The following is a 213806-nucleotide window of genomic DNA, read 5'->3' on the forward strand; positions in this document are numbered from 1 at the left end:
TTCTGATTGGTTATGAGGTTATAGGTTTTGTCATACTCCTTTTAATTAAAGGCATGCATAAAATACTTATTAAAGCTTTGGTTCCAGGATAATCTTCATTCTACATAAGTTAAGATTTACAAAATCCCAAAGATATTTCAAGTGAAACATCAAAAAGAATTGGCCCAAGGAGTGCACGTCAAAAGGCTGGATTTGCTCCATTTCATTAGAAGAAGCCATGATCTGACTTATCTTTAAATCTCTAAAGGCACATACAGAAGTCGATTGCAGTAGTGTGGTATTTTTCATTTCATTTCTAAGATAAACTCTACAGGATTGGACAGTTGTGACATGATGATCTGTAATGTCATATCAGTGCAGATCTGACACCACCCAGGCCACATAATCCCCAATAAAGCAGCAGTGAAACAGTAAAGATAAGTGAGTATTGATCTGGTCTGTTGTTCTGGTCTCTGGCCTGAGAGGCAGCATTTCATTTCTGCTGTCTGACATCAAGGTTCATGGCAGCAGGCGTGATCTTGGCAGAACTGCCAACACTGAGTCCCAGGATTTCCTCAGCTCACCGGATGTTACTCAGATATCATTGGCCGGGACATTGAGTACTGGGAATAAATGGAATACCACAAAGTTCAACATCTGGACAGTGCTCTTAAGTCCTTTAAATAGGCCGGCTCTCTTCCACTTCTGCTTGGCTCCGGTCGGATACGAGCTGGAGTGTTGACTGTTTTTACCCAGCACTCTGGCAGAAAGTTAAATGATGTTTGAGAAGCAGGATTATTGAATAACAGCGTATTGTTCATGTGAAACAATACACACAGTGCACGCCCTCACTTACTAGGCTTTACATCAGTAGTGTGTGGATACATGTGGACGTACACAGTTCAGCACGCGAGAGCTTTTTCCTGCCGCTGTCTGTATTAATGAGTTAGCAGATGTGAAAGGTGATGGAGTCATCACTTAGAGGCAGGTCGTGGTGAGCAGGGTGGCAAACATTCATCCCATCATCCGCTCCATATGACAACGGTCACCAAGCTTTTGCCTGCTGAAGCATGAGACCAGCAGGAATCTGGGTTAAAGGATGAGACCAGCGAGGCGGAGTTTTGTTTTTCCCACCTCTTACTCCAGTGACCGGTGATAAATGTCGATCCACAGCTGACAACTTAAGTCCTATCTGTTGCCTCAGCAGAAAGGAAAATGACTCAAACGCACAGCTGCTGTTGAAATCGCTCTGAACTGTCTTACTGCACACTTACTGAACTCATGCTGCTCTTTCTCCACGTTCATGTGAAAAAAAATGTCATGTTGCTTCCTCACTTTTAAATGAATCATCAGCTCCTCAAAGTAGCATTTGGTAACTCTTTGAACAAGAGGAATGAGTGTTATGTATCATGTATAATGACAGGGTGATGGTGTTATAATGTATTTTATGCAAGACAAAAAAGCCCTAATGCAGAGGTAAATTCATGATGAACGCAGGAAGAGCTGCTTTTTATTTTAGTTCCAACGTGCATCTAAAACACTCTTGAATACATTTTATCAATCGTGTGAATAAAATTAATCTTGTGACTATTGGTCAGTCAGTTTTTCAGTTTTTCTCTCTTAAACGATGACATTTTCAATACTTGCTTGGAAGTGGTGAGACCTCACTGGTGTACAGTCTGCTTTATTTCATTGATGAGTTTAGTCCATGGAGTTGCACGTTACTACTTGCAATAGGAAATGGTTATTTTAAGTCCAGTGTGTAGACTTTAGAGGAATATAGGGCAATGCATTGTCAGTAATATGATATTTGTAGATTTGTTTCCTTAGAATGAGCCTTTTTATCTACAGAGGGAGCAACTCTTCTTTCATAGAGTCTGCCACGTTGCACCTCAATAGCCCAGAGTAGACAAACCAAACCCATGCTCCAGAGAGCCCCTTTTTGGCATATTCAGTTGGTTGCAATCTGTAACCTCACCACTAGATGCCACTAAATCCACACTGGACCTTTAGCCTTTTAGAATAAGTTTTTGTGTATTTAGGAATCTAAAATATCTGAAGCACCTACATTTGAAATGTTAACATACATTTTATTTCATGAACTTCTTGCAATTACCATCCCCTGGATAAACAGCACATTTTTGTATGATTCTTCCAATTTATAGATTGTAAATACTGTGATGAAAGTGAAGAAACACTTTCAGATATAAATTTAACAGTATCGTCTGCATACATCTGGAGCCTGTTTATGAATGCAGCCATCATATACAGCAACATGGGAAAAGCAGGAACAGTGCATTTAAAAGAAATCTCACTTTTTTTTTTTTTTTTTTGAATAAAGACCAAATAGGTCAGCAGAAACCTGAGGAATTTGGAACACGCTGAGCTTAGAAAAAATCCCTTTATCACTGCTGATATGTTTATTTACCAGGACACTCTGGTGTAGACAAAATGCCGTCTTCTACTTTCCAGCTCTAATCTTCCCACACAGATAGCGTCCTGTCCAATAGGAAGTCGTTAAGGAATCAATGACGAAATAATGGACTTTGTGCCACTAAACCACAAAGTAAAAACACGGTAAGGTGCACAGTGTTGATGTGTTATCGGTTTTGATTAGGCTCTTCATTTCACAAACTGTGCTGTACAGGCAGATTATGTTGCATCTTGCCCTGCCCTCTTGATAAACATTCAACACAAACTGTCTGCAAGAGGAGATCCCTGGAAATCTGATTTCTCAGTCATAATGTGTAACACGGTCTCAGTTAATCCTTGGAGAACACTTTGTTTCTGGATTTCGTCACCTCACCCTAATTCTTGAGCCACTCGCCCCCCTCACCCCTATCATACCTTATTATTGAGCCCATTAGAAGAAAGACATTAGTTATATAACGTGCTCTCCATGTATTGAGCTGCTTCAAGCACACCGTGTGGTCATCTATCTTATTATGAAGTTCAAATTATATCAGTACTCCTCATAATTATTTCTCCACATTGCTTTTATTATTTGCAAAGGTTACCTCCTGTCAAACCTCTCTCTCTCTCTCTCCCTCTCTGTCTCTCTCTCTTTAGAGGCTATTATGTAATTTGTCTATTAGCACAGGAAGGGGGACACTGTGAAGTACTGACCTGAAACATGAGTGCACAGTAATTAATTTTCTTTTCTGATTCTCTGCTGTTCCCATCAGCCTAATCAGCATTTCATTGAGTTCATTCAGCACAACACAGGCCTTCAGAAACTTAAAAAAAACTGCCTCAAAAGTCGCCATTTGCAGCTCGTGATTTTGACACATAAGACACAGTTATTAATGCACGTCCATCTGGCCCTGCTATTGACAGGCATACTCCCTGGCTGACCAGATGCATGTCCAGGTGGCCTGATAAACAAAGCATATCAGAGACGCTAACAGCACAGTGTTTGGTTAGTTGTGGGATGAGAGGAAAGCGCAGAGATGACTGGCTCTCTCCGGCCAAAGATTAGCCAATGATGGAGCTGCCTTGCCCTCGCGCTGTTGGAAAAGGTTGGACCCCCTGATGGTGCCCCAGAATCCTTGTACAGTATTGCGTGTGGCTGTGATACTTCATTGTGTAAGCTTTTCCTCCCAGCAGAAACATGTTTGCTTTTGCTGGTATGAACTCTTTGTACAGAGTCCAGAGCCGAGCACAAGCACGTTCAGTGATTTCCGAATTGTTTCACTAATGACCAGATTTGTCCAGTGTTGTTTTTGGATTTAAGTCACCCATTAAAAACCTCTTACTGCCTGTTTTTCTGCCTGAACGTGATATCTTTTAGAAAGTAGTGTGCATCACAAAAGGAAGATTTTTGAATATGATTTTTATTGAATATGATCATTTTTTAGAACTAAGCAGGACCCTACCTATAATGTAATATTTGCAGGGGGACACATCCCCACAGTGTTTAAAAGTGTACAAAAATTGCTGTACTACAACAGGAAACCATATAACATCTTACAAAATAATCCTTAGCAAATGTAATCATAAGCATAACTTCACAAACTGCTATTATTATTATTATTAGGCTGCTACCGGTTCTAGTATTACAGTGTTTTGCAGTTCTGCATGCGGTTTGTCCAGGTGTTGTTGTCCTCCAGCAGAAGCTGTTGCTCGACTGCTACAGAGAGGCCAAGTCCCTCCCCTTCTGCTGGACCAGCATTACACCTTATTTCAGAATGAATATGTATAGAAGTGAATGGCAAGAGACAAATAATGCTTTAATCCCGTTTGAAGTGTGCAACGAATTACACATATGATGTTTGTCGATTTAAAAGTACTAGTCTAGATTTTATTTTTCAACACTTTTCCTGTGCAGGCACAGTTTTACACAAAAGTAAATGATATTTTCTTTATTTATTTATCTTTACGACAAACTGTTCTTGACTTTCTAAATGATCTTTTAAAGTGACACACATCATCAGTGTAACTCGTTGAACAATTCAAACAGCATCAAGAATGTGTTTGTCTGCTGCAGTGACGAGGGTACGGGACTTCGACTCTCGATGGGTGGATACAAACAATGTCGAACTCTATTTTATTCATCTTAAAACTATAAAAATGGAAAACTAAAATGTAATATCAGTGTACGTAGGCTATATCGCTGGTATTGTGTAAGTGTTGTGTAAATGTTCCTGTCAGAACGTAAGCTAGCTACATTCAGTGCATTAGCTTTCGAAGAGCCCATACAGTCTGAGCATATCCCATCCCTATCCCATCCCAACCCATATCCCTATATTCTATCTGTCTATTGATGTTTCCATCAGTTCTTGATGTGACATTTTTGTAACACTGACCCAATAATAAGACTTACAAACAATGCATAGATTAATCTTGACAGCCTTGGAACCCAGAGACGTGTGTTTACTTCACTTGTAGATTGTTTACCACCATAACTGATGAACTCTTTAAACTGAAGAACATCTGAATGCTTTTCTTTGTCAAACTTTCTAAAGATCACAGATTTGCCATCGACACACAACCAAACCCATGAACCTGAGCGACAGACAGACCTATTCACACCAACAGAATAGAGAACAAGAACATGTAACAAATTCACCATGACTAATGCCTCTGAGTAATCCAACATGCTGTCAATCATTACTCACACAGAGAGCACTGTCTCCGTTCCCATTGGTCCGAATGTGGCCGTGCTGCGCGCTTCTTCAAAGCACCCGTGACTCCCATCCTGAGGCGAAAGAACAGGACAGAGCTCTGTGTGTGTGTGTGTGTGTGTGTGTGTGCGCGTGTGCAGGAGGAGAAGAATGGCGGCAATTATATGGAGAGGGGTTGTTCTCGTCGCCGGGGTCACGGCCATTGACCCGGACGCCCCACTTTCATGTGTGCCTGCTCAGGGACAGAAAACAAACACGGATGTGAGCACAGGCTAAAGCTGCATTACACACGACTGTGTTTTGACGCCAGAGAGCCTGCAGGTGATGCAACGGCAGGAGGCTGCGGTCCAGTCGAAGTTGGCAGCATCCGCACTGGTTCTGTGCTCCATCGCTGTGGTGTTGGTTATAGTCGAACACCATCATATCAGCTACACTAGTTTTATCTTTTTGTGGTAAACAGATGAGATCAATGGAGTGTGTGTAGTGTCTGTCTAACAGCATCTGTGTTTTATCTTCCTTTCTCAGAGTTAACCCATTCAACCACTTGTCTTTCTTAGAGCGCTCTGGGACAATTCACACACTGAATCATGGCACTTCTGAGTAGCATAAACCAAACTATTTCACAACAAGGACCCCTAAATTAACACAAATTAGACCACTGACCCCCATCTGATAAGAACTGTACCATTAGATGTTTTATTGCAGAAACATTATGTCACCCATGACCAAAATAATCATACTTATGTACATATTTACAAATAATTTCCTCCATAAGTAACATAGTGACAGTGTTATTTATGGATGGAATTATATGTAAATAAACTATAACCATTTTTGCCCTCTGGAGCCAAGGACCCCTGGCGGCCCCTGGAGCCAACTTTGAGACCCACTGACGTATAAACTTTTCTGAAAATAAAATATATGGTATTTCTCATTCATTCAGTGATTTTATTATAATCCTACAAATTAAGGTAAAGTAAATAATTTCCTTAGATTCAACAGGTAAAGAAAGATTTCCCTTAAATCCATTCGGGAGCTTACCCTGGCCTCAACTCTGATGCTTCATCAGTCCAGTGTTTGTTTTGTGTCTTTTACTTTAATATTCCACTTATTCCAAAATCAATTTTTTCCAGATTTACACCTTCAGCATTTGCAGAAATTTCATCACAACTGAATTTGTAAAACTGAGTTTTAAGATTTTTGTGTGTGTCTTAGCAGTCGTTATTCTAAAGAGTTGCTAATGTATTCGGTAATAACTAATTGGGGTTAAATTCTTGGGGGACCGTTTTTCTCCAGGTTTTGGATATCTAAGGTTTTCCAATTGGGAAACAAGTATGAGAACTAGAGCGTTGCTTCATTACATTTTCTAGAAAGAACGTGAGGAAAGAGGAGCGAACACATTGAGATGGCTACAAAGTGTGTTTATGTGTGTGTGAGAGTGTGTGTGGGTGGTTGCACAGGAACAGCACCAGAGGCCTGAGAGGGGAAGGAGAGAGCCCCAGTTACTGAGTAACCCAGAGCAGCAGTCCCATACTCACCTTTCCCCTAATAGCCCTTCACCTTCCGAACCACGTGAAGTGGGCCTGTATGCTGACTCCCCATAGTGTGTACTCACACACACACACACACACACACGCACACATACACCAAGGAAGCCGAGCCAGTGACAGAGAAACATACACACTCACACAAGAGCATTAAGTGGACGTTTGCCTTGACAGCAGGGCAGCAGAATAAGCTTAAATGTGGACGATGTGTCATTCTCAGTGTCCTGTAACACAACCTGACCAGACTGTGTCTGTTAGGATTGGACTTGGTTGTTGGTCAGTACTTCTGACTCAACACCGCGGTTTAGGACTCACTTTCACACCCTTTAGGGCCCTGACACAGCTAAACCATTGGACACCGCTGGGCCGCGTGTGGTCGACTCAAGTGTTTGGTGGTTGATCAGTGAGATTGAGTCAGCGCTCATCAGCGGGTGTTCAGGTGATTAGGCATTTTGAATCCATTTAATTTCTCCATGTTAACACCTTCACCTTTTACAAGACCGTGAGCTGACAAGGGCACTGCACAGCAAACTCTGCTGCCAGATGCATCAACGTATTAACAGATGGATTCACGATTTGTATTCTGAACACACAACGAGACTCTTCAATCAAATTCACAGTGATGTAGCTGTGGTTTGCTTTGTTTTGTTTATCTCTGCAATGTTTTTTGGTGGGAAAAACACAGACAAAGTGAAAGACCGCTGCAACGTCATCCACTGGTTTGTGGATTACCGTTTTGAAGCCTCAAGTTTGGCATTATGGGCCGTCAACATCTCGGTTTTTTGGAGCCAACGAGTTCAAGAAATGAGAAATGGGTTCATTTTCGCACTAGAGAGAAAGCAGGTTTATGCACTTCTGCACTGACTTCACTTTTCAGACCCAGAAGCTCCATCCATAGTTTATCATTCAGTTCCTATAACGATGGGTCAGAAGGTACACGCACGTCGACACTCAACTGGCCGTCAGCTGTTGCGTTCTCTGTGTGTGTGCATGAGGTGATGCATTTGTCAGTCTTTCACAGCCCTAGTTCTTTCAAGCTACCTCTTAGCTTTGAAAAACCAAAGCCAACCTTCAGCTACTCCCATTTACAGCTTTCAACAGAAAGATTGCAACTGAAAGCACTCAACATCACAGCTATGAATGCTGTTAAATCTGACAAAACTGCATTATATCATTGCTTCCTCTGCGCTCTCTTTGGGATTTTTTAATAGCTAGATCATTTGTGTTTCGAACATGTAACTTCATAGTCACTGGATGGGTTTTCATAAAGGCTTCTGACCTTTGTGGAGCATAAACTCCAGTTGAATCTGGCTGTATGGAGAAGTGTGTGGGAATGTGTGTAACAGAAAGCCACTCCTTCCCATTGTAGCGGCTGAATGAGTAAGATGTCAATGGAAAGTATGAGTCACCAGACCTACAACTCACAACAATAATATTTAGCATGAGTAGGGAACTCTGCGCAGTCTGCTGAAGGTAGATTGGTGATTAGTGGCTTTATACGCAGACTGGGAGTGGCTGTGACAAAACTGCTGGCCTGACATCATTAATCCATTCCCAGCCCACACACTCTCTCCACGCCAGACTGGTAAGGGAGGTACCGGCTGAAAGACGGGCTGCTAATTCAGTCCGGGGTGAGGAGCAGAACCAGAGCGATCCAGATCAGCCGCACTCAAACCTTTGCCCGTTCCCTCATCGCATGGGTGTGACTGGGAGCTTTTCTGGTAATGCCCCGTCTCAGAGAAAAAAAGAAAGGAGTGTGCTTTCTCACACTGCAGAGCGCATTCTTCAGAGTTATTACGTACATTCTTTGTTGGTATTGAATGAGTAATGACTGAAGGAAATATGTGTCCACAATACAGTAGAAATATTTAATAGTATGCATGTACTCACAGGTTTTTGCAGAAGTGCCTGTCACTGTTGATCAATTATCAGATGAGTACTGCTCTATTTTTATGGAAATTTGGATACAGTTTGAAATGTTGTTTGGCAGTATGAGAAGTCCAGAGGAGGAACTGTATTACATGCCTCTGCTGAAAGCTCTAATACATGTTATTTGTATTTTAACAATAGAGTCCCTGCATCAGTGGATGGACTCTGAAAGTGCTGCCAAAAAACCTTTCCGTCACATTTCATACAAGTTCTGCAGTATGTAACTGGTGAAGAGCTTTCAATTGTGATAAACACTGTATAACCTTTGAAAAACAGGATAGTGGCTTCAATTATTACACTGTATACAAGATGGAAGAGTTTTAAACGTATCACAAAAATACTTAATTTGTGTTTTTACGTCCTTTAGACATTCAAATGGTAAAAAACTGCTAAAATTAGAGTTTTTCTCAGCTTTAACGTATCCAGTAAATGTTAATTGCACCATATAGTGGCTCTAAAATAATGACACAATCAGCAATCTCAACGGGGACAAAAACTCTTGGGAAAATCAAGACTAACTGCCAATCCAACCCGGCTGACAGCTTGGCACCATTTCTTTCTGCCTTCACGTCTCCATTATGGACTAGATTAATGAATGAACTCGTGTTTTGTCCTGTGTTGTTGATGGAAGCTACGCTGAGGGAAAACAAACTAGTTGTCTTTGGGACAGCAGCACCAACAATAATAAGACTTGGTTGTCTGTTTCCACTATAAAAATCCCCTCTACACATGTATTAAGGCATACATGAAAATGATCTGATGTGTGGCTGACAAAGTATAATTTCCACCTTCTCGTTTACCTCGTTAAGAACTCCAGAACTCATGCATATGCAAATATTCTTCTTTTCACATGTTTATCTGCTGGACACAAGCAATGACATACTTGGCTTCCAAAGTATTTGTGATATCACAAATCATGCTCGTAGGCCCACCTCTTATAATCAGATTTTCAATGAGCACAGTGAAAATTTTGAATTGATATCCCATCATGTGCCATTTCACTTTCTTTTCTGTGAAGTGCTATTTGGGCTGATTTTCATCAACTTTGCTGTCAGCTTGTAAGCAAAGTCAATAGTGAGAGCAGGGTGTTTAGCTCCTTTTTTTTGACACATTTATGCATATTCCCACAATTAAGTTCCCAGTCGGGCTGAGTATTTATAGCTCACTTTTAGCCCAAAGTGTCTGAAACACATGCATCATTCTACAGTGAAGCTCAAAACATTCAACTGTAGGAACAAGTAGAAAAACACAGTTTAGACTAGAGGGCGACTTTAAAGTAAGCAAGACCAAGCAAAGACACAAGTGAGCCAAAGGAGCGAGGCATATGATGTCCTAACACAGACAAGTGAGAGCGACGTCGAAAGGCCAAGCGACAGAAATGATTATTCAAAAAATTGAATAATGGTGCCACACATGATCTGAATAAATGAAAAAGAAACAGTGTTCAAAAACGTCACAGCAGCAGTTCTGTTTTCCTCTGACATGTGCCGCAGGAATGACACAAATTGCCAGTTTCTGGGTAATAGAACTCACATGCATCACTGTTAGCTGTAACACTGTCACAGCAGTGTCACAAGAGAACAGCCGTAATAATTATTCACCAAACACTGTAGAAAAGTCCTTATTATCTCAAAATCAATTCTCTCATGACAGAATCTCATGACAGCAGACAAGACGCGAAAATGAGAGAGAAGCTTGTTTTTTGTGTGTGTTTCGAAGCCGTGCAGGATTCCTGTTTTGGAAAGACGACACACTAACTATTTATGTACAAGTCAAATTGAGTATTCATTCAAATTTACAAATCTTGCGCGTGAATCAGGACTGCATTGAGGTTGAAGCTCAAATTCGTGGTGTTGACTCAGAAAATGAATCATGGAACCTGCGGAGAGCCCAGATCATCCGAGCAGCTGTCCCAACAAGCCGGGGGCCAGATCAGACCCTGTTTTCACTGAGGGGGGGAAACAGACAGAGAGACAGAGATCTGAAAACTTTCCACAGAATGCTTTTTAAACGGTCACTTTCAAATAATGGAAGCAAATCAACTTCATGCAGAGAAAACAAGCTTTGTTATTTAACACAGGAGCAAAGAAGGGGTGTTATTATAAAATGACTGGCACAGTGGGTAAACTCTCCAGCCATTTCCTCCCATTCATACGCTGAAAGGTCTTGACTTTCTCTTAAGTGATATCTTGGCTCCGGCATATGAAATGCTCCGGATTGATCAAGAAGTAGGAAGCTGTGTTTGACCTGAAATAGGAAATCACCGTAGGAAGTAAGATAAAATTCAAGAATGGGGGATCAGAGTTTCCACAATTTTCCACTTGTCTTCAGGGTGATTTATGTCATTTGTGCTGCTTTTGCCATTGTCTGGGTCGAACATCCGTAAAGGCAAATTATCAACAAGATCTGTTCTTTAAGCTTTTGTCTCACAACCCTGTATTTTCTTTGGAGTTTACCTGTGATGCAAAGTCTGCTCCTCCCTGAGGAAGGAACGTGGTCTCGACTTATTTTTGCTCAAACTTTTGCAAAAGATGCAATATTTTATGACATTGTGCCTCCAGAAGCTACCTTCTAATTACATTTTTTTGTGTGAGATGAAAGAAAAAGTTGTTTTGAAGGTTTAAATTATGGTTGTCGTGGAAACAGTGTGTGATTTTAGCTTGGCGCTCTCAAACGTGGGTGGTCCAAACATGTGAGTCAGCGAAACAGACCATTCGGATTGCATCTGCTGTCACGATATGAGAGAGATCGTGAACTCTATTTTCTATTCCCTGAAGAGCGGCCATATGGTCGAGCCTCCTTTCTGCTGGTGCAGTCCTCAAACTGGGTTGTCTGGTTTGGTTTTTCTGCAGATTTCTGCTCACAGATGAAGAAACACTGAGTCAAATGAGTCAGGAGCAGGAATATGCTGCGTTATGCAACAAGAATGAACAATAGGTATATAGTGCAGCCATATGAATCAGCAGAAGGGTTTGCATTTGCTGCAGCAGTCATGTCAAGTAGACAGAGTTAAACGTGAGGAGGTTTTCCTCTTGACTGAGACTCGATTCAGCACAGCAGGGTGCAGCTCAACAGCAATATCCTTCACACAGTAGAACAGCATTTTTCATACAGTATTAATGAAGCTGTCTTCAACACAGGAGTCTGTGCCGCTGCTGTGCACTTTTCATCTTTCATTTGCTGTCATTTTTGTTTCGATATACGAGAAACGAATTAGACATAATCCATCCGGCTCCTCTTTCTTTAAAAGTAAATGCAGCATATTTCATTGATTGACTCATGGTTCAATGTTGGTGACTCATTTCAGGAAGCTGTTATTACATGTGGCTATCTAAGAGGAATGGGCAGATTTTGGGAAATACACTTGTTTTCTTCGTTGAGATAGGCTGTAGTTATACTTGGTTTAAGCTACGTGTTAACATGCATCTAATGGCAGCATTGGCAAAACCAACACCTTAACGGACGTGGATGCATGGACGTCCGTTAAGGTGTTGGTTTTGAACTACACAAGATGAAATATGAACGTGAGTGTGGGGGGGGGGGGGGGGGGGGGGGGGGGGCAGTATGGGTATGTTAAGTCAGCAGTTACAACAATGGTGGAAAGTTCTGAAGACAAGCTGATAGACCAAGTCTAGATCAGTGGTGGTCACTACACAGTGACAAATTTGCTCGTCAGAAGAGCTGGCGAAGGGTTGGTATGAGTCCGAGACCGTTCCGTCCGTGCACAGTAGAAGACGTTGGAAAAACAAAGTGGAAAGGTGCTGATGGTGGGTTTTGTTCACCAGCCAGACAACTGAGATAGCTAAGCAATTTTATCAATCACCAGCCACTATATCTCCAGCCTTAGATGAGAGGATTGACAGCGTTGTCATACGTCCAGCAGACTGTTAGCTTAGCTTAGCATATAGACCAGAAACAAAGGGCTATGTTGAAAAGTCACCACCCCTAAAACACACTAACATAATGTCTTGTTTGTTAAATCCAAGCTACATATCGATGTGTCTTTACATCAAACTTTTCTGTCATCAGATGCTCTGATTAATACCTTAAAAACCATTGTTTGTTGCTCAGGTGGTTGAATTCCTCTTGTTATAGTTATAACAATTAGTTAACTGTGAAAATGTGAGTATAGCAAAACACTGAATCTTTATTATTTTCTTTCTTTATTTATTGCTCAGATCTGAGACTGGAAATCTCAAAAAGAAGTTTTCAAAGTGAGCTCAAAGGTGGCCATTATTACTTAAGATTTTTTAAACAATCTTCATTTTCTTCTGTCAGACATAATAAATCATACGGAGCATCAAATCTCCATCAAAGAAGCCCCTTGGTTGAAAGAAGGTAAATAAGACTCTTGAAGGCCATCGGTGTAGTTAAGTCAACTTTCCTCTGTTCTCTAGATGGTGAAAAGGCCACTGATGAGCTCAGGGAGTCAAACAGGCAGCTGTAGCCTTCCACCTGCTCCCTGGCTCAGGCACCCATTGGGAGCAGGTCTGGATGCGGCGCTCTGGTCCCGGGAGATGCCAGGCTACAGGAGGCTTTGTCCTGACTTGCCAGCTTACAGTCAAACTGACTCCCACCGTACAGGTCAGACCTGTTTTCCTCTGTCTCGCCTGGAGCCATGTATGGGATAATTAGCTAACTTTGAAAGATGAGTATAACATTAATTTAACTGTAATACCCGAGTCACCGAGATACTGTTTGTGATCTTCTGTGAAGAAAAATCCAGAGCCAGTTTCTACTATGTTTAAGCTCCCTGTTTGATTTTTGTTATACAAATATTGTAATGTTTCTAACTGCATAGTGAAATAAATCACTGTTGCCTCACGGCAAGAAGGTGTGAATGTGAGTTTGAATGGCTGTTTGTGTGTGTCAGCCCTGTGTTAAACTGGCGACTAAACTGGCGGGTGTGTGGTTAAAGATGATGATGATGATGATGATGATGATGATGAGTAGAGTAAAGCTTTATATCAGATTAGATCATTCGGTCTTCAAATCATCTGTCTGCGGTTGTAAATCTTATTCTCAGCATTTCAAAATCCACTTGATGCAGCATTTCTGTGTTCCCACTGGGAGGTTCAGACCCTTGGGGGACCAGTAATGTCTGTCATGTACACTGTAGTAGACCCACATATCCAAAGGTGAGAAGCATTAGCCAGCAGTCCTGACAGATCTTCACACAGCTCGTGCAGAGTGTGGCTGCGTTACACCAGCCTGTGGGCATCAGCTGGGAAAACAAGCTGAGGCTGATAACAGATCAGGCCCACATTCCATCCTGGGCTGTGCTGAGGGACAAAGCGGACCACCAATTCTCACACACGGCGATAGCAGTTAGCGTGAGAGTAAGGGTGAGGCCTACTGAGGCGCTCGGTTGGCGGCGTTTCACAGAACTCTGCTTTGATACGTATCTCGTGTCACGGCCAGGTTGCGCGCGGCCGTGTGAATGCCTCTGCGAGAGAAGAAAACAAAAACATACATCTCACTGGCTTTATTCAGTGTCAGTTTTAGGCTAGTCTGTTTTTAATAATGTGAGGAATGGTTTGGCACTGTAAGGCCCAGGTGCTGACAGACCTCCCGACGCGCTGAGCAGGCCCTCTGGGTCCATGCTGTGCAGGCCTGGCTGGGCCCGGCTGGACGGCTGAGTGCAGGTTGCCCAGCAGGCTGTGTTGTCTCAGCCTTCAGCCATGGATGATAGATAGAGTTGGAAATGCTCCCAGAGAGGGGGTGAGCACATGTGTGGCAAGACGTGGCAGGTGGTGAGCGCTGACTTGACAGCAATTAAATGTACAAATCTTTGATTAAGCTCATGGGAAGGCAGTCATTAGCAACACTGAATCGGCTCTCCCCCAACACTCACACACACTCTCCTTCTCTCACGAACATACACACACACACAAGCACACATTTTTCATCCTGAGCAACACTAACAGTACTATATGAGTGGGTCTCACTGTGACTAATACAGTTATACTTTTTAAAGAGGCAGTTTTGGTTGATTCATTTCTCTCACCAATATCTTTATATCTCTGATGTGCCTTTGAGCAAAGCACTCCTACTGTAATTTTGCATTTTAAATGAATACCTGCTGTATTTGCCATTATGATATCATTTTTAATTAACTGGATTAAAAATATATATATATTTATGAAAAAACAATCTGCCAGTGGAACAATGTAAATTGTCTAAATGTTACTTTTGAGGTGAGTGTGTCTTCATTAAGTGTAATGAGTGTTTCGATGAGACGTTAGACAATAATACCTGGTAAGATTTTGAGTTTTTGCAGTGTATGCACAATAAAATAAAAGCTTTCATGTGTCTTTTTCTTGCTGTGCATCGTTGCATGTCAGCGCCAAAGCAAAACATTAAACGGAAATCATTTATTGAGCATCTGTGATCTGTAGATCTGGCCATCTTCCTTAGAAAATCACACACCAAACGTTTCTCATACATTTTTGAGGATGTGGTGGCATCGCTGATGCGGCCTACAGCAGAGCTCACCACAGCAACAGTTGTTAAGCTGCAACATCGGCAGAATAAAAGTTGGTATGTATGTTTCTGCAACCCATGGATGTGTTGAAACATTTCTTAACGTTGCTACTTGATGTTTCTTTAGGTTTCATTTTCACTCTTATCTTGGAAAAACACTGAGGTTAAGTTAGACACAAAACCACTTGGTTAGAGTTAGAAAATGATCACGTTTTGGCTTAAAATACTTGTTTTGGTCACCACAAACAAGGCTGGGGATGTCACAACTTCCCTTCAAATATATCAGCTTTTCGTCGCCACAAATTAGAAAGTGTCTTCAGTGGTGTCATGCTTATAAATGTTGAAATGCACTCTCGAACTACAGTCACAGGCTTAAAAGCCCTCTCGGTTATAAATCCATCCCCATCCCCTCTGCCTCTCGATATGATAGTCCGGTCATAAACATGATTGTAATATGTTTGGTTTCTGGACTTGGCCCATGCACCCTGCCACATCCCCATATCTCAGCAATTAACCCAGTAAATAAAATAGTGTCATAACTGATAGGAATGGTGCCCAAGAGTCAAATACAACCCAGGCTGTGAAAAAGTAAAGGGATCCAACAAGCTTGGGTAGAAAATGGATGGATAAAGCAGCACTCAGGCTGGTTGTGTCCCTATTTAGTCCCCATAAAGGGTTAAAATGTACTATTTGTACGTGGCCTGCCACAGGCATGCTATAAATGCTGTGCCACTCAACCTGACTGCACACCATCTCAGCACATCACATCTTTGAGTAATGTGTTTTGAAATGTCCCCTTGAAATGTATGCGTGAGGTCAGTTGAGGTCTTTGCCATGTGCGTGAGCAACATCTATAAAACTGCAAGTTTTATAATGTGGCTTCGGTCCAGTTTCATCATGACGTCACCATCCTCGTCCTACAGTACTGTTTGACTTAAAGTAAAAGCCCAGATTCTGTTGCTATGATTAATTGGTTTGTGTGTCAGCTGTCTGAGAGTCTCATGTTTTTCCAGTCTATATACAGAGCGTTATGCAGTAAGGAATCAGTGTTGTTTTTCAGTTCAGCTTGGTTAGCGTTGGTTGGACTGCTACGTATCTGCTGAAAGATTGTGGATTCCAACGCTTGAGTTAAGTTTTCAAACTGCATATACTAAAAGAAGAATGTTGTTTCTAGCAGGTAATATTAAGACCGACCCCTCTCATGTTGTATCTGAGGAATATCAGCTGTTGCCATCAAACAGAAGATTAGAGCGGCAGGCTCAGCTGAACTCATTTGTTCTCATTTGTTCCAGTGTCATTTAAACTGTTAGTTTGGGCCTAAGTTGGTCTCAGAGTTCCTGTGTGAACTAAGCAAAGAAGGTTAAAGTGAAATTTATATAAAACATGGCCAGAATTCAAAGAAGGCTCTAAAAACTTAGGGGGCAGCATACCACCAGAGTTATCACTAGCATGCTGCTCTTTGCTAGCCATCCCTTGGCTGTAGTGAGCTACCTTTAGCTAATTAGCTAGAAGCAGCAGTTAGCAGTGGACTGAATCCAGTTTGCCTGAACTGAGGCCTGCAGCAGCAGAGGAGCTGCAGAGAAGGGTGCGAAGGGTTTGAATATTTTTACATCCATGAATTGAGAATTTACCTTGACCAAACCAGAGGTGATTGTGGAAGACAAAGCAAGACTGTTTTGGTGAGTTTTATTTTGTTTATGTTAAGTTTGAATGAAGTGTGTTTTACAATGAGTTAACAAGGCAGTTCAGCCCTTAGCTGATATTCTGGTTTTATCTTACAAACTGCCGGCCCTTAAAATGTTTTGTGTGCTTGGTTAAATGTTGTGATTTGTTATATATGTGATGCGGTGTTTGCCGCCCACTATGACAAAGCGAGAATGAAAAATACGTAAATGATTTAAGAGGCTCTGGATTATCTACGATATTATCATGTGTATTATCAACAAGATAACAATATTTTTTTTTTATGTCACGGCTAGCATCAACATCTGTATATCGCAATGTGCATAGTAACACACATGAACCCCAGGCTTCTGCAAATGTATACATTGTTTTAAACAAATAAATAGATTAATTATTCAATCATTATTTTTTATTGATCTCTTCTGGATGATCTTGTAATCCCTCCCACAATTTTCACAGGAAAGATGGTTAATCAATCCTCAAACTAAGAACGTGTGACATTCAAGGTCTACAAAATGCTAACCTCCTGCGTTATCTAGCAGTGCTCTTTAGCAGGAAGGATCCATACAGCAGTCTCTCACATGAGGAAAAGGTGTCACCTTTACGCACAGTGTATCACACACCTAACAAGTCCCTTTAGAGTTGCTACTGTCTTCCTGTGGGACTCAGAGTGGTAATTGCCATCCTCTCCCCACCTCGCTAATGAGAGCGAGGTCGTTCCCTATACTGAGGCTGCCCTGGGTTTGTACATATCTAGCTGTCTATATCCCATAATCCCATTGTCTAGGAAACAGAGGAATGCTTACAGCTGTACACCTGAGAAGCCTCCACTGAATTCAATCAGCTCTCGGTTGCCACACAGGATTACTGAACATAAATCTCAGCACGGAGCAAATGAAAGGCTTTCAAACGTCACTTCGCAGCTCAACTCAGTTCATCTTCTATATAACCAGGTGTTTTAAGGCACATTTTATCTAGTTTGGAGGCAAATCTATTATCTGAAGCTTAATAAAATATTTTTTAAGTGAAATAAAATTACCATATTTGATCACGTTATTTGGAAGACAGAGCAAGGTCTTTCACCTCTTTAAAAACCTTCATGTCTCATGTTAGAGTAACGCTCCTCATCGTCAGTGGCTGTTGAACGTGCTGCTCTGCTCCTTTCATGGGAATCTGTCACCGTGGAGATGAAGTGAAGGTGCTCCCTCCCTGACAGAGCCAGGAGAGACTACTGCACATCCCACCGGACCAAATTTATCCTCAGAAACACACCAGTCGACTCTTCATGATGAGATAATCAGAGACATGATGCTCAGTGTGACACTGTTACATGACAATTATACTACTACCAGTACTCGCTTCACTGGTGATCCAGTAAAGATAAACTTTATATTGGTATTAAACCATAAAAGCACATTTTCTAGTAACTCTGAGAAGCACTTTATGTCCATGATTTGCTCTCCTCTGATAATGAATAGCCTAATATTCTGTAATAATGACACTATTCTAAACAGCTGTATGGGACCCCTTTGTCCCAGGATAAATGTTTTCCTGCAGGATGCAGAGTGGATTTTATGTTTGCAGAAGCAGCAACACATGGCAGACTAAATATTGCTGCACTGAATATCTTTTTCCACACGTTGGTTCTGAGCCGACGGTACACAGAGTAGAAGGGCGCAAAAGTGTCCCCAGTTTCAAGGAAAAAACAAAATCACAACCCACGTAGCCTTTGTTGCTGTTTATACTACGTCACTGGACATTTTTTACGCCTGGTATTTGGATGCAACTGTGCTGTCAAAACAAAGTAAGAATTAGTTATCACTTTAGAGCTGCAAAAACAAGTTTAATGAGAGCATAATTTTCAGGGTTTACAACCACAATTACGAGCTGAAGGAGACTTCAGCTGGCCGATTCTCTTCCCAGGTTTGAGCTCTTGTAACTTCACACGTTGTAATTATTAATATAGACATACTGACCAGTTAGATTTAGTGTTGTCAATCAAATCGTCTCCAACTGTTGCCTGAATCTTGTAACGTTGGACATGAGATGTACTTCTGATGATACATTTTGGATCGGTGATTTTTGTTTTGATAAAGTCAGTGTGTTCCTCACGTCACATCATTATATTAAGACAGTTCATGTGAGGTAATCAATAGCGTTTCCTGGGTCTTGTTTTATTTCCCCATGTTTTCCTGCTCCTCCCCTCTTCTAAGAATACGCTGGCCGGCCTAATCACAGGAACCGACCCAGGCTGGAGGTGCATGCCTTTGCACATGGCAGCACAAATTAAAATGTCTCCCGCCGCCCGCCTCTCTAATTCCCTGGCACTATGCCCCAGCCTGTCCCACGAATTACAACCAGACCTCTCCATATGGTGCAGCCAGCATGGGGCAGGCCAGTTTATTGACATGAGCTCCTCCCTGAACTCTCTAAGTCAATAACCGAGTCGCTCAGAGAACACACATTTGGCCAGCAGAGTGCTAACTCCTTCACATTATTAGGAGCAATAGTAGAGGGACTTGGAGAGTATCAGTAGGATTTTTTTTGTCTCTTATCTAAATGAGACTACCTCTCGATACCACAACAAATAACATTATACATAGAGGGAATAAAGTCTTTATCCAATCCTGGGCCGTTTAATCCCCCGTGAGCTGCTCTGTGTGATTCTTAGGCAAGGGTCTCTGGGTCACTCCCAAGTCTAGACTGAATACAAAAAGAGATTGAACCATTTCCAATGTGGTTCTTTGGCTTTTTAATCTCAATTTTATTGTCTTGGTCACACTTAATGGTTTCAAAGAGTCGACCTCTGCCAGATTAAGACTTTTTTCTCTCTTTTTTCGGCAATAATCTCTATTATGAAGTATTATTATCCCTCAGCCACTGAAAGATGTGTTGTTTTCTAATCGGGATTTTCTTTTGAAGCTTTGTCACTGGAGACAGAGGAAATGCCCATTTTGATTAAACACAGTATGTAATTTCTGTCAAAACAATAACAAAAGATGCTTGATGAAGTAGGCTTGAGTAGCTTGAGATCATGGGAGTAGTTGTGTTCATTGTTGAACAGCCACCGTTGCCAATGAAAATGTATCTGACACGACTTTCGTTCATAGATGAGGTAATGTGTTAAAGTTTCCTTCATGTTATCAGCTTCCGTCCTCACTCTCTGATGGACTCATGGGGTGTTCCCGGGAAGTTATAGTGACAGACGACTAAATGAAACAAACCATGACCTTGATTATATTACAGATCCCTTTGAGTTTGACATTTTTGGAAACATTTGGGAAAATGTGAGGACATAATTTAACAAAATATTTAAATTGGTCCGGTTGTTTTTAGGCATTTTAATGTAGAAACGTTACATATTATATCTTTAAGTCATAAGTTGATGCTATTTTTGGTCAAATCAAAACATTTGCTTGAAAGGAGACATATTATGCTCATTTTCAGGTTCATAATTTGATTAGAGTAGATTTAACACATCAGTTTTCTCATACCGTCCAGTACAGCAGCTCTGTATCCCCCCTCTGTCTGTCTTAACAGTCTACTTTAGCTCCTGTCTCTTTAAGGCCCTCCTCCCAAATACCCAGTCTGTTCTGATTGGTCAGCTCACACACTTCTCACTGCTCATTGTAGCCCCATTCACGCTGTCCTTTCAAGGCGGGAATCTGTCGCCGATATTCCACCTGTGTGAAAGTTACAGAGGCAGAATGGGACTTCGGTGAACTTTCCCCCAAAAAGAAACAGCATCCCTCCTCGTGAGTGAGAGCCAGACAAGGTCTGCTGTTTACTGATGGCGGTTGTGTAATTATGTAATTTAGAGCAATTTGTTATTTTCCACGATGAATGGTGGAACAGGATCTCAATCACAACACATTATGATACCATCCATATGATTATAGACAGTCGGCGGCTAAATGTTTAGATTAACAGGTGGAAACCAGGGGAAACACCAGGGGTGATGTGTACCGTCACGCCTCTTTTGGTTCCGCAGCGCCGGCATGCTGTATGAAACGACACACTGGAGCGGCTTTATGCGAGCTCTGATTGGTTCAGTGTGAACAAAACAAAGGTGGCGTAAAGGCGAGCCTTCTTTGCAGTGATAATGCCGAATCTCTGTGTGAAAAGGGCTTGTGTCTCCTGTCTGCTCTGGTGTGTTTTCAGCTTCCAGTTAGCTTCACTTCTACCATGAATTTAGGCATAAGTTATTCAAATGTGTGACATGGTGACATAGTGTGATGTTAAGAAGTCACTGAATTAAAGGCGGGACCTTTGAGGAGGCATGTCAGGCACTTCAGGAGCTAACGTTGACACGGACAGACTTTAACTTTCAAGACCTTTTTCATGGACAAGAAACAATATAAGACACTGAAAAGATGGAAAAAACAACATCTTTAAAAGCACTGAAAAATGTGATATTACCATTGCAACAGTGCAAAGTATAGAACAACACAAAGGGTTTGACAGTTAACAAAGGTCTTTAAAACATTAAGAAAAGTCTTGATTATAGCAGCGTTAGAATCAGACAATAGTATGATGTGTTATGTGAGAAACTCGAAGACCAAACAGTAATCAAATCCAACAAGTCTAATGATTATTTATGACTCTAAAGTACATTTATTTATATATTTGGGAGTTGTAAAAGGGCCATTTTGTCTTTGAACATTTTTAACTGAGAACATTGTGTTTCAGTGTTTACTTCTGTAGCGAAACATAAACAAATTTTATAGCCCCTTTATACATATAAAACCTTCAAAAATAAAAGTGTAGACAGTAAATTCCACGATGAAAGAAGTGAGGGGAGGTTACAGACGGAGCATTTAAGCTTAAATAATTGATAACTTGAAATAAAATACAAGAGTGTTTACACCACAACAAAGCTCAAAGCTCACACAGAAAATGTTTAATTGGTCAAAAGATTAAAAAAGAATCTCTGCTATAAATTTGAAAAAGGGGGTTTTCATCGCCACTTCCTTTGCTTTGTTCTCTGCTGGATCTATCTGGTTGATTTTTTCACTTCTGCTTCTCAGCTTTGTGCAGAAGAAGACATTTGCTAAAAAGCTGACAGAATGCTCTGGCTGTGTCTCCTCCTGTTGGCTTGAAACACAGGCCTGTTGAGATATTTCTCTGAGCGTGTATTGATAAAACAATAAGATAAATTCCCATTAAGCAGAATCAAACAGACACTGGGGAGTCAATGTGCCGTAGTGAGGGACATCCTCACAAAGCCAGACAATGATGTTGTTGTCGACTCTGTTATCAGAAGACAAATCTTTGACCGCAACAGAGGTGGGACAAATCCTGTGGTTGAGACACGGAGACAGACCGCCTCCACCTGTAACTCAGCGAGTGCCAGACTTTTCCAAACACACACGCTGCTTTGTTAGGATCAGCGATCAGTGTTTGTCAGCCGCATTGAGTGTTGTTGATGGTGTTGTTTTCAAATGTCCTGCTGATACTTGGTTCTCGCCTACACGTACCCTGGATGCAGATTATTAGGCCGGGGCTCAGGTAACCGATATGTTCCTGGACAGAACGTAAACAAGCGTGAAACACCTTATGACACGCATGAGTAGAGGGGACAGAGAAGCTAATACATTTATGAATAACTTCATCACCGGCTGAATGACCCACTGCTGCAGCAGAATACCTTTTCCCATTCCCTGCCATTGATAAGTAACACTTTAAAACTCCTGACTAATGGCAAAGTGAAGCAAACCGGCGTGTGTGTCCTTAACATTAAAATGACATTTCGATTATAAACTCAAAAAAGTAAGGGGCTAAAGAAACCTATTCAGCAGTCATTTGGATGAACAGCTCTCTCAATGCAAAACCAGAGAACCACAACTCATAGTTGCCTGTCATGAAAACATCCCGGGGCAGTTCCATCCACAAGAGAGAGCAGACAATCTCTGTTGGCTTACGAGTATTAAGTTGGGACTTAACATGCAAATGGAGCCATTGTTCCAAAACCATAAAATGTACTGTACCGCAAGCCACAAAGTACAGTCATAGCATCCTATTGTTTCTAATTTTTAGTCTCTGTGGAAGTACAGCTGCGATCTGTTTAGGGGGATCATGAACTCACTGCTGGATTGATATAATTAATGAAACATGTTATTTGTAGTGTTTCTCCTTAAAGACAGACCACACATTCTGCAGCTGGTGAAAAAGGTGAATTAACAAGACAGTAAAGTTACAGCACTGCAGTGACTGTAAGGTTTGACAAACCCAGTCACCATGAATGATGTTAGAAGTGATAGCTTCTGTAAAACGCAGTCTAGTGTGTGCATTTGACTTAAAGCATGTGAAAGAAAGATGCAACATTTTTTCAATACTTTTTTTAAACACAGCTGTATGTAGGATGCATGGTGCTTAGATAATGTATCTATTTGTGGCTATGAAAGATTAATATCTGTAATATGATGATGGTGAAACAAAGTTAACTTAGTTTAAGTGCCGTGCCATCAGACTACAGAGCAGAGCAGCTGCTAGACTCCTCAATTCATTCACTGCATTCTGCCATGAAATTTTTTTTTTTGTTGTTGTTTTTTTTAGGACTCATCCGGCCCTGATAAGTTGGGATTTGACCCGGTGACGGACATTAAGAATATCTAGAACAACATTATAAAAATAGTCAGTCTTCTTGCTTATGCTCGTCAAAAACTCCTTGTAGTACGTTTAATTCAGAGCCATTACCTCTGTGTTTGAAAGGTACTACACAAATAAACCTGCCTCACCTAACTCTCTCTTTCTTCTTTCTGTTGATGTTTTACTTTGTCCAAGTCGTTTACTTCTTTCCCTCTTTTCTCTCCTTCTCTCCCTCTTTGTCCTCTTGTATATTTTACCATAGAAACTTCAGTGTTTACATCCTGTGTGCCTTTCAAGAAGACCTTGTTTATTCTTCAGAGTGCCGGTGTGTGACTCTCTTACTATCATTCTGGAGGAAATACCATGAGTCGCGTGCCAGGCGCAGCTAACCACAAACCCAAGCTGGGTGGAGAGGGGCATTTTTCATATAAATCATGGAATATGGCTGTGAGCAAGCCATTGGCCAGCCCGGCTGAGTGAGCAGCCATAAATAGACTCCCATTGCATGTAGTAACAGCTTTGAGCAACACAAAGGCAGACTGTAGTAACCATCGCCTGTGGTAGAGACGGGGAAAAAGGGCTCTTATTGTTTGTGTGCTGTTGCTGAGTTAGTCATAAGATATTAGCAGACTGTCAAGTTCAATCCATGAAGCATCAGAAGTGAACTTTTGAGTCTGTTTTGAATGCCTGAAATGCCCAAAATTTCCACTTAAGTCGTCTCCTCCCAGCATCAGAGGGCTTAACAGTGTGACAGAAAACTCCCTTTAATGAACCCCACTTGAGTTGTCAGGGACCGGCAACTCTGACACACTTTGGTCTTCAACAAAACACTCACAGACTCGGCTCTGTCTAGCTCCATTTCCCAGGATTGCTTACATCACATGACATAAATGGAGCTCTTGGGGATATATATCTAGTGCTGTAATGAAAGATACAAAAATACTGTCAGAGGTGGTTAATGAGGGCTCTTTGAGGAAAAAAGTGTGACAGTACAAAGGCTGCAAGGAGCAAAGACTGATGTGGAATGTAACTAACCTGGAAGCTAAAGTCATATGGGGCTAATCGGTTCCAGCAATGCACAAATTACAAAGGGAGGAGCGGTGATGGTCAGCAGCATGGTCATAATCAGTGAAGACAAAAAGAGAGAGGGAGAGAATCAGATCAGTATGTGAGTGTGTGTCATGCCTGTTGGGTGTCTTATCGGTGCTGCTGAAAAGGTCAAGTCAGGACACAAATCTCACCCCCAGACTCGGCTGTCTCCTCTCAACTTACCCAACAGTTGAGCTACATCTGTTTCTCTTTTACTCTGTCTGTTTCTCTGCATCTTTCTCTCTTTGTCTCTCTTCTCACTCCTGGCCCAGAAGTGGAGTTGCATTGGTACAGGATGATGGGGTGTCGTGCAAAGGAACACAGCTGATCAGGCTTTGTATGGGATAGCGTGGTGCTGCCTCTATGGTCCACAGCGTTTATGGTTTGTTTGGCCCAAGGGTCACATAAGATAGCACTTGAGCCAACCACAGTAGCACTTGGGCTTACCAGAAGGGCATTCATGCCAACCAAAGGGTCACTTCGGCTTACCAGAGGTGGAGTAAGGCTGACCAAAAGAGAATTATGCTAACCAGAGGGGTACTTAAGCTAACAAGAAGGGTACAGGGGCCAACCAGAGAAGAAAGTGGAAACTCTGTGGCCCCTTGGGGCAATTACAAGCATGTGGGCTTATTAGAGGGGCACTTGGGTCAACCAGAAGTGACAACCAAAGGGTCAATGAAGCAGCACTTGGGCTTACTAAGAAGCAGTTGAAGCAACCACACTAGCACTTGAGCTGGAAGAGCACTTGGGTCAACCTGAGGGGCACTTTGGCTGAGCAAAGAAGCATGAGGACAAGCTAGGGGTGCTTGGGCAAACTATAAGTCTACTTGGGCCAATCAGAGATGTACGTGGGACAACTGAAGGGGTACATAAACCAACCAGTGGGGAATGTGTGCAAACTATTGGCAAGTGAACTTATCAGTGAAACACTTTGCCCAACCAGAAGGGCACTTATGCCAGCCAGAGGGGCATTTGGGTCAAGAAGGGCACTTCAGCCAACCAGAGGAGTATTTAGGCCACCCAGAAGGGCATTTGGGCCAACTAAAAAGGCACTCTGGCCAACCAGAGGGGCATTTGAGGCCACCAGAAGAGTACTTGTGCCAACCAGAGAGGCATGTTGGTAAACCATAGGCACTTGGGCCTACAAAGGAGGCACTTGGACCAACAAAAAGGGCCCTAACCAAGAGGGACAGTTTGGTCAACCAGAAAGACATTTGGTCTTACCAAAGTATCACTTACAACCAGAAGGCATTTGAAGTGACTGAATAGTCATTTTGGGCTCTTGGGGTGTGGATTTGGGCAAAAATGAAGCATGGAACAATATATCCCAATTAAACCCTTTTTATTTTATAAAGACATCGGCACACAGAGCTATGCATATCACTCTGTATGATGTTATAAGACACTGGTCCTGTTCTGTCTCATGGATCCAATAAAATGCTGTTTTGAATGCTGACTTTTCTGTTCTTAGGGCCTTCACGGAAAAAAAGCTTTGCTGTCAAACAAGACTAAGAATATAGGTATAAGAAGCAGGCAGACGGATTAAAAAATGTACCAGATGAACAGAGTATGTTAAAGTCTGCTGCTTGAATCACTGATGATGGTGACCACCCATGGGCTCTGTCATCCATGTTGGCACTTCACTAGTTACAGGCCCCATTGCTTTGTGTCTTCTGGGTCCAAAGTCTCTCTGAGACTTATTTGTGTCACCCACAGAGCCCTGGAGACACACCTCAAACACCCACACACACGCACACATAATGGTACATGTTCAGGCTTGCATGATAGCTGGAAAAGATAAGTACAGTAGATACAGTAAGTCACTAAGTGTTATTTTGTGTTTTCCTATTTACATTTTGAATTGGTTCAGCTGAGTCCATTTGAAATAGGGTTTGTTATGTATTCAAATCCTTAAGAATGTGTAAGGTTGTTCTAGCCCAGTTACAGAGTCCAATAGTTTGCAGATTCAAAGATCCACTGTACAATACAGCTCTGACTAATCTGGACGCATTACTGAGTTAGGACATTTTAAGTTTTGGTTAGAATGTGACTGATTCTGTTTGGATGAGCTTTTGGATCCAGTCTTATTGTTCATTTTCTATTTTTGTTTTTACAAAAGTGTACTGACCCACTGTGCAGTATTTAGAGCCTAACTTTTCACTTTAAATGACCAAAAATCTGCCAAAATACAACACTTCTCCCCTCACAGGTACCCCTTGTTTTTGTGATTATCAGCAAATACTCATGATGTCTTGATGAGCACAAGACCAGTCCTGTGTTTTCCTTCGGGTTTTTTTAAATCACTAAATAGTAGTGGAATAATATTTTATTCCCATCCCATCACCTATGCTTTGCTTCACTCTGAGAAATTCATAAATGCTTTTCTTATTATCAGGAATGTCGCTGGAGTGTAAAGGCCCAAACAAGCTAATTTTTAATGGACAAGTACCAGGAAGTGGATTTGATGACTGTTGGCCACAGTATTCTCATATTGAGAGTCTTGTAAATATTGACTCAACTATCCTACCGAGGGAATGACAAGAATTCAGATTTACGGAGATCTTTTTTAATCGCTCCCTCGTATCCGAATGCTGCACTTATTATTCTCTTTGACTCATTGTTTTCAATTCAAAAATGTGGGCACAAGGAAATACTTGGAAATAAGCGAGGAATGGGAAAACACAAACACAGCAAAGAGTGTGAACTCAATGACATATTTCTACGTCCTCACACTGCATCTGTGTCCTGACATGGCCCCAACCGTCTAACCGCATTTGCCTTCTCACACTCAGGGGAACATAAGGATCGCATATGCCTTTGGCAAAAGTCCACACCCACATTCCTCAGCTATGTGCTCACAAGCGTCCTCTCTGCCCCCCTCTCCTGCTCCCTCCCATTTCGCTCTGACACCAAAACCTTGGCCCACATTGCTGCGCACTGTAAAGTAATGCAAACACTAACATGTTTTTCCTGGACACAGTGGGAGGTGAAACATACATACTGTTGGCCACTCGGAGTTCCAAGCTCTCCTAAACATGCTAAACTGACTGTTATGCATGCAGATCATGTAGGTTTGTCTAGTTTGTGGGACGGGACTCATTTCAGCTGCAGTACCTGCTGGTACTCATTTCACTGAAATTTTCTACAGTGTGAAATCCAGCCCTGTAGAAACGAACAGGAGGAGGAAAAATGAGGCAAAACAAGTCTAAACTGCAACTTTTGAAGGACACTCTTTAGCTCAGGCTTTTTATGAGAGCAGTCCCCGGTGGCTCGTCTAGTTAAAGGTTATCTTTTACTTACAACTCAAAGTCAAAGACACTGGGGCCAGGGAGGCTGTGCAAGCTTTCTGTCTGGGGTGACTGGGTTCAGTGGTAGGGGGTGCATAGTGCGGAATGTGGCTGTAAGGAAAAGCCAGGAAGAATCATTATAGGGAAGAAATGAGACGCCAGAACTGGGAAGGCAGAACACAAGTAGAAAATGTTCAGTCTTTTATAAAACAAGCCTCTGTACATGGCTTAAATCTCCTGTCCTGGATCTTTATCCTCCTGTGACAATGTGCACGTTTTTAAGTGTGAAATAGGAGACGAACAAGGGGAATATTGTGTTACTCTGCGTGTACTTTGATTCTCAGAAAATGTAAGAATAGCTGACAATTTATAATGACTAACTAGAACCCATCCAGGTCCTGACACACACAGCCAGTGCTTTATCATGTCAAATCCCACTACACTTTGCTAATAGCTCTCTGCAACTTTACTTGATGTCTTGTCAAGTACTGTAGGTCTTGTGACACTACATGAGTCACTTTGACCTGGAAATGTCAGTTGGCTTATTAGCTGGGATAAAAATGTGACCTCAGGCCAAGCAACTGTCTCCTGCAAATACCAGTTGAGGTATTAGGGTACAATAGTCAGTGCTAAATAAGCTAAATATAATACCAGATTGGAGTTTTGGGTATACAGTGGTATAATTTGTGCACCTAAAGCAGCAACGTACTGCTTTGGAGGTAGAAATCATAGTGGCTAATCTTGAAGACAAGAGCTTGTTAGCTTAAGGCTCATTTATGTCTCTGCTACGTACTAAAATCACTACATCCATCTCATGCGATGCAACCGTAACTGCCCACATACTTCCGTTCATGCTCTGCGCCAACATGGATGTTAAAGGAGCTCCATGTAACTTCTGTGTTGTGATAGAAGCCGCTTCTTGGTTTATGTTAGTGGACCCGATCTCTAAACTAATGTTAGCTACTGTTGCTCTTTGCTAGTGTAGCAGACTGTTGTGGAAAATCTGACCCAAGTCCTTCACAAAGAAATCCAAAGTCCAGCAGCATTAAACAGCTTGCCAACAAATGTAATTTCTGGTACTTTCCATAGATCTTATTAGGGAAAGGTTCAACTTCCTGCGTGTAGAATTACTGTATCTTCCGCATAGCTTCTGCATTATGCAGCCCGTTCAGCATGCGCACTAGTAACTTCTGCTAACTTACGGTTTAGCCCTCCGCTAACTTGAATGGGATTAAAACAATTTAATGGTGTGACCCTTCCAGACTTTTCAAATGTTAAGCTATCGGACTGATTGGCTCAAATTCTCATAGTGAGACGAGTCTTTTTCTGGGGTTGTGATGCTCAAAAAAACGTTTCCACTGTTTTACAGATGCTTCTTTCACATTGTAAACTTATGGGAAAAAGTCTTTTTGAACCGATGTGTTCATCACGTGACATTATAATTACTATTGCTATGTCGAATTAGCTTTAAAGCTGTTACTTGGTGCTCGGTACTGCAGGATGTCCATCATTATTCAAACTTTTTCGTCTTGTCCTGCACCTGCCTCACTTGAACTATTGGCCACACTGCCCCCCATGGTTTCCAGTGGTACTGCTCTGTTTTAGGACAAAGGGCTCAGTCTGTATCTGTATACTGATTTAATGTTGGGCATATATGTGCCTTTAACTGATTTTCTAAGTTTAAATTAATCTAATAAGCATATTATCCCTCTGGTTACTTTATTGTCATGATTATAAATACATGTGTTGGAAAGAGTGATCATCATATTGGCATAGGTCAGTCAGTCAGTTGTTTTCCATCTAGTATACATTCAGTCTAAGAACCAGCCAACTACATTACTTATTAATAATGCAAGCTCAATGATCCACTGACTAGTTTCCTGAGCTTTCAACCTAATCTCTCACTCCTCTTCAGCACATGGTGACAGATTATGTCTGCCTCGTACTGTAAGTTTAGGTTTGTACGAAAACAAAGCTCCACGCTGCTCATATGAACAATATAATTCTTATTGTTGAATGACACATCTGACACATCTTTAACACAGAAGTACATTTATTCAGGTCTTAATACATTAATATTAAACAAGTTACATATTCTTATTGATTGCAAATCACAAAGCACAAGTCCAATTTATTCCTGTATATAAGTTAAATGTAACAGATTTTTTTTATTTTAAAATATGTAATGGGAACTCTTCCTCTTGTTACGAGGAGCACTTTGTTATAAAATGTAAGTAAAAGTGCAATTTCTTTCCACTCATAAAATTACAAAAATTGGTCCAGAATCTGCATTCAGAGCAGGACTAAATATTGTGTTTTTTCATTTTAAAAATGCAATATGTCTTTACTTTTTGTCAGTAATTTGCTTTTTGATGCTATTTTCTAAAAACTGTAGCTAAATACAAGAAATACAACATTGTCAGTTTACAAAAGCTTAGCATATTAATCACTGCATCATCTATTTTCTAAATAAACTTCATTTTTTTCCCATATAACTATCTGGAACATAGAGTTTAGACACGAACAACACCATAATATCTCACAGCGCTATGTTACAATAAAATATCTCTGTCATAAGTTCAAAGAAAAAGAAAATATAACAATAGCAACATAAAATTAAGGAATACAATGCATAGATTCAATCATTTAAAAATGTAGAGATATAATTTACTTAGTACAGCTCTTTTACTTTTTAGAGTGAACCCTGTGACACTGACTACATGGATTCATTACAGTTTATCCTGACTTGAGTGACCGGCACAAATATATATATAATTCTGAACATATCACATGATAAAAATGCTAAATATATCACTTTAACTTCCAAGGCAAATTTGGCTATAGTACACTATGGCATGTTTGGGTAAGAAAAGGCAACACCTGGCACCAAAGCCAAACAGCAGCTTCTTTAACGGCTTCTCTGCACGGCCTTTTGAAACGTTAAGAATGTCATTTTACTCTTTTAAAGGAGAGGTTCACCCAAAAATTACAATTCACTCATTATCTACTCACCCACATCACCAAAACATTTGTGGAGCTTCACAGCAGCACAGTGTTGCTGCGTTGTCCCCAACAACTGAAGTAAATGGGGACAACTGACAAAAACAAAAAAAAACCCAAAACCTTAGAACGGCTCCATACAGCTCGTCCACCATAATCCAAGTCTCCAGATGCCCCCGAGATCCCAAATTGATCTGGAAAGACATTATTTACACACGTTTTTAAGATGAAATCTTCACTGTAGCGACTACGCTAAAAGTGTTAGCACAGCCCTTCTGAGTCGGGTGCAAGAGATTCGACGTTGAGGGTGTAAATAATGTCTTCTTAAATCAATCCAGAGACTTGAAATACGCCGAACAAACTGTACAGAGCCATTTTATGTTTTTTGTTGTTGTTTTTTTTACATTTTAAACAAGTCCCCATCTACTTCAGTTGTTTAGGAGAACGCTGCAACACTGTTTTGCTGTGAAGCGACTTTCCACCGGCATGAAGGGTGAGCAGATAATGACTGAACTTTCCTTTTTAGGTGAACATTTCCTCTGATGTCAAATAGGCAGTTTTAAGATTTAGTTTGTTATTTCTGACCCAGCAAACCAGTTGACTTCATGTTTGAGGACACCACCTTCACAAAGGGAGCGACAACCTTGTACAGAATGTACACCGTTTGTGAGTCTGCACAATAAGTCACTGAGAGGCTGACAAGCTCGTTGTTAGTACAGCAATAAGTGAGAAAAACAAGTCAGAAAATGCAAATATACAAGCGAAAGATAAGATAGTTAACACTTAGTGGCGCTTTTCAGGGGCGACTTTAAAAAAAAAACAATTAAAACAGACATGTTATTTAAAAGATGATTGGAGTTATCAAGTCACCGTTATATCAAACTGTTACAAAGACACAGAGATAGGCAGAGGTAGGAGGGGCAGAGTGGAGTCTCATTAAAAGCAGTAAAGCTGATCCTATCGACAGCATCAAAGGACTCTTTTGAATCAGACTGTACTAATTTAAATCAGTCAAACTAACCTTTTGAGACAAAGATAGTAAATAAAAAAAAAATGTGAAATTGAACAGGGGACAGGCTGGTTACTCACAGTGTCTTTAATGACAATCTCTGACAGGTCTTGGATTCGGCCTTGTTGTGAAAACAACAGTAGCACTGAGGATATCTTTTCTCCACCACCCTGCCTTGACCTTGCAACATTCACAGCTCTGCGTTGGGTTCAGGAAACTCTTAACATTAACTCGTTTCTTCTCGACTTGTAAAAGAAGTGAAAGCAGGAAACTGAAAAAAAAAAAGAAATCTTCAAGACCGCAAGATTTGAGTATCTTCTGGACCGTAGACATTTACAATAAAAAACCCTTCAAGCCTGCAGTCGATATCTACTATGTTAGGCACAATAAATAGGCCCCTGTGGTATTAAGGTTCAGAGTGACGAATGACTCAGAACAAACTGATGTCTGAGTGCAGGTTATGCACCAGCATAAATCTATATTAACCACAAATAATTTAGGTCTCAAATATATACTACATCTAGTAAACATCTACTTTAATATACATTCTTAACGTATGTACAAGAGATCTGAACGTGTGTGACCACTTTACAGGCTGACTGAAAAGAATCCTCCACTCAACACGTGTTTAAAAGAATCTGATCCAGTTTTCTCTGTGAGCTCATTTCTGCTGCCTTGATTTTTGCTTCCGCTCTGTAAACACTATTTACAGTCTTAGAAAATACACTACGAGACCTGATTTTACAAACTGTATGGTGACACTATGTACATTCAGGTGATAACAGAGTGAGTTATTATGTAACATCATCCGAGGATCCCTTGAGAAGTCTCTCACTCAACGTCATGTCAGTTCACAAACCCATGAGCCAGATTACCTTCATACTCAGTCAGACGCAGTGGTGATCGATTATCACTACGCTGTACATACAAAAAGTTTGATTGTGGAAACACAGTAAACAGCTTGAGTGTGAGCACTTTGAGCACAGATTGTGCTGCTGCTATCTGTAACCTTGATGAGTAAACCAGAGAGGTGTGTTTCAGTTTGGCTCTTACGTTAAGGCAAAATGTTTGGCACTTAGTTTGTACAGAATATTTGATATTTCAAAAATAACTCTGATTTCATCTTCACCAGTTCAGAGAAACTAATGGAGATGCTTTCTCAGCAGATCGTGACCAGAAAAGTATTTTTGAAACAGAAATGTTGACGGTATAGAAACTGTAGGTGAGGTTGAGGATTAAGCATCCTCAGATGCACTTTGTCTCAGATGAGTTCCGATTGTGTCTTTGACCAAACAGCAACAAGTCAGTTGAGCAGACTGTTTCTACCCAGACACCCAGCTGTGTGTGGTGGTCTTCACTCCGTGGGGGAAACCTTGCTGGGTCACCATTGGCTCAAAGTTGAAGTCCAGGGAGTCCCCGTCCATCAGAGTGTCATGGAGGACCGTCTCCATGTCAAACTCAAACTTCTCGATGGACATGTCGTCCAGGTCGCTGGGCAGCTTCTCCTGATGCGAGGGCTGTGGCAGACCTGGTCGGCCGTATCCGTTGGTGTTGATAGGGCAGAAGACGCCAGGCATGCCTCCGCCGCTGAGGTGGCCGGAGAGGCCATAAGGCATCTGCATGGGGCTTTTGGCTGTAGGCAAACGTGCGCCCCCGCCACTGTGGCTCAGTGGCATAAGCAAGCGGCCGTTCATAGCCGGTGACGTGGCCGGGGCTTGGCTGTGCACATTGTGGGAGTGAGTGCGAGGCAGACCGTGTGGGTGACCGTTCCCGCCACCCATTAGTTTGGCTGCGTGCTGGGTGCTGCTGTACGGTGGCAGCATGCAGCTTCCACTGGACTGAGACACCACAGTGTCCACTGACGGCATCAGCTCTCCGTGCTGGTCTGTATCTGTTGTCAGCAGCTCCTTCAGAAGTCCTGCTGGGCAGCTGTACTGGCCCATCGTGGGCCCGAAGCTGGGCTTACTCTCTGGCAGACTCTGCAGCGGCATGGACGACAGCGTGTTCATTCCTGCTTGGTACTTGAGGTACTCCTGCTGAGGCTGTGAGACCATGCTGGGGGAGCTGTAAGCAGGGTACCCAGGGCTCGGTTGCATCATAGGAGAAGGGGAGGACTGGGAGGAGCCAGGGGTCGTGGCCCCTCCTCCGACCTGAGAGTTGTTGGGCGAGAGCAAGTTCAGGTTGTCCAGAAGGTTCTCCATGACGTTCTCAGAACTGTGTCCCAGAGAGCCCGTCATCTCTGTTAGACTGGGCAGCGTGGCTGTCATCTTGGCCCCGGGGGCTCCTGGGTAGCCCATATGCACGTCCGCCTCCCCGAGGTCGTCCTCGGGCATGAAGGGGGAGAGGCGGCCGCTCAGAGTGCTGGCGTTGGAGCTGGTCCGTGGCCTGAAGCTGTTCCACGCATCAAAGTCGTCGTTGCTGTGGGAATTTGGGCTGCCAGGCCACTTGGAGTAGGAGCCCGGGCTGTCTGCGCCTCCGTCAGGGCCGCCCTGCAGGGACAGCTGTGGGGAGACAAGGAGACTCTCAGTGTACCAACATACTGTATGTGCCAGAGACAGTCAGTGTAACATATGGTTTGGGCAGAAACCATTGGCAGCAAATCAGACAGTTGGATGGTACAAAAAAATCTGATACCTTTTATTTTTCATTCTTTATTTATCACCCTTTTCCTCTACTTTTGACTCTTGAGCTGCTGCAGCAACAGAAAGTTTTCCCCATGTAACAAAATGATTCTTGCTAAATATTAAATCAATAATGTGAGAATATCTTGAGACAGGCTATGGATGGCTAAGGATGTTTACAGACATGACAACTTAAGAAACAATACGAGAACAAGTTATAAGTGTGGATATCTTTACCAAACACATTCTTACTTAATTTCCCTCACTTCTAACAGGATATTAAGACCAGAGAATTGTGTTTGCTGATTGTAATGTAGCTACTAATAAAAACAAGTTTAGGCTTAGAATATTTCCAAAATCCCATTAATGTCTTCATGATGATACATTGTGTTGATATATCAACCAGCTTTAAAAAAAAAAAAAAAAAAAAAAAAAATTGTGATAATTTGGATAAAACAATTTATCAAATCTGTTTGTTTTTTAAAAAAAAAACATCTGTCCGTTTATTAAACTTTTCGTAAATTTTTATTTAATAGAAAATAGTGTAAACAGTCAAAATAAAAGAAATGTTTCAAAATTGTAACATCAGTGAGCACAAAGAATTCAATGCATTTTATTTACCTTTTTCTTAGCTGCTCTTCCTCTGCTCTTGGTGAACTTGCTGTTGTTGTCCATGGAGGCTGCCCTGCGGCGTGGGGACTTCCCGCTTTTCCCGCCCTCCGGGTTTAGCATCCACCACGAGCTCTTTCCCGTCCCCTCATTCTGGACACGAATAAAGCGGCTGTGCAGCGACAGGTTGTGTCTAATGGAGTTCTGGAGGAGAAGGAGAAAGAGAGAAAAGCCTGGTGAGGAGCAGACAAACAGAGAGATTTGTTCCTGCCCTTTTCCCAAAACACTACAGATCTGCTTTAGCATACAAGTGCAAATCCATCCGTACAGGTGGCTCTCTTTTATCAACACGCTCGGCTTGACAGCCGACTTACGGAGGAGAAAGGGGGAGATGTTAAGGTCACTCAACAGTCGAATGCCATTTGCAATTCAAAGAAACACATGTGCGCAAACACACACACACAATAGGTGTCAGTAAGTTAACTCCATGAGCAATACATCCTGAACAGAGCGAGGATTAGACTGCAGGCTCTCCTTATCTCCAAACACACTGTACATGTGGGCCTTTATTTCCTTCACAAAAACACAGGGGCCCTTTGTAAAACAGCATTATACCAACACTCACATTCCACCTGACTACACGTCTTGTTGAAACCAGCACAGAATCAAAGGGAGGAAACAGACTAATCTTTCCTCCTTACAGACACATTAATAGTGTGCTCCAACGTTGCTTAGTGACACCCCCGGTGGAAAAACTCATTTTTGAGCAGGAAGCTAGCGAAGCATTGTTAAAACACTGCAAACAAGGGCGAGAATATTGAGCAAACGTCTGCTAAGCAAACCACAGAGAGGGAGATTTCTGTTCTACTTCAATGGAGCTACTACTGTACAAAGTCTAAATCTGCCCAAACTGTTGTTTTAGTGACCCTCAGAGAAGAACTTCAGACTCTGGCACTGTGTCGTTTTGTGTCCGGGCCATAACATGAAGTAATGAGCCTTGGCCAGACATTACTGTGCATGCGTAAAGCTTGTTGTTTTGGAAGAAAAGACTGGAACTCCCGGGCGCACACACACACGCATGCAGAGCTTAGCGTGCATAGCGGCTAACGTCATCAGGCCTGTTCCTGCTGTGAGTCATTGCTTCACATCTGGTTCACAGTCTGCCCTCTGCTCTGCCTTCACCTCTGCTTCTCCTCATCGCAACCATCTCTTCTCACTCTTGACTCTGAAATGTCATCCCACTCTAACCGACACCACAATTATTACTGTGCTCTTTGATTTATTTCTCAACTAGGTGAACGGTGAATTAATGAGTCTACAAAATGTCAGAAAAGAGTGAACAGTGCTCATCAAACTGCTCATTTGTCAGACGGTCCAAACCCCAACGACGACATTTAGTTTAAAATGATGTGAAACTTAGACAATGAGGCCAACTGTTGCACTTTAAAATCAGAAACAGCGAATGTTTGACATTTGTACTTGATAAATGACGTAAATTTACATCTGGGCTGTATGGCCTTCAAATATCATTGCAATATGTTTGGGCCATATATATTGGGATACATGATATATATCTCACTATTTGGAAATCTCCTCATAAATGCTAGGACTGGGCATTAAAATCAAATATCACGATATTTTTTATATAATATCCTATTACTATATAACGTAACCCAAAAGCTAAGATGATGTATATTCTCTGATACATTGCCCAGCCCTACTTCAAATATTAAAGGAGTAGTCCAACTATTTAGTGTTGCACTCCCATAAAGTTGGGGATTTTAAGTCCCTGGTATGGGTCAATATCTGAAAACACTGGATTCCACATTTCCCACAATGCAACTTCATAGCATCTTTCATTAGATACTCCCTGACCGCTGAATACCAACATCTTTCACACTCTGAATCCCCAATTTGTAACCAATGTGAAGAAAACACAATATTTATTATTTATTACGCACTGATGAAAATATAATACTGAAAACCTGACACATAATTGAATATCATATTCCATTTCTGCCAATTCATCCCTATAATTCCTACACTGGACCTTAAAGTCTCGTGCTCAAGCCAAGAGACAAACCTCATGACATCACTATGACATTCTCTGACTTTGGAAAGCTTCCTCACAAACCACAGACATTATACTGTACTGTAACTGTTTTCACGCGCTGACTCATGATCGATAAACTGACCTCATTGTGGCGGAGATCCCCTTTAATCAATTAACAGATCTATTCATTAACTAATCTAGTCCCTAAAACACCAAACATCCTCTTTCATCGTTCTCCTCTTCTTCTTCTTTCCTGTAAATACTTTTTCATCTCACCACCCAGAAGCACCTCCGGCTCTCAGGCACATGGGGCCCTCCTGAACACTGGCCCTTAGGAATGAATGAAATTCCGAATCAAATGACCCGACAGGCCCCTGCCAATAGTCTCGGGCTAGTTTGCATGATCTGAGGGACGTGACAGCCCTTCTCTGATTAGCCTAGCAAATGCTCCCCCCCCCCCCCCCCCCCCCTCCGCCTCCTCCTCCTCCTCCTGCACATCGGTAGCTATGACAAAAGGCGAGGAGTAAAGTCTGGTCATGAGCCTCTCTTTCCCATGACCGCTGAGAGTGCTGGTAATTTCAGCTGTGCTGCAACAAGGAATGACTGCAATGTGAGCGCAGACGCCGGGATGTCCTGTTGCAGCCCTATATCATCCTGATGACAGGAAGGAGAAACTCACAGCTAGTCTCTCACTTCTGACACTCTAGTTTCTGCTTGTGGCGCAGTCAGAACGTTGGGTGTTGTGATGATGGAGAACATTTAAAAAAAAAATAATTTAAAATTTAAAGTCCCGATGCAAGTGAAGGGTCATAAAAACTGCTCTGCTGGGAAATACCAGAATTCGGCAGAACTCGGAGTGCCGTGTGGGGAGTGTGGCCTGAGGGTGTCTGCTGGGGCCAATGGAAAAGCCTCGTCTCCCGCTGTTTGTGTGTGTGTGTGCCAGCTCGTGTTTTTAGTGGAATGGCAGCCCAACAAACAGCAGTGCAGTATGGTTTTGATTTTGTTGCTCGGTCCGCTGCAGTCGGTGATACTGAGGTTTGAAAACACACGCGAATGGGGATGAACACACGCACAGGAAAGCAAAAATCATACAGTAAAAAAAAACACAACCACACACACACATATGCATATAGGAATGAAAAGCATGAGACATGGCTCGCTGCATTTGTTCACATCCTTTTTTCTTTTTAACATATTCGAAATTGTCGTATTCTTCTGGATCCTGCGACTGAATGTGACACTAATTTATCTCTGGCCGCAGTACACAGGAATCTGAACATTCCAGCTAATCACTGTGTGCAAAGTTCAATCGTAATCACAGCCAAAGTGTTAGTATCTCTTAGGAAACAGTAAAGGCAGGATTCCCAGCCAGGCAGCCGTCACAATCAACATTCCTCAGCAAGGTTACAAAACCCACAAATTCACGGAACTGAACTCTGAATTGCTGCCGTCGCTCGAGGATGGTCATATCTTGTGTTGTAAAAAAATGTGATAATACTGTCTCATGGCAGGAGTGAAATGTTTGGAAAGGAAACAAAAGATTGTGCAGTTAAAATAAAATGCTGCTTGCATTAATACAAAGTTCATGTGTGTTTTTGCACAGAGGAATGTAATCACACTAAATGTTGTGAAAACAGGCGGCGAGCTGATGTTACTGTATCTCTGAAGGCTCGTCAGTCCAGCCTGAGATAATAAAAAGACCTCTCTCTGTTCTGCCCGAGCCCACCGCGAGGAGCACCACCTCCGTTCTCTGAGTCAACAGAACAGAGCGGCGCTGGCAAAACACAAGGAAGTGACCACATGAAAGAGGACTGTGACAGGAAACAGAGCTGACTTCCTGCTTCACAGGAAACACCACAGTCGTGAGGCAGAGAAAAAGGCATGGAATGCGAAGCCGCAGCGCCGCGAGCCAAGTGGACACCGCAAATTTAGCTTTCACCCCCTCCTCCGACACCCCCACCCTCCGGCCGCCAGAGAGTTTATGTTTAGCAACAGGCGCTTATCCCTGATGTCACACTATATTTATTAAACGACAGCAATCACTGTGTCGTGTGACTATTGAAACTGGACTAGTGGAGACGTCATGACTCAACAAGTGGCTGCAGTACGGGAGTCTGGGTGGTTTGTGTGTGTGTGTGTGTGTGTGTGTGTCAGAGAATGTGTTTTGAGTGTAGGCTATTTAAGAAATAGAAAAAGAGGGGTTGTGTGTGACAGAGTGGGCACGGATCAGTAAAGAACACACTGTGCTGGTTTGAACTCCCTCACTGGCAGCACGACTGAAAGGCCACAGTGTTCGGGACAACTCTCCTCCTTCCTTCTCTCCCCCTTCACTCCTCCTTCTCTCCTACACTTTATTTCACCTCCCTCTTAATCTCCTCTCCTGCTCTCCTTGTCTTGTCTTTCCTTTTCCTCCCATCTCCTCTCTTCTATTCTCTTCCCTTCTCATTTAATTTCCTTCCGTCTCAACTTCTGTCCCCTCCTTCCTACTCCCACTCCTGCATCTTCACTCTTCTCCTCTCCTCATCCCTCATCGCATTTCCTTTGCGTATCCTCTTCTTCCTCCTCTGTTTTCCTTCCTTCTCCTCATCTCGTTTCCTTCTTTCTCGGCTTGTCTTCTGTCACTTCCTTCCTTGTCCTACAGCTCTGCTCTACTCCTCTTTCCTGTGTCCTTCTCCTCCCCTCATCTTGTTTCCTTGCCTATCCTTTCCTTCTCACCTCATCTCTTCTCCTCTTTATTCCATCCTTCCCCTCTCCTTTCCTTCCTTCTCCCCTCATCTTCTCTGTTTCCTTCTATGTCATCTTGTTTCCTTTCCTCTCCTCTCTTCTCATCTCCTCTCCTTCCTCCAACTGTCCTCACCTTGTTTCCTTTTCTATTCTCCTGTCCTCTACCTGCAGACAAATGTACACGGTGTGCCAGATAGATGCTGGCACACTGACCGAGTTGCTGACGCTCTCAAGAGCTGCTCAAATGTCAACTCGTCTAATGAAAAATCCCCAGAAGAGCGCAACACCACCTACTTGCAGGGCTGCTTTGAATCAAGTGAAGCCACAAGTGAAACCTCAGCTGCAAAGCCTGAACAGCTAAAGATGTACAGTGCAGAAACGCTCCTCCTCACTGACTGAAAGCGTGCAGCAGGTTCAAGCTCACACGCCAGCAGTTCTCTGAACAGTTTCACATGCATTTACCAGAGGTACGGAACCCATGAAAGTGAAAAAAATGTGGTTTCCCTGCGCTGTTTCCACTGAGCTCATTACAAAACGGTGCAGTCCTGAACAGGCTCTGTCACCTTTCGTTACCCATGTTTCAGCCCTAACAGTAGGTGTGCTCCTGCACTGTAACTAGCTATTTTCTGTGTAATGTCTGCGGCTGTGAGGAGAATAACCTATAGAGTATTTAGCTCGCTGTTTCAAACCGCCACAGTAAGTCGCCCTAAAGCTGCAGCCTGGTCATGTCTGGAGCTTTGTGCTGAGTCTGGCTGAGTTAGAGCAGTGTGGTTAAGACAGAAAACGTGTAAACCTGTTATTAGCCTAACACCAGCTCAGCAGGTCTGCCCGCTTAACAACAGCACACAGCTCCAGGTGAGATGGCGTGGCGACAAGTGGCGGGGAACTACCACTCGGTTGTTACACAGAGTCATCAAAAGATATGCTCATGGCAGGTTTTCCCCCTTCATGTAAGAAGCGTTTGGTATTCTGTGATCCAGTGGCTGATTACAACTGATTACATGAGGTTATGAAAGCTGTTTCACTGAAGGTGGCACATTGTGGATAACTGGCTGATCAATGTGATAGGTGAGCAGCGCAGACATGCACAAGAGAGGACAGTTACTTTTAGTCTGTCCTTCTTGGCCAAAGGTACTATGAATTGTACTATGAACAAAAAATGTTTTGGTGCAGAGATTGAACAGAGTACAAATGATTCAAACTCTTACTTGCTGTTCTTGATTGATAGTTTTTTAATTTAAATTGTAATTTGGCAAGTTTAAGGATGTATTTGTTCTTGAATGGATGCTTGTTGAGACAACATCTAAAAAGGTCCAGTATGTAGGAATTAGGGGAAATGGAACATAATATTCATAATTATGTTTTCATACTTATCAATATTATTATATATCTTCCACAAAGTCCACCATGTTGTACCACCATGTTTCTACAGTAGCCCATAATGGACAAACCAAACACAGGCTCTAGAGAGGGGCCTTTCACATACCTGCCAACACTCCCACCAATTTCTCCTGTTGATATCCGGATTTCATACAAATCAAATGGGTGTTTCTCACTTCCTATGTGGGATATCTATTGTCTGACTGGCAACTCAACCGAGCGTCAGAGGTGAGCATGTGCTAAAACGCCCAGAAAATCTCCCTGTTTTTCACACCCTAGTGTTGGCAGGTATGCTTTCATATTTCTCTTGCTTTTGGCAGCCACCATAGGTGAGGGTGAGACGAGGGGTGTTCAGTTGGTTGCACTCTGCAACCTCACTGCTTGATGCTACTAAATCCTACACAGTGGACCTTTAACATTTGAGAGTTTTGGTTTCTTCTGTTAAATAAAAAATAATTGGGTAAAGAAATTGTGCTTTGTGTTAGGTTTCGCAGTAAGTATCTCAGATGTTGGCACTACTTTCATAGAATTTCAGAGGCTTTTAAATATCTTGGAACCAAATTACATCAAACAGCCGATAAATCCAATTAAATTAGTTTTTAAGGGCATTTTTGTCTGGTTGGGTGGGATTTGGACGATAAAAAAGGTCAAATGACTCGAGTATCTGCACTTTAATGTGTTGAGAGTGATGTTTGGTCATTGCTGTGATACTTTACCGTAGCTTTCTCGTGTCTACCTACAGTTTGATTGCTTACGTGTTGTGTTTTATTGGAAATTGAGGGAAACTGAAAGTCATTTTGATCTTTACACGTGCTCGGCTACACACAAGGACTCCTTTTCTTACTCTATCTCAGCACACACACATAAAAAATAAAGCAATACACCTTCACATTACCACATTCACAAAGCAATCTGAATAGACTGATGACTTCATGTGTTTGCACTTTGATAGGTTATCATCAGCACCAATATTGAACTGACCGGTGATAATCACTGACCTATTTACCAAAGTCAATACAGCAATGATCATAAAAGGCAGTGGATATAAAAAGCAGAGCCCAGGAAATGTAAAGCCTCGGGCCTTTCTCTTTATTATTTATACCCTCAGGTTCATTCAAATTGTCCGGAGGAAAGGAAATGATTGATGATGATGATTGTTGTCATTAATGTTGCGCAGCAGAGAGCAACACAGCACAGCGCCCCAGGTTTGTCTGGTCATGAGAGCCTAAACGTGTCACTGTTAGCAGCGGTAAAAAAAAGAAATCTCTTTTCGCCACAGTTTCTGTTTAAAAAAAATTCTCAGATTACAAATGGAAACTGACCCTAGGATATGGTTCGATCCAGAAATAGGTCATCTCTGCCCTCCATCCCGCCCCCTTCCTCGACTTCTATTCCTCCCTTGTCCTTTTCACTCGCTCCTCTGGGACACCGTGCATCATGGGCACTACAGGCCACAGCTGATTGCACACTCGTGTTGCAGCAAAAAGGGTCCCTTTCTCACCCCCTGACGTCAACCTCCAATAATTCAATTTGGCAAAAAGAGGGGAGCGAGGAGGCCTGGACACAGAGCATTCAGTGTGGAGCTCCTTAAATTCACTTTAGTTCTATGCATGAGCCCCAGCAGCAGTCTATGACTTCCAGGAAAGTACCTCTTCAAAATGGTCATTGTCAGATGCTGAGTTATATGACCACCGTAAAGCCCAGATGGAAAGGCAGAAAACACAAGTCATGCAGAAGCAAATCTGTCTGCAAATGTATTTACTGACGGCCGCTTGGCAGGATCTGCTTTTCACAATCCTTTGCAAGGAATCTGAGTGCAACCAACCGCCCTCCCCCCAAACACACACACACACACACACACACACACACACACACACACACACACACACACACACACACACTCAGCTGAACTTGGAAGCCTGAGCGGATGGTGATTGGTTAAGCTTAAGATTGATCTGTCTCACAGACGCTGCAGACAAATGATAAATATTCTGTGAGTGGTTTGGTGCACACGGTGAGAAGCAGCGAAGCCACTGACACTCCAGGATCCTTCATCGCCGTGTGATAGTGTGCGACGAGTGGCGGACTGGAGAGGGGCTATTAGTGAACTTCCTGCTGCATTGTATCCACACAGGAAGTGCTGGCCAGTCCTGATACTGATCCCACTGATGCCTCTGGTTTCTATGCAAAACACCGTAGAATGAAGCCCTGGTAGGTGCAGCGCAAGTGACCATAGCGCAAGAAAACAGTGGGTTCAAGAGCCGGCACTTCCTAATCAAAACTCTGAAGTCTGACAGGGCAAAACAAGAGGAAAAAGGAAAGAGGGGGCCCTTGTCCAGGTAGGCTTACAGCAGGATTACAATGGCGGATAAAGCCCTTACTGTACATCTTAGAAACAGCTCCCCACTTATGATTTGCCTCATTATGGATCCAAACAAAAAGAAGTTAATGTGAGGATAATAAATCATCTGCTATTTCCTCTGGTTGAGCCAGGCCTGACAAATGGCTCCAAGAGAAATCTTGGCTGGATGAGCGAGTGAGCGGCCGCACATTTAAACTTTAAACTACACATCAACGACGCAGCCAAAGGAAGGGTTGCTGATTGAGAAAAGCCGGCTGAAAATCCGTCTGCTCTCCCTCGTTTTCTTTTCACCAGGCGAACGAGAAAAGGGCGAGAAGTCAAAGGCCAATTCTGTGACAACTGAAAGAATGATGCAGGAGAATTGTTGGCATCAACGTTCAGTTATGAAGTAATTTCTAAGAAATTCTACCTAATTCATGCTTTCTGATTGCTCCTCTGTTCCTGACTGGTCCAGCTTAGTTATGCTTAAAAAACACATTAATCAAATACATTAGTACTAGCTACTAAGCTAACTGAAATTAAAAACGAATACAATTAGTTATTGAACAGTTTTAACCCTCAACAGACACATCAACGGCTGTCGTCACTGACATTTCAAGTGACGTTTCGATTCCTTTTAACGTCTACACTTGATGACACTTCACTGCTTCAACTTCCATTATGACTCACAGAATAAGCTGTCACAAGCACATCATTTACGTCCTTAAGCATTTAAACCTGTTTATAAAGTTTCAGGTCTTTATAAACCCGAGGTCCCCTGACCTGGAAGACCCATAAATGTTGCTGAGAGAGTAACTGACTGAATCATTCACATGACATTTCTGACTATTCATACGTGTCATTTTGAAATAATGTTCCAGCAGCCTGTTAGGAGCAATCAGAGTTTGGTGTTTACATGCTGAGCTCTGTCTTGTGCTCGCTGATTTCCTGACTCAGACTTAAGCAGCACGCAGCTCATGTGTACAGACAGGGACCGGGTTGTGCTGGCTAAGCTTACCATGCTAAAATATGTGCATGTGTTGCTACGTGCAACACAATGCGAGTCTGTAAATGCACAGAGCTGTGTCTGTGGAGCGGGGATATTTTTTGCCTCTGATCAGCAGAGTGGCTGGGCTGGGCCGCTGCCTGCTCGGCCTGGATAAAGATGCAGTGTGTGGACCACTGCTGGGTGACTGTGTGGCGGCCTGCGTCCATAGGCCTGACCCACCACGGGAGGGGGGGAGGGATGGTGGGGGGAGTGTTTGGGGGGTTATATTCATACGCTCGTTACCCCAGTTCAACCTGGCAAACACGGGGATATCCCCGAGCTGTTTTTATGGCTGGATGTAGATTCTATAATAAATCTCCGTTTGGCTGAGAGGATTTCTCATTGGTACACTTCTTTTCTGTGTTGTTTTTTTAGACTGTAAAGCCCTGACATAAATGTATGGACTTCTAAACGGTTTCCATGAAAAAGGCTGCTTACCAGTGTGTAATGAGTTAAAACAGGAAAACAGAGAAAAACGACCACCCACAATGTTAGACTGTTTTCTACAAAGTGCACCTCTTGATTCCTGTTGACGACCAAAAATGTCACCAAAATGAATCAAGGACATCACTAGCAGGTAAGGTACTAATGTCAGGGAGTCTGAAGTCACAAACAACGATGTTGTTTTTCAAGAAAAGTAAAAATATTTCTTTAAAAATAGACTTCCTTTTCTTTGTCGAGGTTATTTGTTTCCATTGTATGAGACTGACGTCTAACTGGCCATGAGTGTTTTTTGTTAGATGACTGTTGTTTGATTATGAAATAAAATGATTTAATATTTCATTTGTGCTGCCAGTTCCTGGTGTTTTTGATCTGCACAACATCCATGGAGCCGTCTGTCTGTATGTTGGGCTGTAATATACTGACCTGTTTGCTCGTTCTGAAAATGAGCGACTCATGCTCTGCCACAAAAAGCTGCTCTCAGATAGAAAAAACACAAAAGTTATTTTTTTCTTTTTCCATGGGCTCATTATGAAAGAAAACAGTGACACATCACATAATAAATAAATTGTGTGTATATTGGCCAGTGTGGAATCTTTTACTCCCTAAAGTCTACATTGCCCCAAAAAATCAAATCAGTCGGGCTCTAAAAAATAGATATATTCATGTGTTCTGAAATGCAAAACGCAGTTTGTTTAACATAAAAATATTAATGTTTACATTGGTTGTTTTTCTTAAAATTATCGGCAGCATCCTTGTTACAGTATGTGGCCTTGTTGCTCCAGCGCCATTTGCGAAAGGCGGTGTGCTACTATGTGTCGTCTTGCTGGTTGGATAAAGTCCCGCAATCACAGTATGGATGGAAAAATGAGCTGTAAAGAGTTGTTAGTGTCTTAATTACCTCTGGAACAGCAAAAATGTTGTGACATTAAAACAGGGCACCAAGACCTGGGCTTGGCATCCCAGTCAGCAGAACCATTATCAACTGGCACCAGTACAGGAGCTGCATAAGACTAAACTAAAGCCTCACTCCATTTAACTGAAGCCAATATAGTATCTTTTGTGTGAACCACAACATCTCGATATGAAAACTTTTAGTCTAGAGGACAGTAAGCAACAATCCTGATTCAGTTCACAGCTCTGAGTAAAGAGGAAGAATGAATAAAATGAAGGAAACACTTGAAGAGGAAGAAGCCACAGAATCTGGCGTCACGTTCAGCGTTGCTTCCTCTCCTGATGACATCACTACCCCGATGATGCATACCTTGTACTGCTTTCAAAGCACCCACTTCCTGTCAGCTATGGGCTGAAATTTGCATCTCTTAAAAGTGAGAGGGGCCGGTGGAGGAAGAGACGGGTAATAGATTAAAGGAAAGAGAGAAGTCATGGAATCACTTCAGACAAATACATGTGCTGAAAAAGGAAATATCAGAACTTATACTAAACAAATAAACAGTGATGGCAAAGGACCACTTGTTATTACACTCACTATTAAATCATTATTAAAATGAGTTGCATACACCATCAACAACAATATTTTTTTTTAGTCAGAGAATATAGTGCTTGATTTAGTTTAATTTCTTCGATATAATAACTCAGTAGTATTTAACCACTTTCATAAATGTACGTTCTATTCGCTGCAACACGTTCTCACTCCCGCCTCGTCAAATACACCGGCTTGGTCAGTGGCCTTAAGCTTCCAACTGTGATGCTCTACCTGCCCCTCTAGCATCAGTTTTGCATGTGAAGTGCTCCACGATCAATTTAGCAATGATGATATACAACGTTTGGTTAGACTTTCAAAATAAAGCTTGCTGACAAACAGTTCAGACACATTATGACTTTTGGAATGTTATTAATGTTGCCAAACGTTCGCGGTTTGGTGAGGTTCAGTCTCCAAAACAACTTGGTTAGGTTGAGGAAATATTAACTTACTTCCGCTGCAAATATAAAAAACAAATCACTCTTGACTCTTTGTCACCAATGGGACACAAACCCTGTTATCTGGAGGGAAAGTCCACTGTATGATCAACCAAACCAAACCAACCCAACCCAACCCAACCCAACCACACCCATCAACTTGGATTGTTCTCGCTCTTTATATTACTGTGCTTTGAGAAGTAACATGACGGTACCTACAGTACAGCGTCATAATTAGAAGCATGAGCCCACTGACCAGGCTGTTGTATTTGATGTGTTTGGAGTGGGAGCAGGTTGGTCTATTGGTTGTTATTGTGAAGTATTGACTGAAAAAAACCAAAAAAAAAAAAAAAACCAATATAAGTGCAGAATAGAAGATGTAGGATAATATGAAGATGCAGGGAAATAAAAACAAACTGTTTCCATCTTTTTTAATCGTTCTCCCCTTTACGTGTCAAGATTAATCTGAATGAAATCCCACGTAGCGTCGTTAAACAATGAATATAATGAGTGTTGATTCTTCACATGACGTCACAGAAGTCAATGTCGTCAACGGATCAAGATTCCTTTTGTCTTTGGTATCTCTGTTGTCAATTATTTCAACCAAGACATGAATGATTCATTGAGAGAAAAATGACTCCACATGTGGTTACACGTCTAATCTGCCCGACTGGCACTGCTGCATTTCTTTGAAGCCAATGCAGGCCACCCTCGAAAATATTACATCAGTCATACATCCAGTAATACCACAGATAAATCTTCAACGGAAAACTACATTTTTGTCTGTATCAGCTATCAGTCATGGTAATAAAATAATACCATCCCACTCCGGCTTTAGTGATTGCTAACAGAAATCTATCTTGGAGTTGGAGTCTGTGCAGTATGTGCTAGTACACGCTAACGTCAAGTGAAACCTGACTGCAGGTAACCTCCCCTCTCCCCGTGAGGTGTTTCCTTTACAAACACTACACACAGCCCAGAGCCTCACTATACAACACTGACAATAGCGCTGCAATGTTGAAACACCAACGCACGCCTAAACTGAACACACCTGAGGGCGGTTTGGTTACACTGTTACACACTTTGACCTCCAAACAAACTCCTGTGATGCCGTCTGACGCATGCACAGTCATAACAGCGCTTTGGATTAAAGTGCACATTTAAATTTTCCACCCATCTCCAGCGAGCGTTCATGTATGTGGACACAATCACACATGCCCGAGTGCATGTGTGATTGTGTGATAATGCCGGGCCAGCCTGACAGGCACCGTGCATAATCGCTTTAGGGCGGGAGTTGCACAACAATGTGGGTCTGGGTAATGCCTGTGGTTTGGGGCTCTCAGCATTGAGCGGTCCCGTAAATGTTGCTCTCCTCGCTCCCTGTGTGTCTGCAGCCACACACACACACACACACACACACACACACACACACACACACACACACACACACACACACACACACAGGCTATGAGAAATCGATGGGACACCACATTTTTTACGTGTGAAGAAGCGCTGCGGGCTTTCACTTCTCATTTGAATGGTGAAATTATTCAAAATCCATACAACAGGTTCCTCTTCTCACACCGTAAAACAATGCTGAGGTCTCTCTGTGAACCCCCACAGGAGATTTTCCCAATTTTTCAGACTGATGAGAAGTTGTGATGGCCAACAGAGCAACAGCATATTCTGTGAAACAAACTGCCGTGCCCGGGCAAACCCACTGCCAAAACAGACGATCACGTGCTCTCGGCCTGCTACTACTAAAGCCGCGCTGAGGAAAACAAAACAATCTGACTCATCCTAAATGACTGTTTACCTGACCACGGCGCTGGATGTCAACTTTCGACTCCAGAGTAAAGCAGCCTGCGTGGGCACCTGTGGGCTCTGTCCTGTTGAATGAGACTCTACTCTCTGCTTTTACCTTTTCATATATCACTTAAACTCTTCCACTCTCGGTCCTCTGGTATTAAGCCAAAAAAAGAACTGACAAAACAAAACTCTGGCAGGAGTGCTGCAGGGCTGTGTGATGCCAGTGTCTGAGGTGGGTGGAGACGCCCGTGTACACATTCGACATGATTTGTTTGAATTCGCTAAATGAAAGGGGCACTTTACGGGGATTTTCCTGGGTCCTTTCCATAGAGATAAATGCTCTGTAAGTGTGAAGTTTAGCAGCTGGAGCACCAGCTGTGTCACTAACTAAGGTTGAATATCACTTGTAATATAGTCACAGTTAGTCATTATTCCTAAAGTCAGTAAACATACAGTTTTAACAGAGCGTGCTCAAATTAAGTCTGTTTAGCTTATTTTATATCTGTGGATCATGTGTAAACCCACTCTGACGTCACCCACTGATTTGTGGACTAGTTTGGCATCCCTTCCATAGACCTCTTGTTTTTTTGGAGACAGAAGTGGCCATATTTGCATATATATATAACCTGAGGACATGCCGGGGTAGCGACTTGCTTTATCATCTGTTTTATTCCAAAAGCGGCCATAATTTACAAAATGAATGTCATGCTGCACTGAAGAAGCCTTCATGTATCAACACATCCTCTTACCTAAACTATTTTAGAAGGTTGATTGCCAGTGACTCCCAAAACTAAATGCAGCGTTACAGTGACGGGCGCACTGAACTTCAGTCAGACCGTCGCAGTTTGGTTAGATTAGGCCACAAAACAACTTGGTTAGGTTTTTATTAAGTTACAAAAATTCCATTGCATCATTGACTTTTGGTTTCATGCTGGACATGAACAGCAGTCTCCTGGTTGAAAGTCCTGTGCCTGTTTTACCCAACCGTCCACCACATCCTCCTCCCTGTGCCGACTTTGTCACTCTCTATACTCTGTCACCTGACTTCCTTCTTTGCTGCTGTAATAATTACGACAGCCACTAGAGGTTGCCGCCAAACAAGAGACATAAATATGGGTCATAATAAGCAACAGGGAATTTTTAAAAGGATTAAAATTGAACGGCTGCATAATAAAGCCAAAATTGTCTTTTTCTGCTATGAAAAGCACTAAAACTCATTTCGTAACATTTTTAACAATCACAAAATGTATTCAGAAAGGAGTTAACGGATGTTTTTCTAGCTGCCTAAAATGTCTCATCAGTGCAGGGCAAACCTTGACTGAGCAACACTTGGCAGAAATCTGACTAATTGTCCCTTTAAACTGAAACTTATTTAGATGTTACATCAGCTCTGCGAGGTCTGGGCACATTTGAGTGAAGAAAGTCATTCCATCTGCAACACTGTCTGGCAATCAGAACTATGAGCCGACAGAACCAGAACGTTTCGGAGACAGAACTTCACACTGTAAAGCCAAGTCAGACAGACAGCCAGACAGACAGACATGGTCCTCTGTGTTATGTGTCTCACTGCTCCTGTCACTGCCTGTTGGCTTCCTCCCATGGCATTCTGGACACGCTGTTAAAGGTTTACTCCCGAACAATGACCCAGACAGCACCGGCACATGGAATCAATTGTCAATAGTGGTTTGAGGTTGTAGTGATGTGACTTCATAGCTACAGAACGGCTGGAACCATAAATAAACACACATGTCCCACACACAGACATAAACACCATTTGATATCCCTACTGCGCCACGCTGACCTGCTTTACTCCCTATTTTTTTTATTTCAGTCAGTGATTAATATCCTAAAATGTTTCTCGGTCGGGGGAATAACAGACAGACAACAACAGAGAGCACTGATGACGGGGCTGAGTGGTAAACAAACGTGGGGCAGGACAGAAGGAAAACACAAGGTTGTGAAATCATCTGTGGGGCCACTAGTTTCACACTGTTGCTCAATCAAATCAGTGTGGATGGCACAGTTACATCACACGGAGCATGACAATATTTTTCCCTCATACATCACATTTTTATACCCTGCTGAGCCAAAACCAAGCTGTTCATCTTGGAAACAGAACATTTGGGTCATTTAAGTCATTCCCTGCTTCTTTCTTTTGTTTTGTTTTTTTAAATTAAAGACACAATATGCAACATTTCTGAATCAAAATGTTTAAAAACAACTTGACATTGGCGATATGTTTTGTTGAGCTGTGTACTTATATTATCCCAAACATTTCCAACAGCGTTCAAACCCAATGAAATCCATCATTTGAGTCAAGGTATGTTTAATTTCGTCGCCTGTCTCTATAACTTCTGGGTGATAGAGACTAAATGTAATGTGAATAAAACTTTATTGGCAATTGTGGTCGTTTAGCAATGAAGACAACAACGCCCATGATTCCATGATACTTCTTCATTTGTTTTGTTTTGATTCAGAGACTTGCACTTGAATGGTCTTTGGATCTGAACTCAACAATTTGACAATTAATGAAATACACAATCAATTCATTAAGTGATAATGAAAATACTCATTAGTATCTACCAGGACATCTCACACAGAGCGGATCAAAGACTAACAGGTAGCGTTCATCAATACACACAGCTGCTTTTTAACACCCATGGTGTGCCAGCTACAGTGATTCAGCACATCAAAGCACCATAAGTGGTATGAAAAGCGAAGGGGAGGGATACAACGGCAGTGGGAAAGAGATACTGGATTAAAATCAGCTGGGGAGAAAAGGAAAGTCAGAATATCACACCACAATATAAAATATATAAAAGCCTGCGCTGGAATGTTCCCTGTGTCGACCCGTCTGTCTGTCTGCCATCATGTCTGTGCATCTGCCAGGAGCAGGGCTTTAATTATGAGGCCCAGGTTATGTGCACACGCACACACACAGGAGACTAACGTCCCACATATCTCTAACACAGTGCCTCACAGTTCCGCTGACTAACCAGTGGCACCAGACTTTGGCCTGCGGCTCCCTGATTCCAGTAAATGTCTTGTTATGCAACTCCTAACAAGTGTCACCCAGTCTGAACTTAAAGCATTCTGGGGCTCTGCCTCTCTCTCTTTCTTTCTCTTCATCCCTTAATTTTTCTCTGAAGACAGTAAATGGTTAGCTCCATCGGGTTTGACTGAGGGGGGTCCAGTAACCCTTCAAAGCTCTAAGTGTGCCCTGCTTTGTGCAGAGGCAGAAAACCAGGAATGGAGAGGCAGGCGGCGCAGGCAGGAAATGGGGAGGAGGGCGCGGAGAGCTCCTCCAGCTCTTTGCCTGAGAAACACAGCTGCCCCTCATGTCTTGGGGCAATGCCAAGGTTGGACTCCTCGACTGCCTCAGGGGGGTGAGAGGTGTGTGTCTGTGTGTGTGTGTGTGTGTGTGTGCTGAACCAGTAGAAACAGGAGGACTGCTGTTCTATCCAACTCCCTGTCCTACTAATACACATTCAGACCCAGAGAGACAAGCAGTTTGATATGAAGTGCAACCAGCTTTGTGCTCACTCAGGATTTGAATTCTTGGCGTCTGCATTTCTTTAAGCCATGTTCCTCTGGTTCATGTGAAATACATTTTAAATAAGAACCTTGAGAACAATCAGGAAAGTTAATCCATCTAAAGTTAAAGGTAATAAAACAAAGCCAGGGCACAATGTGACTCAAAGACACAATTATCAATCAGATGTTTGAATTGGATTGGGAAACACACTGCAAGACAATGGAAATCCGTCAACCGGTGGGGAAAGCCGGACCTTCTGGTGGGATAAACACTCTGAGTCACACAGGATTCTGTTCTGACACAACCGTTTACTAACGGGAGGAGAGCTCAGAGATTACTTTTAAACTTCTGGCATTAAAAAGTGGATTTATCCTCACTCCTGTTTATCAACCTGACTGGAGCTGCAGAGAGGGGAGGGGAAAAAGAAAAGAAAAGACAGAACGTGAGTCTCTGGTGAGTCCTGAGTTCATTAAGTGGTTGAGCTGAATTTAACGACACACCCTTGGTGCGTGCTCTTGCTCGCTATCTTATGGCTAATGTACAATAAATGGGCTGTTGATGGGGCTGTAGTGGTCCGTGGAATAACATGCCCTTGGAGAAACTTATCCTAGCGGCCACAGCAAATATGAGATGCTTCACATATTCAGATGGACTCTTTATATTATCAGTGCAACTTAATCAAGAAACTTGCATCCTTAATATCAATCAGTAGCGTGGCCCTATGACTCATGACATGGTCATACAATCACGTTAGAGATGCAGAGATTCCACTTGTAACCCGACCTGCTACACGACCTCTCCTCTCCGTGATACCTGCAGTGTTTACTGTACGACTAAGAGGGATTGGAGTCAATGAGTGCATTTACATGGTAATGACCCGGGTGTCACTTGCTGTACAATCTGCTCTGACCCGCGTGTTTGTCTGCTCCGGCACAGTTTGTTTTGAGATCCGTGGGAGTGTTTACCAGCGTAGGCTGAGGAATTTCAGGTCAAGAGAGCGCCGTGTACAGAGAAAACCTGCGACTGAATTGATCTCGATACTGACATCAAAGAGCACCTGAGCCATCCAGCTCCGCCGGCTGAAACCAAATATTTATCTTGTGGTGACGTACGTATAGTAGAGAAATACAAGAAAGAACAGCATTTTGGCAGGCATGCAAGGATGTGTGTGTACTGTATATATTGTGTCATACTTGAAATACATACATTAATAACATTTGGAGGGAGATAAAGAAAGAAATGTGAACAAGACATATTAGAAATAAATAAGCAGCTCTGCAGAGAGGTTTGGTGATACATAATTTGTGCCATCTGTTCTTCTTCCTGTGCGATGGCGCCCTGTGCCAGGGCCAGTGTCCAGTCCACTCGGAGAGCTTCTCCAAGCTGGTCCCACCTGGCACAACTGTCCTCAAACTCACACTGTCGCAGACGGCCTGAGAAGTGTGGGGGCTGTCGTGACTCAGTTTAGACACGACCGACTGTGGAGGATCGGCAGCGCTGAGAAACAAGCTCAGCCTCAAACAATTACAGAGCAGACAGCCTTAATCACAGATTAATGAAAACTTCATGTGCTTCAGCCCGTTCACTTCAGGTGAGCCTCGTCTGCTCCGAGAGAGAGAAATGATCTCTGATTAACGAAAGTGAATCACAACCGATGTTTTAGGGGCTGAACAGTCGATGGTGCCAAGAATTGAAGCGCCTGTGTTGTGACTCCTGTCATCGAGAACACTCTTACACCACAAACTTTAGCCTGCACACATACTAATTATCCATGGGCAGAAAAATCTTCAGTCATTACGAACTTTGAAAATGGAATCTATTTGCTCTGAATCTGTATTTGATACTCACTGAAAGGTCAATGTAAAAACTTGTTTTTTTTAAATGTCTAGACATTTTGCAAAGCTGGTGTCTTTGAAAGGAGGTCTGCCGCACAATTTACATATTCCTGTTTTCAATCAGCCACGATGCCTCAGTCCAGACAGACTATAACAAGACAGCCGAGGATCAGAAAGCTCACCTCGCAAAAAAACAACCCGAAAGAATCACGGAGTTAAATACTGATTAACGAATTCAAATGTTTGGAAGTTACTTTTTAAATCCACCGAAGAACACAACAAAACCCATACGGCTGCCCACAGAATTCACCATTCTACATTGTCATGTTTCCTCAGTTCCTCTCTGGCTCTCGCCCCGGCTCATAAGTAAGCTCGCTCTGAAGAGAGACAATGTGTGATAGCCCCCCTGTGTGGAACCGAGGGGAGCTCTATGAATAACTCCCCTCGCAGCAGTGAATGGCACTTTGCTTTCCCACAGTATTACTCAGTCTACACCCCCAACATGGCAGGATAAGCAGCAGGCCCAGGCGGTGCCTGAGCGCCCCTCTCCAAGCCGCCAGTCACACAATAACTGTTGCATTGACAGAGCAACACAGAGAAACTTCACTTAATGAAGACCCAAGACATGTTCAACGTCTTTTTCACTGTGACTCTGTTGCATGTTTTACAGATATGTAAATGATCTACTATTGTAGAGTTAATGATGCTGGAGATAGTTAACTCACCAAGTCCCTTGCGTGAACTGACTCTTTTTATGATAATTTCATTAATTTGTTGTAGCCAGTCAGTATCACTGAGAAGCTGTTGACTGCAGCTGTGTTTTATGGTAACTGAGACGTTGGTACCACTGCTGACAATCCTGTGGTGAGTGAGAAGTCGATTTCTTAACAAAAATGCTTACTACAACATTTTACAGTAAAAACTGTCAATAGGAAACATGGTCCTTTCTTGGAGTTTCAATACCAGCCCTGATTCCTTTCTCTGTTTATACTTCGTCGGACTCTACGCGACTAACGCTCTGTAGCTGTTTGTGTTCTGAGGTGCCGTCTGACCTCACACTGCTTATCGATCCTTTCTTTAGATCCCCCATTAGCTTCCACAAACTGAATATTATCCTTAGGTCCTCATTAAGGGTCTCACAATTTCGATTCTAAATCAAAAATTGATCGATACGCGCTATCAGCTTTGATTGTCAAAATCAAACCCAGGATTGCCGATTCTGCCTGTATTTTTTCTCTCCCCCTCCTCGCCTACTTGCGCACAAACATTCAAAGACGACACAGCTAGCTCTCCGGTAGCCTGCAGCTGCACTTCCAGACACTTACACTGTGTGCACAAAGACGATGAGCTGACAGACAGCGTCGGACATGTTGGCTTTATTTTCTTTTTCAGAGATCCTTTATTGAATTGTTTGAGAAGAGGGTTTACTCTGGACACAGTTGAGAAACTGATCATTGTAATAACCTGAATTTCTATCTTTTGTCGTATACTGTTGAGTTGTGTTATTTGAACACAACCTGTTGTTGTAAAATACTTTTCTTTTTAAAAGACTATTTGAAAACATAAATGACAGTTGACCCCTCTTAGTTTTGTTTTATTAATTAGCCATAAGTATTTACTGCTCATTGGGGGGAAAATAAATAAATAAATGTTCTCCTCTAAGCGACCATATATCGATGCCCATACGCCTTTTACACTTTTAATTAAAAGTCTATTGTGCTTTTCTATTTTATTCTGACGTTATTGTATTTTTGATCATTCTCTGGCACAAGAATTTCTTTAAAAGTTTTGTGTGCCACAGTTAATGGAGTAATCGGAAAAGAACATTTTATATACAAATCCTAAAAGCAATAGGATAAAATAGATGCTGAAGTGCCGATGCATAGGATGAACACAATGTTGCTTTTCCATGAGGAACCGAACAAACATCACCACCCTCACACCACGCTGCCCAGTGCCCGCTCTGTTTACAGTGTGTATTTCACCACACTGAAGGGGTTTTTCCACTCATATAATTTGACTGACGGGACGATGTTTGACAGCTCAACATGTGTGCTGTCATTTCTGTAAACACTGAGGTCAAACGGATGAGTGTGAATGCTGAAAACTGCATTTGTCCTCAGTGAACTTGGGAAAATGGTTAAAGGGCAAAAGCGGTTTGAGTTATGACTGATTTTTATATCTGCCTGTATGATTCACAACTAAAGAAGAAGAAGAAGAAATGCTTGATGGCATTAGTCAGTGACATGAGTGTGTAATCGCTCAGCACATGACTCAAACATGGGAGCCTCCTCTGACAGGGGAAGAAAAAAAAAAAAAACACTCGACGACTGCTTTAAATTTCATCGAGAGCCCAGACAGCCTATAACAGAGGGAAGCCGTAATAAATCTTTCACTGTGTGACTGCAGGCTCAATATGATTTCCCGCTGGGAGAGTAGGCTGTCATCAATTTATTGTCAGACACCACTGAAACTATGTGTCTCCAAAGTGAGGTTTACGCCCTTCAATAGTGTTCAGTGGGAGGGCCTGTCACACCACATCAGAAATTTTAAGTCCCCTCTTGTGTAATGTGTTGGACAGTCTCCAGGACACATGAATGCTTCTGGTATCTCCTTACGACACAGAGCCATCACGGCTCCATTCAGAGCACACACTCTGATATGGAAAAAAAAAACTGATTTAGCCTAAAAATCTGTCATTAACTTTACAATAACAGCCAAGGGAGGAAAGTGCCTCGAACATACCAGAGCCTGAACTCACAGCATTTTCAAAAAGCACACTGAGGGAACTGGCAAAGAGAAAAAAAAAACCCTGTTGAGTCAGCAGACTCATATAAATCACATACTGCAGGGAGAAGTCAGATGACTGTCTCAGGTCATGGTAGCAATTGGTCAGTTTGCTGAAGTGCCATAACTAGATGGATGACAATGAAAGGAGCTGATGATAAACAATTTCACAGTAAATTAACTCTTCATGCATCCTCCTTTGTCTAAACATTGTGGGAAAAAACAAGGATGGCATGCAATTATCTGCAGAAGTGATGCAGATGAAACATCAGCAAACCCTGACCAAAAAGCATGATATAGTCACAATAAACTGACTGTCAAACAAGTCAGAAAAGCCAGAAATCCCTGCAGGGATGTTGCAGAGATACCACAGGAGATAAAAACGTAGCATAAAGCACAATTAAGTCCCTGTGAAGTACAACTTTGTAGAGCTGGGACAGACAACTGCTTTATCAGACATGAGCAGCACTCACACACACACACACACACACACACACACACACACACACACACACACACACACTGTACTACTTTACTTGTATTAAAGTAGCAAAACGGTGAAAAGAAAACGTACCTTCCAGCCTGCAGAGCTGTTGCTGTCCCCTTTGTCCTTGAAATAAGGCACACTCTTCACCATCCAGTCATAAATCTGAGACAGAGTGAGTCGGCTCTCAGGAGAACTTTCGATAGCTTTGGTTATGAGGTCTGCATATGACATATTCCCCCATGCGTTTCGCCGGGAGGAGCTGCTCTTCCTCTGGGCAGCGGCGGCAGCTGCGGCCGCCGAGGACGACGAGCCCACCGGGGAGGAGAGCAGAGGCACCTGCTGCTGCTGCTGCTGCTGCGGCTGCTGCTGCTGATGGTGGTGATGCGGGAGTTGCGGGTTCGGGTGCTGCTGCTGCTGCTGCTGCTGATGTTGCTGCTGATGTTGCTGCTGTGGAGGTTGCTGGTGGACGCAGTTCTCCTGACACTGGAAATCAGTGCACAGGATGACAGGCTTCTGCTCCGTGAAGTCCTCGGTCTCCTCCAGCAGGCTGAGGTTGTTGATGAAGTCGCTGTTGCCGGCGGGCTCCTGCTTCACAGACGGCACCGGCGAGGACGTGTTGGAGTCGCCCGGGTTGATGAACTCCGGCCGGGGCAGGGGCCAAGTGCACGACCGCGGCCGCGACAGGGGCTCAAAATCCGGGTCGATCTCCACCAGGTGTGGCTGCTGGGCCGCTTCCGCCATGGTCGAGAGGTGACGGAGCCAAGTGTTACAATGTCACGTAAATGTGACGAGCCTGTCGCCCCTCTAAAGCGGCAACTTCGCCTCTCAAATGTGCGCACACACGAGATAAATGTGTCCGGGAAAACAGAGCTCCGCCTGCGCGCAAAGTCTGCACTGACAGTCACATCCCAAGCCGGTGAAAATCTGTGTTAACAACAACAAAAAGTGTGTTTGTAAAAAGGCGTTTCATGAGGAGAAGAAGTTGTCTGAGTGTCCACAGTGTGTTGAAGCGTCGGTTTGTTGTTGTTATCCAGTCGTAGTGATGTTCCGTCTGCGCCCCGGACAGCCTGTTGACTCTCTGAGCTGTTCAGCATGTGAGGACTTACTGGAACTATCATTTGTCGGGTGGCACCGCCCACATTTTAGACTGACAGCACGAGAGAGCCAATGAAAAGCGTCAAAAGAGTTAGGTGAAAGGAAAAAAAAGTCCTTGTTTTCATTCTTTCGTCTAGTAAACATCGTATCTGAGCACCCAAAAATGAACTTTTTTCTGTCAGCCGTGTTCCTCTCTGAAGATCAGCTCGCCAGGGTTTGATTCTCTGAACCTCTCAGTGGTGTTTACATGTATGTAAATCCTAATAAAATATATTTTCGTTTAGCCGCTTAAACCATCAATTATACATGATTCAGTATCTATTTTGGATAAGTCATCTGCCATCTGATACATATGACCGATGAAAACAAGGCAAACCATATCATCGTGTGCAACTCACATTGAGATTAGGAACAAAACAAAACACATAACTGCTTCTGCAGCCAATAATCAAAATGAATACAACCTCTCAAATCCAGCTGTACTGCAGAGACAAAGGGCTACATCTTTAAAATACTGATACTACGGATGAGCATTATTTACTGCTCAAAAATAATACAAATATGTGTTTACTGTAGTAACAGAGCTGCAACTATTCATCGATCGGTTGTCAGCTATTCCATTAGTGAAGTCCAAATTAATTTGATTCTAGCGTCTTGAATGTGAATACTTTCCTGTCTTCACTCTATGAAAGTAAACTGAATATTTGTGGGTTGCGGACAAAACAAGACACTTGAGGACGTCATCTTGGGCTTTTAGAAACCTTTTACAACACATGTAATCGATTAATCGTCAGTTTGCACCAGTTGCAGCTCTCTTTTATAAATATTATTATCTTTTATGAGAAGACACAATGAAAGGAAATCAAACAGTCGGTGTCCTCAGCTGCAGGTTAACCGCTCCTGCTGGACCAGGAGCTGTTCGGGCTTGACACGGAGTGACATCTTGTGGTCATCGTCAGGTATTACAACCAGACGCTCGTCTCTTCCGTATTGTGCTCCCTCTTCACTCAGCGTGACAAAGAGCTGAAGTCGGGCTTTTTGTGCCTTTCAGGCCTTCTTATCTAATCAGCTCCAGCTATCAGATAACATGTTGAGATAGGGACATATTGTTCCGGCAACACAACAGTGTCAAGCCGGAATGACTGGTATTGATTTAATACTTCAAATTTATAAGGGCGAGGAGAAAATAGCGTAATTTTCTCAGCTGTACAATCACATTTTTTATTTAGAAGTCATGTTCATTAAAGGCAGAGAGTCCACAGTGTAAAGCTCACAGCCCTAATTATCATGCTGGAGTTTGGGTATAAAATAAACAACTCCCTGCATTGTTGCGGCTTCCTCTTGATAACTTGTTCCAGCTTCCTGCGTCTGCGCTTGGTCTGCGTAAAGTGCGCACATTAACGCACGACGCATGGCAAGACGCAACTTGATGCAATCCGCCAAAAGATTACTCCAGGCATCAAGAAACCGAAAGCACAAGACGATGTCACATTCCCACAGCAAAACCGGGCTGAATTTAAAGGAAATCCGTACCATGACCTCGGTTCCTGAAAATACCACTGTCATTGTGCAAATGGATACGCTCATAGTGAAACTTCAACGACAGGATCTAGTGTAGGCGACTCAAACTCATCTTGTGCACACTCGAGCAACGTATTGACAGCCTGTGGTGCAGTGAACGCTGGTGCTGTTGGTGAGGGACACAAGCAAAGGTGAAGATCAACAAGCTGCAGCAGAGTGAGGAGAGCACAGGTGAGGTCAGATACATCCTGACTTTATTGTCCTTTATTGTAGTTTCATAACTTTACAGATTATTACTAATTTCTCCCCATTCTACAAGTTTAAAGTTTCAGGTTCACAGCATCTTTTGAATCATCATGGCTCCACATCCCACGATACAGGCGATCATTGACACCACAGCTGGAGCAATAGGTGGGTTAACTATCTATCTATCTATCTATCTATCTATCTATCTATCTGTCTGTCTGTCTGTCTGTCTTGACCATTGTTCCTCAAAAACTCAACCTAACCTGTCAAAAAGTCAAGTAATTCATCAAAATGCAGCTAGTATCCAACTAACTATTACACACAATTAACTGTGTGTTGTGTTTTGATGAAGAGGACCAAACCAAGATATCTTAAGAGGTGGTCACCGTTTATTCTGACAAAACAGGTCCAGGCTACTGCAGAAACAGGCAAACCTTTAATAATGATAGTAACTCTATTTGTATAGAACCTTGAAAAAGAGATACAAAGTGCTTTACACACAGTATTTGTGATGGTAACTGCAAATCTAAATCTAAACAGCAGACAGTGTAACACAGGGAAATAAAATAAGTAAAAACTGGGTAATAAAACAAAGTTGCAATCATCTCAATCAGGTGTTAGACATTTAGAATATGGTATGCCAAAGATGACCTCTGAAACACACACCAGTGAGGCTCTTTGTTGATACATTTTTCATGGATGATCCTCAGTAGAAAAGAAACTGTTGTCTTTGGTCATGATGTGATGAGATCAGCACCATTAACCCACTGTGAGTCTGTGTACCAAAGTGAATCTATTTGGAGAAAACTTGACTATGAAATGTGTTTAAACCGTCATGACCTCCATTTTTATCTGTTGAAATCCTTTCTCAGGTGGCACAGCTTGCGTGCTGAGCGGTCAGCCGTTTGACACCACAAAGGTGAAGATGCAGACGTTCCCAAAACTGTACCGCAACTTCTTCCACTGCTTCATGTCCACCTACAGGGAGGGGGGACTGCGTGGGTTCTACAAAGGCACGACCCCAGCCATTGTGGCCAACATCAGTGAGAACGCCGTGCTCTTCTTGAGTTACGGTCTCTGTCAGGATGTGGTCCGCTATGTGTCCAAGACGGATAAAGGGGCTGAACTTAGGTTTGACACTAACGTTTCTGTGCATTTATTCGTGTGTCCATAATAAGTTTACAGTGCTACTTCTTGTAAGTGTTTGTCATGAGTCGCTGCTTCCTCTATCCACACCCTGCAGAGGAAAGTATGTCACGACTGGCTCCAGTCACACAATTTTACATCATTGTAAACTGAGTATGTTCGGGTCTTTTGGGGACACACTACAGAATGTGAACAAGTTTCTCCTCAAGCTGAACAGCAGGGACAGACTGCAGTGATGATGTTGTTTGGAGACAAATTACTGCAGAGACGGTGAATCATTCAATTATTTCTGAGACATTATTACAGCCAAGGGCTGAGCTTTGTATCCTATTTACATCCTTCTCCAACATCCTGCCTCAGAGAACAGATTACCATGTTGAGCAGCTCACAGTTTTCCAGTCTGGATTGTAGCAGCTGGACAGTAAGAGTTCACTTTTTACAGACGTTCTAGAGATTTCTTTGCTGTGAAAGACACAGATGTTCGGGTTTGTTCCTGATTTTACTATTTTCCCCTGGTCGTAACCGCTCACTAATTGGCGGAAAATAATTGTAAAATGTGATGAAGAACAACAAGTTTCTTTTAATTGGATGTAAAGATATAAGATGGGAATGACTCTCAATCTTACAAACACTTAATTCTGAGAAGTTTCTGGTTCACTACGTGTCATCGTAGTGTCAACAAAGGAAAATAATCTTACATCTATTTTCCTAACTCTCTTTTACCGAACAAAGATGAGCTTATTTGCCTCATTAACTCATCGTAAAACACACTTCATTCAATTTTGACGTATACAAAATAAAACCAAACAGTTTTGGTCGCTCGCCGCTGTTGGCGTCTTCCTGTATGCACACTAAAAGCCCTTTGTGACTTTCTGCTATTGAATCCTTTCCATTGCTCATCAGTGATATTCAGAAGGCATCTTCAGGGTCTTTAGCCTCCATCTTCTCCGCCATGGTGACATGCCCCACCGAGCTGGTGAAATGTCAACTGCAGGCCATGCACGAAATGGAGGCAAGTGGCAAGATCGCGAGCGGACAGAGAAGGTTGGTGTGACCGAACCGAGACACGGAAACAAGCAGAACGTGTTTAGTTTCACACTTTTAACTGTGTTTTGTGCTGTGACTCCAGCACGCCGTGGACAGTCGTGAAGACAGTGTTGAAGACAAGTGGTCCCCTGGGTTTCTACCAAGGACTGACATCCACCATCGTGAGGGAGATGCCGGGTTACTTCTGCTTTTTCGGCGCCTATGAACTGTGTCGGTCTAAGTTTGCACAGTACATGGGCACGGACAAGGACAGCATAGGTATGGCTTTTATTTCCCATTTAACTTTAATGAAGCATTTTTGTTTCTGTGACCTGCTCCCACAAAATAACTCTGGTCTTTGTAGGTGTTCTTCCACTCATGTTCAGTGGTGGATTCGGAGGAGCTTGTCTGTGGCTGGTGGTCTATCCCATAGACTGTGTGAAGTCCAGGATCCAGGTGCACGCTTTAACTGGGAGGCAGTCAGGCTTCATAAAGACCTTCACGGGTATCATACGCACTGAAGGTAAGATATCAGTTAGAATAATCTGCTGTCCTGTTCTTTTCATAATGAGTTCAGACATTCAGAAATCAGAAGTAATCTCTGCAGAGACAAACTTTTTACCGTAAAGGGTAACTCAGTGTTACAGGAGTGCAATGTTAGACCAGTGGACTGCTTTTCAAAACATACCACAGCCACAAAAGTTAAAATGGCAATGGGTCGCCTCAAAGACGCTGAAGATTCAGGTTAGGCATAAGCTCTGAACAAAGTTAAAGTGTTTTACATGTTTCAGATCAGAGCAGCCTCTAAAGGGATATTTTTATTCCACTGTTCTCTGTAAACCAGACACTGTAGTGTGTGAAAAACCACAGTCTGACCTGATTTGCACATTTAGTCGAATATAACTGTACATCTCATCTCTGTCTGAATGCTTAATGCACTGAGTCACCGCCACATGCCACACCATCTGCACCATCTGTTGGCACCATGGGCCTCAGAGTTCACAGAACAGGTCGGATACTTGTAGGATTTCTTTAGAAGAACAGTAATTGATAAATTAAAGGAGGTTTTTTTTTCATGACTTTTGAAAGCCAGAGCTTGAGACTGTAAATGTTTGTTGACATGACACAAATAAAGCTCCACTTACAGTCACGCCGGTTGAGCGCAGTATGTCAGAATTTGAATGTTAACTTGTGGAATGTAGACTTCAGTTAATGCAAACCTTTACACCCCAAGTTTCTTATGTACATAAAACCTGAGCTACAACTACAACAGCAGCCCTGAGTTACAGAAGTTACATTATGGTGATCCATTTTCAAACAGGTGAAAAAAAATATTTATCTTTCTTCTTTGTTTTATCTTTCTTCCAGGTGAAATAGGTTTTTTCAAACTTTTTTCACCTTTTCTCTTTTTTTTTAAAAAAAAAAGAAAGACAAAAATTGAAAATGGATCATCAGTTTTTCTTCTCAGGGCCTCTGCACTGAGTTGCAGCTGACCCTTTTAGACTTTGAAAGCTGTAGTTGCACCACCGCCGGTCTGACTTGGATGCAGAGTGAGAAGCATTTTGTTAGAAATTGGCCCAAGCTGGGTGCCTGACAGGGACGTGCACATGATTATAGAGGGGCAGGGGCTCAAAGTCAGAAAAGGGTGAGTGATATGCAATTGTGAAAAAAACTTTTGTGTCAAATTATTGTCAACATCAGTTATTCACATTATCATAATACTGAGGTTTGGAAGACGTGCTGCAGGCAGAATTAACATGAATCCAGTTTAATTACAGATGGTAATATTTCAAACTCAGATAACCTACAGCTTATATACCCTCTGAAATTGCTATATTATTAATCATTTATTGCATTATTATTATTATTATTATTATTACTTTATTAGCCTACAGTAGTAGTAGCAGTAGTAGTTGTACAACTACTACTAGTACTACTACCAGTACTTCTACTACTAAAGCAACCCTACAGTAAGCCAGCATATAAAATGGTACAGTATCATTACTGCTTGGTCACAAACACACACACACACACACAAACACACATAGCTAACGTAGCCTGAGACCTATATTAGCTAGACAATAAGCTAGACCAATTTCCCAACTTCCCGAAACCGAGTCATGATCCGAACTGGTAGGCTAAGACTCATATGATATTTTTTCCAAGGTTGCACATTAACACAGCTTGCATAACCAAGAAATCACTACTGTGACTGCTGTGAATGTTAGTAGGAGCAGCAATGTTTACAACAGCAAAGTTTCAATAAACTCAATATCTGGAAGAAGTTTAAGATTTGTGGCAAGATAAACAGCCTACACAGACAGCTGTCATATTAGATTATTCTTCTCTCTCTCTCTCTCTCTCTCTCTCTCTCTCTCTCTCTCTCTCTCTCTCACTCGCCCCTCTGTTAGAGACAGAGTGGACAGAGAAGCGGCTTTAGGCTCAACACACACACAACACCGTATTACAAGGAAATGCGTGCGGTAGATAAACGTGGCGTTTTTATACTGCCGTTTTCTGACATCCCTATGTACAACAGGAATTTATTTATTCAATTAAAAAACACACAAAAAGGGCACTTTTTAATACGAGGCAAAAAGGGCAGGGGCTCAAGCACCCTGGGCCCTATGTGTGCACGTACCTGGTGCCTGACTCATCTGTGGGGAATGGCCTGTGTAGCTGTTTGACTCTGTCTTGTCCCACAGGGTTCACTGCTCTGTACTCTGGCCTCACTCCTACCATGATACGCACCTTCCCTGCCAACGGAGCCCTCTTCCTGGCTTATGAGCTCAGTCGCAAGTTTATGATGGAGGCAGCTGGTGCCTGATGTGGAGGGTCGTCACCATTGAATCAAGTATTCTGATGAAACCCTGCCATGTCTTCTTGTATTTCTAAAATGAAATGACTAATAATAAGTATTAAGTTTTATTGTGTCTTTATGTTTGATTAAGTGTGACCAAAAAATATGCAAATAATGAGGTTTTGGTTATGGCTGTTGATTTGAATATATTGTGAACAAACAGCGATTAAGAAATAAAGTATTAATCCCATAAGTCTTACTGTCATACTTAACCTTAATTTTGTACTGTTTTGTCTTGGGTTTTTTTTGTGTTTGTTTTAGTTTCTTTCTATTAGCTGAAGGATATTCTGCCGGCCTCGCTACAAGAGGATCCTGTTCATGCTAAACTAGTTTCCTCTTGCAGCAAAAAAATTGTTTGCTTCTTAATCCGTGGGAGTGAAGTTTCATAGACACCAAAAGATTTCTGGAGCTTCACAGCAAAACAGTGTTGCTGCGTTCTCCGAAACAACTGAAGAAGTAGAAACCCAAAGAAACCCAAAAAATGGCTCCATACGGCTCAACCAGAGTAATCTAAGTCCCCGGAAACTAGATTCCAAATTGATTTCAAAAGTCATTTGCAACCACAGTACTAGCTGTGGATTCCCATTGTATGTAGTTTGGGTTTTTTTTATTTTAAGTCCCCAGCTACATCATTTGTGTAGGAGAATGCTGTAACACTGTTCTGCTGTGAAGGTCTAGAAATGTTTTGTCGACTATAAAACTTCATCATCATCTTGGCGGAGGGTGCAGTCTGTAATGTACTTTCTGTTTCCAACATGCTGATTGTCAAAGTAAAACTCAAGATACAGGAGGAAGTGAATCTTTTGCCTTTCTTGGAAACAATTTTGAAAAGAAAAAAAAAAAAAAAAGACGCTGCCAGTAATTGTGAGTAACCCAGCTGGACGGGATGTACAACAGACTTGACCTAAAACACACAAAAGCCTGAAGAGCACACACCCTGATCTTTTGAAACATGTTTTTCATCCCATTACAATAAACTACCAAACCATCCACCCATGCCAGCATCTTGCTTGGATTTTAAACTTGTGTGTTGTAGCGTTGTTAACAAATGAGCCTGGATTCACGCATCATGTGCTGTAGTGAGCTGTCATGTGACCAAGTATCATGTGACAGTTGATTAAACCTCACTGGAAAATGTTGGCAACAAGCAGCTCACATGTACACACACTGTGTACTTACCTTGAACATACTGTGATTATGTATCTACATTACTCTCAGTCACACACCATTACTGTTCAAATTTCTCAATCCATATAAAGTCTATCAAGTTCATTTCCTTTGGTAAGTTTGGGTGTCTTTACCTCACACCTCCCCCCTCTCCGCCTCACACTTGTTTTGTCTATATATTTAACGTTCTCCTGAAATCTCCTCGCACATTTTAAATACTGGTAAAACTTCCATTCTAAGGGAGGAGAGACATGATCACATCTTCTTGTGCCTGCACCCGCTCTCATGTTTCACGACTTGGATGCCAGCTATTGTTTATTCATAACCTGCACCCAACAGGTGTCAGACTACTGGATGTGAATGTATAATGGGAAAGCACAAGAACTCAACTCATAGCTTTCCATCACGGGAGCCACATAGAGACTGCTTCGGCTGTATGGTTCATGTTACCTGTTGGCACCCACCAACCAGGTGAGGTGGGAGTTTGTGTGTGTGTGTCTGTGTCAGACTCATGAGATGCAGCAGGTGATGAGGGACGTGAACAGGCCACGCCCCGCAGGGAGAGCAGACAGGTAAACAAGTGCAGCGCTGCTTCACTCGCTTCATCACAGCGACAACATTCTCACTAATGATCTCAACAACGTCCAGCACGGCCGAGATGGTGACACAAGGCAAATTTCAGATCAACACTGTGGATACTGTCGAAGGTAAGGAGTTTTTATGATCTTTTAAAAGTGCATGTTTTACTTTTACTGTCATTATATCCGGTAATTAATACAGTCGAGGGCCCCAGGGTGCTGTTTTTAAGGGACCCAGGAATTCTTGCAGGTGTCTCTGCTGATCAGAAAATCAGACAGAGGTTACAGAATACTTTGACACGACATAATCCAGAGTTAATTTAATTGTCTTTAAAGCTTTATTATTACTTACAATGTTCATTATTATTGTGAATCAAAAGGCATTTTTTCACAATAATAATAAAAGGTTTACTACACTACGACACACGGTGAGGACACAACAACAGATTCTAAACAAGAAATACTTAATCAAACTAAATAATCCAACAATATTTACATACATTTAAAATCTATATGTAATAATTGAATGTATTGATACACGTCTCGAGCAAATTAATCAAAAATAGTTTGGTTTCACTTGATGACGTCAGTTCCCAGAACTCCCACCTCTACTGAGACAGGCTGTTTGGAGCATTAGTCATGATCCATCCATTACACTGACTGGCTGCTAGTCTCGCTCACAGCCCACTCACTCCACAAATAAAACCTGATTCACAGCTGGAATTTTTCTTTTTTGTAAGTTTTTTGTTTTTGTCATTGCCACTTAAAGATACAATATGTAACATTTCAGCTTTAAAATGTTTAAAAACAACAGGACCTTTTTTAAAAATATATATTTTGTTGAGTTATGTGCTTACATAATCCCAAGTGTTTACAACAATGTTCAACCCCAGAATATCCTGTTATTTACTGCAGAGTAACAGAGTGAGGAAGGAGGTTGGCAAATGTGACTAAACAGTTATTTCAGGCGAACAAGACCAGGCCCTTATCTAGATGAATGAGGAGAGAGCCATAACTTCATTTTTAATGGTCACTGTGACATAAAAACTGCATGTATAGAATCACCATTTAAATATGTTGTTTTTTTTGAAAAAAAAAAAAAAAAGTTTGGTATAAGGTTTAAAACATGTTTCTTCAACAGGTTATCTTTCTGTTACACATGCGTGTGGTTTCACCAACGTCTTTTAAGGCCCAGAGTTTAATGTCTGATGTTTGAATAATCTCACCTTTCTTGATAATCCTGTGCATTAGAGTGATATCCTTCTTTTTAATGCCTATAAAAAAGTCCTAAACAAGGAAAAAATGATTTCACTTAAATGTAACGTATACACCTTTGTGATGTGATGTGGAACGTTGTGCTTAACCCACTGACAGTATTACATTCTATTAAGTCCACTGTTCCTATCAGTGTTTTACAGAGAAATTTTTAATTTTTTTTCTGGTGCTCCTTTTTCTAAGATCTAAAATATTTTTTTTCATGTGTGGAACGGAGTGAAAAAAATGTTTTTCACTGGTGAAATTTTTTTTTTTATGTGTCGAGCTGAGTAATTTTTTTTTCATGGGTGAAAATTAATTTTTTTCTTGTGTTGAGAGGAGTAAAAAATAATTTTCACAAGTGAAATATTTTTTTTCCGTGTGTGAAATCCAGTGAAAAATATATTTTTACAAGTGTTTCTGTAATACTCATTTTGACCACAAGAGGCAGAAGTGTGCCACTATTCATGTCCTTAATACGATGAAAAGCATCCAAATTAAATTTTCACTTGGGAAAAAACTTTTTTTTCACTCGGCTCGACACATGAAAAAAAATATTTTCACCTGTGAAAAAAAATTTTTTTCATTCAGTTTCAAACATGAAAAAAACATTTTTAGGACTAAGAAAAAGGAGCACTAGAAAAAAAAAATCCTCCCTTGCCCCTCACGGGCTTCTGTAGTGTTTCTATACTTTTTTGAAAGAATTGTGATCATGAAAATAGTTGTTTCTTGTCCACTAAAAGCTCTTTAAGGACAAATGTTCCAGCATCGTCCTTCAACAGCACTTAAAAATGTCAACCATTCACTGCCTCCAGCTTCTCAGACCTGAGCCTGATATGTCTGCTTTATCATTGCAGATTTAATATCTTTAGATTTTGGACCCAAGGGTACATCTTAAAGTGCAGTAGCTTGTTTTGTCCTTACAGCAGTCCAGAATACAAAGATACTCAATTTTACAATGAAAAGCCAATGAAAAAAATCAGACATGAGATGCTGGAAGCATTGGATGTTGTTCTCTTGTTAGATGAGAAAATGAACAAAAATAGATGAACAAAGCTACTTCACTTGTAGAGGTCACATTGGGCTCTCAGACATTATGTTCTGCATTTTTTCCCCCCATTTTTATAGACTACGTTATTGAATAATAAACAGAACAATCAACATATTGACGATAACTGAAATATTAGTTAGCTTTTTCTGTAACTCCATCACAATGTAAACATTTTAGGAATGATACATAAACAGTTCAGCAGCTTTACACAACATGCTGTGACTCAGGTGGATTTGAAGTTACGTGACCTCCCTCAGAGATTAATTACCTCATTAGTGACAAATGAGACGTCTCGCTGCCTGATTGCATCAATGTTTTGTGTCACCATTAATAAAAGGTGCTGTCCCACTGGATCGTGTTGTGTTTAAACTGTTTAACGGTGTCACAAAATGACTAAAAACAGTGTTCTGTCTGGATTCAAGCACTCACAAATGTGGAAGAAAGGTGCCATGTAAAATATGCAATACTGTAACTAGTATTTTCCATACATACATATGCAGTAACATACATCCCTCTGTGCACTCCAGTAGAAGCTTGTGAAGTGTTTTTTACTCTCTCTACAGATAAAAGCTCAGGCAGACTGGGATGTTTCGGGTGGATACTCGTCCTCATATCCCTCCTCTTCATAGCAATAACCTTCCCGCTCACATTATTTATGTGTGTTAAGGTGGAGTATGTTCTCATTGTGGTACACTACTGATTAGGATTAGACCAGTATTTGATGGGTAAAAATCATATTGACTGTAGCAGATGGATAAATTGTAAGCCCTCCCTTGACTGGTTCATAAATGATTTGCTTCATCATTGAAAAAATTAACTCTAGCAGGATTGCAAGAAAGATAAGTGTGGACATATGCATATGGCTGACAACCATATAAGAATTGGATGCCAACTATGCCAGCGTTGTTATGGCTAATATGGGTCTAACCATTACAATGATGCATTTGCATTTAGTTGACTGACGTGACAACATGTCAGAGTTAACTTTTACCTTTTAAAATAATTTGTTTTTCCTCTTTCTAATGTTCTCTATGGCTGGACACGTTTCTACCATCCAGATAGTGAAGGAGTACGAGCGAGCTGTCATTTTTAGACTGGGCCGGATCACAGACAGGAAACCTAAAGGGCCAGGTTCGTCATTTAATCTGTTGCATTACTATTCACTGTTGGGGAAAATGTGCAGAAACTGGTTTCCTGACTGAAAGAGTCCAATCTACAAGCTACCAAGCAGATAAACTAAAGTAAGTACACCATGTGGATGAAGGTTCTCAGTCATCCAGGTCACGGTACCTTTACCTGCTCCAACATTAAGGAAATGAACACATCAATGTATCAATAATTATAATCCAATGATATAATAAACATTATACTTAATATGTTATTCTACATAATGAATACTTTTACTTTTGGTACATTCAGTATATTTTGATTCTGATACTTTTGTACTTTTACTTCAGCAAAAATTGAGATGTTTGAGTTTCACTTGTAACAAACGATTATCCACATTATTTAGTAACGGTATTACTACTTTTCAGATTACTTTATAGTGATCTGAATAGATTGTCAAAGTACTTGACTGATGGATACTCAAAAATAAAAGCAGGCTCTTCCTTCCAGGACTTTTCTTTGTTCTGCCCTGCACTGATAACTTTGTGAAAGTCGACCTGAGAACTGTGTCCTTTGACATCCCTCCACAAGAGGTACGTTTTTCTTTTTTCTTTTTTTTTTTTACATTTGTTCGATTGAAATCAAAAGTGTGAATCTCATGTGTGTTTCTCCTGTATCCCAGCTCGTCTCTGTCATTATTAAAAACTGTTGATCATCTTCCTGGATGATCAAAATGGTGGCAGCATCTTAATTGGAGCTTTTTGTCATTGTTGCAGATTCTCACCAAAGACTCAGTGACCGTGTCTGTGGATGGCGTGGTGTACTTCCGCATACAATGCCCCATCTCATCTGTGGCCAATGTGTCCAACGCTCACTTATCTACACGACTGCTAGCTCAGACCACGCTGAGGAACGCTCTCGGTACTAAAAACCTGTCAGAGCTGCTGTCAGACAGAGAGGGGATATCTCTCAGTATGCAGGTGAGTAAACCTGGTCGGCAGAAGAGAGGGATGGGAATGTTGCATTTAAAAACTGCGAAGAGAGGAATTGTTGAACGTAAAATAAAAACTAATTTATGTTCTGGTGACCCCTCCATTAGTTAAATGTAGGTGAAAAAAACCTAATTCTTAGGCCAGCTTCCATTTTAGCCTTCATCCAAACACTAATAAAATGTCTAGTCCATCAATGATCACCAGACAGCTTGCTGTGTAGCTGTACAGTTGGACTGTATTTGTTTAAAAGTCCAATATCTACTTCATTACCCTCCATATTTTTGTTATAATAATTTGTTTGTGTTTTGACCAGGTGCAGAATTTAAAAAAATATTGAAATATTATCCAGCTGAAGTTTTTTGTCATAGTCATTAGATTGCTTGCTTACTAAAACATAACTGGAGCGAACACTGGTTTCTTGTGATGGAGTATTTGTTGTTAAATTATTCTCTTCAGGAATCCCTGGATGAAGCCACTGATCCGTGGGGTATTAAGGTGGAGCGTGTGGAGATCAAGGACGTGAAGCTGCCTCAGCAGCTGCAGAGAGCCATGGCAGCAGAGGCAGAAGCCAGTCGGGAGGCCAGAGCAAAGGTAAAGAGGGAGGATGATGTGAAGATTTCATATATTTCCTCTTGATACACTCTAACCATGACAAAGAAGGGGAGGAAGGAATGATGATTGTGTGTGTCTGTGTTATAGATCATTGCTGCAGAGGGAGAGATGAAGGCCTCCAGGGCTCTGAAAGAAGCCTCTCTGGTGATCGCTGAGTCACCCTCCGCTCTCCAGCTGCGTTACCTGCAGAGCCTCAACTCCATCGCAGCCGAGAAGAACTCCACCATCATCTTCCCTCTGCCCATAGACTTGTTGCAGGGATTTATGCAGAGGAAGTGAACAATCTCATACTCACTAAAACAAAAACTTGGTTGAAGTTGACCCAGTGTGGGGTCAAGATAGCACTGACACATTACTAATTGTACCCAGTACCATTTAATCCAGTAACCCAACAGTAATATAAAAATAACACCAATACTGGGTCAAATTGTGCTATATTGACGCCACACTGGCTCAATTTTTAAGCCAGCGTTATTTAATGTGTAGCCAGCAATCAATCAGATTGACACAGCCGCCATTTTCCTCTGATATCATGCTCACGGCAGGAAGCTCAAGTGTGTTGCTGCTTTTTCAGGTTGCAAGTCCTATGAATGTAGGGACTCTAACAAGATGTTATCACTTCACTGCTTCTTGATTGATCAGCAACTGAAAAGACAACTGAAACACACTAATGGATGTTTCTGAATGCTAACGTTGGCTAACAGGTTATCAAATATGTTGTTTTACCTGGAAATATGGCCTAATGCCCCTCAAGATTTTAGCTATCCAACATCTTTTCAGTCGCTGATCAATGAGGAAGCGGTGAAATGCAAACAATTTGTCAGATTCACCACATTTATGTGATTTGCAACCTGGAACCCAGAAGTATCTCAGAGGAAAATGACCGCTGTATGAATACTGCAATTAAAACAGATTCGCACTGTTGTTGTTGTTACTGCTCTAAGCTTCAGTGGCATCTCTTCAGATAATGTTTGGTACAGAAGGCCTTGTGTTTTTACTGCTGAACTGCACGCTCATGCATTATAACTTATAGAAAGTTTTCTATTTTTACTAAAACAAAAGAATAGTTTCATGTCCTTTTCCTATGTAAGAATGGAAAATATAGAACAGAATAATTATGTATTTAAAGACATAAATCCACACCAAATCTCACATTTGGACCCTTATTTTGTTCTTGTGATTTAATACTTAAATACAAAGTGCAACATATACAGAATAGACATTAGTGTCTCATCACTGACCACAATAATTTAACCAGTTAAGCTACAGACGCAGTTCTGGAGGAGGACAAATAAATAAATACATAAATAAATGAAATGCACAAGAAATGTAAAACAAAAATAATGCACATTATTAAGACATGCTTTCATATAACTTACGCAGAGCATGAATTTCTGAAATACTGAATCTTTACAAGAGAAGTCCTGTAAACAATCAACTGAAGTACCAGCATCCACCTTATACACCGACCTTCTCTGACACTGGATGTAAACTGTAAACAAAACTTCTTATTCTAGTGTCGAACAAACATTCAGTAAATGAGCACAAGGTCATGTCCACAGGACACAGAGGCAATCAGAGTACCTGACGGAGGGAAATATTGTTAAACATCAATCAGCCAAGTTAAACATCATATCATCTAATGCATCTCACCTACAACCAAATCCCTGTTTGAGCTAATTGTATGTGTCTGGGGGTGCTGATTATTGTATCACATTATTATAATAAAGCAATATTTCTTCAATCTACTTTCATATATGTGTTGACTGCACTATGCTCTTTAAAATAGTTCAACATATTCTGTACATCCAACTCATTTTTATAGAAAAGGCTATCTTGCAGAAGACAGTTGAGCTGAGTGGTAATGTAAACATGAGCAAAGTATATTAAAACAAAAGTATAATTAATTGAGAAAACAGTTATGGCAGTTGCTTCCCTTCTATTACTCATAATTCTCCTCAAGACCTGAGATTATTCTCTACACTGAGAAATGAGGTAACAGCTTGCAGGTTTTCAGGATTCTCTTTTCTTTCGAATTCAAAACAAAGGATTTCTGCCGAGAGTCAATTGGAGGTACAAACTGATGTTTAGAAGCCATATTAGTTTTTTTGTTCATGAGGGTTTCTGTGGTAAATTTCAAAAGACACAGAAACAATCAGAAAGTTTGAGTCAGCTGCAAGAGTGATGATAAGGTTCACTTAAAGAAAGTATGGAAAACTGTGCGTCTGCAACAAAATGAACAGAAACTGAAACATGTTGACGAGAACCGCGACGTCTGCACCATTTATGTCAGATTCTGCACCACTGAACTCCAGACATGTGACCGCTACAGTACATGATGAACTGCTGTGTTGAAAGATTTACTCTTTGGTGGTTTCTACAGATCCTGCACTTTCGTTTTGTAGGAAAATTCTTTTGTTTTCCTGATCCGACTGGTAAGGGGCAACATCTCACATAAAAAAATGCAAGATTCGTCTGAAACAGTATAATACAGTGATTTATGTCTTGGTTTCATTAGACTTAATCCTGCTCTGTTTTATTAGAAAAGAGATGTGACGTGTGTTTCCCCTTCCAGACCGTCCTCATCAGAAAAACCACCATACAGGTTGACTGTGAAAGCAGCTTATTACCACTCATGGTTAAATTTTTTGATAGGCAGCGACCTCTAGTGGCCATAGTAAATATTACAGCAGCAATGGAGGAAGTCAGGTCAAGTAATATGAAGAGAATTGTCCACAAAGAGAGGAGGACTGGATGGAGGGTTGGGGTAAAGTGTTTTCCTAAACCTAACTCAGTAGTTTCTTGCCAAAAGCTGACCAAACTGCGAGCGTACGACAGAGGTCCGGTACGCCTCTCGCTGGTACGCTGTAACGGTTCTGTTGTTTTGGAAAAGGGTGAGATTTGTCGTTTCGGGAGTCACTGGCAATTGACATAATAAGTTTGTATGAGGACGTGTTGCCCCTTCACCCTTCTGCTCCACATCGTCACACTGTAATCCTAAAACTAAAATGCATTACAACTGGAAGACAGAACATGCTTTAAAGAAAGCAATCCATGTACAGTTTTTACAAATTAAATTCAGTATCATAGTTACACTGTGTTGGCAGTTTGATGGATTTATGAGTTACGTTGTTGTAATCTTACATTTCAGGTCAAGGCTGATATCTAAAGACGGATGGATGGTTGAGGTTGGATGGCTAAGTAGTCTTTCATACACTCCTGATGTATGAAATATTTCAGCATGAAAAGGTAAACATGCCCCAGAGAAGAAACCACACTTTGAGAGTGACTGACTGTAGGTAGGTTTGTGACTGTACTCAAAGTATCGCCTGTGCCTTGACAAACGTTGCTGGTGGGAGAAAAATGGACAGCAAAGGCGCTTCTTGTGTTCGTTTTGTTGCACTTGATGTTTGCTATGTCTTGTACGTCCATCATCCTGAGCGCTGGATGAGAAGGTGGTGATGTAGATGGAGGCAAAAACTTGGGAATGAGGCACCATGACTCTGATCCTGCTCTCTGGAGTCTACAATGCCCACGTCTTTAATCTGCAGCACGTCTGTTTTGTGTGGCGTTCAGGTGGAATAGAAAAAGAGGAGTGCAGAGAATTCCCTTTTGAACGATACGGGCCTCATCATTAATACAATTCTTTAGGTCAGAGATGAAAATTCCTGGGGTTGGACTTTGGAAATGTGTCACAGCTCCAAAGTAACAAACGTATGTGTGTCTCTACATAGAGTAAAATCCTACCCTTTTAACTGAGAGGAACATTCAACCAAGAGTCTAAAAAAAATCAGGGCTTCCGATGCCGAATGAAAGAAAGATACAAGAGCTTCCGTTGACAGTATCATTGATGGTACGAGTGTGGGCGGGCAGGGGAGCCCGGTCCAGAGGCGGGTCGATGGATAGGTGAGGAGGTGGGAGTCATCCGAGGGCTCAGCTCGCCTGTCTGAAGACGCCACATCAGCTCCTCATTAGTGCGACTCAGCCGCTTCTTCTCGTTGCTCTCCTTCTCCACGTTCACTTGCAGGTTGGCGTTCTCCGCTGAGAGTTGCCTGAGACAGAGAAGGGACAGAAAAACATGAATAACATGTGCTGCATTTCTTAAAAAAAAAAAGGTCTAGGTTCTACCCTCTGTCAGTTAGAGTTGGATAAACCCCAAGATTTAGCTCGCCCACGGCTGTATTTGCCTATAATTGTTTTCTGTGTCTTCTGAATTGACTTTAGACTTCTCTGACCTGGACACGGCCACGTTCTTGTCTATTCTTTCCTTCAGGTCCTCGTTCTGCTGCTGTAACACCTGCAGTCTCTCCTCCAGGTACACATTCTTTTCAGCCTGCTCAAAAACACAGGAGAAACAGTGCACGACATTAAATTCTTCAAATGGTGTAGGACAACACATTACAAGTAAAAACAGGCAATATGTGAACTGATATTAGTTTACAAAGGAGACCTTCCTCTGATATGCTGAATAGGTCCCTCTTTGTGCATCTGATGTCATCATTAGCTCACCCTGGTCGTTAGCACAACTTCTATGTTTGAGTTTATTATTTTTAACACAACTTCACAACAGCTTGAGCCAAGCACCAGTTTTCCTCAGCTGCTGAACTAAAGCAGAAATTTGAAACCTACTATTTTCTCCAGTTCTGAGATCTTCAGGTCCTGTTGATGAATTTGTTGATTCTTCATCTCCAGAACTTCTTTCAGACTCTTCAGGTCCTCCTCAATGTGTTTATATGGTGCCAAAGCATCCTGGTGACAGCAGACAACAACATCATCATAAGTTGCATCCAGCTACCGTCACCAAAGCAGTCAACTGTGTCCTGTACTTTGTCATGCAGCAGTTACCACTATCTGCTCATCTGTGCTCCTGCGCAGAGCTTCTTCGAAGCGCTTGGCTCGGTCTCTGAGGCTGCGGTTCTGAAATGTCAGCGTGTCTACCTGATCCTGGTGACCACAAGCATACGGACCTGTTAATCACTGTCACTAACTACAAAATATATCATACAAGTTATTTGTAAAAAAAAAAGTGTTAACCTGCAGTGACAGTCTGATCTTTTCAAACTCTTCTTCCAGAGACTTTGTCTGCTGTTCATGGGCCATCTTCAGATCTGACACAAGAAATAACGTATCATTATTTCTCTTGAACTGCAGCAGAGTGTGTCAGTCAAAGAGAGTACATAGTCAAAATGCTTACTCTTCACAGTCCTGGCATGCTCCTCCTGCAGAGTAGCCAGTGTGTCATTGTGAGCCATCTCCATCTCCATCAAGGAACTCTCATGTTCGTCACGTATCTCCTCGATCTGGGGCAAAGATGGAAACAAATAATTGTCACAGAAATAACTTGATACTGCCCACTGTTACACATACACCAGAATGGATTGTGTAACATACTTTTAACATTTTTCATGGATGATGGTAAAGGCACAATGTTACGATGAAGAAGTGGGTCTAAATTGTATGCATACTGCCTGCAACAGTGGTACTTTGTAAGGGCAGCTGCAGTACGTACTGAAAGTAAAAATTAAAAGTATGCTACTTGGAACACAGAACCAGTCTTCATCCAGACGCACACACCTGCTCCTGCTGTTTGAATTGCAGCTCCTCCAGCTCGCCTCTTTGTTGGGCCTTCAGGCTCTTGGCCTCGGCCACGTGCTGCGCCTTCAGCCGCTCCTCCAGCGCTCCCAGCTCCCTCTGCTGCTGAGCCCGCAAACCCTGCAGCTCAGCCTCGAAACGCCGCTCCAGTTCCTGCTTCTCCTTCTGCAGTTGCTCCCAGTGTGCAACACTGAAAGCTGGAGCACAACGAAAAGGAAATGCTTCAGTTCGTTTCTCGAGGTCATGTGCTAATTTCCAGAGAATCAACTTATTATTGTTCTGTGAAGTCTGGATGTTAATTTGTTTTGTTAAAGCAGCTACGGGGAACTTGTGGCCCATTATGGACAAGAGCAGTATGACCACCATCACCACCTGTAATAAAGAACTTATACTGGCTGGCTTCCCTATTTCTTACCTAAATTTTAAGTCCTAAAGGAGTCAGAGTATGTTCTGAAGTCTCAACAATGATGGCAGCATTTCTACAGTGTCTGGTATGTGGTGTTCGATCTTTGACCACACTGTCCTCGGCAGAGTGGATTCACTCCGTCCTCTGGTCCCTTGTGGTTTTATACTGTATAATACATGATGTGCAGTAAGCAGTGCGTGACTCGCTGCCTTCTCTCCTCCCTGTGGTTCCATATCTGTCACACTGTATCCCACTTACCCACTTCATCCCTGATTCTGGCGAGCTCCAGGGACAGTTCCCTCTCCTTCACAATGGCACTCTCACTCTGAAATGCAAACACACGCAGCAGTGAACACCTCAGAGCTGTACCAATGGATTTGAAACACCTGCAGTAGAGTAACACTGTGGTACAACTGATACACACACACAGGACTGGGTGTTTGTAATAGTTTGTCCACCCAGTCTATGAGGGAAGCACTTTTCTGGCTTCAAACCCAGCAGGACCTGTCTGGTGACACTGCTCGTCACTGAGCCATTGGGCTTCACTCTTAAGATTATTTTTATGCACACCAGAGAAACACGAGGAGGAGAGAGAGATTTTTTAACCTAAAAAGTTGGCAGATACGTGTGCATTAGAGGATTACTTACAACAAGGACGTCCCTAGAGCATGTTTGTATCAAGTGCAGCTTCTTTGACCAAAAAATGTAGTATCAACACGCCTGGTTTGAAAGTTATCTCTGATAATGGGTGTGTTTATACCTCGCAAGCCTTATAACAGCTCAGTTAGAACATGTTGTAACCAGTCAGACACTGTAATCAGCAATAACCTTCAAAATCAAATCAGTTTTATTTATAGAGCCCAACATCGCAATCACATTGCCTCAGTGGGCTTTACAATCTGTACAGTGAACGACACCCTCTGTCCTTAGGCCCTCGCTTGAATCGAGGGAAAACCTTTTAACAGTGGAGGAAAAGATGGAAGAAACCTCAGGAGGAGCCACAGAGGAGGGATCCCTCTCCCAGGACGGACAGACGTGCAATAGATGTCGCATATACAGACCAGAACAACAAAATCACAGTTCACAAAGTGCATTGACAGAATATCTGATAGAAATGATATAATATATGTAAAGTGTGTGGATCCAGGAGGACGGCCAGAATGCAGGATGCACTTACATGAGATTGACTGAGGCTGTGATTCACTGATAAACCCGACAATTAAAACTCTATTAAAATAACGTGCCATAAAATACTGGGCTAAAGGTAAAAAGTCAAAGCTACAGTCTTGTACCTTTGATAATATTAGACGATTAGAGGTCACATGTTGTGCAAAAAGACCCACAAAATTTCAGAAAACACCATCTTTTCTGCTCTTTTTCTTGCTCTATCTACCAGGAAATGATTTTCCAAAAAGCCAGGCACTCTCCATGTGACACTTTATGGTGCTTCATTTAAACGTCCACTTCCAGCTAGGTGGCCATCGCCACCCGCAGAATCAAGCAAGATGTCAAGACCCAGTGGATTAAATGTATTTTGACCGAAATGTGGCCACACAACTAAAAGACTCCTTCTCAACAGGGGGCAGTGCAGAGCAGGACTGGATCTGTACCGACTGTCTGAGACACAACTTCAAACTTGAAAGCTGGACGCCATTTTTTAGATTGTTTTGCTGTTTCTTTTTGCAGGTCAGCCTGATAAACTTACACCCACACGCTGGAGCAACATCAGACTATCTAATATTGAATATTTGTAACGTTTCTGTTCATTATTAGCTTCTCTGCAGCACCACGGTTCGACATCAGTGTGTCCTCTAGTTCACAATGGATCATAACAGGTAAAGTTCTTACATTGAGCTACAGTAAATGCCTCATGGTGAGAGTCACCTACAGCATTTGCGGATAAAAATACAAACTTTGTTAAAACGAAAAAGTAATCATGTACAACTTCTGCACCAGCCCTGAGGACTCCTCATGATGTGACACCCTCAGATCAGATTTTACTCACAAAGGAACGAACACCAGACAGTTAAATAACTATTGATCTCAACTCTAAACACGAGGTAAGACAGCGACACTCTCTGTTACTGCAGATAAAACAGAGATCACCGAGCAGTGCGCGCAAGAAACAAAGGAAGAGAGGGAGACAGAGAGCAGTGGGTGAAATATGTATGAGGTAGTATACAGTGTGTTCGGCAGTGATGATGTCATCCTCTAAGAGGTGGAACACAGTCATCAGGGACGGAGAGAGACTGCTGTGACCTCATGACGGATGAGGGATGCTCAGAGGCTGTTTTTTTTAAATGTCTTACTCCTCAGCTCCACCTCTGCTCCGGCTCATCATCTCCCCCCCGTCCGGCCCAGACGCCCCCTCGAGTCAGACCTCCTGGGAGTTATGTGACCTGCATTGTAATTCTCCCATCGGATATCACCAAGGCAACATTCTCACAGGTGCAACTGATTGTTTCCCTTATTGATTGTACTGCTGAGTATCTCTGTGATTCTTTGGCCAGTTTTTCAGTTCCGTAGTAAAATAGTAAAAAAAATGCTCATCACTATAAACTGTCCAGGGCTTGATTGTATCAAACAGTCCACAACCCACTGATATTCTGCTCACAATGATATAAAACAGAAGAAAGACGCAAATCCTCTAACGTTTGGCATTTCTCCTCCATACATCACAAACGATTGAGGACGCTCATTCTCCAGAAGAGACTACAATGAGTTAATTAACCTCTCCAAAGTCTGCATCCATAAAATCAGCCCGGTTTCAGTGGGACCATAAAACCCTTCCAATGAGCAGCTGCGCCTCTTTGTTTGGACTGTTTTGGTCCTGAAGCGACTCAGACTCCAATAAACACACAGGCTGCAACTACAAGGTGATTTCTATAAGGGAAACCAAACGTGTGACGTCTTGTAGATGAGAAATTCAGCAGCATCAGGTAAACAAGAGAATAAACATCCTATAGAACTACACAAGCAGACACACTGTAATTACAGAAAGATGTGTAAGAATACAGCACAGCAGCTATAGCATGTTATGTAACATCCCTGCGAACTCTTAGAGAAAAGAAAGAGGGACAGTGCGACAGATAAACCTGCTTTGACTCAGCACAATCATGCGCAGCTTTACACTCTCTCCACCAGCTCCGTCTCTAGGAAACAAGTGAATATAACGCTCATATAGACATCCTCAGACCCCCCCATGCCAAACACACACATGCGCACAACCACACATATATAAAGGAATCCTCTGTGCTGAAACAAGGCTGCTGCCTGCAGAAGATGCTGCTTTTACCGTTTGGTCCAGACAGCGCAGAGGGAGGAAATGGAGCCGACAGCAGCAATGGCCCATACCCGGCTCGCAGACGGCAGCATCCCTGAGCCGAGCGGGGAGGCAGCAGTGACAGATGCGAGTGAGAGAAGGATACAGAGAGAGAGGCAGAGGGGGGAGGGAAGCAGGCGAAGGAAGGAGAGGGGAGGAGAGATGGGGATGGGAAAAACCGAAGCCTCACCTCGTTTCCTGGTTTGCGACCGGCGTTTATCCCTTCTGGAACATAGACTGCCTGCCCAGCTCTATGCCTGCCCTCCCCTAAACCCCCAGCAACACGCCCTGTATCACATTCACACGCATGGCAGGGAGCGATTCACACACACACACCACACACAGACACACACACACACGTCGGTCTTTTGCATCTTTGAGAAAAAATAAAAGAGTGGAGCAGGAGATGACGGGGGAGGGAGATGATCAATAAGTGGCCAATTATCTGTTCTGTTACTCAGCTCAGGAAAAATAGCTACATGCAGGAATTTCACTATCAGATCAAACACATGCTTAATAGAAAATAACTTCCTCTGTATAGTTCTGACTGAAGCAATGACCTCCAGATTATAGCTATGGATGTACAATCTCCAGCAAAACAAATCTAACTGCCCATTATAGCTCAATAATATACAGGACAAAGCTCTTTAAATCATGCAAAAGAACATTAATAGTTTCTCTATTTCCTCTATGAGTCTCATTTATACAATAAACCTTCAAAAAGCTCATCAGCCATCCAGAACGAGGACATGAGCAGTAACGAACAGAGCTAGATAACTAGATTAAAGCTTCAGCTGTCAGCGCAGAGAAATTCAGAAATATATCTTGGCCAATATCAGGAAAGATTTAATGCTCTATTCCCCTAAAAACAGACTTACAGGTGATCGAGTGCACCTGTAGCTTACATCTGGAAATCAGTTACACTGCCATTTTGTCATGATCAAATTCAAAAAATCCAATTGAAGGATCATTTTTAAATAGCATATCCCCTCCAAAGTTTGCAGATACATCTCAGATGAACGTATTTCCAAGGACCTTGGTGGGTTCTCTGCCAGTGTCTGACAATCACTCTCACTAAAAGCACAGCGAGGACCAGGCAGCCAGCTCTAATCTCATTAATCATCTCCCAGTGTAGAGCAGAACCCGTGGGTGGGGCCGGGAAATGGATGAAACGCAAGCAGAGGAGCAGGAAAGGGCGAGAAACGAATGCTTAATCCAGGTTTGAGAAGCAGAACACACTCAGTCACAGTGTGCAGACAGTCTGTACCATCTGGAGCTGTATGATGGTGAAACCATTGGCAGTGATTATCTTACACAACGAGAGAATACTCATGAGACACCTCAAACCAGATATTTTAAATAAATTTCAAAATATGTTCATCCAGCAGGGGTACCAACATGAAATGCCACACATCTCTATGCTAATGCTAATAAAAGCCACAGTGGAAAAACCTTTGAGAATCCCCCGTACAGACACTGACAGATCCCGCTGCACATTCAAAAAGCCACAACAGACGAGACTTTTTCTGCTTTGTGAACAAAGTAATGCCGACAACAAAAGCCAGGTGCTGCAGGTGTCATTTGAGCTATTGGACTCGTCACACTTTGTAGTTGCATTCTGAAGTCTGCAACAGTTCCTCCTTTGTATTTTCAGACAGCAGGTTTGTGTTTATCAGCATGGAAGATGGCTGCAAAATGTATCATAGGAGGATGAACCATTATGAAGCAGATGCAGTTTCTGTGAAAGGGTTGTGTTTGCATGACACTCGACACAAACACATTCAAACTGCCTTCTGCTTATTTCGCAACACTACAACCACTTTGTAAAACTTTTTCCAAAGCATTCATTTATTTGAAGTAAGTGAAGCACTCTTTCTGTTTGTTTCAGTGTTGCATGAAAAACAACTGGCAGAGATTTGAAACTTGCTGAACATGAGCATCCGCCATGACAAACAGTACATTTACTTCATTAAGTTATGCTACTGTTACACAATAATGCAGCTGCAAGCAAACTCTGTTTTGAAAATCCATCCCTGCTGAACATCAAACTTAATAATGCAAGAAAAGCTCCAATTCATGACATCTATAAGATAACTTATGATTATTTCACAATTACAGCCGAGGGGCTAGTTTGGGATTCTTTTCTGAGAAGTGACCTTCTGAATGCAAAGATCCCAAATCTTGGACATCAGAGCTGAGCCTCCATAAACGTTCAGAGATGTGACACCTGCTTGTTTTACAATTTAATTGGAAGAATCTGGATTTTTGACTTTTCTTTTTGCAAGAAATCGATTTTGTCGGCTAAATATTTATTTGCAGTAGAACATTTACGGAGAAAAACTGCAGTTTAGAGTGTGTAGCATTAGAACGGGCAACCACAGTGTGTTTGACACAGAGCTGAAATTATTAGTTTAGATCAACGATACGATTAACAAATAAAAACTTTACGTCAATTCCTCTGTGGTCCCAGATCTCTGCTGCAGCCTACCTTTTGACAGAAGTGCTGGGTGGTGATGCTGAAGACGTCCAGGCACAGGGAGGCCTTCTTTAACTGGGCCTGAAGGCTCTCCAGCTGCAGGGCCTGCTGCTCACAACGCTCTCTCAGCTGCTGGATCAGAGCCCGGTCCAGCTCCTGGGCCCTTTCAGTCCGAACTGCTCCAGGAAGTGCTGCTGCTGTCCGCCCACGGACTATAGAAACAGACAGCAGAGGAATGAAATTATTTTTTACTCAATGTGTACAATGTGTATGCAAGTAGGAATCAAACACAAACATTACCAACAGGAAGACTAATGTGACAACACTGATTATCAGTCAACAGAGAATTAACAACAATTCTGATCATGAATAAGTGATTTATCAAGGACAATGCTAATTATTAGCTGGTTCCAGCTTCTTATAATTCTAAGGATTTCTTGCTTTTTTGTGCTTAATATCACTGTAAATGGAATATTTTTGTGTTTGGATTAGAATTGTACTCGGTGTTCTTCTGGGAATGAAAAAACAGTCGTTAGTTGGTCTATAATAGTAATATCAAATAGCCGATTTATGCTGCAGATAGTATTAGCAGTATTTTCTCTCTCAGTTTACACACACACACACACAGACACACAAACAAATTAAGTGTGGACTGGTTGAAACCTCAGTGGTTTGTATCCTCCCACAGGGACAAATGATACTTCCCACTTACTGTATCCAAGCCTCCTCACTGCTCAGACAATTTCTTCTCTCACCTCGAAACACTCAAACAGAGAAGATATGAGTGTACCGTTTGTGTGTGTGTGTGTGTGTGTGTGTGTGTGTGTGTGTGTGTGTGTGTGTGTGTGTGTGTGGTAAACCTTTATCACATGTCCTGAGATTCTGTCTGTCTGACTGGTTTCTAAGAAGTGGACAAAATGCTGACTTGCTGTGGTAATCTGACCCAGCAGGATTGTTACCAAAGGAGCCATCCCAGCATTACAGCCACTGTGGCTTGTTGCTATGACAACAGCAGGCAATGAGGCGAGTGAGCGAAAGTGAGTGAGAGAGAGAGAGAGTGACTGTAAATTTTAAAGATACAGTCGAGGCTGAAGGACGAGAGTGCTGCTTTCTCTGTGTGCACCTCGTTGGAACAGGCCAAACACACAATATCACACTTGTACTGTATGTGCATACAGTATGTGTGCATGTGTACACACACACACACACACACACACACACACACACACACACACACACACACACACACACACAGACAGAGGCTGTGATGTGATATGTAAGACTCACCAGGAGATTGTGGTTTGGGTGAAACCACTGCAAATCTTTTAGGAGACGACTTTGGTGGCAACACAGCTTCTACGTCTTTCTGCATCTCCCTCCTCGAGGCTGTAGAGAAAGAAAACAGAACTCAGTACGTTTTATAATGCACACATGGTTTTGTATTATGTCATTTTTATTATTTATTGTTTCAATATTACTATTTTTACTCTTCTACTTTAATTTATTTGACTGTTAAGGTAACAATTTACTTAACAGATTAAAAGTTTGCACATAAAATATCTAGTTTATAAATGGCTACCTATTTGTTTATTTTGCTGACTACACTTCTGCACTTTTAGCTTAGCAGCTTAGTCAGTGGGGGACGAGGTAACCTTGAGCAAGGCAACTAACCCCTAACTGTCCTGTGAGAGAACTTTGTACTTATGTGTGTAATGAAAACAGTGTAAAAAAAAAAACATAAAATGTCCCCAAAAGGTGTTCAAAATGACTTTGTAAAGTTTTTTTTGTTTTTTTTGCTTCTGGAAAAATGAACCAAAATAACCTCAAGTGAGAAAACGTATGAATGAGGCACCGTGTGGTACAGTGGCCACCAGCTGGAGCTGCTGCCTCATTTGCTCACACAAGTTCTGTTGCAGGGAGCTGAGTCGGCTCCTGTCTGACACAGAAATACACTCAGTGACCACTGGATGGTGTCGATACTCCACATTCACTGCAAAGATGCCAACACAGGCCACAAGGTGCACCGACTACCAACAAAGACGCCTACATCAGCAGAGAGGGAGCAGAATGTGGGACTGTATCAGTGCTGTGATGCAATGCTGAGCAACAGTTCAGATGCACTGCAGCAGGAGTTTTCTAGGCTTATTATGTTTCATTCTGTTTTCTTCTTTCTTCAAAGCTTTTATTAGCTCCCTCACAGGGAATCTGACATGAACAGTGGACTCTTATTGTCTGTCAAGAGGGACAATCAGTCAAACTGCTGCAGAGTCACTGCTGAAAGTACATACAGATGCCCTTTAAAGGGACTACTGTATGTTTTTCCCTGTTGTTTGAACACAATTAACATTGAACACCCTGGTGAGAAAGGTGAGCTGTCAACCAAGCCATTTAAACACACAGTAAATTCCCACAAGCCTGAGTGCCTCATATGTAAATGAATTGCCTGCAGCAGGTTAGGGAGCTAACAACCATAAATTCTTTCATTTCTGCCTGGTTAGCGGTGTTATGGTCCGACTAATTTTGGAAAATGTAGCAAAAGGAAATTTGTCTCAAACAGAGTACAGGTCCATTCACACACCAGCAAATCAGCATCTGTAAACACCCCGCTCGGCAACCGTCATCATGCTCCATTATGACAACTTCACTAACATGAACAGAGAAAAAATAGCATTAAAAACAGCAATCTGTCTGACAGTCGCTAAAGAATGAATACCAATGTGTGAATTTGTCGTCATGAGCCGCTTGAGTGCTGACAGCAATGTCACCCCCACATCCCACCTCCGTCTGACAGCCCTGCCAGCACACGCTCACACGTCCGATCTCAAGGGTCATGGGATCACCAGTGACCTTGAACTCACTACATCACTACATGCAGAAAAACTGAGCACCAAGAGGCCTGTTTCTGCTGGACGTACCGAGCGGGGAGCTGCGTTGCGGCGGCAGGCTGCGGCGCTGCAGGCTGGGGGCGTTGGGAGGCTGAGTCCGGCTCTGAGGATGGGAGGCTTCAGTGGGGGGCGGTGTCGCTTTGTGGAGAGGTGTGTCATCGCTGCCACTGCTGGGATCTGCAGAGCAGGAAGGATGTCAGAGAACAGAAAAACACAGTCAGTGATTGTGTCAAAATGTTGAAATGAGGTTACTGTTCACAGGAAGGCTATAACCAGACTGAAGGAGGCTGACAGGTGGTGTCCATGTTTTGATGGGGTGGGGTTAGATAAGTTCCCACTTCTTCCCACTCCTGTTCGAACATGTAATTAATACTGCCTGTTTCTTTTGTTGGTTTGTTTCTAAATAGAAAAAGATTTTAATCAATCTGGCCCATCTACATACTTTCACAACTAAACTAGAGTATTATAAAATGTCCCACATCAATGCTTCATGCAGTGGTTCAGTGGTTAGTACAGCTGTGTCACAATAACAGAGTCCTGGGTTTGAACCTATAACTGCTGCTGGACAGTGTGCAGTAGAGATGCACCCATCCACTTTTTTCAGTTCCGATCCGATTCCAATACCTGAATTTGGATATCTGCCGATACCCATACTCATACCTTTTGCCTAATGCATGCTGGCAGACGCTCCAGGCCCCTGTGAGTCTGAACGGGAATGTGTGAGTGGACACAACACTGGCATCTGCTTTCAATCACTCCACGTTTTTACACTTTTTTCTGTTAGTCGAGTGAGAATGGTGTAGAAATGTCCAGCACCTCTCAGCTTATACTGTGTACTGAGACATATTGGACAACACTGGGCTGCTACGAACTTTGCATAATATGCTCTTGATATTGCATTTCTCATATTGGGTCTTGCTTGTAATGATCAAAGCTGTGTGGGGAAATCATTGCTTTAATTAGTCGATGTATTACCCTTTTCATAATTCATAGGCTACAGTTATAGTGCCCGCAGTGCTTAAATACATTACTGTAAGTGTGGTTAGATTTGAAATTACCTGACTGACTTTTAGTTAGAAAACAGTAAAAGGATCATGGGATTCCTCATTAGTCAGTGAGAATTACCATGGTGTATTTCTTTTGTATTTTAAGGATGAAGTACCAGCAGATCACTGTCTTTCCTTGGAGAGTATTTTTTCCTCTGAACTGAAGAAATTTACCAAGAGAAGCAGAATCGTGCAAACATCTTAATTATTCATAACAGCTGTTGTTGTGCCTCTAGCTTTCTGTGGATATGAAAGGCTTTGATTCATAGACAAACTCAGGCTGCGGCATCGAGTAGCCCACCAGAAAAACATCACCAGGAACAAACGGAAGGAGGATCCTCGCGGTTGTTACACATCGTCATTGATTGCTTTATATAATTCTGTATAAACTGTGGACCGTCTCTGGATTCCTGCACTAAGTAGAGAACTCAGCATTTAGGCTTACTTTGTCAGGGCAAGTGAAGCTCCAATTACTATCATGAAATATTCAGCTCCTCAATCAATAACAGTGCTGACACATGCTGCACCTTCAGGTAACTCAGTACCCTCAAAGAGGCAGGAAGGACGGGTCTGTGGCCTTGAATTAATTATTCTGAATAAGTCAGCCGATCGCTCATGAGCCTGAAATCAAAGCTGAAACGACAAGCTGTTGTAGTAGAATACACAAAAAGAGTGTCCATTTCATAACAAAGTCAGATCAGAAAGTGGCCGAACGTGCCGGGGACCTGTGTGAAACCTCCAGCGGGATCACAGTAACTCTCCTCACCTGGGAGAGTCAGCAGATGCTTATTTTCCCAAAGGCATTCTGCTGAACTGGAGGCCGCTGAGCCAAGAAACAGACTGACTGAAGGAGACAGCTGGAGGCTGACTCACACTGCTAAATGTTTCTTTGGAGCCTGGATGTACAGTATGAATCCATCCCCTGCTGTAAGCATCTCCGATCAGTGTGAGGCGAGAAGGACTTTACTCCGCTGGTGACTGATTCACAAGCAGTGAGAACACACTAAATACACGCACTGTGCTTATCTTTCTGAGATCATATCTGCTACTCCTCAATAATTCATCTTTATCTAAAGTTTGCTTTTCTCCTTAAGCTGTCTGATCTGTGTGATGCAAATATTGGAGCAACACACATTCAGACAGATAAGATATCATCTGAATAACAGGAGGTATTGTCATTTCTTTTCAATTCTTTTTTTTACCTAATTATAAGTGACAGAAATACACGTCATACAAGAGAAAAGTGCAGTCGGACACCAGTGTGAACTCTGTTGTGTTGTGCATTTTGGGGGTGGGAATCACAGAGTAACTCATTGCGATACTATCATGATTAGAACTGGGTGTCTTCACTGATTTCCGGTAATGATTCCATTTCAATTCACAAGGTTTCAATTTGATTTCTAATATGATTCGACTCAATTCAGCATCAGTTCTATTCTTTTTTCTATTCTTAACCTTTCCTTGTACATGAAATGGATTAAGAACTAATACGTGAATTAAAGGCCTACAAGGAATCCTCTAACTCAGTTCATCATTAAAAATATTAATATTTACATTAAGAAATGAGAAATGAATGGAATATTGTTATGATTTTAGCATTTTAGCAATTTACTCCTGTGAGTTTTTTCTTCTTCACAGCAAGTTAGCTGAGGAACTTTCAGCGCCACCAGAAGGACTCATGAGGTTGTGATCCTTGGTGAGTCAAATTGTCAGAGGAATCTGTTCAAAATGCCTGCATGGTTTAATAAAAAACAAATATTGGTATCTGGTGCATTCTTAAGAGGAAGCGATACTATATATTCTGAAATCCCTCCAGGTACATTTTAGGCAACAAATAAGTGTTTAACTGGACCGACACGAAATTCATGAAGCCATTGTTTAAGCTCTTTGTCTAAAGACAGAGTACTACACGGCAATGTTTCATTTAACCTGCACTGTTTCATCTCACAGGTTTTTATCAGATCTTCAAATTAAAAAGACAGAATGGCCCCACAGTCACCAGAGGGTTGGAGAGACTCTCCTGTCAAAAACTGCACTGGTGATATTTCTTCCTGCAAGACACGACAGGGAGGCGACTGATCCACAGGAACGGAGGGCTTAATATTCATAACATGCCACAGAGATTTGTGCTGCTTCAACTGCTGTGAAGGCTCACTTGGAGCTGGTGCCCAAAGCACAAAGTTGGATTATGAAGTATATATTAACTAGCAGATACACCATGTCTACAGAGTGTCAGAAAACAGTGATCAAGCAGCATTTACATTGCTAGTTTTGTCTGAACATCAACAGACAAAATTACAGATACACTGAGGATCTGGAAACAATGAATGTTTGGATTTTTTGCTGGATAAACAACTCAAGTGATTAATTTACTTACATTGACTCCTCCATTAAAATAGCTTAGAGTCTTCTAACAAAAGTAAAACTAAAATACGCTCCAAACACACTGAATATAACTCCCGTATCTTCCTGTCCAAGTAGTGGACATCCTGCGCTCAGAACAGGCTCTGATGATCTAACTGGACAGACGAATCCGATATGTCACCAGCGTTCATTATTGAATCGTCTACTCTGAGAGCATGTACTCACTCCCAGTCACAACGTTTTGCTGGAGTGAATCCCCGCTGAACGCTGCTGCGTTCGAGGCATACGGTGGCATACTAATAGAGCGGCGCTGTCTGAGCCAACCGCCTGGAGGGTAGCACTGATATGCAAGCTGCCAGCTCTGTATATGCTGTCTGAGCTACTCCCAAGTGCTTTACTATCCGGTAGACACCCATCTATTCTCTTCAGCACAAACAGAATAACATTTTCCTTTATGTTGCAGAAAGGAATTGAACTGCAGCTCCACAGAGAAGCTAACAAAGACAACAATGGCAATGAAAGACAGATGAGACCACACTTACATGACGGCAGGTTATCATCATGACCTGTAGTTGTTTTCTGAAGAAGCACCGTTAAAAAAGGCACAAAATAACCCAGTAATGTGTACATTGGAGCATTTTAGGAGGGACACAGAGGAGGAAGGAAAGGAAGACCATTATCTGGCTTGATTGTGGTGAAAGTTTGAGGAGATCCACAGAGGCTGGTCAGAGGTGTCGGGGTAAAAACAGCTTCACAGATTATCCTGTCTCGCTACACCCCGACTCTCTCTTTTCGTCGCATGCTGCAGGCACCGGCACCACTTCTTCATTTCAAGGATTATAAATAGTGAAGACGAGACTGCTGCTGACATATGAGGCATTTACTGTGGTTGGTGCACAGCCTGCACGAGACAACAGCTGTTTTCTTTTTTCCTCCAGTCTGAGCAGCCTGCCTGCACAAGCAGCTTAAGGAAGCGTCTGAATCCAGCAGGTCAGATTAAGAGGGTAAGAGTGGTGAGCAGGGAAAGGCAGCAGTCAGCTGTCTGAGGCTGGAGCAAATGTGGTGACGGCATAAACTCACCCAGTACAGATACACAGGGAGACTATGCCTGAGCTTATAGACTAATGTTAAAGAAGTGGTAACGTGTACACCATAGAGCTGCAACGATGAGTTGAATAGTAAATTAATTGCCGTCTTTTTTGATAACAACATTAGATAAGAACATTGATGATAGTCTACCCATGATTCCTCATGTCATCACGTGAGCAAGCTAACCTAACTTTATGCCACAGAGCATGTCTATAACGATGAACTAGTCAGCTAACCAGGTGAAAGGTATTGGTCAGTTATCTGTATTTTTATCGTCAGTGTACCGACATTATTGCGAGCCACACTGAATTGTCAAGCAAGAAAAACTGACATACCCACCAGAAGGGGAGGCTAACATGGCCAACTTGTTTATACATGGCATTATAGGCCACCCTACATGTTACTGTAGCTCCAGTTTAATATGCAAAACTTTATGCAAAAGAGGTCCCAAGCCTGAAATACGTATAAGACTCTGAATCGATTAATCATGTAACGATCGGCAGATTAAACGATAATGACAATAATCGCCCTACATTACATCATTGATTTTGGCAAACAGCTTATTTAGACATGTAAATGTCTTTGAGGTTTGAGGTAATTTAATTTGGTCAGTCTACATTTATGGAAAAAATAGCTAACAAGTAAACGTTGACTCAGTGCAGCTGCTGAGGTGTAATCCTTGAGACTCAGAATCATGGGACTAGTAGTTGATTTAGACAAGAGTAGATTTGCGTCAGTAGATACATATGCAGTAGCTCCATTCTGAAGAACAACACATACTGTACAGTATACACTGCTTAGATTCAGTAAGTGCTTTCTCTGTAATAAATAATGAAGTCTCTACTGACAGCTTCCCAGCTCCTCCCGACACATTTCTTATATCTCTCTTCCACACAGAGATAATCAGCTTGAATTTTGCCAGCACTGATTCCTCCGACTGAAGGCTTCAGGAAGTTTATGAGCGGTGATGTCGGCTGGGTACCAGGATCTGATCTAGATAAAATGCTGCAGTACGCAGGCTGAGGAGAGGCAGCAGAGGGAGGAGAGGGACTTGAAGATTTCTTCATCAAAGCCCTTGTGCTGCGGCAGCTTTCAGCGCCTACTTGTGAAAAATGAACGAAAATTGAAAGGAAGTGAGTGGCTGTTACTATAGTAACTGAGGATGGCAGGGGCAGCCGCGACTACCGGTGAACAATAAGGAGATGCAGATAGAATAAAACAGAACTGTGGAACATCATTTTAATCAGACAGCACTGCTTGATGTCTGAAATATCTTTGTCTGGACCCCTTCCAGCCGCACACATTTTAAGCTAAGTACTGTAACTTACGCTGAGAAGGCCGACAGGGATCACTCTGACTGCTTTCGTTCGACTGGTTGCTGGACACGGACGAGACGCTGGAGCTCCGGACGAAGCCGAAGGTGGCCAGACGGGCAGCTGGCAGGGCGGAGAAGCCTGGAGGACGGAGACCGGACTGGCCTGGTTTGAGCAGGAGGCTCTTGGGGGCGGTGTCCGGACCTCTGTCCCCTGACCTCTTTTGCTCTCCTGGAGATAGATTGGAAAATATGCAATATTAAAGCAGCAGTGGTTGAATCGAGATAAGGTAATTGAGATAAGGGCCAAATTAACATCGTTATTGGGAGGGAAAGTGCTACTAATCACGACTAATATCCTTCTGGGATCTGCAGGAAAAACAGACTCACATGTCTTGAGCAGCTATAAGGCGACACACGTAGATGTAAACACACAACAACCTCCATTCAGTGAGGAAATTGCACATAAATAAGACATCCCCATATGGAAGCTTACTAGATTATAACTTATAAAGTGAACAAGTAGAAATATTCAGTGCGAGTTGGTAGGATGTGTGAGTTACATTGCAATGAAATGTTTTGCACTTCAAAGAGATGAGGTGCCAAAAGCCAAGCCTCATCCATAAGCATGACAGGGAGAAAAAAATGTGGTAAATCATTCAGCAAGGAGAAGACGATAAGTTCTCTGCAGCTCGACAACAAGCGGATGGGACGTGCACAGAATAGCAAAGTATGCAGAGAAGTGAGAAAACTGTCATAACGTTATTTTCACCACAGTGGTCTAAATGTTTACAACATAAGCACGTTAGATTATTTGAAGTCACAGCAAAACTTCACTTTGGACTGACTATGCAGATCACCATCTCACCTGCAGAGTCCTGGTAGCCTTGTGTGGACACTCCGGCTGCCTGAGCGGAATGGCTCGGGGCCGTGGCCGACCTTTGACCTGTCTGATGAACTCTTGCCTTGGCAGCAGGCTGCCTGGTCACCGCCCCTAACCCCAGCTGAGGCCTCAGAGCTCTGGGCGAGCGGTAGACACTGCCTCCTTCTTGGGAAACATGCTGCTGAGGGACATTACAACACAGTCAATCCCTGTCATCACGATAAAGACTTCAACTGACAGGCAATAAAGTGGGCAATGATATAATAAAGGTGTCATATATGTATAAAAAAATGCATCTTATTTGCATTATAAAAACGTTTTGAGATGTTTAAAGAGAAAAATGTTTGTGGAACTTTCTGCAGTCGTGTTGTGTGAGTTTATCAGATCCACGGTCCATTCCTCACCTCTTGTAGATATTTCTCAGGCATATCCTCATGAAAACTGTCCGACTTCCCGCTCAGCCTCTGAAGGACGGAGCTGCTCGGAGGTTTCACCCCGGTCACAGCCATGCCTGGAGAATAGTACCCCGTCTTCTGCATCTCCTGTCGATACTTGTCAAACAGCAGGTTGGAGGAACATAGCACCGGTGTGGATTTAGGCTGAGGACCAACCTTTTGGTCTTTCTGAACTTGCGGGCTGGAGTAAGAGGACAGTCTCTGTGGGATTGTAGACGCTTCATGTGGGGCATCTGTCGATTGTGGTTTTGCTTGAGGATTCTTCCGGACATAGGTGATGATTTTTGGTCGGACATTTTTAGGCTTCTGTGGAGGAGAAGACCTCCTGGGTTCAGGCTCTTTCTGCTGAGACATGACAGGTTTGGGGATACCGCTGCTCAAACTTGTCTTACCCGGAGGTTTGACTGTTTGACTTAAACCTCTCTGAGGGGAGTCGCTGCGCTCCAGGCTCAGTGCCCTGATGCCCTGGACCTTGGCTGGAGAACCAGGCGGACGTCTCTTGGGGGAAGAGGAGGTAGTTCTAGGGGAAGTAGGAGTTGCTGGTCGGCTCGGGCTCCCCCATGGCTTCCTTCTCTCCAGACTTGAAGAGCTGGTGGCGACGGTGTTCTCGAAGGAGCCCTGCTTTTTTAAGCTGTTATCAAAGGAGAGCTGCTTCTTGAAGGAATTCTCAAACGACGGCTGCTTCTTAAAACTCCTGTCAAAGGAATTTTGTTTTTTCAACGAGTTATCAAATGATCCTTGTTTCTTTATGGCTTTGGATTCAATCGATGACTGAGCCCCCTTTATACCTGTTTTGTGTGGGCTGTAGTTCACATCAGGAGCCTCATCAGCTTGTGTGCTTTTATCCATTTTAGTGTTGCTTTCTTCGTGTGCTTTTTTTGCAGTCTGTAAACCCTTGTGCTCCGTGCTTCTCCCTTGATCACAATCACCCTCTGAAATGGCATTCCCTGCTTTGTTTCTCTGGTTATTGTTCTTCCTGCACTCATCAATGACAACTCCATTGCTCACTTCTGAGTGAACTGTTGAATTCAAATTCATGTCCACATCTTTCTGGGGTTTTGTGCTTTTGGAGGGGCGGTCATCTCTTCTAGAGGCCATGTCTATCTCAGTGGCGGTGGTGCAAGTCTGTGAAATGAGTGTCAGGTCTTCTGAGATGGTTGAGGCGATGTGCCAGGAGTCTGTCGTCTGGGTCCGGCCAGCAGTGTCCATAGCAGTGTCCATGTTTGAAATGGTGGACAGACAGGTCACAAAGACATCAGCTTCAGAGCTTAACTCAGTCCTGGAAGCCTCTCTGCTCTCAGAGACATGAGAGGCACTGGATTCCTGCTCACTGGCACAACGCAGGACAGACCTTCTTTCTTCTCTGCTCTTATCATCTGTTTCCTGTTCTACTGTGGCTTTGCTGCACGATGAAGGCTGCTCATGAAGGGCCTTCCGGTCTGCAAGCCCGACAAAGTCCTCTCCATCGTCCACCAGGAAGGCCTCCAGCTCCTGACACTCCAGCATCTCAAACTCAGCCAGCTCGGGGTCGTCACACTGGGAGTCTGTACCCCAGATGATGACTTTGTCCTGCTCTGTCTGCTCAGTGGTCACCGCCGACAGAGTGCCAGTATCACCCGTCCCCCTACCATCCTCTGCCCGGATCTCATTGGCGTTGGCATCCCCATCAGCCAGCACTCCCGCCTGCTGGTTGTTATTCCTCACCTCCCCCTCGCCGAAGGGCTCTCTTCGATCACACATTTTGGAAACAGCTCTGAGTTTGCAGCGCCCTGAAGAGCACCTTAAAAATCACTCATCCATGGCATCAATCAGGAAAAAGTCAGTCTACCCATCAAAGAGTCTTAGTGGCACAGCAGGGGCCTCGAATTGATTTTCACATTTTCATTCCAGTATGGCAATAATCAGAGTGTTGAATATCATGTCGCATTTGGTCTTCAGGACATCTGGAGTCCTTATCTGCATAGAAACAAAACATAATGAATAAAAAGTCACAAACAAAATCACAAACCAAATATTTAACAGGTTTCAACTCTTCTCAACATCAAAATGAAGAAAACTCCAATCTTTTTCCTTTTTAATTCATATTATATACATGGATGTCTGCATGATGTGTGCATGCACGTTTTTATGTCTCATCTCATGTTATTTCATTGTTTCCCTATTTTCTACTTGACATCTGTTATTTTATAATCTGGGTCATGTGATAGCCTCTCATTAGCTGTTACTATTGTATAGGCGATACCCGAAATGAACTGTTGACCAAGTGGCAGAATTGTCAGCAGCGCCCCATCACCCGACCATTATCTTCTCTGTTGTGCCATACTCATTCAAAAGACAAGCTTCTGAAGCCGATTTAAAAAGGAAAATCCATTCAGGAAATCAAGTTTTACTAGTCTGAAGTGTATTTTAAACAATGTAACTGAATTCTATACTCAACTAGTACAATAATATACTCTATGTATACTGACGCTGGGAACAACATAACACATGTTCCCAGAGTGTGTTTCTGTCTGATCTATTTTCAGAAGCCATCCAGGAACTTATGATTACAAACAAACCCCAAAACTAGGACAAGCCTTCGCCTGCTAATGGTTAGATATTTGCCAGAACTACAGTCCTCGCTGACTGAAAGCTGACCAGGAGTACAACAGAGGCAGGCTTTCATGAACATCACTTATCAGAGAGGAGAAAAGACGGCAAACAACAGGCTGTTAACCTCTGAGGTAAAAAAAAAAAAAGAAAAGAAAAGGAATTCCACTTATAGTCCACAAAATTCTCATTAAAACTACTGCACCAAGGAAGGCCTTATTATACTGCAGCAACACTGAACAAGCATCTTCAGGGAAAAATACAGAGATGGATGAGCATGACCGTTTGGATTAAGTGTCCTAGAAAAGTCTTCTCTGAGCCCACAGCTAAGAGGAGCTTCTTCTAGCTCTTACTAGGCAAAATATATGTGGGTGATATTGTTATTTGTAAAGTATGTGTCTCTACTGTCTCTACCTGTGTCTGTGACGAGCATAGATGTAACCAATGTGACATTGAAGATGTTACAATACACCTCGAGGGACAGCCTGCTTTGTGAATGTTTTATACTGAGAATACTGAGATTTTCTCCTTGACACAGTGGATAGTCTCTCAGGACACAAGCACCTTCACAAAAACAATTTTATCTTGCGGCAACTCTAATTTTCTGCATGCCCTTATGTTTTCATTTGCAATGAACAGCTGTTCAGTTCACTGCTGGTATACTACTGTAAATACATGAAACGTCACCAATCCCTGAACAATAAACAGTAATATAACAGCACGTCACTGGTTGTGGCATAATGACAGCATGCTGTGCAAACAGGTGGCAGTTTGCTCCTGCATTAGCTATGAATGGGTTCACATTTAGAGTGGTCACATGTAAAAACATGTGACGGGCTGCCTCTGAGTTCTCCCTGTGTATTTGCATTTTATATAGTAATTTAAAGACGTGTCAGAACCTCTGCAAACTCAATTCACTATTAGCCCCAAATCAAGTGATCTCTGCTCATCAGAGGTCACGGGGAACAAAACTTTACTGACTCCAAGAGGAACAAATGTGTCAGGAGCATGTGGGATTGAGTTACCCTGCTGAGATCATTATAGGGGAACTTATCAAGCGTCAGACTGTCAAATTGAAAGCAAGGTTTTTGTGCACATACCTGCTCGTTACTGATTAAAAGACCTGTATTAAATCATTCTAATATAACCCAGCGATTATTAGCAGTCAGCAGATGTGTTCACTTGTTCTGACATTCAGGGTCTCTGATGAGGCCGATACTGTGAATGGGAAGAAGCCAGTGCTTCTGTTTCCCTTCATGTCCTCATGTCTGTAATTGACCTATTTCCTGAGTGGACTCTTGTACAGTACAGGGAGCTTTAACAGAGCCTCAGATCAGAGGCAGATATTCCTTCATACAAAGCACCTGCACATTAAGTTCCCACCTCTCTACAGGTTTGCTATTATTAAAGCCCTGGTTGTCAAATTCCTCTGATCTCATAAATTAACCTCCATGTGAACAAAAAAAAAATACACTGTATTTCTTCGTTGCTTCTTCCAAAAAGAAAGGGCGTTGATTTTCTTCCTTCCTACTCATTTCAAGTCAAATCAAATCAAATCAAATCAAATTTTATTTGTATAGCCCAAATTCACAAATCAGTCTGCCTCAGGGGGCTTTACAATCTGTACAGAGACGACACCCTCTGTCCTTCGACCCTCGATTCGAGTGAGGAAAAACTTGTCGCCAAACACAGGGAAATAAAATACATTTCACTCGTGGTATGCAGTGCTATCTTCCGAAAGCAAATGAAGAGCCAGTTTTAAAGAGCTTGAGGGAACAGCAGAGCTAATTCTCTGTTTGTCCTTGTTAGATTCATCAGCCTATTAGTGTAAAACCTGACTGACTACTGCTCCGCCTCGTCTCCACGCTTCCCATTTATGCTCTAAATTCACTTACACAGCAGGAAACAGCATCTCATTTCCCTTCTTATGAAAATCAAACTGTGCTGTTGTGTGATAATACATTTTGCTGCATTTTTTGAACAAAGATGAGAAAAAATACTGGTTGCAAAACATATGTACTACAGTATGTTTTCCTCCTTCTATAATTCTAGAAGTAGACTTAAAAAGACAAAGAGGGTCCAAAGACAGAATATTTTGTTTGTTAGAGGCTCAAACACACTACACTAAATGCTGTCTCAGCACCTGCACTGCAGAGCAGAAACCAATGAATCAGCTTCCCTCATACCTGCCTCTCCCCTGCCTCCCTATCAGGACTCTCATGGAGCTGTATGGTCATGTTCAGCCACATAAACTCCCTCTGAGTAACCAAACAACCGATGAAGCTCTGAAAAGAAATTCTGACATGTAGCATGTTACCTGAAGAGTAAGACCAGATGACAGAGTGGATAAATTAAGTCTTTTATCGGGACAGAAACTGCAATCTGGTAACAGGTTTGTTTGTTTTTGCCGCAGCCGTGATTGCGTCTCCATCCCTTAAATTGATTTATAACTACAAATCAATGCAGTGCAGCCCAGTGTACAGTAACAACAGCACTGTACAATATATGAAAGTCATCAGAAAAGGGGTGACATGATGGATATGGCTCACTGGGTGTTGAGCTTTTGTACTTCAAGAGTGTGGAAGATATAAAATATCAATAAATAGCTGGAGGGCAGCTCACAGTTCACATATCTGGCTCCACTTCAATCGAAATAATCTGACAAATGAGAAAAAACACAAATTAAGGTCAAACTGATGCAAACATACATCTTAAGGCTGCAATATGTAAGAACAGACTAAAATGATCAAGAGAATGTGAAGAAATAACAGTTTTGTGTTGAAGAGAGATCTACTGGAGTAATCATGCTAACCAGCTAGCCCCTGGACCCGACACCTCTTTCTCCCAGTGGTCCGAGGCACCTGTGCTTGCGGTATAAACACCAATACCCCTCTGGCAGTTCAGCTAGCTGGACAGCTAACTGAACTAACAAGCTATCAGTAGCTATAGTCATGAATGTATAAACAGAATACAGTTAGCAGCAGTTAGCAGTTACTCCGGTGATGTGCTGCCCCTGTTTGTTGGGAGTATAATTCATGCTGACCAAGTTTTACGAACTGCACCTTTAACAAATCCCAGAGCCACAACCTTTCTCGCTTTCAGAAGCCTAAAAATAATGACACCTTCGGCTTTTCCACCCTACCTGCCCTACTTTGATGAGTTAAACTCACAATGTTCTTACTGTGGATTTAATAATTTTCTGCATCACAGTCTCCCCGGCTGGAGGAAATAAAAGCATTACGGAGATAATTAAACATTTTAATTTATTTCAACCTCTCTGGGGAGCTGAGCGTCACAGTCCAGGCAAGAAAAAGCTTGACGCTGCTCGTCTAACTGACTGAAAAGTGCAGTGTAGGTACCCCGAGGTGATATTCTTCACTTCCTTTAGCTTCACCACCTCATTCACCGTTTCCACCCACACTGCACATACTGATTTACTGTATATGCAAGCTGTCAGTGTGCGAGGGCTCATTCCTGCACTCGCCCCATCACTTCTATCCCTTTGTTCAATTTACGTTCAATGCTTGTTTTCCTCTCCTGCTTTTCCTGCTGCTGCAACAGCTGATAATGTTCCTGCGGCGACACCATCATGGCAACAGGGAGATTGAGGAAATGATTTTGAACGCTCGCCCCGACAACATGCTTCCCTGAGCATGTTCCCCCATCCCCCCATTTGTTCAGCATCTCACCCCGCCACCTGCCTCCTGATATGCAGCATGATGGCGAGACCTTCATCTGGGCCTCATATGAAATATGTGCATCCTTGCGCGAGTGTATGTGTGTTCAAACAATTCATTAATCTCAGTGAAACAGAAGCTCCTTCAGGTCACACATCTGAAGCAGGGCACAGATTAAGGCCTTTACTTGCACGCCAAGCTTCACTTGATGCTTAAACTGGAATCCTCATGAAATATTGAGGATGAATGAAAATGGAGGCATCGGTCTCACTCCGTTTTTAATGCTTCAGTGGCCCTGGCTTCTTTGTGTAACCGACCAAAGCTCACAGAAGATCTTTGTTGTCGTAACTTAAGCAAACAGGAACAGTAGTAAAGGTGTGTGCCTCTATAGGTGAAGGCACACCAGGTGCAGAAGCAACATATGTGCTGGAAAAACATTAATGTGACATAAAAATTTAGACATTTAACACACAGGTGCACAAATATTAAATAACAACAACCACGTTAAATTAGTGTAATTATTCCCTTAGCTTTCACAGATAATTAAGGCCTCAATGGCCCTCCATACCTCTATATCACATCTTACATAATGTAACCAAATCAGGCCTCCTGGACAACTGTGGACACCCTGATGGCAGAAACCTGTCACTTCACTATAACTGATGTTCATGCATTCAGGTCATGTTCCTCATTTGAGGCCTATGGTGTCTAAAAATGAAGTGTATCTACACACATGTTCCACAAACAGGAAGGAAAGAGGAAGCGTTGCTGCTTTTAGAAAAGACAGGGAGAAACAAATCTGAGATAAATGTGAAAGAAGACATAATCCAGGGTCTGATCCCACACACACACACACACACACACACACTGAGGTGAGTCCACCTACAGTCAGGTTACCTTTTGTAAACCCACTATGCAACAGCTATATTAGGATTTGCACTACGGACATAATGAGCCACTGGCCTGAGAACAACATCGTTAGTACAAACACCTCCACCACCAGGCTCAGCCGCAGTCCCTCCAGCAGATGCAGCAGTGTCAATAAATCCAATTACCACCGCCGATGATCTGAGATTGAGATTGAGAGGGACAGAAAACAGTCCCCGTCCCCAGCTGTGACACGCTGCTCCTTACCGTTTAGTTTCAGCTGCAATCCGCCGGAGAGGAGCTCGACAGTGAAGAGAAGAAGAGGAGGCAGGAGGAGGTGAAGCATCCAGGTTGAGCCGTGATGAAGAGGATACAGTCTGCAGCATCGCTGGAAAACAGGGAGGAGGAGAGGAGAGGAGAGAGGAGAGGAAAGGAGGAGAGAGGAGAGGAGACTCACGCCCCTGTCCACACGGGCTCAGGTCGCCCCCTGCAGGCCAACACATGCATTTATTCTCCCTCCATCAATTATTTAGAGCTACATACAGTCACATACAGTGGCATCAGACCGTGAACACATTAAAGTGACAACACAAACAGCACAAACGTCACGTGCATTAATATATTATTAATATTATTAGTTGTAGTAGTAGTAGTAGCAGTAGTAATAGAAGTAGTAGTAATAGTAATAGTAAGAGAAATAGTAGCAGCAGCAGCAGTAGTAGTAATTAAGGTAGTAGTAATAGTAATAGTAGTAGTTGTTGTTGTAGAAGTAGTAGTAGTCGTCATAGTAATAGTAGCAGTTGTTGTAGTAACTAGGGTTAGGTCAGATTGCTTTTAATAGTTACAGAATAGAATTTAAATGGCAATGTTTGTAATTAGTAATGCTATCCACTGGATTACTAAAAATGTAATCTAATACTTTTGGATTACTTCAGAATAAAACATTGAAAATCTTGTAATTTATACCCCCCAAAAAATGTTTAAGTTCCACAATTATTCTTTTTCTTTCTTTAAACATTTCACAACATTTTCAGTGTGAATAAAACACATTAGACATATTTTACAGTTGAACAAATCAAATTGCCCTTAACGACATCAGCATTGGAACAAAGGACAGATGTACAGGACTTACCTTTGCAATGCAGAAGCATTTCCTCAAAATGTTCATTTTCTATTTTCAGTGTTGATAAAAAGAATAAAATCTTCCAATATCCATAAATCATTAATAGAGCACTTCTGTTAGACCTCCTGTATGTCTGACAGTCTTTTCATGGGAAAACAGAGCGTTGGTTGTCATGAAAAAAAAGTTTCCTTATTTTAAATTTGCAATATTTAAATATGTAATCAGGTAACCCCTAAAGCTAAACTGGTCTGATTTTATATAAAAAGAAAGATATTTTGCTGATTTATAAATAAAAAAGACATAAACAAATATACATAAAACATAAAATCATCTCTATCATTCAAACCACTCATCTCTGGTGGGATGTGCCGACCTCAATTCTCCAAAAATCAGAGACAAACTCTGTGGCTTCAACTTTCAGCATCATTTATTTACAGCAGAAAATATACAAACCACAACCAACATCCAGACAACACATGCTGAACAGCTGACCCTCACCCCTCTGATACACTGGAAAACTGTTTAGACCTTAGCAGTACTACGAAGTCTAAATCTTTTTTTCAAGCTTTACAAAGTTTTAAAATAACAAAAACTTTTAAAATAGTGCAGCATGCAAATTTGACATAAAACAAACAGTGTATGGGACAAAAATTCAAACTGTTTGTGGTTTCATTAGTGTGGATGAAGCCTCGCAGCCTGAGTTTAAATGTAACTACAGCGTCAGTAACAAAAGGCTGAATTCACTGTCGGCTCCGTGAAACCTCATGATTACTTTAAATATATTACATCTATTGACTGTTACGATACTACTTAGCACAGTTTGTATTAGTGTAATTTATTTTACATAAACAAAAGATTTTACAGATTAAAGTTAGTGGGTGGTGGGGTTACAGACAAGTTGTAACAAAAGGCAGCAACTTTAGAAAAATCACAATTATTTACAAAAAAAGGACATAAAATGCTTGAAACTGTTGTTTGTAAAACAAAGATCCGGTTGGTTTATGATAGGGAACAAAAGTCACGATGTCCCACTAATTCAAACATTGCCCAGATTTAATAAACACCAGCTGCTTTAATGCATCATATTTACAAAAGAAGTCACTGGGCAGAAAACAGTAACTTTCTGCAGCACAGTCGTATCTCCCAATGTTGCCCCGATAGCTGAAAAGGAACAGTTCACCGAAAAATTAGAGAATGAGAGTGTTCTTGGGTGAACTGCTCCTTTAGAATGCAACAAAGCTACGTGTACCGTGTTTATTTACAAAGCCTACGAGTACTTTACATCCGAAGGCAACTTTAATGCTACTTCGACAGCAACTCTGGCAGTAAAGCAACATCTCTCGACACACAATTCTATTAAATTGTACAGAATTTGGCTTCAGGTTACATCAATAGATTCTCTCAGTGGAACATAAACAACAAAACCTTTCATCGTAGTGTTCGTTTAAAAAAGGGACCTTGTGGCATTTTCATTCTTTAGTGAACAAGCATACCTCGATGCGTCGCATTCAGATTTTAGCTGCCCTGGGAATCTGCACGCACTCACAATCAGTGTTAATTTATATAATCATTTAATAATGTCTGGCTGGCTGAGACACTGACGTATATTACAGCTTGAAGAGGTTCACAGCGACTGTCTGTGTTCAGCATCACTGATTGTACTTCATCGAGTTCAGATGTATGTGAACTAAAAAGTGAAAATGGTCCACTTACAGATTACACATAGAGCCTTTTCCAAAAATCCAAAATGTGCAATTATATACAGACAATATATATATATATTTCACAAATCTCGCTGGTGATAAAGCAAAATCATGAAAGGTGTAACATTCATTTGGGTCACAGGCACTGTAAATACATCCTCTGAAGTGATTAGCAGCTTTTTTCTTTTGCTGGTTACAAAGGTGCCGTTCTCCGATGGAGACAACACTGGTCTATTTTGATTGCAAACAAATCTGCGTAGCATCATACCTTTCACACCTGTCTTCCTCATAGTGTCATGTTACAGGTTATTCAGAGCACCGAGTTGCATTTCTCCGAGTCATACTGCTCATGTAAAAACCGCGAACAAAATTGTGCTTGCGACACAGTTTAACTTCTCAGGAGCAAAATACCTACAGACAAAGTTGTACCTTTGAGGTTACCTTGCAACACAAAAGGAGCACCGAGTGATACAGTGACATTCTCAGCTGGGTCTTAGAGGTATTATTTGCAGATTATTAATGCATGCAATTAATTAAGGTTTGAAATAAAGATATGTGGATTTAAGAATAATCTCTCGTTGGATTTGGACACAGAAGCCGGCACTGTGACGAGTGAGTAGCATTTACCAGGACATCTGCCAAACACATGCCAAAATAAAAGAAAAGATGATCCTCATGTATTTATTAAAATGATTTTTGTAATTCAAATCTTTTCTGTAAACAGCCAACATATAAAAACAGGTCATTTCAAACTAGAAATGACCTTGCAGTAACAAACGCTGAAAAAGTTCAATTAAGTTACTACAGAAAAAAATGAATGGGATCATCAGTCTGATACCGAATACTGTGGATTTATAAAATTTAAATACATTTTAAAAATTGCTCTATTATGTCTCAATAAAACTTTGTTAAAAAAACTTTGCTTTGGCTGCTGTCCACAGAGTGAGTTGTGTTTAGTCATATCAAAATGCAAAAAAATAAAAAATAAATAAAGTCTTGGTTTTCAGCTTATTCATTTAGTCTTTAAAAATATCAAACGGACAAATTATCTTGCATTTTTGTCCAGATTTTGTAAACTACTCATCACTCTGGTTGGAAGAGTGCATTAATGTCTCCATATGTCTCCCAGATTTGCAGCTATTCCAAAGAATTTAACACGTGTCGATGTTTAATAGGCAGAAAAAGATTAGTTAACCTCCCGCTTCAGGAGTCTTCGTCGTCGTCGTCGTCTCCGGTGGCGCTTTGTGCGTTGTGTAAGAAGGCTTTCTTCTCTGCCATGGGCTCTCCCTTTATTTCGCAGGCTGGCGTGTAGCGGTCAGACCCGCCCTCTGTGCTGTTGCGAATACCATAGCCGAAGTAGATAATGAAACCTACAAATGGTGTAGAAACATTGTGGCAAAAGACATTAATTCCTTTCCAAAACACAAGTACAGAAGAGATAATATTTAATGTTGTAGGCCAAAAGTACCTATAACCATCCAGATGCAGAAGCGCAACCATGTTCCTCTGTCGAGCTGCATCATCAGGTAGACGTTGATAAACAAACTAGTGACTGGGAGAAAAGGCAGCAGGGGAACCTGTGAGGAGAGAATATGTCAAAAGTAATGACATTACAAACCTATTTACTGAGAAAAGATACAATCAATTTGTAGTCGTTTAGCAGTTTAGGTCTGAAAAAAAATTCCCTTTCCTCTGCTTGCTTGCTGATGTTTGCTCTGTTAATTGTATTTTACTGCACTCATGTTACAGTAGTTGCCCTGCAATAAAACTGGGCTTATTGTTAAACCTTCAAGTGCACAAATGAGATGTGGAGAGTGATTCACACAACAATCTTATCACATTCTGATGTCATAATGTACGTCAGACTGAAAAAGTGTGAGAAAACTCTCTGGTGAAAGAACACACTCTACCTTGAAGGCAAGCTTGGCCTTGCTCTGCGGCTGTCTCCACACAATGAAGGTGAGAATCAGGCAAACCACCAAGATAACGCTGAGAACTGACAGTGACCAGGGCGCCCACCCTCCTTGAACAGCTACAATACAGAAGACGCACACCAAAACACCTGCAGGGAAGAAATAAAGACCGTACAGAGAGGTCATCAGAGGAAGTTCTGCGTCTGTAACCAGGTAAATCTTCTATTCAGTTTCGTCTGGACGTTGTGTGTGTTCGTGTGTGTGTGTGAGAGACTCACCAAGTATACTGGTGCAGATGTTGACAGCAAACCCAGACAGAGGGGACGGCTCTGTGTTTGAAGGGTTCAGTAGATTCCTGATGGTGAAGCGGTCCTCTGGCTGCGGTAACATGTTGATGTTCCCCTCGTTGTAAGATTCACCCACTTCAGTTTCATCCTGAGTGTTGGCCATCTCATAGGCCATGCTGGGGACTTCAGGCTGGTACCTTCAGACAGCAACACACACCACACTTAGAAACTGCTATTTACTGCTTTTACTTACATAATGAAGGCTTTAACAGATGTTAAATTAACATAGTACAAATGATTAGGATGATTCATCACTGTAATCTAATATGCATTAAATGGACAGTAATTTCCACGAGGAGTCTCCTTATCATGATAATGAAAACAAAAGACCTAGTTTGATGAGGTTGTGAAGCAGCGTGGGATCACAGTGAGGTAATGTATTCAATTTTATCCACGTTACATCTAGTGACGTTTGTCTACTTCCTCCCTCACATACTGATGTATCATCTGATGTTCTCCAGAAGTTACAGAGACAGGAGACCAAATGAAACGCACCCCTACCTTCGATTAAAATGACAGATTTTGGGCTGTCGGTCAGTGGGTCTAGTATGGTAGGACCTTCTAAATTACTTGACAAACTCTCAGTGGCTACTCTCAGTGGTTTAAAGACTACATGTTTGATATCATCGAGGCAGCTCAGATCATCGAGCATGAAATGGAAAGTGAGGGTGTGAGTGTCTGAAAAAGTTGCTCACAAATCTGGACTGACTGGTCTGACTAGCATTGAATCAGGGACGTTATTCCTAGTTAAAGATGTAACTCAGTCTGGTAATCTCCTCGCGTACCGTCAGCCTCCGACTGGATACATAAAGATGCAAGATAAGGACTACCTGAGGACCAACACACAGGCAGCCACCAGGGTGTAGGCCAGCAAAGTGCCGATGGACATGAGGTCAACCAGGTCCTTCAAGTCAAACAGGAAAGCCATCACAGCTGCAGGACACACAGGAGAGGGATACACAGAGTCAACTCAGACTGACCTAACAGGTTAAAAATGCACAAAGTACATTCACCACAGTATTGTACTTTAAGATAATTCATACAAAATCTACCATTTTACTATTACGGTACAGCTCCAACTATTTACAGCTTCAGGTAATTTTGCCACCATCCTCCTTCCACTACAGGGCACTGTTGCTTTGGGCTTCATCTCAGCTACCTACCAGACAAAAGCCCTGCCACAAAGGTGGAGATGATGGGCGTCTTCCTCTCGCTGACACGTGCCAGAAACGAGAAGAGCAGACCATCGCGAGCCATAGCATAGATAATGCGTGGAAGTGGAAACATGGAGCCAAGGAGACTAAGCCGAGGATGAAGGAAGAAGAAGGAGGAGGAGGAGGAGGAGGAGGAGGAGGAGGCAAAGATTTTTAACTTGAAATAAAGTTTGAGAGTCCGGTTTCACACAAGGCCTGAACTGCAGCCATTCTCAGCCCGAAATCCTGATAAACAACTCAATATGCTCTGCTTAGGGTGTGTCAGCTTTGGACTTGTCATTAAAAAATAAAAATAACATTTTCAAAACTATCTTTATACTGTATGTCCAGTCTGGATTTTGGCTGATGGCTTGTGTTGAGGCCGTGTGCACCAGGAGCGTCTTGTAGGGTCCTGATAGGAACCCCGAGCAGTTAGTAGGTTTAGACTGTGAGCTCACCTGCCACAACACCTGATGTTACTGTAGCTATTAGAGGGGTTTTGGTTCGTGGGCTGATTTTAGCCAAACATTTGAAGAGCAGGCCATCTTCTGCCATGGCCCAGATCACTCTGGGCATTGGGAACATGGAGCCTAGTAAACTAGTATGGGAGAGAGAAAACAAAGCATGCCGTGCACGTGAATGCACACAGTTAGAAAACTTAATAAAAGACTGTTGGCACAAAATTGAAAGCACAGAACTATCTAAAATATTGTTGGATTTTTAAAGGGCCCAAACTATTAAAACCATCCTATCTCACAATTATATACCAAATTAGGAGGGCTCATACATTAGACACGTCTTATTGAATGTTTGATGAAAGTCCTAATCTGGTCACACTTCAAAGGACACTGGAACAAACTGAGACTTTGGAATTGGGTTTTTAAAAAAGATTTTGCTGTTCAGTTTTTAGATAGAGATAAGATATTATAACTTAAGAATCATGATATCCTCAAGTGTATCATATATCATGTCATATAAAAAATCCTTTATGACAGGTTAATGACCAGGAGAATGTTTTTTAATTTAGAATTTCTGAGAAAATTATGTGAAATTTTGTTCAGATTAGATGATAGAAATGAGGTAAGATGAGAAACTGTACCACTCCCAACAGAATGGGCTGTTGAGGTGAGCTAATGTTGAGCATCAGCAAATTTCAAATCCACTCCAAATCTGAGTACAGGCACCATTTTTTTCCCACTTCAAGCACTGTCTGAGTTAAAGTACTGCAAATTAGCGTAGACTATTAAAAGTTGTGTAAATCACTATATAACTATAAAAGCAAATTAACTTATTAATCTGCCATAAAACAATATATACACAACACATATGCTGGGTTTTTGACCACTAGTCATTGCATGTATGTGACATGATTTGTATCCCGGTTCCACTGAGCTACAGATGGCTGTACTGCTCAAGCAAAATCTGCTTTGCAAAAGTCTTGAGGAAATTAATGTTAGACTTCAAGTGTACACGCAAAAAGTGTTTCAGTGGGTCCGCTCCATTTTAAGGCACTGGTGCATTGCCTTAACACGCAACAGCAAGGGCAGGGAAAAATGTTGAAATGTGTGCGGTCTGCCAGCCAGCAGCAACACCCATTTAACTGTCAGCTGACAAAACAAACAATGTTGGCCTACAAGGCAAAAGCCATGGTATCTTTCTTAGCTGACAAATAATTGCCAGCATGGACGGTGACGTTCAGCCTAAATAACATTAATCAGTTCTCTGTCTTATCAATCTGGCTCGATTTGTTGTGTTTGTTTGGACAATGTGGTTGAGTTCAGCCGAATACAGTGAATTCAGCGTGGCATGAGCAGATGAGACGCCTTTGAAATGGTACGCAGCCTCCACGTACATCGGTGTGGAAATGGTGCAAACCCACTGAGTAACACCGGATGTAAACACTTCACTGGGCACCTTTAAGTAAGTTAAGTAACATCAGTATTAGACAAGTGAGTGGAGTATTTTTAATATCACGACTAGTTCATCATAAACACTGAACTAAACAGAAGAGAATATGATTACATTCTATATTCACTGTACTGGACATGAATTATTCATTCCGAAAAAAAAGCATGCAAACGTTTCAAAGTTATCTACGACTGCTCTTGCTGAGAGGCAGCAGGAGAGCCTCTTACCTGGTCGACAAGGCACATAAAGAGCCAATGGCCACTGCGTAAGTGGCTCCATCCCAGCCCACATATGTAAAGGCCACCGGCAGGGGGCTGTTCTTGTCCAGCAGGTAGAAGGGCATCATAACAGTGAGCGCTGCGGACACACCGAAGTACGCCACGAAACAGATGAGGAGCGAGGCCACGATCCCGACAGGAATGGCCCTCTGAGGGTTTTTCACTTCTTCTCCTGAGGAGGAAACATAACAGTCGAGGTGAGAGAGCGGGTGGGGGGGTCATGTGTGATGATTATCAGTTGAATGTATTCCCTCTCACCTGTAGTGGCAATGCAGTCAAACCCTACAAAGGCATAAAAGCAGGTGGCAGCACCAGACAGGACTCCAGTCCAGCCAAAAGGCATGAAGCCGCCCTTACCAAGACTTCCTTGTGATGGTAACAGATTGGACACACTGGGAGTAAAAGGAAGAGAAACCCGTGCTTATTTGAAACACAACTCTGGCATGTCATTATGCAGATGATATATTTTAGGAAAGAGCCCTTCATTTCACCCACTTCAGGCTTGAGTTGCTGGTGGCGTTGAGGATTTCTTCAGGGTTCAAGCTCCAGTTTTTTCGGTCTCCTTTGACCAAGCCAGAGATGATCACAAACAGCAGCACCAGTACGTTGATGCAGGTGAATACTTTATTTACCAAGGCTGACTCCTTCACTCCGAATGCAAGCAGTCCTGCAAGCAGTTACAAAGATGAAAGCCTATGAGTTAAAAAAAGAGGGGGGGAAAAATGCGATAAAACACAAGGGAGATGTCTCTGAGCTGCTCCTCACCTGTCAGAGTGAGTATGATGAAGACAGCAAATATGTCTGGATACTCGGCCAGGACACCCGGAGCGTTCATGCTCATGTATCGCCTGCAGAATTCCTCAATGTGCCGTCCAATCAGCTCGTCGAAGGTTGCGCTCCATGCTCTGGCCACACTCGAAGTTCCTGTGCAGAGGAAAGCATTATTGTAAACTGATCGATATTTGGCGTATAACTCATTTCCTTCCTTATTTAGAGTCTCACCAATGACGTAAGCCAGGATGAGGTTCCAGCCAGTGATGAAGGCCCAGAGTTCTCCAACCGTTACGTAGCTATAGAGGTAAGCTGAGCCAGTTTTGGGCACGCGGGCTCCGAACTCGGCGTAGCATAGACCAGCCAGGACTGAGGCGATGGCAGCGATGAGGAAGGAGAGGACGATGGCAGGTCCAGAGCTTTCCCGGGCAACAGCGCCGGCCAGCACGTACACTCCAGCACCCAGCGTACTGCCCACGCCCAGCGCCACCAGGTCGAACGTGTTGAGGCATCGAGAGAAGTGTGAATCCTCTGCGTTACAGTTTACGACCTTCACACGCAGGAGCTGCTTCCCAACGCCTTTTAATGTAGCCAGAATCATCCTATCTGCTCTGCAGAAGATGATTCACCTGTTGACAAAACAAGACAGGGCAGAGCGCTGAAATTACTATGCATTTGTGAGACAAAGAAGAAGAACAAAAAAGTATGGTGCCATTCTAGTCTCGGATACTGTCTTCGGATACTATAAACACGTATTATAATGTAATAATCATTATTACAACGTCAGCAGTAAAAGACAATGGCAAAACAGGAAAAAGGTGAGCAAAAACCATGATGCTGCCAGTCATTACATAACAGCCGCACAGTTCAAATATTCGGCAGGGTATCATTTACTAACAATCCCAGATCCAATTTCGAAGCTTCTTCTTAAAACAGCACAGACGGGACTGATATAGATCTGCCCAACAAAGCAGACAAGTACTCACTTTCACAACACAACAAACAGGATCTTCTGTCTTCACTGATACAGACAGTTAATAAATCCACTCGACTACTTCCTCCAGACCGCAGCCCAACACTAATTTCCACTCAGCTTCAGATGAATAGAGCTGAGAGAGACGTTTACAAGTGCTGCTTTGACACGTGATGCAGACGCCTCTTAGTGTACAAACCATTCAGGTGTCAAGCTCACAAATAGAACAGTGACACATGACATGGTCTCTGGGCTCGAGAAACTCTGAGCAGCTGTGACGACAGCCATGTTCCCCACAGCAGGCTCGACTCATTATAGTCAAGTCATGAATACAAGACGGCTAGAAAAATACGACCCGGTTGTTACAGCAGAAATCATTGTTTTATACATAATAAAAAGACTTGAATAAAAAAGAAACAAAACAAAAAAAATAAAGAAACAATGAATAAACTCTTACAAAAATAATCTCTCAATCATCATTTATGACCCAATAGAAGAGTGTGACGGTGTCTGTATCTGCAGAGACCCTGCCCTCCGCCTCCATGTTCTTATTCTGCTGTGTTCAGGACATTTCTGGGTGTCAGCTATTGGCCAGTGGGTGTGTAGCCCCCAGCCAATAACAGTGTGCACATTCAGATTGCTAGATCATAAACAGGCATCCAAGAGTTGGCTATGGCAGGTGCTCCTCTGGTCACTTTGAACCAGGGGGGGACGTGCCAACCTTGAATGTTGTGTTTACAAACCGCAACTGCCAAATCCTAATATCCTATTATGGCCCCTTATAGTCCTTTCAAGATTCTTATTAAGAATAGTTATTAAGACAAGTTATCAACAGAATCTTATTTAATAATAGTTTTAATGTCATGTCAAAGACACCTATGTATTGTGGTGAAGAGAAGTTAGCATGCTAACCAGCTAGCCTCTTGCCACTTTTTACCTCAAGACTAATGGTGCAATAATAAACAGCACCAACGCTTATTAAGGTTCTTAAGAAATCTGTAAGTGTTTATAAATGTCTTACAGTCTAACACATAATGTTAAAAAGCATCTTATAAAGGATGTATTACTCTACCATGAGGACCTTCATATGAAACATTATCAAGAAGACAAGATTCAAGGACAACAAGAGCCCGAAGTCCAAGCTGACTGGTTTTATCTCGTCTGTCTAGGTCATGATGTTTCGTTGGGACAACAGTTTGATTAGACATTCAGAAGCCACAACAATCCTGGTGAATGTACATACAGCTGAAAGGCAAAAGGGAAAACTGCATCTGTAAACCAATGCGCGCTTCTCACAATATTCAAAAATGTGAACAGAGTTTAAGCATAAGAACAATATGACTTTGCATGTTACGCAACCTGGAACATTTGTGACATGGCAGCCCGGGCAAAACGGGCGACAGCAGCCAGCAGTCCAGAACTCACCGCAGAGGTTTACTGTAGCACACACGAGATGTGACGTGCAGCGGCTGAGCTATAAACAGGGTGGGCAGGATAGGACCCTGCCCTCTTCTCAGCCAATCATCAGACTCAACACCTGCTGTTGACACACTGCGAACACGTGGGTGAATTTGGAATAGCAGTCAGTCACATGCTCTTCAGTATTTGGCCTCAGGGAAAATACTTTTTCTCCTTCAAACACCTTTTATGTTGCGACGCTGTGATTGTTTGTACTCATGGAGAACCACTTCTGGGTCACAATAGGACATCAAAGAAAGCTTTCCATTTCCATTGATTATCTCCACATAAATTAATGTTAAAGACAACATCGTACACTTAAAGTATAGTTAATTTAAGCTTAGTCAAGCCTTCAAACTGGACCTGCATGTCTGTGCACTGTGCAGTCTGAATTTAAATGATGCTGCAAATGTTAGATCTATTACCTACAGCTGACGGACACCTGCAGACCCACCTGTGTGTGGGAAAAACACATTATCCAAGGATTTGAGTGTGCAATTTGACATTTCTCTGACACGGCTTTGAGAAGAGCTGCAGACTGCCTTTAATTACAATTTTCCCTGCATGAATTTAAAAGAAGACGACAGCAGAGAGCCAATTCAGGCACCACTCAGCTCCCACTCCACGTGTGAAGGGTATTTAGCAGCACTACAAAAAGCCCACCTGCCCTTGTGGTGTAACACGGGACGGAGTAAACAGTGCCATGTGAGGGCGATCGTAAAACAGGCAGCTCACACAAGCAAAACTAACTATCCTTTCCAGGGATTTAGGCCTTAGTGACACCTCAAGGGCCACATTGACCTTGTAGCACAAAAGCTACGAAGGACAGCACTGAACAACAACAACAACAACAATTGAAAGGCAAAAACAGCTTTCACCATTTTCTGAGCCTTGCTTTTGCAGACGGCAGCATCAAAGTAAGTTACAAACAAACACATAATGTTTCCTGCCCTTGTGAAAGAAAACAGGAAAACTAGATTGGCACTCAGTAGAGCGCATACCTCCACCCAGACCCATTTAATTCAATCAAGCCTAAGTCAATAAAACATAATAATATAATACAAGTTGATGGGGTCTACTCTGGGCCGAGACCCATCCTCCATCCAAGTTTCAAGGAAATCTGTCCAGTAGTTTTCATGTAAACCATCTGACAAACCAACCAACAAACAGATGGGTTCAAGTCATGCTCTTCCATTATTCAAGACTTGTATTGTTCTCTGTAACTGCAAGACTCTTGGGTAGTTGTTGAAATGTTCCAAACTATCTTCAAAAAAAAAAGTAAAATACATTTTGGACAAAGTCATCCACAATCTAGAATCGTCAGATCGCCCACCTCGACTCTGCAAGGACACATATCCGCTTTTGTACAATTACATATGATGAAGAGTGTACAATGAACACATTACATGCATGTTGCATCTTTGAGTCTCAATATTTCACTAATACTGCGACTGCTCATCATTATTTTAATAATCATTGACGGATGAACTACAGATCGATACTGTAGTGGCCAACTAGGAGAAGTATATCCTGCCCTTTGGTCAGATAAACATTAGCACAAAGTATCTACTTCAGTCCTTACAATACAATACTGTCATATTCAAGTTGTTACTCAGTATGTGCATGTGTATCTACAGTACAGGGCTACACCCAGTACAGCCAATAATAGTATCATCCATGACCTGAATTGTGAGACGTTGACACTCTAGTTTAAAGCCAGGTGCAGTGTCAAAAACAGTCCTCCAGTGTGTTGGAGCTCAGCTGACATGACCTTGCCTGCTTCAACCTGATTCACTGTTTACTTTATGTTCCTTCCTCATAGTTTCTAATCTGTGACGGTGACACTCAATACAGCATCTACACTGCAACTATCATCCCCAAAACACATGTGATTACATTATCTTCAAACACCTGTGTATGAGTGTGCTAACAGTTAAGGTGTCCCTGCTTTGCAGGAACAGTCATCTGTCTGAGATAAGTGTTACTGGCCGGCACAGTGTCTGGAATACTGCTCCAAAATATTATTTCTAAATGTACAAATTCACATTTATTTGGCAGGTGATCGCACTGTGTGTTTAAAAATGCGTCAATGCTTGTTTGAATTAATTTGCATATTTTTGAAGCAATTTTCAGCTGGAGCAGCAGATAAACAGCGACCATTACCGGTTTCTAATACATCAACAAACTAACACAGTGTTTGCACACTCCACAGGTGACACTCTGGACGCTTAACAACCGTGTACAAACTATTTTCAAATGTTTAACAGATATTTTAAAAAATACCCCCCTTTTTTTGCAGCATTTCCCCCGTGTCAATGTTTCTGGGTTAAAAGGGTCAATAGCCAAAGTGTTTGATGTAATTTAAAATCTGAAAAAAAGCTAAAAATCCACAGTTTCTTCCACAATTCAGTTCTGCAAGTGTGATAAACCCATGACAGGATGGCTGCTCCTTCGGGCTTCATTTACATACCTAGCCAGTATCAATTCGATGTGTTTCCTTTGACGAACACTGTGCGTCATTCTCACACTGGATGCGGTAATGGCGCCTATGGTGTGAAATTTTTCATCAGACTCAAATATCAGCTGTTGGTATAGCACAGGATGTTTATAGTGCACGTTTTAGTCTGGTCAGCTTTTTATAGTGGCACTAGTTTCTTGGATTAAATAGTGTTTCTTCGTCTGTTTCAGGAAATGTTGTGTATTTAGGGAATTGTCTTTGTATTTCCTTTCTGAGATATATGTACAGTAGCCGTTAGAAGGGATATAGTACTATATACATATACATACTAAAACACAATGACTTTGGAAACCGTTTGATTTGACTAACTCAGACCTCTGGAGCCTTTTATTAGCTTTGGATGAATATTGCAATTTTGTGCATTGCAAGGACCATAAAGTTTGATCCATGCGTTATTCCCTGAGAAATGAATGAAAAGCTCCAAAAATACCCTATCTCACAAGAGAAAAATTCCTGTATCTGCACCAAAAGTTCATGGGCACTATTCTGGACCGAGAACCACCCTTCATCCAAGTTTTGTGGAAATCTGTTCAGTAGTTTTTGTGTAATCCTGCTGACAAACCAACAAACTAACCCACCACACAGGACACGGATGAAAACATAACCTCCTTGGTGAATGTAATAAAATGGGTCTCTTCAGTCTGAAATGATCCGTATTCTAATATTGTTGCACATGAGGACAAAATCAGAGTCGGTTACATTAGGAGCTATAAGTAAAACATAAGTAGTAAACATAAAGTTACTTGAATTTTAAATTAAATAACACAAAAATAATAACTTCATTTTAATCGCGGAGCTTCCCTCTGTAACTTTTCAACAACTTGCAACAAAATCCAACCAGTACTGAGGCAACTGTATGGCTAAAATGTGATATCAGTTTGTGGAAATTGTCTTTTTTTAATTTTTTATAAGTCAAATTACTTGTATTTCAATTAAAAACATTTCTCATACCAGTGTTTTATGTTTTAGTTGGATGTATTTGAAAGCAAGCATCTGTAATCTGTTATTGTACAATACTTTTTGATGTATCTGTGCCTTGTCCGATTGTCGATTAAGACATTTTAATCGGCCAACGGCGATTAATCAATTAATCATTAACATCCCTAATTTTGAGTAATTCAATACCAAATGTAGGTAACACTAATAGCTTCACATAGTAGCAGATTAAGGGAGTAAAACATGTTTAATCAAAGTCTTCATTATGTACACACATTAACGTTTAGGTCGTAATAATTAATAATATTGATGAAAAATGTGCAAGAATGTGTTACGTTTATTTACAGGATAGGTTCATACGAGTTCACACACACACACACACACACACACACACACACACACACACACGCCTACAAACACACACGCGCGCTGGAGTGACGCTCCTTAAGTCATTCAGCGCTATAAAAGGGAATGTTTCTCCTCGTGCTCACAGCTGGAGCTTTTCAAACTGTAACACATCCACACAAAACTACTTCTGATTCACTTTTTAAATGATGTATCGCGACTAGTGAAGACTTCTGCGCCGCACACAGCTGCTTTAAAGTCTTGCTGTAGCAGTAGCCCTCAGGTTACATTGCATCAGCCGGATGGCTCTTCCTCCTCTCTGCCCATGTGTGCACTGCCTCCCCTCAGACGGCTCTAAAGCAGCCACGCTGTTGCTCTCCTCCTCCTCCCCCCTCTTCAACACAACTCCACAGTCTTAGAAAGGCGACATTTGCTTGGAAACAACTTAATTTGACGGAAAAAGTCAAACTATTAAACTTTCTTACCTTCTTTAAGAAGACGCCAAACACAAAAAAGCCGCTGCCTCTCTTCAGTAGTGGAACTCAGATCCTGACAATAGTCGCATGGATCGCTTTCATCAGCCTGGAAGTCCTGACATGTGGGAAGGACACACACTCACAAACGGACGGACAGTGTGAAACCCGCCCAGCTGTTGCTCCACCCGATTACTGAAGAAAAAAACGATTGTAAATGGGCAGCCTTTCTGCAGAGATCACCTGCAACCACTAGATGGCGCTCTTTACAAGCAAAAGCCCTTTCAGCGCCTAGTGAGGAAATCTGAGCCATCCTGGATGGTGATGAGAAACAGAAAAACATACCATGTAGTCCTTTGTTAAATAAATATATAGGGATTCTGCATTAAAAATGTCTAAAAACTACCAGACCTTTGTTAGATATTTGTTGAGTTGTGTACCGACATTATCCCAAATGTTTCCAACAATGGTCAAACCAGAGAAATCCACAAGTTCACTCAAGGTAACGGTGCGTTTCATTTGGTTGCCTGCCCTGACTTCTAGGATTGAGAAGTCTGCGAAGGAGACTAAAAAAATATGACTAAAACTTAAAACATCACCTCGTCTGAGAACATGTGATGTTCATCAGCAATGGTGTGTTCACCAATCTGACTACAGGATCATCTGTGTTCATTTGCATTACTCCTGCAGTGTTTATCTGCACACAGACAGCCAGATTACTTTACTGCACATTAGCTACAAGCTAACATTAGAGTGTGTTTTTGTGTGTCTAAATTCAGGTCAACCTTCAGTGAATTCAGCACTCACCAGGGACTCTGGTTGTCTCTCTTCTTTCCCCTCTTCTCTCAGTAAGGTTCATAGATTTTAATAAAACCTAGATAGGACAGCGCCGCACAGCCTTGCTTCTAATCTGGCCCAGTGGCCACTCGCGTGATTGCAGGGGAAAATTCCTCTTTGACCCAAAAAGCATTTTCCCCAAAGACCGCCATTATAGAAGACACCTCAAACTGCAAACTAGGTTGATTATGACTCTTTCTATTATGAGTTTTTTGATCCATGGAGGTTTTATATTACAGTCCTCCAGCGGGGAAAACGCCACTGCACATAATCAATGGGCAGAAAACTGTTTTGGCGTCTGCGCTAGCCGAGATATTCCCATTGGATGTCACCCCGCTAATGGAGGTCACCTCCATGGATCGCGGCTGCAGTCAGGTTGATAAACAGGAGTGAAGATAAATCCAAAAGTGAGCTGTCCTCCTCTGTAAACTATTCCAGATCAGAGCAGAATCTGACGTGACTCTGGGTGTTTATGCCTCCTCTCTAGCAGGCTTAGCTGATCAGAAGCTACGCCACCCGCTCAGCCAGCCCTCCAGAAACAACACTTTGCATGTCTTTTGTTTTGTTTTGATAGAGAACCCTCCTGCAGCAGAAGTTCCATATCGTACATTTGATATGAAATTTGGCTCAATATCACAATGTTTATGTTGACATCTTCCCCTGCCGGTCTTCCTTCCTTTCATTGTTACGGTACAAACAATCTGTCACATCTTGCTTGTGAAGTTGCAAAAGTCTCAGGAGGGAAACAAAGCCGTTACGCTCCATTCTCCGGGTTTCCCGCTGTGGCTGTGGAGCGGTACCATGTCGTGATCCTCTTATTGCTGCCTGAGTCCTGATATATAGGCCCAAAATCTACACCATGGATTTGGGATTATCAATGCACGGGGATGCTTACAGACTGCTCAGCATACAAAAAGGAAGTCACTCCAGTCATGACTAAGCTCCATCCAGCCTGGGATGGAAAGATTCCTCCCAACCAGATCAGTCATTTTTAGGCCCTGCTGGGACGAGCTGCAGAGGTTGATGAGATCAGTTGGATATTCGGGCTGCTTCATGATTCTCTTCTTTGCTTTGACTATAACTAGTACATGTATCAAAGCTTACGAAGACATAATTGGTAAGAGAAGTGCTGTATATGCTGCCTTATCTGACATTTCTAGATTTATGGTTGACTGCCGCTCACCCTGTGGGCCAATTGTGGATCGCCTTGATAAATGGGAGTCAGCACTCTAAGGTGATTTTGAAAGTAATGCAGTTCCTGTGGGAAGTACTTCATAAGAAATATTAGCACCTTTCCCTTCAGCACCTATCGCTGCATTTTGCTCCTTTTAGATACAGTATCTGTACACTTGGTGGATCATTTCCCACTCCATGAACTTATCTTAACCACCTTCATGAATGAGAGCGGCTGAATTTTGTATTAATACAGTTTCTAGTAGTGTTTCCCAGCTCTGGTTCTCAGGGGCTTGAGGACTGATGGTTTTCATTCAAGCTGTTTAATGAGGACTGAATAGACACAAGATACCAGGAGAATGCATTTAATTACCTTGTACAATAGCAAACAAGTGGCTCTTTGGGTCCCAAAGATCTGCATTGGAACCAGTCATTGCAAGTGTTCTGCATAAAGATGAAAAACTGTCTTGACAAAGGGAATATCAACACACTCTGCTCTGTGCTGGGCCTAACAATAGTCCCACCACACACACTGATCTTCCTGTCTTTCTTGCTGATGCCCACTAGACGAATTGAGGGAGAATGAAGGAGTGATCCGTTCCCCCTTGTTAGCCAAATGACCAAAATGCATACCCCTTGTTAACCTGCCGTCCCCCTTCTCTATCAGAGAGAGGCAGAGGTTGTTTAGTTGAATATTATGTTTATCTAGTCTGCCTGCCTTAACCCACAAACTGGAACTACTCGGTGTGTGGATCTAGGTTTTTATTTTTTATCAAGCACCCAACCTTTTTGTGGCTCCGGGATGTTCGTGTCTTTTTGTCATTTCTTATCAGTCCAGTTTGCCTGAATCATTGACCCTTTATCTGACTGAGGTTTGTGCACATTAGAATCTATGGCCCCCGACCACGGCTCTGAATTATCTGTATCGTGACTGTGCTGTGTATTGACAAATCCATGGTGCTGAAGTAGCAGACGGATTTGTAAATTGCACGTTTTTCTCTCCGTCCTGCCCTTCCATCTGTTTCGTCTTGGATCTATAATATTCTCTAAACTATATGCGATAAATACTCAGTTCACATGAAAAGCAAAACGAGCTCTTGTTTTCATGGTTTGGGTTTTTGGTCTAGTTATTATTTACTGTTTTATTTTGTCAGTTCTCACCTCATGCATCATATTTTGCTCTTCATTTCCTCTCTTTGTCCTTTTTTCACCCGTGTGTCTTTTTTATTAATTAGTCCCTGTGTATTTAAGCCTGTGTTTTTCCCTTAGTCTTTGTCTGTTGGTTTCATTTGTCATTTGCCCATGTCAGTCCTGATTTCTTTGTTCTCCATTCCTGTTTTGCTCCTCGTGTTCACTCTGTGTTCCCAGTGCTTCATTGGTTTGTACTTTATTTAGTTTTTATATGTTTTGTACTTCTTTAATTCTTGGTTTCACCCCCGGCCAGCTTCTTCTGTTCTACTGCCTTTTGTTGCCAGCTTCGTTGTTGACAGCCTTTTGTAACTTTCATGCTGGTTTGAGTATTTAGATATCCGCCTTTTTATTAAAGCTGGCCTTTTGCTCTTTCACCTGCCTGCCTCTGAGTGTCTTTTGTTTTTGATGAACTTTAACACTAATGCCATCTTTTGATATGCTCTTTAAATTGAATTATAACCATGAACTGCATTCAGATGCGCACTCTTCTATGACATGTAGATCATTTACAAGCATCTCACTGAATAGAAACTCAATAAAATTACAACCCTCTGCATGCACAGTGCATTCTTCTGTCACATGTTCAGCCCAAACTACTGCACCATCTGAGCCAAAGGGTAAGTTTTGATTATATTACTTGAATAATAGTTTTTATGACTTTTCAGCAGATAGTTGCTGAAAGCGAAGCACAGTTTATAACTTGTTAACACCTTCTGCTAGTTATTGCTCGACATCCCACTGTTACCATGTGGGATGTAGTTTGATTGAGAATGCTCATTAAGTAGTGTTAATTCATCTATTTCCATTCATTCTTGTTATGATATGGTATTCCCGTTATTTCCCATAAATTCCATAATATCCCGTCAGTTTCCATAAGGATGGTAGCTGGGGAGGACAAATGTTAGTGGCCAATTTCTGTTTTTAAACGTTTATTATATCTTACACATTAAGAGGACTTCATTGCAGATTTCCACACACTTTCTATACTAATTGGGGAGGAATTCAAATCCAATTCCAGTGCAAGATGAGTAGGTTAGTATGCATGAGGTGCTGCATAAGCTAGTGATCTATACATACTGGTCACTTGGCCTTGGAAGATGGTTGCCTTTATAAGGCAATGGTCATGTTCTAAGCAAGACATTTCATGCCATTTAATTTCCACATGAAAGGAGTGTCTGACAGATCACACCATCAAAAGTGTGAGGACTGACCTTCACTCTGACTTCACTTGATCTTACAGCCAGATATCCAACCAAAAGAATCCACTGTATGTAATTCCATATGTTATTCATCTATGTTAATCGAGGTAAGATCAACGTTTAGAGTTCCTCTATACTTGCTTTATTCTCAGTAGTATACAGTTTTGAATAAACTTCTCCGAAACAGTAATTTATATTGGCTGCATCACACTAGTGTGACCCATTCTCACCCTGAACTGCTTGGATACACTGTCTGTTCTCAGCCTGCTTTATCCTGCGTGCCAACATCTTGCCTGCCTTATCGCCCGTTTTAAAATGTTTGTCTTCTGAGTCAGAAAGGAAGCAGTTTCCTCATGTATAAGCTTCTGAAGATCTGAGGAGAGAATTATTTCAGGCAGTATTGGAGGCAACCGCCATGTGTGACTCCTGCAACCTCCTGCACTCTTAGAAATGAAGACGTTCACCATATTATATAGAAGGCTGAAGGTATGGAGAACAGCATCAAACCATCCTAAGAAAATACAACTAGCTGGTCTGAGAGGCATCAGGCTCCATACTGAGTGCTCCAGGCTTTCAAACCCGCAGGAGTTGACTAAAAAACCACAGGCTACTTCAAAAATAATGAACGGTACACATACTGTTCATTATTGTTGTGTTTAATTTGCAGAACATTGACTCAGCATGGGTTCAAGCACCTTTATACATTCATACTCATGTTTGAAGGTGTAATTTGTAAGAAATGGTCAGGTAGAAGGTAGGTAGGTAGGTACAAAGGTAGCTCCAAAACTATAGGGGGCAGCATAACCGCTGGTGCTGCTCAGTATACAATTTGCTGTGGCGACCAGCTGCTGTTAACAAGTAGCTCAGTTAGCCAAGGAGCTAAGTGGCCCTATAAGTTGAAGGGAATCTGCCTGTTTGACGACAAGGGGTATGGAGGGGATTTACAGCAGCTCTGACTATGACTCTGGGGGCAAGACGACAAGGCAGGTGAAGAAAGATAGAGTCGGACATCAGTGGCGGGCAAAAGCTGCGTGTAGAGCCAGAATATTTTCACATCTTACTCAGAGAATTGAGGATTTATTTCAACCAAACAGAGGTAAATGTGGAAAAACAAACCAAGTATGTTTTAGTGAGTTTTATTGTGTTCATGTGGAGTTTGAATAAAGAGTGTTTCATGCTGAGTTAATGAGACAATTAAGCTCATCTTAGCTTGGTAAAAGAGAGGAACTTGGATTCAGACAGTGTATTTTTGTTCATTAAGGAAAATAGGTGTAAGAATATTTCCTCTCTTGACATTTTGTGAGTTTATTCTGTTAATTTAATAGACTAATTAGTTATCACCTCTTGTGGTACAAAGTGGTATTATGGGAAAGCACAGGCTAGCTGGTTAGCATACTAACTTCAGTACTCTACAACAGAGTACGTAGACATCTTGGACACAACATCAACTTTGCTGGGTTTTTTCTACACTTTGTTGATAATATTAGTTCATTTTTTTGTTTGTTCTACACAACATTTCTGGCCATGTCCTACTTATTGCCCCTTTAATCAAATGTGACAGATTTGACAGAATTGCCAAACATTTTCTCTTTATTTTCAGATACTAGTTTTCTCCGCTGTTTGTCTAATGTCACACTGAAAGAAAGGCAAGTCATCTGATACCGTTAAGTTTAGACCCCTTGTATCATGGCATTCAATGACATTTGCCATTCAAATGCTATTACTTCATATTAGAGTCCGTGTTCTTCTAAATCTTAACGGCCCCTTGAATTTATCCTTGAAATTAATCATAAAAAAATGCCACATAACCAAACAAACACATCACTAATGAATATCATTAATTTACATTTCTAATTCCTTAAGTGCTTGTCCCAGCCTAAGCGAGCATTTATCTGGAGCGCTCAAGTAACAGAATGGAATATCATCGCAGGCGGTTTGTATTAGAGCTGCAGCAGCGTGAATGGTGAAATCCCTCCCTGACTTGTGCAGTCTCATGGGTCACACTCTGCAAACACTGTCTTTGTGCATGTCATAGCCCCAATTCTGACTTTGACAATATTGCATTCTCTGGGATCTTCCCTCCAGGCATTTCTATCCTTGTGAGCCCATAAGAAATACAAAAAGACAAACTGTTACAACACAGAATACACTCGGTGCTTTCAGGGCTACTAATGAAATCTTCTGATGCACAGCACAACATATACTGCGTCCTGCATATTTCATGGCAATCATATCCACAGGGGTTGCGCTCAACAACATAAACACCTCTAAAATTCAGTGCAACACCACATGAAATAGCTGTTTACTAACAGCTATTGTGGACCTTGCAGTTCAGTTTTTGGTGCGACTGTTTGAGGAAGGTGTTGATATAACTAAGGTCAGTTCTGAGGCCATAGTTTGCCGTGGTGTTGCCGTGAAGTGTTTTCTGCTATTTTGTCCACTGTGTCGACCGTGTGGATTGGACTGCAGCCATCTCCTGTGGCAGCACATGAATATTATAAAGTAACTGAGGGCCACTTTTGGAAAAGACTCGAGGGTTTTTAGGGAGGTGGGGAATGGTTTATTTTTGGCATTTGCCTTTGTTAGCTACTTGAGAGACTGTGACACCACAAAAGCCTAAAAAATTACCACAGAATTGAATCAGCACCTTTGTTAAACCACCTCGTCAAAAGCTTCATTGTGAACTTCCCAGACTGCGTTTCATGGTGCAGCTGCTATTAAGAAGGTGCTTGCATCGATGCCAGATAATCTGGTCTAAGTAGCACAAAGTGTGGATGCCTAGGAAATGTAAAAGTATTGTGGTCTGATGAGTTGTCTTTCATCCCCCTTACATCATGTTGTGGGAATCACTGAGGCGGTTGCTCTGTATAGTCCTGTAACAACATTTCACAGCTTCCCTGGTAGCCAAATGGGAACTTTATGTTTCAGTGCAGAGAGCAAAGAGGATTCCTTCTTTTGTCATCCTGAAGATTTCTGGCTTTTCTTATTGAAGTCTGGCCCAGTATTCTGCTACACACATTTCACAGGACCTGTATCTAATGGCATTTCAAGGAGGTTTAAAGCCACTTTTGAAGGAAAAAGTAGTAAAGAAGTTCATTTTTGGATACATTGTACTTTTTACCTGTGACCATTACCACGTGTATGTTTATACTATCAGCACTGTATCAGCCATTTTCTACACCTTGTGAAAAGAAAGACGTTAAGAACAATACACAATAAAAAACCTCTGTCAGTATCTGAAATGTTAGGAACTGACTTACAAAATGGCACCTTAAAGGAACAGTTCACCCCATTATCTACTCACCCCCCATACTGAAGTCGGGTGGACTTTCATAATCCATGAACATTTCTGCAGGTTCACAGCAAAACACTGTGACAGCATTGTCCTTAACAACTGATGTAGCTGAGAACAAAAACTACCCCCCCAGAACAAAAAAATGGTTGAGTACGGCTCGCCAGGCGTAATCCAAGTCTTTGGAAGCCCCAAGATCCCAAATTGATTTGAAAAGATGTAATTTTCCTCCTTGTTAAGCTGAAATCTTCCCTTTAACTGCTGAGCTAAAAGCTTTAGCGCACAACTCCATCTGAAGAGGATGCACGAGCTTGACCGCTTGACCCTTTCAAATCAATTTGGAACCTCGGGGCTTCTGGAAACTTGGACTATGCCAGATGAGCTGTATGGGACTGATTCATGTTTTTTTTCTGCCGACTTCATTTACTTCAGTTGTTTAGGGGAATGCTGCGAATCAGTTTTGCTGTGAAGCTCCAGAAATGTTTTGTGGACTGTGAAACTTCCCCCAACTTTTTATTTACATTTGTGTGAGTAGATAATGACTTTTTGTTTCTCTCATTTGTAATTCCTCATCAGAACCACCGAGTATTTATGAATTTTTTAACATGTATAATATAAACCCTGCAGCATCTCTCATGACACTTAGAAAATAGATGCACCTGAGGCTACAATGTTAATGTAATATTTAAGGTCACAGAAACATCTTTTCTTGTTGGCTATAAGCAGCCATGTAATATGTGGGAGTGAAACTGATGGATGAGATTGACGGACAGGCGACATCTGAAAACAACATCCAAAATTACAATGAACCCTCCAACTAACAAGACCAAAAAGAATAGTTTTTGCATCAAGGACTTGATGACAGAGTATCATCACGATATACTCTACAGGATGCTGAAGGCCCTACATTTCCATAAGTGTGCAATGGGACAGAATCAGTAGTCAGACTGCGCATCCAGCTCATCCACATTTTTCTTGTGGCTCGACAGCCGCTGATTTACTATCATTGGAAATAATGAAAGAAATATGCTGCAATAGTTACTGTGTATCACACATCAATTTTACTTTTGAGAACAAATGCAGACAATTCATTTTGGCAGTGGTAAAATGACAGTGACATTGGGTCAGATGAGGGATGATTAAACACTCCACTTCACAACCTTGTGGCTTGAAATGTATGCAGAGTGATCCTCTCCGCGCTTTTCAAGAGGTGGAGAAAGGCATTTTTGAATGCTTTGGTGTTACACAAAAAGAAATGACATGTTCCTGACAGTTTTGGCTAAACAAAGGAAGATGGTCGTGAATTTAAATTTGTTTTTCTTCAGCTGCAGGGAAGGCAGATCAAAACCTGCCATATGCTATAATACACTGCTTAAATGGCTGAGAATCTGTCCTAATGCAGTAGGTGTGGATCACAGAATTACAGTATCCATGGCAGCAAATCAAGGCATTAGCTTTTATCTGGGATGCCCAAAATCAGCTCTTGTTTCACTTACAACAGTATTGCTTTGATAAATCGTGCAGAGAATTCTCAAAACGATCCAAAAGACATCCGTTCACGTTGCAACGAGGGACTTTTAAAAGGATGATTGAAACCAAGAGAACATAAAGGCTGGAAACACATCAATTATCACAGTCATTTGCAACATACACCCTCAAAAGATGAAACCTTTTTAGTGCGAAACCATTTTAATGACATGTTGCCTGAGCGAGGGAGTTCAGCAGCCACAAAAACAGTCACCTATCATCAGTGATGTTCATCGGTTCGTACACATTTGACTTCATCAATAATACTCTCACACAACAGCTACTGTATGGCGAAGACAGGATGAGCATTGCAGCTGCTCTTTGAGATGTTCAATCATCAAGTGCGTTGAGACAATAGTCACAAAAGTCAGAGCTAATTGGAAGAGGCACATGTCGTTCTGTGTGTGAATTGAGGTTGCTTCAGTGTTTTTCTGGAACATCTGCAATGATCCCAGAGGAATGCTACAGAACCCTAATGAACATGGTGCACATAAAACACTTAAAGTAGACGGGTGTGTGAGTCACACTGTACCTTGAAAATCTTCTGTTCCCACACGAGATGATGTGTTGATCATCGGTGTCGACTTATTTGATAAAATTTAGCAAAGTTTAAATAGTTTAGTGAATTCACAACACAAACTACGTTAATGTGATCTACTGTAGGACAAAACTATGCATCATGTTTTGCAAAGTGGAATAATCACAGTATAATTCAGCTAAAAATGTAACCGTGAGTTATGCAACACACTGAACCACCCGAATTAGGTGATTTTATCACTTTACTTTAGCTGCAAATTACTGGCTTAATAACAGGGCCATAAATAACCACCTAAATGCTCCCAGTAGCTGCATAAATTCAAACATTACAACACAACTGCTTTAGATACCCATTAAAAGTATAATAATTCAAAGCAGCTTATTACTTTGTGCAAATTACAATATTTTTAGACGAACGATGTCCCGCATTGCAAATTAACAAAGATGAATCACCAGTGATTGAATACCTGGACGTGTTGATGAACAAGTAATACTATAAATCTCTGTGTCTTCGACACTGTAACATTATTTGTATTTAAATACTAAATAATTAAACCAGGTGAATTGAATTTCTACATACATAAAACTCATAAAATATTCTTGTTTTCTCTGAGCTTTGATCATGTTTGAATGCTTTCAGTATTGCCTCCCTCTGTCACAGTCTCTGGTCATGTGTTTCAGATGACACGCCAAATACAACAGAGCCTATAAATGGCTGCTGGCTACTGGTGGATGGACTCGGCAGGGTTTTAAGTTTTAGCATCTAGCTGCTGGTTAGGTTGGACGCTTCCCAAATGGAGCAATCTGTAGTAAATTGGGTTACACAGCATCTAAGGTTGCAGATGGTATTTGAAAGCACACAAGCTCACAATGCTTTTTTTTTTCTTTTTTTTACCCCGATTTAGAAGAAGACTCAGACACAAAAAGTGGGTTTGGGTGGTGTGCAAGGTTGACACTTTAAGATGAAGGTGATTGTTAACACTCAGTTTGAGGTTGGAATCCATTCTCGATCCTGGTCTCTGTGGAGACAATCATCCTCTAATAACAGTAATCTATCTCCTCGTTGGCCAGGACAATAGCTGTTCTGCAGGGGATGTAAACCTGAGAGAGAGAGAGAAAGATGGACAAAGGGAGGGGAGAAAGTAGGGAGAAAAGTGAGATGACAATTGAAGATTAATGACGTTAACAAGATCACTGATTTGGGAGATTACTGAATCTTCAGGCTTTTTAGAAGTCAGACATGGAGGTGTCCTGATGTGATCGCTTCTCGCAATCAAGGTCGACATAATGGCTAAATGAAGAGGAGGGGAAAGAAGAGGATGGGGGGTGTACTCAGAGGGATATTCAGATCTGAGCTGAAAAGTAACTCTTCAGAGGGGACAGTACACAAACACCTGACAACAGCCTTGAGCGAAGAGGGCCGTCAAGGTTAGAGAGGTATAATCAAAGTGTGACAGTTGCAGCAGCATTAGGACCTCTGGGTGGCAGTGGAGTCAGCAGATCAGCGTGAGGAGAGGAGTCACACCTGCTTAAAGTTGTGCCGGTGAACCGGTGCTGTGGCATTTCATTTTAGACTTTGAGCTGTGGAGGATATGCGTTGAGGCGTAGCTGGTGCTGCAAAATTTCTTGATCAGTGACTTTATCTGTCTCATTAGATTGCATTCAAAGCTTGTGAATTCAAGTGAAAGATCCCCAAATGAGCAATATATTTTAAAAATGAGGGCAATAAAAAGATTCTTAATTTTCAATTCTGAACTCTCCAATTAATGCAATAACTATGTGTTTCATCAGTTTTATGTATCTGCGGCGCGTCAGCTGTAAATTTGGGATTCTGTAAAGATGCAATCTGCATGTGGGCTTAAACTGAGCTGAAAGAATCTCCCGAGTTTTGGTGGACTAAAGAAAAAAAATATGTCAGCAAAAATAAGCACACCATGAGGAAAAAAAAGTCTGGAAATGTCAGATTCCTTATATATACGCTACAAAGGAATCTTAGTGAGGGTGTTAGTTTGGAGCGGTGAAGCTAATAAAGTCTTTGATCAATCCTTTTGATATTCACACTGTCATTTGGAGGCAAGAAGCCACCGTGTACCATTAGTCATTTCAGATTTATGCCAAAGGAAAAGCCAAGCAGACATAAATGATGCTATATTTCCCAACAGAAAACTGAAAAAGAGAGCAGAGCTGTAAACAATTCAATCACCCCCTGAACTCTTCAAGCCGCCCCTCGGCATCAGTGGATCTCAGCTCGCTGTGGATGTGTTTCTTTGGCAACAGTTTGTCACCAAGGGAGTCAAGCAGCCCGGCGCTGAAACACTGACACAGACATTGGTGACTAATTAAACAGTCACAGTGGGAGAGTCTCCATGCAGAAGCACCGCCGAGAGAAGGGAAGACAGAATGAATCACTGCACCTGTTTAGACAAAAGCTACCACTGTGCCTAACCTGGAATATGTCAACAGCTTTTATTTCCAGCAAATAGATAGCAATGGTGACAAATTCTAAATTAATCTGTGAACAAAGTGCAGCAAAAAGTCCCAAGTGTTGGCACAGCAATTAGTGGGAGACATTCTAATTAACATATTACTCCTTAAAAACGTAAAGGTGTTATGAGTAAGATATCCTAGATTTCCCATTAACACTTATAATTCAGACAAGACACAATCAAAAGTGTGAGGGATTACACAGCTCGAGCAGGTCTCAAGAGTCCTGTAATATATGGCGGTCAATGGCTCCTCTATTGAAAAGAACTAAACATGTCATTTGAAGTGCACATAGCTTTAGTTAAGGAGCTAATGCTGCAAACACACTTGTATGTTCCTTTAGGCATATTAGTCCATTATTCAGCTTAGATCTAAACACATAGGTGCAGCAGATGTACAGTATGGAGCCGGTTTAAGTACATTTTACTTTACTATTGGGAAGATCATCTCTGTTCACCGTACAGATCTCCAAGCCAGGGGTGGGGCCAAAGGGTGGTGCCGAGCCCCTACCAGAAGGTACAGTAGTTGGCTTCTAAGTGTCATGAATGGATTACTGAATGGTCATATCGGGTATGGGCTAAGCGCCTTCTCTGAACCTCTGGTAACTGTTAACATCTATTTTTGAAAAGTCAAACATCCAAAAGAGATGCAAAGCGACCACAGGGAGACATCAAATGACCGCAAAGGGAAGCAAGCATTGGAGGGACACAAAACAACCACAAAGAGATGCAAAATAACAACAAAGAGAAGCAAAACAACCACAAAAGGATATTAAACAACTACAAAAAGATGCAAAATTACCATCAAGAGATGCAGAACAACTACAAAGAGACACAAAGCAGCTGCAAAGAGACACAAAACAGCTACAAAGAGATGAAAAATGACATCAAAGAGACGGAGAATGACCATGAAGAGACACAAAACAAACACAAAGAGACACACAATTACTATAAATGACATGTCTGCGTTGTTTGTATGTTTTGTGTCTCTTTCAGTTTGTTGGCTTGCTTGTAGGAGGGGTTCAGGTTTGTGTCCAAGGGCTCAGTGTCTCATAATTCATTTGTGACTGTCAGCTTTTTTGCAGTTACCAACAGCAGCTATTCATTGATATAGTTTCATATTAGAAGCGTGTTAACATTCCTAGTAAACCTATGTTATGATCTAGCAACAGATCACATCATCCGATCATCCAATATCAGTCTGCATTTGTTAGGCATAATGTCAGAAAAAAACACCTCCAATGTTTTGTGAACGCAATGCGCAACAGGCCGCCCGGGTCTTCGAGCATTTGACTGGATTTGTCTGTATACGTCTATAAAGCCTCTGCTGTTTTCTGGTGAGTCATTTGGAGTAGGTGAGTCATTTGGAGTCACCAGCAGACACTTTTCAGGTCCAAGCAACAGCATTTACAACCAGCACCAGCAGTTCCTGTACTGCGCATTTGCAAATCTGTCAATTTCTGTCAAGTGTTTATATCAGAACTACAAAAACAAACTGAGATGAGGAGGAATCAACTTGGTTTTGCAGTACATGTACTGCATGAGTAGAAAAGTTAGCCGTTTGTCCTTTTTTTAACTTCTTTTGTCTCATGGATGATTTTGTATTGCCCCCGATCACTCTCATGTGAGGATTTAGATTTTTTTACTCACTCAAGTCCAGCCTTCAGGCTAATACTCAATCTGATCAATGTTCAAACGCACTGATGAAGGATTCATGAGGTGCTTCACAGGAATATATCATCCACTCAGTTTCTGTCTCCTGACCCGAACTACTGGCGAGAGCACAGCCTGACTATCTGTGCACTTAAAGTCTCCAGACATGTCTCTGCTTGGCTCCATTACTCACTTAACAAGGATCAACTCCCTTTAAGCACTTCTGTACATGTAGGTTGTACTTGAAGCAGACCAAGGATGACTGGCTAATAAAACCTAACTGGTATGGTTAACTGAGTCAAGAGGACTCAATTAAACGATAATGTCTGTTTCTCTATACAACCCACATCTTATTGGTTATATGACCTTTTTGTAAAACTTTATAATGCTGCCCATGATTTAAAGCATGATTTCCCGACATTTACTTTGTAATTCCTCTGAACTTAAGGCATAATATATACATATAAAAATATATAAAATACTTACTTACGTATTTTTGTAAGTACTGGTTACCAATGTTTATTCAGATCAAGCCGTTGCATTCAAAGAGCAGGCTGTGTTTTGAGTATGACAGAATGAGGAGAGGTGGACTCTGTGTTTACATCATTGATGCTCAAACACAGTTTAAGCTGATGGACAGTTTCCAGATATTGAACTTTTAATGTGAAGATGCCGATCATATTACCATCACCATTTTGTTGCTGCTATTTACATTCACCCCGACGGAAATTCAAAAAATGCACTACATGTTTATGTTAATAGGTCTCTAAATAACTGTAATGTACTGTAAATGTTTGTGTCGCACGGAGGAACTCACAAACTTTCATTTAGTTATGCAACCCTTTGTTGTATAATGACAAATGTATAACCTTAAACCCTGAAATGATACATATTATATTTTTTACTTGCAGAGCTTACAAGACTGTTTCTAATAAAAAAAAAAAACCCTGTAACACATTTGACTCCAGTAAAATGGAAAAAGTTGTTAAGATAAGAAATGTTAAGTTTTCTGAGTCAGGTGTCTCGAATTTCAATTTATGAGAAGACTTACACTACAAACTATTTAAGGAGAGAGCTTTATAATTGTGTTTTTATTTGATGTAATACATTTGATGAATGATTCACATGCAAATGTATACAGTAAACACAGGATTTGGATTTAATAGCATGTGCTATATTTGTATGTGTATCTAAGGCTTGAAGAAGGTCCTCAACATCCTGTCACAGCTTTACTCTGTTAACTCAGACTTCAACATCAGGCCTCAGATGTTTCTGATGGAAATGTACGTTGTTTGATCATTTCCCTCACTTCTATTTCTTCCTCACTTCAGCTTAATTTCTTTTTGTGAGACTGTCAAAGGAGACAACCTCTTTGATGCATGCGAAGTTTAGCTATCAAACGGTTTTGAAGCGGCTAATTATTCATCAGTGTTTCTCAGCGTTATGTCTTTGACATTATGAGGCTCAAACAAAACTGTAAATGTGACAAATTCCAGAAGAAGTTGAACTAAAATATATTTTTTTTCTCTTTGGAAATTGAATACCCGGACTATTTAAGATTTTTGTCTTGCTAAATGAATAAATTGTAATCGTTAAATTGCAGTAGTCCTCGTTCTTGATGTGAAATATTCTCATGAATTGCTCAGCTGAGCATAACAAGTTGTCAGTCCTTTCAGATGAAGGCTTGACTGCAGCAGTTTTTATTTGCATAAAAAGAAGAGTGCATTTTATTCTGCACTGTTTTATTCAGCTTAATGGCTTCTAAGCTGATGAAATGTTCATTTTCTTCATATTACCAGGGGTAAATAGATATAAGCCTGAGTGCTGTCTCTTTTGTTATTGATAACATATCCTACATTTATTGTGTATAATGTAATATATTAAGGATATTGCAATTGGGGAAAATTGTATTACATATTATGTATCTTTTAAGAATTGTCTATTACTTTTCCTGATGTGTTTGTCCTTAAACATCAATATACGCACATGTATACACAGTTAAATATCTTATTTTGGATTTAATGATGTAACATTACATTAAATTACATTAGTCTACATTATATCAATTTTACATTAATATCAACTGATTTGTTGGCCACTCGGGGCTGAGGAAACAAGCTGCGAGAACAGCCTTGGCATATCATCACCTTTTTAAGTAGATATTGTGAACTGGCGTATTTACACTATCAGCACTTAGAGAGCGACATTAGCTTTCATTTGGAGTCATGTTTCAGTCTGCCTGATGAATGTAAGTGTTGAACTCTTTTCAGCTCTGTCTTTGGTCTCTACTGTGGTCTCAACCAGCTCCTGAGAAAAATATCTAGCTCTTTAGCAGCTAAATGCTTCACTATGTTCAGCAACTAGTCGCTAAATGTGTCTGTCTGTTTGGTGCTGGCAAGAAGTGTACAGTGGGTTTTTTAGAGCTTTTTCACTGAGAAAACAGCTGCCTTGTGCAGCTGAAAATTATGACAGTGGTGAGAATGAATCAAAACAGTAAATCTACCGACCAGACAGCTGAACAATGAGCTAAAACTCACTATAAAGCTCTGGAAAGCCGAGGAGAGCTCCAGATTTGGGTGATAATTCTCTGAAGGTTTATGACTTGAAGCGTCTCCTTTCACATTGATTTCACATTGTCTTTTGATATACTGTTATTGCAAAAAATCAGTTCTAACCATGTCAGTTAAATAATACAGGCCTTTCCTCAATCACTCAGAATAAAAGCCAACGGGCGATCTGCAGATATAGAAAAATATTTAAAGTAAAATAAACAGTGAATACAGTTAAATACACTGATATGAGCTTATATTTAAAGTGTAAAAGCACACGGGACATGTGAGCCTGCTGTTGATGTTGGTGAGACTTCACTGACAGGCAGTTTCTTGTTTTCATGTGAACCAGGTCGGACAAAGCGACATCAAAAACTCAGAATATGATGTATAAGGCTCACAGATGTATCAGCATTTCTTTGAGCTCTGTTGACCGCGTCAAACCTTTCAAACCTTTCTTTGCCTACTCTGACAGTCACTTTTTTCTGACTACTGAGCTTCTGAAAAACTCCTGCGCAGGAAATACGTTGTGTTGCTATGACAACCGGCACGGTGTTTTAACTTGTGTGAAAACATGACATAAAACATTGTTAATGTTAAAGTTGCCGATTTTGTGAAACATTGTTAAAAACACACACTAAATTAACAATGATATTATAAATCTTGCGGCATCCTTCGCCTGACCTAAAGACACCCCTTGGGTGCTGTTACACCAATTTTGGGAATCAATGGTCTATTTAATAGTTAGTGTTAAAACTAAATGTCCTTTCTCAGTGTGCTTCGCCACAACCCAAAACTGTTATTCGCATTTAAATCAGAATTAGTCACTGACATGGATCTGATCAATTAGTAAGCCGGAAAAAATGCAGCTTGTTTTATTTTAGGCACAGATACTTTAATCTTAAATAACTTACTTAGCAGCAACATTACAAGTTGTAAAATGTGAATAACTTGTAACATGATCTTTTGGTAACATCTCCTGATAAGCTTTTATAAAAAACAGATTTAAATAAGGTAGAAAATAAATGGTAAATAAATTATTTAAAGCAGCTACATGGAACTTTTATTTTTGTCGATAATGGCGGCCCCTGTGGACAAAAGCGGTATGAGCACCGGCGCCTTGCGTCGTAATGATCTTGATATGGTTAGAACTGCATTTGTTTTGAAAGGAAGTGAAAGAAAGAAAGGCATTTAGGGCATTAAGGCATTTCTCTCTGATGGTCTATCTGCTTATGTAGGTCATATAGAGACATCAGTATTTAATTTAGACTGTTTCAAAACCAGTTACAAATTCCTTGTAATATGTTGTATAATGCTTTATACATCATAATCAATTAATATGAAAACCTTTTGGACTGACAGGTTGTGACACTTTAATTTTGTTTGTGGCTTTTTAATTCAACAGGCAGACACCACGTGAAATAGAGCAGCAGAGCATCTGGACTAGAAAAAGTGAGACATTTACAACTGCAGACTTGTTGGCTTAGTAGAAAAAGAGAAACTCGTGAACCTTTACCAATAACTCTGTGAACATTTGTACTGACAGAATTGATGAGTTATTACAACCTTGGTCCAATTAATTTTTTATAAACGAGGATAAAAGATAAACATCACAACCTGGCAACCCAAAAGTTCTTATTAACGCTTGTAACTGATACATTTCTTGTTACTAACCAGTAATAAAGCAATTTATAAACATTCAAACTTATAAACCCTTTTAAAGGGAGGCTTATTAGCTTATATAGCTTATTAGCTCTCAAACTTTCGATTGCTGGCGTCATCCAGTTCTATGCATTCTCAGTCTGTGTGATGCATTCATGGAGGATATGAGAGTTTATTATCGACTGGTAACGAGGAAGCTGGAGTCCCATTAAAAAGACAGGAGAGAAAAAGTTTGCGCAGACTTTGAAAGCAACAGTTGTTAAATAAAACATGGATGGTGTGGGCACCTTTTTGCAGCCCCCGCAGAGGCTCTTGTCTGATTATTCTTGTCAAAACCAGGTAGGTGTGAGGAGGAGGAGGAGGAGGAGGAGGAGGAGAAGCAGCATCTCTATGCCAGACTACAGTCTCACTGTGCAATCTCTTCGCCTATAAAGGGGGATACAGTATCTGCAGACGGGTCCACACCCTGCCTCCTCCACCCCTGTCAGCCCTATTCCCTTCACTCCCTTTCATTCCCCATTAATCCACACCGGTGCCAACATTAGCAGATGACTTGTTAACTAAACTTCGCATTTTGGCCAAGAGGGACATGGGTGAAGCAGTGGTGTTTGAATTAATAAGAGTTAGAAAAGATTTAAGAGAATGTGGAATTTGAGTCCTGAACTGATGAAACCTAAGCTAATAGGATGGAGGATGAGCGTGTGCGAGAAAGAGGAAGAGACTCTTTAACCGGGGTTAAATAATGCTTGATTGATGCTCTAAGTTGCAGCTTGAGCTTTGCCAAACACATTTTTTGATAAATAAAAGTGCTCCATCCAACTCTTTAATATAGAGTAATATCCCTCATCCATTAGCCGCAACACTTTTAGTATTGATCTGAGGTGGTTCAAGATGAGTTCAGATAAACAAACACCTCATCACGTGCTATGTCAACGCTGGCACTAACTAAAACAGCTTAAATGTGCTGCCTGGAGATATTTATCATTTTACTAAACAAACTGAAAAAGCACAGAAGGAGATGAAGGATGACTGTGCAGACCACTTCACAGACATCACTGTCCTCACGCATTAATTGGATTCATTAACATAAGATCTAACACATGCAATCAGCTGAGTTACAGTTGGAGTGCTTGGGTATCGGTGCTGATCCTCACTAATTCATCCCTGACCTTATTCATAAACATCTTATTGCCTTTCAGCATTTTAATCAAGAAAAAATTACATCAGGAAAAAAAGGAGGCAAACACGAGGAAGATCCTCGAGCACTCTGCTTAAAATGCATATCGGTGTTTCTTTCTATATTTCAAGGACCGACCCAGTTCATTCTATTAGCCTAAAGCAGTCTCCATGATGGAAGCCCACTGGTTCATTCTTCCAGATATTTTTTCTCCCCTACGTGACGCTGTGCGAGTTTAAGAGGCGTTCACATGAAAAGGTAAGTTCTTACACCATGAATAATGCACATTGTTTGCCAGAGATTCTGAAAGCTCTGTAGGTTTCAGATTCACATAACGCTCAATGACTCCAGGATAACTGCCAGCATGAGCGGAATGAAACGCATAGAAGCCAAATATGATATCCACAAACAAAGCCTAATGTTGTGGAGGAACTACAAACAATGAAAACCGTCCCCTGATAGACAGATTCAGCCTCTTTTTCTTGGTTGAGTGCAGTCATATTTGATCATTTTCTGGACTTGGCATTAAAAGCTAATCATATTAATGAGGAAGATAATGAATTATAGAGCAGTGGTTAAGCTAAGAGGCCTAGACCAGGGAGATAATGGCTTTGTGCCAGAACAGGCTACCCTTTTTCAAGACTACACACTTAAACCTCATTAAAAAGGCTCTAAAGGATCCTCTCACTAAAAACTTCATTTCAGGCTGAGTAAATTGATTTGAATGAAACATTAAAGGACAAAACAATCACACACTGACGGCTATTTCATCATACCAGCCAGAGCGCGTGCAAACCTCTTTTTCTGCATAAAGGACGAGACTAAACTACTGTAAAACCATCAGTATCCACATGATGAATGCACAGAAACTGATAAATATGCAAACATCACATGTGTTGGCGGTGCAGCAAAGCAAGTACAATAATGTGAAGCAATTAGACATTTGTATTCATTGGTAGGAGAAAGTCCTGCCAGCAGACTAAGAACTCATAGTAAACAATCTGACTGGTCATAGAGGGGAAAAAACACGGATGTAACTAAAAGTATTAATGATATACTTATTCAAATAAGATACTTCAGGGGGCATTACGTTTTTCTTTTTAAAGCTGGGCCCTATGTTTATATAATGGGCGGGTAAATGACTAACAGGTACATAAAGTTTTGGAATCGGTCCATAGATCACCTCAGCTGGCGGCTTCTCTGATGTCTGACCTCCCTCTCACTCCTTTACACATATTTCATTTTAATACCACCAAACCAGAGTTGGTGATTGTTGGAACAATGGAAAGATTGCTGAGTTTTATTTTGTTTCTTTTTGGTTTCAATGAACGCTGTTTTACAATGCTAAAATTACTGTTTCGTAAATAGAGTCTGGTGGATTTGGCAAGAGCAATGCAGGGCCTATTTCTCGTTAAACAAACAAGATTTTGTTCTTTAACTATCTCTGCAGGAATCCATAATGTCATCAGACACTTGGAAACACAGCCTCAGCCTGTCAGTGGCAAAAACAAGCACTTTCAGTGTATTTACTTTGACGGTCGAAGTTACCCTCAAAGATTATGTGTCAGCCAATGCAACATGTGCCGCGGCTGTCAGCTGGGGCAATCTACTGGACCAGTTCTAAACCTCATCTACACACCAAAATATATAAACATAAGGCCCAGGCTTAGAATGCCAATGAACCTCAAGGGTGCAGCTAAAAACGATATTAATAGCTGCATTTTGTGTTGGTGTGCCAGTGTCTGCATCCAGGCACTGGGTTCGGGTTAGAGTTAAGTGAGGTTAACTGGGACATTTAATGGAAAGGACATCTTTGTTAATATTATACATTATGGAAACTGCTTTTCCTGCTATGACAAGTCCCAATTCTGGATCATGACACCAGCACACCTAAAAGGTTTGTAAGTCTAAAGCTATGCCCTAAATCTACACATATAAAAGGTATTTTGGTCGTCGTTAGTTCACAAGAAATAAATGTCCCTTTTGCACAATAAAAGTTGCAATAATAGGAGATTATGCCAGACATAAGTTTGTAACGCTACTGGCAAAATAAATTAGACACACAACAATGAGAAAGAGAAAGTGTTTGTCCAAACTTGTAATCCTTCATTTTTTTAGGAGATATTTCTGGAGCTGTCTCATCACCGCCCACGAGTGCTTTTGATGTTTTGCAGCCGTGAGCATCTCCTCCATTACATATGTGCACTGCATTGCGGGACAATGGTGTCCATCAACAGCACACTCAAAAATCATTTAGTATGCATGCTGACATTTTTGAGCATACTTAATTTTGTCACTTTGCCTGTGTGAATGTACAGCACCCTCCAACCATGTTAGAATTAGTATGCAGAGTGGGATGGTGATACAGCATAGGCTATTAGAAAAGCTATGTAGAGACTGGACTTGACTACAATGGCCCTGGACTTATAATTGGAGTGCACTTCATATTTAGGACTCTATGATGTTCAACAAAAGTTCAACAAAAATGACCTTTGATGAGTCAAAAGAAATATTTACCTGCATGGAGTTGGGGTGTCCGTTGAAAGGCTGGGCCTCTGTGAAGAACTCTGTGTTGTGGTCCAGCCGTCCGTGACCACCATACTGAGCCATATCTGAATCCAGCTTGATTTTGTATCTGACAAAGATTGAGGTTAAGGCGCAATAGCAGTGGGAAACTAGATTATAAGATCTAAGACATAAGAAGCACAAGAGAAGGTTTTATCACCAGTGCTTTTGGTGGGCAGACTTGGTTTAGCAGTGCTCAGCTGGTTTATATTCATTGAAATCCTCACATCCATCAGCATTCATCTCCCCTCCGCAGCACTACAAAGTGACAGTGCGGAGCCCTAACAGACAAAGAGAACGCTGCCTGAAATGAACATAAATACAAAAGTGATTCAGCCGTGGCTCAGCCATCCATCCAGCCTGCCTGTCTAATTCATCTAATTCACCGCATAAATAATGAATCAATCCAAAAAGTGATCCAAATGAGTGACAACAAATACACAAACATAGTGTCTATAAAAAGTATCCACTCATCTGGGACTTTTTTCATGTTTTGTGGTTTTACAACACTGAATCACAGCAGAATAATTAAACGTTTTTTACAAAGATCAGGGAGAGGGACCTTTTTATGTTAAAGTGAGAGCAAATCACTTTAAATGGACCTTAATTAAGCAGAAGATAGCACATTAATTACAAATGCCACAGTATTCATCCCACTCAGGTTAATATTTAGTAGAGGCACCAGAAGGCATCTCTGCATTTATGTCTGATATTGACCTAACGCTGAATCCTGCCCTGTGCGTCTGGAAATACTGTGTGTGGAAAACAGGTTTGTTAAAAGTATCCAGAAGACATACTGGAGTAAAAGTCTTATACCAAAATAAGATATTACTCAGGTAAAAGAGAATGTCATCCATATGATTAGTACTCGAGCAAAAAGACTTTAAGTATCTGATATGAAGTTTACTTAAACAGGCACTATACAATTTGTATGATTATTGGAATCAGGAATTGTTTCAATTTGATTCCCGATAAAATAAATGATTTTAGAAATGTGGCAGGGTATGTGTGGTGGAGTAAAAAGTAATATTTGCCCTCCAAATTGCCAGACCCTCAAATTGTAGTTAAGTACTTGAGTAGTAGTTACATTCGTTCTTAATGGTTCCCATTCTGCATTCCCATCCCTACATGAATATGTAGTTTTTACTTTGCCACTGAAGAGTCTTTATCAGGTGCTCATTGTCAAAAAAAGGTTTTAAAAAAAATTCAGAGTTGTAAAACAATATAACATATCATGAAGAAAGATGGTGTGGTGGTGGCTCTTCGCTGCACTGAGACAGTTAAATAGTCAAAAAAAAACCTTTGATCATGTATAGTCGAGGCGTCTGTAGCGTGTGTGTGTGTGTGTGTGTGTGTGTGTGTGTGTCATGTGTTTTTCACAACCTCTCTGCAAGAATGCTCAGCCACCGAAGAGCTGAAGGATGGCAGCTTCCATAATAATGTAACCACAGTTTCATGGAATATGTGTGTTCCTGAAGAGGAACCGAGACAGAGACACTTTGCATGAGATATAATATGTAAATGATACCATATGCTCCAGTGAGGGCTTTAGCATATATTCACCTTTTTAACGAAAGTGCAGGATCAAATCGATTACATGATGAATTATGCCCTTCAGCTGGGGAAAATGGAGAATAATGACTAGCGTGATATCTAAATTGTTAGGATAGAGCTTCAAAAGTGTGTAAAGAAACTACGCAGGGAGACTTTCAAAAAACTCCTCCTCCTTTTGACATTAGCGTGGTCCCCATCTCGTTGCTTGACAAAAAAGAAGAAAAAAAAAAACGGATTGGATGTCGGAATCAGTTACAAGGCCGTTATTAATGTCAGAGGAAATACTTAAGACGTTTTAAAAGCCGGATTCAAAATGCAAGAAAGTGCACTTTGACAAGTTTGTACATAAATATATACTTCCACCTGAAAACTATTCTGCAGGCGAAGTTCAGCCTCCCTCGTGCCTTTCAGAAATGCTTGGTAGCCTACACGTGTACCTGATGTCCATGTATAGTGTAAATACCTATAAACATCTGTGCGGTGCATTATTTACTCCCGTCTCTCAGGGACAGGAGCTGTAAGGAGCAGCGCTACAACAAACACCAGGAGAGAAGAGCAGACATGCAAACAGGCCCCTAATTGGCTGGCTGAATAATCACCTTATCTCCCCATAGGCGATATTCTGGAGTTGGAGTGTGATCCTTAAACACTGCCTCATTCTGCCCCACAGCCAGGAAAATTCTGCTTTTGCTGCTTGCTTGTCTGCTTTGATAGTGATGATTAAAAAGAAGTGCTGCTCTGTGCATTGTTTCTGCTGGGGAGGAAGACCCCCTCCTCCATACCTCCTCTGCTCTATCAAGTCTCTCTGGTGTTTTATTGACAGAGCAAACTCGTTCTGCTATGGCGGTTTCCAGAGAATATGGAAATACTCTTACAATGCTTCGGGGAAACTGAGGAGATACAGTATGTGATTTCAAAGGTTAATCCTCCTTATACAAACAACAAAAGCCTCAACATTAAGTGATTCCAACAGTGCATTGACTATGTTTGTGCACTGAATTTGGAGTGTTAGTGTTACTACAGTGCTTCTTCACACTGCTTGTTGAGCATTTCCAGTCTTGTGGATTGCATGCATGCACGTCTGTGACACAGCTAGAAATGAGACATAGTTACAGTAATTCAGAGTTCCCTGGCAAACTTCTCTGCAAGGAAGCGAGCACCAGTGCAAATTGGTAGTTGGGAGGTTTGAGCGATTACGTCTTTGTTAGTGGCTACAGACGGCCGTAACAACCGCTTGCAGTTCAGCTGTAAAGTATTGTAATCAATACAGCCTTTGCGAATGAAGGGGAAGATTTAAGAACACAATCAATTTTGCCCAATGAAGTGAAAGAAAAGAAGGCAGTCCGAAGCTTGGTGATTAGAGCCATTGATGACCTGAAAACAATCTGGCCATGACCATGATTGCAGACCAAGCCACCACTTAGTTGCTCCATCAGCTTGTCGTTTTTTTTCTGCCTTTATGAAAGTAATAGCACCCTGGCGTGGGTGAACAAGAGCTGAGCGAGATGTGTGTGCACATCTGAAGAATGTGGCTTGGCCTCGTAAGCTTTCTAAATACCGTATCTTGCCTTTTCAGAGGAGACTTTTCCCTGCCTTCTGCTCAGCTGCTGCGAGTTACATCAGAGTGGAAGAAATGGTAGAAACAGTTTCTGTCACAGAGGAATAAAAAGACCAGTCTAGCCAAGCAGCAGCTAAATCTCATAAAACTAATGTAAAGTGAGACCCATGTAGACGATTAATATCAAAATAAATGGAGGTCTATCACTTTGTATGAAGAGCATGACACCTTAAAGCACCGCTTATACAACTGCTGTTTAATTGCTACAAGTTTGAAGACATCTAGATCATCCTTTGTCATACTAAAAAAAAAGAGCATGCTTTTATTTTGAAATTATCATTCATATGAACTTTACATATATTTATACAGAAAGAAAATCATTATTGCTCCAGAGGGCTCGACTGCTATGTACTGCTGAACTCACTGTCAGGCGTGAAACTGGAAAAGGATATTAATCATTTATTGCAATAATTAATGAAATATTTTATCTAAATTATTAATTACAGAGGGACTTCTTGGATCAACTTTCACCTATCACACTCGTCGTAAATGTGTGCAAACAGTCCCTGTCTTGCTTTTCTAGTGATTAGTTTTTTGAGAGGGGTTTTATTGATGCAAGGCGGGGTGCCAGTGATTTTGGATGACTAATTAAGAACGTAGGTTTGACTGTGTGAACCAGGCTGTTAGATGCTGTGACAACACTTTCAATTATTGCAGCTTAGAAACAGTCCATGATGAAATAAGTCCATGTCATAACATTACTCATTTAAATCTAAATACTTTCTGAATTCCAATCAGAAAGTATCATATTTTGTCTTGACAGTGCCCTAACGGAGAAAATTACATATTGTACATGTATGAGTGAGAAAATGCCTTAAACTAATGTTGCAGAGTGTTTCAGTCTGTAATTTGTTTGAACTTGTTCCTTGCCCCACACTGATGCAAACATGTTTTAACTGCATATCACTCCAGAGCATGATTTGTTGTCTTACTCCGAATTTATTGAGCTGTTGGAGAGAGACGAGACTTGGCTGAGCTTTTTTGACAGTTTGTTTGTGTTTTGATGTTCAACCTGAGGCTGTCACAGAAGTGGGGGCCAAGAACTGTGTGTTAGCCAGAGATTGATATGATATCACTGTTGACAGATATGGGGTTTTGTGGTACCATTTATGACCTAAAGTAAATAATTAGTTTAGAAGTTTGGTTTGTGATGAACTGCAGATTATAGTCTATGTATCATATAGCATGTCCATGGTAGTGTGTCCTTTATTATCTATTAGAATTTGGCTTAACTGTCATTTTGTTTGTCTGATCATCTGACTGCTCGTGTTGTTTTGCTCCAACTGAGTCGATGGCGACTAGTTGTTAGATTACAGGCCTCATATTGTCTCACAGAAGATTTCCATGTATATTTCTGACGTAAAGCAGGTTTAGATGCTTTATAAATACCATGAAAGTATCAAAATGCTCCAGAAAGTGTGCCTTTAAATAAACTGCTCAGGCCTGTGAGAGCTGACCAATCAGAGCAGACTGGGCTTTTTGGGGGAGAGGCCTTAAAGGGACAGGCACAAAAACAGAGCGTTCAGACTGAGGGTGAACAGAGCTGCTGCAGCAAGGGACAGTAAGAGAAAATTATGTGTTTTTTGAACATTAAAGTATGATAACATTTTCTAATTAAAGTATGAACCGGAAAATGAGCATATTATGTTACGATTGTGTTGACATAATCGAGAGAACTCAACTTCTACAAACTACAAAAATAAGACTCAAGATACAATAAACTGGATTTTTCCTTGAATGCCTGAAATAAAAGCAGCTCCTCTATTTGTCAACAGCATTTGAGCACAACAAAATGTCCAATCATAGATTAAGCCTCTGGATTGATGAGGATGCTTGTGGATGATATCTGGTAGACTTACAACTCACAGAGAAAAGTAATGCAGTTTTGTTTATGTAATCCATCTTGATGTATCTTACAGCACACTGTGGTAAAATAAGAAACATTAGATGAATATTTTCCTTTTTTCAGAAACCTCATGTGGCAGATTTGAGATAATATCAGGGTAAATTACTGCCAGCTATGCACGACTGTGTGTATTTTACTCTAAATTCTGGTTAGTTAGTGTCACGGCACCTGCAGTTGAATTATTCCAAACGGCATTCAGGGAACGGCTCAGACAGAAAAGGAGAATGATGACCTGACACAATCTCAACTGAATATTGGCACAGTGTAAATCAAAGACCAATCTGCTCCGACAGGTACAGCTTTCATGACAGGATCCAACTGGGATTTCAAATACTCTAACCAACCAGATAAAGCCCAGTGCCTGAAGAATGTGTCCACCCCGAGTCAGAGGAAAATAATAAAAAAATAAAAAAAACACTGATGGTTTGAGTGCCTGTCGAAAAGCTGACGTTGACTGCATTTTAATGGCTAACATTTTGGGAGAGGTGCTTCGCTTCACTTTCTCTCCTGTTTCCCGTGGAGAGGAAAGAAAAACGCATTCAAAAGAGGACAAAGAGAGGCAAAAGAAAAGCGTGTCTAAAAATGAGGCCAAACAGTCAATGTGCAGCCAACTAAGGACTAGTATTGAAAGATGATGGCTATATTGAGTTGAGTTGTTATTTATTCTTTGTAAAGACAGCAGACTTTTACATTTTACCCCAGATACTAAAACCACAGCGGCGATTTAGCTGTAACATATCTGAACATCAACTTTAAGTTCATTTCAGGGTTCCGTTGACAACTATTTTTTTTGTTCGTAGAGTTTAGAGTTTGTATAAATAATGACTTTCACACACTGAAACCTCATGCAGAACTAATTTTCAGCATTTCCACAAGGTGATGCATCTGGTCAACATCCTGCTTATGTTTTTGGTTTCGTAGGAATAGGTTTTAGGTCCCTTCTTAAAGAAACTAACACGATGCTTTCTGATGCGCTGTATCATCAGTCAGAAACCATTACAGGTGTGACTCATGGATGCCCTTGACTATTTATAAAATAGAGGTTGACTTATGTGGCTAATAACACTTTATGACTACCTGTTCTCATCTATACTGTACACAGACACACAACTCAACAACCAACTGTATTCAGGACTCATAGCTTGTTATAATAGTATACTGCATGGGTGATTACAGCATACTATGAGTCCTTACTACAGTTGATATTCAAGTTGTGTATAGGTAGTCATAATATATTATCAGACTAATCATTCAACCTCTAGCAAGGGCATCTAAGATACTTGAATGTAAAAAAATCAAGTCCCATCTATTGTATATTATGACTGTTGGTACAGTGCATGAGAAAGCATTATGTCTTGTTTATGCGTGTAGTCAAAAAGAATTATAAATGCAGTATTATAATACACAACAAATTACTCTGCACTATAGATGTGGCCTTCATAGAAAGTGTTACCAGTTTTATTTTAAGAAGCAAACTAAGAATCCACCTGAAGATCCATCGAGACCAACATACATCCATCCAGCATGTAACAGAGGGCATCAAAAGGTAGCTTCGTGGTTTTTTTGTTAGAAAGGGACACCCTCTGATATAATACAGCACTTGCCATATTGCCGAAGGAAATAACAGCCTGTATTGGATCCATTTTCTGTGGTGAGCTGTATGGCTGGCTATTATTTCCAGATTTCCAGGCGGAGGTGTGGGGCTCCACTGTGACATGGCTGACCCTCACACAGGTGGAAGAAAGTTTAAGTATATGACAGCTGAGTGTAATGAAAAAGCACTTTTGGACTCTTTGAGCTTGTCTTGTTTACCTCCTCTGCCTCTGAGTGGCACTTTCATCTGTCTTCTCCCCTAATTGGATCCTCTGCACACATTCCCATCGGAGGATCTGCATCTCCTCGTACACACGACGCATTTACCTTCCTCACACACACAGCACATTTGCCTTTATGTGTTTACTGCTTCTCTGTATAATGACAGCCAGAGCTTTGCCCTCACATTTATTTGCATTTTCTCTCAACCCACCCAGTATCTGAGGCCTCTCCTTAAACATCAAAAGAAGCACCAGGAGGAAAAGATGTGGTTCCATCTAAATGAAAATAAACCCTCAAAAACGGTGTTACAGACACTGCGGCAAGGCTATTAGTGGTGCGCCCAGGATTCACCCCATCAAGGCAGAGCTGAAAACACGAGGCAGAACGTACAATTACTGCACATCAAACAAGCTTACAATTAACGCATGATATTAGGAGATTAGGGGTTACTTGTGTGGTTTTTTAATCATCGAATAAACTTGATTATCGTTTTGTCTCACTATTCACATACTGTATAATGACATGTTCTGTTTTCTTTTTAAGCTGTTGATTAACACTTGCAATAGAGATTAGAAATGTTCTTATTGTATTGTTTTATATTCACTGTCATAAGTGATATTACGACCTCAACATTTATGTAACAATATACAATATAATAATTGGTTTTAATAATAATAATCATAATAGGGCAAACTGCAATACAATCGATGCAATAAAACACATTGCTTGTTAATGTAATGGCATTATAAGGATGATACTGTATTAAAAACTTTGTCTTATTGTACCATTTTAATTCAAAAGATGCATGAGCACATCCATCGAAATGAGACAAAAGAAATAATGTCGAAATCAAAGCAACAACTGCTGTTTCACAGCCTCATTGTCAGCCAATCCAATCATCATAATTTAAGACGGAACTGCTCATGGATAGTGATCTGAACCGCTGCCGTCCAGACAAAACTAACAAACTCTGTCTGCGTTTCGACTCACCATCAAATTATTTAAGTCATAGCTGAAAAAGCAACACAGCTTCGTATCCATCCGGGAAGCTGCTGCTGGCATGAGCTTCACTGGGCTCCAGAAGAGAGTGATGTCCATTATAATAAATACAAATCTGTCAGCTTTCTGTCCCCCTTCACATCCCTGATCATTAAGCCTGCTGTAATCACAACTGTGGGACTCATTAAATTCCTCTGCGCTGCTTGCTGGGAAGACAGACAGCCAATGCTGCTAAAGAGAGCGCTTTCTGAATCACTGGGCTCTGCTATTATTTCTCTCTAATAGCATAACAACACCACTATAAACAACTGACTCATATTCCTCTCAACAGTGACTGCTAAAATTACATCACAAAAGTCTTAGCCTCGGTGAGAACACTGCCAATAAAAGTGGGGGTTTGACAAATCAAATTTACTTTAAACAAGTCTGACACATGGTGAGATCCCTGATCCACTGCTCAGACCAGGAGAATGGATCCTCTCAAAGGTGATTTTTAGTGTCTTTAGTAACAAATGTATTGGTAAACTCATTTTAAACATGTCCACCCTTCAAACTCATATCAACAGTTATCTATTAGTAGTTAGGATGATGGGTGAAGTCGCTTGATGATATTAAATCTTCACACAATTAAGACAGGATCCTGATTGAAGGAACTCTGTGCAGTACGGACTTTGGTGGACTGTCAAAGTTGGCTGGTGGTATATGCAGCCTATTGAATTATTGTACATAAATAGTACCTACTGTGTAATGTTACATATATAAAAGCATATTATGTATTCAGTACTCATTACTGAGAAGCATACAATGCAGATGCAACATACTGGGGGTGGAGGGGGGCCTCACGAAGAGGGTGAGATAACAGGGAGGCTAACAATTGTATCAGAGGGGCCATGCCAACACTGATCAAAAGATTGGATGCTGAACTGGACAGACTGAGCTGTGAACAAGCTGTAGATTCATATAAGTCATCAGTCGAGTCTTGTGATCGGTGCGCTCGCTGCGCCTCAAAGTGCCTTTAGTCTGATGGAGGTAACCTTTTACATGCTTGCAAAGTTGCTGCTTTCATTCACAACATAGCCACACTGGCATTTTCCCTGAAATGTTGCCAGGTCTTGAAATGGGAAATTGGCTGTATACTGTAGATTTCCCTGAACATCAGTCCCTGTTCTCATTCACTCATGTAAGAAATGTTCCTGAACATTTCGGGGATGGACTGCATGTTTGAAAGGGGCTCAGGATGCAGCTGATCTGATGGGAGTGTGGTCATTCATTTTAGAGAATCCTGTAATGAAGTGTTGGATAAGTGGACATTTGGACTTGTTGGCGATGTTAGATGGAAAGTTACAGAAGCAGAGATGATAAGATTTATCCACTGGGGACCATTAATGTCTGTACTAAAAAGTTGTTCACATACTTTATCTCAATCTGGCCCAAAGTGTTCCCAAAACGGTTCATATTCTCTCTGTGAGCTTTAAAAGTGTTAATGTTCACATGGGTCATGCAATTCTAACTTTCATATTTCTGTCTCCCTTCTTCCCTGTCTTGGTTAAAATATCATCATTTAGTGATTTTGTCAGGCTAAAAATTAAAATTAATCATGTTGTTGCATAAAAGAAGTTACTAACAAAGACATCATTACTCTGAGGGACACTGTTGGTGCCCACTGTGGCGTGACAGAAGAAAGCCCATGTCTGAAGACTTACAGGAATCCAGCGGTGACATGACAGATGAGAGCAAAAAGGATACCTTCCTGGAACTTCTACAGCCACCCTGTAGTCCTGGTAGCTCTTAGTTGGGTGGAAGTTGAAGATAAAGAGCACATTCGCCCTGTCAAACACAATGACCTTGTCCCCTTCATGCTTGGCACTGACAAAGGCCTGGAGGGGAAGAAGAGGGAGAGAAAAAGCTAATAAAATATATCTTCATGAATAGTCATTACCTTTCTCATCTTGGATTTAGAGACTTATAATGAGGCACATTATATCAGTGGACTCCACATTTCCAAATAGGCTGAGAAACATTCCCACACCAAATTTCAGGTAGCACTCATCAGCAGAAAGCAGCGGCCCAGGGTAGTGCGATGCACACACTGTCAGCTTTAGACAGCTGCACATGATAAAGCCGCCACTCTCCTGCGGAGCGAGCTACTGTTAACGTGTCATTAGCAGAGATTATCAATGTCACCCAACCCCCTATTTTTAGTGCCTTGTTCCCCAAGCCAATTTCAGGGCAGCATATTCACGGCTGAATGAGAAGATAAGCACCCCTGCAACTGGACCGGCAGAGAGGATGGAGGTTAAGGAATGAGCTGACAGTCTGGAGTCTTTTAACAAGTCCATTTCTACATGAGACGTCCACAAAGTTGGAGTAATGGAAAGCCCCTCTGGCTGGCTGTAACTGCTCCAGCATTGGAAAACAAATATATCCTGCAGCTGTGACCCCAACGAGCACATATATACCAAATGTATTCTTACTTATAAATAAATTAATGTAAATGCAGCCAGTAGACTTGGTGATTATCCTAACATCATTGCGAATATATTCAGAGCATGTTGGAAAAATTCATCATCTAACTATGATTTTTAAATTGTAAACTGTAAAATGCAAACATCTGATCGCCTGGTATAAAAACAACTTCTTATAGTTGGACATTAGGTCTAAGAGCCTGTTAAGTTTCTGTTTCTGTCACAGCCTGCAGCATCGTTCTGACCTGAAACAACTGTTTTGTGGGTGAAACTTAGCCTTGAGAGCATGAGTAAATCTCTACAGTAGCTCCATTTGTGACCTCAGTGCTCTGAATGAAAATATTTTTGTCAAACCACTGCTCAAATCCAATATTTCCACAAACTGCGACCCTCCTCTCCGCTCCTTCTCTTCACTGGAAGGTAAGTTAAGTCGGCTACAGTGCAGCCGGCACGGTTTGTGGAAAAATTGGATTTAAACGTTAGTTTTGCCCCCTGAGCGAACATTTTATGTTTCCGGGGAGACAGAAGACATCGAAAATACATTTGATGATGTAACCCACAGCTGGATACGAGGTCAAAAATAACAATTTGACTTTTCCCCTGAGGTTTGATGAGGGAATGCTATCGTATGTGACCAAACTGTTAATTTAAATCCAATGACTGTAATAGTAGATAATAGTAGACATCACAAATAGTTTGGAAGCCAATCCTGGTCCAATATTCATTTTCCACGAGTGTGATGTGGAAACCTGAAGCCTCCTCTAAACAAACTCTGGACTTCACAGTGAAGTAAGAGACATCTCCTGTGAAGTAGCTGATTTTTTAAAATAACACATATCAGTATAATCATAGATTTAATTTAAAAGATTTTAACACGATATTAGAAGGAGGGAGGGAATCTTTAAGTTATATTTCCACCTAGTAAAAGTATCCTACTGGTAGGGATGGAAGGATGGAAGATTTTATGGTGGACTGCGATTACGACACTCAGGATAAGTTGATCATGGTGAAATTCCATTATCGGGGTAATCTTGAATATTCTCGCGTGATGACTTCAATAATTTACAGTCCTATATTGATTTACTGATTTATTTTGAACTGCCACAAGGTGAAGTCCACATCTTTCCAGTCATTCCAAAATCCGAAGCCTGTCATCATGGCTGAAAGCTCGACTTAACCTGCATCCCCCCACAAAAAAGTTATATCGGATGTGCTGAAATACTATGGATTCAAAACTAAAAAACGACCGGGAGGTGAGGTTATCGCCACTTATTCTTGGATTACCCTTGGATTTTCAGGGGGATCTTTTGATTTATGATTACCTTTTTTAAGATGTTTATCGCTATATCACTGTTTCCTATCTGTGATGCAATAAAAGTATTTGTTTCTGAACAAAGTGTAAGCTAAAGTGATTGTATGTTCAGCACTGTTTTAAGGGTTTTAAGCATATTTTAATGATTATCAGGATAATTATTTTGTCATGAGATTTTCATATTGTGCCATGCCTCCTTATGGGTAACTGTAATTATCCCAGTAAAGTAATGCTGGTAAAAGAAGAACTCAGAGTACTCCGGATGCCATAGCGTGCTTTCTAGTGTCTACTGCTTTATTTACAATATCATCACAGAGGGGGGTGCAAGTGATGCTATCTCTGCACTAACAGGAGCTTCAGTTCAGGTCCAGAGTTTGGTCTTTTGAAGCTCACAGCTGCACATCTTCAAAGAGGCGGGCACAAACCACACTTTCAAGCAACGTCCCTGCATGTTTCCATTTCCGCTTAGTTCACTTACACCTGGGACAACAGGGAGCGCTGCCGACAGATCCTCTCCTGCCTCTCATTTTAACTACAAAATGCACTTGGATCCTCCCACCGCACTGAAATATTGAACCAAGCCATAGAATATTCCCACTAAGCAAGATTACCTTGGCAATGTCATTGATAAGCTGCCCAGAGGATTCAGACTCATCTGGCTATTACAGCAGAAACTGGGAGCAGTTATTGGCATTATCTGTGAGTGATGTTCTACAAAGTCTTCTTGTGAAATCATATCAATCCCTGAAAAAGACATTTTTGTCTCAGCGGCTTCAGAGGACACTGTCTGAGACCTGTGAGCAGGGTCAGCTACAAAAACTCCCCTGGAACTGATTTATTATCTATGACTTCACTCTTGTCTTCAGACCACTGTGGACCAGGAAGTTGTCTGTCCGTGGTGTATAGGGCTGAACATTATCCAAATATTATGAAAATTGCAATATGGCCAAATTGAAGCTGTTTTTTTTTTGTTAAAGATAGAATATGTCCCTACATATCATTTTAAAGGAGCAATGTGGTGACACAGAGGTACCCCAGCCAGCAAATCATGCTCTCCTGATGTAAGGGAACGTGCTTGGTTGGTGCAGACCCCATCATCAATCTCACAATCAGCTTTTACACAGTTATTTGGTTTTGTTTGAATACATTTATTTCTTTGAATATCAGTAAATATAATTCAAATTCAATGTATTGTCATACCTCTTGAACAGGTTAGATAAATCTGCCAATAACATCTTTAGATTAGATTTGAGACTTGGACTAAATGACTTGAGTCACTTGTTTTACGTTAACATCTGTCATTGAAAACACTTTAAGGACAGACATTTTGAATGGTCTTGGAGTAGACCTTAATTTGCCTTGATTCTAACTTGAACCCACCGAGACAGACACGATCAGATAAAAGGGATCTCATGTCACACGCCCTCAGAAATGTAGCTACTGTCTACAGCTCTGTAGCTCTGTAAACACGTTGGAAGCTGATGACAAAACATCGCTTGGCCCGGTGCACTGTTCTGTGCAGTTCCTGCAGTGGGGAATTTGCGTACCATCGGAGTACTTCAAGCCTGAAATAAGACCTTAACGCAGAGCACTTAGCATAAAGCCCTGAGATCAGACCTAACACAGCCCCTGATGCTACCATGAGCAACGAGTCTCGACGACCCGCCCTCGAAACAGGCGTTCAAACGCAGACTAACTGTGACAGATCATAAATGCAATTAATTTAGACTACTTAATCACAGAGCATGTAATTAATTAGATTTTTTTTTTTAATCGCTTAACAGCCCTGGTTTTTACATCGTTAAAAAAACAGCCTCCGCTATAGATACAGATGCTCTGCACTTGGTTGATATGTGATTCCTCTTGATAGTGAACGCAGCTCCGCCTCCTAACGCCCCTCAGCACCTTGTGTGGAAACCAGTTGCAATGCTTTATACACTGCTGTGAAGTATTGTGTATATGTACAATAATGTGTATGTGTCTATGTGCACTTACAATGTCGCCAGTAGTGACAGACTGATTATCTGCCTGGCTGATTACTGGGGCTGATATTCAGCATTTCTCTGATTATGAGTCTCTTTGTTTTTTGATTCTGGCTGCTGATGGTATGAATTAATTTAAAAACTCTCTACTTTGGCTCTCATGCAGCATTCTCTCTCTCACCACTCCGTAGTCTCAGTCAATGTCCCGCCCACAACAGTACCTGATTGGTTACATTTCACATGCAACATCAGAATCAGAATTCCTTTATTTGTCCCGCAAACGGGGACATTTCTGTGTCACAGCAGCCAAAGGATAGTAAAACCTTATCAACACTGAATAATCTGAATCTGAAAACTTACAAGTAACTAAACTTATCAAATAAATGTAGTGGAGCAGAAGTGGAAAGTAGCACAAAGTGGAAATACTCAAGAAGTCCTTAAAACTTGTAAGTAAGTACAGCACTTAACCCGTTTGGCAGAGTGTATCTCTGCAACAACAAGGTTATTATTCAAATAATCAAGGTATCATAATGAAGGGAACACTTGAAATGTTTTGGTGCACAAAAAATAGCGCAATTGGGCTCTGCTCGGGCTTAACAGATTAAGTAACTTGTAGTTAGTTACTTTCCATCACTGTTTGTTTAAATTCATGACGCCAAGATTTTTATTTTTAAGGAAAATGTATGTCGGTTCCAAATATTGGCAATTATTCTCCTTCGTTACGAATAATCAGTTTCAGCTCCAACATGTCGGTTGAACCCTAGTTAGCAGTACATACTGTGTCATATTCTGATTGGTTTGTTTGTAGACGTGCGGTGCAGCAGCAGTAACATTGGGAGAGTTGGGACCTGTCAGAATTTTAAAGCCGACTGTCTTTGGTCATCAAATCTAGAGTCAGATTCATTGATTCACCTCGTTTCTCACAACAACTGCACAGTGTCCAGGGGCCTCGATAAGACCTGTTAAGTTTTGTGTCCTTGTGATAATAGCATTTCTTTTTTATTTCAAGGCAACAACTTTGTTGCATTCAGAAATTTTATTTTTATTTCAGGATCATTTTGTTCATCTGTCTAATCGTTATTATCCAAATAAATATGTTCCCTTGAAATTCTGTCAACAATCTGTCAAAACCTTTCTATTATCACAGAACTACTCGGCAGCTTGAAATTACAAAATAACTTGTTCTCAAGTGTGAAAAAGAAGAAGACAAACATCCTCACTGTCCTTCCTTATGATGTACCCACTGCCCTGATTTCTTTTAATGGATAAGAACACTTCAACAGAGTAAACGCTTGCTATCTGAGGTAAAAAGGCCCAATATTCAGTAATTATTCTCTACACATGCAAGCTGCCTTGAGCTTTATATATAAAAGTAACTTCAAGGAAACGACAAATACCATACTGCCACTGCATAATCTGACAGAATCCTTTTAAACATGATTTTATGTAACAAATCAAAGAAACAACACAATCATTATGTCTTGAGTATACATTGTAGAGCTGTCATCTACCAGAGAAACAGCACCCAGTGTGTAGCGGGTCAGTGCTGGTGCCAAATGTATGCGTCTTCCCTGCCAGTAGCATCCTCTGAGATCAGCATTTCCTCCCATTCTCCCAAAAGGGAGCTCTGAAAGCAGCCAGGCTCTGCTTTCCCTTTGCAATACCTCCAAAGCTCTGTTTCATCCAGTTGTCAAGGGTGCAAGAGGTTCCAGTAAGGCAGAATATGCTTTTGATTGGAAGACCAATATACAGAAATTATCCTTGTGAACCAGACATGTCACTAATTACGCTCTCTGATACAGTACATTTCCTTCTCTGCTGCATGTGTCTGTCAGAAGGGGAGAGAGACGCAGGTCAGAGTGTAACGCAGCAAGGTTAAGTAACTGTAATCTGACGACTGATTCCAGAGGATGTGAGGGAGGGTATTTTTTTAATCAATTACAGAGACTCACTTCTAATCCCTGTCAATTTGGCCACACTCTCCATTTGCATTATCCCATTACTTTGCTACCAGCCCCTCCAGAGAAAAACATGTTTTTTTCTCCCATAGGCTTCAAATGCAGGCAAAGAGAAAAGCTGCATGAGAGTCAAATATGTTTTTTACTGTTGGGGTAGCCACAGAAACAGGACATTTCCAAAATGTGCTATGGATATGGTGTATTCATCTCCACCTGCCTAAGAACTACAGGACTTCCACAGCCCAGTCACCAGAATTACATCTTAGCATTTTACCGTGTTATGTTCAAATTTGCATGTGTCATACATACAGTAGTATATTAATAAATCTACCATACAGGTCATATCACATTCAGCCTTCAGCTGGGCGAGACAGCTGCCAAGCAAGAGACCACTGTTCAAGACATGTTTCAACATCTGTAAGCATGAAAACCCCTGGATATTTTTACGGGCATGTAGGGACACTTGTCAGCCATTGTAGTGGCAACAACACTGCATTTATTTGATGAGACCTTTGGTTCCAGCTGTGTTCGGGGCCACTTAATGGTATATTTTTGACGAGGTGTCAGGACAAGTTTCCCTATCCTTAACCAAGTCGTTTTGGTGCCTAAACTTGACCAAACCATTTGTTGTTACATTAAAGAAATATAAAGTAAATATAAATATATAAATATCTGTCGATTGGGTTGCTCCATAATGTTGAAACAGTAAAAATTCAAAAGGTGAGTAACGATGGCGGCTTGAGAATACATTAACTCTTGCAAAAAAAATCTTATACGAGCTAAACAATGTAATAAACAATTACCTGGGAAAGTTATAAAATGTTCTGAACGCGACTGAAACATGGTGCAGCGACATTACATTTTCATGTGATTTTGTCATTGAGTGTCTACACAAAGCCGACTGTACAGTGAGTGTGTGATGTCCTTACAGGTGGGGCAGCCAGCCAGCCGTACTTGTCTTCGGTACGGTTCATGTCCCGGTCAAAGGCGTAGAGCTGACAGTAGCGGAGGTGATCCATATCCACTAGGTTAAACTGCCGCCGGGCATAGTGGTAACTCTGATTGTTCCCCTCTCTGGGGAAATCCAGCCACTCAGGATGGCCAAACTCATTCCCTGCAACACAGAGAGTGTTATTAAAGAATGTACATAATGAAGGGGAAAGCACACAGTATCTGTGAATTAGCATACTCTATCGTGCAGCATTATATGAGCTTCTTCTTGGGTTTTGTGCAATTTTAACAAGACAGAAAATAACAGCGATCAAAGGGACCAGAGCCCGCGACAGTCTGCGACCTCTTTGTGACCCCAGCGGAGGATAGTGCTTTTCAAATTAAAACAGACACACAACGCTTATTTTCCAACATTTCACCAACTACATTGTGCCAACCTTCCTGTCACCCAGGAACCTTGAAAAAAGCCAACACAAGTGAAAACAGTGTGAACTTAACCTGACTGGAAATGTAATAAAACCTAACATCATGACATTTGCCTGCATTTGAGAAGAAAATGATGTTCTTCTCTTGAGGATAACATTTACCAATACTGTAATATCTTCTTCTTTTTTTTTTAACCTAATAATGTAATACCACAACCTGATGTAATGATACAGCTCACTCAAGATTTCTCATTTTCGTTGGAAAGCCAACAAGGGCTAGTGTAAAATCTCCAGACTGGCCTCAGACTGATCAGATGGAGAAAGGATTACACAGTCCAGATGTAAAGTTGAATGCATATGCACACGTGCAGGAAAACAGCAGTCCTGCTGCTACTATGCTGTCAGGCCAGGAGATGAGATAATGAATCCGTCATCGGATGTCAGGACAACATTATAAAACAACAGCCAGGATAATTGAATTCCCGGCAGAGGAAGAAACCCACAGACAAGAGACAGAGGAAGAGGCATGACAACAGAATACAGGCTAGTTGTTTATTTGGTGTTAAGAGCCCCCCCACCTCCTTAAAAAAAAGGAACCACGGAGTGATGGGATGAAGTGGAACGGACAGGGACTGACAGCAGATTCTAATGAAATACATTATGTAGGTGTTAAAGAAGTAGCAAACAATAAGGCACCGACTGCCAACAGAACAAGCCCACTGCAGCACTTGCCTCGGAATTAGGGCAGCAAAGACATGCAGAGAGAGGAAGAGAGAGGTAAAGAGGGAGAAGGAGAGAGAGAGCCTTTTCTTGTGACATCTGCATGAATAACAAGCCTCCCACACAGCTGAACTTGAAATGTAAAGGAGAAAATTACACCTCAGACTTGCAACACTAGCAGTCAAAGGCAGACTTCCCCCCACCTTCACTCCACCAAGAGGAATGTGTACACCACACGTTCATTGTGCATCTGAAACTCCCGTATTAATATTTCACATGCAAATAGTCTCATGGAGACTGTGTTGAGTTAGGGATTTGGGAAAAAAAGTCAGACAATCGTACACTGCGCGAGTGTGTCTTCAATTACTCCTCATGAAAAAGAGAAAGTTAGTCAAAGTTCACATACAACACTAGATTTTGATTAGTATTCTTAAATATGAATTCTTAATACAGTTTTCATGAAATGTATTTTTTTAAAACACTGCATGTGCCCAAAAATGTTTAAAGGGTATCTCCACTCACCCACAATGCAACTTAGCCACTGAGGCAATTTAATCTACTACAAGCAGCTTAGACTGGATTTTCAAATCACTTTATACTACTTTTTTTCACATATGCAGTAGTACTGTGGCGTTACCCTTTAAGTTAGGAAATCATACTTTTTGCAGTTAAAAAAAGAAAAGTATCCCTTACTGCAAAATCTTTCTACTTTTTCAAAAAGCAATGTAGCATTTATAAAGCTGATCAGAGGCCACACATCAGCACAGTGCCCTCTGACAAACTTTCAGCTTCTCCTAATAAATTAATAATGTCGTATCGGAGTTTATCAAGATATGAGGTTGCGATTTGGTTATTCAGCTGAAGTCTAGGGAGAATTAATTATTAAGAGTTTTTCTTTTAAATTTTTTTTATTTTTGCGACTGTGTTAGTAACAGGCCAGGAGATGCACTTGTTTAAATTAGCAGGTTTGCTGTAATGATGGTGCATCTGTGCAGGTCACGAGGTCAGCAAAATAAATAAGATCCTTCCATGGAAAGTATGATTTTTTTTTTTAGACACATTGACAATTAAAAGTTTGCCCTTAATGTGCTGGAGGGAAGGTCAGAGGATCACCCAAATCATTAGGGTTTCATCCTTGTTGGAATGTGAATCGACACGTTCGATTTTATGCTAATGTGGCTTTTCATTTTTCAGATATGATGGTCCCAAATCACAATGTAAGGAAGCTATACATACATTCTTTGAGGGAGGAGTACCATATTGCTGAAATAGTACATTTTCTGGTAAATACAGTATTGTGTGCTTTGAATATAAATGATGCTTTGAAAGACCGTGGATCCATTTGGTGTGATCATCCTGATCACTTTTAATCGAATAAGATCAGCCGTAGTTTCGCTTCAGACGTCCTTCATTCCGAGAAATAACCACTCTACGTTTTGACTGACTTAAATTGGCTGCTCAGCCAATCAGAATCAGTCTATCCAACCTGATTGGAGCTTGTGTAAGGGCAGCAATGACGCTGGTCCTCAACTACTTTTCTTCACTCCTGTCCAGGTTTGCTTGTCAGTGTCACCTTAGTGCAGAGAATGCTGTCATTGACTCGGCTCAACAACCAGCCAGAATGTATGGACCACATGGCTTTCTTATCAGATGACAGGAAGACAGCAGCGCTATAATTGCTTCTCACATTCACTATGGATGAAGCTCCAGTGCAATCACAGCGAGGCCGGCTGTGCTGCAGTGTGGCAGCAGTTATGCAAGGCCGCCCTCTGAGCCGTCCCAGATCCTTGCTGCTGCGCTCTCCCAAAGCAGATGAAGACAACTCCTCTTGGCAGAACTGAAGACGATGCCTTCTCGTCCTTCCCATACTGGGATATTGACTCGTCAGATGAGTAGGTTGGTGAGACTTCCCCAGTGCATTTAAGTCCATGTCTAAGACCAGCTGCAGTAAGCTTCACCCTTGTGGCCCCCCTCACTTTTTCTGGAGGGCACCTCCAAGTCAGTTTCCATCAACCCAGTGCCTAAAGAAATCTAGGAGTGTGTGAAGGCTTCATAGCAGGAATCTCTTAAAGGTTAGGTCTCCCATGAGTTGTTTTTTTGTCCGCCTTAGCGAGGCAAATGAGCAATTTCACCATGGTTGTTACAGCAGCTGTGGGCTGTGTCACGGCCATGGCCACAAGGCTGGCGGATGATGTGTCTGGTAGACATGATAGCCCTCAAGCAGAGAGATGATGAAGTTCTTGTGAGTGCTCTGCTGCCACTAGAGGGACTGTCTAATGTGTAAATCTACTCAACTACATGCTGTCTTCAGAACCTCAAATGCCGCTGTACAAATCATCCTCCCTCTCTGCTCAATAACCACACACTGCACTGTTCGACATATTTTGAAGAAAACACACAGTGAAACGTTTGGTCACTTATGTTGATTGACCTGAAAGTCTTGTATTGAGTCAATACAATGCACTGTTACATCTTAGCTCCTGCATGACAATCAACCTTTTGAGACAATACTGGGGTAAGTGGAAATGACTCAGGTGCAGGCAGCACCGTGACGACAACCCGAGGAACTGGGGAATATTGTTGCAGGCCAGTGGTGCCTGGGCTTGCCTCTCAACGGTTGGATCTTGGCAGGGACACAGGGTGTGAAAAAAACTGATAACAGCTATTGTGCAGAGCAAACATGTTCTCGAGCTGCAACATGTTCTCACTCCCAACTAGTGGGCCTAAGCTTCAAACTATGATGTCGACTTACCCCTCTAGTGTCAGTTTTGCACTTGCAGGCCTCTGTAGTTAAATAAACAATAATAAATATGCCCTCAAAATAAAGTTGGCTGACAAATATTTCACATATTATAAGTTTTGGACTGTCAATGTTGTGCAACAGTTGCAGTTTGTCTATGTTTAGGCACCAAAGTTATGCGGTGAAAAGATCATTATTTGGCTTATAATAACTTAAATAGGCATAGTTATATAACTTATATAACAACTTACAGCTGTGTAGCATAAGTTAAAAACAAGTCACGCTAAATCTGGACCCCTGTGTCTGGGTGAAAGTCCTGTGTTCGACTGATCCAACCACCTCAGACTCCTCTTGACACAGACTTGTCCTGCTCTTAATACAACTACCCAAGAGGGACACCTCTAGAATTAACGCTACAAGGGTACATACAGCGTCATTTGAAGCGTAGGGCCACTGACCAAGCTGCTGCAGATGCATAGTCCACCACTTTCACTATTTACAGACATATTATGTCACACTTCTGCATTGAAATGTCTAAAAATTAGACTTTTGTTGAGGTGTGTACTTGAATTATCCTAAATGTTTCCTACAATGTGGAAATCCAGAAAAATCTGTAATTTTACAGTGCATGTCATTTGGTGGCTGGTCACTTTAACTTCTGGAAGAGAGTCAGAGAGCAACCAGGGAAGGTGGTAAAGGAGGGTAAACATAATGTGACTAATACTTTAATAAATGTTGTTGTCTGTGAATATTTCTGACTGATTCTTAGACTTTAATCAGTAATGGTGGTTGTTTAACAAGTAACATTCTTCAGATGTGTGTCATGTCTGTGCGTAGCTCTTGATACCAGGAGTATGGAGACTTACTACCTACCCAACATTGATGGACTGTATGTGCTACAGTGTATATGACCCTCTACATTTTGGCCAGTGCAGGTGCGCTGCTTCCTGAATGATATACTGTATAACACTCTACAGTCAATCAGAATTGAATGCAGACTGTGAGGTCTGGTTTTTACTGCATAAACAGGTGTGGAGGGACAGATTGTTGATGGCTGCTCTTCTCTATATAGGCTTATGAGGTGAGTGCAGTTAAAGGGCGATGCTTGTGTGAAATGTGAAAAAAAGACATCGTAACTAGTTGTTAGATGGTAGAAGGAGTTAAGTTAACCTCCACCAACATGTATTTGATGAGGATCAATGCTGAATCAGCTCATTGTGATAAGCTTAGCACAAAAATGTACATTTTAGTGCAAAGAATGCTGGAAATTCGTGGTGAAGCCTACAGAACCTGTTTTGAGGGCTCCACTCTGAAGTTAAAAAGAAAACGGTACAGTACACCATCTACTCTCAACCCACTTGAAAACGCAAGTATGACACATAGGATTGTGCTGAATGAAAGATGTCAAGGACATGCTACAATCTGACAACCTTTCTTCAATAAAAGAAACATGATGTCTTTTTTTTTTTTCACTTTACAAAGGCAGTCACAGTCGGCATAACAATCTCTGGATTCAGGTAGAATTCAGAAGATATCAAGACATGTCAAGAGGGAGCAATGGCATCAAAGAATACTCCCAAACACTGTGCTAGAGGCTCCTCCCTTTAAGTAGCACCTCAGGAATAAGCCCCATGATTACCTCAGGGAGCTCATTCTCAAGGAGAAAAAAATCCACATTCAGATACTCACTTTCACTCTCAGACATCAATATGTGATGTTCAATGAATAATTTACTATTTTGGTGTATCCACCCTCAGTCTGGCTCCAACAACTACTTTTGAGTTCCTACATTTCCCAGAATGACTTTAGACACGCCCTGGGGATATGGGCTCTCAGTGTTGCACTGTGTTGCATGGAGTACGTGTAGGTGGTTGGAGTAAGAGCAACCACAGCAGCACGATACATTTTCTGTTGAAGAAGAAGTGAGAAATGGATCATTGCAGCCGTGTGTCATGCACAGTTGAGGCTACAAAAAAGACATCAAAGTGGTTGTTGTACTTTACATGCCACTGACAACAGATCCATGACGGTGCCATCTACAAATGCATTACACAGGTATTCAAACTATGTGTAATGAGTCCTTCCAGAGCTGTGGCCCGACTCCAGGCTACAGTCTAAATAAAAGCAGGTTTAGAGGACGCAGTGTATTGGTATTGGAATACTAAATCTGGTGATTTGTGAGCATGCTGTTCATGGACTCTGTTGCAATGCACAAAAGGGTCGGTGGAGATACTCACAGCTGCAAAAAAATCAACAAATTGTGCATAGTGATAAAATACTCTCTCTGTGAAAATCTCTTAAAACAAACTGGAAAATCTGTTTGCGCCCTCTTGAAGTTTAATTAGCAGCAGTTCTCCAAAGCTGGAGTTTGAGTGACATCTGTCAGCCCACATCTTGGATCACTTTTTGGTGCAAAATGGAGAAGTACTTCGATTTCTCTTTTTCTGAACAGAACACATAAAAACTGTATAAAGTCCAGGCTGTATGCTATTAGCATTTAATTCGTTTTTTTGGCTTCTGGGAGCTCCGTTTTCCCAACCACAGAGTGCACCAGGTGATTTCCCTGATTAGATTCTACTCCCTATTTGAAGATGTGCTCGTCAGATAAAATGTGCTCACTGGGATCAAAACCGTCTATGACACATTATACCCCTGCAGGCCAGTATGGGGACATCCACATCTCTGCACTACAACGGACCGTTTTGCTGTGCTTTAAACGAACTCTGACGCCTGTGCCTGTTGAGAACGCTGATCAAACCATTGCACTGAGACCAGCTGAAAAAGTATGCTTCAACTGCTCTGTGTCTGTAGCCTTAGTGATCATGGATATGTGACAGTTACATGAATTCAAATTCTAAACGAAACAATTTTGCATAATTTGTCTGCCGATTACGGAAACAATTTCCCCCCATCACAGTGCAATACGAGGCAGCTCATTTCTGTCGGCTGTTTCCACACCTCACCCCGTTATTATTTGTGACACATGAAGTCATGTTACAATCTGAACTGCTGCTCATGACCTGCTATTTCTCTTTGTGTGAGCGTTTTGTGACCACCAGGGAAAATCTGTACAGACTTCAAGCGTCGGTGAGCACAGCGTCACTTGCTGTTGTCCACCGAAATAAATTTTGTTTTGATTTTCCCTGCGGGCCCGTGTAGCACTGACAAGGCAGAATAGGTCACCAAAACTAAAACTTAAAAATGAGCTACCTGTAAATCCATGTGACTTTCTGTTTACAACTCTTGGTTTATTTGTAATAAGTCAGCGTGACCTCTATATAGACTAGAACCAAAAGGAAACAGTAGATCATGTTTTTCCCTTTGGTTTAGCCTGCAGGAACTGAACTACAAGCGTGAACACAGTGAGGGCGAAATAATGAGCTGCACTCCAAATATTTCACCGTTATGCGACTTCATCTGTTGGCCCTCAATTGAACTGAACAAATAAGAGCCCCACCACACAACAAAATGTACCCAGAAATGCAAAGTATAACTGTTACTTAACAGTGTGAAAAAAGTGGGGATTTTTTTCCATTAATGAGCAGGCAGCATCAAGATATTCCTTATCATCTACTTGAGAGAGCGTGTGTGTGTGTGTGTGTGTGTGTGTGTGGCATGTGCATACACCAACACACACACACACACACACACACACACACACACACACACACACACACACACACACACACACACACACATACACACACAAAAACAAAGAGGGGCTCGCCCAGCTTGCATCTGGGCTCACCCAGATGCAAGCTGGTGCTTTGATAAAAGTTTTTAAGAGCTACACTTCATTAACAGTGAAGTGCACCTGCCTTTTTTTGCCTCTATTTACTCTCAGTTTTCTAATGTTATTATTTTATAAAGTGTAGTGGAGATGATTGATTTCCAGTGCAGGTTGATTTAGTGGCCCGTGGAAGCCTTTGACTCTTCTTTTCATTTCAGCTTTAAAGAAACACATTGGACACACCTCCATTAGGTAATCATCCCCCTCTCCTCGATGATAACACAGCAGTGCGCCTCCCATATGCCTGCATTAATCACCATGTTAATAACCTTCCTCTGCCTCTTCACAGCTGAAGTAAACCAGATAGCTCTTTGAGTACAAGGATAAAATATGATGCATTCTCACCACAATGCACACATAAATAAAAACATAATTTGTGTCTTATAATATATCTGGGGTGCCTTTATCTGAGATAAGTTTAGCTTAAGATAGTTTTTTAAAACAACCATTAAAGGATTATTAGTTTTATTATTATTATTTGTTTTTTACAAGGTCCTGATTTTTCTCTATTGCCACCAGCAGGTTGACATTTATAGTATCAAGTGAAATGTCCTGACAACTATTAGACGGACCGCCATAAAATTTGGTACACACATTCATGCCTCCTTTAAGATGATTTTAATCACCAGCACCATCACCTGTCAAAATTCTAACATGTCCAATACTCTTGTGTATGACTAAAAATATCTGTAAACAAATGACATTCCCAACAGCCTCAAATCAACTTTGTGTTTGGTGCTAACTCAAGCAAATGTTAGCTTGCTAACATGCTATACTAAGACAGTGAACGTGGTAAACAACTGCTTAAAAAGGTCATATTATGCTCATTTTCAGGTTCATATCAGATATCAGTTCGGTATCAGAATCAGCCACAAAAATCGCTGGGCTTTCTTAAAATGTAGCACTAAGATTTTGTAGCAATGTGTTAAAAATAACTAAGTTTGTTAGATAATGTCGATACCTAGTTATGGTTATGTTGGTTCTTATAACGATATGATTAATTGGGGGCAACCATGTTTACACAAGGTTATGTCAGACAGCTTTTCAGTTGGCACGTCCCATTACTCCTCTACACAGCCCTGCATCAGATAAGGGCCTGACAGTGACACAGTCCCCTCAGTAATTAGCAGCACAAGAAGGAGCCAAGGATCAATGTGTTTTCCATTGGCGGGATTCTGGCAAAGGGAGATCAATGAGGGAATCAGAGGGGATGGGAAGGCGAGAGTCACAGAAGGTTTCAGATACAGTGCAAAAAAAACAAAAAAACAAACCTTCAGACGGGATGCAATGAGTATTTGCACTTGCTAGATTGATTTCTTGTTACTGTGTTAATGTACACTCCTTTTCCCAGTTTGCACATTAAATAAGCATCACTGGTTCAACAGCAGTGCTGGGATTGCCTCGTTCATCCAAGAAAACCACAAGCCTGAAAGCACAGCTAGCTCTCAGTGAGATTATCTATTTGAAATGTATGAGGAGGAAGCACTGGTTTTCAATTCATTGTCCAAGGCCGCAGTATAATGGTTGCCTGTTGCGCTGGAGCACTCTGTGAATACGTAGTGCTGGGAGAAGTTTTTACCTCAATAATTTAGACTGTAAATCTGCAAGGTTATCTTAAGTCTCTGTGAGCCCTGAAAGTCAGGAAGTGCGAGCGCTTCCATTCTGTCCCTGCTGATATAATGATAAAACCACTGAGGCGTTTCATTACTGCCACGCCACTTGGTGCTTTAATGTCATTGACACTCCAACATCCTTTACTGTATCCATCTCTCAGCATCTCAAATACGGATGTTCCCTCTGTCCTCTTGCTGTGTGGTGTTTGCTATTGGTCACGAGTAAATAAATGGGTTTTTCTGGGCTAGGCACTTCAAATTGATTTGCTTGCTCAAACAATTTGCTCTTGCTCGGCGCTGACTAAATGACTCTCCCTTCATTGATCCATTGACACGGCATGTCATCTTAGATCTACTTGATTTTCTTTTTTTCATTTTCTTCAGCATTTCCCTAACGCTCATCTGATTGCCTGAACTTTAGAAAGTTCTCAGTAATGGACTTAAGCGTGGTTCGTCTTTGTAGACTTTGAAACTTCTTTTCTCTTGTCTACATAAAAAACTTTGAACTTTCATTCATTATTACTGTTATCAAATGATGACACCGCCAGTCTTTTAGTCAGCCAGACAGCAGTTCTCAAAAGAGAACAATATTCCTTTCTCTGCCTGCTTGATACTGCTCTGCTTTCCATATCTCTGCTCTTCAAGCCACTGATCATTACTTAACAGAGAGGGATATACACAAGTTTGCATTGGGAGTTTGCCTCATTTGTTCTGCAGACTCTAATTTAAGGAAATGGAGCACAATTGGTGCTAATTGTTAAGTAAATTAAGCAAGGAGATTGTATTTACTTTGAGTAGTTTTAATGTTTTTTAGAACAGCTCCTGTAAAACTTCAGAGGACTTTGTCCTTTCTCCAAAACACAACTCTGGGACACAAAACCCAAGTTAACTGATGCATAAAAGGTTTATACTGAGGGAGTAGAGGACAGTCACATACGTGATAAAGTATCCAGAAGCTCCGGCAGTAAAACTGGTAATAAAAGGCTTCCAGTCCAGGCTGGGGCAGACTGCATCAGCAAGAGGAGTTATCTTTGATCCGGAGGTTAAAAACTGCTCACAGCCAGCAGGACGAGAAGCAGGATCAACATTAGGGGCAGGTTTTACAAGGCAATGAGAGACATTTTTCCACTTAGACTGTATCAAGAAAGAATGGAGGGGAGTTACAGTCAAACTCGCTGGTTAAAATGTGAAGTGAAAATATAACGGTTAAATACCAGAATCTATACTTGAAAGATGAATCTCAATAAATCTGTCTAATATTTAAGCATCTCTAATTTTGAATGACTCTACTGGATAATACACAGAAAACAATGATGCAAGGATTTACAATGTACAGTACAGGTGAGAGGCATGAAAATAGTTAGTACATATGTAAATATACACCGATCAGATTAGAAACACTGACAGGTGATGTGAATGACATCATGCCCAGTGCCTACCATATGAGGCAGTGTTATGATCTGAGGTTGCTTCAGTTGGTCAGGTCTAGGTTCAGCAATGTTTTGTGCCCAAAAAATGAGGTCCGCTGACTACCTGAATATACTAAATGACCAGGTTTTTCCATCAATGGATTTTTTCTTCACTATGGGCACGGGCATATTCCAAGATGACAATGCCACCTTTCATCGGGCTCAAATTGTGAACGAGTGGTTCAGGGAGCATGAGACATCATTTTCACACATGGATTGGCCACCAGAGTCCAGACCTTAACCCCATTGTGAATCTTTGGGATGTGCTGGAGAAGACTTTTAGCAGCGGCCCGACTCTCCATCATCAATACAAGATCTTGGCAAAAAAATTAATGCAACTATGGGCGGAAATAAATGTTGTGACATTGCGTGAGCTTATCAAAGCGATGCCACAGCGAATACGTGCCGTAATCAAAGCTAAAGGCGGTCCAAGCAAATATTAATGTGTGACTTTTTTTGGGGGCCGTATAAGCGTAGCTAGTAAAGTGGCCACTCAGTGTATATTACTTCTTAACAGTCTGCTACTACCTGCCTCTACTTAGACAATGCAGTCCTTTACATTATTACACAAACATTAATTAGAAGAAATCAAGCCCTCCGCTTTGATTTTGTTCTTTCTATCTTTGCTGTCGAACAGCTACTTCTCAACATGAGGTGACTGAAGTGAACTTGTCCTAATAAATACAGTAAGTCCTTGTAATGAGTTGCATGTTCCTCTCAATACTCTTTAATTATTGCCCTATTTAGTCAGAGAGAGGCATTATTTTTCTGCAAGAAATCAATGCTAGTTCAAGGCCCTTATCAATGATTAAAAGATTTTAAAAAACATGTATGGGTTAAGGCTACAGGAGGGCAAATGAGCATCTTCCTTTCACAAAAGATAACTGACTGACTTAATGAAATCATTGCCATATTGACATTTCAAATATAGTTTTTCACTCATGTGAACTCATCATGATTCTAATGTTGCACTGATTGTTTGAGAGTAAAGGTGGCACCAAAAATCCATGAGAGACAAAGCACCGAGAGAACAGCAGAGTGAGCCTTTTAGCTGTAGTCCAGCCAGAGAATCAGATATAATTACTATCAACTGTCCTTCAACTGCCCACATTGGGTCAGTTCTCTGACATCCTGTTCATTATGAGCTGCCCTGTTATGATTGTCCGTCGAGAACAGCTGCTTTGATTGTGCTTCTTTTCCCTCCACACATCAATCCACTTAGCAGAAATTCACAGGGTGTTTCACTCTTATTCCTCGAGCAGAGACTGAGTAGCGTTGTGAATACTGAGTTACAGTGAATCTGAAGAGGCAGCACAGGCATTGTAGAAACACTTTGTTTGGACTCAGAGCTTGACCGGATCACCTAGTCACCAGGTGGAGCTAAAATGCTGTGGATCACAAGGGTAGGCTGTCTCTACATTGAGCGAGGAGAGCCACCGCACATGCGAGGAAATACACTCCCTTCAGCCAAGGTCAACCTCCAACATCATTAATTATCACTTTATTATCTTTACCAGCAGGCCTCGATAAAACCACGTCATAGCTAAGACGATGTGTTGAAAATGAGGAGCATGTCAACGGTGACTGAGAATTAGATCTGCTTTGAAAAAAAATAAGGAACCTATCTGATCTTAAGACAGCTTTTGTCCTGCATTTCACCATCAGCTCTGGAAAGTGAGTATTAATGTCAACCCCACTTGAAAAGGTTCCTTTGATGCTTATCATCAGCCTTGATTCGTTGATGGCGAGCTACTCCAGAGATAAATCCATGAAAGAAATGTAACAAATCCAATAACTGAGCACTTTACCCCAAATGGAAAATAAGTAACATAAGGACTACTGCAGGCCATTTCACACCTTTATGAATCATCTTTATTTAAAATCTGTTTGTGAGACCCTGAAGCTGAAACACACACAATGATAAATGATATGCAGAAAAATAAATGGCACCACAGCACAGTACCCTTAACAGTAGTGCAAATGAACACAGTTGATATAGCTCATCAATTAAAAATGTATAGTAAAGGCTGTTTCTGCTTTCTGCCCGCGGAGGACTTGGATGGACAGGAGAATAAATGTGTATTTTATCTGTTTGTTGAAACACTCCGGGATTGTTGTGTCAGCCTGAGGGGAGAGGTTCGAATTCGGGAAGAATACAGCACATGAGATGGATCTGGACTGATTCCCCTCGCTGCTTTTAATAAAAACACGAAGCAAACAGATGGACGCTGCCTCAAAATCATGACCTTGATTCAATGTCACCTGGCATGATTATATATTAATATGACCTGGTCATATAATTTTAATACATAGGGTTTGGTTATATGACAAGGAATGTGATGCAGTTTGAGCCAGAATAAAATGCTGGTATTTATGAATCTGACTTTCATGTCAGGAAGTGGAGGAAAAGGTGGTGACATCACTACTGTTTCAATATTTGTAAGCACCAAACCACTGGATATCTTTATGGAGACGTTGGAACATTTTCCAGCCATGTCGGTCATGAAAGAACCAGGAAAGCCAAAACATGATCTCGATGATCCAAACTCTAACTAAGTGGACCATAAGCACAGTGTTGTCACAACATAAAATTGAAAACTGAACATAAAGAAACGATTAAAGCGCACATGTTAAGAAAATGTTCATACGACCTCTGGGGTCGTATCACTACATATTTGTGGTTTGCAAAAACTTGCATTCCAACATTTATTCTTGCACTGGGTTTGTTGGTGATGTGAGTGGTGTACATGGAAATATATTTATAGTGTATTGGACCATTTTTTTTATTTCAGTCAATTATTCTTTCCAATTAACTGTCAGAATTTCTTGGAGCCAAAGGCAATGTCAAATTGTTTGTTTTGTCTGACCAGCGGTTTAGAAAACATATATTTAGCCTAATTTACAGCCATATAAAACAGAGAGAAGTAGTAAATCCTCACACTCGAGGGAAACAAAGAAATGTTTGGAGTTTTTGCCTGCTAGGTGATTTTAATTAGTAAAGAATTATCATAATAGTTGCAGACTCATTTTCATTCAACAGATTCATTGTTCCAGCTCCCAAATACGCAATATGACTTGTTGAAGTGCACATAACGAGGGTAATACAATACTTCTTAATGACTGCTCAATAGTATTTATTCTAGTATACAATATACAGCTCAACAGTGAGGTTTTGGAAATGAAAATCCAATTAATATTCTGAATCGAGGGCATTGATTATTAACCGTGATGTTGAAACCATCCACGACAGACACGCCATGAGCAATGACATTGTAAAACGATAATACAGTGTATGCTCTCGTAGAAGCTGACTTGATGTGAAACTTGTTTTAAGAAAAACACGTTTTACTTGCGATGTCGTAGAAAAGTACTTCTCCACAGAAAATACTTTAGTGTAACAGCGATGTCTTGGATTGGCGGAGCTAGCTAGCTAGTCGTGTCGGCTGGCAAGTTCTGCTACCACCGGATTTTTTTTTTTACATTTCAAATCACATTTTTTTATGGTCATGATCGGATTATGGTCATGACGTCAATGGATGAATGGGAAATTAACTTCCAACGGAGCCATTAAAAAAGTCAGTGGTCACAGCTGAGCTCTATAATTTCTATATGGTTAGATGCTCCGTGTGTTGCCATGATGACTCACCCATGAAGTTGAGGTAGCCTTCTCCACCCATACAGTGAGTGAGGAGGCGGATCATCTTATGCAGCTGCAAGCCGCGGTCGATGACTGCTGTCATGGGGATCATGGAGCTCATGTTGGTGTACATCTCCTTGTCCATCAACCAGAAGGCCAGACTTTTATCTCCCACCAGAGCCTGGAAAGATGGGTTAAGTTTTATCACCAACACAGAGATAACGGAGACTCTACTGACACAATGAAGTAGGATCTTGTAGAAAATAGCCCACCTGATCGTGACTTTCTGCATAAGCTATGCACTTCTCCCCATAGCGCCTGTTGGTCAGTGTGTAGATGATATTGCCCATGTCCCACTCCTCATCCTTTAACTCCTTCAGGATCTACAAAGTGACAGAGAGGGGTTATTGAAAAAGGGCATGATAGATGTGTAACTGAGAGATCCATCCAGGCTCTGACTGATGTCTGAAGCTCAGTATTTCAGCTCTGGCAGTCTTTCTACCTTTCTTAAGTTTTCTCTGGGTTACACTTCCTTCTCAGATCAATCTCTGTTTTGACATCTCTATATCCGCACTGTGAGTTATGTCTGCCTTTGAATGGCGGTAATGGAGTTTTTAATAACTTCACTACAGCCCATGGGTAGTAAGGCATCAGCTCTCCCCACCTGAGATGGGCAAGGTCAGAGCCTCTCATCCAAACGGTGGGATTCAACAATAAATCCAACCCTGGAATCAATGCCCTGCCACTGGCCTGCCTACATGCACACTTTCTGCCAAAGGGGTCATTTTCCGAGGTCAGAAAGGAAACAGGGGGCCACCAACACATGCATCTCGAGCACATCTTCCCACACAGTGCTTCTATATGGTCACCAGAACTGGTTGCAATCAGTCAAAGTTATACAAGCAAACGAGAGAAAAGGGCAGAGTAAAGATAACCATGGAGATGGCTGTGTGCACGGAGATGATTTAATAAACACGAGACATGCCAGAAAGCCACAGTATCAATATCATTCGTAAGTGGGAAAAAAAGAGAGTTTATGCCCTCCACAAACCCTTGGTGATGGACATGCAGTCTGTCTGATTGCAGGGGGAGTTGGCGAGCCCATCTCAGTGACAGGCTGCAGTCTGCTCACTGGAATTGGCTGTGACAGCTGATTGACATGTCAGGAAACCTTTATATTACTCTACAGAGCCATAATCCTCTGAGTAAAGAGAGTAAATTGTGCCGATCAATACGTCTGAGATGAACTGGCTGGTCCACCTAAATAGAGGCTATCCCGCTCTATATATCACCATGTGTTCACATTCACTCCTTCTCACCTTAGCCTTGTGTGGCCATATTAGTACTGATGCCAACTCCACCAGAAAACCTCAGCAAGGGACTTATCATCTACATGTACGACAAATTCTCGGACCTTTTAACTTCCTCTGAGCTCAGTGTGATGCCTCAGATCCTGAGAACCGTGCCGGCTTATTGTTTGGTTTTAACTCAACATCAGTAAAACTGATTAATATTAGTATCATTTCTTAAATCACATTTTTTAATCACTTGTCAACAAGAAGACTTTGACATGGATTATTTTCACCACCCCCAGCTGGCAGGTTTAATCTCACGTCCACCTGTGTTTGTTCCATGTAAATGGATTTCAACGGTCTTAACATAATTGTGTTTTTGTAAGCACCATGTCACATCGCTTTGAAAGAAAACACTGATATTATTTAGTTTATTTGCTTGTGTTTTTTGAGCTGTGTTTCCTCTTTCCTTTAGACAACCTCCTGTCTCGTATTGTGTTTAGTCATGAATATTTGTTGCTACATAGAATACAAGGCTTTAAGGCACATTAAGACATTCTGGTAAAGGAAGTATAATAAAAAGGATATGTCAAGAATGATGGGAGCAAAGGAGCCTTACATATATCAACATATAATAATGCATATACAAATGTATAAGTTGTATATACGCAAGGTTGTTTTTTTTTAATCAAACCTTGAAGACATATATAATTATTGTATATTTACTGGTACTGTACACCGGTAATGAGGAGTACGACAGAAAAAATAGTCGTTTGAAGAGCTGCTGGAATATGAGTCAAGGCTGGAAAATTGATTGAACAAAATTGATTGAAAATTAGAAAAACATCAGGGGGATACACAAACACACATCGACCTGAGTGTGAAAAATATTGACACTACAAATAGTTAATAATTTAAATTTCCTTGTAAACAAGGCAGATGGGTCATAGTTACCAGGTTACTACTTCAAGACCTTCTTGATGTAGGACCTCAATAAATATAATAAATTGAAAAACTGTATACACCAATACAACATTTACAAATGAATTTCAGTCCCGCAGCTAAAGTTAGACCAGCTGAAAATAAATAAATCCTCCAAATGCTGCCTTCTGTCATTCCCCACCAGCTCCAATTCAAAAGCCAAACAAGTGAATCCGCAGGATATACCCAGGAGATCATCCCTTCCGCCTCCACATCCACGTACAATCAGACACTTTACACTTCCTTATGAATCATTACAATTCAATTCAACCGCAAAAGTGGTCTGGGAGCAATTAATCTGGGAGTGGGACTGTCGGAGCGCAGACAGGAGTGACTGGGTTGACGACTTCTCTACCACCAGCTCACCCACATCAGCCCCGACCAGCCGAGCTTCCTGGCACCACTGACACTCCACTTCATCAATGATAATGAGCAGTGCACAAATCTTACTTTACAAGCCTGCTGTCAGGAGCCAACCAGAGTGCCCAGATTAATTAGGCAGAGCCAGAAATAAAATAAAATGAAAAAAAAAAAAAAAGTCTCGCAGTGCTGGATGAGGTCATCTCGCTGTCACTGACATGCTGTGACTGATTCAAGAGCCTCTAACATGGTGCTGGGAAGGACTCGGAGGCAGAGATGTGTTCAGTGTAAAGCCTGTGTTTTACATTCGCTGGCTGGCCCGAGCATCCTGCCTCTACTGTCTTTGCAAACACAACTGCTGGAACTGTGTTTGAGTTTGCGTTGCTATGGGGACATCCTCTCTTCACACATACAGTGCCGCCCCCGGAGATGAGCAGAGAGAACGAAGGTGTGCAACACTCAATCCCATGGATCAAGCTAATGCCTATACTTTCACAGTTTTGGGAAATTAATGAATTTTTTGCCCACGCAGATGTCTGTCTCTGCCAGAGGCTTCGCTCAGCGGAAAGACACCCCCCACCTCACTTCACAGTTTTCATGTTAAGACGCCTTTATGAAGAAACCTGCAGCATCTCGGTCAGTTAAGACCATACAAGGGAGGCCTTTGAGTGCAATTAGCAAACGAAATAAAGGGGGGGGGGGGTGAAGCTGAAACGCGGCAGTTAAAAGAAGGCTAGAACTAGTGACACCGGATAGGGGGGGTCAAACAGAGTGGGCGTCCTTTAAATGCTGGCGAAGGAGTCGCCGACATGTTTACATAAACAAGCTGCAGTCCATTATTGCTGGCCGGCAGCCTAAGTCATATTAAGTCATGTTAATTGAAAGTGTTTCCAGTTATGATGGACGGAGCAAAGTATGAGGACCAGAAATGGATTTTTCCCCCCTGAAATTAATGAGGAGAGAGCTGCGCAGACTGATATTTTCATTCAATTAAAATAAATGGAGGAACGGAAACAAAAAAATCGGCACAATTGACTCGGAGGTCATTCACGTTGAAGAGCTGAGAGAAGCAGAGGGATGTCGGAGAATTCTCCGCATCGCCTTCTCTTATCCTAGCCTCGACCAGCGAGCCCTCTACCTCCTCCGCCTCTAATTGTTTCAATTACATCTCAATCTATTGTAGCTGGAGGGAAGGGTGCTTGTTAAATTAGAGGGCTTTTGTAACATTATCCATTAGGAGTGACAGCATTTTATGGTTATAATCGGATCGAATCATCCAAACTTGTGCTTTGCGCCTTATCTGGTCCTCTCATTAGGATATCTTAATTTTTCACAGCCTGTTGGTCCTAACAGCCTTCTGCAGCCAGTAAATGAGTCATATCAATCAGTCATGCTGAGGACGAAACACAGTGTGAGTCCCCGCTGAAGGAACCGAGAGAGACTCATTGGTGCACACATGTGAATCTATAAATAAGCTAAGAGCCCTGTTGTTCCGTCTTTGTCTCTCCTTCCTTCTGTTTCTTCCTGTGTGTCTGTCTGTCTGCCTGTCTGCCTGCCCTCCTCACTGCATGTCTCCTTCTCTGCAACACACACCTCACTGGAGGCTCCACTTCAGTCCATTCAAATCCCTCCCTAATTGACACTCTGTGAGAAGAGGCAAGGCTAGCCCTGAGTGCACTTCACTGACTATACCAAGGCATGTTCATATGAATGCTGCCCTGCACAGAAATACATGAAATTCACTGCTCAACTTGCCCTCCTCCAGCTTTATGATTCACATGCCGTCGATTCTCCACAGGAAAGGAACAATACCTAAACGAATATTGCATTGCAAGCAATATTGTTTGAAAAGTAAAAGCAGCAACAACCTCTCCAGAGGCGTCCCGAGGATAATCCTGTGAAACCTCTGGTTACCGTGGAGCAGGCTGCGTCTCAGCGGTGCAGCGCTGCCTGTCGCACAGCTATTGCAAGCATCAACGAGGAAGGTCAAGTCTGGGACTATCTCTCTCCCCCTCCTCTCCTCGCTCTGCTCCTAGCTTCCTCCCTCCATCCTCGCTACTGAGTAAAACCCACCGCTGTGAGAGACAGACTTGATTAACGATGCATAGACTTCCCCCATCGAGAAACACAAGAAACCGTAGCGCAAGAGGACGCATGCGGCGCCGAGGTCACACACTCTGCTTTGCTTTTTCGCAAAAATATGAGTAAATATACAGTAAGTTTGAGTGTGGGCTAGTGGATAAAAAGGCACAGCGTTTCATGAATCTTACAACGGATAACCTCTTTAGGCATTCCACAAACAGCATTTTCCCCTCAAATATCAAACAAGAAAAGGCCTCTACTTGCTCTAAACATGCACAAACACACACACACACACACACACACACACACACACACACACACACACACACAGGACACCAAACAATCCGGATTCATCCACCAGCCAACCCAAACAGACTGACACATCCCCTGAGATAACCTGCTGCCTGTCTGCTTCCCTACAAATGTACTTTCTGAAGTAATATTTGCCAGCTTCAGTCGCATACTGACAATGAATGGTGGCATTTTTATTAATATGTGCTTTGAGGAAAACACCACGGACACCAAGACAATAAATTATGACTTAAGTACGTTATGTCTATTCTCATGAAGAGGCAAACCTTGCTCCAAAACAAGGCTGAAAAAAGCTTCCTGAGAGATGTTGATGCCATCAGAACAGACAGAAAAACACATTTCAGATAAAGAAATATATAATAAGCTTTATTTATCTTTGGACGGATGGCTCGGCATGCATGCACTTTCCCTGTGCTGCTCAGCTTCAACATCATACACTTGTGGACTTTGAAACCTGATGGCTGCACAGTTATAAACAATGTTTTCCCATTGTGAGCCATTAAGTACTCTGTCAGTGGCAGTTTGGGCTGAAGTGGCGAGCTAAAGGGTGCTTCAACAGTTGTTGTGGAAGGACCGAGAATATTTGGCACCCAGAATTTCCCATCCAGTCTGAAGCAGCACTGGGTGGTGACACATCACAGAATGATGGTGTTATTCTGTTTGCCAGTGATGATTAGTGATGGGAAGAACTTTTAGTGGAAATATTAAAGGTGCACTATGTAGTTTTGGGGAAGAAATTCTAGTCAGAAGAGAAAGATCGTCAATGAATGTTTGTTTTTTAATGCCTGAACAAACTGAATAAACAAAGTGGGAGTCTTGTATGTTTATGTGTTTGAGTTACATTAAACAAACTCAAAAACTCAGTAGGGCATTTACCAACAAAACTTTACTCCTACGAACCAGGTGATCCTCAGAATAACCAAAAGTAAAATGAACATATTAAATGATTCTTACTCTTCATTTTTACTTTTTTTTTAATTTTTTTTTTTACTAATTTTAAATATTAATGAAATCAAGAATGAAATTCAACCCTAGAATGGAAACATTCAAAGTCATAATTTGCAGTTGGTCGACAGCACCCTCTCTACCCCAATTATTATTATTTTTTTTCATTTTCATGTTCTGTTTTCAGTGAAAGCTCATCCTCTTCGGTTTCCAAAGTCACATTTCATCTTTAAGTAGAGCAATGATGTCTTTTTGAAGGACAAGAGGACAAAACTCCATCCAGAGTTCAAACCATTTTCAACGGAACTTTGTAGAAATTCACACACTGAACAAAGACTACACACACACACACACACACACACACACACACACACACACACACACACACACACACACCTTCTTTAGTTTGTGTTGTATGATAATCTCCACAACTGAAGACATCTTTACCACGTTAAACCTCACATAAAAATTACAATGTAAAGTTTAAAAATTCATTGAAGCTTAAAAAGACATCAGAGATCTGGTGAAGGGACTCATGAATGTCTGAATTTTAGGACTATAAACGGTCACGCTCTGCTGACGTCTCCTGAAATTTATTCATGGGAATTCCATCATTTCAATTGAAAAAAATGATATTTTCTATTTCTTCACCGCTTACTGTCCCTAGTGTTGGAGAGAAAATAATTGACCTTTTTTTCTTCTTGTAATTCATTATGGCTGAAATTAACCTCTGCACTTGTGAATGAGTGCGGGGCGATAACCCTGATGGGGAGACAATTTGTATTTGTGTTTCAGATCTTCAACTACTCAGATTGTCTAACTGGTTAAGAGAATTCAACAGAGCATTGAGTTCAGACAGAAAAAATAACCTTTGCTTTGATATCATAAAAAGCTACCCCAAGGACAGACATTTCACAGTGAATAATGAATCAGAGTGAAATGTAAAGGTGACTGTTGGCCTATTCAAATGCTGCACTTAGGAAAAAAAAAAAAAAAAAAAAAAACACAAAAGAAATTTCTGCTTGGATTAGTGACTAGATGACCTTCACGTTAAAATTATTAAAGCCCATCTTTCTTTTGCTTTTATTGCTTTTATTTTCAATAACAATTATGTCTCTTCCATCATTTATTCATAACGGCGTTTGAAGGGATAAATAATGACCTTCCCATTCGCGCAGCAGGTAGGATTAAGGAGGAAAAAAAGAAAAATAAATTAGCACTGCTTTAGAAAAAGCACAAAGAACTTCTTGAGTTTGATAAAAACCCACTCGCAGCTCCGGGTGAAAAAAATGACTCAAGTGCAGACTCTCTTTACACTTTAGACCACATTCATGAGAGGAAATAGAAATCTACGTGACCTTTTGTGTCTAGTGTGAATGTGACATTATGACTGTAGAAACATGTTCATGGTTACACGTTTCATGGAACCAGAATACTGTTAATTTGGCAATCCATTTTATCATCACATTAATCCTTCTATCCTTTCGGTATATTTGTTTTTATTTGGCTCAATGAAAAGTTTTATATTATTCCACTCTGTTTCATTGGATTTTAAATTGTTTGTGTATAATTTTATGTAAAACAGCACGAGCTGCTGTTTTAAGTATAAAGGCTGCAAGAAAATTGAAGTTTCCAGTTAAAAAACAGCAGATTGTGGAAGAAAACTCTCTTTTGGTATTACAAGAAACAATAAACTCATCTCATTTAATGTTGTGGTAATACAACAGAACAAAAACAAAACAACAGACTTGATCAGCCAGCAATCAATGTGGACTACTTTAGATGTGTAAATGAATCCATGTCTTGATTCAAATACTTTTTAAGTGAATATAATGCAATCCAAAACAAAACACTACTAACTAACTGACTATAGAGTTAGCCAGAGAAGGGCAGTATCTACATTTAATGTTTGTTCTTTGACTTTGTAAAAGATTATTTTTATTCTCTTTTTGCTCAGTTTATTAAGTGTTTCTTAATGTTGTGCCAAAATCTTTGGTGATTCAATTAAATTTATTTAATGTGAATGTTGCCTGGACGATAAAAAAAGATGTATCTTGTAGCTCAATACTTTAAGAGCCTGTATTTTTGCTTATTTGAAATACGTGTCATTTGTCATTTTATAACCCCAGGTTTAAATTAGACAAACAACTTAACAACAATTGGCTTCATCACAATCGTCGGCTGAAAGAAGTGCATCACTGTGGCTTCAGATTGGCTGTTACACACCAAGATAAATCCTGATTGGCTGCTTGAATCGCTGATGTGGGAAATTAGCAGAGCCAATCTTTTCAATGTAGAGGGGTAAGGTCAGACCCATATTAGTATTAGTTTGTATGGAATGTATTTTTGTATTTTCAAGTATCAAATTATTTGTATTTTAATGAAATACATTTCCTCATCCCAGCACTTTGTTTTATACATTTGATGAGCAAATGTTTGTAATTTGTAATAAGATACTTTTTGACGTATTTGTGCCGAACTCTAGATACTTTAAGCTTCACCAAGATAAGCTTTACCCAGGACTATTCTAATGAATTGCAATAAAAAGTACATCGTGCAGGCCACTGTGGCTTATCTTGTCACTGAGCGTATTGTACAAGTGTAAATAAGATCTCTTCTAATGATAAGCCTTTATGGTAAAATCCTAGGACAACAAAATTAATCAAAATATTATTAAAATAAAACATGATGGCCAAATGCAATATCCAAGTTGAAGAAGCTGCAGTTGTTTTACTAAAGGTAAAATACTGTAAAGTTAAAAATAAAGCGCTGTAGTGCTGCAGAGACGCTGCCATTGTAATATCAATATAGTCAAAATAACTGCAATATGACTTTTTCTGCATATCATGCAGTCCTATTCCAATTTCCTGTTATAGCGAATACACCAGTGTGCAGGTTCCTCTAGGAAAACACAGGGCATGATCCTTGTGTCACTATGAAGCTACACAAGTTTTATACTTGAAAGCCTCTTAAAAGGCTCAACGGCTTAGCAACAGGCTCAGCTGTAATATAGCACAAGAGTGTTTAATGCCTCCTAACATGCCCTGTCACTGCCTTTGTCTTTCATCCTTGTTTTGAAAGCAAACGCTTTCAGTTTTCTCGTGTGGCTTGTACAGAAGTGTCGGCCCACAGTGTGTGTGTAAAAGTTTCTGGGGAAAAGAAGGGCACAATAAAAAAGAAGAGGTAGATTTAAAAGAGCTTAATCGTCTTACCTGAATCCACTTGTCAGGAATGGCCATAGCCAGACGGTAATCAAAACCAAGTCCTCCCTCCTGCACTCCTCTGCAGAGAGCAGGCATCCCTGACACATCCTGCAGAGAAGTCACAATGTTTCATATCATGTGTGCGCAGGTTTATTTCCCAGTACTCCGCTAAGATCACATCAATACCACCGCACAACTCGCATATTAAGGCCTGAAAATCCTATACCACAGGCCAAAAAAGAGTGACATCCCATTTCCTTTTGCATTACTTCTTAATTACACCAATGAATACCTAAGTAAGCTATGCCTAACGAATAAGTGCTTTTAATTAATAATAGCTGTGGGCAGTGTCATTGCAAAGTAAGTGGATGCCGAAGGTGTGTGTGCGTGGTGGAGTGTGTTTTTACCTCTGCAACAGTGATGCAGTCGGGATAAAGGGTATGAAGAATGTGATTGGCAAGCATCAGGTAAACCAAAGAGTCTTCGTCCACCTGTAGGCCAAAGTACTCACTGTAGTCCCCTGAGAAGCAGGCGCCTGAGGAGTAAACACCCACACAGTCAACACTCATCATGTTTTCCACCCAAACGTCTAAAATCCTTCATTTCTCGCTTTTTTTCAAGCGAGTCCTGCAACTGTTTTTACTTTATTTCTTTGACATATTTCTCAACAGTCCTGGAGCCTTAAATGTGATTATTTTTTCTAGCTCATGTTTCAGGTGAGAAACTAATGCGAAAAACGTGTCATTGACTCATTATGAACTTGTAATGTCACCTCATAAATTGTGAAGTAGAACTTTTAAGATATTCAAAGAGATTCAGAATACCTTAATACACATACTATAGACTGGTAGTAGCTAGTGCAAATCCTTCCCTATAATTTCTTGTTAGGTTTAGATTTTTTTGGTTTTCATTTCTGTATTATCAGCAAGGCCACATTTTTAATATGTTTTCAATGTAAACATATTAAAAATGGATACACACAATGCATTTTAGTGAGAAAAAAACATGTTTACATCCATGTTAACATCGACTATCCCAACGTTTACTGGTGCATTATTATGTCTTTTTAAGCGTTACCGCCAACAACTTTTGATCCACTGAAAGGCATGAAATCGTTAATCTAATTGGCTGTCCTCACTGAATAATAACAGGTTTCGTCAGCCAATCGGGCTCAAGTATAGTGACTGTTATACCTGTGAGTACATCATTTTTAATTCAGGCAAAGCATGGATTTTTCACTCATCTTCATCTATTCATAAAACATCATCTGGAAAATGTGAGACCTTTAAAAACTTTCAAGTTACAGTGTGGCCTTATTTATTTATATATTTTTTTAAACATGCTTTGACTGATCCCAACCACATGATGGTTGGGATCAGTCAGACCTTTAAACAAAACTCCTATTGGCTGTATTCTTTATGCTTCTGGAGTCTGAGATGCACGCTGCGCTCTTGCTTTCGAAGAAGAGGAGGATGATATGCTTTACACACACTACCCAGTCTTTATATATGAGATGCACTGAAGGCAGCCTTACCGATGCCATGGTGATGGTACAGCATCGAGGTAATACCATCAAATCTGAAGCCGTCAAAGCGGTACTCCTCCATCCACCAGCGCAGGTTCGACAGTAGGAACCGCAACACTTCCCAGCTAGCAAAACACACAAACAGGCACACACACAGAGAGAGAAAGACACACACACACACACACACACACACACACACACACACACACACACACACACACACACACACTCAAGGTCAGATAAACAAGAAGCTGTGAATTATTCACACATCTCATCATGCACTTTAGGCACCAGAGATTAATTTTCACCGCTACAGGACATTCACATATTGATAACCAAAGCTCCATTATGCTGGAGATGGAGTGTCAGTGACAGGAGATGGTGTTTTCATTAACTACACCGTAGAGGGGATGCTGCCTTTCATGTATCCAGTTGTCAGGATGAGAAATCAGTGGCTCACACTACACGGGGAAGTTTTCCGATTTCCATCAGACCACTTGCATGACCACTGGGCAAGCGTTTAGTACAGCCAGGCCTATCCCTGCATATTTGAACTGATAGGATTTCATGCTACACTTGGGTAAACAAACACCATGCAGGGGAATTGAATTCCCTCTCGTCAATGTGAGATAAATCATACACTTCTACTCGCTCTGGCTTCCATCTTCAACATATGACCAGTTCTTCTGTCCCACAACACAAGCAAGAACAAAAAACAGGCGAAATGTACTATCCGAGTATGAAAGCATAACTTGTGTCTGTGGTTTGTTAGTGTCCTACAAAGCATGCAAACGCTCTCTGTGCCTGTTGGCTGGACTGTGTTGGTGGAGGCTGGAAGAGGCAGACTCCATAAATGGCCCGAGTCCCCGTTCCTGACTGAGCAATGGGAGAGTCATCTGGATCTGAACAGCCACTCAAGGCAAAGTACACTACGCACCTCACCTCTTCTCATTCAGCGGCGTGTTGCCATGGAAACGTCAGTTAAAACTCAAGATTTGGTTGTCCTTATGTGGTGTGTGTAATGAGCACCAAATAGAACATTGTACACACGGATGCCATGTTGAGAAGCAGCAGCTAAGCCCTGCTGATGTGAGGCGATTGACATGTTCGAGAGGCTGAATTCACAACTCGGATGCTCTCTGTACTCAGCTCCAACCATGGTTCTAATGATATGTGTCAGGTGCATCTGTATAAAACCATACCCGTTAATCTAATTTATCTTCTATTTTTGTGGCAATACGGTATCGATGGTACATCTATGAAGTCCACTGGTGACTTTTTTCCACCAACAGCTTCATGATATATCATTTGACCTCCAGAGTCTCACACCACTCTACTGAAAAAGGCTGTTTGAGGCTTATTAATATTTGAATTATTAAATAACGTTAGATGTGATATTGAATGGGAACTGGGAAGTTATATTTTCCTTCAGTTCTCAGTATCTACAGGAACAGTTTACAAACCTGATCCAGACGCTGAATTAGAAAAGTTGGATTCTGAATTTCATTTGTTTTTCAGTTGCAACACAACACCGAGGGGCAGTTCAACATTTTGGTCTTGAATGATGCAATTTCATCTTGTCAAAAAGCTGGTGAAGCAGTGAGGAGTCTCAGATTCATGCTTCAACAACACTTCAATAACATCTCAAAGTACAAAAATCTATCCAAACACTAAACAATTCTTGTTCTCGATCGTATCATTGATTATCCCCCAGAGAGTCTCAACACTAATGCTAAAGGCAAAAAACCCAAATCCCAGATTTTTTGGGAGCGGAGTAAGCCGTGACACGAAATGCATTTAAATGCGTTGCCTTCTGTGCTCCATTCCTCAGGGATGACCAACCTCAGCACTGTTTGACAGGTGTGAAGCTGCATGTTACATCGGCGCTTCCTCGTTCCCTTGAGGAGGAGCACAAGGGAGCCTGGTATGATCCGATATAGCAGCCTGGCTGGGTGGTCACGCAGACCCTGTGATAAATAGATTAGGTCCTCCACTCCACTGCGCAGAGCCAACAAAGGCTCAGACACAATGTATCCTCACGGGATGGAGATAATAGCCAGTGAGAGCCAGAGGCCCAAGATGAAACCATACTGCCACATTAGGACCCACAATGCCATTCATCATCAAGTCCAATTACAGTGGGAAAGAAGATCTCTATACCCGATGCAATACGCCGCTTATCTATGCAGTTCAATGAAGTTATCACTCGGCCTGTGGTGCTAATACAAAAGCAAATTGCATATTACACTGTCCTCATGCTAAAGCTCAGCAATGACAGTGAAACCTGGTTAGAGAGCACTAATAGAGTAACGCTCTAATACTGCAGCGTGGAGTAAGATAAAGGTAATCTATCATATGTTGTTGTTCTACCTCCGAGCACACACTGCAACAAAAGTCACTACAAGTCAATTCAAATAACAGACTTTTCCCACATCGGCTTCATGCTTAGCGGCTCCTTATCAGAGCTTATTTACTCCTCCAGCTGACTGTGACCCACATTACGGTCTTTATGTTGTGTTGCAGGCAGAGCAGATATTGAAACATGCTGCGTTTCTCCGAGTCAATTTTGCATAAGGGGTCAAGGCAACTTGTCATGACGGCAGAGAGAAAGATTTAAGTCCCTGTTTTCACAACATCACAGGTAAGCTGCAGATAAGACCAAATAAATTTAAGAAGCTGACAGGTCATTCCACCAGAAGTGTGATGCTCAAACAACGACGCTCGACAGCCTGATGGATGGCGTGCGTTTGTTGGACCAAAAAGGACAAATAAGGTGGCTCATTTAACGCATTTCAAACTTTTCTCCAATCCCTGCAGCCGTTAATGCGTCGAGGACAGAGACACTGACGGGAGTGACACTTGCAATAAATTCACAGTTCTCGCTTGAATTTATTTACTCATTCAATGATGGAATTATTCATGTAGCTTGTGGATACATTAAATACACAATTGCACCGTAGATTCTTGAAGGATAAGACTTGCTCTACAATTCATTTTTATTTTTAATTATTTGTGACTCACGATAGACATTTCAATCATGTTTAGTTGTCATCACTCCTTTCATCAGATCAGCCTCAGTCCAGTAAGACGGGCTTCAATTATCCAATCAGCTCTGTGTTTGTCTTAGAACACAGATATGTGCTCTGCGCTGGACATGTGGACGAAATACATGTTTATACTTCACACCACATTGTTAAGCAGCCCTCCAGGCAGTCTGGCGATGCTGGCTGCCACGCGGGGTAAACTCTCATCTAGCTGTCTGACAGACTGTCCCTGTATTGCTGTGCTTTGTGTCAGATATCTGCCATTTGTCTGGCATTCTTTAGGCTGCCTGGCACCTAGCTGCGTTTGCTTGTCATCCTGGGAGGGATATTCTGCTCCCTTTGAGACTGTTTGCATGTTTAGCAACCTGTAATTAGTATCACCTTGTACTTGCTGCCTTTCAGGATTCAATAGTTGTCTGGCAGTCCAATTCTGATCCATCTGAGTTTTCTCCAATTTTAGCAGTGGCAGGATATCTCTGAAGGTGTCTCTTCTAATGAATAATCACTAATGTTATTTGGTAGATTTTTTGGGTTTATGCTATTGCCATTCTGACTAAAAAAAAAACATCATGTCAAATATAGGAATGTCGACTAGCTGGCTGGCTAACATCAGCATCATGTTGCAATGTGCTGACCACTTGGGATTAATTACAAAAAATGGGTGGGCCAAAACTTGGCAGCCAGCCTTGAGGGAGGGGGCAGCCTTACAAGCTTTACTGAGGGGATAACAGTCCCCTGGGTTCGGAGAGTAGATGAGCGGGGACGAGCCACAGCAGGCACCGTTTCAGTAGAAGTGGTTTGGATGTGTGCTCGTATTCCAGGCCAGTTCCAAAAACTGTTTGCTAGCTCAGTGTGGTTGTAAATGAAACACTGACTGGCAAAATACTGCAAAGCTTAGCAATCTTGTAATACTGAGGAAGGAACTATGAGTCAGTATCACGAGGAAGGGCAACACTGACTCACTTCACTTTTAAAGAGACAGTTGTCAACTGCATCACCACACAGGAAACGTGTCGACACAGGGACGAGAGGCTAGCTAACTAAGTAAACAGTACAGCTGAGCTGAGGAGGACGGCATCCATGTTCACGTACCGCGCTGTCACAAGCACACGCATCTTTCTACCCTCTTTTTTGGGTAGAAAGAAAATAGTTCCTGTACATGAAACTGCTCACAACATGGTCTATGGATTATCTTGAGTGATCGGGTCATGATTTCTGGAAAGAGACGTTGCTGTTGAGTTTTTCCAAATGTATTCTTTGGTGCTGTAAACACCAGAAGCTCAGTGCCATCTAGGGCAATTATAATCTTGAGAAGGCAGACATCTCTACAGCCGATATCTCCAAACATATATATATCTCTGCAACTCACACCAAAGCAATGTAGATGTATAAATAGCACTACAAGTAAGAGGAAACGGACTTTGTCTTAAATACTTCAAATGTATTTTCTCTGCGATCTACTTTCTATTAAATGGCTTTTTACGAAGCATATTATTCGTTTGTATCACAAGAAAACAACAGAAAGCGCTTTGCACATACAAACTACTGCCATGGCACTTTTTTGCTTTTAGTCAGATAGTTTTAAGGGGCTGAGGAGCATGAAGGTGCAGAGCTGCTGCGTTCCTACCCACTGGCTCCATCCAGCAGCTACTGCAAGCTCTACGGGCAGCTCCAACCAGCCGCCGTGCACACCTACAGCTAAGTTGAACTCATTAGCTGAAGCTCACCAGAGGGGAAAAACAGCTTTTCCCCTCGCTGTGTGACTTGATGGGACAGTGGAAATAACTCATGGGTACTAAATACTGAAATGACTGAATTTGGACTGAGTTGCCATTTCAAGCGTGAGTTTATTGACTGATCAGACGGTAGCCAGGCCCCAGCGATGGTCCAGAGTTGTTCCAAGAAGTACTGTATGTAAAAACATAAACGCTCAGAAGGGGGACAGGGATAGATTTTTTCCTTTGTGATGGTTTCTGCTCTGTTTCTTTAAAATAAAAACCTGTCATTGATCAGCGGGATGATTCTTTGCTTCGCTACATGACATCCCTTGTGTAGAGTTCTGTTATTTGGGAATTTCACAACAAAGGACACACACTGTAGACACTACAGCTGAAAACCTAAAGTAATGCAAATAGATCTCACATTATAAAAAGTCATACTTGGGAAAAAATGTTGCAAAACTTTCTTCATGGCATGTGTAATATTACTGTAACGCAAATACTAAAATATTATACGTGGCAGAAGCGTGTAGTGATGAAACCTACGTGTAATAAGCTGATTCTGATGGGAGTGACAGCAGGTTTGCATGGATTAAAAAACACCTTGATCAGTATATTTAGCCCTATACATCAGCGATCCTAAAGTATTTGATTCTGGCCCTATTTGAGCTTTCATACTGTAAAATAAACATACACCCCCAGCAGTACTAATCTCATTTACTGAATGCCTACAAGCTACTTTTTGTCCTCATTCATTTATGATCAATGGCAGGCCACAGGGACAGAAGCGTTCACAATTTATATTGGCCAATACAGACAACATTAACAAATATTTGTCCATAATAAAGTCTCATGCACAGAATAATCTTGTCAAAGAGAGAATTATTGCTCCTTGGTCCTCAAACATGGGGCCGATCTCTCAGCATGAGAACACGCAGAAGAGTTAAAAAGACTTTTCAAAAGACTGGCCCTGGGCCTATTTTTTCATATCTTAAGAATTCACACAAAGATTGATGAAAAGTGGATGCAAATGATCCTGAGAGAGGTGGGGGGATTACAGAACAAGCCCACATCAAGCTTCTCAGAGCTCTCACATCTGAAGGCCCTGATCTGCAAAAAAGCCTGGCTTCTCTGGCTGCCAGCCCTCTACACACTGAACTGTGAGCTCCATTCACTCGGTCACCAGCGTCTCAAGGTGACTTTGGCGTCTTTGAAAAGGTTTGTGAAGGAAACAGCGGCGGACGACTAACTCAGTTATTCCCATAGTTAGCTTCTGCCCTCCACATCAAAAGCAGCTGGGTGCTGGGTGCATCACCTTGTACATTCACATCAAATGCACATCCTGATTAGTGTTGAAAAAGTGGGATATTCCAACAAAACATGCTTTGATTTTTCAAGGCATCTGAAACATTTCGGCTCAAAAGCAAAGAATGTAATATCCTTATACTATTCTTGAACTATTTAATAAGCATATAAAATAGAAGTTCCAACTACGGTGTCAGCTATAACAAGCATCTGCAGGATGCGTCCTCAAATGCACGCACTTTGACTCAAAGGGCACTCAAGTTTAGAACTGGATAGCAGGCATCCATCTAAACAACATTTTTCTCCAGAGTGAGTTGAATGTTTTATGAGGAAAAACTGAAGAGAAACACAGGCACACAAAAAAAAGGTGCTCTTTGATAAAGATGCACAAGTGGAAGCAGAGCAGAAGAGGCAGCAACAAGAAAAAATATATCTCTGCTCTGATAGCCCGTATCAGTCAGCCTCTGTCAACCTAATAAGAACATCATGGTCAGACTGTGATGGCTGATAGCAGGGCTGCTTGATTAAAAACAGGCTGTGTTTCACACTAGCATCGCGGCTAGCCTCTGAGGTTCATTTCCTTCCGCGGGGAGCAGGAGAAAAGCTTGACACGAACGACACGTCCAAACAACCTGTGAGAGGCAGAGAAGACAAATGAACTGGCAGTGACATTGCGGAGCTCCTTTGGGCTTTTACAAATGACTCCTCATATGCCTCCCAGTCGTGGCATATGTCTGCACCGTGTTTAATGAGTGCTTCGGATATGAGCAGAGTTCAATAACTAATGAAAGAAGAACCTTGTTCTCTTATTATAGCCCCCATGCCTGACACTAAACATTGTATAATGCATTGGAAATGGCTGCACACTGACACACACACAAAAATGAGTTCAAAAAATTCATTTGAGCGACCCAACAGCGCCTATTCCTCTTTAATGTGCGCTGGGATCATTTTCTGGGTACAGAGGCAAGAGGAGACACTTAATTAACACGGCCTACAACAACACCAATCAATAGTTTGGGTGTACGCTGAGCACCAGCAGAGTCAGGAAGCTGCCTGCCGACTGAAGGCCTTTTATGTTTTCCCTCACACTTTTGTAATTAGCTGAAAATATGAACATGAGCAAAGCCTGCCAACACTGCAACATCAAATCATTACTCACGATGCATTAAAATTCAACACCTGTCAGCCAAATGTGCGAAAGGTAAAATCAAGAGCATTTGAGGAAACTTAAATTCACCATTAACAGCCCATTTTACGCTTTAGGAATATCAGATTAACGCTGAGCCTGACTGCGTGGCCATTTTGGTGAGAGATGTAATCTGTCACTTTGAGATCATGTCTTGCTTTTGACCTTCAGCACATCATGCTGTATCATATAGTCTGGGGAAATAGAAAGAGTGGTATGTCAGCCCCCATTTGGGCTCATTTATCAACCTGTCCATATGTTGCTCATAGATTTGTGTTTTAAATTCAGAATCATTTATTAACCTTGTTTTCAAAGGTAAACATTCAAACATCCGATGCAGCCATGGCCAGATTTAAATCAGTTTAGTGTTATACTGTATGTAACATTCAAGCATCTTTAAATATCCACAGCTACTGGAGAGGAAAATGTGGAGTGGTGTTGAAATCTACAGATCTACTGCTAATAACACAAACTGTAGCGCCTTCTCACAACTACTTTACATCAGTAAGTAATACCATTCTGATTTAATTACGTTGCACAGCTTTTTGTATACAATATGCTCTTTACAGCTCTCACAACTTCCAGTTGTTAGTGCTCCCTACAGTAAGACTCTTATCTTCCACCTTGTTAAAACTGAAAATGTAAATTGCAGTTTGCAATACTAATGCATCAAACTGACTTAAAAACCCTGCTTCAACCCATGCGCAACCAGCGCACATCTAAAAATATGTCATTGCACAACATATTTTGATGCCAATAAACGTAATGCATAAATATGCGAAAAAGAAACAGCTTGTGTTGCTTGTGTCTTGATGTGAGGTAGTGTAGGTGGGGTGATTCAATCTCGATAAACACACTGTTTATCAAATACAAAGAAGATTATTGACATGCTTTCTTTAAAAAATGCATCCATAATTGTTTTTGAATCTACCTAAAAAAGATGTCTGCACCCTCTGTCCATGCAAGGCAGGGTACAGCAGGTAACAGGGGTGTCGGACAAAGAGTACCTGGAATAGTTGAAGAGTCGGCTGTCCCACAAGCTGTGATCCCCTCTGGGTGGAGAGTGAAAGAAACACGAGTCGGAGCCGTCGAATTTGTTCAGGCCGTCCTCGCTGTTCTTGGAGGCGTGGCTGTGAACGACATCCAGCAGCACCACGATGCCCATCGAATGAGCCACGTCGATCAGCAGCTTCAGCTCATCTGGGGTACCGTACCGACTACAAACACACACACGTACAGATTAATATCAGTTCACCACAACCTGACCCCGCCCTACACCATTTACAATTCATGTTGTAAACTTGAAATAAACATAAACCCGATCCTTTTCTCAACCCAAATCTAAAGCCTAATGTCAAAATGACCCTTAAAGGAAGATTGGACAGCCTGTCCTCACAACTTCTTTCTATTTTTCTTTCCGTATTTGAGCATTTAGACCTGATACATAACTGGTAACTACACAAATAAAACAACAATCATGCATACACGTACACAAATACAAGCTTGCATATGCATTTGTTCTTCTTTCCAAGGACTGAAGTATATTTTGTGTGTTATATCAATTTCCCTACCACTTAATCTTCCCGTCTAACTCTAAGGCCTCACGAGAAAACTGCAGCTTAATTTGCCCCCGTCCCAAATATAAACCTGGTTTGTGACTTGTGCGAGGTGATGGCAACAAAACTGTCCTTGAAATTGAGTTTATTTTTCCTTTGACTTCGTAGCGACACAACAGTGACAACAGAATTAGATAGGAATAAAATAATATGTGGTGCATGTAAGTGTAATGAAGTGAATAATTCTGGCTCAGAAAAAAGTCATTTTGAGAAAAACGCCTAAAAATATGTTCTGTAAAATACCATGCGAACCAAAAATGGTCGAAAACAAATCAGTCTAATAGGTATGTATCACCATGAAACACTCAAAGTTGATTACTTACATCAAAACAATTATTTTTCATATTACAAGTTTTTTGATATTTCATGTTAAATGTGCAAGTGAGACCATGTAATTACATCTGCACTAATTTCCATAAATGTCCAGAAAAGAAATCTCCATTAAAATAACAACAAGAAAGGAACATTTTCTTCCCACTAGTCTGAAAGACGACCTGTAGTGTCTCCCCTTAAGAAAACTTTTAAGAGCACACACTGAATTTATATTTTTTAATTAGAGTGTGTGATTCAAATAACCACAAGAATATTGAGCAGTATATGATTTCACTATCTCATGATCTTCATCTTGGATCATTTGTCTAAAGATCATCCAGTTCAACCACACTGTCAAGAAGACTTCCTCGGATATTTTTTATTTGATATATTTTATATGACACCATAACTCTTCAATAGTCCTTTAATGCTCGTTAAAAGGGTCATAAAGAAGAGACTGTGAAACTCTCAGGGCACTGCACAGAGCGACTTTATGTATGCATACAAACACACACTCCTCATATTGTCCAATAACATCCCTTCTGTCCTCCCAGCTATCATTAGATCAACTTCCTTGCAGAACAGGACACAAAGTGACAGTCTTACCCCGCTTCCCGCTACTCAATCGCTCAGGTTTTAAATGACACTGAGAGATCAATCATGGGTGAAATTACACTGTATACATTACACTTTGGATTTATACTCTACCCTAAGCAAAGAAGAAGGACTCTGAAAGAAGATAAATACTGAGACTAGTCCAACTTTATCTACGGCTCCCTCCGCTCTCTGGATTAACAGCAAATGTATTTACAGAGAGATTATTGCTGGTGTCAGACTTCCTCACCTTTGATTTGAGGTGACGATTTCTAAAAAAAACTGTGAAGTTGCTCACTCAGTGTCGTCTTCCTGATCAACCCTCCCAGTAAACACCATTTCTCCAGGACTATTTACAGTTGTATTAAACGGCAGATACTGCAAGTGACGGGTAAAGTTGTGTGAAAGAGAAATAATAAAGTTTATCTGGTTAAAAAGAAAAACACTAAGAGACTGCATCTCAGTAACCAGGACCGAGAGGAGAGAGCACATTGCACCAGTTTGAGCTGGCCTGCACTGCCTTCTTATAACATTTTGAATTTATTATAAATTCCTCCCTCTTATATAAAAGGCCTTTAATGTGCTCGAAGCAAGCTACATTGCTAACTCCCTTGTATACTACTTGACTTCCCGAACACTGTGATCATCTGCTGCTGGTTTATTGGAGCAGCAGCTAAAAGAAAAGGAGGCCTTTGTCAATTACGCCCAAAAGCTGAAGTATAGAACACTACATACAGTACAGATGTAGGTGGAGACAGCTCACTAAATATTTCATCCATATCTATATCTTATATATCTTTAAAATTTTAGGACCTTATTTACACCCTTGACACACGGTTGAGCTTGAGCACCAAGATGGGATGCAGGCTAACACTTTTGGCTTAGCAGCTACAGTAAAGATTTTAACTTAAGGGTTTAAATAACAAGTTTTCAAATCAATTCAGGATCTCAGGGCTTCTGGAGACTTGGATAACATCAGACGAGCTGTATGGAGCCATTTCATGTTTGGGTTTTTTTTGGTGTCCCCAGCTACTTCAGTTCTTTAGGAGAATGCTGCATTGCAGTTTTGCTGTGAAGCTCCAGAAATGTTTTGTGGACAACAAAACTTCACCTGACTTTCCGTTGGCATGAGGGTGAGTGAATAATGGATTTTTATGTTTGCGTGGACTTATTCTTGAACAACCCAGGTCCGGGAATTAAATTAGAAATGGCATGTGTATTGACCACTGGGAGCAACAAACGGGGGATGAGAAGATTCACTGCATCACTTTGTTTAAATAATAGACGACTAAAATAGGCAGTCAACAACGTCTTTCAGCGTGGTAATACGGAAGTGGTGATGATTGAATATTGCCTCCCACATTATGCGACATGCACACTGGCTCGTTTTAATCAAGCGTCTTCTGAATCGCTTGATTAACGCAGAGGAGTGGCAGACACTGCCACTAACAATGAAAACTACAACACAGGCAGGTAATTATAGTATGCAAATAAATCGAATGGCTAATGCGAACCTTTTTTGGAGATATATTATAAATAGTACTGAATGTATGAAATATAAAGATTCTAACTTTAAATTCTTCACATACATTATTATTATTACACAACAGCAAGTAAGTTAGAAGTAAGCTCGTACAAAACATATAAACCTCACTGTGAAATTAACAAACATTTACCTGGAAGCAGCAAAGAAACTTGTGACCTGATATCCAAAGCTTGCATAGTAGGCATGCTCCATGATCGCCATCAGCTGAATACAATTGTAACCTGAGTACAGAGGGCAGAGAGAGAGAAGAAGAAGAAACAGGGGAAGAAACATTATTCCATTTCATAAAAAGCTTCTTCTCAATTTCATGTGTTCAGAGAGTTCCTATCAGATATCTGAACCACCTATATGTAACTGATGTAAGTATTTCAGGGGGATTATTCTCACCATCTCCGTATTTCTTATGATTTTTCTAAAAACAACACCTGCTGTGTAGATGATTTCCCAAACAGTAAAAAAAAAAAAAAAGCTAATAATAATTCTTACGACGTTGGCCACACGGGAAGTGCAAGTTGTTTCTGACAGCATTAGCTGAGAAGTCTCTGCTGTTGTAGTGTTTGGCCAGATTAATTTAGCTCAACAAATATCTGGAAACATTACGTCTGAATAGCATTTGACCCGTGTCAGTCATACAGTATATATGAGCTCCAGGCATTTCCTTTCTGACACAAGCCTGAGTATCGTAAAGACAAGTTGTGGCTACAGGGAAACACCAGCTATCAGAGTCAGGAGGTCATGTACAACATTTCAAAACGACCTACGAAAACTGCTTCTATGAATAAGAGAACAACAGGCTTTTAAACTGCCACTGAGCACTCCAGAGGGAGGCCCTGCGGTTTTTCACTGTTGTGTGGAGCAGATTTATTTATTTATATCGCAGCTTCTTTTCAGGCTGGAGAGAGAAAAAAAAATGTTGGCTTCTGAAGGATTGTGACAAAGCACTGGGGTGAGAGGAAGTCTCTCTTTTTTATATTTATATATATACTCTCTCCACAGTCAAGAAAATGAAATGGCAGGCAAAGGCAGCCGTCACTAGAGACGGTGGAGTTTAGCCTCCCGGAGAATCCTATTGTGCAGATTCCCTCTGCTGCTGCAGGTAGATTCTTTGACAGCATTTACTCTGGCAGTTTCCTTCCCCACTAAGCAGGATGACACAACCAAGGAAACAGCATTTATCAGATTGCTCCTGGTTTGCTGTGCCAATCATATCTGTACCTTTTTATAATGTCAGTGCAGCAGAATGTATTTGAATGCAAAATAATGCCGCGTCTCATATGAAAAGATTTCCAAACCAACACAGGGATCTGTTCCATGAGGTTCAAGTCACACTTGAAGCTCGCCGTTTATCATAAGGTATAATGAAAATTAACCAATCATCGAAGCAGACGAGTCTCATGTGTAATCAGAAGATGCAAGAAGCTGCTCACAGGTGAAAGCATAGTGATCATTCTTTGAGTATAACTAATCATAATTACAGCTTCAATCAAGCAGCAATATGTTTGATCATTTTCCATCATGGCAACAGACCATTTATAAACATGAAATAATGATAATCTAAGGCAAATTTAAAAAAAATACAATTTGTGGTTTACCGACAGTCGGGCTGACATTTGCCATCAATAAAGTTGTGCTGCTAGTATAGAATACACTTCCACTGTCATCCACAAGTTTTCATTTCATATAATAATTAATTAATGTTATGAATTGTTTTTTCTTTTCTGTGCGAACCATTTCTAAAACAAGATTAATTTACTGCTTTTTTATAAAATAGGGAACATTTTGCCATCATTATCAAACGTCATCTGGCTGCTATACTAACTTCACAGAGATTAGATACATATTGTCTTAGATATGAAGGAGAATGTTTACCGTAGAGTTGATAGCCAAAGTTGCCTGATGAATAGTTGTTGTTTTTTTCATACAGATTTCAAATATGGGAAAAAAATCACAGCTCTGTTTATAAATATTCAAATACAACAACGGCGTTGCAGCAGTAAGAATAACTTATTGCCTTACAGATATTATAAATCTTTTACCGATACAAGTTGACACCTGTCACAATGTTAAATAAATAAACTGCCTGAATCCTCTGTAATTAAACTGAGAATAGCTGCAACAGCCAGTGACATATAACCAGAGGTTCAACCAATCAATCAGCCCACAGTCAAGTCAAGACGGCTAAAATCTCTAAGGGTTAGACGGAATTAATCAGAACAAACAAATCAGACGTGAGTCAGTATGAGAACAGAAATATAAAGCTGTATAAAAATACTCACTGTTAAATGTATTTTACTGCACTGTTATTTGTTTTACTGAGTGATACGATGTTCAGGAAGACTTGCTCATGATTGGCTGCCTGAGTCAAGATCATGGAAATGGAAACAAGTTGTCAGTTTTGGAGCCATAACTGCTGCGTGGTGTGTGACCTGTGCTGTGGAGCCTGCTTTACAAAACACTGCCCAACGGTCAGTGATCCCTTCAGGTCATGCCAGTAAACAGGATGTTGACTTGCTGATGTGGTTTTGTGCAGAGGGAGTGTGACAGGGTCGTAACTGAAAACGCAGCAACTGGAGGAGCAGCCGCACTCGAAGCAGCATAGCATGTCTGCCGGGTCACAGACCAGTGTAGACAGAGATGGCACAGGACATTGGCAGGTATCAAAAGATGGCTGACAAACCCCTTAATTATTGTTTTTCCATCCACTTTCTTGGCTCTGTTTTGGTGTCTAGAGAGGCATGTACAAACATCAACTTAATGCTTCATTTCCTCTCTGTTCTTGGCTGGAGAAGATACAAAATATTCTCAAGTTGAGTCAACAAAAGCCCTGACTGACACTTGGATGAAGAGGATCACAGCTGGATGATTGCTGCGTACCACTTACAGACCTGAGGAGCTGACAAAATAAGATCGAGGCCAGAAGGGAAGAGAATAATCTGATGGAGATAATACGGCCTCATGTCTTACCCAGGTCTTTGATACGAGGCAGCACATTGGTTGTGAAGTTGCTGTACGAGGCGATGGTACTCTCAGGTGAAGCGATGCCCACGTGGGCCTCGTATATTCTCAGACTCGTGGGCTTCTTTGGCCGAGGATGGATGTGCTGGAGAGGAAACCAGAATTGGACAGAAAATCATCATCTTTTCCTCAAAACTGCTAAAAATACAGTAGGTGAGTAATTATGAGGACACAGTGTGGGTTTTCTGGGTCTCTGTGCACCGATATCTTACCACAGAGGCTGATAATGGCTCTGCACATGTTAAATATTAAACGATCTATGATTCAGTGTCTGTGTTACACAACGGGAGAGAGGGATTTGCTTTATACATAGAACCAATTTCCTGATGGCTACCCACCAGGCCTTGTGAACCCACTATTTGAAGTACATGATTGAGCCACTTGTAAATAAAGCGAATATACTGCCAGTAAAGAGCGCTCCGCTAATTAAAATGGTGCCAAATAACAAGCGATAAAGAAAAGCAAGGTGGTCTTTAATAGCCTCTTATTGTTTTGCTTGTGCACACTCATGCCAAGGACGTCAAGTAGCATTGAGACACATTCAGACCCTCTCAAATCAGCAGCGCCAAGCACCCACATTAAGAGGGGCCATAAACACCTGTAGATACGAGATTTCAGGCCAAATTTAAATGGATGTACTGTGTTTCTCACCAAGCAAACCCAACATACAGTCATTCCAGTGGCACAGCAGAAGAGATTAGCTGGAGAAAACATTTAAATTTTGCCTTCAAACTATGACAGTTGTGATGATGTTTTTTTTATGCTCGGGTGTTTTTCAAATCCAGTTTTCACACAGGTTTGAGTATACATGTTTTAACCAAAGCTCCGCTTGTATTTAAACGCACAGTATGTCATTTCTGGAACATGTCATGTTGATTTATGTTTAGTCTCGTTGATGTAACACATTGCACCTTGAACAAAATGAAAGATTTCTGTTTGAACATTGTTGGAAACTTTTAGGATACTGTAAGTACGCAACTCAACAAAATATACAACAAAGGTCTAGTCGTTTTTAGACATTATAATGCAGAGATGTTACATATTACATTTTTTAAAAAATATATGAATAAAATCAATCAAAATTCCCTTTTTTGAAAAGTAAAATATTAGAATAATAACTTACAATGTACGGCAGAGGGGGATCCCAGTGAACCCAGTCGTAGATGACAGATTTCTCCTCCTTGCCCACATATTTGGCCCAGGGCGAGATCCGGTACAGCCGCCCACCGTCTTTGGTGTGAACGACCACCTGGGAAAATGAGACAAATGAGTGTTGTGTTATAGCAAGGGCAGTTAAACAATGACATACAGAGGGGTCATTCAAAAGACACGAGAGGCATTTTACATAAGCCGAGAGGACGTGCCCCCCACGTCTAATAAATGGACACAGGATACGGACCACATGATTCACATTGTAGCAATGGAAATATTGATTAAAAAGGATTGGTGATAAAGGAGAGTAAAGTAAAATGGAGAAGTGCTACAAAAGTGAAAACATAATTGCAAAATAGAAGAAAAAAATCAGCCAGAAATAACAATCCTCTTGTTTATGAGGTCTGGCCACAAATCATTGGAGGCTTCACGGTCCTCTGTGACTCCTGCATGTTTCTGTCCGTGGATGTATGCGATTTTAAAGTCAGCATTTATTTACATCTTCCAGCCATGAGATGCTAACATCATAAAACTGTGCTGTTACTCCTCATCCATTATACAGAAAAGATGGTGCAGATTGTTCAACCAATAAACCAAACATTTTTCAGTGTGTCAACATGAAAGCCGCCCGTCTTACAGAAGCAGCTCCCTGCGCTCCAATGTAAATCTCTCAGCTTTGAGACCATAATAGCGGGCCCCCGGACGCACTAAAGATGTAATATGGTGTGGAGGACAAAAAGCTCCAGTATTGACCACAATATGTGTTGTGGTGAATCTGGATTCAATGGTAATTATCCTGTGTTTTATTTCTGTGAGCATCTCCTCCGTTGGTTTTAACACAGCCTCTCGCTGGCCCGTCTTGAGAGGAGAGCAATTTAGAAAAATAGGAAATCTAAATCATTATCCTTGGCCTCTCATCTATTATGTCTGCAAATGGGGACTGGAAGGGGGTCAAATAAGTATAGTTTGGAAATCTAACTAACAAGTTACTTTGCCTCCATCAGTCAAATAAGAAAGGAGAAAGCCAGCGTGAGAGTTGGACAAAGCCACTAAGAAATCGATCCTGTAGTGTTACCCGCAGTATGTGTTCACCCTGTTTTGCTCCCTGCAGAAACAGGCATTAGAACCCAACTAATTCTGGCTACTGTTGTGAAGTAATGACTGTTCCAATGCCAATTGCCTGCAAGCCGTTGGCCAGACCCCCCTCTGGGGTTTTTTCATTATGGCCAGGCCACCTGGGGGTTAGCTGCCTGGCTCCCCTTATGACATGCTTCACAGTTTATAGGATTAGGAAAAGATAGTTGGATAAATGGACTGGCATAAAGCCTGAGAGAGCGGTGGTCCTTCAGACAAATTGGCCAGCATTAGGCACATTAAAGAAAAATCAGACTGCTGGGCAGGCTTAGGGGGTGCATGGACAGGAAAAACAACTAGGAGCCAAGCAATATGCGAGAAGTTAGGTGTCGATGAAAAAGTGGGTGTTTGATCGCCTAGATAACACTTTGGTTCACTTCTCAAAAGTCTTGCATATTCTCCACACTAAAAGCATACACTGTAGCCACAAAAGGACACTGCTTGTTTATGGAGACAAATTGGGCCTTGAACAAAGGGGATGGAAGGGCAAGCTGCTCTACACGAGAGTGATTGGAGCTAGGCTTGAGCTTCCACGAGGGAGTGCTGTGGAACTAATTCTAAAGTGGAGCTCACAGCAAGACAGCCATTCACAGGCAGCGGGGGTGCACAAGGAAAGGCCAGGTGCCAGCGTTTCCATCTGCTTCTTATCGTCCTTAGACTGACCTCCACTGACAATGGGAGCTGGGCAGCCTGTCCAGGGCGCAGGAGTGTGCCAGCGATGACCCGGTCCCAAGGAGAGTGGCGCCACGATGCCATCCATTCCACGTCTGGCATCTCATTTCAGGATTATTTCTCATCCACGCTGTTTGCTTGGGAGACAATGCATAATGGGGGGTGCGTCTTTTGCATTTAACCCTGATGAATTATTTACTAGAGCTAAAAACCAATCATCTACACCCACCACGAGCTGTGTTGTGCACAGACAAACGCGGCACATGTCCTGAGGGATACCTACCTGCAGACGGGAGCCCAAATAAAAGCCATCAGTCGGGCTCTTCAGGTGTATCTACCCTCCACTGTGCAGATTGTGTACATACAGTAATCTCCCGTCTGTGCGCTGTGAGCATGGCATGTTGTTGACAGCAACACGCCAGCTTTTCACTTGGTTCATGAGACACCACACATGACAGGGGATCTCCCTGGTACATTACAGTGACAAGTCCTCGCACCGCCGCGGCAAGACGACACCTACTGAGGGCGTGAAAATAGGTATGAAGATGTTCTGTTGTCTACCTTGAGTTTGGTGTTGTGATCCACAGCTGGAGACTTGTCATGCCTGGGCGGCAGAATCAGTTCCCACTTGCCATATTCTTGCTTGGTGTAGGGATGGGAGAATTTGTCCCAGTTATCTATAGGGGAAGCAAACACATCAAATTAATTGGTTAACAACACAAAGCCAAACATCGGTTCTGATTAGCTGCATCCTGATAGAGTAAAGCCATGTGATCGTAAACGCCTATGACAGAGCAGCTCAAGTCAGTACATGAATCTGTCTCGTTTCCTGGTGTTTAAATATAGTTTAAGTGGAACACATTATAACACAAGTTTTATTTTTGATTATTCGATTTATTTTTACTTTTATAACACAACAGCTGCTTTTCAGTTTTGTAGCTGATGGTGACCAAATACCTTTTGTTTTTTATAAGCCATACATAAAAATATGACCTATGCAAGAGTGCACTCTGTTTACTGCTTAATACACTACAGGAGGCTGTACTGTACAAACTACCTCAGGGGGGACCAAATGCCGCTAGGTGGAACAAACTGTAATCTGCACTGCTGTCTGTTCAAAATAAATGAAAGGAAACCTAGTAGTTGGGAGGTACATACCGAACCGTGACTTCTGTGTACCGTTACACCCCTAGTTATGGTGTAATGAGCTGTGTTTGTAGTTACAGTAGCACCTACATGACTGTACGCCTGACAAACTGGTACAGACCTGGGATTTGTATTTACGACAGTGGTGCTGCTTTAAGTACAAATCTGGAGTACTTGAGTATTTTGATCTCATGTCACTCCACTACATTTCACAGGCAATTATGAAACTAACTAACCAACAGCTTTAGTAACTCGTTACTTTACAAATGAAGCTTATAAATGTTTAGTTATAAATCAAACTGCCCCACAGTATGTGCACATACAGCTGAAACGATTAGTCCATACATCAAATCAATGACTGACAGAAAGTGAATCAGTAACTATTCTGTTTAACGCTGAAGTCATGCAAAAACATTTCATGGTTCCAGCTTCTCAAAGGTGAAGATTTGTAGCTTTTCCTTGTCATTATTTTCATAGTTTTTCATTTATTTTGTAATAGACTTGAGGTTTGGACTATTGCTTGGAGAAAATGAATGTGTCGCTTTGACTCGGTGTAATTTGTGATGTAATTTCTCACACATTCAGCAGGTTAATGCAGAATAAAAGCATTATTTGTAGTCCTGTTTAAGATTGTTCGCAATGAGCTCCCACTCAGCCAACTACAACAGTAGAAATCTGCTTTTACATTAATGCTTGAGCAGAAGTCAAAGCTGGTATTTGACAACCGGCGAATGAGATTCAACACCACTAACTGGACTTGAGACTACTTGAACATTACCCTTAAAGCCTGTATAAGTGGAATATAAATGTGATAAATAGCTTCTTATGATTAATTTAGCAGTCCTTATTTGTTGTTATTAGTCTTTTTTTTTATTTTACAAGTGCGAGTTGCCAAAGTCAGAAATGTTTAACTCCATCCACAGGGGCTTTAATTAGTTTGGATTGCATATCAAACACTTAACAGTTTCATTCTTCCTTGTTACAGCAGTGTGTTGCCACTTTGCTCTGCACTTACAGCAGTTTGAGCTGATTTTCACCACTGTGGCTTTACGCTATTTCAATATCCTCCTGTGGTCACAGGGCCTCTTTATTTGTCTAATTTCTGAACTCCATCTTCACACAATTTGTCCCCCTTTCTCTCTCATCTGAAACCTCTTACGTAATTGTTTCTTGTTGTTTTTGGACTCTGCCCCGATCCATCCTGTGACTTTCACAACAGTGACTAAAGCAGCAGGCTCAGTCATCTAACAGAAAAACTGATAAAACACCACTTCAGTGCTCATTGAATTATATCTGTGAGGGAGCACCAGAGAGACATTACATTCATAACCTGCTGATACCACATTACCAGTTGTCATTGAGTGACAGGAATATATTAGGACACAAAACATTTATTACAAAGCAGCCACCTTGGCATGTCAATTTAGGATGTTGTTTTTATTCAGTAATCCATATCTGCTTGCTATTCATGAGCAAAAACAACGGCAGGATAGAAAATGAATCACAGGAGATGCTCCAGAAGTGACCGGGCACAACACCAGCACTTTTCACAGGCAGGCCAAGTCCATTTTTTTTCACAATTTATTTATCTCCCTTTGCTTAAACTCCTTGGAAAAAAGAAAAAAACAGTGCATTATGCATCCAACCTGCACCATATTCATGACTAGGGCTGCTGGGCTGTTTCCACATTTACTATGAAATTGAAATCAAATAATATGACTGAGCCGTGTCAAAATGTAATCTCTCACAGAATTGAATGTTGGAATTGAGCTGCTGCCCAAGGTCCTGGGAAGATAATTAAAAAAGGAAGAGGAACAGGAGGAATATGGAAAGAGCGAACGGCAGCAACAGAACTAACGAGCACAAAAAAATGTGTAGGGACAATAAACAAATTGACAAATCTCCGGTTTGGCACACAGTATCAATCTGAGGGTATTACCATTAGCATTTGCTTTTCTTTATCAACACCTGCAGGGCGTCGCTTCAGAATGGCTGTGGCACCGAGGCAAGTGTTTGTGCTTTAGTGTGGCTTGGCAAATGGTATTTGAATTATGTGCACAGGTCTGAATTCTTTCACCATCCCTCGCGTTAGTCTTGTTTTTTTCGATTATTAAATATTTTGTTTGTCCATGGAGAGAAATATATTACTAGTGGCATGTGTATTAGAGCTCAGTGCATTAATAAAGTTGATAAAGGGAAGAAAAAAAGATAGTAAAAAAGACAGAAAATGACACTGAGAGCTTGTATTACCTTGCATATCTATTTGATAGATGAAAGGAAGTCTCATTTAATCTTGTTAATGATGACAAAAATAAATAATTTTGCTGCACTTTCACAGCCCACATTAGCTGAGAATAACGCTCAAAAGACTATTAACCTGAAATTACTTTCAAAGTTGGGTCCACAGGGAACAGAGATTTCAGTGCAAACACAGAGGTTGCACTCACTCAACAACTTTGCAGGCGATGATGAAATAACCAGCTACTAAAATATTAACAAACACTCCCACATTCAAAAGAAGCCCCTTCAGTATGCAAGTTTATCCTGTGTAATCAATATTTTCCACAGTTCCTACTCCCAGGTCGGTTGATCAAAAGGGCTCCTACCCTTGCACCGCAGTTCACTCTGCTTTTCCTTAATTTTTGCCCCTTTTGTGTTCACGAGTGCAGAAATGTCAAATTTCTTATTTAATGCACCATGAAGATATGCAACCTTTCTGTTTGCACTGAAATCTCTTCTTCCTTTTTGGTTCCAACAGTGTATGTAATTTCATATTAAAGCAGCATTTCCTTTTTAGGAATCTGATTCGTAATTGCAAATTGATTGTTATTACTAAACAAGTATGAAGCATTCTTTGATCTGTCTGCTTACTGCATGCTTCTACACAACAAGGGCACCTGCTGCTCTAAAACAAAGGGGGCTTTCTAATCACAAAGACTCTCTATTTTACAAATTAATTGATAGCAAAAAACTAAGTAACGCTGAGGTCAGAGCACCAACTTTCAGCTTTAATTTCAGGGTGTTCACATCCCTATCAGTGTCATGCATGTGGGGATAATAACTGAGCTGTGAAAAAACTGAGTGGAAGCTTTGGGGAAACAACCTGGACTGCTGACATGTTGTTCAGGAGCTGACACTTCTCCTCCTCAGGCTACTTACTGAAGTCACCGGTCAGGAAGAGGGCCTCTGCAGCCGGAGCCCACTCCTTAAAAAACAGGCTGTTGTCAGGCTGTCGCTGCACGCCGAAGGTCCTGTAGCTGCGTGTGAACTGGTCAAAGCCTCCTTCTGCCTCTTCCAGCTGGAAAAGCTGCTTCTGTAGCAGCTCATACCTTCAATACACAGGGAACACACGGAGCTGTATGAATTTAATGGAAAACAATTGGATACACAATAATTCAGATACATGCAATGTATGTATAAGTGATTGTTTTTTGTTTGCATCAAGCTGTTTCTCTGCTTCTACTTCAGTGGCCATGCTCCTCCATTTCCCAGAATGCTTTTTGACAATCCTCCTGAGAGAATCAACTGCAGGACTGTTAGCATGGACAGCGAAACAAAAATAGAAACTGAGATAACTGTGTGAGGGTTTCTTCAGCTTTCCCTCCGCATGACTGCTGAATGTCAGAGTAAATATAGAGTCTATATATATATAGGGTCCAGGCTTTGAGGATTTGATTCAGACGTATTGACACAGCACCTGATGTTAACTGTCGTTTCTTTCAAGGATTAATTGTTAATGTGAAATATTCATGCAAAGAAATAGTTTACATATAAAAACATGGTTTACCACGCCTTCACTTCCAACACACAGCTACTACTCTCCACAGGAGCGACAATACAGTGGAATAATAATGATATGTTGTTTTTTTGTGCTGGTAAGTGCTTATAATCGCAACACAAGATGCACACACATGTCCGAACATAACAAATTAAAATGACTGGGCAAGAAGATATAAATCAGTAATTACAACTAATGCTACCATTACCGGGCAAAGCGGCGGCTCTATTGTATCCTGTCAGTGTTATTACTTATTATTATAGTATAGTTTCGAAAGCAATTTTCAAGATAATTGGTCTCAGTCAAATGTCACTGCAACACAACAAAAAAACATTTTTTAAGTAACTAAGTACATTTATTCATTTCTGTGTAATTGACAGACTTAAATTTAATGGACCCAGTTTGTTGAATAGTTTGGAAACTTAACGTGGAGTCCTTTTAGACAGGCATTATGAATTATGATGAATGGAGACAGGTATTCAGGTAATGAACTGAGCTGTAATACAAACATAAAAAGCACTTTCAAAGTGCCCTGTGGAGTTTCCTGTAAACAAACGCTGCAGTAAGTTGCAGTTTCTCACTAAAATAAATTGAGCGTATCCTCAAGGTTTAACAAGGATGCACATGGACTTCCCCTTACGATATTTGCAAACCCTTTTTTGTTTTAAGCATTTAAATGGTGCATTGTTTACTATCTTGCAGTGTGGGACACTGCTGCATCACATGTGTCTCACACGAGGCTGCAGCGGTGCATCATCTAGAGATTCAGAGTCTTGCCTATGTTTTTCTGTGTGTTTTTGTCTGTGTGCCATTATCTGCAAAAATAGACTTGAAAACACTTATACTGACAGCATTTCACAACAGTTTCAAAATCTATGTCTGTAGAATATGTTGCAGACATGAAAAGAATATATATGTTAGGAAGAGCAGCATTTTTTTGGTTCTGTCTCTTATTCTTTCTCTCTTTAAACTGTTGTTCTACAGAAGAATCTGTTAAATAACATTTAATGTCTCAGATTAAATAGTCGAACTCCTGCCAGAGGATTTGACACAAATGTAACTGTTTAAATATGTGTGAATGTGTGAAAGTGTTCCTTTGTTTGCACATATCATGAGCTTTTCCAAAATACTGCAACGACCATGCAGTGTCGCACTGCACAGTGCCACATCTTAATGTTTCCATGCTAACGTTATCTTTGAGGTCCTACCTCAGGATGCAAACCTGCCTCGTCCCCTCAGGAATGTGTGACTAAAGGCATATCCTGAGAGATAAACCTCTGTCTGTTACCTTCAACTGGGAAGGATAGACTAACTACTTTGCAATTTATCTCACTTAAGTTCCTGCAGCCAGCTGGTGTCCATATCAGATTCCCCCCGGTACAGGAAGCCTCTTTCAGCCAGCTGAGTTAAGTGCACTCTCCCCTATAGCCCTGAAGCCAAGCTCAGACTGGCCTGTGAATGCCCTGGGGCTAGTCATGATGGGCTGAAGTAACAGCGCGATTTCTCAGCAGCTGCTCCCTGTGTTGAGCAGAGTGGATACAGGCAGTGCTTGCCAAATGTAAACCTTTAAAGTCCGACCAATGCTGCCACATGCCTCCTTTGCCACTTTGTCACCATTTCAAGAATATGTTGAAAGGAAGGACAAAGGGAGAATTCACATAAGGGCAAAGCTCCACTGCCACAGTATTAATAGGCATGAAAGTCATGCCTATGATTATAACAAATGAGTTCCAGAAGGTTGGACCTGTGGGAATAGGGAGCCAAAATCCTGTATTGATGCAGTATTCACTGCACATCCCTTGTGTCTGTTTCCACTTGAGATTGCAGCAAGGAGGCAAGATCAGACCACACATCACAAATGAATTGTGCCACAATTCATTTCAGGGAGTCATTAAGAGGGTTGAAGCTATAGGCAAAATCAAAACTTTGATTTATTTTCCTATTATTAATAATCAGACTGAAGCTGTCTGCGAGCACCCTCGCTGTCCTCTCTGCCCTTATCTACAAATTTTAGTTTGATGAAGTTGTCACTCTCCTTCTCCTTCATCCTGGCACTGTCGCCACATCTCTACACCTCACCTCCGTTTTTCTAAGTTACAGTTCTGCAGTTTACTACGGTATCTAGCGTGACACTGCACGTGGTATCCATAGGCAACAGGCGATAACACACTCTCCCATCAAGCTGCAAAGAGCAGAGCCTCAGAGTGTGACCATTCCATCACATATGGCAAGTCTTTTTTCTCCAACACTGGCCCTGAATTCCTAATAAACCCGAGCCAATGACAGAATAGGAGAACTGGCGCTCAATGCCTCACTTTGTCTTCCTCTCTTTAGTTAAAGCCATCGGAAGCTATGACTGCTATTCTGCCAACTCATGTATTTGATCTAGTAATTGTTAAGTCAAGATACAATTACAACTGATGTATGTGATTACATGAGGTAAACAAATTAAACAAGAACAAGAAAGACTGAAAATGTGTTACTTACTTACATTGAACAGCATCTATTTTAAAGAAGAAGAAAAATCTTTTTTTGGTCACATACAAACATACTGTAGTGAAACCCATCCCTGAGGAGCAGTGGGAAGCCATCATACAACACCTGGGGACCAACTCCAGCCCCAGACCTTAGGTTAATCCAGTGCCACTGACTACTATATATGTATTTGATGGATGGGGAGCCGGAGCACCCGGAGAAACCCCACACAAGCACGGGGGAACATGCAAACTCCACAGAGAAGTCACCAAAGTCAGAAAATTTAAACTCTGTCAAGTCTGTCAGTAAAATATGAAAATGTTATATATTAATGTGAAAGTCCTTCAGTCCTTCTGACACCATAGTTTTTTCCCATGTTTGATAGTTAACCACATGAAAGACTCTCTTACGTGTTACACTATGACTCTGCTATGACATAAAGAGGTGCAGTATGGAGGGTGTTCGTTACATGTGACAATAATCAATGTTAAAAGTGATTCATTAGTACTTGGCAATCTCCATTAATAATATATTTTAACCTGCATTTATATTTTTGGCCACTTGGGGCAGCAGAAACAACTTTCTAAACAAACGATTATTATCGCTGTCGATTAATCTATTTATTATTTTCTCAATTAATTGATTAGTCGTTTGGTTACTCTCTGTGGCCGACCAATCACTGCTGGGTGAACGCGTCACTAGGCGTGCGCCGCTTGTGATGTTTTCCAGGAAAGTTGCCACCGACACCCAGTGTACATCTTTGGTATTACAGCAAATGCACATTATACTTACTAACAGTCCCAGCGGACACTGAGCTCCATTGTCATTCATTTGGAGTCCTACTACTCTCCTCCTGACTAATATAAATCCAATTTCCACTTCTATTTTGGCTCTGTTTTACTCCCTACCAACTCCTGACGGGAACATCCGGCCCTTTAGCCATTTCGCATTGGGCAAGAAGCCTACAGGGGGTTAATCAGAGTTTTTGACTGAAAATAGCTGCCTGCTGTGGCTATAATCGACACTGATGAGAGCAGTGAGACTAAACCAAAAATACAAAAGGCTGAGCACCGTGAAGCCAGAATAATAAGCTATGACAGACAGGAAATGCTGCATAGATCAGAGAGAAATGGACAATTGGACAAAAATTAGCTCTGGCTTCGTCAGTACGAGCTACACCTATTAAATGCACCTGGTCATGTGATCTATTGTTAATATAAAAATGTTGATTATGAAATACAAAACATTACAAGATCAGCCTAATACATGCCTGAATTTGATGAAAGAAGAGACTGATTACCACTTCTGAATAGAACAAAGCATTATTACAGTTCCTCTAAGAAACACTGCTGCTCATTGTCAGGTAGTGCCCGACGAGAGACACGACTAATCCCTGTAGCCAGAAATTACAAAAGAGTTTTGTCCTATCGCCTATTTGGTGGTAATGGAGCAGCAGGAGATTATAGATGTGAGTCACAGATTACAGTCCTGGCTCTCTTATCTCGTGGTTTGGGGAACTGTTCTTTATCTACAAAGATGCTGGAGAATATATCATACGCCTCAACGGAGAGATTACTCTTATAGATAGTATTGCTCACAGCAACATTGTAAGTGACACACATCAACCGCCTGTCCAATCAATGAATTAGTTCAATGTCGAACAAAATCTTCTCAAACTATCAAGTCAAACCAACCATTCTCAGATCTCGTCAGGTGTTAAAGTTTAGTAAGACGGCAAACGTGGGAAATGAGTAGAAAGCTCTCCTACAAGAGAAGACCAAGGCTCAGAAGGCACAAGAGAAAGCTAATCAGCTGGCGAATGCTCTCCTAGAAATCAAAGCTAGAGTTCAGGAGGTGCTGGAGAAGGTGTGCCAGCAAAGATCTCATTGATGAGACAGCTGAGGCTCAAAGGGTGCTCGAGATAGCAGAGCAGCTGGGGGTCACTCTCTTGAAGAAGAGAAATGAGGCTCACAAACAGCTGGAGTAACTTCACTTCAGAACTGAAGCACTGTGAGGAGCAGCAGAAGAACGATCATCTGCAGATACAAGAGGAGACGAACTTCCTCCTCGGGGGCCAAAGAAGAGGTCAAACAAACCCTGCAGGACACAGAACCGGAGAGGACAAAGAAGCAGCACAGCATGATGTCCAGAGTGGATGATCCGGGTTCCAAGAAGAACAGTGGGATAGCCAAGCTCTTTCCATGTCTGGCTCCAACAAAGGAATACCAATAGCACCATTTCACCCACAACATTCTGTGGCCGGAGGATCTCTATTGGTACTGTCCTCGGAGGGTTTGTCTCATTTACTAAATGTGTTTATATATAAGGTTATAAGGTTAAGGTTTGCTGATGAGTTCTATTAAAAAACTTGGGCTGGGTTGAGAACCTTTACTTAAAGGATAACTACCGTCTTTTACAACCTGGACCTTATTTCTAGCATAAAATATGATGCTTTACTCACCCAGATAACTTTGGTGTCATTTGGCGTCGTTCGGACGAAATTAGATCCAGTGGAGCGCCGCGTATATCCATATAATGCGAGTGATCCGGGCACCGAAGCGCAGCCTCTATGAGCATTATCTGCCACGAAACTAGTTCATTTCACCAATATTTTGTTACGATACGCTAGTGCTATTCCCCTCTGAGTCTGGGCTCGTCTGTTATCAACATCCGGGGTCTGTAGGTTGACCTACTACCTCTGACCTGGAAGATGTCATCTCTGAGCTGTGCGCGCACCCACGACAGCCGGCTTGTTTACCTGTAGCTGCTACTGCTAGTTTGAAGGATTTGCTGGCGCTACACTGGATCTAATTTCGTCCGAACGACGCCAAATGACACTTAAGTTATCTGGGTGAGTAAATGATAATATTTTTTGCTAGAAATAAGGTCCAGGTTGTAAAAAACGGTAGTTATCCTTTAAAGGTTGAATGTAGGGCTGGGCATTGTCGAATGATATCATCAGCAACAATATCATCATCCATCACAATATTTCACTTTGGACATCATATGCCAATTTGGTAAACATCACCCAGCCCTAGCTGACTTGATTAGACATTCCACAAACCTTCTCTGTCTTATCTTAAAGTTCAATACTTGCAAAAATCTATGAAATACCTGCAGTGTTTCTCTGCAGTTAACATAGTGAGTCTAAAAATTAACTGGCTTTAAGGAGACAAGGATGGAGAGAAACTATAAAACTTGTTCAGACATTAAATAAAAACAAACTTTATGTATCAACAAAAAACAACTTTCCCGAATATAGTCAGGTTAGTTTCAGCCAATTAATTTGGCTGTCAATCTAACTTTAGCCAAAAATACATTTTTCACTTCCTTTTCTACAAAGTTGATCAAATCTTCATCAAATGTGAAAAGAATCTTTGGGCATATTTCTAAACTCTTTACTGACGTTCTGGATATAATTGTTTGGATTCTCCAAAACATTTGATTGTGATGTGCAAATGACTTAGTGGCTACGAAAAAGACAAAGAAAGTGAGTCCTTCAATGCTTTCAAGAACACTTTTAATATCGCAAAGTAGATAAATAATACCTGGATGCTTCTCATCGAGCCAAAGCTAAATCCGATTTTGAAAATGTTGTTGTTGTTTTAGAGTGACTCAATCAATCAAATGGAAGGATTTGAACAACAAAAGAATTAATCAGAGAAATCAAGTCAGTTAAAAGATTTGTTCTGACCCCTCAAAACACATCTATTTGTTCTGTATTTGACAGACTGGATGGGAGGAGGAGAAAAACCTTCTTATCTATTTGGGGGTGGGGACTCAGAGTTTGGAACTTATTATTATACAGTCAGGGTCGGAAAAAAGTCTCTACGCACACTTTTAAACACAGGTATTAGATACGGCAAGGCCATGTAAAGTGTTTGAATGACGCACCATAGAAAATTCAGATCAACTTCACCTACATGTGATGTTTGTTTCTTATTTTGAGGTCATATCTCGACTAATTTACAGTCACAGTTGAGTCATGATTATAATCCATTTTTAAAAATCTCCCCACGGAGCAGCTGAACTCTGTAACCTGTTCATACACTCACTGTTAGACAATCGGGCATCTAAATTTAGAGTGAGTGTTCAGGTCTGTTGCTTTGTGTATGACTGATGGCGACAGCTGAAGCACAGAGGTGTCAGGACAGACAGTCTACAACGGCCTGGAGAAACTCGAGTAGGGAAAGCTTTTTTCTCTCTGATCTCAGCTCACCTAAAGAGCTTCCATACTGCCCAGCGGCAAGGTGACTTTCAAATAATGTCATTAAAATACGTCTTTGACTAAGTGCATTAATGAGGCTAAAGAGGCACCTGAACATTTGGAGAGGTTGATTGATGAAAGCTTGAATTCCCTGCTAACCTCGTACCTTTGTTGACACGCACGCAGGTGACAGGAAAACAAATGCTGCCAAGGCAACTTTTAAAGAAGGCGGATAAGACATCCACTCATTATAATACAACAGGTAGGCCTCGTTTCAGCCATTCTAATGAATCACATTAAAGTCACAGTTCACCCCAAAATCAAAAAATACATATTTTTCCTCATACATGTAGTGCTATCGATCCGTCTACATTGTTTTGGCATGAGTTGCCGAGTTTTGGAGATATCCAGCGTAGAGGTGTCTGCCTTTTCTTGAATATAATGGGACCAGATGGCGATCGGCTCAAAGCGCTCAACAGGTATCCACAGACCTTGTTGTGAGCGGTTTCATGTAGGTATGTTTGTCATGTAGTTTCATGTATTTTCCTTTCATATCACCACGCAAAGGGAAGTGTGTATTTATTTATGGACGAGAGGCTAGCTAATAAGCCAACTAACTAACGAGCGTTGCAGCTCCGCCAACGAGGACGACCAGGAGCCTCTTGTCCATGAGTATATGCATGCTTCCTCCTGCGCAGTGATATGTAAAGAAAATAGTTCCAACATGAAATGCTCAAAACGAGGTCTGTGAATAAATCAGGTCATGATTTCTGGAAAGAGACATTATCAAATGTATTTTTTAGCGCCATCTAGTTCCATTATATTTCGAGAGAAGGCCGACATCTCTGGAAGGAACTGTAACTAGTCTTTTTCCCACTCATCTTAAACCTTGTATTTCAGCTCATTACTTTTCAGTTGGTCAGATCACAAGCATCGGCAGTCATCACTTCAAAGTCAATAATCACTTTTGCTTTAAATATATTGCATCACCATCAGAAGCTTAAGACTCATTGCTGTATTTTCACTTTGAAATGAGTTGTGATGACATACTCAAATCTTTGCAAAAACTCTTTGCCGTAATAAGCAGCAGTCCCAATGCTCCCCACTTTCATTTGGTCCAATTTAGGAGATTCATGGTGCCACGAGCTGCAAAATCCTAGCAGCACTTCCTGCAGATTTGCGCAACAGGAAGGGTAAATAATGAAGCATGTCAACAGAGCACTGCTCACTGGGGCTGTAACCTGCGTGCAGCATCAACGGTTGTTTTCACAATCCATCTGAAACTCGCATCCTGATAAAATAAAATGAGAACTGCCTGCAACCACAGAATAATTAATTAGAATGGGGGCTTGAAAATCTGCTGGAGTCATTTTAACTGTCTGTGCATACAGCGGCTGTATCTGGTGTGAACCAAAGTTCAACAAAGCTGAGATGTGGGCAGCCTTGAGCCATGACATGGTGGTGAAATCTAAAGAATCAGTCAGTGTGGTCATAGGTCTCTTTCTGATAAGCCATCTGAATTCTTAGCACTGTGCGGCTCGGCGAGCCCTCAGTGGACTCTGCGTGACACCGCAGCCTGAGAAAGCTCTTGATTTCTATGCCTGTGTTCATTATGTGGTGTTTGGACTCTGGGCCCAGAACACCAGGGGTTTATCAAAAATTAACCTTCACACAGCAGCGATTCTATATGTAAAATAATTTATGTGAAACTTTCATCAGCGAGACAGGTGTTTGAGACTGGTGTAGGGCTTGGTGAAGCCTAACAATCCCAAGCTGTGTCTGAGATTGCACTGACACGCTCATCTCTCTGCGATGCTCGAGCACTGCTCGCATGCCTCAAATACAAAGCAGGGGGTCCTTTACCTGCCACATTAGAGACAAGATCTGACACGGTAATGAAAATGGATTAAACTATATGGCCCCTAAGCAGAGTTTTAAGACCTAGTTTCAGGGACGACTCAACGGTGAGCAGATACTGCAGCAATGTGAGCTGTAGATCATTATCACTCTCTGCTTGTAAGTAAAAAACATCACACTAATTTATTTTATAAAGAAATCCAGCAGGTAAAGCTAATTTGACATGAGGTGGAGAATTGAGCTGAAGAATGAAGCTGCCATTTTGGGAGCCCGATGCTCTTCCATCCAGAAATGAGCCTGCAGGATCTTTCCACAGAGAAACTACTTTTAAGAAATCAGAATTACATTTTCATTATTAACATGAACATTTTGTTGCTACTTATGATTCTGCAAAAACAAAACAAAAATTTTCTAAGTGCACCCCTAAATTTTAGTCCAGTCTGTTTATCAGGTTAAAACCAGAACTCACAGCAATTAAAAAGACACAAGAACCACACAAATAAAGTGAAGTCTAATAAAAACACAAACCCTGAGACTGCACAGTCTATTGACACAGAGAGTGTCTATTTACTTTAGGAGATTAGTGTAGGAGCAAGGTCAATACATTCACCAGTGAAGGACAGGTTCATCTCTGGTCTCTGTTCAGGCGCTGGACTCATTTAAGGACATTTGTTTCTTAAACACGTTTTCGTTTCAGTGCTCACGATAAGTAAATACTTCTCATTCCCTGGAAATATTCAACGTATAATTTTTGCATCCTCTGGGTGATAAAAGTGACCTGAATGGACTAATTAGCAAAACCGATGTTTAAGGACTTCATGTTCAGTCCCTTAAACTTGATTCTATTTAGGATTTTGTGTGTTTTGTCTCTCCTGGGTGCCTATATTCAAACCTAACCCGGGCATGTGAATATCTCTGTCTCTAACACTCTCATAGTCACGTTATAAGGAACTAGGACAACTTGTCAAAAACGTTTAAGGACAACTCCCTATATGAAGAATATGCAGTTCTTTTAGACCCAGCGTGGCTCTCGCTCGACAGTAAAACATCTCAAAGATAGCATCTCCTGGTGAGAACAGCTGTTATATTATTTATCAGAACTTTCCACTTGGTTTGTGGCATAAATGTATGACTCAATTAAGAAAAAGCATCGGGAAAACATATTCTAATCTGGCCAGAACATTTTGGAAACTACTCGTATGTGTGTTTTGATACCATCAACTTTCATACTTTGGCAGAGAAAACCGTGATCAGAATGTGTGGTGGACATAATCCCAGATTAATAAATGTACTACATCCCACACACACACGCACACAAAGTCAGCTACTTAAGACTTCCACCGCAATAATTAATTTGTATGGAGGCCAATTCGAGGCTGAAGGGGAAACGCATGCAGCATGTGAGTACAGCAGCATAAAGTCAATTAATGTCTGAGAGGTTATTTGTATTGCAGAGCCTTTCTCACTGCAAGAACCAAACCAATCAGCTAGAAGAGACTCTGCTCCGAGTTGGATTTTAATCCAATTTTAAAACACATTTTAGTCTAAACTGATGCCTCGATAACCACGAGACAATTGAAAGGAAAAGTCATTACAAAACCAGCTCAGACTGAGCACCAAGGCCAGCAGAGAGCAGAGAGCAGGGGCTGCTGCTGCTGCTGCTGCGATGCTGTGATGCTCCTCCAGCAGCTGGAGAACAACAGACGCTCTCACCACCTCACGACGCAACGTGGACGTCAGCTGACGGAGAAACGCATGCCTGCTCCCCAACTGTCAAACATCGGAAGTTGAGACGTGAGAGAGGGCTTGCTTTCTTCTGCAACTTGTCACATAACATGAAAAAGGCTTCCTGGCAGCGGTTCATTCATTTTGCATTAGCTGAACATTTTCTAAACGCTTATTATTCAGGCGGCTGGGAGAAGAGGGAGCACTGCGCAGGAGAGAGACGCAGCTCTGCGCGACCTCTCCTCATTCAAAATGTCAAACCTGAGCACAGAGTCGAGTCTGTGATGAGTTGCTAAAACCTCTTTTTATCTGTTAGTTTTGTATTTTCATTTTAAGACACACACGCCAGCGCAAAGCTAGCTTCTGCGCGCTTCACCGGGGGCTGATTTGGGCGACACACTGAGCACAAAACCGCAGTTTAGTTCGTGTTTTACCTCCTCTCGAAGTCCTTCTCGTACGTTTTGAGTAGGGGATCCATTTGGAGAAGGTTGTTGAACTCGGGAATTGTAACATTATCCCCTGGCTCTGCCATGGCTCCTTCAGACGAAACCAATCGAGCACCGACCGGATGCGCTGTCAGTGTCACGAACAGAGGAAAGGCATGCTCTGTGTGCGGGCTTTTACAGTCCGGAGACAACAAACAGTCAGGCTGCTCCGCCAAGTCCGTCCCCTTTTAACACGCTGTGTTTGCAGCCAGTCAGAGATAAAAGAGCCGAGCCGTGCGGTGCCGTGACACAGTGCAACTTTAAGATGACAGCAGAGGAGTCATCCGGCGCGTCAGAGGAAGACGGCTCGGATTTGTATGCAGATGTGCAGCTTTCTGTAGGCTGGAGGTCTGCCTCACACCTGTGGCTGTACACAGATCACCTGCTAGAAAACCACAGTGATACACATGTAGGGACACGTGTTGTGTCTGAGCTCAGCAGTGGTCACTTTGACTGATATACCTCCACAAATA

General features: G+C 41.4%; 6 protein-coding genes across 9 annotated transcripts; 2 read left to right on the top strand and 4 right to left on the bottom strand.

Annotated features, from left to right (window-relative positions):
* Nucleotides 1-29743: 29743 nt before the first annotated feature.
* On the bottom strand, nucleotides 29744-58415 carry foxo1a (forkhead box O1 a). The gene is made up of 3 exons (XM_084352162.1): nucleotides 57395-58415; nucleotides 34960-35151; nucleotides 29744-34218 (listed from the first exon to the last, which is right to left on the bottom strand). The coding sequence occupies exons 1-3, from the start codon at nucleotides 58046-58048 to the stop codon at nucleotides 33040-33042; spliced, it is 2025 nt and encodes a 674-aa protein (XP_084208288.1). The 5' UTR covers nucleotides 58049-58415; the 3' UTR covers nucleotides 29744-33039.
* A 1345-nt stretch (nucleotides 58416-59760) lies between these two features.
* On the top strand, nucleotides 59761-65394 carry slc25a15a (solute carrier family 25 member 15a). Its single transcript, XM_084350134.1, has 7 exons — nucleotides 59761-60154; nucleotides 60243-60334; nucleotides 61042-61300; nucleotides 62219-62359; nucleotides 62445-62620; nucleotides 62706-62864; nucleotides 65047-65394. Exons 2-7 carry the CDS (start codon nucleotides 60280-60282, stop codon nucleotides 65166-65168), a joined length of 912 nt encoding a protein of 303 aa, XP_084206260.1. The 5' UTR covers nucleotides 59761-60154; nucleotides 60243-60279; the 3' UTR covers nucleotides 65169-65394.
* A 1602-nt stretch (nucleotides 65395-66996) lies between these two features.
* Nucleotides 66997-72455, top strand: stoml3a (stomatin (EPB72)-like 3a; the record flags this gene model as incomplete). The annotated part of the gene is made up of 7 exons (XM_084350536.1): nucleotides 66997-67075; nucleotides 69815-69918; nucleotides 70310-70382; nucleotides 70869-70951; nucleotides 71135-71338; nucleotides 71807-71941; nucleotides 72050-72455. The coding sequence occupies 7 exons, from the start codon at nucleotides 66997-66999 to the stop codon at nucleotides 72239-72241; spliced, it is 870 nt and encodes a 289-aa protein (XP_084206662.1). The 3' UTR covers nucleotides 72242-72455.
* A 656-nt stretch (nucleotides 72456-73111) lies between these two features.
* Nucleotides 73112-101439, bottom strand: mtus2b (microtubule associated tumor suppressor candidate 2b). Of its 3 annotated transcripts, none has more exons than XM_084351183.1 (15): nucleotides 101193-101439; nucleotides 93742-95748; nucleotides 93323-93518; nucleotides 92471-92686; nucleotides 86674-86820; nucleotides 85046-85144; nucleotides 83771-83970; nucleotides 78219-78285; nucleotides 77537-77751; nucleotides 77157-77262; nucleotides 76997-77070; nucleotides 76808-76906; nucleotides 76592-76711; nucleotides 76198-76295; nucleotides 73112-76014 (listed from the first exon to the last, which is right to left on the bottom strand). In XM_084351183.1, the coding sequence occupies exons 2-15, from the start codon at nucleotides 95530-95532 to the stop codon at nucleotides 75807-75809; spliced, it is 3636 nt and encodes a 1211-aa protein (XP_084207309.1). In that variant the 5' UTR covers nucleotides 95533-95748; nucleotides 101193-101439; the 3' UTR covers nucleotides 73112-75806. The 3 variants fall into 3 exon arrangements, with proteins under 3 accessions (XP_084207309.1, XP_084207308.1, XP_084207307.1); XM_084351182.1 differs by having other exon boundaries at nucleotides 76198-76298; nucleotides 93323-93515; nucleotides 101193-101438; XM_084351181.1 differs by having other exon boundaries at nucleotides 76198-76298; nucleotides 101193-101438.
* A 1018-nt stretch (nucleotides 101440-102457) lies between these two features.
* LOC311256348 (high affinity cationic amino acid transporter 1-like) lies at nucleotides 102458-117014 on the bottom strand. Of its 2 annotated transcripts, none has more exons than XM_084351326.1 (12): nucleotides 116877-117014; nucleotides 110393-110790; nucleotides 110156-110314; nucleotides 109886-110057; nucleotides 109649-109782; nucleotides 109340-109562; nucleotides 107175-107311; nucleotides 106842-106944; nucleotides 105943-106148; nucleotides 105662-105813; nucleotides 105220-105328; nucleotides 102458-105121 (listed from the first exon to the last, which is right to left on the bottom strand). In XM_084351326.1, the coding sequence occupies exons 2-12, from the start codon at nucleotides 110760-110762 to the stop codon at nucleotides 104955-104957; spliced, it is 1932 nt and encodes a 643-aa protein (XP_084207452.1). In that variant the 5' UTR covers nucleotides 110763-110790; nucleotides 116877-117014; the 3' UTR covers nucleotides 102458-104954. The 2 variants fall into 2 exon arrangements, with proteins under 2 accessions (XP_084207452.1, XP_084207451.1); XM_084351325.1 differs by lacking the exon at nucleotides 107175-107311 and adding an exon at nucleotides 107663-107802.
* An 8580-nt stretch (nucleotides 117015-125594) lies between these two features.
* On the bottom strand, nucleotides 125595-213562 carry gbe1b (glucan (1,4-alpha-), branching enzyme 1b). Its single transcript, XM_084351476.1, has 16 exons — nucleotides 213283-213562; nucleotides 201966-202135; nucleotides 198222-198337; nucleotides 195826-195951; nucleotides 194652-194787; nucleotides 191818-191908; nucleotides 188627-188836; nucleotides 180373-180488; nucleotides 179246-179373; nucleotides 178848-178946; nucleotides 169936-170046; nucleotides 169673-169844; nucleotides 155248-155432; nucleotides 148348-148478; nucleotides 138662-138779; nucleotides 125595-127721 (listed from the first exon to the last, which is right to left on the bottom strand). The coding sequence occupies exons 1-16, from the start codon at nucleotides 213378-213380 to the stop codon at nucleotides 127659-127661; spliced, it is 2070 nt and encodes a 689-aa protein (XP_084207602.1). The 5' UTR covers nucleotides 213381-213562; the 3' UTR covers nucleotides 125595-127658.
* Between the last annotated feature and the right edge of the window lie 244 nt (nucleotides 213563-213806).

Source organism: Pagrus pagrus (assembly GCF_965226575.1).
Source record: "Pagrus pagrus genome assembly, chromosome: 4".
In the NCBI taxonomy this organism is placed as follows: Eukaryota; Metazoa; Chordata; class Actinopteri; order Spariformes; family Sparidae; genus Pagrus; species Pagrus pagrus.

Coding starts and splice junctions, on each gene's coding strand:
- slc25a15a (XM_084350134.1), top strand. CDS start 60,280: ATGGCTCCACATCCCACGATACAGGCGATCATTGACACCACAGCTGGA. Junction 60,335..61,041: donor CACCACAGCTGGAGCAATAG/GTGGGTTAACTA, acceptor ATCCTTTCTCAG/GTGGCACAGCTTGCGTGCTG. Junction 62,360..62,444: donor ATCGCGAGCGGACAGAGAAG/GTTGGTGTGACC, acceptor CTGTGACTCCAG/CACGCCGTGGACAGTCGTGA.
- foxo1a (XM_084352162.1), bottom strand. CDS start 58,048: ATGGCGGAAGCGGCCCAGCAGCCACACCTGGTGGAGATCGACCCGGAT. Junction 35,152..57,394: donor ACAGCTCTGCAGGCTGGAAG/GTACGTTTTCTT, acceptor CTTCTCCTCCAG/AACTCCATTAGACACAACCT. Junction 34,219..34,959: donor GAAGAGCAGCTAAGAAAAAG/GTAAATAAAATG, acceptor GTCTCCCCACAG/CTGTCCCTGCAGGGCGGCCC.
- mtus2b (XM_084351181.1), bottom strand. CDS start 95,532: ATGTGTGATCGAAGAGAGCCCTTCGGCGAGGGGGAGGTGAGGAATAAC. Junction 78,286..83,770: donor CCCAGCACTTCTGTCAAAAG/GTAGGCTGCAGC, acceptor TTTGCATTTCAG/AGTGAGAGTGCCATTGTGAA. Junction 76,015..76,197: donor AAGAACGTGGCCGTGTCCAG/GTCAGAGAAGTC, acceptor TCTCTGTCTCAG/GCAACTCTCAGCGGAGAACG.
- LOC311256348 (XM_084351325.1), bottom strand. CDS start 110,762: ATGATTCTGGCTACATTAAAAGGCGTTGGGAAGCAGCTCCTGCGTGTG. Junction 110,315..110,392: donor CATCCTGGCTTACGTCATTG/GTGAGACTCTAA, acceptor TCCTCTGCACAG/GAACTTCGAGTGTGGCCAGA. Junction 105,814..105,942: donor CATCTGCACCAGTATACTTG/GTGAGTCTCTCA, acceptor TCTTCCCTGCAG/GTGTTTTGGTGTGCGTCTTC.
- gbe1b (XM_084351476.1), bottom strand. CDS start 213,380: ATGGCAGAGCCAGGGGATAATGTTACAATTCCCGAGTTCAACAACCTT. Junction 198,338..201,965: donor CTTCCTGACCGGTGACTTCA/GTAAGTAGCCTG, acceptor CTTCCCCTATAG/ATAACTGGGACAAATTCTCC. Junction 195,952..198,221: donor ATCACAACACCAAACTCAAG/GTAGACAACAGA, acceptor TCATTTTCCCAG/GTGGTCGTTCACACCAAAGA.